This window comes from Hydra vulgaris, chromosome 08, assembly GCF_038396675.1.
Source record: "Hydra vulgaris chromosome 08, alternate assembly HydraT2T_AEP".
In the NCBI taxonomy this organism is placed as follows: domain Eukaryota; kingdom Metazoa; phylum Cnidaria; class Hydrozoa; order Anthoathecata; family Hydridae; genus Hydra; species Hydra vulgaris.
The window spans coordinates 4,730,154-5,005,000 of NC_088927.1; the positions used below are offsets into that span (position 1 = coordinate 4,730,154).

Below are 274,847 nucleotides of genomic sequence, written 5' to 3' on the forward strand. Positions count from 1 at the left end.
TATCGATGTAATATTTTTGAATGTACGATAAGTATGAACTAAAATAAATATCATTCCATACATATCATATGTCCAATGAATAATCAATTCGTTTCTTTTTAATTATAAAAACAAATATTATTTTACTTAGATTCTTTTACAATGGCAAGACAAAAATATAAAACAAAAGTTTGTAGCTCAAAAAGAAGACTTCAATATAAAGATAGTCAATTACGTGATGCTATTAATGCTGTTAAAAAAGGTATGGTTGTGTGCAAAGTGAGCAAGAAGTTCGGAATTCCATATTAGATGTTTCATGATAAAATATCTGGAAGAACTTCTTTGAAGATACAACACTGCAGGTATGAATCGGTTCTAGGTGAATAAATTGAAAACAAGTTAGTTGAGTGGTTACTAACTTTCACCAGAATGGGATTTGCCATATCTGTAATACAGCTGTTAGATACTGTGCAAAAATATTTGAATTCCAACAATATAAAAACATAATTTACTAACAACTTTCCTGCTAAAGGTTTGTTTTATGCATTGCTTTGCCGTCACAAACATCTCAAAAACAAGGTGAATACTTAAACCGAGCTAGAGGAGGAGTAACTGAAAAAGCTATAAAAGATTGGTTCACTGAAATTCCGAACCTTTTAGGAGAAAACGCTCAATATTTAAATGATTCGATGCGCATTTTCAATATGGTTGAGAGTGGAAATCTTTTTGCCCACAATGGCGCATCGACCACGAAGGACAAGAAATAAACAATCAAAATGTACCAGAAGCATTAAATTCTTTTATAATCGATCCTTCTATTGCAAATAATATTAAAAGTGGCTTTAAAAATACCGGAATTTTTCCATTTGATGCTAATAATGTTGACTACAAAAATTGTTCAAAAATTATCTGAGTCAAGTGTTGCTCTGGTTCCTTATTTAGAAGAGAACCATTCAAGTGTGACTTCATCAGCTTCCTCTCCCATAACCTTTATTGAAAAGTGCATTGATTTAAGCATTTTAGAGCAGTTTAAAATGGCTGGCGAACATTTAGGTTGGAAAGGTGATCTTGAATACCTCCAGTTGTATTATTTTTGGAAAAGAGCCTTATCTGAAACATATAAGACCATAATTTTACCTAAGGAAATACAACAGGGTAATAAAAATCTATCAACAACATGTAATTTAGAAAATGAGCAAGGTATAACTGATATGGAAATGCCTGATTGCAATAATGCAGCTATAATAGAACCAAAACCAGCTTGTTTTAGTTTAAAAATAGCAGCAGAAATCATAAATCCAATCGAAAGTGTTTTAATATGGTCAAAACAACCAATCTAAATGTCCAAGAGCAAAGTAGAATGTTTACCATCGGTTGTAACATCTGAAATGTGGCAGCAAATTTAGAAGACAAAAGTGCAAGTGCAAGTCACAAATAAAGGATGAAAAATTAAAAAAGAAACAATTAGCTACAGATAAAAAGTAGAGGAAGAAAGATTAAGAAAGAAACAATTGGCTATGGAGAAAAAGTTATTAAATAAAAAAACTAAAAAAGAAAGAGAAAACATGAAAATTTTGGGAAAAAAAAAAATTTGCAAAAGAAAAAGAAAGCCGTCAGAAAGAGTCAGAAAACGAGTTCCATTTAAATGTTGATAATAATTGTAAAACTCAGATAGTTATGATGAAACTCTACCCTTTCCAGTTTAAGAACTTAAAGGGTATGTACTAAAGTAATGGAAATGCTTTAAAATCTTTAGTTTTAATTCATAGTAATATTTTTATTACTTTATAATTAATATTTATTTATTAGTCTTTTTTTTTTAATTATACACCTAAAAATGTTTAATAAAATGTTACTGAAGCATTAAATTTTCATTTGAAACCGTGAGGGCATTTTAAACCAGACACTAAAGCAGATTTTAAGATATACAATAAGTGTCGACAATATTTTTTTTTTTTTAATTTTTTTTTTCAAATCTTTGCTTCCAACAAGGCTGCAAGCAACCACTAATTAGAATTGGAAGTTACTGGAAGAGAAAAGATGAAAATTGTAAAGCAAAATAACAATTGACAGACAACTTAAAAGATAGCAAATTATATGATTCAGGAAAGCAAGATGAAGGAAGCGAATTCCAAAGAACTGATGTTTGAGGAAAAAAACTAGGCAAATAAGAGTTTTTGGTTACAGAAAACAGTCACAGAAAAAGGATGAGACTTATTTGAATGACTAGTCACATGACAATGAATTTTAGTTGATGGCACAAGAGACGCTAGCTCTTTAGAGCAGTGCCCATTATAGTATTTGTAGAAAAGAGAAAGAGAAGCAACATTGCGACGATGTGATAATGGTTAAAGGTTGGCTGCAAGAGCAGGTCCAACTATGTTTACAATGCATTTTTGCACCTTATCTAAAAAAGAAAGGGCATCATTAAAAGATCCGCCCCAGATATGGCAACAGTATTCCATACAAGGCCGGATTTGAGATTCATAGAGATAGAGAATAGTATCCGAAGTAAGAAAGTGTCGAGCTCGATAAAGAGATGCAACCTTAGCAGATGCTAATTTTGCAACAGATTTGATATATGGTTTCCAAGAAAGATCGGAAGTAAGAGTTAATCCTAGAAGATGAAGAGTAGATGACTCATCGAGTAAATTACCGTTCATAAATATAGGAAGATCTAAATTATTGCAATAATGATTGGCAGAAAAAAATTGAGTTTTATCTGAATTAAAGTTCACCAGCCATTGTGAAATAATTTTATACTATCATTTACATTTTATACTGCTGTATATATATATACAACATATAATATGTATATATATATATATATATATATATATACATATTATTTTAAATTTAAATTTGTTAAATTATTTGATATTGAATTCACATCTCTCACTATCCATATTATTTCTTCAAAAATATTAGTGCTTACAAATTTGGATAAAGTTAGGGTTTTGGCTGTTTGTAGTGAAGCCTTTTTTACTGTAGTATGGAGTAGGCATTAATCGTGCGGTAAAGCATAAATGGAGATGATGTTTATCTGACAGAATAAACTAGGTGTTGATGCTGATCCTCTTCAAAACACTGGTAAAAATATGCGATTCTGAGGAGAAGTTTATTATCACTAGTACAAAAATTATGATTACACAAAAAGCAATAATGTTTTTTTCTTTATCTTATACCTCTATACATTTGTATTTAATGAAGATTTATGTTTATTTATGTGTCCTGCTTTGTCTTTGGTATACTTTACGATAAAATTACTGTTGACTATGATTGTGTATAACCTTTTTTTTTTTAAATAAATCTGCGTTTGTTCTGAACATCTGTTTGATTTTCTTTGTTTTTATTACTTATCCTCCTTTATATAATAAGTTTTTTCAATAGAAATGTTTCTCTGTGGGCTTTAATTGCTCAGTCTAGTTCAACCACCGCAGATTACCTGCATGAAATATAACAAAAAAAAAAGTCTTATTCAAATAAATTGTCAAGTGGATTCTCTAGTGAATATGATATGGCATGCTTTAGCTCAAAGGCATCTACTTTGAATGATTTGGAAACCTAATATTTTCCAAAAACAAATGGGCAATCTTTCAAGCTTATGAAGTTAAAGCAATTTTCACGGCTTAGTTATTCACCCTCTAAAATAGTATAACAAACAAAAAAAGCGACTAATAAACAAAAGGAAAATGAAATTACAAATTGAATTAAATTTAACAAAGAGAAGAAGAAAAAAAATGTACAAAGTAAAATAACAACAAGTGAAAAAACAAAGAGTTTAAATTTTTAGACGATTTATGATCAAAATAGAAATGTGCTTTTTTTTAATATTGTGTCTTCATGGATGGTGTCCCTGTTCCTTCTTTTAATGTGCATTATTGGGACCACATTTGGAGCCCTTTATTATGGTTTAGAATTTTCTAATAGTAATGAGACAACTGCATCGACTATTAGATAAGTACTACCTTTGCTTCAAGTCAAGTTCTTTAACCAATTTAAAAAATGACAAAAGTCATTGTCAAAAATGATCAAAAACTATAAAACACAAAAAACCATTCTCATCACCGAGTTCTCTAAATCTATCATTCACCAATATTTGTGGTCTTCGAAGTAACTTTTATTTTGTTAAGTCTTATTTTTTGCAAAGTTCACCAGACCTACTTGCTCTCTGTGAGACTAATTTGAGTTTGGCTGTTTCATCTTGTGATCTTAGTGTTGATGATTATCTTCCTTTAAATTCGTAAAGTATGTGAAATAAAAAGCATGTAGCTCCAATAGTAACATGCTTGGCTTGGGCATTTACATTTGTAAATGCCCAAGTTCACAAATTCACCCCTTTGTCGATAAACTAGGTTTGAATCCATAGACTATTCTTTTAAGTGCTTTCGTTTAGCACCACTCTATCACCTTTCTATATCGCTTTCCTTCATCTCAAGATGGCACTATTTTCAATGTTATTTCTGATCAAATTGACCAAGCCTTTTTTCTTTACCAATTAGCAAATAATTGTTGTTGGTGACTTAAATGCTCATCACACTGATTGGCTTGATTCTAGTATCAGTGACTCTCCAGGTGTTAAGGCAAACTTTTGCCTTTCTTAATCTCTACCTCAAAAAGTCAACTTTCCAACTCGCTTTCCAGACAACCCAAATCATTTACCTTCTCTACTCGATTTGTGTCTTGTTTCTGATTCTAGTCAGTGCTCAGTTTCTCCAAATTCATCCTTAGGTGCTTCTGATCATGGCTTGATCTCTCTAAAACTATTATCTCATTATTCTTTATCATCAGAATCCCCCTATCTTCACATCTCTTACAACTACCTTAAAGTTGACTGGGATTCTTTCCATGGTTTTCTTTGTGATGACCCTTGAGCTTCTTATATAACTTCTTCGATTCAGGCTGGCATGGAATATTTTATTACCTTTTGAAAATTCCAAGACAAACCTCAAAGGCTGAAATGAGCAAAGAAAAGTAGTGTGTTTCAAGACAGATAATGTTATCTGTTATATTCTTATAACAGTTCGCTATATATTATTATTCTTTATATAACTGTTATACGCTATATAACATTATCTGACTTTCTAATTAACTTTCTACTTGATATAATTGACAAACAAGTTGATCCATTGCTTTAAACTCTTATCACTCCAGCTTCTGTATCTAAAGTAATTTCCTGCTTAGACTCTTCTTCTGCTGGACAACAGACTTGTTATAGTCATGCAGAAGTGATTGAAGCAGAATGTTATAGTCATCTGGACAACATACTTGTTATAGTCATGCAGAAGTGTTCTCCGGAGCTGTTGTCTATTCTTCTAAAACTGTTTAACAAGTGCTTATCAGAGTCTTGTTTTCCAGCATGCTGGAAAATGGCATCTGTTATCCCTATTTTCAAAAATTCTGGAGGGCAATCTGACTTGTCAAACTACCGTCCCAATTAGTCTTCTTACTATCATAAGCAATGTTTTTGAGTCTTTATTTAACAAACACTTAATCTCTTATCTTGAATCTAATAATTTCTGATCATCTATATGAATTTTGACCTTCTCGTTCAATTGCTGATTTGTTAACGGTAATAACTGGTAGGTTTTATTGTGCATTGTAATGATGTGGAGAGGCTAAGGCTATCACTTTCGAAATTTCTAAAGCCTTTGCAAATGTTTAGAATGCAGGTCTGCTCTATAAGCTCTCTTCTTACGCTTTGACAGGTAATATTTTTAAGATTATTGAATCATTCCTTACAAAAAGTATTATAAAAGTTGTTCTTGATGGACAGCACTCTTCTTCATTCCCTGTAATTTCCCTGGATTCCTTGGTGTTCTCTCCTAGGCCCTATACTTTTTTAAATTTACATTAACATCTCTAAAAAATTCTCATATCTAAGGTGGCATTGTTCGCTGATGATACTACCATTTATTTTTGTCTTGATTAGAAGCCAACACTCTCTGATTGTTTGGAGGGGACATTTGACTTTAAAAAGGATCTTGTTTCTGTTAAAGCATGGGGCTCTCAATGGCTGGTGAACTTTAACTCAGATAAAACTCAATTTTTTTCAGCTAGTTTTTATCACAACAATCTTGATCTTCCTATAATTATGAACAGTAATGTACTCAATGAGTCAACTACCCTTTGTCTTCTAAGATTAACTCTTACTTCAGAACTCTCTTGGAAACCATATATCAAATCCAGATGTCTCAAGAGACGCTGCTCTAAGAGATAGCATCTCTTGTGCCATCTACTAAAATTCATTCTCATGTTACTCGTCATTCAATTAAGTTTCATCCTTTTTCAGTGACCGTTCCTAAGTGCTCCAAAAATTCTTATTTGTCTACTTTTTTTTCTCGAACGTCAATTATTTGGAAGATGCTCCCTTCATCTTGTTTTCCTAATACCTAATTTAAAATATTTTAAATCCTAATTAACAATCTTTTAAGTTGTCTGTTTATCATTATCTTGCTTTATAAGCTCCATGTTTTCTCTTCCAGTAACTTCCAACTCTAATAGTGGTTGCTTGCAGCCTTGTTGGAAAAGATGTTAAAAAAAATAACTCTTTCAAATTAATAATTATGGTATAATTGAATTCTGTACACTTTACTTTGATAAAATAAACTCTCTCTCATTTTTTTCATCTAAACATATCATTGTTGCAAAAACACTTTGAGGATTTAAACATTTCTGTCATTTTGATTTTACTACTATTAGTATTAGAATCTTGAATAGTGATTTTGTTGAATACCAAATATTTTGCTTGACTCAACGCCAAATAGCCTAATATTTAGCAGCTAATATTAGGCAGCCCAATATTTAGTAACACAGAAAATTTCACAGGTTAAAATTTACGACCTGAATTAGTCAAGTAAATAACGTAATTACGCTACAGGTAATTACGCATATTATTTTGTTTGTGCGTTTGGGCATGTTATTTGTTGACTGTTAAACATTAAACTTTGTTCCTTGAAGTTTGAATTTCATACAACCCATTACCTAAGATATATACCCAGTAATTATATTTCTATAGTAAAATTTTAGAACATTTAGTGGCGATTGCATCGTTTGCGGTTTATTAGTTGTTGATATATTTATAATATTAATTGTCACTAGAATTTGTAAATAAATGAATTGAATTTACTAAATGCGATTCATTTGTTTACAAGTTAATAATTTATTTCAAATTACAGACCTCAAATGTTGTCATAAAAAACCATATAAATTCATTAACAATTAATTATCCTTTAAAAACTATTTAAATAGATAATTCAATTTAGTGAACATAAAAGACTTTATATTCGATTGTTGTTTTGCTTGAGAAAACTGCAGTAAGTAACAAAAATTGTGTTGTTTCAAATTATTGTTTGCAAAAAGTTTTAAAATAGCATCTTTTAATAAAAAATCACTTATTTGGAAATATCATGAAATTGTGTAAGGATATTAATGATCCAAAATCAATGAAATATAATTACTTAATTGGAGAAATGATTGCATTATACAACGAACCATTATTACTTGTTGAACAAGTTGACTTCAACATGTTTATGGAAAAGGCAGTACAGCAATACAAAATACCTTGTTGCACCTACATGAATGAGAAAATATATCACCGATATATTTAAATGAATTTGCACTAAAATTGAATTTAGTATTTTACAAGCAACGCCATGTCAGCAAAACAACCAAATTTTCTCAAGTTTTACTACGCATTAGATATCTCCAGATTCTATTCTTGAAAATGCTGATTTAGTGGTGAAGCTGTTTTTTGGTTAATATACTGGTTCCAATATCACTGAAGAACTCAATACTATTGCAGAAAGAACATTTTACATAACGAGATCCATTTTCTTGTCCATGACAGTGGAGCCAATATGATAAAGGTGTACGAGATGCAGAATATGGTTCTGTGAAGTATTTTATTTATTTACTACAATTGGCTATAAAGGTATCGCTAAATTCTCAAATAGAAATTACACAGATGGTAGCTGTTGCATAATAAAGTGTCACCCATTCCTTCCACTAATTATTGGAGCAAAATTGAGCTGCCTCATTTTACATGATACATAATTCATACATAATTCTTTAAACAATTTAACACCTGCTCAATGGAAGTTAATGGAACAATGTATCAATGTAATCAATGTCAAATCAAAAACCATTTATTTGAAGAAATTTCAAAAAATAACTAGCTATTTCTAGCATTTCTGAGGTGCAAGGGTGAAAAAAGGTGTAAAAAAGGGTGCAAAGGATGTAAAGGTCCAAAACATTTTTTTTAGAAGCTCTGAAAAAAAGTTTTGAAGGGTCTAATAGCACTAATGATGACTCATCTCTACCTTGGGAGAAAAAAAATGTCAATAAAAACGATAAAACATTTGAAATACACAATAGTTTTTGGAATTGTTTTGAGTTACAGAAACACGCACACAGATGAAGGTGTCAAACAGAAAAGTTCAACAGCAAACAAAATTTATTTATTCATGAAAACTGTTTGCCTAAATCGAAAAGCAGACCCTTACAAATGGTAGTCAGGTAATGCAAAACAATATCCAAAGCTAGCAGAATTTGCTAATATTATTGTGAGCGGCTATTTTCAAAAGCAGATATAATTTACAAGAAAAAGCTGAATCAATAAATGCAAAAAAAATTGTTTTTATTCATCATAGTTTATCACTGATAAATTTTAAGAATTAAACTTATTTTAGATTAAAAAAATTGTTATTAATAGAATCTTATAGATATAATATATTTATTATTTGATTATTCTGTTTATTGCATTATTTATAGTAATATATAGTAATATAATCTATTTCTAAGGCAATTTTTTTCATGTTTTAGTATTCAGTATTCAGCCGAATACCAAATAGTATAAAATGTTGCCAAATATGCCGAATACCGAATAGTTGCCAAATATGTGTGGCATCTCTAATTAGCTGAATCAAAGAATTATAAATAGCTAAATAAAGTTCATCAGATTCCCATTGATAATTACAACATTGAGCACAGATCAACTGAATCCTCTTTTGGTGGTACATTATTATGTTTATCAAAAAAACTAATATACAAACGAAGAGATGATTTAATGAAATACACACCTAATTGTTTAGAATCCACATTTGTTGAATTTATTTTTTCTAAAAAGACTAATACTATTGTTGGATGCATTTATAGACACCCTTGCATGAATATCAGTATTTTTAATATTATCATGTCTGTCCTGCTTCAAAAAATGTCTGCTGAAAAAAAATCTGTTTTCTTACTTGTTGGTTATAATATTGATCTGATACTATCAAATAATGACATTGCAGCATCTCATTTTATAAACTTATTTTCTTTTTACTCACCCTTTTGTGCACTAGAATTACTGGTTGCTCTGCTTTGATCATTATATTTTCCAAATATTTTCTCTAATCTAAAAACTAATAAAATAATTCAGGAAATTTCTGTTTCAACTTCTGTTTCTTATAACTTACCACAATTTTGTGTTTGTACCAAAATCAATAAACTATATATACCAGGTTGATACAATTTGTATAGCAGGAGTTTTAAAAACATTAATAAAGAAAACTTTAAATATGACTTAGCAAAACTTTTTTGGGATGTTATAAAGTCCAATGATACTAACTCATGTTTCTAAACATTTATTACTGAAACAACATTGATTTTAGATCGCTATTCCCCTCTTAAAAAAAACAAGTATCGAGAGCTTTAAACATCGATTTACACAAAAGGAATTATAAAATTCAAAAAATTTCTAACTTGTTTGTATTCATAAGATCTAAAGATCTTATGAATATAAACAAGTTAGAAATTTTTTTAAAGAGATATAAATATATAATTAAAAAGTATATAGTAATAATAAATATATAGTAAAAAAATCCATTTAAGAAAATACTTCTCAATAAATGTCAAAAATTACCGCGAACTTTGAAATGGTATTAATAAGCTTATATGTCAAAAGCTTTAATAAATCATCTCACAACTGTTCACAAGAAAAAGAAACTTATTTAAATGATCTGAAACATTTAACACTTTTTTTATAAATGTTGTTTATAAACTCAAATCCAATATTCATTTATCTTATGTCAACTATCAAAAGTATCTTAAATATCCAAATTTACACAGTCTACAAGTATCTTAAATAAATAATCATGAAGTTTTTTATATCTAAATTGAATCCAAAAAATCATCAAATTGTTTCAAAGGTTCAAACAGCATTCCCTCAAACATTCTTATAGATTTTAACTATAAATTTTCAAATATTCTTTCGAAACTATTTAATATCTCATTCATAAATTTAAATTTATGAATGAGGTATTAAATAGTTTAAAAAATATATTAAAAGAAATTTTAAAGCACATTCCTCAGTTGGTGTTATAATATCAATAAATGGTATTTTATTTTGTGTTGAAATAAATTGCGGACTAAGACTAAAGTTTTTCTGTACACATGAGATTGATTTATTCAAAAGCTTTAATATTGGATTTTTTACAAGGTTAATATGTGGTATTGAAATAATATTCAAAGTATTAAATTTTTTGATATTGTTCTTTTTAAGATCAAAAAATTTAATACTTCGAATATTATAAAAGTCAAATTATTTTTTTTTAAATCCAAATATACCCAGCAAACCAATTTTAGGCTGATATATTATTTTATACTATATTATCATTACACATACTATTAAAGATGTCACTTAAGTATATAAATATATATATATATATATATATATATATATATATATATATATATATATATATATATATAAGTATATAAATATATAAATATATATGTGTGTGTGTGTGTGTATGTGTGTATATTTATAGATCTTTATTTAAAATTGAATAGCATTACAAGTAATGAATTGTACAATTTTATCCATCATTAAATTTACTAAAAAAAAAGATTGCCATAATGCAGGCAAACATATTATTTATGTATTGAAAAGGCAGTTGAACAGTTAGAGATTGCTGACACCATCACAAAAAATAGGGAGGTATTTTTACTCCGAATAAAAAATGGTTGATAGGTAACAGCAAGATAAGAGCAAATGCGAATCTGTTTGGGTTTCTGCTGTTGGTGTGAGCTAATTTAGTGGTTATAGGAGTCTTCAAGGATCTTTTTAAGGATATTAATACAAATCTTGTCTAGTAACTCTTCAATGCAAAACTAATATTGAAGCTGCTCAAACTGGTTACATCAATTCCAATAATGTTTAAAGCATTTTTATGAAATGCTGCATCTCTTTTTTTTTGCTGTAGTGTTGCTCGAAGAAAGAACAGGAGCACTATATACCAAGTTACTAATAGCGTAAGATCTATAGACTTGTAGAAGGTTGAGCTGAGTGTGTCCGATTTGCTTAAGACGTTTAAGTAGATATGGTGCTGATTTTATCTTGTTTTGTACTTTTTTTCTCTTGTTCATCCCAATCAAAATTCTCATTGAGCATGATTCCAAGGTATTTGTGGCTGTTGACTTTTTTAAGCTCAGTATTGTTGTGTATGAGAGAAGGTATAGCTTAAATTTTGGAGCAGCTAGGATTAATTCTAATGATTTTGCATTTAGAGCTATTAAGTTTCATTCCATTGACAACAAACCATAGCACAACACCATCTACAATTGATTAAGGTAAGTTGGCAAGAACAATATCCTAACTTATATAATCGTAGATTATATAAGTTAGGATGTCATCAGCATATTTTTGGAGAATGGTTTCATCAGCATATTTTTGGAGAAATGTATGTTAATGTCAGAAATATAGAGAATGAACAAAATTGAACCAAGATCACTACCTTGAAGTACTCCGGCTTTAATATATTTCCTGTTAGTGGTGAGATCATTTGTTTTAATTCTTTGGCGATGGTTAGATAAGTAAGCTGCGATCCAGGAAGTGAGTCAGCTTGGTAGAATATTTATTAACTTTAGCAGTAATTGTCATGACTGACAAGATCAAATGCTTTTGCAAAATCAAAGAACATTGCAAAAATTGATTTTTTATTATCCTGACAGGAAAATTGATTTGTTATTAACGTCCTGGAAGGAAATCGAACTGTTTGTTTGAGACCAATATGTTATTGGTGTGGTGAAATGAAATGAAACTGGTAATAATGCGTTGGTGTGATGAAATGATAATGAAACTGGTAATAATGCGTTCAAAAACTTTGCATAATGCGGATGTAATGGCAATCAGATGGTAGTCATTAGATGAGAGCGGGTTAGATATGTTAGGAATTGGTATTATGTGTGCTGATTTTGATTGGTCAGGTAGGTAACTGTTTTCTTGAGTTGGTTGAGAATGTTGTTAAGTGTAAAAATGAGGATAATAGGTCAGTTTACTTTTTGGTTGATGAAGAACGAAAAGTTAGGTTCTTTCTTACTGATCCAAACACTTTGAAAATGATCATTTAATTGGTTTGCTTACGCCTCAGAGATGAGGGCCTTTATCTGCTAGCCTGATTTCTTACCAAAAATCTGTTTTTCCAGAAGAGAAATGCCTGTTATAGATTTGTTTTCTTTTAATAATTAGTTTACTGACTCAATTGGCAAGTTCTTTCCATTTGTTGTAGTGAGAAAAAAAGTTGTTGACACTCTTTTATAAAGCTTTGAATAAATGATGTCATCCTAGGCTTGGGGTTAATAAGCTTAGAGGTTAGCAGATGTCTTGAGCAGAGAGTATAGAATAATAAAAATTACTGCAAGCAGTTTGTGTTTCATATGGTGAGTCAACTAAGATTTCAAGATTGGTACAATGCATCAGTGCAACAGTGTTAGCAATTCTACCTGACTGGTAAGCAACATTGCACGGAACTGGGTGAGTTGTTTTATAAAGATTTAGAGAAGGCTGACTAACTACAACAAAGTGATTTGAATTACCAAAACTAGTAAGGGTATTGGACACATAGGATTTAAGAGCATTACTTGAGATGACGTCAAGAATAGTTCATTTTCAGGTAGGATGTGCATTAAGATGAATGAATTTTTTTTTTTTTATGTTATTCGCCTCCTCAAGGCCGAGAAGGTCGGTCATTAATTTTATTTGTTCTATTTTATCTAAGTATTTTTTGTTTTATGAATATAATAGTATCACTACCAACGCGATTCTGACGTTCAGTGCTTATGTAAATGTAGTTATTATTGGTTTGGGAATGAATAGTTTGCTTACCACTTGGGTTTAGCCTGGCAATATATATATATACATATGTATATATATTAGACCATTTCAAAATTGTATATAAAAAAATAATTTTTAAACTTTCTTCAAGTCTTCAAAGTATCTTTTCATCCATTAAATCGCAAAATTTCACCAGGCAATATATATATATATACATATGTATATATATTAGACCATTTCAAAATTGTATATAAAAAAAAAATTTTTGAACTTTCTTCAAGTCTTTAAAGTATCTTTTCATCCATTAAATCGCAAAATTTCACCAGGCAATATATATATATATATATATATATATATATATATATATATATATATATATATATATATAACATATGTATATATATTAGACCATTTCAAAATTGTATATAAAAAAATAATTTTTAAACTTTCTTCAAGTCTTTAAAGTATCTTTTCATCTATTAAATCACAAAATTTCACCAGGCAATATATATATATATATACATATATATATATACATATGTATATATATTAGACCATTTCAAAATTGTATATAAAAAATAATTTTTGAACTTTCTTCAAGTCTTCAAAGTATCTTTTCATCCATTAAATCGCAAAATTTCACCAAACCTGCTTGCTTTTTGTAGGACTTATTAAAATGGGGCACCTAAACATATAAGAGTGTTCTATATAATAAAACAACACAAAAATTCAAATATTTTTTTATTAAAATTATTTTAAGGGCTTAATACTCTAAACATTAGACTTTGTTTAAGAGTCTTAATTAATCAATAATATTGAAAAAAAATTTTCTCAAAATAAAACATAAAATCTAAATCTTAATTTAAAAACTTAAATCATTATAACTTGCTCATTAAAAAAGATTCCAGAGTTTTTTCAAATAAATAAGCATTGTAACAAGACAAATTGAATTATATATAGATCATTGCATATTCAATCACCTAAAAACAAAAAAAGAGAAACTGAACACAAGCTAGGATCAGAGACCAGACATAAATCAAGGAGTGAAGGTAAGGGATTAGAGTTGTCTAGAAAACGAGTCCAGAAGTTACTAATAAATAATAATAATCTAAATAATACATTGAGAAAGATAGAAGTTATGCGCTTTAGCGCTAGCAGAGTCAGTGGTTTTTAAGCCAAACTTTTCAGCGGGATGAGTTTTAAAGTCACCAATAACAACAATATCGAAAGAGGGGTAAAGAGAAAGGGCTTTATCAGTTTAATTAGAAATATCATCTAAAAGAATGCAGTCTTCAGGAGAAAGAGTACAGATTGTAAATCTGTACACCATTTCTAGGCTTTACTTAACCAAAAGTCCCAAGTAGGGTTTCCAATTATGCGACAATAATGACTATCTGGATATCAAATGCTGAAAGTTAAAGTTATTAGGATATATTTGGATATCCGAATATCAAATTAAAAAATAAAGATTAAACTTAATACTCTTAGTGTGTTTAATGCAATAATTTAATTTAAGTATTTTAGTTATATACATTGAAAATTTAAATAGAAAAAATAGTAAAACAATTATATTATGTAAATCTTGTTCATTTTAAAAATTGCATATTTAGAAAAAAAAAATTGGATTTAAAGATTGAAATTTTAAGTCAGTTTTAATTTTTGTTCTAGCTAGATCTCCTATTGAAAAAGCGTGCTTTGTTGCAGTAGATGTTGATTTTATTGTTAGAAGTACATTAAACAATAAATTTAAATTATTTATTGTTTTTGTGTTAAAAGTTGAAAATCTTTGTTTAACAATGTAATAGTTATGTTGCTCTGCTCTTAAATATGGGTAATTTCAGTTATTGTTGCAGTTATTTGACTTTTAAGCATGCTTTCACTTGCAAATTCATTTCATTCATCAAGCTTCAATTGTTACTGTTATCACTAGATGTATAAACCCTTTTAAAATATTTCTACTGCTAAAATAATAGCAGAAAATTATGAAGTACAATCAAAGAAGATTTCTAAGAAGATTATTTATGTCATGAGGATTTTATTTCCACATTCATCCATTCGCTTTTTAATGTTCTAGTAAGTTTTTACTTAAACTCGTTTGTAACAGATCTAAGCTTTTGAATGTATATTTATAAACACCTTCAGCGGTCATTGAATTCAGAATTTTTACTTAACTTATCGCTTCTAGCAGTATAAAGAATCTAACATTTTTTTTAAAGTTGATATTTTCTCCTCTGAAATTTTTTGTTGCCCTTTTTTATTTACTATTTTATTTATAAGATCCTTTATTTGAAGGAATTGTTTGAGCATGATTATCGATAAATTTTACCAAGTTTTGACATCTAACATGTCTTGCTTACTTGTCTAATTTGGTTATACTAAATGTCTAATTTGTGGGATTCTAATGGACGAAAAGTGAAGCTGTTTTTTTTATTTACAAATTTATTCCACCATTTGTAAAAAGGGCAAATCATTATAGTTAATGTTGTGGAAGCCATTTTTAATTAGGGCAAAAGTGGCCTCACTTTTGGGATCGAAGTTAGAAATAATATATATAATATATCATTGCCAAAATCAGGCAAATTATCTGGATAATCCAATATTTGGATATTCAGATTAGAAACCCTAGCCCCAAGACAGGGGACTTTCGAGTCAGATTTTATTTCTCCTAGCCTAAAAAAGCAAACCCTACAAGGAAGCAGGATATATGGCTTAAGTAGTACTGGATTACATGATACTAGTAGCAAGGTAATCTTTATGATCCTGAATCTGACCTGATCTAAAATCTTTTTATTTTATATGCTTTGATAATATGACATCATATCACTTCTTTGGTTTGATAATAATTTTATGATATTTTATGACGTAAACTAATATTTAGAAAAAAAGATGAATGACAAATATATAGCGGCACACTACATCATCCAAGAATAACAGTATTCTAAAAACAGCTCACCTGCATTGCATAAAGCATGTCTTCCATTTACTGTGTCAATTTCTATGATAAGGGTTCATACTTGTCAGTCCATAGAATTATTTTGCCTAGGTCATAATGCAATAATTACCTGTTTTTAGCTCCACACTTGTTCACAAGTTTTGAGTTGTACAATGTGTCATTGCAATACAGAGTCTCAGAGTGATTGGTTGTGGCTGAAGTATTAGTTACAAGTGCTGAAGATCTGTCAAAATAGAGACTTATGACAAGTCTCTAGTTTAAATTTTCATGTTGTAGCATCGTAACTGTTGTAGCATTAACATACATAGTAATTTAAAACCTAATATCCGAGTTTCAAAGTATTTTAATCATACCAAATATTATTTCCCCAAATTTTCAGAAATATTATAAACAAGTTTTAATGTATTTATTTTTATGCAGAAAGTATTCTGCATAAACTTATTGCAAAACGAGTTCTTTAGAATATGGAATTTTTTTTGGTTATTTGTTTTCATAAATTTTTACATCTTATTACTACAAAATAATTAGCAAATTACTTATTTTACAAATTAGTATTTATTTTCGTGTCTGCATTTAGAAATTATAAATTTATTATATTTTTTAATATATTTTTTGTTTAATAAATTTTCATAATAAAAATGTATACAAATATGTTATAATAATAATAATAAATAATAATAGCAATCATATAATAACATTAAAGTAAATTTAACAATTAGAATTATAATAATATAATAATAATAATAATATTATTAGATGATAATAAAGATTATATTAGTAATGATAATAACAATAATAATAATATTATTATTAAATATCACAGATAAATATTTAACAATATTATTAAGTAATAATGACAGTAACAAAAATGTAAATTAAATAAAATCACATTTAAATCACATTTAATAATAATTATAATAAAAATAAGAATTGCTAACATTTTATGTATTTTTCTAACAATTTTTCTATTAGGCAAATTGTGAAATTGAATAAAGTCTTTTTACCTTTATTTAAATTGTGAAAAGAAGTTAACTGATTAAAGATGGAAGGTGTAAATTTTTCCACAATTATACGCATTGGTTTTGCACAATGATTTTGGATAGATAGTTTAAATGGTATATATTGAGTAAAGTTTCATAATTGACATAGAGATAAATTTTGGCTAGCATTCCATTTAATCTACACAATTTCATTGCTAATTTTTAAAGATGAGAGGAAAAAGATAAGTTTGAGTCAATTTTGATTCCAAGATATTTCAACAAAACTATGGGAAAGATTTTTTAGGCCACATAGTCTGAAGTTTAGGTGTTTATTGATTTTAAATCGGCTTGATTTGAAAATGATGAGTTCAGTTTTGCTGGTATTAAGACTTAATTTGTGCACAGCCATTGAAGTAGATTAGATAAATCTTGATTAATATGTTTGTTGATTTTTAATACCTCAAATATAAACACTTTCTAAGTAATTTGGAAGACTATTGTGTTCCAATTTACTTAGGAGGATAGAGTGATCAACAGAATCAAAAGCCGTCTCTAAGTCAAGAAACATTCCAAATGCAAAAAGGTTATTGTCAAGAGCTTTACTTATGGTTTCAGTTAATTTAATAGGTGCATGAGTTTAGGAATGTTTGTAATGAAATCCATAGTGATGTTTGTAGAGACATTGATTTTTCTCAAAAAGGTTATGAAGTCTGTTGTGCATGGCTTTATCAAAAACTTGCTTATGTTAGATAAAAGAGAAATTGGTCTATAACATGTGTGGTGTATTAAAGAATCCCTTTTATGGATTGGAATGATTTTGGCTGTCTTAAAAACTTCTGGAAAAAGGCCTTTTTTAAAAGAATTATTCAATATGGTACAGAGGGACTTGAGAATAAGATGAGGAATAAGTTGTGTGTGGACATGTTGAACACTATTGTCACTGTATTAAGAAAGAAAGAAATTTTTTAAACAGTCAGTGAAGATAAAAAGTAAGGTTTAATTGGTGCAGAGTGTTTGATATTAATAATATTTTTTTGTTTCTTTCCATGTATTTTCTGTATTTTTTATGTTTTTGTCAAAGAATGAGTTGTAGAATAACTTTTTGGGAATTTTTGATAAGTTACTTATTTTATTCTTGTACAATTAATACTTATTTGTAATTTTTGGATTGTAAAGGAATGTTTAACCCACAATTTTCAGAAGCATTTTTATAAACACGTTTAGAGGAGTTAAAAATATTTTTGTTAGAAGAGTTCTGATTTAGTCTATTGTTAAATAAAATAGGATTTTGCTTTATAGTTTTGAAGGGATGGTTTATAATAGTATATGATAGTTTGCTATTAGGTTTTTTGCAAGGCTTATAAGAACTTTCCAAGAGGTATGACATCAAGAAAGCTCACTATTATTAAATTTGTTTAATTTTTTTCCAAAACCAATGTTTTTAAAAATTAATTTAGAATTAATTTAAGCCAATTTTTTCACAAATTAATTTAGAATCATTGTTTCAATATAAATAAGAGTGCTTTACTGGGAACGTAAAAAAATGTTTGTGAATTCTACAAAATGAGCATTCATTCATGGTGATGATGATGATGATGATGATGATGATGATGATGATGATGATGATGATGATGATGATGATGATGATGATGATGATGATGATGATGATGATGATGATGATGATGATGATGATGATGATGATGATGATGATGATGATGATGATGATGATGATGATGATGATGATGATGATGATGATGATGATGATGATGATGATTAATAGCAGATAAATGTGCTTAATTAAAACTTAAATCTAATTACAGTAAAAATTGGATTTTCTTGTAAATTTTTATTTAGGAGCATCGTAAAAGTTGCAAAATTTCTCCAGTTAACTATGTGAATCAATGTGATATAAAAACATCTCATAATGAGGTCAGAACAAAAAAACTTTTGTATTATAAGTATATATTGGTTTACAATATGAACATAAATAATTTCCTTACAACTATACATAGGTGTTTTCACATACTACTGATGATTGCAATCTCACCATTTTTCCTTGTCAATTCTTTAACATTGGATGCAATTTTAGGGTAAGAAATTAAATTTTCAGAAATTGGAAAAGTTTATGTGTTTGAAATTGAAACAATTGAAACTTATACTAAAATCTACATTTATTTTATTATAATATTTTTTAAAAAGATTATAAGTTTAAAGAATAAACATAGTTTAGTGTAAAAACTATTTATCAAATGGAAAAACAATTCTCATTCAGCAATGTAAAAACAAATAATATGACACTTGTGGCATTCCTCAAGAATTGATGAGGACATTTTTTATTTTTAATATATAATAATGATTCAAGCAAATCTTCTATTATTTTAAATTCTTGTTTTTGATAACGCAAATATATTTTATATCCATAGTAATGTTTAAACATTTTTTAAAACATGTGATGAACTTCTGAAACTAATTGAATGGTTATATTGATTATTGTATTGATTAATTTAGCTGAAACTAAGTATACTTTTTTATCTTTTTTTAAATGAGATAAAATCCCTCTAACATTCTAAAATTTATTTTTGGCAAGTAAATTGTAAAAATAGAATAATTTATAAAATTTGTTGTTGTAATTCTTGATAAAAACATCACTCAGAAAGATCATACACAATTAAAGAATAATAATAATAAAGCCAAAAAAAAAAAAAATGATTACAATCTATTGTCTCAAAGACTTAAAATCATTTTATGTCTATTCTACGTCCATTGTACATCTTTATTGCATTTTGTATCTTAACATATATCTAAATATAAACAAATCTAAACGTAAGCAATGTGAGTATATGTACAGGTAGATGGTCCTAAAAAGGTAGATGGGCCCTAAAAACTCATGGATCCCAATAGCCACACACTCATATTAGTTTTATTTATTATTATTAAAAGCACCAAAATAGATTTTTTTTTATTTGATAGGATAGTTTTTTGATAGGAAACTGCTTAAATTAACCAAATTAGCTTTATTATAAACACTTTCTAAGTAATTTGGAAGACTATTGTGTTCCAATTTACTTAGGAGGATAGAGTGATCAACGGAATCAAAAGCCGTCTCTAAGTCAAGAAACATTCCAAATGCAAAAAGGTTATTGTCAAGAGCTTTACTTATGGTTTCAGTTAATTTAAAAGGTGCATGAGTTTAGGAGTGTTTGTAATGAAATCCATAGTGATTTTTGTAGAGACATTGATTTTTCTCAAAAAGGATATGAAGTCTGTTGTTCAAATTAGTTTTATGAAAATTATACTGAAAATACTAGAATTTTTTATTTAAAAATTTTATATCTTTTTGACATTATAGTCCATAAATACTTAAAATTTTAATTTAAATTTGCAATTAAAAAGACTAAAATTGCTGAAATATTTTAAGTTAACCAGTGTAGTATTTCTGTGGTTTTTAGGATTCTTTAACAAAGAAAATATATATATGGATCAAAAACTCATTATTAAAATGAAGTTTTGCTTTTTTCTATTAACAATTATTTTTCTATTAACAACCTAGTAAAGATTGACTAGTTGTTTGTAAAAAAAAATTTTATATATAGCTCTATTTGTCTTTAAGACAATTTAAAAGTGTTTCCTCGAAACTATTCACTCTTGATTAAGTTGATAAACTAATTGACTAAGCATAATGAAATTATATCCATATCACATATTGGTAATATGAACATATGAACTATAAGGTCACTTTCTTGGTGTATATTTCTAACAGCTAGAATCTTCATCACTTTCATGCTCAATAACTTTATGTTTGAGTGAGTTTTTGGTTACTTCAGCAGCTATAAACATTGGTTTCTTTCCATCTACTTTACAAGATAAAAGCTCTTGAATAAGCTCTTATGAATGCTCAAATTTTTCTTTCCAAAACTGAGCTGAATTTTTTCTTTGATTAGGAGATTCAGTAGTGTATCTTTTAGGGGTTGTTGTACTGGGTGAAACACTTTTGGGAGTATCAATACATAAAACAGCTCATGCAAACTTGTCTGTTGCATGTTGCTGACATTTGAAGATGTGAAAGTTTTGCATGCTTTGCCACACGTTTTGCAGCTTTGAGCATAGTTTGTCTTGGAGCTCAGTTGTTCCAAATATGTCCTAAGATCATCATAAAAGGCTCTTTATTTAGTGAGTTGAAGTCAGTAAAAGTATTTTCTTTTATACCACGATACTCACGATGACGGTTTTTGTTGAGTTGGTCTAAGAGCTGTGTCATGCTAGTGGTATCTGGCGGAGTTAAGAATATATGTAAGTTTTTTGATTGCGAAAACTGTAAGACATCAAAATTAAAGCGTGAACAATGCCTATCAGAAAGCAAAACTACTGGCTGTGCCACTTTTTTTTCATTATGATATTAATCAAACTCTATCTAATAATAAATTGTGATCAGATACAACATGATTGCATGTTGTTATCAGAAGATGCTGAATATTTGCCACAACTTCTTGTGGATCCATTTAATTAGTTTTTCCAACAGTACCAAAGAGTACTTGACAGACACAAAGGTCTCCTATAATTTCAAAGAAATATGATACAACGTCATCCTTTCGATCTCTATTATAAATATTTATGAAAAAAAAGTGATATTGCAATAGCTACCTGAAATGATACTAGAGGATTTAAGGTGACACATTCATGGTTCTCTCTTATTATTTTACAGTATGTTTTCCCTTTTGCAGCAAAAACAAGACCAGCAGGAGTATCATCAACACCAAAATTGATGAATTGTGGTGTTTCGTTGTGATTAAATATTCTCCCTATATCAAGACCAAGCTCCCCATTCAAGATCAAATTCCAGTCTCCTTTTGTTCTGCTTCAATCATAATGCCAGCTTCAATGAATTCTTCTGCAAGAGTTACAAAGCTTCAGTCATAATGCCAGCTTCAATGAATTCTTCTGCAAGAGTTACAAAGCTTCAGTCATAATGTCAGCTTCAATGAATTCTTCTGCAAGAGTTACAAAGCTTCAGTCATAATGCCAGGTTCAATGAATTCTTCTGCAAGAGTTAAAAAGCTTCAGTCATAATGCCAGCTTCAATGAATTCTTCTGCAAGAGTTACAAAGCTTCAGTCATAATGTCAGCTTCAATGAATTCTTCTGCAAGAGTTACAAAGCTTCAGTCATAATGCCAGCTTCAATGAATTCTTCTGCAAGAGTTACAAAGCTTCAGTCATAATGCCAGCTTCAATGAATTCTTCTGCAAGAGTTACAAAGCTTCAGTCATAATGCCAGCTTCAATGAATTCTTCTGCAAGAGTTACAAAGCTTCAGTCATAATGTCAGCTTCAATGAATTCTTCTGCAAGAGTTACAAAGCTTCAGTCATAATGCCAGGTTCAATGAATTCTTCTGCAAGAGTTAAAAAGCTTCAGTCATAATGCCAGCTTCAATGAATTCTTCTGCAAGAGTTACAAAGCTTCAGTCATAATGCCAGGATCAATGAATTCTTCTGCAAGAGTTACAAAGCTTCAGTCATAATGCCAGGATCAATGAATTCTTCTGCAAGAGTTACAAAGCTTCAGTCATAATGCCAGCTTCAATGAATTCTTCTGCAAGAGTTACAAAGCTTCAGTCATAATGCCAGCTTCAATGAATTCTTCTGCAAGAGTTACAAAGCTTCAGTCATAATGTCAGCTTCAATGAATTCTTCTGCAAGAGTTACAAAGCTTCAGTCATAATGCCAGGATCAATGAATTCTTCTGCAAGAGTTACAAAGCTTCAGTCATAATGCCAGCTTCAATGAATTCTTCTGCAAGAGTTACAAAGCTTCAGTCATAATGTCAGCTTCAATGAATTCTTCTGCAAGAGTTACAAAGCTTCAGTCATAATGCCAGCTTCAATGAATTCTTCTGCAAGAGTTACAAAGCTTCAGTCATAATGTCAGCTTCAATGAATTCTTCTGCAAGAGGGCTTCATTGAAGCTGACATTATGACTGAAGCAAAAGGCAACCATGAAAAACAATTTGTAACTCAGTTTTGCTTGAACTATTTTTAATGTGAATTACAATAACAATACATAAACAAGTAAAAAAGCTTTAAATGCTACACCTGTATATTATAAAGTTTAATCAAAAACACAAAATTTACTCACGCCAAGGTGGAAACATTCCATTTCTCTTGTGCAATTGAGAGCTCTATTTATTGATACATTTTTTTGTCACTTGAGTGTCAAGCTTCTTTGCTTTAAAGCAGATTTACCTAACCTGCGTTAAACAAAACAAAAAATAAATATTAAAAAATCAAACAAAAAAGCTTTTCTCAACTCATGTAATTACATCTTTTTATATCTTACCATATTATCTTTTTCTACCTTCTAAACAAATATATATGATTGTAGAAAAATACATAAAGTTTTTAAAAAATACATAAGTTGTAGGTTTTCTAACAAAGCTACAACTTGTGTAACTACAGTAACAAATCCTGTAACTACAGGCAATCTTTTTATATCATAACATATTGTCTTTTACTACCTTTTAAAAATATATATAAGAAACAAAAATACTTATTTTTTGTCAAAACATTTTTTACATTTGCTGATAATGCTGCAAATTTTTCTCCCACCTTTCAAACTTTTATTTGTGTATTGTTTAACTTTCAAAACATCAAGGAAAAATTTTGTTAGTTCTGATTGTTCATGCCTTGCATTGCCGGATTTTTATTCTTAATGTATGAAACGATTGACATCTCTTCTCTCTCCAAGAGAATTTTACAGTACTTTCAAGACCATTAACTATTTTTCCATCAAGTCATACAGTTTATTGTTTCACGATCTTTAAAAAGTGGGAATTGTCTTATTTAAACGGGTGATGCTTAAGATATCGGACAAAATAAAATCAATAACTTGTTTATAAATGTAAAAAAAAACTTTTATTATATTTTTTAAATAAAGTATTTATCTTTTAATAAAAATAAGTTATTTTTTAAATGAAAAAATACCACCATCTGCAATTGATCTCAATATTGCTCTGACGCCTTTCATGAGCAACTGTAAAAAATTTAAATTGATTTCTTGTAGTTTTAATTTAATTTGATCAATCAAAACTTGCTCTGTTGAAGCTTGCCAATCTCCCTTGTAAACTTTCTGTGCCAAATGTCTCCAAAAGTTTTCAAAATGTCATGCTTGAGGCATATTTGGAGGATTGGATTCTTTATCAATGTCATAGACATTGGTTCATCTAATTTAGAGAATCTTTAGAGTAATGAGAACTTGCCAAATCTGGCCAAAATAAATAGTTAAAGTCTCCATGGTACTTGAGAATGAATGGAAGAAGTCATTTTTCTAAACATTCATCAATTTAGATTGATGAACTAATTGCTACAGCCTTGGAAGTGCGTAACAATGGCTCGGACATACCACGGTCAAATATGGCTATCCACATTAATAATTTTTTTAGAAATTTCTCTTTTCCTATAAAACGAACACTTTCTGGGCATGTTTTTTTGTTGTTTGTGTAGTATCCTGAATTTTCAGGCATGTTGTCCCCTGCAAAACAAAAGTATTTTTCGTCATAGTTTCCTGCTTCTTTTCTTTGTTTTTAATTGTTGTTCTATAGTGTATTTTGGAGTCTTTTTATGTTTTCTATATTTAATATTCATTTTTTTTACTGACGACCAATTGATTGATTTATACCGAATTTAAAACCTATTTTTCTCTTACTGACCCCTTTTTATTTGTTGACAAGTCTCGTTAATTCGGCTTTCTTTTCTCTAGTTCATGGATGTTGGACAACCAGAGTGCTTTCTATCAGAAAAGGATTGAACAGTTTCCAGTCTCTTTAGGTTATCATATATTGTACGTCGAGCAAATCCTTCCTTTTCGAAATGATTTACGATTTTTGTTTTATTTTTATATTAGGTTTATTTACAAAAAACATTTTGATTCTCGTTCACCTGCATTTAACCTCATTTTTAATGATTGTGTTTCAAATAATAAAGTTTATATTCTATAGAACATATATGTATAAAACCATAAAAACAAATTATTATGCTCAAATAATTAAATTCAGACTTGTATAACTTCCGCATCACCAGTTAATTGAAGCATATCCACAACATTATTTTATATTTGTTGCTTTTCTGTTTATAAGTGCTTTAATGACTTCATTTGGGTATTACAATACTGTCGACATTCCTATAATAATGAATGGCAACTCTCTCACTAAGTCTTCAAGCAAGAATAAGTTTTGTTTGATGGAACTAGAGATATAAGCTCCATTGAGCAGCAACCATGATAGTATTTCTAAAAAAGGAGAAAGAAATACAATCTTACGACGATGGGAGAGAGATTTGAGCTTGGCAGAGCAAAGCAGTTCAAAACAATGCGTTATTGGACCTTGTCTAGAAGAGAAAGAGCATCAGTAAAAGACCAGTAACGACAGCAGTATTCCATACAGGGACAAATAAGAGATTTGTAGAGGCAGAGAATCAAATCAGGAGCAAGAAAATGATAAGCACAATAAAGAGAAGCAACGTTAGCAGATGCTAATTTTGCAATCTATTATATATATATGGTTTCAATAAGAGGTCATTAGTGAATGATAATCCGAGAAGATGTAACGAAGAGGACTCAGTGAGAGGGTTGCCATTCATTATTATAGGAATGTCGACAGTATTGTAATAATTGTTTACAGGAAGTAACATATTTTATTGAAGTTCAGTGGCTGCCTGTTCTAGGAAATCAAAATGAGAAGACTTTTTGTCATGACAGGAGTGTAAAGTTGAGTTGTCAGCAAATAGGGCCAGTTTAGATGTAAGATAATAATGCTTCCTACTAAATGTTCATTTTAGCCTAAGAAAAGTTCTTTTTAAAAGTAAAATAATTTTTGAAAAATTAGTTGTCACTAAACAGAAATGACACAGTACAAGGTACACAGTTTGGAGTTAATATATAGTTTGAACACTAGGAGAATAAAACCTCCGCTTTGGTGTTTTATTCTCCTGGTGTGATCGTGATTTCTTGAAATGTATCACAATAAAATTACTCGGTTTAAATATTTTGATATGTCTGCAAAAATCCAAGAAAAGATTATTTTGAGAAAATGTGTTATCCATAAGAGTGTTGAGGCATAAACATAAAATTTTTAAAAATGAAACTAACCTACAAACTCTTTTTTAAGTATTGTAGCGTGTTTTAATTTAGTTTAAAGAATTACTCAGCAACCATTATTTAAAAAATCACCGGAAGTATCAAGATAAATATTGGATTGCAACGTCTGACGACAATTTTATTTTGTAAATAGGGCTGTCAAAAATGCCTGCACAGGGACCCGTCGAACGAACGGGCGGGCACGCGGGTTCGTGTTAAAATAACCACAGCTGGCTTTTAGAAAACATTTGTTTCAAATTAATGAACGCTATTTACTTACATTTTAGTTTTTCAGAATAAACTTTTTAAAAAGAAAACATTTTAAATATAATTTGCTTAATTGAAATTTTGATTTCTTCGAATAACCTTCAAAATACTTTTCGATATTCCAGATTTTGAAAGAGTTTCGTCCGAAAAACAAACTAATAAACGAGTAGGAAGAGTTCTGATTTATGTAAGATAAAATATTGTACATAACGTGAGGAAAAATAAGTGGGTTTCTAAATCAGAAACTCAAATAACTTTCGGGTAGCGTTATCAAATGACCGTTACTCGCCACATGCTACCTGGTCAGTAACTAACGGGTGGGTAGTTATTGACAGCCTTATGTGTAAATGCAGTTATACTTAATAAGTTATATTTAATAATGTAATTTTAATTTTTTGATCTGTATTGATGTATATATGTAATTTTTGTCTTAATTTGCATTAAAAAGTGATTCATTATGTTTTACAGGGAACGATAAAAGAACAAGCTACTCACACTAGTTCGTCAACACATAACCATCTTTCAATGGCAATATCGAAAGTGATTGCACTTGAAAGCAAAATTGCGTCAATCAAAGAAGAAACGGCAGCAAAAATAGCCTCTCTCGAAAAAAAAGTTAATTCTATTTTTTTATAAGTGCTTTTTCTATTTTTAAACTTTTATAGTTATAAATTTGATTAAAAAAGAAGCACAAAATAAGCAAATTTCTTTCGCATACATTACGCATAAATTGCATTACAACTGTTTATATGTTGGGGTTCTCGACGGTGCTGATTTGAGATGCATGATAATTATCATGTATTATAATAAAGATAGGATAGGGATCTAAATTTAACTTTTTTTGATTTGATGTAGTTTTACCACTTTTTCTTAATTAATTTATTGTGCTGATTTCGAATTACTTAACTTTTTTCTTTAATAAAAGATATTTACCTTTTAACTTTAATTTCTATAAAAGTGTTTATTTTAATAAAACAATCAATTGTTAAATTAAATTATTGTTATTATTATTATTATTATTATTAAATATATGCAAAGTAGAATCCATTATAATTTTTTTTATTCTCATTTTATCAATAAAGAACGTAATTATTATGTGTGGTTATTAATAAAACAAAATATTAGGCATTATACATGAAATTACTTCATATAAAGAACAACTTGTAACGATTACTACACGGTCGTTTACGAGCGTTATGTTTAGGTGCGCATGTGCCAGAATTTTTTCGAAATTTCAGAGATTTTAAAATGGCTACGGTTCATAGCTACTCAACGCACTCAATGCAAGTTATCATATTTTTTGTCTCGATCGTTCTCTGTGGTTACAAACATACCATTTTTCAGGTCTGCAATATATTATTTTATTTAGTTTTTATCAACAACAACAAAAGTATATTGATGTTTTACCTAAGCATGTTTTAACGTAAAGAATATGTTATGTAAACATTAAGCATATTATGTTATAAAGTAACAGATGTGTATATAGTGCTCGAAGTGGGGCGGGATGCAACGGAATACCATCCCGTCACCTTTTTATAAAGTATAAACCATCCCGCCACCTTTTTATAAACCTCTATATAAAACAATGATTAGATAGAATGGTATTTTTAAATTGAATTCAAATAATTTTCTTAAAACTAATGACTTTGAACTTAACGAAAAGCTCGATCTTGATTTAAATTACTTTTATGATACAGGTGCTTTACAAAATAACTGCTCTTATTTTATAATAATAAAATAAAGGAATTTCTTCAGCGGGATTATAATAATGTTATTCTTTTTAATATTAGAAGCCTACAAAAAAAAACTTTGAAATTTTTTTCAACTTAAAAGAAGCATCGAATATTTTTAACGTAATATGCGTAACAGAAACGTGGTGCAGCTCTGACGACATTGTATCGAACGCAAATCTCAGGCTTTAATATGGTTCAGCTTGCACGCAAAACAAATAAGCGTGGTGGAGGTGTTCTTATTTATGTAAGCAATAATTTGCAGTTTGTTATCAGGTCTGACATGATTATTTCTGATGGCGATAAAGTATTTCTGATGGCGATTTTAACTATTGAAATTATTACCGAAAAAAATAAAAATATAATTTTAAGCTGCTGCTATCGCCCACCATCAGGTGCAAATAACAGTTTTAATAATTTTTAAATTAATATCATAAAAAAAAGTTTTCACGAAAAAAAATTAAATTATTTAATTGAACATCTAAACTTAAATTTTTATGACTATTACATAAATAGCAACATTAAAAATTTTTATTACGATTTGTTTGAAAATGGAGCAATTCTTTTAATAAATAAACCTACAAGGGTAACAACAAAATCACCTTCACTAATTGACAATATTATTACAACCGAACTTGAAATAAATTGATTAAAAATGGAATTATTAAAAGTGAATCATCTGATCATTTACCCGTTTTTTTCTCTATTAATAGAACTACTGAGTTATTACCTCTACAAAAACAAGTAATTATAAAACGACTCATTAACGATAAAAACTACTTCTTATTTAAAGAGCAATTATCTTTGATAAATTGGAGTCTTATTAGTACAACTGAACCAAACAATATGTACAACTCATTTTTTAAAACATTTTATGAAATTTACGATGTAAATTTTCCAAAATGCAATTTATTTGAAAAATACAATTTATTTTAAAAATACAAAAATGATTCTAAAAAAACATGGAAAAGTTATAAATGAAATTATCAGTAATCATAAAATAAAAATTTGCTCTCTGCCCAAAGTTACTAAAATAAATGGGGAACTCTTAAATGATCCTATTAGAATACCAAGCAAAATAAATATTTCGTATCACTTCGACCAAACTTAGCTAAAAATATCCCTATTGTCACTAATTTACCAAGTAACACTCCCTCTCCTTTAAACTCTTCACTAAATATTTTTGAAACAACATTTGAAGAATTTGAATTGGCCTACAAAATTAGCCGTTGGACAAGATGATATCAATAGGAATATTGTTATTGGTTCTTATGACATCATTAAAAATATTATTTTTAAAATTTCTAGTTACTCAATGAAACAAGCAATATTTCCAGATGCTCTCAAAATAGCTAGAGTTACTCCAATCTTTAAAGGAGGTGAACTAACTAAACTCAATAACTATCGCCCAATTTCAGTTCTCCCTGCTTTTTCAAAAGTTTTGGAAAAAATTTTGTGAAATAGAATATATAACTATCTAACTATAAATAAAATATTATACAACAATAAATTTAAATTCAAAAAAAATAATTCTGCTGAACATGCAATGCTTCAACCACCTAAAAGTATTGCAAAATCATTTGAAAAATCACAATATACTCTAGGCATCTTCATAGACTTATCAAAAGCTTTTGACACGAAATTCTTTTTAAAAAACTACAACTCTATGGAATCATTATTTAAAAAATCGGAAACAATTTGTTAAAATAGATTCAACCTCATCATTAAATTTATTAGATATATCATGCGAAGTTCTACAAGGATTCATACTAGGACCTTTGCTTTTTTTAACTTTTGTTAATGATCTTTATAAAGCAACAAATTTGACAACAATTATGTTTGCCGATGACACAAATCTTTTTTTAACTGACAATAACTTCCCAACATTATTCAACAAAATGAATAGTGAAATCATAAAAATTTTTAACTGGTTTAAGTCAAACAAACTATCAATAAATATCAAAAAAAACTATATGTATCCTCTTTTACCCAGCTTCAAAAACAAATCTTCTTTTAAATATACCTTCTTTGTATATTTATAATACTGAAATAAAGAGAGCTAAAGCTACTAATTTCTTGGGTATTTACATTAATGAAAACCTCACATGGAAAATCATGTTAACAACCTAAACAATAGAATTGCTAGAAGTATTGGAATGCTATACAAATAAAGACCTTTTTTAAATAAATATACTTTAATTCAATTATATTACTCATTTATTCATTGCCATATTAATTTTGCTAATCCTGTATGGGTTGGTGTAAATAAAAGTACACTAGCAATTCTTTATCGTCAACAGAAGCATATTGCACGTCTTATAAACTTTAAAGACCGTTTTACTCATGCCAGGCCTCTTTTTCTTAAAATAAATATTCTTAATGTATATCAACTTAATGTATATAATATTATCTGTTTTATATATAAATGTAAAACTAACACTTCCCTTTATCCTTTTTATAATTTATAATCACATTAAAAAACAAACAAATACTATCTTCGAAATGAAAACTTTATCCAACAACCTTTTTCGCATACAAATTTTGGTAGATCTTGTATCTCTTATCGAGGAGCTTTTTTATGGAACAAAATAGTTTTGAAATATTTTGATTTTACTCAAGAGTGGAATTACAACACATTCAAAAAAAAAACTTAAACAGATAATTTTATATATCGATAACATATACCGATAACATTAATTTTTATAAAGTAAAATTTTTAAAATTTAATTCTTCATATTTACATATAATGAATGGTATATATCTTTTACGTTTATTTATTTTTACTTTCGACAAGAATATATATATTTTTCACAATAAATGTAACGATCTAGTTGAAAAACAAAGCGGTTCTTGACGACAAGATGTTAAGGTCATCTACGAGATCCCAAGTTCTTCCTCTTACAAACTTAATTATTCTTGTAATTATTCTATTCTACACTGAGGCATATTCGTTTAGACGCATCAATTTTTTTCTCTTTGTCTTAATTTTTTTCTATGAATTGTCAACTGATATGCATGCAAGTTATTATCAAAATAATTGTTGTGTTGTGGGCTAATAAAAATCACACAAAAAACTTTTCTATGTGTCTTTATTAACATGAGAGTATGTTTGATATACAAAAGTACATTTTTTAATTGGAATATATCTATAGACGCAGTCATATTTTTGACAATAAAAAATGGAAATTAGTAATGCGTATGTCCTCCATTACACTGGATCACCTCAAAAAGTCTGCCTTTCATTGACTCCACTAGTCGTTGAAGTGTAGTTTGGTCCAACTCGGACCATGCTTCAAGGATTTTACACTTTAACTAAGTAACAGTTTTAAATTGGTGTCCGGCTGCTTTAGCGTCATAAACTTTTCTTGATAGCATTCTCTACACGTTCTCGATTGGATTTAAGTCCGGGCTACAAGCTGGCCATTCGAGAACCGGGATATTGTGGTCTTTAAACCATTTCATAGAATGCCTAGATGTGTGAATTGCAGCATTATCTTGCTGAAATATGGCATTATCGTCCATGTTTTCATCCATATAAGTTATGAGAACATCATCCAACATTTCTGTATACTTTATCGAGTTCATTTTAGGTAAACCACAACACAGAGTCAATTTTCCTGAATAAGAAAATCCACCCCAAACCATTAAACTTCCTCCTCCATAATTTCGTTTTGTTTGTGGGTCATTTATTCCTCTTAGATCATGCCAATAACAACTGTAAGAGTCCGGACCATCTAAATTGAACTTTTTTTCATCTGAAAATATTACGTTTTGCCACTCATGAGTCCAATGCATATGGTTTTTAGCAAACTGTAATCTAGCAATTTTATGGTGTTTTTTTAACATTGGTTTTTGGTGTGGTTTCCTCCACTTTATATTTGGTGCTGTACGTAGAATATGTGCAACATGTTTATTGGTGACAGGCAATAATAATTTATCCTTTATTTGTGTTGCATTCAATTTATTTTTGGTTGCTTCGAAGCGAATTCGATTAATTTGCTGATTTTTTAATACTTTGTTGCCGTTTGTTGCTTTTTTTACACCTTAATTGTCACCTTTTGCCATGTAGTTTCGTACAAAATGGTCAGATCTTCCAATTTTTCTTGCTATTTCTCGTATAGAAAATGCTGGTGAGATTTCTGAGCCATGGTATAAATTAATTTGTATTTTTTCAGCATCTGTTAAATACTTTCCGTTAGGCATTTCGTAAAATGCAATAAAAATGATACTGGCAGAGCAAAAGATCAAATTACACTAAAATTTATCAATCTATTTGTGTAAAAGTGATTAAAAATCAATAAATACCGTTATTAACCTGATTGCGTCTATAGATATATTCCAATTAAAAAATGTACTTTTGTATATCAAACATACTCTCATGTTAATAAAGAGACATAGAAAAAATTTTTTTGTGGTTTTTATTAGCCCACAACACAACAATTATTTTGATAATAACTTGCATGCATATCAGTTGACATTACATAGAAAAAAATTAAGATAAAGAGAAAAAAATTGATGCGTCTAAACGAATATGCCTCAGTGTATTAATGAAATTATTATTATTGTAAAACGACTAATATTGTAAAACATTTAAAGAAAGAACAAAAAATTAAAACTTTAAAAAAAAAATTTCATTTACCAAATACCATCCCGTTGCATTTTTTTCTCCACTTCAAGCACTTTATATATACATATATATATATATATATATATATATATATATATATATATATATATATATATATATATATATATATATATATATATATATATATAAATTATGTCAGTGTATTCTACAAATAGAGTGCTCAATGTTTTTAAAGAACAAGGCAATAATAAATTAGTAAAAACACTTATCTTCAACTTTCATCTGCAACATTATGTTTCTCCGTCAGTAGATTCTTCCTGATGAATCTACTGATGGAGAAACATTAATGACCTCAACATTAATGAAACAATCTCTTATTTTTAAAATTTTTTCTAATTTTTAAAATTTTTCCTTTTTCAATTTAAATCGACACTTTTTCCTGAAATTATAATATATTACTTGCAGTGTTATTTAATTATTGTAATTGTAAAAAAATTAAAAAAAAAAAAAAAAAAAAAATTATATGTATTATAAATATTTTATTATATTTGTATTTGGTTTATATTTTGTTATATTTTGTCAACGACAAAAATGGGGCAAGATGATAAGACTATTGTCTTCTACTGCTCCAGTCATATATTTCAAGGTAAAATGTTGTACAAACTTATATTAATAATGACGAATATATATAAAATAAAAAAATAAAAAAAAGAAACATGATGTTGAAGATAAAAGTTAGATAAGTGTTTTTACTAATTTATATATATATATATATATATATATATATATATATATATATATATATATATATATATATATATATATATATATATATGTATATATATATATATATATATATATATATATATATATATATATATATATATATATATATATATATATATATATATATATATATATATATATATATATATGGCCAATTCCATAATTCAGTGACGCATCATGCGTAGAGATTTTTTTTAATAGAAATTTTTCTATAACTCAAAAATAATTTTTTATTACTCTAAATCAATCTTGAATTAAAATTTTATAGTATAAACTAAACACAATGGTATTAACATAACACTGCTACATAGCAAAAATTAAAACATGAGTTCAGTGACGCAACGCGGAAAAAAGTGTTTTTTTATCAGCATACTTTTAAATGGAGTTTTCGCTGAAATTTTAATTCTTGCTTGACTTATTAGATTTTTTTGTTGTAATTTATTCATTTGGCTATAAGGTAGTCATAAAAAAAGCCACAAACAATAAAGTTTTCATATCGTTTTATTTTACAGAAAAAAAACTATCAGTTCAGTGACGCAACGTTCAGTGACGAAACAAAAAGACGAAATTAAAATCATTTTAAAAAGTTTTGTTATTTTGTAATAAATTTTAATTATACTCAGGTGAAAATAGCATCGGAACAACGTTATCATTCTGAACATAAAAATAATGTGATTTTGATATACCTTTGATTTTTCTTGAATAACTTAAAACTGAACTGAATCCAAGTTCATTTTTTTGTTGTCTTGTATCGTTTTCTGACAAGTGAATTACAGATATTTGCAAATCTTGTAATGCTAACGCAAAATCTGCAGCTGATCTGATTTCGTATTGACTAGTTTTAACTCTCAGGGCTGCGATTCGCTTAACAGTAGCTCCTATTCCGTCAACCACTCCTTTCCCGTGCATCGCTGCAAAGAAATGCCAGAAGAATTTTTTATGAAAACGTTTTTCAAACACAACCATTGCAGCCATAATGCTTTTGTTTTTGAACTGAGAAGTGGCGTTATCGCTGAACATGTGTACTTCTTTGACTTGATCAGGAATAAAGTGAAGGATTTTTTCAATGTACGGTATAACAGAAGACTTAGTATGATCAGTTGAATCTGAAACTTTGGCAAATGTTTTTAACTCAATGTTCCAGACTGCTAGGGTCATGATAGAAACTTGATTTTGACAAAAATAAGCCGCTTGTGGCTCATTTTGATAGAAACACCTAGCATTTTCAGCCCAGTCAACTTGGATTACCGCAATTTCAGAATTAACACTCATCGAAACCTCCTTTAGTTTATTAAAAATTATTGATTGGTTTTTCTTTACAAATGCGTGTTTAACGAACTTATCACGCATCGCTGATATGTGTTGGATGAGTTCTGTTACATTAGACTTTTTTGAAATTTGTTCAATGTTTGCATATGTTTTAGTTTCAGGCTTTCTCCACTCATCCCAGGATTCTTCGAAACCAAATGTATTAACAGTTTGCAAGTGTTTATCGAACTGTTTCATACCTTTGCATGCAACGCATTTGTCATAGGCGCAATCGTATGTGTACGGTTCACAAACAAAGTTATTTATCATTTCAGATCCAACTTTGATTGAAGGCGCTTGAATTGATTTTGTTAATGCATTTAAGGCAAATCGCATATTTTCATGCAAACTACAAACACAAACATTATGCGGAAATTTTGTAAGTGATTTTACATTGCGTGGACGAAGGTCGCAAAATTTGCTGAGTCCAATTTTTATGTGCAGATGCTTTTCCTTGAATAACTCGAAAGCTTCTTTTAGCGTATAATATAAATGACGTATCTGAATATTGTTTGCTTTTCCGTCAGATAATTGAATTCGAGTGACATCTTTTTTGTTTGGTGATATTTGGGAAACTTCATCTTTATTATAAAAGTTTACAACTGCTAAAACATCGCTTTCAGAAAGACCTTACAGCTTTGAACAAGCTGGAGGTAGACCCGAACTATCTTTACAAGCAGAGCAATTTGAAAGAATAGAAAGAATTTCAGATTGTTTCTCCTTTGAAGTTGGTAGTGCTTTTAAAACTTTTTTCAATGCTTTTCCTTTTTTGTTGAACGTTTTTAAAAGATGAGCTTGGTCTTTGATATTGATTTAAAAGTTTTCTTTTTAAAGCGCGGCTTTTTAAAACTCTTAATTTTGCTTTAGCAGCATAAGCTGCTTTTTTATTAGGATCGGCTTTCAATTTTTTTTGATATCTCTTAGATCTAACTCTGGACATTTCTTTCTTCTTATCAGCATTCCGAGAAACATAATTAGCTTGGTATTCTGCATAACGTTTTTTTTTACTTCTAATTTTGATTCCATTTCTTAAAAATTTACAACTTTATAAGAAAATGTTAACATAAATCCAAAAGTTTACTAATATTTACTAATAGCCCTTCACAATACTAAAATGCCAAAATTTATTCGAATTTGAAAAATTTGTAAACCCACAACGAAATCTGAACTTTTGGATGATATTTTGACTTCCTAACCGCGCCATTTTATAAAACGCTAATTATCCCGTCGATGGGTTCAGTGACGCAACAGCTTTTAAACTATAACTATAAGTTAATACAACGCTTATTGACCAATTTTTTTTTTAGTAATGATTAAAAGTTTACATTAAAATGTATAATTTCTAAAAAAACCTCGCCATAAAGCATAATTTCATCGCGATAATTAAGCTTTTTTAGCTTTTAGTTCAGTGACGCAACGTAATTTTTGCAGACGTGTATGTGACAAAAAAACACTTGAATTATTTTTAAAGAGTAAAAGTTTTTTTACTCAAGACATATATGTAATCTCAAAGATTCTTTCTAAACAAAAATATGGATATGTTTTGTTTAAAATATTGCAATAACTCGCCCTCAAATTTTACTCATATATATATATATATATATATATATATATATATATATATATATATATATATATATATATATATATACATAAATAGACAAAAGCAGGCTTGTGGAGCCGAGCCGGAGCCGTGATGCCGGGGAGCCGTTGTTTTTTAGTGGAGCCGGAGCCGCTATTTTTGCGGCTCTCGGCTATCGTTTTTTTTTTTTTAAGGGAATAGAAGATATGTTTTTTTTTACTGTAGACAAACTTTATTCATTTATTGTTTAACTAATTTGTTGAATGAATTATTTATTGAATTTTTATTTTTTTAAATATTGTTTCTAACAGTTACGGTCTTGCCAAAACGTAATAAAAATGATTATTTGAACGATTCTGTACTCAATAAAATTCTTTAATAGCATTTCTTAATATGCTATTAAAGGATTATGTTGAGTAAAACATTACAGTAATACTGTTTTATATTATTTTTTATACTGATACTATGGTGTTTAATACTTCATGCGCGATTTAAAGATCAAAGGTTATTAATATCTTTAAGATTATACTAAATCATGCGATCGTTAAATTTGGAATAATGATTTTCGTTTTAAAACTTGTCACCAACACATTATTAAATTAATTAAGTAATTATAGCATTAATTAAAAACATCAATAAACGAGTTAAAATGTTTCTCTTAATTAAAATGTCATTGAAACAGTTAGATAAACAAAACAAAAATTCTGCACAAATATCTACAAAATCCTTCTGCATCGTTACTTTCAATCGCCAAAGCATCTGAATCTAGCAAAACTATTGTTTGTATGGCCAATCTGCACACATTTTCATCCCGTTGAGAAATTTTGGGGAGTTGACAAATTATATTTGCGTAAGAGTGACAAAACAATAAGTACAGCCAAAGATTTGATTAGAGAGTGGACATAAATAGGAAAAAAAATTGCCAAAGACACTGTGAAAAAGTTGATGTCGTCGATTAGCGTGTTCGCTTATTTATTTGAAATAATGAAAAATATTAAAATAAAAAGCACTTTTATAATCTTCAAGTTTTTTAGATTTAAATTAAAATAAATTTAGATTAAAATAAGTATTGAAGCTTTTGTATTAGTTGAACTATATTTTTTTTTAAATTTTTTATCGTTTTGAATTTAACGATCGCATGTTTTACCCAGTGGGCACGAGACATACAAAAGAGGTCTTTTAAACATCTTTTGAGCGAAGCCGGGAGCCGAGCCGTAAAAAAACAGTCGGCTCCACAAGTCTGGGCAAAAGGTCCTTAGATACAATTAAATATAGAGTAAATAAAAGTAAAATACACCCATCTTCAACAACCCATCACTCAGACAGTCTTTTGTTAACCAAGTTGACAGTATCTTGTTAACCAAATTGACGGTGAGTCTTTTGGCACTCCTACATAAATATCTGTTGAGTGTGAATATATATATTTTTTTGTATTAGTAAATAAAGAAATACGCTAAGAAATATTTTAAGATGTTTTAATTTGTATTTTGGCTAAAACTTTTATTTGTAATTATTGAGTGATTTGTTTATTTTTTTTAAATAAATTTTGAGAATTTCTAACTGTACAAATTAGATAAAAATTTTGAGAATCTCTAACTGTACAAATTAGATAAAAATTTTGAGAATTTAAAACTGTAAATTTAAAACTTTTTTAATTTCTAACTGTACAAATTAAATAAAAAAAAATTTTGTTATTATTATTACTTTCTTTAAACTTTTTCGGTCGTTGCTTAAATTTAATTTTTCTGTAAAAATGTATTTTAACTCGTTTAGCTTGTTAAGAGCTTAGTTTTTTTTAATAACTTTGTTCTGGTGCATTTTAATCAATTATGTTATAAGAATAGGGGTATAAAAATGTAATAAAATTAAAAAGAGTCTTGTAATAACTTTAGCAATTGTAAAGAATTGTTTTCTTACATACAGTTACTTTATATTGCATGTATTTATAAACATGCAATTGTTAATAGGAATTTCTACTGCTATAAAAAATACTATTATTATTATTATTATTATATATATATATATATATATAGAGAGAGAGAGAGAGAGAGAGAGAGAGAGAGAGAGAGAGAGAGAGAGAGAGAGAGAGCAATGTGAAATGTTGCATAAACAGTTTGCATAACCATAAGCTATGTAAAGTTTTATTATATTTTAGGAATTAAAAAGAACAAACCTCGGTTGTTTCACTCATTATAAAAACGAGCCTAACGTCACGAGTTTATCAAAAAAAAAAGTATTTCCGCATAAAAAGTGTAAAAATTCACTAACTTTAAAATAGTAGTATTTTTTTTCTACAAACGTTTTTATCTTTAAATAACAAAAATATTAAAATTCTATCTTTCCTTGTTAAATAAATAATTACATTAAACGGAATAAAAATAAATAATGGTAAAATATTGCCAATGATTTGTGATCACTTTTTTGTTTTTTGCGATATTTACGAAAAACCTGGCTTGGGACAACTAAAATGGTCTGACATAGCTACATGCTTGATGGTTGAAATTCGGAACACTTATCAATGAATGTCTGTTAAAGTTAGTGTTTAATGCATTTCAATTTTTAATTTAATCACTATTAAATCAAAATTGTAGTTTTTTTGCAAAAGGCACCAAATTATCTAAAATGCAATCCTTTATACATATGAAAATCAAAAAATTATTTTTTGTAGCTATGTTAGACCATATGTCTTCAAACTTGGATGGTTTCCAACATTTTTTTTATTTTTATGCTTAAATTTTTATTAACATTTTAAAACAATTACGTGACCTTTAATATTTTACAAGTAAAAAAATAGCAGTTTGCTATACTGACATTGATATTGCCTGTTTCAGTTAAAAATTAAGTTCAAATAAATTTCTAAAATATACTTTTTTAATTTTTTGTTTTTATAAAAAGTGATAACAAATTACTAAAATTTAGCCGAGCGCGTTTTATCTAAATTGAAGAAAATTTTGATCATTCATTCAATGTCATATGGTAAAACATGGTTTATATTCTTTGTACAGAACAAAATTATCTTTAATATTTTAAAAGTTTAAAAATTTTTTTTATGTAATAGGGGAGACCGGGGCTAGTTTGCCGCAGGGGTAAGTTGACGAACTGCGTTTATCTTTAGAGCCTTTCATCAGAAAGTGACAAAAGTTACTCAGAAACTTCCTTATTGACCATTTCATCATTCACTGTAGTATTGTCAGGATTCGCGGTAAGTTGACAAATTTTTCACGAGGTAAGTTGGCTCATAGCATTTACTATGGAAAAAAATATTTATTTTTATAAAATTATTATTGTTTTTTTAATTTTTAACAATATTGAAAATATTTATTCTTACAAAAAAATTTAAAAAAAATTTTTTTTAGTTTTTTTTTCCACAGATAAAAGGTGGGCTACTGTTTGGCTTTTATACGGACTAATATTTGGTAACAGCTAAAAGTAGTATTAAATTTTGGGATAAAATTGTTGTAAAAATTAATTTTAAAAAAATTTCTATTAGTTTTGCACTTAATAGTGCATTAATAATCATTTTTATAGTTTGCGCCAACTCACCCCGTGGTGGGGTAAGTTGGCGCAAACTATAAAAATTTTTTTTTTTTTTTGAGGGTCCGGACAGGCCCCAAGAATTATTTTTTGTAAATGAATGCAAATTTTATAAGATACCCTAATCCATACTCTTTAAGACTACACTTTAATATTTTTTAAAAAATGTACTGTTAGGGCTACAGAACTCATAGAGTAAAAACCGAGCCAACTAGCCCCGGTCTCCCCTACCTATTAAGTGGTTATTAAAAAAAAAAAACAAGAAGCCTTAAAGCTCACTTTGAAATAGCCGTTAAACGAGACATTATCATCAAGTTAAAATATTACTTGGTTTTTTTACATGTACTAAATTTAAAATAAAACTTTTTATTATTATTATTATTATTATTATTATTATTATTATTATTAATATTATTATATATATAGATTTTGTCAATAAACAATCATTTTACGATGTTTTTTGTAGAAATTAAAAATTAAATTTTTATACTCTGACAGGAACAAGTAGAAGACAATGCGTCTTATCACCCTATCCTATGTTCGTGAAAATTTCAATAAAGTTTTACGTATTAAGTTCCTAAAATATACGTTATATAAGTTTTATACATATTACAAATTTGTACGTCGGGAAACCTGTTGTACCTTTGACCACGTTGTACCTTTGGTCACTCTACTCTGTCAGCTTACTGTTATTTTTAAAAAAAAACGTGCAGTGCCATTTGAAATAATCGTCCATGACGACTCTTCTTACCGTAAAACATCATACTTAGAATAGATGGAATCGATCCACAAGTAATTATATTTTTGGCTCTTAAAAAGTAAATATTTGGGTTAATCTTATTCTGATTTTAAAAATGTGATAAATTGTTTTTTGATTCATCTACGACATTATAAATATTACACAACATCATTTTTGTTGTTATGGAAAAGTTTGGAAGATTATGCCTGACCGTAAATGGGGATTAAGACGATAGTTGTTAAAGAAACCCATCTCGTGTACCTTTGACCAAACTAGGATGTTGTACCTTTGACCAACAAAAAAAAAAAGAAAATATGTGACTTTATCTAAATAGTTATTATAACTGATTTTATTTTAAAAAAACAGTAATACTATTAGTAATACTTAGTATCGTAACTTCGATACACAAGTCTTTGCGAGATTGAAATTTAAACCATTCAAACTATAATATAGTTTGAATGGTTTGAATATACTCAATAGACTACGCAAAAAACGCCTTAAAGCAAAAAGTGGTCAAAGGTACAACAGGTTCCCCTATTACAAGTTTTATGCATATTATAATATATTACAGTTCATAAAAAAACATAAGTTATATACGTGTTAACAAATCAATATATAAGTGTTTTTAAAAATACAAAAGAATTTTTTTATTATTTAAATTTAATAAATATCCTTTAACTGTTCTTTTAAATAGTTCAATTGAAGTTATGTTTTTCATGTCTTTATTCAGGATATAGTTCCACAAACGTGGTCCTCGATATGTAATACTGATTCTGAAGTCTGATTTTGTAAAGGATGTTGCAGGGATAAGAAAATTGCCAATGGAATGTCTTGTAAAGTATTTGTGATTAATTATAGTGAAATGAGGCTGAAAATATGTTGGAAGCATTTTGTTATGAATTTTAAACATAAATATCAAACTTTAATAGACATTAAGTTCATAAATATTTAAAACATTAATTTTTTTAAGTAAAGGCTCGGCGCATGCATATCTACCTGCATTCAAAATTACCCAGCTCGCTTGCTTTTGTTAGCTATAAATTTTTTTTGAAGAAGATGAATAATTACTTGCCCACGCTATATTGCAATAACAAATGTGGCTATGAATAATTGAAAAATACAAGCTTTTTAAGCACATTATATTCACAATATACTTCGTTTTGAAAAAGATCCCAAGAGCTTTTGAAATGTTGTTTTCCACTGATTGGATATGATCAGTGGCGGATCCAGCAATTTTTCATTTTTGAGAAAGCTAACTTCCAGTCATGGAGCAAACTCCTAACGTTTATATGTTTATACTTATGTCAAATAAGGATGCTTTGCAAAAAATTGCGATGATTGGAGCTTAGGAACAAAAAAGCCCAAAAAATTTAGCCCTACCTGCCCCAAACGTGAGAGCAACAAGTTGATGAAATATTTTTTCTACTATTTTCAACTAGACTTATATTCATCGATAAATTTAAAATATCATAGTAAAATATTTTAGCGTTCAAAAATTATGACAATATAAAATTTGCAACCCCCTTCAAATTGAGGGGGGTTTAAACTTTATATGGTCATAATTTTTGGACGCTAAAATATTTTACTATGATATTTAAAATTTTTCGATGAATATAAGTCTAGTTGAAAATAGTACAAAAAATATTTCATCAACTTGTTGCTCTCACGTTTGGGGCAGGTAGGGCTAAATTTTTTGGGCTTTTTTGTTCCTAAGCTCCAATCATCGCAATTTTTTGCAAAGCATCCTTATTTGACATAAGTATAAACATATAAACGTTAGGAGTTTGCTCCATGACTGGAAGTTAGCTATCTCAAAAATGAAAAATTGCTGGATCCGCCACTGGATATGATTTTTCCAATTTAAATTGTCGTCAAATATTATACCTAGGATTTTCATCGAATGAACTCTTTTTACTCTAATGTTATTTATAAATAAATCAGGAAGTTTTTCAGGGGTATGTTATCAGTTCTTTTATCAGATCATTTTTAATATACTATTTTTTAGAAGACTATAGTTGCCGTCACATTAATTGTTTCAATATTTCAACCCTATTATAGGGTTGAAATATTAAAACAAATATTATAACGACAATTATAGTCTTGTAAAAAATACTTAAATATGGTTGGATTTTACTCATTTAGATGTTGAATTATGAAAAACCTTTGATCATGTTTGTTTTTAATGTTTTAAAATTATAAATGGTGGTATTGATTTTGTAGTTATAAGACTGTTCATATAATGTGACACTTTTTTTGCCTTTTTTAGATTCTTCCCTCCCCCATAAGACATTTTGTGGTATTTTTATTAATCCCTCCCTCTTAAGTGACGTGACATTTGTAAACAAAATATATCTGAGTTCGCAATTTTTTGTTAAAAGTTTGCTAATTCCGTTGCAATAAGAATTGAAATTGAATTTTAATTATTTATTGAATTTTAGTTATTCTTTAAAAGAACTTTAAGAAACGTTAGATGTCATAAAATTAACGTGCAATGTGGAAAGGCGGTGCAAAACCAGTCGTTTTGCTGCGTATATGTTTTATGGACACCCATGAGAAGTTGTATTAGGGGCGGATTTAGTATATTCGAAAGTTTCCAATTAAGTAACATTTCAAAGTTCTTTCCCCAGGGTTGTCAATCTTTCACCAGTTATTATATTATTTTCACCAGTTGTAAAGCGATCATCGCTTTACAACTGGTGAAAGATTGACAATCCTAATATTAAAGGCACATGATTCATTTAAAAATCAATGAATAACAAGCAATAAGTTTACGACTATTAGGGAACTATTCATCAAATCAAAGATAATTAACTATGCACTAATCAACTCTTTAAAAGATTTGGAAAGTAGGCCAATTATTTAATAAACATGGGGAGGGGTTGATTGGGAGGGAGAGGGGGGAGGTCAGGGAAAAACAGTAACTATCTGATAGCATGATGTTATATATGGATATAATATCCAGTGCTGGAGTAAGTGGGGCTTTAGACCCGGCACATAAAATTGACCTCCAAAAAAGTAGCTCTAGGCCACAACAAGTCAAACTTGTTGCTGCTGTAGTGTATATAACATCATGCTATCAGATAGTTATTTTGTAGTATTTTGCTTTTCTGTTTTTTTTATTTTTCGTTTAATATTTTAATCACTTACATATACATTTTACATTATTTAGACTTTCTTTTTTAATAATTTATAGTTGCAATATATTATTTTTTCTTTTTCTCAAGGTTGGTTTTACTTTCTTTTTATAGGGTTAGTTTTTAATGGTGTGATTTAAGAATACTTTTTAAGTCCTTTGTTGGAGAAGGGATTGATGTATATTAAATTATTTATTAAACTTGTGATGAATGGATTCGCCTCCTTGTTCGTAGTATCTAAACCCAGAACCCCTATATAATATATATACTAATATAATACCCTATAAACTACTTATTAACTTCAAATCAATAAACTCTATTACTAAAGCCAGTGTTTTAATGCCTTTTTTTTTGAGAGATTTTTGTAAAATGTTGGGCTATTTGTATGTTATTATTTTTTTTTTTTGATGTTTTGTATGTAATATAAATATTATTATAACATTATTTTACTATTATTAATATCATTATTATTTATTGTAATTGTTTAATATTTAGTTTAAAATTTATCAATATTATTATTACTATTATTATTGCTATTATTGTTATATGGATTATATTTATTAATATTAATATTATAGTTAACATTGCTATTATTGTTATTACCCTCGATATAATTTTTTTAATATTATTACTATTATAGATAATAATAATAATATTATTATTATACAGTTTATTTTTACTTCAGATTAGTACTGGTACTATTTCTAAATATCAATGAAATGTAATAACCTTTTTATCAGAATATATATTGTTATTGTATGTGTATATATATATATATATATATATATATATATATATATATATATATATATATATATATATATATATATATATATATATATATATATATATATGTATGTATGAAACATTTTTTTCTTTTTGTTAATTCACCTCCCCAAGGCCCAGAAGGCCACTACAGACAAGGAGGCTACTTAATTGTGGTTATAACCCTCTCTCAACTCTATAACTCCGAAACACGAAACTTGACGAACAAGGCCGCTGCGCGGAGAAACAAGTTGAGCGCGGTACTAACAGGGACGTACTTTGCATGTGTATGTATGAAACATACACTTGCATGCATGTGTATGTTTCATACATACACACATGATATATGTGTAAATGTTTTCTTTTTAGCAATTGCATTTTTCTAAATATATGCAATGTAAAGTAAAAAAAAAATATCATTTTTCCATTAGCTAATTTAATATTAATAAATAAATTTTTTTACATTTTTTAATATTTATTTTTATAACATGATCGTTTAAAATGCACCAGAACAAAGTTATAAGAAAATAATCTGGACTTAACTTCTCAAACGAGTAAAAATACATTTTTCTACCTAAATTAAATCTAAGCAAGAACCAAAAAGTAATCAACTATAAAGAAAAGAATATTAAAGAAGTTGACAAAAAAATTTATACAGTTAGAAATTCTGAAAATTTATTTCAAAAAAGTAAAGTCGCTCTTCTACAGCAATATACCTTTCACAGAAACACAACTATACGCAACTTAATTTGATTTTAAACTTATTTTATTTGCCTAATATTTAAAAATATAATACTTGATTGTTTGATACGCCTTGTAATTTTAAACCAGCTCACACTGGCCCTAAACAAGTTCAAGATTGATAAAAAATGTCAACGAAAACTGTTTCCAGATCCTTTACGAACTTTTTTTGCACATCACAAATCTGTTGAAATTAAAATCCTAGCTGCTCGTCCAAGATTTTTAAATGACTTTCAAATCGACCATTTTTTCCTAAAAACATCAATGTGCGGTTTAAATACTTGGTAGGATAACTAGGTCATTTGTGTATATTTCTGGTTTTTAATTAAAATATTTTTGTATTACTTAATAGCTAAGAACTCTATTCAACTAAATTATTAAAATTTTGAGCTTTTATCACGTAATTAAAAACGGAAATGACAACAAATGTGAGAAGTAATAACTACGATATCAATTATGCATATAAAAATAATCTTTATCTTTGACACCTTTATTTTTTGGAAAATTATGAACTAAGTCTTTAAAAATAAGTATTGAGTATTATACTTAAGATGTGCCCAACAAATCAGCAAATTATGATGAATCTAGAGTAAAAGTGTGGGAAAAAAATTACTTCATGTGGGAACCATGTGGGAAAACACCATGTGGGAAAACACCATGTGGGAAAACACCATGTGGGAAAACACCATGTGGAATAACACCATGTGGGAAAAAAATAACTTCAAAAGAAAGTCTCAGCAATGCAATCACAGAAATAATAGCTGAACAAATTAAAATGTATATAAACTCAAGTTTTGACATAGCAAAAAGCAAATAACCTCTTAGTATATGTGGTACCTGCAGAATAACACTAAATTAGCAAGACAAAGATGTTGAAGAATGGAAAATTAGGAAGGTTTCTTTAAAATTTTGTTCTAGTAAATATTATAAGCTTTGACATAATTTATGTATACATATAATAATAAACAAAGAGAGTGATATTTCTATTCAAAATTCATAGGTAATGAAGGTGCAAATTCATTTGTTCGTATTGCAAATCAGAAATTGGAAAAGGACTGTCCCATCATTGCAAGCAAACAAAACCAGCAGAAAATCTTTAAAAAAATTTAAAGAAAACCTTACTAGAAAAAGAAAAAGACCAGGTATAAAATTCATTACTTAAAACTAAGGCAGATAATCAAAAAGCTTCAAGTTAAAAAAATATCTGCCTAGAACTTCATTCAAAAGGCAGATACAAATCACAAATTGTTTTAAAACCTGATATAGCTGAAAAAGTCAACTTTTCAAGCAAATGCTTGAATAACTTTCAGGTAAATACAGGAGTATCTTCAAATGTGATGGAGAAATTTACTAATTTTTTTAGATCCAATATAGGTAAAAAGGCTGTACCTACCTGTCACAGAGAGTAGGCATCAGAAAATACTAAATCTTAAAAAAGTTTTTATTAGGTTACACAAGATATGTTTGATGTAGAGGGTGAATCTAAAGAGAAAGCAAAGAGAACAATTTGTTCGGCAGATTCACAAGATATTGTGGATGCCATGATGATAGCTAGAGATTAATGAAAAAGTATACATTAAGGTATCATCGTGTTTTATATTTACATTAAAATTTAATTTGTTAAAAGTAATATAATTTTCAGAAGTAAATCTGCTTAATTCAGGTAATGGCTGATGGAAGCCAGGGCTTTCTAAAAATCTGTGCAACAATTTAACCAGAAAGCTATTACCCAGAGTTAAATCGTGAATTAACTGAGGATGAAACTGTTCAAAAAGTTGGAGGAACTGAGCCTTCCTAACAAAATAAGATCCTTGTATTCTGAAGGGGGTACATCTAGCGAAAACGAAAAGTTAACAGGTGTTCATAGATTAATAATGCTTTGTATAGCACCTCAATTTAAAGAATCTTATGAAAACATGAAACTGCTGTTTAATCTAACAGCATTTTCATTTTCAGGTTAGATAGGATTCCTTTTATTTTTCTAGCTGAATTTAAATTAATTTTGGTTGTTAATGGTCTGCAGACAGCCACTTCAACAAATCCATGTCTATATTGCTATGTTAAACTCCGGTCACTCCGAAGATTATTTACTCAGGAGGACGAAAATATATGTGATGTAAACTGCAATTTAGATATTTCTTTGAAATCGTTGCGAACATATGGTGATCTGAGAAAATGCTACGACAGGTAAAATTAAACAACATGTTTTAAACTATTTTATGCTTTCATTGTACTATCACCCATTTAATAATAAACATTTAATATATGCTTAATATATATTTTATTAAGTTTCAGCTATTAGGAGGAATAAAAAAAAGTCCCAAACACTATGAGTACAGTAAGCCTTTTACTTTTTAATGAACCAGATTCCATATTAGTTATATCTAAATGCCCTCTTCCTGAATTACATTTAATACAAGAATTCGTCAATCATGTCTTTTGGAAGGAAATTTTGCCACTTTTAGGCAGAAAAAAAGTCATACTATGGCCCTTAAAGTTGAAACTGATTTCAAAAAAATACCAGGTGAGAATTTGATAAAAAATTTATAGACTGCTTTTACTAATTAACATAAAAATTAGTTAATTCGTTATTTTTGTCTAGGGTGAGGTTTATGAAACATCTGTTGCCTTTTTTGCCGTTTAGTTTCATTGCTAAAAGCAATGGACAATGTTGTCAAATGTTGTTTTGGAACTAAAAATGTAACTCACAATTTATCTCATTACCTGCAACTTTTGAAAACAATGTTTCAGGCAACAGATTTATCTGAAACTCTAAAAATGCGCGTAATTCTTGAACACATTGAACAATGCCTTTGCGAACTTAAATCAGATTATGGACTAGGATTTGTATCTGAACAAGCCGGAAAGTTAATCCATACGGAATTTTTAAGGTGTTGGTCGCGATATCAAATTAATATATCACCAATATGTCGTATGGGGAGTGATTGATGAAAGCTGTTGTAGAATTTAGTTCTAGACATTTATAACATTTTTATTTTCTGTTTATTTTAATTTTATTTGTTTAAAAATAAAATTAAAATAAATAGAAAATAAACTTTTTTCCCGCTTTTTTTAACATTAGTTATGAAAATATCGATTAAAACAATTTTTTACTTCTTTTAATTCTAATTCACTTAGCAATTCTTCCGATTGGATTTAAAGTATGCAAAAGTGTGGTTTTATAGCGTATTTTAGATTTACAATAACTTTCAAAAGTATTGCAGATAGCTGAAGTAATTTATAACTAATAACAACTTTAGAACTCACAATTTTCTCTATTACCATATGTTAGATGAAAAAATATGTTTTGAAATAATGACTAAATTAAAAGTTAGTTAAAAACCGAGGACAAGCAGCTAGGATTTTAATTTCATCAGATTTGTGATGTACAAAAAAATTTCTAAAAGGATCTGCAAACAGTTTTTGTTGACATTTTTATCATATTTAATCTTGAGTTTGTTGAGGGCCATTGTGAGCTGATATAGAATTTTTCTTGGACGCAAGAATATAAAGCTTGCTGTTCTTTTTTTTTTTTAACCAGCTTAGTCTCGGTTGTATTTGTTGCTAGCTCCAACTGTATTTTCTAATTTTTAACAATCGGACACATTCCCCGAAATATTTTTAAGTAAATTTATTTTCTCTCAAATAGTTTAGAAATTTAAGTATATTACCGTGAGAAAGTGTCGAAATAAATAAATTTCCAAACCCGATTGCATTGAGTACCACACTGACGGTTATTTGATATTGTTATTAATTATATTATTTTTGTGCATAATATATATATATATATATATATATATATATATATATATATATATATATATATATATATATATATATATATATATCAAATTTATATATTATTATTAATTATATTATATATTATTATAATTAATTATTGTGGTTATTAAGTTATTTGTAATTGTTTTAACTTGAAAAGGATTAATAGCTAAATTTTGCCAAAATATTTACAAGTATGATACAATAATTCAAGTTCTTTGATACGTATTTTCGAACTGCGTCTTCGACTACTGAGCAGTAACCTTCTTTAATGACATTTTCCAAAAGAAAATTGGTTTTTGACTTTTAATTCAAATTAATCCAATCAAAATTTATCTAATTTAAATTTTCTTTTATGCTTTTTAAAACTTAAATGACTAACTTTTCCGAATGACTTCAGATTTGTATTGCACTTGAAAAACACTTATATTTCGAGAAACATTTTGATTTTTGTAATGAAACATTTTTAGATATATACTTTTTATTTTAACAGATTAGATGTTTATATATTTATGAATCATCCCAAAATCATTAATATGTTTTGTTGTATATTGAAACTTCGTTCAATTATTATAAGTTTAGGAATTATAATTGATTATATGCTGTGTTGCTTACGGAACGCAAAAAAACATTGCACTAAACCTGTTGTTTTCAGTTGAATATTTCAAGTCAAATATTTAACCTAAATAAACTGGCTTCTTAAATTAAATAATGTAGTTATTATACTGCGTAAAATTATTCAAAAGATTGTTATAGCTAATGATTTATATATCTTAAATCAAATTAGTTATCGTTACTCGCGAGGACAATTCTACGCTTTTATCAAAATGTAGTTTAGTTACCATTTATTTAGAAAGTATGACGCATGACTTTAATTTGAAATTTAAAACAAAAAAATAACACAAATAGCAATATTAATCAAAATTTTTTTAAACATATGGCAACCCAATGGTTACTTGGTTTTTGTTTGAATTTATTTACTATTTGAAATAACTTACTTGAGCGTGGAATTGCCCACTTATGTTTTTTATCATAACTTAGGTTTTTTTTTTTTTTTCTTCTGTTTAACAATAAATAATCAACATATATATATACAAGAAAAAAATAAAAATATGTCCGTAGAAACAAAGAGGACAGTAAAATCTTGTCAACAAGCACCGTTTTTGTATATACAATAAAAAAATAAAAACTGTTCTTTTTTACAGTGATCTTTATAAAATAAAGAGTTAAACAGACAGGGGCTTAAAGAAGATGAAAAAGACAATACGTCATTACAATCTTTCATAGAGCCCCTTTATACATTTTTAATAGAATATAGATATTAAATTAAAAACCTTAATGAGCATAAAACTGCTGCGCTAATCAGTAAATCAAAAAAAGATCAAATAAAATAAATACTAAAATAATTAAAATTACTTGTTGATCCCTTTAAAGCACAAATAATTCTCAAATTTTAAAAATTTCTTTTTTTATTAGAAACTTAAATGAACTTAATGACTTTGCCATACATTTGAATCCTTTTTGATAACTATTCCATATATTTGGTCCTCGATATACAATGCTATATTCACCATATGTATTAAAGTTTTGAGGCAGTTTATATGAGTTACTAATATTTGCTCTTTGATAATAGTTTTCATTTATGTTTGTTTCAAACTTGTTATTAAAGTTTGCAGGAGAGAGATTATTATTGAATCGATACATAAAAATTAAATGCTGATAGATTTTTATTTCATAAACATCCATCATTTTCATATCTTTCATTATAGGTTTGGCGTGTTCACGCTTATTTTTAGAGTAAATGATTCTGCTAGCATGTTTTTGTAGATTTTAAATCTTTTTAATTTTTGATGGTTGCGTACTTGCCCATGTTATGTTTGCATAGCTGATGAAGCAATCAATTAGTCCAAAATATATTAGTTTGAGACTTTGTTTATTGATATACTACTGTGATCAAAAAGTAAGGTGAATTTTTAATTTAAACTTCCCGCCTTATTCGAATCGTCCAATCTTTTTTATTTTTAAGTTGGTAGGAATGTCATTAACATTTGCGCCAAATTACATGTCAAACTCATAATTATTTTTTTTTGTTTACGCTTGTTTCTGAAGTACCAAAAGTGCATTCGGCGATTTTCACGATGTCTAATTTTGTTGAGCAAAGAAGTGCTATTAAATTTTGTTTGCAGAATGATATTTCTGCTGCTGAAACGTATCGAATGTTGCAAAAGGCCTTCGGTGAAGAGACTATGTCTCAAAAAAATGTTTACAAGTGGTACAAAGACTTCAAAGAAGGCCGAGAACGTGTTAATGACTTGGAACGCTCCGGACGACCATCGACTTCGATTGATGATTGCCACATCAACAAATTCAAAGAATTGGTGCTTGCAAATCGTCGGTTAACCATTCGAGACCTTGTTGACATGGTTGGAATATCATTTGGGTCGGTGCAAGCAATTTTGAAGGATCATTTGGGCCTCAGAAGACTCAAATCACGTTTGGTGCCGAAATTTCTCAATTTCTTTGAAAAAGAGCGTCGCGTTAAAACGTGTGAAGCAATGCTTTCTGATTATCAAGACGTCTACAAACAAAATATTACTGGCGATGAGACTTGGGTCTACGCATACGACCCTGAAACAACCGACCAATCGAGTGAATACCGTGAAAAAGGCGAGCCGAGACCGAAGCAACCACGTCAAAGTTGCTCAAAAATCAAGGTCATGTTGACTGTTTTCTTTGATTATTGTGGTGTCGTGCACTACGAATTCCTTCCAACTGGCCAAACTGTCAACAAGGAATATTATTTTAAGCGTTATGCGACGTTTGCGTGAAGCTATTCGCTAAAAGAGACCGGAATTATGGGCCAATAACTCTTGGATTTTGCACCACGATAATGCGCCTTCGCACACAGCACTGGTTCTTCGTGAGTTTTTTGCCAAAAACTCTACCCATGTTGCTCCACAACCACCGTATTCGCCCGACTTAGCACCGTGTGACTTCTGGCTGTTCCCAAAGCTCAAGAGACCACTCCGGGGAAATCGTTTTGAGTCCATTGAAGAGATCCAACGTGAGTCGGCACGCGCATTGAAGGCTATCCCTACCGAGGACTTTTTGGCATGCTTCGAAGACTGGAAAAAACGTTGGCAAAAGTGCATTGGGGCCGGGGGGGGGATTATTTTGAGAGGGACGATACTGATTTGGAAGAATAAATAAAGTTTTTTCATTTTATAAAAAAATTCACCTTACTTTTTGATCACAGTAGTATGAGTGAACTCGATACATCATACCAATTATATTAGTGATTTTAGATTGAATATATCTTATTTGAGGAAGCCAGGATAAATTCTCATCAAAAAAAATTCCTAAGAATCTAATACTGGGTTGTTTTTTAATTAAGTTATCATCTAAGATAAGGTCAGGCAACTTAAGAAGAAGGTTTTCTTCTTGTGTTTTTTTATGGAATAATATGTAACTTGTTTTCTCTGAGTTAAGTGAGAGTTTGTTAGCCCTAAACCAATTATTTACTTTATTTAGTTCAATATTCATATCTAAGTATAATTTCTTGATATCATTGTTAGTAAGAAATATATTTGTATCATCAGCTAACATGACTGAATTAAGTTATAAAGATGCATTGCAAAAATCATTTATATAAATTAAAAATAGGAGTGGACCAAGGATAGATATTTGGGGGACTCCACATTAAAACATTTAAAACTCCAGATTGTATATTACACACGTATTGTTTTTTATTGGTAAGATAACTTTTAATCCAATTGTAAGTTTTATTAATTATACCATAGTGCTTTAGTTTATCTAATATGATGCAATGGTCAACTGTGTCAAAAGCTTTTGATAAGTAAATAAATACTCCTAGAGTAAATTTGTTCTATTTAAAACCATCAGTTATTTGATTAACTAATTCAATGATTGCATGCTCTGTTGAGAGGTTTTTTTGAAATCCAAATTGATTTGGGTAAAATAATTTGTTTTTAGTGAGGTGATTATAGATTCTATTATAAGTTACTCGTTCGAAAAGTTTTGAAAATACAGAAAGTATTGATATAGGTCTATAATTGGTTATGTCTGAATGTTCATTGCATTTAAAAATAGGAATTACTTTTGCTAATTTAAGTACATCAGGGAAAATCCCCGATAATATTGATAGCTTAAGTATATGGATCAGAGGTCTGCTTAAACTGATTTTATTGAAGATAACTAAATCGCTAGTTATTTTATCAAACCCTGGTGCTTTCTTTTTTTTTAAAGAGGAAAAGGCTTCTTCAAATTCTTTATAGTTGAATTCATTATCATACATGATAATGAATTCAACTTTAGCGTTTGCGGGTTTTAGGTAGTTTTTAAATAAATCAGATGTTGGAGTTATTTTATTAACGAGATTAGGACCAATATTTATAAAATATTTGTTAAATTCTTCCGAGATTTGTTTTTTTACAGAATATGTCAGTGTTGTTAATATTAATTCTTTTTGGTAAAGAAGTTGAACTTATTTTTTTACTTTCCCATTACCTCATTAATGATGGACCACGTTTTCTTATTATCAGATTTGCATTTAATGATTTGATTACTGTAGTATTTATTTTTAGCCTTTTTGATAAGATTTTGGTAAAAATATTTATAATTTTTGTAGTTTATCTCATTTTCAGTGTTTTTATTTTTTTTAAATTTATTATAGAGTTTTTGCTTCTTTTTTGAGCATTTTATCAGTGATTTATCCATCCACGGATTGGCAACTACTTTTGTCTTAATTTGTATGCTCTCTTGAGGACAGGTTTCATTAAAACAATCTAGGAATATATCTAAAAAATTATTAAAAGCTTCGTTAGTGTCATGACATCTATACACGTTGAACCACGTTTCTTGTTTTAGTCTAATCGATAATTCATTAGTATTAATTGTTTTAAGATTGCGTTTTTTCAAATTTATAACTTTTGGTTCACAATCAGACATGGCTTTTAAATACTTGCTTTTATAAATATCGGAAAGTGATCGCTAATATCAGTCATAAATATCCCGGTTTCAAATTCCATTTCCAGGTAATTATTAATTAAAATATTGTCTATTGCCGTTGCCGAGGTTTTTGACACTCTTGTTGGCTTATTAATTGCTGACAAGACATTAAAATTAAGAAGCATATCAAAAAAGGATTTTGTTTTTGGAGACTTTGAATAAGTTAGAGCACCAACGTTCATGTCTCCAATAACGTATAAAGTTTCAATCGTATTTTTGATAAAAGTTTGAAATGGTTTGAATTTGCCGCTTGGTGGACGATAAACGCATCCAATTAAAATATTTCGAAATTTTTTATTTACAATTTCAATGAAAAGGCTTTCATAATTATCGTTTGAGAAGCATAGTATGTTTTTTACCTTAAAATCATGCTTTTTTGAGACATAAAGCCCTAACCCTCCACCTTTTTTCCACTTCCTCTTGTTTGACTAATAAGTTTATAAGATAGCAAATTAAAAGTAGAATTTAATTCAAGAGAATTTTCAAAATCATGCCAAGTCTTTGAAAGAGCTATGACGTCGAACGTGTAATTTATAATATTTAAAAATTATTTTAGTTTCTCAAAGTTTTGCTGCATGCTTCTAATGTTTATATGCAAAACTGAAAAAGAAAAAGATCGTTTATTATTTTAAAATCAAAAGGATCAATATATGGTGTGTCAATTAAGCTCATTTGGGTTTCTTGAAAAATATTTATATTTTCTTCAGACAGGTTATTTAAAAAGTTACCATCAAAAGAATTTAAATTTTCAAAATGCGTAGCCATTTTTAACGAATAATTCAAAAGATCAAATAAAATATCCATAGATAAAAAACAACGAATTAAATCAAAACTTTAAAAAAATCTGACTCGTTTCTGTGCACCAAACAACCAGCTGCGCTGTGGTCAGTTTCTTCATTTCCGTGCGTTGAATTAACAATTACTTTGTGGATGTTTTCTTTAAATTCGTGAACAATAAGTTTATTGTACACGACTTTAGCGTAATGAACATTTTGTCGATGAAGCTTGGCCTGCTCAAAAAGTTCTTTTCGTATTTTTCGAGTCGTAAAACTATAATCTTCATTTATAAAGATATTGCTCCCTTTTAATTTTATTGCTTTTTCTAAGGTTTCAATATAGTTAAAAAAATATTATTTTGAGGTACATAACAGAATCAATAACTCAATTTTTTCAAAAAGCAGAGAACAAAATTATTCTAACCTCGCGATTTGTATAAGTGTTTTTTTTGTTTTGGTTTTTTTTAAATAGAGGTGGTGAGAGTTTAAACCTTGCGGTTTTTATGGCACACTGTGACCAACCAATTTAATTAAGTATAACTGGTTAAATAAAAAATCCCCTCCGATGCACAGCGGGACAGAGTGTGCCAAAATACCAAAAAATCAATATCAGCATTGCACGGTGAAAATTTGTCATAATGGTGAAGACATGTTCATTAGAGGAAATATCTAGTTAAAAAGACATTAAATATTAATTTAAGCGTAATTTTATGTATAAAGCGTTAATTTGACATGTGTTCCAAAACTCTATTTAGCATTTTTTATTTATCAACTTTCTTACGCTACTATTGTTTTAAATTAACTTTATTGACTTTCATTTTAAACTATATTATTTTAATTAAGAATGTTTTTTTTGCTCAGGCTTTTAAAAATAATTTAATGTAAATGTAATCATTAGTTTTTATGCATCGAAAACAGACAGTTTTCGATATTTTTTTTGCTACTAACCTTTACTATTAGATATCAGATAAACTATCATCCAATATCCTCCAAACATTTGACTATGTAAATCTCATGCTAAATGTATGTAAATAGCCATGCATCATAAATATTTTGCTACTTTTTGCAATAAAAAAAGTTATAACAAAAGATTGGTCTTCGGTTAATGGTTAGTTGATGAGAAATACTGAACATGTAAAAAAGATGCTTTGTACACAAAGAATACCTACAAAATCTTTCATTACTGTTATAATATATAAGTTTTGTAAATATAAATCTAAAAAAGTTATTTTATGACAAATACATGCATCGTAAAGTAATATTTTTAATGTTTACACTGATGAAGTCTTGTCCATTAAAAATATTTCGTATTTTTCACCAAAATAATTTTTTTAATATATTTTTTTTTATATTATATAATTGTATGTTTATTACTTTATTTATGCATTTTATATATAAATATAGCTATTCTAATAAAAAAAACTACGAAAATAATTTTGGCACAAAAAACTCGATTTTGCCACACTGTGCGATGCACAGTGGACCAAAATCATTATTAGCTGAACAAAAGTAATAACTTTTAAAACATTACTTAGATTTTCCCCATAATTGCCAGGTTAAGTATATTTCATATTACGAATTTAATCGTGCCATTATATTGTTTATTTAGTTGCTACGGATACCTATATTTCATAGCAACAGTGCAATTGGCATAGTTACCTAAATCAAGAGACTTTCTTAAAATCTCAAATTTTAAAATCTCAAAGCTTAACTGATATTAACGTTGCAATGCTATTTTATGTATTTGAATGATAACAGAAACAAAATAATACTAATTTTCTTTTTTTAAGAAACTCTTGCTTAACTCAAAAATTCTTTAAAAGATGAAATAAAAACTTTGAAAACAATCTTAACTCTAAAAGTTTATAGATACAGTTAAAAAAATTCGAACTAATTGTATCTATGCAGTTCAATTGTTCTTAGCGAGCAAATAAAAATCAACAAGCGTTCATACAATTAGAGCTATAGAATACTTTATAAAGTATATGTAAGAATACAAATAAATTTGTATATTCACAAAAACATTTATTTACATAACATCCATTATTTTATTATATAAATAATAAATACTAATTAAGTAAACAACATCTTGAATACCAACAAAAATTAAAACTATGCAAAGGCAATTTATAGTTAGTCAAAATTTGGAACCTCTTTGAGCACATCAAGAACGCCAATTAAAAGAGCGTTACTCCTAGGATAATATGATTTTCTCAAACTTTTTACATTTTTTTCTTTATAACTTGTTTGTGGTGACAATGTTTACTTGTAAGTCTTTACTTAGAAATTACTTATCAAAGAGTCAGAAGAACACATTAGTCGCCTTGATAAATTTTAATTTTTTTTTGACCGCAAACATTTTCTGGAAAATGATTCATGAAACTTCTTAAAGTATTTTATTTTGAGCTTCTATAGTAAGTGAAAATGCATACAGGAAATTTACTAAACACCAAAATACTAGTATTGCAGTCTTTAAATATGATAAAAATACAATACCAAAATTTAAAAAGCTTAAATAAAGTTTGTCATAAAATAGGAAAGCGATATATATAAGCAGTTGCTTTTGCTTATCTATATTGTTTTCATACTTTCTATTGAACTGTTTATTAAACTAATATGACCCAGGCCGTAAGTATTATCTTACAATTATGTTTGCAAGATTGGTGTCTTTTAGCTTCATTTCAATTGCATTAAAAGCTTCCATGGTGTCCATCGGAAATATTAACCCATCTGGTAACCGGCAAAGCATGCACCATTGCATTGCCTTGAGTAAGCATAGCGTTTAACATATTGGTATGGATAGCCTGAGTTTGCTGAATATTCACACACACTTTCAGCAACTGTACTACCAATCCATGCATTGTTTGATCTTTGTATAGTGTAAACAGTTACATACATTATCATATATATCATTAATTAATTCTGAAAAAATCCAAATAATCAACAATCAATAATCACTTACTAATTATGTTAATGCAAGATAATGCTTCCTAATGTTTTGTACTGTTACAATATCTAAAATAGCGTTGACTGTACTTTAATGCCATAAATCAAAAATAATGAAAATCAAAGTACCAACAGCTGATTCAGCTATAGATCAAATGCAATAAAAAATATGCAAGGTACGCATCCATTATTTAAACTATGTAAATCACCAATATTTGGATCAGGTGATGTTGTTGTTACCGTCCTTGACAAATTATATGTTGCCGTGTATGATAAAAGAGGACATTGGGCTGGTGTCATTAATGTTGCCAGTCAAGAGATGAAAATGGTGTTTCAGAACATATTTGCATAATTGGTGAAGTTGATATCAACGTTGGTGAACTTGGTGTCGTCACAGACAATGGTATAGAAAATAAAGGGGGAAGAATTTGGGTTCTGGCACTTGGTTGAGTATTACCAGCTGATTTTTTTTTTCAATTTCAGATTCAAAATCTGAAGAAATTTTTCTTGTTACAATCCTAAACAATAAATGTAGTTATCACCAAATTTCTTCTAAAATAATTTGAAAACATTTGAAATAATTCAATTTAAAATTATTAAATTAAACACTAATACATTTAACACTAATACAATTATTGAGCGGACAGTATTAAACCTTTTTCGCCTAATAGGGACATCTTTTTTTTCAGCCTCCTGTTCCGTAAAATTTAAATCAGAATAATCTTCTGTATATTGTAACTTTTCTCAAGCTCTTGTGTAAGTTGCTGAATAAATTAAAATAATGATTAATACGTATAAAGTAATACTTATTGGCCTGGCCATGACATTAACTGATCCAATATTGGGGCTTTAAAATAACTCAATAAATCACAAACATTTATAATTAACATAGGAAATAATCCCAAAACAATAACATGTCCCATACTCGCTTTTCCCAAGACAATAATTTGGAATTCATCCCATTGAGCATCAGGTGCCGCTCTATCTTTTGCCATCCTTTGTGCTTTTTTTGTTAATTTTTTTATTCATTATTTTTTATGAGGCCACAAATGAAACTCTTCTTCGTCAGAAACAAACCAATTTGTAGAAATAATTTCTACTTAATTTATCTCATAAAATTCTATAATAGCATACACCATAACTTTTTTAAAGTAAAATATTTGAACTAAAAACAAAATTGTTTATAGATAAGTATATAATATTTAAAGTTACTTTTAAACTAAAAGTAACTTTAAATTTGTCTAAATTAGATTAAATTTTTAAATTTAAAACAATTTACAAGACAAATTTAACCAATAGTATCCAAAAATAGAAGGTGAAACAACTAGGCAATAATTTTGCTGTTTTTAAAATTGGTTAAAAGTTTATATTGATCTACTCAAATTGCTTATTCTTTTAAATGTTAATTTAAACCAGTTAATTGATGTGTTAAAAAAAATAAGGTAAAAAAACTATAACATAAACTGATAATTAAAAAGAATTATATGCTTAAAACAAGTCATGTGTGTTATATGTTATATGGTGTTTTGACTATATATTTGAAACCAATGTATTATTTGTCTGGATTTTCAAATTTCAACTATAATAAAATAGTGGAAAGTTTGCATATACATAATATAATAATCTATGTATATACACAAAATTATTATTGTATATTGTAGTCATCACTGCTTAATGAACTTGAGATTGACTCATTATCAGAACCATTGCTAAATTCTGAAAAGTCATTGTAAACAAAATCATTATTTTAAGTTGAACAAGCTTGTTTAACTTCAAATAATGATTTTGTACAGAAATGTAAAGAAATGGTACAGAAACTAAACATGTACAGAAATTTCATCATATGAAGCTAGCTTCACATTTCAAATTTCATCATATGAAACTAGCTTCATATGATGGAATTTCTGTACATGCATTTGTAAATGCATGTTGCAAATCGATTTCCCTTATTTTATCGTCCCAATTAGAGGATGTAATATTGTATTGCATTAATATATTAATGCAATACAATATTGTGCTTTTAAGAAACATAAGTATTCTTTTTAAGAAAAATAGCTATTTTTACAAACATGGAAAGATGTTTAAGAACACAGCGCCATAAAGTACAAAAAATTGTTAGCACAATGCTAACTAATTTACTAATTCAAGATAATTTAATGAATGAAGAAGTGAGAGTAAACAATGTAGGGATGTTACAAAAAAATTTAAAATATTTAAAAACTTAAATTAAATATAATATTTTTAAGAGTGAGAAAATTTGCATAATAATTCTTTTGAAATTTTTAAAAACTAATACAAATTTAAAAAGTTATTAGTGTTTTAGTGTCTTAAAAAGGCCTTTTTTTATTGATCACACAATTTATTGTAAAATCGGAACCTATATTTAGTTCCGATTTTACATTGAATTGTGTGATCAAATTTTTTTTTATAACAAAAATAACCGTAACTTATTTATATCTTCACAATACTGAATTTTTTTTTTGATTTAAAAAAAATAAATCATTACTGCTTTATTAAACTAAAATTGCAAATATATAAACACCACAATCACTGTAATACTTGATAACAACCACCATCACTGTAAATACTTATAACGAGACTAATACAACGTTTTATATACAACCGCACACTTTTAAAAACATTTTTTTAAAAAGTTTATCTTTAAAATTACCGCTTAAAATTAATTTTCTTATAAATTATATGCAACCTGTAGAAATTTCTATTGCGTAAACTTAACATTAATGGAAAAATATGTATATTTATTTATCAAATATTACAACCGATATTTCACACTCGTGATTAAGTTTCACGCGGATAATATTTATTTGGCAGCGACGTACTTTGCGTAAAAAATTTTAATATTGCATACTGTATAAATATTGTAATATTTTCATAAAACCCTCATTCTTTTAACAAGATATCTAACGTTTCTTAAACGTTAAATAAATAAACTTTCGTTCACATAAACTGTAATTGGTGGCCGTTTAGTGGGAGTTTAACTGATTTAGCTAGATCTCTCTATCTATGTAGTCCACGTGTATATATATATATATATATATATATATATATATATATATATATATATATATATATATATATATATATATATATCAATTCTAAATTTATTAAGTTCGTTTTAGATCAATTTTATGTCATACTAAAAACTTTGTAACCTGAACAACGGAACACTTCGCCTAGAGGACGAGGGGAAAATTCCTGATATGCCGACTAGGAAAAAAAAAAGACTCTTAAGGGTTAGGATTTTACTTAAAATTATTTTACCCGTTAATAAACAGCTTTGTCTTATTGTTGTCAATTGTTTAAGAATATCAAATTTAGGATAAAGTTGAGGGGAAAAATAGTGGAGTAAAATAAGACTAACTTTGTGAAAAATAACAATACTTAAATTTGTGAAGATTGTCTATTTAAAAAAAGGATTAAAAAAAAAAAAAAAAATATTTTTAGGTATATGAAGATGCTAAAACATTCAGGTTCATATCTAAAATAATGTTTATATCTAAGATAATGTAATAAGATTGTATTTTCATTTCTTTTATGCTCCAATCGTTGAACGCCAGCTTGATCAGTTTTTCATCCTGAAAAATATAACTTTTTATATAAACAATGAGTGGTGTGAATGTTCACACTACTATACGAAATAAATATTATATTTTAAAAACCATGATCGTTTGAGCATAGAAAAAAAAGCTTATATAAAACAAGGAGCATTTTCTAATTGTCTTAACTTCTAAACCCTATTAAACCCTTTTAGAGCTTAATTTGAGATCTGTTCTAAAATTTTTGTCAAAAGATATTAAAAAAATTTTAATAATTTTTTAGAATGAGATTGAGGCACGTTTTTATTTTAGGGGATAGTTAACAAATTAGGTAATCTAATATTAGCCCCTTCCCCCCTCCCCCCCCCCCCCCCCACCCTGTAATCAAGCAAAACTATTTAGAAGACATCACAACCCACCCACCCTCTTTCGCCAAACAATATAAAATTTATTTCATAACTAACTTACTCTAACAATTTAAGCATTAAATAACTTGTAAATATTAGATTTTGAATAACTAGAAAGACAAAAAAAACTTTTTACACTTATACTTGCTGATGTCATTATACCGAGCCCCCCTTCCATCCCCTTCCCCCCAAAAAATACCCCATCACTTTCACTATCCATATCCTTAATTATATAAAATGTGAATTATCCTTTAGCTACATCCTCTGTAGTTTTTTCAGAAGGTAAGATATTATCTCACTTATTTCAGACAACTTATGTCTCTAATTGCATCCCTGTAATTTTTTCAAAAGAAAAGATAAGATATTATTTATTACAACTTATGTCTCTTATCTTACTTTGATCTAACAGCGGAAAACGACTAACAAAAATTAACAAAAGTATAAGTATTAAACAAGAGAAAAAAAATAATGTTATTTAAAAAATAATCTTACTTAGCAGTCAATTAGTTAGCAAATACCAAATCTTTGCTAAGGAGATCTACAACTAAAGTAAATTTCAAAATGTAAAAATCTTCTGCCAGATTATAATCAAGCTTCACTAGTCCAGTAAGCAATGACATAAAAGGGCTATTTTTTCTTTTTATTTTTTCAATTTTTTTGTTGCAAATAGTTGCCTGACAAGTATCATCATCACTCCAAGTGTGAAAAATCTTTTGACCAATTACTTTACCTTCTAAAATATCTAGAATATCTTGTTTGGTCAATGGATCAAGCTCAGGAAATTCTACACCTAGATTTTGTCTAGTTAGATTTTTCACTTTTTTCTCTAATTTTTTTCTATCTGAAATTTGTTTTTTACTTATGTTTTGGTTTGCTCTATTTATCATTTCTTTACGCAATATTAAGTACTGACTAAAATTTTGCTGCCTTTTCTTTCTTCCATATGAAATTGCAAAATTTATTATTTGTTCCAGTTCAGTTTTATTGCATGAATCAATAAAAGGAAGAACATTGCTTTTTTGTGCTCGTATTCGAGATGACAAATAGCACAAAGTAGCATTAGGGGAACATTTTTTAGCAGCACTAAATATGCCCATCACCTCCTCTGCATCAATGTTATTCACTCTAGCAGATCTTGTTTCAATCAAAAGATCTTTTATTATTTCCATTTTGAAATAACGTTTATATTGTCTGTGAAGAACATCCACACAACAAGTTAGAAATGTAGACATTTGTCTACAGAACATTTCTTCATTTAATGGTTTTTTTCTTAATGAAAGAAGCATGCTATTATTTGGTAATTCTTCTCCAAAAAAATCATTTGCACAAGTTTACAAATCTAATCGGACCATAGTATATTTTTTTTAAACATTAACAACAGTTTAAGCTATATTAATTCCATATAGATGATGAACTTGATTTTCTACAGAGGTATAAAATTTCTTCATCCAAGGAACAGTGAATAATTTACCCAAATTTCCAAGAACTTGAAGTTCTGATAAGGCAATGTCAGTTAAGAAATCTTCCCATAGACTCGTTTGTAAGCCACCACATTTACCTGTACCAATGGCTAAAAACTTTTTAAAAGTTTCATGATATGCAAAATAAACTCCAGCCAAGTGAAATAAGATATGCAGACGATTTCTACGATATCTTGAAATCAAACCCCATGAAAAACCTTCATATTCTAAGAATAAAGAAAAGCCTTTAGGATCACCTTTTCCATTTAAAAACCTCATCTTGTTCATTTGTAAAATAGTTTTACCTGCAAGACAATTATTTCCAAAAAGTTTTCCAGAAGCACTTTCTAATTTTTTTAGTGTTAAACAACACATAGTAGAAAAGGTTTCTAAAGGATGTAGATGACAATTAAGCTCATTTAATGATTTATTCCATGATTCATTCAACAATTCAACAGTTGCATGATTTACTTTTACTCTATTAGTCATTGTATTAACAATATTGCTAATCATTGCTTTACAAGTTTCTTGATAGTTTGCACTGTTAAACTCTGATAAAACAAGAGCGAAATGGTCCACCCTATTAATTAAATGTTGATAGTAGTCAATAGCAGTACCACCTGCCAACTGGTCAACAGCCATAACAAAACACTCATATTGTGTAGTAAAATGTACAGAATTAATATGGATACCCTTTTGTGTGGTGGAATCAAAGCCAAATGTAACATTATTATTAGATAATAATTTTTCTGATACTTGATAGTCAGTTATTATTCCTAACTTCCTTAACATTAATTCAACTGTACTGCAACAAGGCACTGATTTAAACATAAAACCAAATCTTTGAGAAAAGTTTTCTAAGATAATTTGAATGTTTTTTGTTGGCACTTGATTAACAATTGCATCATAAACAAACAGCCTTAATTTGAATGGGTATTATTTGTTGATGCAATTGTTTAACATTTTGGAGCTCAGAGTGTTTTGCTCGTTTTGCTTCATTTTTCAAATAATTGCATTTTTTTCGTAACATTTTAATGATTTTTCTCAACCGGTATTCTGGATCATACTTATGCTTTTTAAGCTTGAGTATCTGTACCTCTTTTCGCTTCAACTTTTATTTTTGTAACAGACTTTTTAGGTTGTTTATACTTTCAGTATTTTTTTGTTCATAAAAACTCATCACTGATGGCTTTATGCAACCTTAATCTAAGAGATGCACACGATGCACAATTAGTGGTAGAAGGTTCAAAATTTACAGGAAAGCAACCATTATTGTCATCATAAAGTTTATCTGAAGTCCCTCGCAAAGCTACATTTTGGGGCCCATGAAATTTTATAATGGAAAAAAATCGCTCTAAGACATGCCGCCAGTGTTTTGTAGTTTCGTCCATTTGTCTCTGCTAAACTGCATCAATTGAAGATGATCCTTTGAACCTTTTAATAAGATCATGCCAGGTCATATAACAATTAAAATGATCTAAACTTGTCTCGTGAGCATTCAATCTGTTATTTAAGTTTTTCCATTTTGATACGCCTTCACCAAAAACCTCAGTAATCTTTTTAGAAAAGAGCTTGCAACAGAACCAAAAGGCAGCCTTTTGCTTTAGAATTTTTTTAGCCTTAAGAACAAACTAGCCACTCACGTTTATACTTTTGCTCATTTGGTAGCTTCCGAAAATAATGACTTATATTGAATCTTCGTTTTCTTCCTTCTTGACTAGTGAAAGGAAAGTCAAAATCCGCTATTTGAATAGGACCAATTAGATCTGTCAATGACACAGTATTTTTAGGCCAGCTTCCAACATCCAAGTAATTATCGGAGATTTCTGGTTCAACTGCGCATGTTGTAGACTCAATGACGGCGTCCATTTGGTTGCTTGCTTCAGAATGATTACAATTGAGATCATTTTGGCTAGTTGATGGCTCACACTGTAATCAAATTTTTAAATTTTACTCAAATTTTTAATGATATTCTAGTCAAATTTAATATATGATGAATTGTTAAATGTTTAATTTTCTTACCTGAATGTTTTGAATACGTTTGGAATTAATAGATGGTACTGACACAACTTCTGAGCAAGTTTTTAAATACTTTTCCAAACTTCCCTTATACTTTGACAGGAAAATATCTTTTACTTGTTTTCTTTTTAGGTTTTGAGCTCCTAATAATTTTTTCTTTCCTAACATGATGGTTGTTTTTATATCCTCTTTTGAAACATTTTCTTGTTCACTTAAATTTGTAGAGTAAAAAATGTAACATGCATTGAATTGAGTTAGCTTCATTAGGGGTCGTCCATAAAGTACGTACGCCAAAAATTTTGAAATTTGACCCCCCCCTCCCCCCTGTTGCCATGCGTACTTTTATGTCCCCACCCCCCTTAAAAGTACGTACGTTTCTCAAATACCCCCCCCCCCCCCTCAAATATCCCCCCTCCCATCCCTCCTGTTTTTTTTTTCTTAATTAAAAAGTTTAATTAAAAAAAAAAAAGACGGAGGGTACCTTAGATACTTTATACTACCCCAAAGCTTTTTGCTTACGCATTTTAAAAACGTCTTTAAGTATAAATGCAAATAATAATTTAAATAAATTTAAAATATCAAATGTAAGTGTGTACTTGGGCGAAAGGTTTATGCGGCGGCAGTAGTCGACGGAGATCCAGGTTCGATCATCGGTGAAATCTAGGAAAACTTTTTTTGTTTTTTTAACGAATCAAATGTAAATAAACTATACTTAAGGTGGACGTTTTTTTCAGGCACCCCTCTTTAGTAAGTAAAAAACGAGTCTAAGGTGAGATCAGTAATATTGAAAACAAAGGGTAAAACCCAGTGGGAGGGAGCAACAGCAAATTTTGTGCCCTTTTGCTATTTTAAGAAACTTTTTATTTTAGCAAAACCTAGCGGTCTTTGAGACGCCATTGACACGTTTTTTTTGGGGTGACTCCGTCCCATCAACCACGGCCCTCAGGTCTTACTCAGGGCCAGTATATAAGGGCGGCCATGTGTGCATGGGCCCCCTCAGGATTTTTTGATGTTTTGATTTTTGCTGATAGAACACTTTCACACAACGTGCAAACTTAAGTTTGTTAATATGCCAAATGAGGTGGCCTTGCAAAAAATTTGGATGGCGGAGGCCATCCAAATTTTTTTCCAAATCTAAAAGTTATAACCATGCAAAATTTACACCCCTCTCATTTTGGGGGTCGGGAGGGTAAGCGTTTTAAGGCTTTTTGTTCACAGGCCTCCGCCATCCCGATATTTTGCAAGGCCTCCTCATTTGGCATAGGTATAAACAAACTTAAGTTATGAGTTTGCACGATGTGTGAAAGTGTCCTATCTGGAACATCAAAAAATTCTGAGGGCGCCCATACGTGTGTGTGCATAGAGGAAAACTATACCCTCTACTTCATATACCATACATCTTTTTATGTTGGCAAACTAGAATCTTTAGTCAGAATGTAACTTTTCTATTGATTAGCTGGTTAATTGTGATAAATTAGAAAATCGAAGTACGTACTTTTAAATTGAACCCTCCCCCCCCCCCTCCCATACGCTTTCGTACGCTTTTTGAAGACCCCCCCCCCCCTCCCCCTATGAGCGTACGTACTTTATGGACGACCCCTTAACAAAAACTTGTTTAATGTGGATTATACCAGTAGTACTGTATAAACTGGTTTTTTAGAGTTCCCACAATTATGGAAAAATTTCTTGAAAAAAAATTTTTATAAAATTGAAATCTTAATCTAAAAACTATTTTATTTTTAATTTATATTTATTTTAAATTTTTTTTGTTTTTGAATTTTCTTTTTTTTTCCCTTTGAAGCGGCGTCTGTGGCCAAGTGGTGCTTGGCCACGCTGTTGAGCCGGCCCTGTTTATATATTTATCTTAAATTTAAATAAAACAATAATAATAAATATTTTCTACTTTTGTTAATAAAAACATTAAATTTTACAATATGATATATTTTTTGAAAAACTATGAATAAAATAATTAATTATATTAGTTCCGCTAACTTAGTTGTCCTCCATAATGGCAGAATTGAAATCAAAACAACTCTAAATTATTTCGTGACGTCGAGCTAGGAACGGTGGATTTAAACATCCCAGTGAAAAAGCGCACATGGGATACGCGTGGATTTTTTCCACATGTAACCCATGTGGGGATTATTATTTTGTCCCATGTGGGTTTCATATGGTAAATCCCACATGGATTCCATATGGTAAATCCCATATGGGATACGTGTGGGTTTTTACCATATGTAACCCATATGGGGATTATTATTTTGTCCCATGTGGGTTTCATATGGTAAATCCCACATGGATTTTATGTGGTAAATCCTACATGGGATATAGGTGGAAAATACTACATGTTATAGATCTTAAATGCCACATATTTTAATCCAAATGGTATAAAAGTAGTCAATACTAGACAAATGAAAGTCCGAATGCTTCTATGATAATTTTTTTAATTTAAAAATTACTTAAATAGCAATTTAAAACTAATCATCGAAGCTTTCAGAGAGGCTTAACTTAATCTGGTATTTGCTACTTTATTCCATTTGGTATTCAAAACGTGTAGCATTTTTGATCTTTTACATCGACTGTATAGAGCACAAACGTAGTATGTCCACATTTTTATGAAATCTATGTTTTACTATATTCTTATTGGCAGTAACATAAGCTTGTAGAGGACATTTGTAATATGTCCACAAGTGATATCCATCACTAGATATAACACAAAACACAAGTGTAATATCTTGATTTTAGCAAATATTTTGAAAATTGAAATCCCTTTTTCTCCGTATTTTGGCTTTTGGACATACTACGTTTGTGCTCTATACAGTCGACATGTGATGTTTTCCACCTATAACCTATGTGGGATTTACCTTAAACTATTATGACGAAATTTTATAAAATTAAAAAACGTGTTGCAAAAATAAATGCTATTAATCAAAAATGAATATTAAAAATATTATTTTTTCTTTTGCGATTTACGCGCCGTTTTTTGTCAATCGAATTAATTAAATCGCTTCGGCTTGTATAATACCAAGGTTTTTAGTTAGTATCTTCTAACTTTCTTCAAATATTTTCTAAAAAAAAAAATATAAACACAAACATATATAAATATAAATAAATAAATAAATATATATATATATATATATATATATATATATATATATATATATATATATATATATATATATATATATATATATATATATATATATAGAGAGAGAGAGAGAGAGAGAGAGAGAGAGAGAGAGAGAGAGAGAGAGAGAGAGAGAGAGAGAGAGAGCAAATTTAACAAGGAACCTTATTAGTCGAGCAATTTTAATTATTAGCCAGGTTGAAGTCATTAATGACTACAATATTTCACAAATAATTATTTCGTAATTTATTACTTACAATGACTAACGTATTATGGGTAATTGAACACATATTATGCATAATGAGCTAGAACCAATGAGGAGAATCCTGAAAAAAAGTGATCAATTAGGATAAGTAGTTAAACAAAAAAAACAAAAACAAAAATGTAAAAACCTACTTTTTCAATGATGTAAACATTGGGTGCAATAGCCACTGGATGCAAAAGTATCTTTACTTTTTCGTCACACACACGGCCTTCTATAATAACAGGCCTTGACATCGCGCAAAATGCCTTAAAAACTGAAGGCCGATTAAACTTTCACTTTTACTTATATTGATATATTTTTATATTAGGTAGGGTGTAATGGCAGTCTATGTTTTCTTAGAATAATCTCTAGTAAAGACGGAAATATAAAAAGAAAACCAAAAAATTGTTAAAAGATAATCATGCTTTTCGTATTTCAAATTTCATTAAGAATATTTATGTAATATTAAATAGTATCAATAACAAGCAGAACCATAACAAAGTATATATCTATATATTAAAAAGATAACTGCATTTTTAATTTTTTTTGCTAAAAATGGTAACAATAAAAATCACCAACAATAAAAAACACCAACAAAGTTGGTGTTTTTTTTTGTTGAAGTTGATTCAAGTTGAATCAACTTGAAACAAGTTGAATCAACTTTTTATTGTTGAAGTTGATTCAACTTTTTTTTTGCTTGAAGTTGATTCAAGCAAAAAAAAAGTTTTATCAATATATCTCAACAGGGTTAAAGTCCTTATACTTGGCAACTTGTAGTCAATACACAAATAATCATATAAACTTCGTCGCATAGCAAAATACACATATGCTCTACATATAATATCTGAAGTATATAAAACTTCACCAACATTAACTTTTTTCATAGCATTAAGGTGTTCGAATAGAATATTTGACTGAAGCGAACTTTCTTTATTTTTTAAAAATCTAACTGCTTCAAATAAAGCTAATTTTGTTTTTATTAACTTTAATTTGTTCACAGCTAAATATGAAATATTACAAGTTGTGCCATTATACTAAAATAAATAATGGAACACCAAGTTTGTACATTTTTGATTGTATGTGCAAACTTTTTTTATTAAGCTGGAAAACAATAACATTGTTATTATCACTTAACAAAGATTGAATATCGTCAAATATAAGTTCATCCTCTTTTAGAAAATCATTTAACTCATCTGGTAAAATGCTTCGAAAACCGCTTGAAGTTACAGTTTTTCTAACTTTACTTGCTGGTGTGGCTAAACAACTAGGCGGAATATTTTAAAAACAGATGGTGGGTTTAAAGGTCGTTGCTTCCCATATTTGCTTTCAAAAAGTGCTTCATTTGGCCAATGCAGTTGACATACTGCTGTATAGTCTGTAACAATAAAACCAGTTCTTGGGATAGCTTCACTACATCTTTTTCTCTCCTCTAGATTCTTCAGGAATTTATAAATTGATATTTTTGTTGTAGTTGAGTATTGATATTTTTGTTGTAGTTGTAATTGATATTGTAGTTGTAGTTGTATAAAATGATATTTTTGTTGTAGTTGAGATAGTTCGACTTGCAAAGAAATACACAGCATTTTAAAGGCATTTTAATATTTAAAAAAACTTATTGTTAGTTTGACAATATTATTACCTTACAATGTTAACGCCTTGAACCTTACAACGTTATTATCTTGATGTTGTGCTATCTAATTTATAAACCAATCACATTTTAAAGATTTATTAAAAAAGCGCGAACACAAACTTTCGTCTAATGTTAAAAGATGAAAATGTAAACACAGTATTAGGAATTGGCCTTCAGTTTAACAACTTTGTTGCGCGATGTCAAGGCCTGTTATTATAGAAGGCCGCGGTCACACATAATATAATATTCTGAAACTAATAAACAAACATCTAAATTTCTATAAGTAAATTTATTCTTTGATCATTGCCTTCATGTCCTATCTTATTTTCATATCATAATCTATAATGGTATTATTTATATAACATATCACAACAATATTATTAAATTTGTGATGTTCAAATATCATATGAACATTCTCTAATATGTTCATATGATATTTGAATATAGTTCTTGAGTATATTATCTGCAAATAATTGACTGATGCAAGTTCAAATGTTGTCAAAAACCAAACATGCATGCATGGGACACTGCAGTGTCCCACAAAGAAATGCAGGTTTGAAAGTCAAACTTTCTTTATTAAAAAAAAAAATTAAAATAGGGGGGAGATAGGGAGGTTTCTGTAACTTTTTTTAGGCTCCAAAACTTTTAACTTTATATATAATAAGGTTCATAAAACTTAAGGGACTAACGAAGTACATTGAGGAACAAAAACAGGATATTTACAGAAACTTTTAATCTGGAGTACCACAGTGTAATTGGGAATAAAGTCTCTGGGTCCAGTATTCAAAGTAATACGATCTAAAGTAATATATAAATTAAATAAAATGCTTTAAAATGCATGCAGTTATACATATAACTCCTGATAACTATATGTATAACTAGTTATACATAAAATTTATTATATAAACTTAGTTTTTAGGTTATGCTTGAACAAATTAGAACCAATTAATTCAAATTCAAGATTTAGTTCAAGTTCAAGTTATTTGTTCATTGTTTTTTCAATATTTTATATTTTTTTGTTCAAATTTTTTAGCGAGTACTAATTCTTACTACAGTAAGAATATTTATCATTGTTGAACGTGATTTTATTAGTAACTTAATTTTACTATCAACATATTTTGACAACACCCTTTACATTTTAAATGATGACAGGTTTACTTTTCTATTGATGTTAAATTTATTACGTTTCAATAACTCAGATTGAATTTTAACTGAATTATTGTAAGTTTTGTAAGGGTTTGTTATATATCAAATGGTGTTGTAAATAAAGTAAAAATAATATATATATATATATATATATATATATATATATATATATATATATATATATATATATATATATATATATTTATATATATATATATATCTCATAGCCTAAATACTATATATATATATATATATATATATATATATATATATATATATATATATATATATATATATATATATATATATATATATATATATATATATATATATATGTATATATATATATATATATATATATATATATATATATATATAGTATTTAGGCTATGGGATCATCCATAAATGATGCCAGTAGATAGAGGGGCAGTGTGAGTTTAACAATAATTGACAATGGGGAGGGGATGTTGAGACCAAAATAATGTCAATTAAAAAATTGAATTAAAAAAAAAAGTAAAATATTTTATTTAAAAAAAAAGTAAAACAATTTATGCTAGCTATGAGCAGGTTTTAGAGGTATTTACACCAACAATGTGGTCTAAAAACTTCTTGCTTTTGTTGCTTAAAACTGTAGAGGATCATAGGAAAAACAATTTAAATTCAGAAATTAGCTTGCTTATCTGAAAGAACAATTTATGTTTTTTTTTTTTACTTTTAGTACTGTTGAGAATAAATGTATAATTGAACCAGAAAAAAATTGATGGTATATGCATTTTTTATATTATATTAACAATTAAGATATACCATTAGATAATATGATAACAAAAACTGACATCATTTTCAATGGGAGATGTCAAAAAATTGACTGAGTTTGATAAAGGGTGAAGTTGTTCAATAAACCAAGTCATCATCTGACATCATTATGCATAGATGAGCCTACGATTTAGGTAAAATAAGTAATCAATTTGCCATATTTCTCTTTAGAAAGTGTAAGAAAAAAGCATTGTTATGCTGAGAACCTACCTATTGAGCAAGCTTTGACCACCTATTTTATAAATTTGAGAGACAGAAGTGGAAGTGCGAATTGCAAAACAACTAATAACAATGCTCTAAATTGATTTTAACTTAATAGACTAACATTAATATAGTATTTAGTAATAATAAATGAAGTTTACATGATTTTTATAATTTGTATTTATTTCCATTAATTATCAGATGTCAGTCTCCATTTTATAAAATGAATTAAAAAACTATTTATTTATCTTATATATGAATACGGTAATGAATAGTGCGCATAGTTACGCCTAATGTTAGTGTTGTTAATGACGGTTCTGTATTTTGTAAAATACACCATTTCTTAGTTTTTAAGTAGTTTCTAGACTTTTTTATGCGCGGTTACATTTGCCATGCGGTCTTTCGCAAGCAAGCAAGTTAGAGCTGATATATTATTATTTTCGAAAAGAATTGATGTTGTTCATTGTTTAAAATAGAAAATTCAAATAATCGTTTGTTTGTTGTTGGTTGTTTTTATTTTTCTAATTTTTATAGCCTGTTTTCATTTTTTAGAAGAAGTTTATAACTAAAATTTCTGTTTAAGTAAACTGTTTTAGTTTTGTCGTTAGTCTTTTTAGAACATTTTAAGCAAGTATTGTTTTATTTTCTGGAGCAATTAAGAGGAGCTGATGGCTTTTTTAGTAAGTTCAGTTCATTTTCTTATTTATAGATTAAGATTATTTTTTGTAGAAAGAATAATGAGTATAAAATTTTATTTATGTGTTTAATATGAAAGTTAAATAGAATAAGATTGTTGTTTGTGTTCATGTAAGTTTATATACATAAGTTTGCGTTTATTTCAATCTATTTTATATTGCTCTATATCTATATTATATATTTTAAATTCTTAGGAAAAATAATAAGGAATAGAAAAATAATAAAAAATTTTTCTGGAAATTGTCAAAAGAATGTTGTGTTATGCTTCATTTTAAGGTATCTGAATATGTATTTATTTGAAATTTATAACTTTGTTCTTTAATGGTTTCATCTTTTTCATTACAATGTTGTAAATTGTAGTCTGCATTCTTTGTTACATTAAAAATAATTTATGCTAATCAATGTCGTTTTATAGCTGTTAAAGGTTTGCTTACATGTTTATCTTATGCTCAAAGTTAAAAAGTTTTTGATAAATATGTGTATGAGATGATATATGTAGTTTGATAAATACAAGTATGTAGTGATATATATAGTTGTTTTATAAATGTGTTTATATAAATGTGTTTTTATAATAGTATGAAATGTATTTTATCCAGGGATGCGAAGTCCCAAAAAGACTCCAGCTTTTTGTATCTACTTTTTCCAAGTCTGTAGTGTCCAGAAGCTCTAAACATGTTTATTGACTTATTATCTGCTATAATAATTTCATGAGATTTGATGACTTGAAACTTATTGTTTATAAGCCAGGAGTCCTTGCCGCCATAATACCTAAGAATTCTGGGCTAATAAAATGATTGTTCCTCTAACCTAATAGTCTTAACTTTTTTACCTATTAGTAGTCCATAAACTTATTTATATTTTTAGTGCTCCTGTATACCAAAAACTAGGATAAAGTAATCTTTTTGTGACTTTCAAATCCGGAGTCTTTTTTGGTACTCTGCATCCCTGATTTTATCTAATGTGTACATGATTGTTAAATGAGGTGTTTTTATATGTTATATAACATTTAAAAAAATTGTGTTTTATAGTTAGTATAACTATAACACACAATATATTTGAGATATAGATCTAGATCAACCTTACCAATCAAGTGGTGTTACTGCTTTAGGTCTAAGTGTAGTCTAGCCAATATAACTATTCTGAAAATACATAACATCTTTAATTATTTTTTGTGTAATGTTGTTACCTTTAACTTATCTTTTTTTTTTTTTTTTTGACTTATCGATTGTTGAAAAGATTTTTGGAGATGCTGATCAAAATGATTATTCTAAGCGCGTGATTTTAACACCAACTAATGTTGAATTATTATCAATCAATGAAGAAGTGCTTGAATGTCTGCCGGGTGAGGTCAAATTGATCAGCACTTAAATAAGTGCTGATCAATTTGATCAGCACTTATTTAAGTGCTGATCAAATTGATACTAATGACCTTAATGAAAGAAATAACTTTCCTGTTGAGTTTTTGAACAGCTTAACTTCTTCAGGTATGCTACCTCATTGTTTAAAATTAAAAATTGGTTGTGTAATTATGCTACTTAGGAATTTAGATCTCAAAGCTGGGCTATGCAATGGTACTCGAATGAAAGTTAGTGCTCTTCAAAATAATTATATTGATGCAGAGGTTTTGACAGTGTTTTTGGTGGTAAACGGGTTTTTGTTCCTCGAATTTAGTTGGTTCCATCAGATTCTAATTTACCTTTTGTTCTGAAACGTCGTCAGTTTCCTGTCAGATTGGCTTATTCAATGACAATTAATAAAAGTCAAGGTCAAACATTTGATAGAGTCGGGGTATACCTCAAAAAACCGTGTTTCTCTCATGGTCAACTATATTTTGCATGTTCAAGAACTAGAGCATTTAATAGTTTGTTTTTCAAAATTGTTAAGCATCTCATTTAAGGTATGGTAGGTGGAAAGTGTTACACAAATAATGTTATATTTTCTAATGTTCTTAATTTATAGTCTTTTTCATTTTCATTTTTCATTCATTATAGATTTTCATTTCGAAAATTTACTGTTTGTAGATTGTGAGCACATTTTGTATGTATAACTTTATTTATTATTTTAATTTTTTTTTTCATAGTTTTTGATAAATATCTGTCATTTAATATTGTTATAAAATGTGTTTATATTTATTATATAAAACCATATTTGTTTATAGTTGTATATATGTTAAAATTATGTTGTTTCCATGTTTTCAAAGTGGTGTGACTTGGCATTATGTTGAGCAAGATTGATAACCTTGCCAGCCAAGCGGTGTACTTATAGCAGAGGTGTGACTTGGCAGTATTTAGTGCCAGGCGGTGTTACTGCTTTAGAGCTAGGTTGTGTTGTCTAGCCTTTTTTTAATTTTTCTGGAAACACATAATATCTGTTAATATTTAGCGTAATGTGTATGAGAGAGTATGCAACCTTGATCTTTAAATCTAGGGCGTTTTAATGTCCTAAATTTGAAGTAATTGAATAACTAATATTGAATATAAAAGCAAATATACTTTTATGTATTTATATGTTTAATAAAAAGATAAATATAGTTAACTTAAAATTGGTTTTCTAATTTTGTCTTTCATATTTTAATTTGGTTTGTTATTTTCGCTGAATTTTAGGATCAAGGGTGTGGTGTAAATATTCTATTGTTATGTTTTATTGTTGTGATGTTTTGTGTTGATAGACTGCTTGGCTTACCTTCACGTTGGTGTCTATTGTTAAAAATGAATAATTGGTAGTTTCATTATTGGAACTTACTGCTTTTATTTATTTACTAAAAGCCAAGACAACATTTTGCTAAAAATGCAATTTATATCTTAATTTGATTTTTATTTTTTTTTAGTATTGTTAATCCTTTTGTACTTGGAAACAGATTTTATAGTTACATTTTCGATAAATGTTTATATTAACTGCCATGTCAACATAGGTTAATATAAATAGGTAAATCGATTTTGAGTTTTTATGTGTTTTTTTTATTTTTATTTATTTTTTTGTAACTACGGTATCATAATTCCATTTTTTTTTTTCTTTAAGATTTACGATTGACGCATTTATACGATTTTTAAAAAAATACCCTGATTTCCTTTTATTGTAAATTTTTTGTCAGTTAAAATGATATAAATATATGCAATTAGTTCAATTTTTTTTTAAATTTCTCTTTTTTGTGCCTAATAATTTGTTGTACGTAACTTAAGAGATGTTTTTAAAGAGGGGTCGCAACTAAAAACCTTTAATTACATGGAGAATATTGTAGTTTTGCGCATTTGTCAAATACGAAGTTACTTAAATTTTATAACGGGTTTAACCAATTAATTAGCTTAGTTTGCATTTGCAACACTTTTGAGGAAAGAAAAAATTCTTATATATTTTAAATTCTTATATATATTAAAAAGAAAAAATTCTTAAAAATGTAAATCATTGTTTTACATTTTATTATTTTGGTAAAAAGTCTTTATCAAAAACTTGATTACTCTTAAAAAAAATAACTTTATTCTCCTGACTACCATTAAAAATAACTTTATTCTCCTGGCCACCATTAAGGCAAAAACGAGGAAGGGAGGTCCTTTATTAGTGTCAAAATATATGAGAAAATATACTTCAAATATATTGTCAATATACTGTCTTTTATTAGTGTCAAAGTATACTTCATATTAATCTTATTAATTAAAGTTCATGATATAAAAGAATTTAGCTTTACTTTTTCGTCAATTTAAAGCATGATGAAGTGTTATTATTTTGTGTCAGTAACTAAAAACGTACTGTGTTGAGCTTTGTAATGTCTAGGAAAATGGTTCTGCCATACACTGTATTGACCTATGTCAGTTTTAAATTACTCAAATAACGTTAACTAATTGGTAAATTAATTTATTTGAATTTTGCAGATGGCTTAATTTTTTAATTTAAAGGCGTTTTTCTTACATAGTATTAGTTAAGGTATCGCAACTTTAAATTGTGGAAAACAGCCATTATAAATTAACAGACCGACCGTAACCCGTATTACGGGTTGCTTTCTGCTAGTAGTATAATAATAATACATAAATACTAGTTTCCTAATGCTATTATCATCACAATATTATTCGTTTTAAAGTGAAATTTTGTATCAATTTTATTGTTTTAATGTTATATTTTTATATATATATATATATATATATATATATATATATATATATATATATATATATATATATATATATATATATATATATATATATATATATATTACTTTTACTTTATTTACAACACCATTTGATATACAACAAACCCCTACAAAGCTTACAATAATTTAGTTAAGATACAATCTGAGTTATTGAAACGTAATAAATTTAACATCAATAGAAAAGTAAAGCTGTCATCATTTAAAATATAAAGGGTGTTGTCAAAATATGTTGAAAATAAAATTAAGTTACTAATAAAATCACGTTCAACAATGATAAACATTCTTACTGTAGTAAAATATAGTACTAACTGATAAATTTGAACAAATAAATATAAAATTAACAAAAACAATGAATAAATAAGAACTTTAACTTGAACTTTAACTAAATCTTGAATTTGAATTAATTGGTACTAATCTGTTCAAGCATAACCTTAAAAAATAAGTTTTTATAACAAATTATATGTATAACTAGTTATACATATAGTTAACTATCAGGAGTTATATGTATAACTATATGCATTTTAAAGCATATTATTTTATTTAAACATTACTTTAGATCATATTACTTTGAAAACTGGACCCAGAGGCTTTATTCTCAATAACACTGTGGTACTCTAGATTAAAAATTGAAAAGTTTCTGTAAATATCCTGTTTTTGTTCCTCAATGTAGTTCGTAAGTCCCTTAAGTCTTAAGGACCTTATTATATCTAAAGTTAAAAGTTTTGGAGCATAAAAAAAGTTACAGAAACCCATCTCCATCCTATTTTTTTCTTTTTTTAATAAAGAAAATTGGGAATTCTTTGACTTTCAAACCTGCATTTCTTTTTGGGACGCTGCAGTGTCCCATGCATGCAAGATTGGTTTTTGACAACATTTCAACTTGCATCAGTTAACTGTTTGCAAATAATTTACTCAAGATCTATATTCAAATAACTATTATATTATCCTAATAATACGTCTATTTGCACAAATCTGAATCTTATTTCTATAAAGAAAGATAAACATTATTCGTGGTACTTACATACTTGCTTGCCATTCTCTTTCTTAATATAAAATATTTTCACACAATATAAACGTAACGCAATGCGATGTCGATTTAAAAATTTTTTTTTTTTTTTTTTTTTTAGTTACCAGCTTTTAAATTAATTCCCATGCAAAATCCACAGGAAACCCACGTGGGATTTCCTATGTGTGTAAATACCATATGGTTCCCACATGTAACCCATATGGGATTACCCACATGGGTTTAAGGTGACAAATTTACATACGGATACCACATGGAAAAATCCGTCCCACATAAATCCCATTATTCCCACACAGAACCCATGTGGGACGCGGTTTTATTTTTCACTCGGATAGGTAAGCCCACGTCAAAACTAGACGGGTTCTGTAAAGTGTTTTTTAAATTTTGTTTTGGTCCCATAAAAAAACCAATTATCAAACACACTTATGACCAATATGAGTCAACCCATAATAGGCCCTATGTGAACTTGCCCACTTCTAAATTTATAATGTAAAGCCCATATTAAAACCAGACGGGTCCCGTAAAATTGTGCTCGCTATTTGTTAATTGCACTTGCCCATATTGGTCCCATAAAAAAACTAACTATCAAACACACTTATGACCAATATGAGTCAACCCATAATAGGCTCTTTGTGGTCTTTTCATATTGTCAGAGTAAAAAAAGTACATTTATAAAAATTCGAAAAATATGTTTAGAATCCTAGAGAAACAAGACGTTTTTCCTGAAAAACTTCGCAGTAAGCACATAACATTATTTCAACGTTGCGAGTTGGTATATGTAAAAAATAAGTCTAAATTTCAACGTTTTCTCAACGTAAGTTCAATGTTAATTTAACGTTTTTTTTTAACGCTATTTCAACGTTTATTTTTAAGTAAAAATTAACGCTGAAAATAAACGTTGAAAAAATACGTTTATTAACGTTGAAATTTTCAACGTTTTTTTAAACGTTGAACTTTCGTTGAAATAACGTTGAAATTTCGATAGTTAAAAATAAACTTCGAAAATTTCAATGTTATTTCAGCGTTTATTTTTAGTTTTTTTAAACGTCGAAAATTAATTAAAGTTTGCCGACGCTAATGTACTAATACTGTGGTATTAAATAAAATTTAATATTGCACATAGATTTCTGCGTGGAAAAGTTCTATAAAAACTTTTAATAAAAATATTAATGTAATATATATTTATATATATATATATATATATATATATATATATATATATATATATATATATATATATATTTATATATATATATATATATATATATATATATATATATATATATATATATATATATATATATATATATATATATATATATATATATATATATATATATATATATATATATACAGTGGGTGGCCTTGAAATAGGGCTATTGAGCTTTCTACACATTTTTGTGAAATTTTATCCATAATGTAAAAAAAAAATAAAGGTTTGCGGTAAAAAATAATTAAAAATTTGAAGAATAGTTGTTTATTATCAAATATAAATATAAAAACAAACGAATTTTTTTTTTTATTTATAAAAATTGTAATGTTATCAATATTTTGTAAACCCACCCTTTGCTGCTATAACAGCTTCTACTCTCCGTGGCATGCTGTCAATGCATTTCTGTGCCAATTCATTAATGTTAGGGTTTCGATGCCAACCTTCAATTAGTGTTTCAATAAGCTGGATTTTATTTGCCACCAGTTCTTTTGAAGAAACCTCCCGTTTTAATAGCTCCCACAGGTTTTCTACAGGATTAAGATCCGGGAAATTTTCTGGCCAATCCAGCAGTGGAATTTTTTTCCAAGAAACTTTTTAATGGATTTTGCCGTATGGCATTGGGCAGAATCTTGCATAAATATAAATTCGCCATCTGGAAACCATTCCGAGACTTGAGGAATGAGCGTTTGCTCCAAAACTTCTTTGTATTGGTCTTGCCTCATTGTCCCTTGGACTATGTAAAGCCTTCCCGTACCCTTACCACATATAACGGACCACACCATAATTGACAATGGATGTTTTACTGTCTCAATAATGCAGTCTGGATTAAATTTTTCACCCACCCTTTGTTGCACAAATGAGGCTTTGTCGTCCTAGATCTGAAACGTGGATTCATCAGAAAAGCATGCCTGAAAACAAATGTTTCAAAAAATGTTAGTCTTTCATTAATCTAAAGAAAATCGATAAATAAATTAGAAAATGACATGTTTAAGAAATAAATATCTTTCTCCAATCATCTGTTGTCATATTGCGGTGTTTTATAGCCCATTTCAGTCTTTTATCCTTCATGGCAATCGTTAATTTTGGTTTTTTTGCAGGACGGTAACACTTAAAGCCTAACTCATCTAAGCGTCTCCTGACTGTGCGATCACTAATACTAATTCCAGCATCTTTAATCAACGTTGTGATTATTTTTCTGGGTTTCTTTCTATTCTCCGAGCAAATATTCCTGATAATTCTCTCAGAATTTGGCGTTGTAAGGCGTTTTCCTTTACTGTTTTTACGGAGTGTGGATATAGGGTTTTCGCCACTTTTTATTTTTGATGCTATTCTTTGCACAGTCTGCCTAGAAACGCCAATTTTTCTTGAAATTTCTCGTTGAGAATAGTTAGTGTTGCTTAAAAGTGACATTATTTTACTTTTTTTACAAACATTCACATCTTTTTTTTTACCCATTGTCAGAAACTTTAAAAAATTTAAAAGACAAATAAACACACTACAAAAATATGTAAAAGAAAATTAAAAAAGTTGAAATAATATATATTTTTGGAAAAACTACTTTCAAAGAAGTCTTTCACTTAATAAAACACTTAAAAAACTAAAATTTTGAAAAATAGTCGGTTAAAAATAACGTTTGAAGAAAGATCCTTAACACACACACAACAAGCTTCGGCACTCACGGTTTTACTTGTCAAAACATGCAAAATACAGTGTTGCTAGCAACAAAATAGTGTTGCCTACACAATAATTTGTAATAATGTCGTAAATAATTATGAAAAATTGTGAATTTTACGTTTGAAAGGTGAATTACGTTTGAAAGCTGACAATATAACAAAAAACGTGATGGCCCTATTTCAATGGCCACCCACTGTGTATATATATATATATATATATATATATATATATATATATATATATATATATATATATATATATATATATATATATATATATATATATATATATATATTAGGGTAGGTCGATTTTATTTCCGCATATTGCGTAATATTGCAGTAGCTGGAGACAGTTAAAATATGATTACTCTCAAAATTTGAGAGATTTTGGATAAAGGATTGCTTGCGGATTTAAATCCTAAGATTTGTAGGATTATGCGAAAAAACACCTTAAATGGCGATATATAAACATTATTTTTACAATTTAAAACATTTTGAGCATGGTTATATATATTTAGGAAAACATTTACAATTAAAAAGTATCATCATAAGAGTGGGAATAATGCTCTTTCGAAACATATGGTTTACGCATCTTCCTGCTAAGTAGTTTAGTTAAAATGCAGCTGTGTCGATTCTCGAATCCATAGACATATTGGGATGCTTCCGACACAAGTTTTACCGCTCGCTCAACACTCTTGGAGTGAGATGGAAAGTCGGGGATTTCAGGTTCATCATTATTGTCAATCATATATTGGATTTGCTTAATTGAAAAATATTGTGTTGTTGGGGGCTCCGTAAATTTAGTATTGATGATGTCAACCAACTCATACCATTGATTAGCTTTCTAGATTTAGATTTCTTCAAATTTACTTCCAAACTTTTGTTGTTTACTCTATAAATATAAATCAAAGGTAATTACCACATTTTATGTGTCTTTTTTTAAAATTTATTTTAGTTAATTATAAAAAAAAAACCTTTGCCCTGAAGCCAGTAAGATTTGAAAACCAATGTTTCGTATATTGCTGTCATTATCTTTTAGCGTGGCGTAAAGAATATTTTCAGGTTTTAGATACGATGCGTTGTTTTCAATGTTTTTTTTTAACATCATCAAAGGGGAGATTATTTATTTTAGTAATAGTAGAAAAAACAAAAAAAAATTTTAAAGATTTTTTTATTTCAAACCACGCTGTAGCGTAAACCTGAACAATAAAATATACAAGTTTTTTTAAAGAAACGGTTGGTTGATTGTCTCTAGTATACAAACAAAGAAGGCGAATAGGTGTTAACCATCTTGCATGGTTAAGCGGTCAAATTTTGTAGGCAGCCTATTTATCAGAAACTTTACCAATACCTATTCCTTTGCAATATTCAAATAAAAGTCTTTGATCGCAACTAAGGTCTGTTAGTATTTCTCCTGCAATATATCTATTTACAATTGGGTTTTCAATACATTTAAACAAAACTTGATTTCTATCCTGAATATTTTCAGCGCATCTTTTCATCTAAACTGTTATGTTCTTGTAAAACGCTGAACTTTTAGGTAGCAAGAACTAAGCCTGTAGCAAATCTTGGAAGTTTAACCAAGTTGTATATTCCATTGATTATTTTTTGGTTATTGGATTATTTTTTGGTTTCCATTCACCTTCATCCTAAAAAAAGTTAGTAAAATAAAATACTTTTTTTTTCATCTACTACAAATTTTTCATGTATTTATAAAATGTTTACCTCCGTAATGGCTAAATCACTTGTTTCTTCAACTAAGTTTACGTGTGGTATGAGGGATTCATCTTCATCAACTTGCTTATGAGATATATCTTTTTTCGTTCTTTATCAAGTCTTTGAATCCTTTTGACAGAAAATCTATCAACGGAAGAAAGTTGATATGCACCTTTTGGACCAGTTTTTTCCCTCTGATCACGATGATAAGCTCTGTTTTCAAGAGGTACTTACTTTGAGAGCAAAGGCATACAATATGTTCCTCTATGCAATTTTCTTTATTACATGAAACTTTTCTGTCACTACAGGGAAAAAAATCTAATGAACAAGAACATGCAGAAATATCAAAAAGTTTGTCTAAGTTTGCATCAAGATTTCTTTTAGCGCTTGCTTTTCCGTGCTTGCGATTAATATCCTTAACAAGTACGAGAAGATCTTTAACTTTCCTAATAATAGATTTGTCCGTTATAAGAGGTAAACTTGGTTTACTGTAGCCCAAATTGATTTTATGTTATTGCTTATTTGCTGAGTCACTAATACGATATCTGCATTTGGATTTATATGAACAAGGTAGTAATAGTAATGAATAACCTGTCTAAAAGTGCTTGGATCTGTTATGATAATTAACATGGGCCACCACAATATTTTTTTTCACTTTTCATCCGTGTAATTTCAGCCTTTACTTTTGGCATTTCTCGTGGACTAACTATATATGTAAACTGTATTAAAGTATAACACTTAGAGTCCTGGGCAACAGCGTGACTTTTTAGTGGGGGTGAAAGCACCAAAAAAACCTAAAATATCAAAACTTACTATTAAAAATCTGTTTTGCTAAAAAATAAAGAAATAAAACCCTTTTGAAAAAATTTAAGGGCCCATGGCCCCCAAATTTTTTCATTCAGGAATTGAGTAAAACCATTAGTTCCTCCGACTAAATTAAGTAAATCCATAAGTTCCTTCAAAAAGTTGAAAACAAAAACTATTTAATATAAACAGGTAAAAACATTACTCTAAATATAATAATCATAAGTATTTACCTTTGATATTAAAAGATTTCTTTAATTTGCAATTTTGAACCTTCTTTTAAATACTTTATATTTATTTTTAGAACCAACCTTTAAATACAAACAAGAACTTTTAAATACAAAAAAGATTTGCAAAATTTAAATTTAAATGCTTTTAAACGATTTAGCGAAAGTTTATTGGCTTCTTAAAACAATTGTGCTTTTTAAGAAATCGTTTATTGGTTACTTAATAAATTCGAAACGAGATATTTTAAAATGAGATTATTAGACTTAAAATAAATATTTTAAAATAAATATTTTAAAATAAATTTTTTAGAAATAAAATAAATATTTTAACATTTGAAATTAACAATTTAACAAAACTAGTCCGAAATTAAGGCTTGAAATGTAAATCCGCAAGATCAAAATCAAGATGTTTTCAAAAAAAATTTGAATTTTTTTAATTTTATTTACTTTATATATGGAATAAACTGGGATAAGAGTAAACGAAAAAAAAAAGTAAACGGTTTAGCAATTTTTTTTCTTTTGCATTTATCGAAAGCTAAAACAAAAAATCTTTAAAAATGCGAGGCACCGTTTTGTAGAGAATTTTGTGCTTTATCTCTAAAGGTGTAAAAATTATTTTTTTAAAAAATTTAATTTTGCCTTAGCAAACCTTAAAATTCTCAACCTCGCAAAAAAAAGTTTTTTTTCTAAAAAATTAACTTTAAAACTCCCAAAACTAAAATTAAATTTTACTAAACAAAAAAGGCTGTTTTGTATTTTACGATCAAAATTCTCTTTTCAAAATTGAATTTGCTAGTTTCAGAAAAAGTTATAAGCAAAAAACCAGTATAAATTTTTTTTAGGGAAAGAGTAAACATGCTCATACTTATGCATTAAGATGAGCGCAAACTAATTAATAAATATTAATTATTTAAAACGCAAATAAATATGGCAGCCTTTGCTATTTATCTAAAAAATTTTGCTATTTATCTAAAAAATTACAATTTGCTCAAACATTTTAAGTACAATCTCAGCTTGCTTCATCATCTTCATCCAAGTCTGCTTCATCATCCTCAATTGAGCCTGTTTTATCATCTTCATGCAAGTCTGTTTCATCATCTTAATGCAAGTCTGTTTCATTAACCTCAACCGAGCCTGCTTCATCATCCTCATCCCAGCCTATATCATCATCTAACATCAGTCAGCATCAAACTCCAACGATTCGCCAACTTGAAAATTTAACAACAACACCAGTGACTCTAGCTTAAATGTATCAAATGTTGCAACACTTCACAGAAAGACTTGAAAGCAATTTGTAAAATTTTTTACAGCGCCACCATATTGATACGCAAAAAGAACCAAAAGAGTCAGCATTCCGAGAGTTGAAGGCAGTGTCTAAGTACATCTGAGGTGTTCGAGAAACCAAAGCAAGACGATGAGGCCAAAAAGTCAAAGCAATTAAAGAAACGCAAAATTCACTTCAGTGAAGCTTCAGATGAAACTCAGCAAGTGCAACGTTCAAAAAAACCGAGACAAGACAAGACACCAAGAGGAGCAAAAAGTGTCGCAGAGTTTGGGTAGAAGCATTGCCAACTCAAAACGAAATGTGATACTAATATGAAGCTTTTAGTTGCAAGTCTTGGGTTTGTCGATTGTGCTTTCCCAAAAAATACAAAACTGGTGAAGAGTTTTTTTGCATGAAAAAATGCCGCGAACCTGCTTCTGCCGATGAAACAACTCATTTTTTTCAACTAATAAATAGTTTTTTTCGTATATTTGATTAAAATAGTTTTTTGTAAACTTAACTTCTAATAAGATTAGTTTTCATTTTAATTTTTAAGTAATTTCTTACGCCAGTGTGTATATACACAGTAAAACCCGTTAACTCGTATCCTGGATAAGTCGTACTTTGATTAAGTCGGATAAATTTTCAATTCCCCCAGAACTTTTTCTATTAACTTACTATAAAATCATCCGCTAACGTTGCACCCTGGTTAAGTTGAACCATTCGCTTACTCATACTGTTTTTTGGGGTTCTTTCGGCAAAAAACTTCGCCTAACTAGGACTTTTATCTTAAATTGCATATAAGTGCGTATGATTACAAAATTTCCATCTGTTTTATACTTCTATGAATAAATGTCCTAAACTTTGAACCTTTGCGTCAAATATAATTAAACATCTTCATAGACATCTTCGATTCTGTTAAGCTTCGATTAAATTCTATTTATTAATGACTAATATATTACAGATTCCCAAATATCAAATAAAACTAGATAAGTCTCAAATTCTTGATAAGTCCAACATTTTCAATAAGTCCGACATGACGAGAGCTTTGCTTAATTCGGGCATATGCAAGTTGCATAACATATACATTCGCCTTGATAGTCCGAGTTAACGGGATTTTACTGTATATATAACACAGGTCAACAGCATTTTTGGGGCCAAAGATATTTCAACGAATTTAGGGTAACTTTGGGGTGCTGATTCTGAATATGTCATCAGTTTTGCCAGATTGGCTCAAGTTTTTGAGATTTTTTGTGAAATGTGTAAAAAAAAGGCGTAATTTGCTACACGCGCATTAACTTTATTGATATTGTCATGAATAAAATAAATTTAACAAAGTAAATGTTGATTTTAGTTTATTTTAACTAGTTTTAGAAAGTAATCTTCAAAAATGAACAAGGTATGAAAGATAGGAGACATTTAATCGCTGGAAAAGTGCTTTTTATATGATTTTCTTCTATGTGAGCTATTCGGGCAGTCACGCTGTAGATTCCAGCAGTAATCAGCCATCATATGTCTGTCCCATCTGCCTTGGTACCTTTCCTCCATCACCATAATATCCTGATGAAATCTCTCCCCTTGTTCTTCGCTAAAATCTCCAAGGTTTTTTGGAAATCTGTCCGAGTGACTGTGAAGATAATGCAATTTAATGCTCATATGTACACCCAGATTTCTAAATCTCAACAGCATGTTTTGTACCAGTTTTTCGTAATTGTCTGCCTTTTTATTTCCCAAGAAGTTCTTCACTACCAACACAAAACTACACCATGCAGCAGCTTCAATGTCATTCATTTCTTAGGAAAATTTGAATCTTTAATGAGTTTCCGAGTTTGAGGACCATCAAAGATTCCTGCCTTCAATTTTTCGCTACTAAGACCAGGTAAAGATCTGCAGATGTACATGAAGCAATTACCATCTTTGTCTAATGCCTTTACGAACTGCTTCATTAATCCTAACTTTATGTGAAGTGGTGGTAGAGTGATTTTTTCCCTGTCCACCAAAGGTTCGTTCACTATGTTTGATGCTCCAACTGTCAAGGTGTCCCTTGGAGGCCAATTCAGTTTCTCCCAGAGCTGATGTTTTGCTTTACTATACCACATGCAGATGAAGCAAGGATACTTTGTGTATCCACTTTGCTGTCCAAGTAAAAAGTTGATCATTTTTAAATCAACACATATCAGCCACAAATGTTCATGGTAGCACAGTTTCTCCAAGACCATTTTGACATTTTTGTATTGTTCTGCAAGTTTAGTTGAGTGAGCTACTGTAAGAGATGCACACTGATTGCCATTGTTCAACAAAACACATTTCAAACTCCTTTTAGAACTATCTATGAAAAGCCTCCAGTCTTCAGGACGATATACTTGTAAACCCATTTGCAGCATCAGGCCAGGAATATCCTTACAATATACAAGTAGGTCATCTTCGCAGAAAAATTGAAGAAGTGCTTCTTCTCTGGTCCTGTAAGATGTAATTTTAGTTCCAGGCCTCAGACAATTTTTTTCACTTAGCCTTGAAGCTAAAAGTTCAGATGCAATTTTTGAGAGGTTGAGGTCTCTTATTAGATCATTGAGCTCTCCTTGGGTAAACTGTGTAGGTGTTCTGAAACTTCCTTCATATTCTGGTTCACTTCCAGAACTAATGCTTAGCTCCATACCCTGCATTTCATCATCATCAGGTGGGGAAAGGTCAGGTAACATGGCAAACACAGGTACAGGCACATCTTCACAATGAGGGACAGGTCTTCTTGCAGATTCCATGTTAGGATACTCCCATTTTTGTTTCTTATGCTTATTGAATCCTTGCACTTGCACTGCACAGAAATAACAGTCATCATGATGATTTTTTTGCTCTCTCCACACCATTGGAACACCAAATTTGAAGCTTTTTCTTTGTCCTTTACTCCATTTTCGAAATAATTCGATACATGCTTTGCACACTATGTGTGGTGCCCAAGACTTGTCTTGGTCCCCATGCATAACCCAAAAATAGGCCAAATACACTTTTTTATGAAGTCTGTTATGTTTCTTCTATGTTTTTGCAGTGTATATTCACCACAAATGTAACAGAATGAGTCTGGATCGTTAAGACAACTTCTTCTTAATGAGTTCATGCTTTTCACTGGAAAACAGACAACAACATAAAGTTAGTGCAAAAATCAAGCTATGAACAAACTTTTAGAACACTAATCAACAAAAAACTATATTGAGAACTGCTCAGTTCAAGTACTAATCCCAAGAAATTAATGAAATGATGCGTCACATTTACCAACAAGTGCTATAAATAAGATACCAAAAATATCAAAAACTTGAGCCAATCTGGCAAAACTGCTAGCATATTCAGAATCAGCACCCCAAAAATACCCCAAATTCATTAAAATATTTTGGACACCAGTAATTTTTTTTTGTTGTTGCTGACCTGTGTAATTATTAAATGTATTTATGTTACTACAAGGTTTCATAATTTAGGAATAATTAGTCACAAACTGTTAGTGATAACGATTGCATTGTACATTATGTAGGTTGCTATGGAAACTTTGCTCGAACTTCCTAGCAGGCGAATTCTACAGTTTCTAATGAATAGAAGACGGCCGCTACAAAATCATACACAACATTATGTAAGGCCAAGAAAACGTCTAGCAATGCCCAAGAAAGACAAGAAAAGAAGAAGCATGATTTATTTCAATCATGCTGTGATCTTAAACAGCGAAAACTGCTGTTTAAAAATGAACATATTATTAATGTTGTTGAAGAAGCAACTGTTCCCGAGTCAAACCCAGTGTTAAGAAAAATGCTTTTTTGTCAAATATAACGTCTAACGTAATCAGTGAAGCAAGTACAGTGTCAAATACAGTGTACCCAGTCCTCATTAACATAAGTAATCAGATTTTACCATTAACAAATTGCCCGTAAAACTATAATAGACTGTACGTCAGAACCCGCATCAGTAGTTACTGAAGAAAGTACAAATGATGTATTTATAGGACTAATAGCAGATGATGCTAACTCAAGTTGTCTCAACCATAAACATCAGTGTACCAAAACAACTAAATTAGTTTATATATGGTTTCACTGACAGTGCACAACGTAACCAAACAATAGCATTTGTAAATGACAACATAATTCAGCCAAACCAGATGTACAGATGTAAAGATGATCTAAAAAGAGTGTACCAAAGATTGATTTCAGATAGCAAGTATGCACAAAATCGCTGGATAACCGCAAAAGTTGAAGACAATTAAATTGTGGCACTTTACTGTAATGCATGCATAGGAATTTCGAAAGAAGGTTCTAGTTTTACTATTGGTTTTAAAAATTTCTATTAAGTTGTACAACAGAGAAAGATATAAGTTCCTTAATCAACAAAGGTTTAGTGGAAAAGAAGAAAGCCCAAATGTTAAAAAAAATCGAAGCATTCAAACCAATTTTTGCAGCAGTCATTTTTATTGGGAAACAAGCCCTTCCATACAGAGGTAATCAGGGTGAATCTCTTTACAATTTGCACGATAAATCTATGATGACGGGAACTTTTTGGAACTAACATTTCTGATAGTAAAGTTTGATGTTCTACTTAGAATATTTGATACATAAAGGTAAGGAAAGCTCACAAGGACGTGAAGACTTGGTAACAATTATGTCAAAGACCACAGTTAACAATAGTTAACTGTGGTCTTTGAAAATATTGTTATCAAGTTTGAAATAGCAGTTAGCTGCTATTTCAAACTTGATGAAGAGTTATATAATCAAGGAAATTGGTGATCAGAAATTCAGTGATGGTAGTCAAGATACGTTGGTGATTGATCAGGAGACGATAATCTTGCGGTATGTACATGGAGAGGACGTGAAAGAGCGATTATTTGCGGTAAAAAAGATTACGGATATTAAAGCTTGAAGGCAATGGTTTAAAAATGGAAAAAATTGTGGGTGAATCTTTTGATAGAGCAGCAAACATGTGTGGTGAATATCATTGAGCTCAACGTTAAATCAACGACGTTTCACCAAATGCTGTATACATGTGGTGTTACGCAAACGTCCTGAATTTTTCCGCAGCAGATATTGTGGAATATATTCTAGCTGCCAAAAATTTAATTGGCCTTTTGCAGAGTGCAGCAACTTACATTGGGAATTCTTGCGAATGAATGAAACTTTAGACAGATGTTCTCATTGGACAAGGAGTTGGACCTGCGAAACTGAAAAAACTACAAAAAATTGGTAAAACATGTTGGTGGTCAAAACAGATGGCGCTTGAACGAGTTCTTAAAACTTATGATGCTCCACAAGTGGAATCTTTTTATGCTCTTTTGCAAGTTTTTAATTGCATTAAGATGTCTTCAAGATTCGATGCAAAATCAACATTTGATGCCACAGCACTGCATGACAAATGGTGTCGATTCGATGTGCTTCTTGCAGCCTTTTTTCCTCTTTGTGTGTACATCATTTTGCCCCAAGCTTCCAAATATTTGCAAACAAGAGGTCTGGATTATTGAAGTGCTTGGAATATGGTAGAGTTAGCAAAACAAGAACTGCAGACAATATCTTTCAATAATGTCCATACTAAGACAACTGCATTTGTTAAAGAAACCACCACCCTCCTTGATGCTAGTAAACTTGATTCAGAAGTAAAACGAGTTCATCGTAAGAAACACTACGAGATGAATTTGCAGTGAGTCCTAGTGAAGAAGATTCTGAAGAATCGAACTCAGTCTCAGAGTTGGATACTTCAACAAAAGCTACTGAAAATGAGAATGACAGAGATTTTCAGAACTTTGAACGTTGTGTAGGGTCTTGTAAAAACTGTTTAAAATGTTGTCATAGTATTTTATTCAAATATTCCTTAAACGCAACTGCTTATTCAAATCTGTTTTAGCAAACTATCATGAATTTTATCATGAATAATTTTGTTATATAATTTTGTTATATTGTAAAGAATATCTATCTGAATATCTATTAACACTTTCATTCTCACAAGTGAGCTGTGAACGGGCATAGTAATTTAGTAAATTAAAAATTGTCAATATTTGTGTTGATGTCAACCGAGAATGATATTTTGGATTCAATTGCATTATGCAATTGAGGACCTAATTGGTTACTTGCATAAAGATTCCTTAGAGTTATCAAAGTTGTTGCTTCTATAAATTGCATTATGAGATTATAGCCAGTTACATTACAAATACCAGTTACACCACAATTCAATTTAAAAGAGTGTTACTATTCATTTATCATAATTGTGTTGTTATTACTATTATTATTGTTATTATTATTATTATTATTATTATTATTATTATTATTATCGTTGTCTACATAATTATCATGTATATTTCATGCATAATTAAAATGACATACTGAATTATATTGTAAACCTAAATGATCTTTAAGATCATTCAGTCTTACAAAAGTTCAAATTGAACTTTTGAAGTTATTTTACCTATTCATATTCAATTAAAACCTTCATATGAATGAGTGTTGTAACTTATAATAGCTACCCCTTTTCCGACCTTATAGCGCCCTCCTTCTTCCCTTCCCGGTAGGATTTGAAGCCCCAGATCGCACCTGTATCTGCGTGTGTTTGCATGTGCGTATACTGTTAGAAAAGAGCGGTCAATTTTTTCAAAACTATCATTAAAAATTTATAAAACATTTTCCCCGCTATCGTCTAATTTTTTTTAAACAACAGATTACTTTTATTTTAACAGTATGATACTCTGAAATTTATCTTTTGGATAAAAACTTTCTTTTTATTCAGTTTACCTATACAGTGTCCACAAAATTGTCAATAGTCTTAGGGTTTGCGACGCATTTTGACTAATTTGAATTTGACGTTAATGGGAGTTTTTTTAAAGTCAAAGTGATCTTTTTCAAACTAAAGACAAAGTTATATGTAAAAGCATTCCGCTGATTACATCCGTAAAAGCATTCCGTTGATTATATCCGTAAAAGCATTTCGTTGATTATATCTCTTAATTTAGAGCACAATTAAATAAAACCTTTTAACGAGTTTTTCATTTATTTGAATATTATCATAGGTACGGAAATAATAAATTAGTCTAAACAGTAAACTTTGAACAGTTAAATTTCTTTTGAAACCTGTTATATGTATAATCTATTATCTATGTTGTAATATTATGTCTATATTATATTATAATATAGATATTACTTAAATTATTAAGAAATCGTCAACTTAAAAATATTTTTATTTGTTTAAAGATAAATTTCAGAATTATCTTTATTTTCGGTGTATTTTGATGTTTTTGTACTGTTTTATTATGAATCCACGTTTTTCACTTGAGAATTTATTAAAGAAAGTTTAAATAAAAGTTAGTTTAAATTAATATTTTTCCCTAAAGTTTTTATGCTTAAAATATTAAAAATTAAAAAAAGTTTAAACTTTTTTTAAACACATTTTAACGCTAAATGACCATTTAATGGTCTGTGTTCGTTGACCCCGAAAAAAAAAAAATATTTATGAATTGTTCAAATAATTTCGATTTGCGATTTACTTTCAATAAAATTTTATGATAAATTTGTCAACACAACTTTTCACGCAACTAAAACAAAAAAGATATAACCCAGCCGGTACAAACACGTCTTTTAGACGTCTTTTTAGCATCTACTATATTAACACCTTTTAGATGTCTAAATTCAGAAAACGTCGTCTCAAAGATGAATACTACTAGATGTCTTATAGTTATCTAAATTTAGACATCTAAAAGGTGTAAACATTTTAGATTCTAAAAAGACGTGTATGTGCTTGCCGGGAAAAGTTTTTTTTTTAATTTTTGGAGCCAAAAATTTTACAAGGTACTTTGAAGTATTATTTTTTATTTATTATCTCTTAATTAGGAAAATATTTTATAAAAAGTCGATGTATTGAAAATATTAAAACACGTATGTTTTTGGAACTAAATCAGCTACAGAGGTGATTGAAACCATTTTGGAAAATTAAATATATGAAGTAATCCAATGCATTTTAAACAAAAAAGTTACAACTGCTATAAAAATTGCCTAAATTCCCTAATTAAAGCTAAAAAAAAGTCTAAAAAAGAGCTTGTAATTCTTAGCTATATAAAAGTAGCACAAATTGCTAGCGTTTATACATATATATATATATATATTTTTTTACAAATATAAAAAGCATCTTAGTCAATGAACATCTTTTACGCAATCTTAAGATAAATGTATACTATTTCCATTAGTACAGCATCTAGCAAATGAGCACCAGATAAACTAATAACAGCAAAATGATCGTGAATAGAAGTTTTAAAACGTTTTTGAAAACAAAAACACAAGCACTTTTGTTTTCAAAACTGAATATTGCTAAGTTATAACAGATATATTAGACAGCGTTAATATTTTCATATTATTATTTTCATATTTGGGCTTTTTTTAAAAGTCTGAAATATTATTGTGTAAAAGTTATGTAATCTTTTGGGAGTCAACTCCGTAAAGGCTGTTATGTAACTGTTGTTGTTTATAATTTTATCAAAAAGTTACAAAGATTATGGTGAAAATTAGGTATTTTATTATTTTTTTTTTTTTTGCAGTTGGCAAAATTTTATTGTCACCCAAACAGTTCATCTTCACTGTTTCTGGAGGGGTTGGTTGTTAAAAATCCCTAAAATCTGATAATTTATCGAATACTTTGCGATGTCCTACTTAAAATAAGTTGAAAAATCTAGCCTACAAACGCGTACAGTCGTGCACATGCGCCATTTGCTTTGAAAAATGGTAGATAAGATGCGGTGTTGGCTTATGTTGTTCTCATAAAAAACTGTTTTAAGTATCAAGAAATGCAATTACTTAACTTTTTTTTATTAAAGGCAACTTGTATCCAACCGCATTTCGGCGGAATCGTATTAAATTGGGTCTTGTAGCCAGTAAAAACGCGCAGGTGCTAACAAACACACTGGGTGCCTCAAATAGTCTCCATCAGCAAAACTCTATTGTTGGTAGTCTAAAAAGACTTGGTAAATCGGCAAAAGCGTTCAGTAGAATGAAAGAAAAAGACGAAGAAGGTAAAGACAGCACTCCATTAGCTGGTAATTTAATTAAACTCTAGTTGTTGTTTTTTTTGCTACTGCTAACACCAGACTGAAACTTTTAAAAAATCTTTAAAAGCAAACTCAAATTTATCTAAAAAGTGTGTTGACCAAATGCGTCAAGCTTTTTATGCAGTTATTTTTTAAAAGTATTTAAATTATTTTAGCTTTCATGCTTTAATGAAATTTGTCTTATAAAAATACATCAGATTTTGAAAACATTTTTCAAATGTATTTTTGTGAAAACAACTTCAATATTATTATAAAGTAAAAAATAAATTCATTAAATTAATAAATGCTCAACACATAAGTTAGTACACTTCATTGTGCTTTACCTATCATGAATTTTCTATCAATTTTATTATGAATATGTTATTTTATATCCACTAATAATCTGAAATTGCTGAAACTTATTTTTCACACTAAAATGCACAGGTATTGGTTTTGGTATTATAGACTCTTAATTTCAACTTTTGAAGTTTTAAAGGATAGATATGTAAACCGTAATTTTATAAAAATAAATCAATATATTTATTAAGTCAGGCAAAAAAAGCATAAATTAATTTTAAAGATAAATGTACAATTATTAGAAATGTCAAGTCTTGATAAGAACTCTGCTTTTAAAAGTCATTAAATCTCTGTCTCTGGTTTTAACTCTTGCAATCCCTATGACACTTGGCAAGTCATAACATTTGTTAGTAAATGTGAATTCATTAAAAATGGCATTTGATCGCAAATGCCATTTTGAATGCAGTCACAATAAATGAAAGGGTTTAAAGTTATACAATCACCATTTTTTCCGATCTTTTGGTGTCTGGGCTAAAATATGCTCCAAGACATATTAAGACAAGAAAAATATGCTCCAAGACATATTAAGACAATCTGCTTTTGTCTGCAGCTGTTAAAAATACTCATGAACATAGTTTTAATTGTTAAAACTGTGTTCATGAGTTTTCGCTGTTTGCCAAAACAAGGGGTTACCGCCACCCAAATTTTTTTCCTAGAATAGGCCCTGATGTATGTATATATATATCTTTATATTGTACCTGAAAGAAAATTTTATAATAATAAAAGCTACATTTTAATTTAGCTGAATTATTGATGTGTTTTAATGTAATTTAAAAGTTTATGTAGTGTTTTAATGTAGCTTGATTGTTGAATAAAGTTTTTAAAATTGAAACTTAAAGTTTTAATTTTAAAAACTTTATTCATTTTTAAAAATTTTTTCTTGTCTGGTTTATTAGTGTTCTCTTCAAAACTACAGTTTATAGAAGAAACTTTTCAACTACAATGCAAGACTACAAAAAAAGCTTGGACAGAAATGGTGTGCGATCGAATGCTATTGCTGACCACACAAATGATTTTTTTGGTTACAACTTGGCCACGACTGTTTAGATGATTTAAATGTTTCAGAAATGCGCTGAAAAAAAGAAACGTTAAGCTCAACTTAAACTAGGAAAAAAAATGAAAAAGCTAAAGAACAAGCAAAACAATTCCTTACTAAAAATAAAATAAATTAGCTTTAAAATAAAACTAAAAAAACTCGAAGTTAAACTTTATTTGATTATTTGATTTATTGATTATTTTATTACTTTTTGGTATGTTCTAATTGCTTTTGAAAAAATTTACTTTAAAACATTTAATTAAAGTTATGCAAAATGCTTTTACAAATTACTTCTATATATTGTTTAATAATTGAACAAATTTTATTTTATTTATTTAAAATTGAAATTAAATTATTGAAAAGAAAATAATATAATATATTTTTTGTTGTATAAACATTTCTCTCAAAAAGTTGCAAAAAAAAAAAAATTGTTTAAAAAATAACGTCGTCTTTTTAAAATCGTAATTTTTAATTATATCATGCTTAAATTAGTAAATCAAGTTAAAAAAAAAATTTTAAACAATTCTTCGTGAATATAGAAACATAAAAAAAAATAATGCAATTAATTCATCTGTAGTGGCCTTCTCAGCCTTGGGGAGGTGAATTACAAAAAAAAAAAAAAAACTTTAAAAAAGATCAATGATCAAAAGTTATTCTTAACATAATGATGTTTTTTATTGCATTTAAATTCTTAAAACATCAAAACAGCCGTTGTCAAATTGTAAACAAAAAAATAATAAGCGTTGTCAGTTACAGCGTGAAAATTTAAGTCAATCTAAAAAAACATACAATATAAAATTGAAACTATTATTAAAAAACAAAATTCTGCGATGAAATATTCTTATAAGGAAAGAAACTGCAATTTCACTAGACTAACGTTAAATAAACTAAATAACATGACAAAGATTTTGATTGCATAACTCGGTTCCGTAAAACTGTAAAAATTATATTTTAAAAATTTGATCAGACACTGTCTGACCCAAACAAGTTTTGATCAGACATTTTGTCCAGGACTTTTTAAAAAATTAAATTGAGCCCTGTAAATATATATATATATATATATATATATATATATATATATATATATATATATATATATATATATATATATATATATATATATATATATACATATATATATATATATATATATATATCAGGCCTTGTTACAAGATTTCGCTGCGTAACGAAAACGCGTAACGCATTTCAAAGTAACTCAACTCAGCAAATATATTTTGTATTGTTAGAAGTTATATTGCATCACTAGTGTTTTTTCAAGTGCCGCAATGTAATTAAAATTATTTTATTAACGCGTTAGAAATCATACAGTTTTTTTTTCTCTCACTAAAACAAAAGTTACAAATAAAATCTAAGTTCCTATTTGAAAATCCTTTCTATTATTATTTTCAAATATGAATTAAATTTTATTTTGAAAAAAATATTTTTTTCATAAAACGTAACATAATATTTGTTTATTTTCTTATAATTTTACAGTTGGTTTTTGGTTATTTTATTAACTGTTAACAAACTTTTTCTTATTTATTTTGTGAACTCTTTTTAATAATGTTTTTAAACAATGAAGAGTTTTTTTTATTATTTATCAGTTACGGAAAACATATTCGTGATCATAATTTATTTTCATAAATTAAACGAACGCCATTAAAACTTTACGTTATCGAATTAACAATAAATAAAATATCTTATTAACAAAATATTTACATCAAAATAAATTGTGCATTTTTTAAACTATTATGACAAAAAATAATTTATATATTTAATTCCTTAAGATAAAACTTAAAACACTTTATTTTTAAACAAATTTTTCACAACAACAACAAAATTATTAAACAAACTGTTTCTTTAACAACAAATCTATTAGTTTACAATTGCGGTTAAATGCTTCTACTTATGACTTTATTTCTTCTGAATAAATGTCACGTAAACGATATCAAAAGATAATTTAAATATTCAAAGAGATAAAAGTGTTTGTGTAACGCAAAACTGCTGAATGCGTAAGCAAATCGCCTTTTCGCAGGCAAAATGCGAGCTGCGTAACGCTTCTTAACAAGGCCTGATATATATATATATATATATATATATATATATATATATATATATATATATATATATATATATATGTTTAAAGTTTAATGTTGGATTGTAATCATCTTTGTCCTTATTAAACAATAAGGATTCACTATCGGGAGGCGGTTATAAAACTAAGATTTTTCAACTGTTACAAAGTGACCCTTTGTATTATTACCTAGCATAGTATCAGGAAACAAGTTTAAAATAGAATTACTGCTGCAGATAAATATCAAGTCAAGCATAATTTGAGCAACCACAGGATATCTGGAATTAGGAAATGTGGTAAGTTGTGTAAAGAGGCTGTTTGGGTAAAAATCCAAAAATCATATTCGATAGAATTGTATGGATTGAAAGATTTTATACCATCTTTAGACCACTTTATATTTGGTAGTTTAAATCACTAATGATAAAGAGGCCATTGTAGGGCTTCCTAATTAAGCTATTAGTTAATTTGAAGGATTCAGTCATATATTTTATTAAAATAGTATCATTTAATCTATATGTACACCTGATAAGTATATGTTTATTGTTAACTTTTACAGATACCCAAAACCTGTTTGAGAATACTTTTATAAAACTGATAAACTTTGTGAGAGTTGGATACGTTAGCAATGTAGATAGCTAAACCACTACCTTGACGTCCAAATTGGCAATCTTTTTTTAAGCAAGTTGTTTTAATACAATAGCTTTATTGTTGTATTTTGCATTAAAATGTTACGACACCTTACTTGCCACTTTTTAAAGTATTAGTCAAGATTACTATTATAAGATAATAAATATTAAAATAGCTTAAAAATAGTCTGAAAAGTGTTGCTAATTCTTAGCTATATAATAATAACACAAATTGCTAATTGCTCAAAGAGGCTGATTCCATCAATAGCTGTAAAGTATCAGAGTACTAACAGAACCATTTTGTGCATGGATGGTGTCCCTGTTTGTACTTTTAGTGTGCATTGTCATGGTCACATTTAGAGCCCTCTGTTATGGCTTTGGGTTTATTAATAGTAATTAAGCAATTGCTTGAAGTATTATATAGTGTACTGAGTACTATCAATGCTAAGTCAAGTTCTTTAACAAATCAAAAAGTGACTTAAGTACCAAAAACTATGAACTTTTATTTAAATAATATACTTTTATTTAAATGACATCTATGAATACATTTTTTTTACAAAGTATGGTAGCTATGGGTCGCTTCACTATAGGATAAATTAATTTTTAATGAAGTCATGCACAGAACATAAAAAAAGCAAAAAATAAAAATAATAAATAAACCCTATTTTCTCTGAAAATGTATTAGTGACAGATGTTTTGTTTTTTATAGATAATTATACAAGAATTCTTAAAGATTATTACAAAGTTACAGCATTCTATGATATATCTTTGCTCCACAATAGTAGTTTAAACTAAAATCACGCACAGAAAAAAGAAAAAGTAATGAACAGAACATGCAAACATTTTTATTTTTTGGAATGCATTTTTGGAAATAAATTCATTATGACTATCATGAATAACATATATATCATTACTGATTATATTAAATACACATTTAATTAAAAAACGATATTTTAATGTATTATATTAAAGATAAATAATGTATTTTATAGTTAATATATTATATTAAAGATAAGAAAATTATAATATCAAATTTTGAGCAATAGGTTTAGTTGTAACACTTTTATTTGATAATAATGTATCCACGGTTATCAAAGTGTGGTTGCAGTACTAACGGTTTTAACTCACACAAGTTATGCCAGGAGAAGTCATCTGCAGATGGATATATAAAAATAAGTTTGTTTTTTTCTTTTAGAAATTGAATGTGTCATATTATCTACAATTTCTAATACTTTGGCAAAGTATATATTTACACTATCAGCAGAACACAATTCTACAAAGACAGTTATACCTGTATTAAGTTTGTACCTTTCAGATCGCACTTAGGAACAGCCACAGAAAAAGGATGACACTTAATTAAATGACAAGTAACACGAGAATGAATTATAGTAGATGACACAAGAGGCGTTAGCTCTCGAGAGCAGTGCCCATTATAGTATTTGTAGAAAAGAGAAAGAGAAGCAACATTACGACGATGTGATAATGGTTGGAGGTTAGCTGCAAGAGCAGGTCCACCTATGTTTACAATACGTTTTTGCACCTTGTCTAAAAGAGAAAGGGCATCATTAGAAGATCCACCCCAGATATGGCAACAATATTCCATACAAGGCCGGATTTGAGATTTATATAGATAGAGAATAGAATCCGAAGTAAGAAAGTGGCGAGCTCGATAAAGAGATGCAACCTTAGCAGATGCTAATTTTGGAATGGATTTGATATATGGTTTCCAAGAAAGATCAGAAGTAAGAGTTAGTCCTAGAAGATGAAGAGTAGGTGACTCATCGAGTACATTACCATTCATAAATATAGGAAGATCTAAATTATTGCGATAACGATTGGCTGAAAAAAATTGAGTTTTATCTGAATTAAAGTTCACCAGCCACTGTGAGCCCCATGCTGTAGCAGAAGTGAGATCCTTTTCAAGCTCAAATGCCCCCTCCAAGCAATCAGAGGGTGTTGGTTTCTTATCACGACAAGAATAAATGGTAGTATTATCAGCAAACAATGCCACCTTAGATGTGAGAATATCTGGAAGATCGTTAATGTAAATTAAAAAGAGTATAGGGCCAAGGATAGAACCTTGAGGAACCTCTGAAGTTACAGAATAAGAAGAAGAGTGTTGTCCATCAAGGACAACTTTTATGCTACGATTGGAAAAGAAGGATTCAATGATCTTAAAGATGTTGCCGGATACACCATAAGAAGAAAGCTTATGGAGCTTTCTTCTTATGGTGTATCCGGCATTAAGACCAGCATGCCAAACTTTATCAAAAGCTTTTGAAATGTCAAGAGCGATAGCCTTAATCTATCCACCTTTATCTAATACACGATAAAACCTGTCAGTTATTACTGTTAGCAAATCAGCTGTAGAACGAGAAGATCGAAATCCATATTGATGGTCAGAAAGTAAGTTATTATATTCAAGATAAGAAATTAAGTGTTTGTTAATTAAAGATTCAAAAACCTTGCTTATGATAGGAAGAAGACTTATGGGACGGTAGTTAGACGAATCAGATCGCTCTCCAGAATTTTTGAAGATAGGGATGACAAATGCCGCTTTCCAGCAGGCTGGAAAACAAGACTCTGATAAGCACTTGTTGAATAGTTTTGAGAGTATAGACGACAGCTCCGGAGAACACTTCTGCAAGACAATAACAGGTATGTTGTCCGGGCCACAAGCTGTCTAGGCAGGAAATCACTTTAGATACAAACGCTTGAGTGATATAAATGTCAAGCAATGGATCAACCTGTTTGTTGGCAATATCAGGTAGAACGCAACTAGTGGAATTAAGAGATGATATTGATGAAAAGTTTTTAGCAAACAATTCGGCTCACATCAACTGGAACAAATGGTAATCGGAGAAGGAAATGTTTAGTGAATACGGTGTTTGGTGTAGAACTTTCCATATAAGGTTCTCCATTTGGAGCTGGTCCCACCAGAAATGGAAAACAATTGCAGAAAACCTCTTCTTTTTATTGCGCAAGCAGTTGTTCGCAGGCAAAAAATCCCTTGGTTTCAACTCATACAGCATCAAATTTCCTTGCATTTTGATAGACTCCCAATGTTTCTGCAAGTTCTTCTTGGCATGGATCTTCATTAAGTAGTACCTCCAACTTGGTATTTTTAAACTTTTTCTCAGCACCATCATCTTCAAGGTTAAAACCACAACCTTTAAATTGTTGAAACCATCTCCACAATTGTTGAAACTAATTCCCCTCAAAAACCATTTTAGCTTTCAGGTAAAATTCATTTCAGCCTGATCCGATCAGGATTAAGCTCTAAACATATTGGTTGATTAATGATCTGTTATAAGAAAAAAATGTATGATATTTAATGACTTTGAACTTTGAACTTGTTTTCAAGCCCAGAGTCCTGGAGTCCCAGAGTCTTTGCTGCCATTATACCTAAGGACTTTGGGTTTAAAAATTTATTGTTCTTCTGACCTATAAGTCTTGAATTTTTCCCCAGTTTTTTTTATATTTTTGAGGCTCCTGGATAAGAAAAACTAGGAAAGAAGTGATCTTTTAGTGACTTTCAAATCCAGAGTCCTTTTTGGGACTCTTCATCCGTGGCATTAATCCATGAACCTTGGAAATTTTTAACACTATTTTCACATTTGCCTTTTCCCTCAATATTTCCTTCACAATAGCCCAGTAAGATTCAATAACTTGCTGGTCAGGACAGTTTGGTGGATTAGCATCCTTTGGAACAAAATTGACTCTTTAATTGACTCATTTATGTTATATACAAGAAAATACGAAAAATATTTTGTTTTATGCTCATTTAATATTTAGTATTGCTTCCTGAATTTTTAATGACTTCAAATATGCGACTTGACATACTAGTCACAAGATTTTGGATAGTTTCTATAGATATTTCATTCCAAGCTTCTCTGATACAAGTTTTCAGCTCCAATGCAGATTCATATTGCTTACCATTTTCATAAACCTTTCAAGAAATTATTCCCCATCGATTTTCAATTGGGTTAAGACCATTTAACCCAATTGGGTTAAGTTAAACCTAAGGTCTTAACCCAATTGGGTTAAGACCAAGGCATGCGGGCCATTCCATTACATGAATATTTTTCTCTCTAAACCAAGCTTTTGTAAGCTTTGCGTTATGGATAGCAGCATTGTCTTGTTAAAAAGTGAAACCTCACCCATCAATTCTTCACCATGTTCAAGCAAACTAATTTCTAATAAGTCAATGTAGTCCTGTGAATTCATTTTTGTTGAAATCCATGCCAGTGGTTGTTTTCCAGCAAAGGAAAAAGCCCCCCAAACCATAACAGTTCTACCATCAAAGTTACGACTCATTCGAGTTTCTTTTTCTTTTCGAATATCGTGCAGTAATATTGATAGCCATCAAGACCATCTAGATTGATGTTCTTTTTATCACTAAAGAGAACTTGATGCCACTCTTCCTGTAATCTAACTTCTTTACGACAAACAGTAAGTTTTGGTCTTGGTTAACGTTTTTCCGAACTGTGTTTGAATCTTTATGTAAGATTTGTCTCACACGTTGAACAGCTACAGGTAATTGTAAATCAACACGAATTTGAGATGTAGTCATGTGCTGAGCAGCAGCACGACGTACAATAACTTTTAGTACGATTATCAATTTTAAGTTTGTCACCACTTTCCTTATAAGCTCCATAATTAAGGCTAATCTTGAAGTAATTATTAACCACTTTTGTAGATCTTTTAATTTTCTTTGTAATTTCCTGATTAGATAAGTCTGTATTTTTGTATGCTTTGATTACTGCTAATACTTGATTCGTTAAACACTTACCACGTCCCATTTCAAATTCATGTATCAAAAACCAAATGTTAAAAACTTTGTAAGCCATGATTTCACAGTCTTTGTTTAACTAACAAATAATAATAAAAAACTAAGTCACTATTGTGTATCACCAAATCAAAATATACAAGTAAACTGAAAATAATTATTGATGAGGCTACTTCTATTTGCTACCGCAAATATTAAGTATTATACATTTTATGGTTTTATCAACTGTACCGCAATTTAATTATGCTAGATTATAATCTAAAATGTTGTTTGTAACAATAATTATATAAGTGTGGATACAAAAGATGCACCACACAAATTTGCTTAGAGATTTACAAAATATTGGATCAGTACATGGTGAGGCTAATTCTATTTTCTCCACTGTAAATATATACACATTTATATTAGGAATGTCACTTGATACAAAAATGAGCAAAGAAACTTCTAGCATCAATATTATAGTGCCAATATATATAATAATTAAAAATTCAAATAAAAAATTTTAAAAAAAATTTTTTTACCTACCGGGGAACTGGTTGTTTTTTTTCATCGTAAAATTGTAAAATTTTTGTATATCAGGTCATAAAATTTCTCAATTAAAAAAATGTATATCTCATTGAATTTAAGTCCAATTTTAATGTTTTTTGTGTATAACACATGAAAAAAACTGGGAAAATGATTGGCATCTAAAAACCAAGATTAAACTAGGGCTGATGATGGCTGGGAGCCTGGGGGGCTGTCCCTAGGTTTATTTTTATTTTTTAGAAATTTCAAGTAATATTAAGTAATAATAGAAAAATTCGAAAAAAAAATTATTTTTTTCTACCAGGAAACTTGTTTTGTCAGATCTTAAAATTGACATCTTAAAAATAAATGAATTTTAGTCCAATTTTTATGCTATTTGTGTCTAAACAGATATGAAGAAGAAAAATGGCATTAAGATTAACTATTTGTTTGGCAAAGTTACATGTTTATATTGAAACATATATTTACAGTATAAATAATTAAATTCAAGTGTCTTTTAAAAAAATGTTTCTTAAATCTTTTTTAGAGTACAGCTTAAGCATTAATAGTCAATGAGCCATTCTGGCCCTGATAAATCCATCTCTTCTCTCAAATCCACAAACAGATGTAGATGTATCTGTCACCTCTTTTACCACTCTTTTGCAAGACTGTGTGTAGAGGAAATTAAGGTGCTTCAAAAGGTGTCTTTAAGAAATTGTCAAGATCTTTTGTAGGTATTTGACAAGTAAACACAGGGTTTGATTTATCTTTTTTGTCCCAGTGGATCAGTTCTTGTATGGATATAGCTCCCAGATTGAGTTGGACCTTCTTCTAACAGTGTTACTATGTGTCCCAGGGCCTCAACACTACTGTATTTCACTTTGATTTTATACCACATGTGAAAATACACTTGAACTACCCATTTTAAAATTAAGTAAAATCTTCTTAGCACATCATCAGTAAAGCCGTGGTCACTCATATAGAGAAAAATAATAGCTTCCCCAGTAGTAAGCCATCTGTTACAGGAAAGATTGCCACAGTTAGCCTATTTAAGATATGGGTCCAACTTGCCTGTACTCAAACATGTAATCAGTTTATAGCAGTGAGATGAATCTGTTGACATTGAAATTTTTTCAGGGATCTGGATTAATGGTTCCAACTGCACAATAGGTTCAAATGTATCAAGTCTTTCCATACTGTTCACTTTTGAAAGAGCTTTTCCAATTGGTCCAGTAAAATCAATTTTTGAATTGGTGGGTCCATCCATAGTGACAATAATGTACCTCAAAGGAAGCTCATTGCAATGTAGCATATAAATAGACCGGAAACACTTTCTACCCAACGATTGCTCAAGATTTGTCAACAAACCTCAATCTTTTCCTGAACCAGTTACAGCGTTTGTTGAATCTCCTCCTATTACTTCTAGAGATTTATGTACTCCCCGAGGAACCATCCAATTAAACAGTCCAAAAGCTACATGTTTAGCAATCTTATTGAGAGGTATTGCCTTCATGCATGTAAAATGTGTAATATAGTGACCGTCAGGTTCAGAAGTAACACTAATGTGTTCTTCTTTCACAACCCTTTGATGAAATTGTTTTGTTACAGGGTTGTGCTTTAAAACTCTGGTGAAGTCTTTTCTGCCGTCAGCAAATATACTTTTGATAGGTTGTACTTGAATCTTCATTTTTCAGATGTCTTTGCTTTAGTCATTACTGATTTCCTAGCTCTAACAACTTTCTTAGGATCTACAGCCAAATAGGACATTTCCGGTGTTAAAAAGTTACCCAGAATAAGGTCTTGAAGAACAGCTGAAACTACTGCTGATGTTGCAGCTGGTGAAATATCAAATCTCAAAGAAGCTTTAACAGTATTACTAATAGACATAAAATTTAGTTTCTAGTTATCATTTAAAGCAGTTTCATTTTACTACAGGTACTATTTTCCTCTAGAAATATCAATAAACTTATTCCAGACTAATTCTGTTTTCTGTACCAAAGATATCTTGTCTATTACCACAAGAAACTAGAAAAGAGCATTCGATCTTGTCCACTGTTGAAAAACCAACTCTGCTAACTGTACACTAAGTTCTCTTACAAAAATCAGTCTCCTTAAAAATAAAACAAATAATAAAAGGTTTAGCTTAGTGAATACAAGTAAATATAAACAATATTTCTGCAATCTTTAAATGTGACTTTTCATTACATACTTATCAATATTTTTTTTAATGAGCAAACATTCTTGTATTAAAAGACCCTTCCTCTAATAGTAGGGCTTCTGAAAGGATATCTCTAATAGTAGGGCTTCTGAAAGATTAAGATCATTACTTCCACCCAAATACAATAAAAGCTTTGATTCTTTTTTATCCAAATTGAATCTTGTAATTTTAAGAGCGCTTCCTGTTAATATTAAATAAATACTAGCAATTAACAAAACTGAAAATAGACCAAACCAGAAGTAAAGTACTTTTGTACTGCGTACTCATGTATGAGGTACATGAATGCACCGTACAGAAGTAATTTATATAAGAAGATAATATATATAAAAGTAAAATACACACACACACATATATATATATATATATATATATGTGTGTATATATACATATCAACCCTTAAAATTAGGGTCGGCGTTCGGCAATGTTGAAATAACTGCCCACCTCTAACAGTTTGAGGTTGGCAATTTATTGCCGACCTTATTTTGCTTGATTCCGAAGGTTAATAAAAAATGTATATCAGGTCTTGTTTTAAAGCGTGAACTAGCGCGCCATTTAAATACGCACTAAGCCATTTAATGTAAGTGGTAAGTCATTTCGCGTTAGCCATTATTTATCAATTTTAATATTCAAACAAGTCTAAAGAAATTATTTAAGCGGCCAGATAAAAGATGTAATTAATGTTATAAAAACCACTTATGAAGTTTGAATGATGGTTACATTAAAAAGTTTGCATGACAATTACAAATTTTTTTTTTTTTTTTTTTTTTGTAACTCCCCAAGGTTGAGAAGGCCACTACAGATGAGGAGGCTACTTGTGGTTATAACCCTCTCTCAACTCTATAACTCTGAAACTCAAGCTTTGACAAACAAGGGTGCTGCACGGAGAAACAAGTTGAGCGCGGTACTACCAGGGACGTGGTGGGAATCGAACTCGGAACCTCTCGCACACCACTACCGCATTTGATATTTGCGCAATTTGCAAATGTAATAACTTAAGAAAAAACAAAGAAAATATTATTTTTGTTAATCTAACTTTTCCATCAAAAATGTTCAGTAAAAGAAAACAAAAAATGTTATAGGGTGCTTAAAAAAAGAAATCATAAAATTTAAGAAAAATTTAAAACTTTCATTTATCATCTTCAAGAGCAAGAATATTTATTTAAACAATTTCTCATTTCTGTGGACATAATTCTATTATTATTTTTTTTAGTTGAATTTATGCTTGAAGCGACATAGCTCTTGAAATGTCTTCGTTTAAATTTATAAGTTTTATTTTACAAAAAAAAGTTTGGAAAAATATTATTTTATAATTGTTACATCAGCTTTATATAATTAATAGATTGTGAAATATCAAAAAACAGAAATTGTAAAAAGCGAAAACAGAAATTTCCTTATAATTTGGAAAGAATTTTGATTAAAAAAGTTTTATTCCTAAGAGTTTTAGTACATGACGTCAATGACTTTTTTGTTTGTTTACATAATCGATCTTTTCGCAAACAAAAAATTAATGACTTCATGTACTAAAATTTTTTGGATTTAGTAAGAGTGCAAAAAATTTGATTTCATGGTAAAACTGTCCCTAGTATTACTGTGTTCAACTTGTTTCTCTACGCAGCATCTTTGTTCATCAAAGTTTGTATTTCAGAGTTATAGAGTTGGGAGAGGGTTATAACCACAACTAAAGTAGCCTCCTCGACTGTAGTGACCTTAATGGCCTTGGGGAGTTGAATTAAAATATAAAAATAATAAAAAATATAAATATTAATGGAAATAAAAATTAATAAATGTAAAAAAGTGGTATTCTTTGCTTAATTACAATATTTATTTTGTCAAAAGTCTCCAGTTGAACCAAAATGTTTAAAATGGTGCCAATATTTTTTTGATAAAAAGGAAAAAACCCATTTGAATTGTAGTCCTGTAAATCATTAAAAAAAACTCTGTGGTAATGCAAATAATCATATTCGATGATTAAAAAACATTGAATATAATTATTTGCATTAGGAAAAGTATTACACCCATCAAAATACTAAAGATAAGAGTGTTAGAAGTTTAGACAGAACACCAACATACATAAAAAAGTACACAGGTGAGCTAAAACAGTAACTAAGACACCTCAAACTATATAAGAGATGCACTCAAAAAAAAATTAATATATATGTATATATTTCTATAGGCATGACAGATTTTAAATAGTACTGATGACAGGAAGCAAACTCAATCCAGCTTTTGCTTAGAAAGCAAATCCCACAAGGCAGCAGGACATGAAACAGGTTGGACTGGGTTACATGTTACCAGTATCAGGGTGATCATAAAGACCATACACCAGACCCGACCTTTAAGGGACCTTAAAGGATCTTTAGGTCTAGGTGTTGTCTAGCCTTCATTTACAATATAAGTATAACTTGTTTTGGCACTTAATAATCACTTTAAATAAGTTTCATTGGAGTGTTAGTAAGCATGGCATCGAAGAGAACACAGGGGGATGCAGGTAAGTGCAATACTATTTCAAAACGTACAAAATATGTTAATGAGACTGAGGAGCAGCGAAGTATACAACTTGAAAAAATAGAGAACAAAAAAGATTAGCTCGTGCCACAGAATCTCAAGAAAAAAGAACTTTTCGCTTGGCAAGACAAAAGAGTAGACAAAATCAGCTGAGAGCGAATGAAACAGATGAAAATAGAAATACAAATCAAGAACATGAAGAAAGACTAAATCGCCTTCGTGAAGTTTATGCTGCAAGATCAGCAGAGGCTCACGAATTTAATCGCACAATTAATGTCTTTTGCAATTAAACATGCAACTTATGTACTAAACAGTATTATCCAAATCAAGTTGTGCGGTAAGACCTGGCAATCCAAAGAAATTTAGAGACTAAGAAGACACAGTAGTTTTTATTTTATATTTCAGATATTAAAAAATTAAAGTATGGAATCATATTGAAATAATCTAGTAAAGAAAAATATGATTATCGTTTTTCTATATTTCTATATAAATTAGTGATGTGCCATCGGCAAAGGCCGATTAAGGCTAATTATAGAGTTTAATGTATGTATATAAAGGTAGTATCTTAATATTAGGTATGCATCTTGTATATATAAGGTGTGCCTATGCACTTGTTTAGTTTGGCTTAATAGTCAATACCGATGCATCGGCCAATGCTGATTAATCAACCAATGCCATCGGCCGATTAATCAACCAATGCCATCGGCCGATTAATCGGCCAATGGTTTAGCCGATTAATCGGTTGCTGGTTACCAATAGCATAGGCTAATAGGTCAAATCACTTCTGATGAATAGGAACATATTAAATATGTAATTTAAACCCTTAATATTATTATAATACCCTTAAATAAATACATTAAACCTATTATTAGCCACATTCGGCATTAGCCGATGACACATCACTAATATAAATGCTTTACAGTTAAAACTAAAAAGGAGAAAATAATACTTGTGTAAGTAAAAAAATTTAAAAATCCACGTTTTTATATCCAACTAAAAAGCAGAAAATAATTTTCTTCTCTGTTACACCTGAACTGATTTGTTAACATTTATGTAAATTTTTAATTCATATTACTTTGAACAATTTATAAAATTTTAGAAGTGAAAACGTGAGATGCAACTGTTAACAATTCAATAGTAAAATGCTATGAAAATACTACATTCACAACTAATTGTAAATTTGTGTTCTGATCCATCTATCAACTAGACGCGTCTCATGTTTTCACTTCTAAAATTTTATAAATTGTTCAAAGTAGTATAAATAAAATTTTACATACATGTTAACAAATCAGTTCAGGTGTAACAGAGAAGAAAATTATTTTCTTATTAGTCTGATAGAAAAGCGTGGATTTTTTATTTTTGCTTAAGAGTGGCAAAATACTTGTGTAAAATTTTTTTATTTACACAAGTATTTTGCCACTCTTAAGCAAATATCTTTTGCCAATTCCTCAAAATTTTTGAATGGAACAGAACTGTGGGTAGTTTGATGAGTTCAGGTTTTTTGGTATGAATTTGATGTCTCTTAAATTGTGCCACTCTACAGTCTTCTTAGAATAATGACAAGAAGCAAGATCAGGCCAGAACCAAGTTCGTCTACAGTAAAAAAACAAAAACATACATTCTATTCCTTTAAAAAAACATGAGAGCCAAGAGCCGCTTGATTTTTGCGGCTCCGGCTCAGCTCCACAAGCCTGATATAAATTAATTTCTTTTCTTATCATTCTTATAAATGAATTAAAATATGCTTGATTTTTTTTTTTAATTATTTCTTAAATTTGTAATTGCAGCGTTGCAACTAGTAATGATTTTTTTTATTTTTGAAAAGTTTGTGAGTAACAAAAAAAAAATAGTTTATTGCAAAAAGTTTAAAGTTTCCAAGTACCATTTATTTAAAAATATATATATAGTTAAAAAAAAAGATTTGCTGTAAAAAAAAAGCTTGTGTGTGTGTATATATATAATGTATACATATATATACACATACATATATATACACATACATATATATATATATATATATATATATATATATATATATATATATATATATATATATATATATATATATATATATCAATCCATTGAATTAGCGTCGGCATTCGGCAATGCCGACCTAACCTCAGACCTACAAATGTTGGAAGGTTGGAAATAATCACTGACTTCATTTCTAAGTTTTATAGTCAAACCTTCATTTTACATTTTATCTGCTGACCTAAAAAATTTAAATACAAAAATAATATGCACTGTCTGCTTTGATGATGCTAAAGTTATTTATAAAAAATTTGTTTCATGGCAACATTTTGATACCAGCTTATTTCTTATGTTTAATAATTTCATCTTTGATGTTATTATGTGATACTTTTCAGTTAGGTAAAGGTTGCATGATTTTCCTCTGGGTTCAAATGGTTGCACTTTATCGATGATTTTCCATGTAATAATAGGATTTGTGTATCCTTTTTTTTTTAATATCCCACATAAACTTGGAAATCTATGTTGAATTTGCTTTGCTTTCAAATTGGAATGAGTTTTTGTGTTTTTACCAACAATCTTTAAAAGTATTCTCTGTTTGTCCAATATAATTGAATCCACTATATTGTGGAGAAGTTTTTATGTTACAGCAGTGTACTATATTTTTTTGGAGGCTATTTCCTTCCAAAGGGTATTGCGAAGTTTGTCGGCAGTTGCATTGTTGGTTGGTTGAAACTTGTGAGTCATGTTTCTTTAACTACCAGGTGTTATTATTTAATTTTAAAGAATACAATTCGCTCTACTCTTTAATGAGCACTCTATACTGATATTTATCAAAACAAATATAATATTTTACATATATATATATATATATATATATATATATATATATATATATATATATATATATATATATATATATATATATCATATGTTAAGAGTGTATTACTAAACTGTTAGTGATATATTGTTTTAATGTTTTTTTGTTTGTTTTTTTGTGTGACAAATTTGACAACAAATTAATTTGTGATATTGTTTGCATTGTCTTTGTTTACATCTGGAAAAACATTTTTTTTAGTTTTCGAAAATTTTCAACAAATTTGTTGTTTACATAAAATTTAACTAATATTCCAGGTACTGATGAACCTGCTAAAGAAAATCATTTAAATGAAAATACAAAAGATGTGGAAATGGCAGATGAAGATCACTGTAGAGCAGAAGGTTTAATTACATTTGAAGTTCACAATGTTAGTAAAATCAAGGAAACTGTACTTAGTGAACCTGTAATAATTCGAAATTTACCTTGGTAAGAATTTATTTAAAAAAAATTACAGAATTTAAAAGTATTGTTAAAACTTGTATATAATTTTGTATTTTTATATATTTATGTTATAAATTTATTATAGTTTTGATTTCTAAAGTAAACATTAGTTAATATACAATAGAATTTTTCTATTTGTCCAATAGTATTTGTTGTGACTTTGTGTATGAAAAAATGATGATTATTTACAGTCTGCTGAAACAATTTATTAACAAAATAAATAGTTTAGAAATTTATGGGGTTACCTATTTTCTTCAGCGATGTTGGGGGGTGGGGTTGGAATATTCTTTACTTCACTCCCCGCCCAGTTAAAACCTTATTAATTAATAATTTAATTTTATCAATTATAGCCGTAATTATATTATTTCTTGTTTTAAGAAATAAATTTCTCAAACTATGGTCAATAGATTTATGATTTTGCTGTGAGTTCTGATGAGTTGTTAGCAACTTTGAAAGTTTTTCAAAGTTTTGGAGTTTTATTGTATCCAAAAAGTCTGAGGGAGTCTCAACCGTAGGCATTTTTTCAAACCTAGAATATCAAAAATTAAACAGTAGTCTGGTGATATATACAACTCAAGACCTAGTGGCTGTTTTTTATCAACAAAACTTTCGGATTTTTTCGATTTCAGCTTTGATTCTATTCGTTTATACATCTTTTCAAAGCTTGTTTTTGAATACAGAATTTTTTACCATTTTTTTATTGTGATCTCGGTTAAAAGATGCCTACACCAGCACCGAACACCTCTATGGTTTTACCATGATTTCTATTTCACCTCTACAGCAGTTTACATCTGCCAATAGTCTTGTTGATCTTAAAAGTTTAAATTGCAGTGTAGATAAAATAAGGTTTAAAATGATACTGCTAAAAACTTATTACATTTAATTTTGACAAGATAAAATCAAAGTGCAATTTCTATTGATTTCATTTTTATTATATTTCTACTGATTTCTAAGAAAAGTCTGTCATTGGAAAAAAAAAGTTGGTTTAGAGTTATTTTCTTTGTATTTTACATCTGATTTTTAACCAATTTGCAAACCTTTGTTTTTAAACAATCTGTTACTTTATGCCATAAATTATTTTTAACTAATAAGACTAAAATATCAAAACTTAAGAAATTAAGTTTTACTTGCATTACTAAATTTTAATTGCAGAATCAAAAGTCTCAGTTCAAAAACCGCGATGCCCTGGAGAGAGAAATTCTATTGATCTCTTTTAGTATTTTTTTACTCAGAATAAAAACCTGCCTGATTTTTGAGAAATGCAACTTGAATTTCACGAAATTCAATGCGTGTGAAACAGCTCCATATTTGTTAATTTTCACCTGATGGTCTGAGTTTTTTCTGCAAGTTAACAATAATTTCAAATGTCAAAAATCTAAATGTTAATAATTTTAAAATTAGAAACTTATACATTTTGTTTTTGTAAAAAAGTATTTTAAAGTGAAGTAGTTTTATCTTTACCTTTTTGTTTTTTAACTTTTTATAGTTTTATGATATAATTAGTTTATTCTCCGGCTTATTTGCTACTATGGCTATATGAAGCTCTTTGACATGATAGCAGGAAGTTAATAAGATTAATGGTCGGCCGGGAAAGTTAGCCAATCTTGTACGAACCTTTTTTATTTAAAAAAAAATTCCAGCCAGGACTTGAAGTGGGTGAACTGTATGAGATCAAAAGCATCTAACAAATTTCTAATTGCTGTGTATTGGGCCTCAACACTATCGTGTTTAATAACCACATTTTTTTAACTTCATAACGAATTTGTGCGTTTTTAAAATACCACCAGTTTTCAAAAATAATAGCAATAAAAATGCGCACAATCGGTATAGATAAAAAATCTTCCATTATTTGTAATAACATTATTATAAAGTTAATATAAAAATTCATATTTACGCCGATTGTTTGAAAATGCCCTTAAAAACTCAAAAAAAGTAAAAATGTTAAACTTTAAAAGAGTGGGGTGAGTATAAATAGTCATCCAAAATAAATAATAAAATAGTTTCATTAAGAAAACAATACCTTGGGAATATTTTATGACACTCCGCATATTAAAATTTGTTTATGAGGGTCAAAATGGGAAGGGCTAATATATAGGGTATTTCCAAAAAATCATGCACGGAAACTTGTATATCTTTTTCCTATTATTTTCATAAAAATAAAACTGGCAATCTCCAATTTACTTTCATTTAATTCTAATCAATATAAATATTTTGTAAACAAAATATGGTATCCACTAGTAATGTTAACAAAGAATAAATTAAGTTTGAAGTGGAATCACAGAACAGAAAATTTCAATTTTAGTTACTAGATAAATAAACTTTAATTCCACGGAAAATGTAAGTTTCAGCCGTATACTTTTTTTTTTTAAATAATATTTTAAACAGTAAAGATTTCCAGAAAGTTACAGAATTGCACTATGAATCATAGAGTTACAGCAATCATTTAAATGCTGTTCATGAATGATCACCACACAAGTCACACACGGATGTTGCGAATTTATCAATTTCATGTAGTTATTTTAATAAAAATAAATTGCTTGTGAGTATTTCAAGTGAAATGTTATATTTTTATGAATCATATTTAATATATTTTTGGTGAGAAAATAGCAGTCATCGGTTATTTCTAGCTATAATATGGCGTTTTGAAAATTATGGTATATTTTTCAAAATGTAGTGATAAGCTACATTTAATAATGCGGTAGTGGTGTAGTGGTAGAGCGCTCGCTTCATAAGCGAGAGGTTCCGAGTTCGATCCCCACCACGTCCCTGGTAGTACCGCGCTCAACTTGTTTCTCCGCGCAGCGGCCTTGTTCGTCAAGGTTCGTGTTTCGGAGTTATAGAGTTGAGAGAGGGTTATAACCACAATTAAGTAGCCTCCTCATCTGTAGTGGCCTTCTGGGCCTTGGGGAGGTGAAATAACAAAAAAAAAAAAAGCAAATTAAGCGATTAAGCCAAAAAATAAAATTATAAAAGTATGTATATTTAATTTTTTCAATTAGCCTAATATATGATTAAAATATTTTTGTTATAATTGTACTTTAAGAAAATCAAAATAGTATACATATTGCATAAAGTCCCAGCTTTTAATTGCTAAAACAAAAAAAATTAAAAAATTACCCACAGAAATGGAAATGCCCTATATATTTAAATCAATATATATATATATATATATATATATATATATATATATATATATATATATATATATATATATATATATATATATATTTATATATATATATATATATATATATATGTATATATATATATATTTATATATATAAATATACACACGCACACACATAGTTAAATCAAAATAGTTGATGAAAAATTATTATTATAATAAAGTTGAAATTTAAAAAAAAATTATTATATTGAACTTTTATCTTTTTATTAAAAATTTTTATCATTTTCTTTAAGGAGAATCATGCTTATGCCTCGATACAGTGTAAATCAAAGTAATGAACGTTCAAAAAGTGCTGGTGTTTTTGTTCAATGTGATCCTGATAGTGATGTAGCGTCATGGTCTTGTCAAGCTCATGCCAAGATAACTCTAAAATCACACAAAGGAGAGGATGTAGTTAGAAGTAATAGATTTTAAACACAAAATTTAAATAAGGATTACTATAAAAAAATTAAAGAAAAACAAATAACTAATAAAACTTTATATTTTAAAATGAATGTAAGGGTTGCTAATAATTTATATTACCTATTTTATTTACAGCTACCTGTCACTGTTATGAATTTTCAATTGAAATAAAAAATAAAATTATTTAAAAGTTATTTGGTAGTTCAATTTTTTGAATCATAAGAACAATTTGTGAAAATTTTGAGAATAAAGTTTAAAATATATAGTAAATTACTGATAAAACTACATTTATAAAATATATAGTAAATTACTGTTATTTAATAATAACAGAGTTTAAACTCAAATCTTAAGAAGCTTCAGTATGTCTATTTTTTTATTATTTTTTAGTTTATTAAGGCCCTCTACTGGAAAAAGGGTGTAAAAACAGTTAAAAATAAAACAGGGATGTAAACGCAGTTAAAAATGAAAAGATTAGCCTTTACTAAAGCTGTATGTTGGGTCTAGTTGATGTGAAAAAGTGTCACGATGCACAAAGTGTCATGCATGTTTAACAAAGATAGTTACGATCAACATGTTATCATATCAAAAATAAAATATATAATTTGCTTATTAACATTATTCTGATAGTGTTTTGTTTTTATTTCAATAAAAAAACAATTAAAATCAGGAAATAATTTTTCAAATCATTTCCTGATTTAATAAAAAAGTTTTTGGTATTTTAAACTTTTAAATTATATTGTTATTTTAACAGATTTTATATTTTGTCAGATTGTTTTAATATATTATTTTAGTAATATCATTATTTGTTAATTTATTCTTAGAAATATCACATTTATTTTTCGCAAAAGAAAATGATTGGGGGTATAGCACGTTTGTTCCATGGAATGCAAGTATTTTTTGTGTTTTTTTTTTTGTTTTTTTTGTGTGTGTTTTATTTTTGTTTTCAATATAATTAAGTTTGCTTACATTAACACTTTGACTTGAAAGTTTTATATGTTTTTTAATAACAGCAGTGATATTTAAGTTAACCTTAAGTAAAATTAGAAGTAAAAATAATTGATTTTGTTAGGGTGAATGAAAACTGAAATTAGGAGATATTTGAAGAATGAAAACTGAAATAGAATTGAATGTCAACTTCAGAAAAGAAAAGAAAAGTTAAATTATTTATTATTACTGAACTAAAATTATAGAATTCAAAAGTAAAATTAAAAAAAAAAATTATGACTATTTACACTTCCTTTATTGTTGTTGCACATGTCTGACCACCAATTTGGTCACATGCTCTTTGGCTTGTTTGCCATGCTTTCATAACAAAATATTAAATCTATCATTGAAGTATGAGTCAAACTATTACGTCAACAATACATTTAATTTTTTTTTACAAAAAAATATTATTATTTCAAGACACTAAAGAGTTAATGAAATGAATGAGATGATGAAAAATCATTAGAGATAAGAGTTTTTATGAAACTAAACAAGAATATGTAATTAAAATTCTAACAATATTTTCTAACAGTTTCAAAAAAATCTTATAATAATTCAATTGAATTGTTAAATGACTGTTTTACAATTATTGTTTGATTATTTATATTGTATTACATTATATTAAGAAATAGCTTTAATATTGTTGTCTTGAAACTTTGATAACGATATTTAATAAGTTAATGTTCTGTTGAAAATCTCCAAAAAAAAACTTGATAGAAGTGAAATATTAAGTGAATTAAGAAACTGAAATAAGAATTAGAATTGTTGAAATCATAAGAACTGAACTGAACTTAATTTTAAGAGAACTGATTTAAAACTGAAATAGGACTAATTTTATAAGTATAATTAGAATTAAAAAAATAAATCAATGCCACTAGAACTGAATAGAAACTGAAATTGGAATTATATTTCGAACTTGATATCACTGGATAACAGGCAAGGTTGGGGTGTAACGAAGTATATTTACTTTGTTACAATAGTTCTTTACTCTTTGCAGTACTTATACAAGTATTGAGTTACATTTACAATGCAGCACTTTTGTTACTTTTCAGGCCTTTTTCCTTTGTAACAAGTTACTTTCAGAAAAAATGTACAAAAGTACTTGAACTTCATTGGTTTGAATGAATCGTATAATAAATACAATTTCTTAAAACCAACACTAGTACTGCTTGACTTAAGATTTAAATTTGTTTCTTAATAGGTATGAATGGAATAGTGGCTCTTGGTTAAGTATCTTGGTTAATATCTGCAACTCGTGATATTTATTTTATGGGAAAAATTAAATCATGTTTTTTTGGACTAAGAAGTGATATGCAAAAAAATGTCAGTAATATAAATATAATAGTTCGGGATTTTACAGTTTCATTTGAGAAACAAAACTGAGAATAATTGCGTGGAAATGTAATAATAATTCTCAACCTGAGAAACTCTAGTTAATAAGATTGCTGAATACACTATCCCTGTAGTCATAAAATATAATTAGGAAAAAGAAATTGAAGAGTGGGCAGAGAAAAAAAGGCTGAAAAAGTACAATTTGAACAAACTCGGTTCGATAAAGAATTTAGTTCCTCTCATGGAAGTGGTGCAGCAAAATAACGGAAAAATATGACCAGTATTAAACTTCAGAAAGCTGAACATTTTTATTGAAGCATTCATGGCGAACACTGATGCCTGTGTTGACAAACTTTGAGACTGGAGATGGTTTGAAGAAAATGTTTCAATGGTTGATTTATCTTCAGCTTAAATGCAACTCAAAATTGATGAGAAGCTCTGGGCTTATTGTTGCAAACTGTTGTGTTCTGTGGACAATCATTTTGTTGAACATGCTTTTTGGGATTCAGACTAAACGTTGTGCCAGTAATAATAAAGCAGTGTTGGACAAAATTCTATCGCAAGACAAAACAATTTGGAAAGGAATATCATCATACATTGATAATATTTTTGTGAATGAAGACATAAAACCTGTTCATTGCTTACTTGACCATTTATAAAGGTATGGTTCATTCTAAGCCCGTGGTCCACGTATCAGCATAAGTTCTTGGGCAACAGGTTGGAATGGAAAAGTCATGTTGGAGAGGAGATTTTGATGAAAATTCTAAATTCACTAACAAAACATAACATCTTCTCTTTGTGGGAAAATAAGACAGAGAATCTTTCAGTTTGCAGTTGCTTGAGTGTAGATTTGTCATTTCTTAAAAGCATGGCAAAAGCCCTGACAAAAGCATGGTATGAAAAAACAAATTACAATTATCTTAAAGAACACATAATGACGATCCTGCAAAGGGAAAGTGTTTATAGTAACAAGACAACAATTTGGTTAAGTGCTAGTTCAATAGCACTAAGCATGTTTGTTGAGGTTGATGGCAATATAATCGAAGACGTATTTTGGTTAAGAAAAGATGACACAACGCATAAACATGTCCAAACTTGATGCAGTAATCAAAAGACTAAATATAGGGCTTAACTGGAAAATGGAAGTTTTGCATATCTGCACTGATTTTAAAATGTATTTTATTGGGTTACCGACGCACTCACTGGAAAATTTAGATTGAGTACAATACCTTCAAACAAAATGCTGATAAGAAGACTTCAGACTATTGTAAATATAATGAAAGAAAACCAACTCAGAGTAGTTATCAAGCTTGCTGCTTCAGAGTTTAACTTGGCCAATGCTCTTACTTGAGTTCCTGACAGTTGGTTAAAAATGGTTGATAAGCCCTCCAAAGTAGCAGCAAGTAGGATTATTAGTACTTGGGTATCTTCAAAAGAAATTGAGCATGTTCACAGATCTACAGGACATTGTGACCTGAAGAAAACATATTTTGCTTGTAAGGAAAAAGTAAAAAGTAAGCAAGGAAAAGTAGTTTAGAAATCCATACCTATCAATCAATTGGTCCAATAAAAAGGTTGAAAGGAGAAATAAAAGTAAATAGAATGTGGCAATGACTTGGTATGGATATAACTCATTATGAGGTAGCACTATCTTACTCTAATGGACTGTTGACCTATTGGGTATACCATTTGATGCTATCTTAAAGATCAAACCAGGGCATGTGTTATTCAAGAATTAAACACGATATTTCTTGAACAAGTATATCCAGACAAAATACTGACGGACAATGGTACAGCATTCTGAAGCTCGTCATTTTCTCAATTTATGAATAAATGGAACATTAAACTTCCCTTCGGGTATTCCTATGTACCATAAGGAGACAGTATTGCAGAGCAATATCGAACTGTCAAAAAAACAGCCAAAAGAGTTCTGTGCAGCATACTCGGGGCAATTTATTGGTACAACATAATTCCTCTAGTAATTCTTCTTCTGCACCTGCAAACAAATTAAATCATACAAAATAAGAGTGAAAGGAATTGACAACGATAATGATGCATGTGATTGTTATAAGAAGATAACTAACAAATTCAAAATTGGAGAGAATGTTTTAATGAAGCCCTCACATGCCAGATGTGACTCTCAATACAAGATTGGAACAATTACAGGGATCATGTCAGAGAAAAGCATGATTGCAAAGGAGCATGTGAGAAAGAAAGGCGCCTGAATGTAATAGTCCATATGGCAAGGTGGTCCCGATGACCATGGGGGAGTGTAATAAACAAAATTAAAGTTTGTATAAGAAGTCATTTGCAATAGGAAGTTATGAGCAAAGTTGTTAGTTGCAAATGACTAATTAGTATAATGATGTGATTGCTTGTGTATAATTGTATATATATAAAAGATATAGTTGTAAATATTTTGGGAATTTAGTTGAATATAAATTATGTGGAATAATATAATGAAAGATAGGCATATTATGCATAATTGTGTATAATGCCTATTGATAACAGTTGTTTTTTATGTGAAACTACATTAAGTCTAGCAGTACTTTTTACTTTTAATTCAACTTTTTAATTTTTGTTACTTATACAGTACTTTTACTTTTTACTTAAGTATTTTAAAAATGTAACAGCCTTAACTCTGGCAACAGGTGTATTATTATATTATTTAATATGTATATTTTTCATTTCATATATTTAAAATAGGATCTGATTGATGTTCATAAAGGTTACTGTAAAAATGATATCATCACCCTAGAAGCATTTGTTCAAGCAGAAGCGCCTCATGGTGTTTTGTAAGTTTTTTTGAATTGATTTTAATTTATTAATGCTCATTTTTTTAGCATATAAACCCATAATGCTTTAAAAATGACAAAAATTTTAATAAATTTATTATGTTTAAAAAAAACATAACTTTAATAGTTTTAGTTGTAAATCTAATCTTAAGTTTTTAAAACTGATAATCAACATTTAACAATTTTATAATGATTACTATTCTGATTAGCCTGTTTACAACTATTTAAAATCATTGTAAAAAATATTATATAGCACTTTATATTATTTTTACAAATATCCTTTTTTTTTTAAAAGCTTCACAACTTGATTTTTGAATTCTTTCCTGTCAAGCGATTTAAATTCATTTGGCAATTTGTTATACAACTTTATTCCATTGCAAAAGATAAACTTTTGACCGCTTTTTTTGTTCTGGATTTTTAAGTGATAATTATTTGTATTTCTTGAAAAATAATTGTGTACTTCATTGTTTTTATACAAAATCCTGGAAAGACATTCATTTTCTGTAGTTGAATAGTATTGTGTAAAAATGTAAATGCTTTCATTTGAAGATTTTCTTTTACAGGTAGTTAGTTTAATCTAGACAACAAATCATTACTATGTGTGAACCAGTCGCATTTTAAATTTGTTCTCATTGCTTTGTTTTGTAACTTTTGTATCATTTGAATAACATTTTTATTTGTATCAATGAATAATGAAGCACAATATTCAAAATGAGGTGCGATTATGAAAATGAGGTTTATGAGGTGATATTAAAAATTATTGTTTTAGTCTACCTAGTCAGATACCAATTTTTATAAGATAGCCAGTCATCTTAGCGATTTTAGCTGCAGTATAACTAATGTGTTGAGAAAAATTCAAATTGCAGTCAATTTTAATACCCAGGTATTTTACACATTCACTGAATTTAACTACTTCATTTTCAAGGTTGATATATCTGTTCATTTCTGTTCATATATGTTTGGATATTTTTCAGTGATGCTTAAATATTTTACCTTAGAACTTGTAATCAACATACTTATTGACTTACTCACATTTAGTTTCAATCCATTTTCAATAAACCAGACACACTAAGTACTTCCAATTCATCATTTAACTTTATCATCAAATCATCATAATTTTTACCTTCAATGTAGACTAATTTGTCATCTGCAAAGAGATTAATGTTTACATATCGGGTAGCACTGCCAATATCATTCATGTATATTATAAATAAGAGGGGCCCTAGTACTGATCTTTGGGGCACACCTATCTCACAGGGTAACTCAGTTGATAACTGATCACCAATTCTTACTCTTTGAGTTCTTCCTGTGAAGTAGCTTATAATCCATTGAAGTACTACTCCTCCCACTTTGTAGCACTTTAATTTTTCAATTAATATTTTTCTATTTGTTATTTTAAATGCTCTCTTTAAAGTCTAAGTGTAATGATGAACATACCGCTATCAATTGCTGCCCTCCATTTTAAAATGAGTAGTTGAACTGCTGTTTCAGTAGAGTGATTTTTTCGGAAGCTAAATTGATTTTTATTAAATAGCATATTTTCTTCAAAATAAGTAGACGACTGCATATGTACACATAATTCAAGAATCTTTTCATACACTGCTAATATATTTAGTGGTCTCATGTCTTGTGGTAATTTGGGTGATGTCACTTTCTGTATGGGTATTATAGTGGATCTTTTCCAAGTTTTAGGTACAAAACCTGTTTTTAAAGATTAATTATTCTCAGCAAGTTGGAACCAATGATTGGATATACTTTTTTTTAAATTGGTACATTCATATCTTCACACATACTTTTTTTTATCTTTAAGGTCATTTACTATTTTGTCAAGTTGATATTTAGAAATTTCTTTAAACTCATTCATGCTTTGATGTTTTTATGTGAGCAACAGCCAGATAGTTGATTAATTTTGTTATCAATTTTTCAATATCAAGAATACTCTGAATGAGAAATTCATTGTATTTATAAGCAATCGATTTTTCATTTAAATCATCAAATGTGATATCTTCTAATATATTAAGGTGAGCCTTAAACTTAGTTTCAGTAAGAGTTTTTTTTTTTTTTTTTTTGTCTTCCACATAGCAACACTGTCATTTTTAAGCATATCAATTTTAGTTTTAAAATACTCTGCTTTTAACTTTCTCAATACATAGGTTTTGATATTTCTACATTTTTTGTAAACTCTGTATTTTTGAGACAATTTTCTTTGTTCACTTCAAGTTTTCTCATTGTTTTAAATTTACTCTACTCAAGACTCACTTTTTTACTTGCTGTCAACAACTTTGGATCACTCATCCATTTATAGTAGTAATTTCTATTGTTATTTGATTATTTGAAATGATTTTTGTTTGTACTACTGTGTTTATAGTTTCTTGAATACTATTAATGAATTGTTCAGCATTTCATCAATATTTAGTTTCTTGAATCCATCTTCTTTTTCTACAAGCTTGGCTAACAACTCTTGATTTAGTTTTTTACGGTCTATTTTGTTATATAATCTAATTTCTTTGGAATGTTGTAGGTTACATTTTAATATAATAATGTAAGTTGTAGGTGTAGGTTGTAATGTAGGTTGTAAGTGTAGATTTTAATATATTAATGTATTAATGCTCATTTTTTTAGCATATCAACCCATAATGCTTTAAAATGATAAGTTTTTTAACTATTTTATTAAGGTAGTTAAAAAAAACATAACTTTAATATATAATTTTAGTTTTAAATCTTATCTTAAATTTTAAAACTGATAATCATCATTTAACAATAGAACAAAGCATTAACAAAGAACAAAAAAACCCATTAGCTTTTTAACTAAGAGTTATAAGGCTAATAACTCTTAGTTAATAATAAGTTTTCTGCGGAAAAAGGAAACAAAACAAAAACATGACTCGTTTGACACAATCAGATAAAATTATTATTATTATTATTTTATTTTATTTTTTGAACTATTAAGGTGCTCCATTAAAATCTAACGGTCTTGTCTCATAGGTTAGAGATATGAAGTATATGTAATACATTTAGGGGTATGCTTTTTCTAATAATATCAAAAAATCTTTTTGATATTATTAGTAATAAAATACTATATATTAAAAAATTAGTTAATAATTTTAATTGAAAATCATCTTTTTAAACAAAGCTATAAACAATTACTTTGCTTATAGATTTGACAATTTAGTTATTTACACAGATTCAGATTTTTTCTTTTGGAATTTTTAGCTGGGATTCAAAAAAGCTTACTGGTTATGTTGGTTTGAAAAATCAAGGTGCAACTTGCTACATGAACTCACTCCTGCAGACTTTATTTTTTACAAATCAATTACGAAAGGTATTCTTTTATTTAGCCTGTTTTTTCATTGATCTTTTATTTAGCCTGTTTTTTCATTGATGAACCATGATCTCATTATCAATGGTTCAAACATTTTTTTTTCTTGATTGTTTATGTTAATCATATTTTTATTTGATTTTTTAATTTTTTAATTCATCTCCCTAAGACTGAGAAGGCCATTACAATCAAAGAGGCTGCTTTAGTTGTAGTTACAATCCTCACTTTCTCAATAATTCTGAAACATGAACCTCTACAAACAAGGCCGCTACGTGGTGAAACAAATTGAGCGCGGTACCAGCCAGTCCACAATTTCAGACTTAAGATATTGATGTCACCTGACAGAGAAAAGTCAATTTTATGCTCTATTAAAACCAGCCATTGCTAACTATATTTTTAAATAGTTTAAATTTAGCAACAAATTTTTCTTTACTTTTTGCCTTACATTAATCGATAACGCCTTTAAATCAAGAAAAAAATTGTAAAATACTGAAATATTCAATCAAGTCATTTTATATGTAATTTTACTGTTTTTAGTAACTTGTAGGCCAATTTAATAGACATTGAAAAATTTCCTATCCCCTTTAAATATGGGGGTGCAAATTATGTTCAGCCTTAAACAAAGCTTGCTATAGCAATGAACATCATTATGCTTAGCCAGCCTTCAGAAATAAAGAAAATAAGGTCTGCAAAAAAAATTAAACACAAAGGGGTTATCATAAAACATAAAAACAAGGTCGGTCCTAATTCCAAAATCATAGTTACTACTTAAAGTAAAAAATATAAATAAAAAACTCAACAAATACCAAAAAAAGTATTTTTTTAAAGAGGGTTTTCTAAAAATTTTATAATCTGCTATATAATATTTTGCCATAAAGATGTCTGTAACAACTGCCTAAATAAGATAAACTTTTACCAATTAATTTAAAATAACCTATATTTTTCTGAAAATTTCCTGAGTGAAAATTTTTTTAAATAGTTTTAATGAAAATGTCAATTTATCATATTGTGAAAATTGAAATATGAAATTTAAAAAAAAAATTTTACAAATTCAAAAATATTAAAAATCAAAAGTTACATATTTTAATTTGTTTAAACACCAGTTAATTCAAATTTTATAAATAAATAAAGTTAAAATAATTACTTAAGGTCTGAATAATGTTTTTATTATTCAATAATTTAAAATCAACCAATAAAAATCAACCAATAGAAATCAACTAATAAAAAATTTTATTAAACTTGTTTGTGCACTGTATGAAACATTAAATCAAATTTTTGTTTTTGAGGGAAACTTTGAATAATTACTTTTTTAAAAATCTAAATGTTTTAAAAAAGGAATTAATTGATAATAAAAATAATAAAATTTAAAAACCATAAGCTTTTTCAGATATCACAGTTTGTGATCACTTGATTTAACCTTTTAAGGAGATTTAATCTAATACTAGTTTAAATTTTATTTAGTGCCCCTCCACATTTAGAGTTTTTTGATCTAAATTCATCATATTACAGTATAGTTTAATTAAATTAGAATAAAAATTGACTGAGTTACACACAGTTATGAATAATGTTTAATTTTTTTTTGTTATAAACTTATTGATCAAGTTTAGCCTTTAAGAGAAAGCTAAATTATTATCTCCACAGACATTAAAAACTTGTAGTGTCAAACAACAAATCATTAGTGCACTTGGTAAAAACGTACTACAAACCTATTCAAATGTCAAAGCTCTTCTTGATCTGATAAAGATTTAAGGAAAATGTCAGATTAATTGATTACAACCCTCTCTCAACTCTTTAACTCCGAACCACAAACCTTGATAAACAAGCCTGTTGATGGAGAAACAAGTTGAGCGTGGTGCTACCAGAAAGAAGGTGGAAGCCTAACTCGGAATTCCTCACTTACAAAGCAAGCGCTGTACCTCAACATCACTACCTCATTATAATGTGACTTGAATCTTGCAAATGATTGTGTGGCATGCAGTCCCACAGCAGTAAGCATCCATGTTTGGTGTTAACACCTATTGAACCTATTGAAACTTAAAACTTATGGTGAAATAAAAAATAAAAAATTTCTGGAAAATTTCTTCATAAGGTTCTCGAAAAGACTTCAAAAAGTCTTTAGTTTTCTAATAATAACCTTGTGCTTAAAGCTATGCCACTTATGGAGTTCCTATTCAGCCATAGTATACGAAAATTTCAATGGTAGTGAATGAACTTTTGAGAGAATTGTATTGATTGATGAATCTTTCTGAAAAAGCCAGTTTTTCTGAATTTTTTGGGTTATATACAAAAACCTACATCAATCTTCTTGTTTCCATCACACCAAAAGTACACACTGTCATCATGTACCATAATTTATTTAAAGGAAGAAAATCAGCCTTGGTCTATTCAGTCAACAAGCAACTGAGGCTCTCCATTCAAATTTCAAACCATTCTGAAAGAGATACAAAAGATATCCTTTTCATCTTGATTATTCAAAGCAATTACTTCATTGTGTCATCAATTATAACAGCAAGAAGTTGTAATAAAAATTCTAATAAAGAAAGCTAAATGAATTATAGAGTAATAAAAGTTTAGAACATTTTACTGTTTCATTTTTGTTGTTTGTACATTTTACTGTTTGTTTGTTTTTTCTCTATCATGTTAAATTTAAAATAAAGTTTATTTATTAGAGTTATTTTTTAGACTATGGTTATTCAGAAATAGCTTGAAACCTATAAAATTTGAACCATATCAGTTTTAAATCTAGCCATACCAATTTCAAAAATGCTTATAATCAGTAAAAATATTGTAATTTAAAAAAATTCTCACAGACAGAAATGTCGGGTTTTTAAATCACTCGAAATATTATAATCATGTATAATCAACACTCAAAAGGATTTTTACAGGATATTTTGTTGGTACCTAAATTTTTAGGTTGTTAAGTAGCTGACTACAAATTATTAAAGTTATAAAGTAATAATGAGTTATTTAAGTTGATAAGTTATTGTAACAAAAAAATGTATGATATAGATAGATTGCTTATACTTAGAGCAGTGTGTTGCTTTAATTTAAAATATCATAATATCTTTTAAAACAATATAATATAAAAACATTTATGTTTTATTACTATATTGTTTTATTTTTTAATAATATAATATTTTTTTTATTAACTTTATTTTTTGATTACCTCTATTTTATTTTATTATTTTATATTTTATGTATAAAAAAACCAATTAATTTTCTACATGTTACAGGGGTCAAAATAAGTGTCAGGCATCATCTTCCCTCGGACCATTCTTGAGACTTGCTAGAGGAGGGCAACAAACTATTGTTCATTTTTTCAGTAAAAATGAGCAATGGTTGACCCCAATAAATCAGATCTCAGAAACAGTCTGGTGGGCGCTGATGTCTGACACTTATTTCGATCCCTGTGTTATATAATAAATAATATATATATATATATATATATATATATAATATATATATATATATATATATATATATATATATATATATATATATATATATATATATATATATATATATAAAGCTGGATGGTAAACAGCATCTGGAGAGCATAGTAGATGTTGACCAGGTAGATGGTACAAAGTACATCAGTAGAAATAGTTTTGAGTTTTTCGAGGTGTTTTTAAAAAAATATCAATAACTTATTGAAATGTGATAATATAGTTAAAAAGGTTTTGTTGCTATATTCTATTGAATGAATATTTATGTTTATTAGTCAATATTTAATAAGTTCGGTAATTTTTAATAGTTTTGTCATTGAATCTGAAGATTCAATCTTTTTGGGTTCTGGTTTTTTATGGATTTTAAATAACTTCCGCTTTATTTTATTTGTTTTAACAATGGGTTTAATTTTGACAAAATATTTTTACATTCATCGATCAAAACTTTATTGAAAAAAATTTGGAAAATCTTTTGTTTTAACATTTTATTTCCAAATAAAGAAAAATTTTTAATAATTTCTTTAAACAGTTCAGTTCATCAATCTCATCAATGTTTCTATTTATGAATTTATAAATGTAATGTTATGGTTCTTTTAATTACCTTACCACTATGTATTACTATTATTTTGTCTTTTGTTCTATTTATTAATATACATTTTTTAAGGCTGTTTACCAAATGCCTACTGAAAATGATGATATAAATAAAAGTGTCGCACTTGCTTTACAAAGAGTTTTTTATGATCTCCAACACAGGTTAGATTTTTTTAATTTTTTGTTATTTACATTTTTTATTATTTAGGGATAACTTTTTTTAATTTTTTTATTAGTGACAAACCTGTTGCTACCAAAAAGCTTACTAAATCGTTTGGTTGGGAAACCTTAGATAGTTTTATGCAACATGATGCTCAAGAGTTATGTAGAGTGGTAAGTTTTTTCACTTGATCATTAGAGATCATAAATTATCTAACTCAATCAGTCCATTGGTAAATGTACCATGGGTTAGGGTTAGGGTTAACCTGATGGGTAAACATGCTATGGATAAATATACCATGGGTAAACATGCTATGGATAAACTGACGTCATAGTGCATAAACATTTAAGTATTTTTTCACAAAATTGTTTAAATTATTTCTATCCAGTTGTGGATAGCGAAGGCGTGCAATCACATGCTAATCCTGATCATGCATATAATATTTTATTTTTACAATTTGACCATACCAAATCTTTTTTTAGGAGTTTTAAATTGTTTCAAAAATGTGTTGAAATAAATAACTTTAAAACTAAGATCTTTTCTAATTAAATTTTTTATACTTTTTATGCAAAATGTGCTGAAATAAAGTGAGATTTACACTTGCACTATAGACACTATAGACTAACATTTATTATTCATAAACCAGATTTTAAAGATCAGACCCATTCTATAATTTATAAGAATTAAGAAATAAGTATTCAAAATAAAAGTACAAAAATATGTGTTTTGTTAGGTATTTAGGTTTGTACTGTCTTTTGCACCTAAATTTATACATGTTCTTTCTCAATTTAAGAGCAAAGGGAATAAATCTGTCCCATTTGTTATATCCACTTTTTCTTTGAGGCCTTTTTTAACCATTATTACTGTTCTTTTCACAGTTTGTATGTGGCATAGGAACTTTGTAAAATTCTAATCAATCGGTATTAGATCTTCCAGCATACTTTTTAAATCCTCTGTAGTCACATCATTCAGTATTGGCAGTGGAGTTACTTTGTTGCACAATCAATCAATTAGTTTAATGTAGTTGGTTGCTTGGAAGTATTTTTTTTTTAATTTTATTTTGACTATCAAAGTTTTTAATTCCAGCTTGTCTAACTGCCTCACCTGATTCTCACGCTTTTATGGCTCTTCGAATGCCAATAGCTAAGATATCTGTTCTCTTATCCGTCAACATTGCAAACAGAATGTTTTCTAGAAATGCGAAGTAAGCAATCTGACAAATCACTGGGTTGATGATAATCTTGTTAACTTTGCCTTAGTATCTGCATGACTGAAGCGAAAGGTAAATGTTCCAGGCTTCATCCTTAAATGAACAATGGATTTTAATGTGGAACCAAGATGTTCCTTACTAAAAGTGGATATCATCTGATGGCAATGTGCAGTTAATTGGCTCAAATGTTAGCACTGGTAGCAGCTAACATGCCTTCAAAGATTTCTCAATGCAACCAGTGTATGGATTGGGTCTGGAAGTGGGACCATCACAAGAATTTAACAAAATAGAAATTTTGTTAAATTAGAGAGGCAATTGGTTAAAATGTGGTTGAGAAGCAGCCCATAGCACAGCTTTTCTGTTCAAGTTCTCTCTTCAGTTCAAGATGACCCAGTACCCATTGAGAACTTTCCAGTTTTTATGATCGTCCCATCACACTTTAGAATAACAATATGGTTTAAACCTTCAGACATTTCTGCTGCATAATTTGATACTTTTCTCTAGCAATTATGTTTTTATCAATCACTAAAGGTGTGCCCAAATCAGTGACTAGGCCTAATTTGTGCAGAACCCTAAAAGCTATGGCAGCCATAGCTTGACGTTAAAGTGGCAGCCATGGCTTGACGGAATACCCAAAAATTTTGGCTTGTTAGGTATATGTAAGATTGTATTTTTGTCTCTTTGTCTACTGCGCTAATTAGTATTGGACGATGTGTTTGGTGGTCCACTTGAAATGTTTGTTTTACAGTAAGAACTTTGCTTTCTTTACTGCATTTCAGTTTCAACACAAATTTTCAATGTCTGCTTCAATTTCCTATTTTTGTAATATTTGATATATTTTCTAAGAATGCTTGATTTGGTATATTTATTATGAATGTTTGAGTTTAGCTCACGCTTAACAAGCAAGTAATATTAAAACATTCTTATACTTTGATATGACAATTTCAAATTTAATTCAAAAACTAGATAAATAATATTTTTTTGCTTTTTTTATGAAAAAATCAATAATTTGTGAGACTTTTTTGCCCATGTTAAACTGACTTGAAAAATATTAAGTGACAGATTTGATTATTAATTGGTTGTTATTAGTTGATATGGTTAATTGGCTAAATGATTTCATTTACATACAGACAAATGATTAGTTTGATATATTTAATTATTTTGCAATTATTTATTGAAAATAAAAATGCTACATTAAAAGTGTTGTTTTTTAGATACCTAACAAAGAAGGCTATTAAAAACATATATATAAACTAATAGATGGGCTCTCACTAATTCTTGATATATTAAAACTTTTTTGTTTATATTTTATAAAAGTTTAAAAAATTTATGTACTTAAGTTTAACTGGTATAAAATTCAGGTTTGAGTTTTATTTTTTGTTTACAAAAGTTAGTTGCATAATAACTAGTTTTTTTCTTAGCTTCTTGACAACATGGAGATGAAGATGAAATCCACAGTTGTTGAGGTAATATGATTTTTTCTTTACAATCTATTTATATATATATATATATATATATATATATATATATATATATATATATATATATATATATATATATATATATATATATATATATATATATATATATATATATATATATATATATATACGTTTGTGTGCGTATATGTTTGTATGTGAGTATATATGTAATTAAAAAGATAGCATTCAGAATTGTAGTCACAGATATTTTTTTGAGAAAGCTTTGCTTTAATGTAGCATGGTATGATTGATATTATGTGTGAGCACTGCCACTCACACTAGGAGATAATTAAGTAAGAATTTGTGAGCTCAAAGTATATATGAAAACAATTTATTACAGGTTTTTGTTAGCTAGTTGCTAGCTCATTTGGGTAAAATAGTATTTATGAATAAAACTGTTTTATACAATCTTATACAAATTTTTTATTATTAATTGATGATTATTTCAGTAAATTACTTTTAAAAAGCTTCTCTTTTTTTTGCTAATAAAATTGTTATGATAAACCTCTTTTTTATTAACCATATATATAAATTTATCATTAGGGCATCATACCTAAGCTTTTGGAGGGAAAAATGAATGTATGTTATATTTGTTAACATTTAATTATAAATTTGTTTTAAACATTTAAATTAAAAAATGTGTTCAATTTTTATTCTTTTCACTTTTTGGTATAGTCCTATATTCAGTGCTCTAACGTCGACTACTATTCTTCAAGGTAAACAAGTTTAAAATTTATGTTGATTGATTTTGTGATCTTTTTTGATTTTATTTCGTTACTTTTGATTTATTTAGGTTTTTGTTTTATTTAGGGAAGAGCCATTTTATGATATTCAACTTAATATTAAAGGAAAAACAGATGGTAATTTTTTTTGAAACTATTTTATTGGTTATAACATCAATAAAAACAAGAATATGTAATAACTTTAGTTTTCACTTTGGTTGTTAATTAACTTAGGTTATCACTTAACTTTGGTTAATCAATTTTAGATTAAAACAAAAATCAAGGAAAAACAAAAATCTGTTTTATATTTTAAAAAAAAGTTGAAAAATAAACATAATTAGAAAATTTAATTATGATACTTAGTTAAATTGTGTAATTAGAAATCTAGTTTTCAATATCAAGTTTATATCAATTAATGTCCAGGTTTATGTAGTGACTGTAAACCATAAATTTTTTCTTTATAGAAATTTTAAATAATTCTCAATTCTTTTGCTTTAATGCAGGTTAATCTGATCAATGTTACATTATGTACAACCATAACATATCAGCTATGAGAAAGAGGAGTTTTGTCTTTAATTGGGGATTCATTAATAAGAAACATGAAAAATAAGAAAAATTTTGTTTAATATCAAGAGTTTTATTTTTACAAATTTACTTTTTATTTTGATTTGAAATTCTTACAAAATATTCATGTAACTTATTCTGGTGGTAGTTGCCTTATAGTTATAAATAGTTTGTTTATGTGCATTTTTATCAATCAATATGTTTTGTAGAACAGATGTCCCTTAAGAGAATCTAAAATTTGATCATTTTTTGTTATTTTAGTTATTCAAGTTTGATCATTAATAAGTTTAATAACTCAAACTAAGCATTAAATATTGTTGAGAAGGGAAAAAGTTTTTTGCAATAATGTTTTCAAAAAATATCAAGATTTTTAAAATTCTCAAGTTCTTTTTTTGTTTTTGTTTTTTCTAGTTATTGATTCATTCACAGAATATATAAAAGCAGAAATGCTTGATGGAGATAATAAATATGATGCAGGTCAACATGGATTACAGGTTGCTATTATGTTTTCTATTTTTTATTAGACATAAGCCATTTAAAATTTAAAATATAAGTTAATTTTTTTATTTAAATTTTTTTTTCTTTTTTTTTAAAGAAGTTTTTATAGCAAGTTTTTATAGTAGAGTAAAAGTAGTTGATAAAGAATTTTTCAGTTGTTTTTTTAATATTGTTAAAGAGTTGTGTTCGTATCGATATTATTATTTTCTTATCCATATAGCTTTAAGTGTTCACTCTATTGAATACATATATATGCCTACAAAACAAAACAGATTATTGGTTGCTTTTATTTTTCCTCTAGGGGAAAACAGAATCGAAAAAAAAATTGCTCATAAAAATTAGCATTTCCTTAAACTCTTATCTAAGATTATTACTTATTATTCTTACTTATATACTTACTTATTCTTCTTTATTCTACTTATATACTTACTTATTCTTCTTACTTATATACTTACTTATTCTTCTTTGTTCTAGATACTTACTTATTCTTCTTACTTATATACTTACTTATTCTTCTTACTTAGATACTTACTTATTCTTCTTTGTTCTAGATACTTACTTATTCTTCTTACTTAGATACTTACTTATTCTTCTTTGTCTAGAGACTGCGTCTCTAGACAAAGAAGAATTGCCTAAGCATGTCTGTCTAGAATGTATTAAACTATTATTGCTGAATGTATTAAATGCTGCAATTAGCTGTCCAACTTCAAATCATAATGATAAAAATGAAATGTTTTTATTAAACATGGTTTATAAGCTAATTTTTATTATAATTGTTTTTAATGAAAAATTTCTTTCAACTCAGGATGCTAAAAAGGGTGTTATATTTCGACATTTTCCACCTGTTTTACATTTACACTTGTTGCGATTCCAATACGATCCTCAAACAGACACTAACTATAAAATTAATGACAGGTAAGTGATGTAAGTAAATATTGAAAGTTTTCTTTCTACTTCATACTGTGGTATTTTATTTTTGCATTAAAATAAATGCTCTATTTTATTTTCAGATATGCTTTTCCAGAATCTTTGAATCTTGAAAAATTTCTTGAACCAGAGTTTCGAGCAAATGCACCAGCTCCAATATACACATTACATGCTGTACTTGTGCATAGTGGTAATTTTTTATAATATACTCATTACATGCTGTACTTGTGCATAGTGGTAATTTTTTGTTTTAATGTTCATAAAATATTATGCAAAAAACTTTTACTATATTCATGGAAGATATTTTTATTTCCATAATGACTTTCTAGTTATTATTTGTTAGTCTGTATGTGTGTTTGTTATTTGTTCTTTTCTAAAAGCCTTCAATCATTCAAAGTCATTTAATGTTTCTAAAGTTAGTTATAGAATTTGACAAATAAATTGAGAATTAGTTGTAAGCATTTTTTTTTTTTTTTTTTTTTTTAATTATTATTTTTTATTAAATAAGTTATGCATTTGTAACAATATTTTTCTCTTCACTAAGTGTTTCAAATTTTTTTATTATTTTTTTTTAATTTTAAGAACAAAAGTAGAATTTAATTTTTATTTAAAGTATAAAAATTTTTTATTTAAAGTATAAAAAAGTATCAAAAATTACATTTTATTTTATGTTATGTTTTTCTAGTTTATATTTATATGGTTCATTAATGTTTAATAAAAAATGAAAATACATTTTAAGTGAAATAACATTTTAGTTTTTTTATGTCAATTTTACAGTTATTTTTAAAAAGCAAAAAAAAAATTTATTTTTTAATTATTTTATTTATAATATTTCTTTAATAGATTCTTTTTTAAAAAATATGTATATATTAATATGTTTTTACTAATGGTTTAAAACAATAATTTGGTAATGATTTAAAAAAATAAAAATAAACTCCTATTTATTCAATGTTTAAATAAATTTAGAAAAAATGTAGCAATACAGAGTTTTCTAGATTAGCATTGCAACATTTTTTATCGAATAATTTCTGATTTCCTGAGTTTCCATTTTGTTAAAGATTCATTTTATATACTAATTTACTACTTTAATACCAAAAAATTTTATTTAAATTTAAAAATGTGGTTTTGTTAATTTGAATCTTTATTTTTAAAGAATGTCATATAACACTGCATACCACAAAAGACAATGTTTTCTGGCTAAAAAATAAATAAAAAAATTATATGTATTTTTAAATATATAACAATAATAATAGGTTTATATAAATAAAATATTGGATTTAAGAAAAAAAAGTGAAGTTGCTAAAAAAATATCTTAAAAGCAATCAATCAAATCTAGTTTAAGAAATATAAGTATTTGCCAATGAAATCACTCAAGCATATATGACAAACTGACAAAGGACTTTTTAAATGTTTGCTAACTTATTTATGTTACTGTAGTTTGTTTGTGGCTTGGTAATATGTATCATGTTACTCTTTAAGTAGAACCTTTTGTGCTGTAGGTGATAATCATGGTGGTCATTACGTTGTATATATTAATCCCCGTGGTGACGGAAAGGTAAAAAAAAAAATTTTATCAATTTTAATTTTTCTTTTATAAAGTATTTTAACTTTAATATTTTTTTTTTTAGTGGTTCAAATTTGATGATGATGTTGTTTCACAAGTGAGATTTTAAACATTTATTTTGTTAACTTCAAGTTTTTTTTATTAATATTTTTTTTCTGCAAACTTTATGAACATTGAAAGTTTTAGTGTTTATGGTTAATAATTTAGTTTTCCGATTTTAGGCAACAAAAAAAGAAGCCATTGAAAATAATTTTGGCGGTTTTGAGGTTTTCATTTTTTTCTTTTTTTCTTCTTTTTTCTACATTGTTTAACTAATTTTAATTGATTTTATAAATTATTTTCTATTATTTTATATATTTTTTTACACATCTTCTTTTATAGTTGATTTTTATTACTTATCTATATTTTATTATTATCTTTTTCAGCAAATTTTTTGTTTTAGTGACTTATTTATTGTTACAGTTATGTGTTAATATTTTTTTACTTTAATTTTTTTCCTTGTTATATTTTTAAGGATGAGGTAGTTCTTCGCCATTGCACAAATGCTTATATGTTATCTTACTTAAGAACATCTGACTTAAGTGAGTTTTTCTAATTTTTAGTTAATATATAATTTTTTGTTTAAGTATAAATTTTGTTTTAATTATTTGTTCTTGTTTGACTTATTAAAAATTTATATTTACAAAAATTTATATACTCACATTTGCATTTTGTTATATAAATTTGTATGCATATATTCATAATTACACACATACATACATACATACATACATACATACATACATACATACATACATACATACATACATACATACATACATACATACATACATACACACATACATAAATTCATACATACATACATGCATACATACATACATACATACATACATACATACATACATACATACATACATACATACATACATACATACATACATATATATATATATATATATATATATATATATCCCCATACATATATTAGGGTGGCTCATAAAATAACATTATTTATTATTTAACAAATGTTAACAATGTTGCACCTTACTTATCAATAATTTTTACTTCTTGGTTTCTGAAGTCATTCATCATAAAACTCTGAAATCATCCATTGTCTAATGATCTCTTTGCTGTTTAAGTAGTTTAAAACATAGGGGAAAATGTTAGATAGTTTAATAGATTTAAATATTAGGAAAACGTTTTTGAAGTTCTCTTCTTAAACATACATGGTACTTGGATGAAGTTATTGTTGTTGTATTATGTATAGATCAATATGTCACTAAGGAAGAGAAGTAGTTAATTATTCACAAATTCATAACAGTCACATTGAAAGTCAGAGGCAAAACATCATGACAGTTGCTGAAGAGAGTAAAAAATGCGCAGACAATAAAATGAAAATGAGCAGTTTGAATAGCATAACGCCTAAGCAAAAAATATTTTAAATAAAAATTTTAAAATTAAAATCACTGTTTCACTTCAGATTTTGTTTTATTATTTAAAAGTTTTCAACATTTTCGAGAAAAAATGGTAGCCTAAAGGTCTAGAGACCTAAAGATATAAAGTATATATTTTTATAAATACTTTATATTTTTAGTAGTATTTATATATATACTTTATATTTTAATTAGACATTTGAACACTCGGTGTAGTTAAGGCAATTTACAAATTATTTGCATTCTTTTATTTGAAATTAGCATGAGGTTATCAGCGTATTATGTCCAAACAAGAGCTTTAGATGTTATAATTTTTTTTTGCTTCAGGCTTTTTTAATATTTAAAGGAACTTTTCTTTTTTTATATATAATTTTTAAAGCATTTTTACTAGCCCTAATAGTGAATTTAAAGAACACCATTTTGGTGTCTATAGATCACTTTGGCTTATCGGAGTTAACACGAGTTTAGTTAAAATCTTCTGAAAAAGTGCCTAACCCACTAAATGTGTTGAACAAGGATAAGCGTGAAACTTTTTGATTCTGTGAATAAGTTATTTTTTTCAAAACATACATCAAAACACACACACATGTATATTTGTCTTATATAATTATGTGTTGTTGAACAAATTTTTTGTTCAATAATAAATTGTTTTTTTTTGTTTTGTTTTGTTTTTTTAGAAACAATTTTAACAGACGTGGGTGAAGATTGTATCCCTGATCATTTAGCTAGCAAATTTTCTGAAGAAAAGTAGGTTTTAAACTTAAATTGTATTTTATTTTGTAACAATAGTTTCATAATTTTATCGATAATTTTGTTAATAATTATTATTATAAAAACAGAATAATTATAAAAATTGTTACCTTTTTTTACTTAGGCGTCTTGAAGTTCAAAGGCGTAAAGAGAGAAGTGAAGCACACCTATACATGGATGTGCATGTGTGTGCTTTTAAAGAGATTTAATATGCATTCAATGTTCAAAACTTTATAAATGTCTCTAGGTCTTTAGGAAAGAGTTTCATTTTAAAAGTTGGAGCAAAGAAAGGCTTTTGTTTTTTCATAATTTTCCTTTACTCTTTTTCTGTAAAAATTGTTTTTGCATTTGTTTTTGGAAATTGAAAGTGTGTAAAATAAAAGGCAGTATCAACAAAATTTTTGTGTTAGGGTGTATGTTACATATATTTGTGTTAGGGTGTATGTTACATATATTTGTGTTAGGGTGTATGTTACATATATTTGTGTTAGGGTGTATGTTACATATATTTGTGTTAGGGTGTATGTTACATATATTTGTGTTAGGGTGTATGTTACATATATTTGTGTTAGGGTGTATGTTACATATATTTGTGTTAGGGTGTATGTTACATATATTTGTGTTAGGGTGTATGTTACATATATTTGTGTTAGGGTGTATGTTACATATATTTGTGTTAGGGTGTATGTTACATATATTTGTGTTAGGGTGTATGTTACATATATTTGTGTTAGGGTGTATGTTACATATATTTGTATTAGGGTGTATGTTACATATATTTGTGTTAGGGTGTATGTTACATATATTTGTATTAGGGTGAGTCAAAATTAAGCATGTGTATGTTACATATATTTGTGTTAGGGTGAGTCAAATGCCCCAATTCAAATTCAAATTTTGTAAAAATTTTAGACCTCACTCAATTGACACAAAGATCATGTTTTCTAAAAATTAATAACCTAATCGGTCAAAAGCATATAACTATTATATTTATATTTAGGTAATTAGATTTTAATAGTTTTTAGCTTCCCTATGTTTTTATTTATTAAAATATGAAAGTCAAATGTTTTTTATCTGATCACACTTATAAACAAATAAAATTTTATTGTGCAAATCTTGTTAACTAGGTGGTTTTTTAAAATCAAATTAAATATGCTGATTTCAAATATGCAAACCATTTTTCACCATCACATCAAGTTGTAAAGATATTTGGGTTCAAATCTTAAGTATTTAAGGTAAAGTCCCTAATATTGTCGAAAAAAAAGTTATTCAAAAGTATGTCAACTTGGGTCTCAAAAGAAGCGTATTTTCATAGAGATGTTAAAAATGGTATTTGTTTATAATAAAAATAAGTACTTTTTGTATTATTGCTGAGAAACATTTTGTTAAAATTTTTTAAAGTCTTTAGCATTTTTTCACATAATTTTTTTTGTCAATAAATTTTAAGTAAAAATATTTATCTTTTCTAAAATCTCTATGAAAATATGCTTCTTTTGAGACCCAGGTTGACATACTTTTGAATAACTTTTTTTTCGACGATATTAGGGACTTTACCTTAAATACTAAAGATTTGAACCCAAATATCTTTACAACTTAACGTGATGGTGAAAAATGTTTTGCATATTTGAAATCAGCATATTTAATTTGTTTTAACAAACCAACTAGTTAACAAGATTTGCACAATAAAATTTTATTTGTTTATCAGTGTTATGTAAGTCTACATGAAAGTTTTATGCATAACTTTCTTGTAATTAAATATTATATAGGCTGTGCTCAAGCATTTAGAACCCTGAATTTTAATCTGGTTTCTTAGAAACAAACCAGTTTTTACATCATTTTTTTATATCAAGGAACTGTTAAAGAATAAGTTGCGTGACACACCATACATGACATACGTGACACAATTTAAAAACAAGAGATAGTATTTAAAATAAAATTTTCAAAAAGCTTATTTGATATCTGTGCGAATAATGTGCAACAAATAATTTTTTGAAAACATGGAGAACGAAAAACTGTGATTGGTGGAATTGAGATCTTTGCTGCTCATAATAACAAAAGTAAAATTGAATCTACTAAGAAGATTGTGAATGGATCTACTAAGAAGATTGTGAATGAATCTACTAAGAAGATTGTGAATGCTTCAAATAGTAAAATAAGATTAGGTCGAGGACTTTGCTAGCAATTTAGATTCAATTTTTGAATTTAATCAGTTCAGTCTGTAGAACTACAGTACAAAGAGAATGCAAAAAGGAGGTGAAAACCAAGTTTTTCAGTATCAAAAGTATAGTTAGATCTCATAAAAGAAAAGATTTTGAAATGAAATGTACTTGCTCTATGTGATAATAGCCTAAGTAAAAATATTACAAAAAAAATATTTTTATAAAATAAACTTCAAGTTGAACATTATTTTTTTGCATTTAAAATAAAAATAAATGCTAATATATATTTTTCTTAGATCTGGGAACAATTTCTCAGGATATAAAGTCCTAAAAACTTTCATATAATAATTAGTTGTTGTAAATGATTGTGCATAGAGAGAGAGTGCAGTAAAGCTAATTTAAATCAGGATGCACAATTCAAGCGATCCTTGATTCTATTACAAATCATAGTCTAATGTTTTCAGCGAATTTTAAAGACAAGTTGTCAAAAATTCTTTGACATGTTTCATGTGATATGCTATGTGATATTTTGACATGTTTTATGTGATTTTGACATTGTTTATGTGATATGGTACAAGTTATGTCATTTTATATTGTCATAAATTTATGTAAAGTTTGTTTATGAAAAAATAGATTTTGAGCATTATAATATTATATTTTTTATCTATAAATTTTTTATTTATTTAAAAAAAAAAAAGGAAAAAAACTTTAATATAACAGGAAAAGTATTTTTAGTTTTATATTTTTTCTGCTGTCAATACCAAGTTATGTCTAGAATCCAGGTTTTTTTGAGAAACCACATTAAATTTTTGAGTTTAAAAACTTTAAAATAATGCTTAAAGCTGTTTAAATGCTGAAGTCTCTATTTTGCTAAGTTATTGTTTAGATTGACCACACAAATATCCCAATTCATTTAAATAAATTTATTATTTATTATTTTCTAATAAAAGGGCATTTAATCAGCCATAATGCACGTTTTTGTGTTGAGAAATTTATCTTTAAGTCTGTAAACATGGTCTAAAAAATCTGCAGATGAATAAGACTTTTATTATTAATGATCACAGAGAATATTCACGTGAAAAATATTTTATGATTTTCAAGTATAAGGGACATTTGACTCATTCTAGAGTGCGTAAATATATTAATGCATTTTTATTATTACTTTATTGTTGTTAAATATAATTACAATTAGATTATAACAGAAGATGCATTTTACAAGTGGTCAGGAAATGATCTTTTTGACTTGGATAACAATAAAACAGTGTATGAAGTTTTTTACTTAAAGATGATATTGTTTTTGATTTTTCATAATGAAGTATTTGTTTTTAATTCTTTTATTTTTTTGGTATAAAAAATTTAGAAATTTCAAAATTCAAAAAAAAGAAAAACTATGTGATGCTACAAAAATTATAGCTGAGGCATTTGTATGTGATTTTTATATTTTTAAAATTCAATAGCTTTTTAATAAATTCTTTTTATGGATACTTCTGCTTAAATTGTTTTTTAATTCCACATTTCTAAGTTTTGGAGTTAAAGTAATTTTTAATTCTAGGGATATACAGCTTCACAATGTCGATTATGGCCAATCCAAAAACGAGCTAACAGTACAACTCGTCCTGCTATGGTAGAACTTCGTAATGAAGATAAGCGTCGATTTGAAACACCAGATGACATAGAATTATTTTATGCTAATGACCAGGATCCAACAATGTTGGCTTTTTTAGAAATGCTTTCACCTGACAGTGATTGCACAAGTCTTCCTGACTTTGACTCTTCCAATGAAGTTATTTTATTTTTTAAATATTACAATCCAAAATACAAGACTATGTCATATTGTGGTCACCATTATGTTAATCTTCATTCTACTCCATCTTCCTTGTTTCCTATGCTTTGTAAGCGTGCTGGTTTACCCCAAGAGACTAAACTTCTTTTCTATGAGGTTTTTTTTATTTATTTTTTTGTCTTTTTATTATATAACAGAAGTAACAAGTATTGTTTAAGCTTTTTTTTCTTTCTGTTGCTATGGATTCCATTATAATTTTGAATTTTTTTTTTTGTTGTTGTTTTTGTCTTGTCTCCTTTATTTTTGTTTTTTATAAGTTTATTTCTCAAGGTTCCATAGCACAGTCATTAGATCACGCTACATAATACTTACACACTTTATAAGTTTTGTTTCATATTTTGTAAAATAAATTATTTTTTTTTAATATATTTTTGTTGTAAAGGAGTTAAAAGCAGGCCAAACAGAGTGTACAGAAACAGACAAAAAGTTTGATGAGGTATTCGCCGTTCTCTTGTATATATATATATTTTTTTTTTTTTTTTTTTTTAAAACAATTTTTATTTCAATTTTTTTAGGTAGTTCATGATTTAATGGATGGTGATATTATATGCTTTCAAGCGTAAGTTTATTTCATTTTCTTTTACCTTTTTAGTGAATCAGTGATTTTCATTTTACATTGCTTTTTATAAGGGTTGAAAAAGATTTGACGTGCTATGAGTTGCCAACACCTGTGGAATATTTCAAGTAGTTTTTTTTTTTTTTTTTTTTTTTTTGCCAGCATAATGTTTGTGTTTATTTATAGATACAGTATAATTGTAATTGATATTTTGAAATAACTTTATATTTAGAGACCTGCTTCATCAAGTTCAAATATTGTTCTGTGACAAAACTGTCCCTTCAGATAATGGTTTTATAGAAACTTTGAATCTGAAAATGAATTATACTCAAGTAAGTTAAACTTGACTTAAAGATTTCTTTATGTTTTAAAAATAGGGTATTCAATAGCAGGCTTAATTTTTTATTAATACATTGCTTTAGTAGTTAACAACATATTAGTGTGTTAACAATACAGTAGTTAACAACACATTAGTGATTGACACATAAACTAATACTATATAGTAGTGGTTGACACATCAATTAATACAAAGTATTAGTCACACTGGGTCAGGAAAAGCATGCAATCACATGCTATTCCTTACTATGCTTATGATATTTTATTGCAACAGCTTGACCTGGCTTGTCAGATGTTTTGAGTAGATTTAGGTTTATGTGTATTTTCCTCTAATTTTAAATAATAATAAATTTTAAATGCGTGCTAAAAGAATTAACTTTTCTAGCATCAAATAAAGCTAACAAACACATTGAGAAAAAAAAGAATATTTAAGTAAAGTGAAACCATAACTAGAAACCAAAAGCTAGAAACCATTGTAAAAAAGGTTTTGTCTAACGCCAAAGCCCACTCTTCTCAGGTCATGAAATCTCGTATTTCATCTCAAAAATTAGGCACTCATGACTTCTGGTGAATCTTTAACAGCATCTATAACAAGGGTAAATCTGTTATTCCACCTCTCTTGTATGGTTCAGATTTTGTCACCTAAAGACAAAGCTGAATTGTTTGCTAAGAACTTCTTATCAATATCATCTCTTGATTCCACTAGTTGTGTTCTACCTGATATAGCCGACAAACAAGTTGATTCATTGCTTTACATCCATATCACTCCAGCTTCTGTATTTAAAGTGATTTCCTGCTTAAACTCTTTTACAGCTTGTGGTGCAGACAACATACCGGTTATAATTTTGCAGAAGTGTTCTCCAGAGCCGTCATCTATACCTTTAAAACTATTTATAAGTGCTAATCAGAATCTTGTTTTCCAGCCTGTTGGAAAGCGGTATCTGTTGTCCCTATTTTCAAAAACTCTGGAGAGTGATCTAACGTTCTAACTACCTTCCCATTAGTCTTCTCCCTATTATAAGCAATGTTTTTGAATCTTTAATTAACAAACACTTAATCTCTCATCTTGAATCTAAGAACTTACTTTTTAATCATCAATGTGGATTTCGATCTTCTCGTTTTTCAGCTGATTTGCTAAATTAATAACCTATCTGTTATTACTAATAGCAAACTCATTGTACATTAGGTAGATGTGGAGAGGTTAAGACTATCGCTCTTGACATTTCTAAAGTCTTTGATAAAGTTTGGCATGCTGACTTTTTAGTAAATTCGAGTTGTTTAATTTCATCAATCAGTTAAGTCTCATCCTTTTACTGCGACTGTTCCTAAGTGCTCCTAAACTTCTTGTTTGTCTAGTTTTTTTCCTCGAACATCAGTTCTTTGGAATTCATTTCCTTCATCTTGCTTTCCTGATTTATATTATTTGCAATCTTTTAAGTTGTCTGTCAATCGTTATCCTGCATTATAAACTTCATCTTTTCTCTTCCAGTAACTTTCAACTCTAATATTGGTTGCTTACAGCCTTGTTGGAAGTGAAATTGTTGAAAAAAAGTGATCAAATAAAACTCAAACTTGTATTAAATATTGTCTACAAAATTTCAAGAAACTTGTTGAACCCTAAAATATAAATATTTTGTTTAGATAGCCAATGCTGCTGCCTCAACACTTGGAGTTGATCCATTAAAAATACAGTTTTTTAAACCTCAAATGTAAGAAAACTAATCCAATATTTTTATTTTTTTTATAAATGTATGATGAAACTTAGTTCAAAAATCAAATAAATATATGTATGTTTTATTTTTTAGTAGCACTGATGTGTAGATGTGGTTTATTTTCCTGCACTATTATTATTTTTTACTATTGTTTTCAAAAACGTACTCATTTTAGTAATGAAATATAACAAAAATTTTAGTAATGAAGTATGTATACAGATGTTTTACATAGTATATGGGGTGGATTCCAGTTTCTGGAGAACAAGTGGTTTTGTTAAAATTAAATATTCTAACATAGGGTCAATTCATGTTACGATATTTGATCTTATATATTTATCTCTATTTTTTTTTATTTTAATTTTTCTTCAATTTTTTTTTTTTTTTTCATAGTTGATTAATTTAGTTTTTTGTAATCAGTTTTTAGCTTTACTGTGTTTCACTATGTTTTTGGCTAAATAAATAAATTAAAAGTATTAATAGTGACTATAATTAATTATAATGATTATTTTCAGTTTTTAATATTATATTATTATATTTTAATTATTATTATAAAATATTATATAATGTTATAGTATATTATCAGTTATTAATAATAATTGTTATCAGAATAATAATTATTAAATATTATTTTAGCTTAGCAATGCTTTTGATTATTAGGTTATTAATTAATTACTTTTTATATTTAAAAAAAAAACATTTTTTATATTACAATAGTTTAAACTAAACTTTTTATTATGGCTGGGCCTAAACTTTCATGTATCATGGCTTTGTGAAAATAAACAAAAGTGTGAATTTCATCACAATAAATTGTACTTATTTGCCAATCCATGTATGAAGCCAGAAGCAGTTGTAAAAAATAAAAATGCCTAACAGAAAGTGAATTTTGACCCTTAAACATTAGACAGGTCCCTAATATTGAAAAAAAATTTCTTCAAAAGTATGTTGTGTTGGTTCTCAAATGAAGCGAAATTTTATAAAAGTTTTAACAATATTAATTTTTTTGTATTTAGATAATTTGTTTACATTTTAATGCATAAAAACTGCCGTTTTTTAACATAATTAAAAAAATCAAATTTTTTTACGGTTTTTTAAAGTCAATTTTTTTAGAGACAAGTCTTATTTTCAGTTCTTTTGAGACCCAACATGACAATTTTTTTTTCTATAATATTAGGGACTTGTCTGATGTCCCTTATATTATAGAAAATAAGGGTAAAAATAGGGCCATTCCTTTTGTTTCATTTTTTTTTTTTTTTTTACGTTTTGTTACATCTCAATTGGTTACACTTTTAAAAGTTTCAAAAAAATGTAATGTAACGTAAAATAAAATCTATATTTTTGACATTTTTAATTATAACTCAAATTTGAGACACATTTGCAACATTACATCTCAATTGGCTTTTTTTTTTTAACTTTTAAAAGTGTAACCAATTGAGATGTAATGTTATGTAAAAAAAAAGGCGCAATTAAAATACATCATAAATGCAGAATTTTTTTTTAAACTATTTAATTCCAGCGTGGCTTGTGGTCAAATGCGCATTTTCTAACAGCTGTTTTTTCATAATTTCAATAGGATTTATTATGCTTAAGTTTTATACTTTGGTGAGAAAATTACTATGTTGGCAATTTTTAAGGCTGCTTACACTAAACTTTGATTTTTCGGTAACTGAAGTAATGATTTTCTTATTTTTAAGGCCGATTTTTACAGAATTTTTCTTTTTAATATTGAGATTTAATTTTTCTGTTGATAACAAGTAAAAATTAAAAATTGTGTGTGGAGGGGGTCTTAATAGCTTAGGGTGGGTGGAAAAATTTTCCAAAAATTATTTAATGGGCCCCCCCCCCTCCTCCTCCTATTTTGTAAATCTGAAAAATATCAAATATATCATACTTAATGATTTTAAGATTTAATAAACATTGTTTAAGGATCGCTGATCAGATTTTTTCTGTAAGTGGTGTAGGAGATGTTGCCTACTTAAAAAATAGGCATTTAGCCGGGTGCTACTTACTTTTTATGGTTTTTCCTCGGTTTTAATCTCTACGATTTTGTCATAAAATCATTAAGTTATATAAGTATGAACATGCAAAAATTAGATTTTTAAACTTACCTGAATGTAACCTTATTTGAAGAATTAAATAGTAAATTTCTTTAAATAGTAAAGTTCGGATAAATTAAAAAATTCTCCCGGGTTTCAAAAAAAAAAAAAATGCGCTTTCATTTTTTTTTTTTTTTTTTTTTTTTTTTTTTTTTTTTGTATAAAAAAAAGTTAAACTTTCAGTTTCAATTTGTAACTTTTTCACAAAAATATACTTTTTGCGCTTTTAAAGTTTTAATAAACCCATAATCAAAAATATGTATAAAGTCTTATGATCATCTAGAAATTTCAATAATATTAAAATTAGTTAAATCTACTATTGTGTTCTAATCTAACTTGTTATTTGTAATGCTTGATTAGTATTTTGTTTTACTGTTGTTATATCTATTACTATTTACACTCTACTTCAAACATATATATTTATATGCTTATATATATTTTTTATATACTTTATATATGAAGATATTTATAATAAAAAATTATAAAATATTAAAGAACCACATGTTACAATGTAATCTCTCAAAAGATTAAAAATGTAACTTTTTGTAACGTAAAAATAACAGACATTTGATACGTAATGATACGTAAAAATGTTATGTTGCGTTACATAAGAGTACATACATGTCATTACGTAACAATTTTGTAACATTGCGTCTTGTTACGTTAAAATGTTACATCTTGTCACATATGATTAACGGATATTTCGCACATATTGTAACCTGGTTTCATTATGTAACAAAACTTAAAAATGTTATAAGGGTTATATTCGAATAACTATTCAAACAAAAAACATAAGCATTTGTCAAACGTATTTACTATTATTTTAATTTTAAAATTTTGATTTAAATATTAGCAAATCTGTTTATTTAACTTTTATTAAACGTTAATTTATAAAGTGATTTTAAGGCACCTTTTTAAATAAAGATAATTAAAGAAGAGATAATTACGGTAAACATAATTTACAAAATGTTGTATTTTTTTGATTAAAAAACATATATTTTAAAAGACATTAAATTTTAAAAAATATAATATTTTTTAATCATTAAGTATAATTTAAAAAGTTATGTTTAATAAATAAGTTACATTTACTATGGTTTATTTTAAACAGATCTTAATAAAACTTTTATTAAGTTATTGTAAGTCTTTATTTTTATTATTTTAAAAATCAAAAAGAAAAGAAACAAAACTTTCTGAAAAAATTTATGTTTGATTTAGTAGGAATATTAAATCTTTAATCTTTATAATTTCAAATAAACTATATCAATCAATGTTTGAATAAAAAACCTAATTTGAGTTATTTTTATAACAAACACCCATCTTGCAGTCGACATCTTATCATAAATCAAGCAAAACTAAAAACACACACAGTGTTATAAAATGGGTTCTAACCTTGACTTTCTGAGCCGAGAAAACCCTTTTGTGGAATGATAGCCCACACTATGGGGATCACTTGGATATAAGTATTAAAATCAGATTACAACGTCCTGGCAAGTTATTGATGTTTAAATTTTCTGAATTTATTGATTACACACATTCGAAATGACAGCTTGTTTTGCATTTTTACAATAAGATATAATTTTAAATTCAAGTAAACAAACATACTGTAGCATAAAGAGCATTATGTTTTATGAAAACATAAAAAAAAGTTGAAAAATTAAAAGATATCAAGAAGATAAGCTTCCTTTATTACCAAACAAATATAATATTTTTTTATTCTTCTGTTTTTCTGTTTAACTTTTCATAAAAATTATTTTTAACTGTGATAATAAGACAGTTTTTGAATTTCGGGAAAATTTCGGAAAAATAAAAATTTCGGGAAAAGGCATGATTTATTTACTTTATTCACGAGAGCAAAACTGCGCACATCTAATTTTACAAAAAAATGCCGAATACAGCAAAAAACCACCAAGACTGCAGGAAAACTGTCTGTTTTCTTTGCTTCAGTAAATGTCAGAGGGAACTGACACCTTTCCTAAAAGAAAAATGCCAAACAATACTCAATGAGAGGATCGATTTTAGTAATGACAAAGTTCCACTTGGAATTTGTGAAAAGTGTCGTTCTTGTTTAAGAAGAAAGGATTCTGAAGAACACATCAATCTCCCATCACTTTACAATTTTGAGACTATAAAAATTCGACCTCAAACTAGAGACACACAATGTGACTGTTTGATTTGTTCTGTTGGAAAACTGAGAAATAATGGTCAACAGAAAACTCAGCTTTTGCAGAGCTCAGCACAAAATACTCCATCTTCAACTGTCCAAAAACGATGCTCTGACTGTTTTTCAATTATTGGAAGAGGATTACCTCATCATTGCACAAAGGGCACTTTGCAAAATAACCTTGTTGCTGTTGCAACCAAGGATCCTGTTGCATCTGAACGAGTTGCTGCTCTTGTTGTTTCAAGTAAGGATTCTTCTCCACATGGCACTGTTCGATTGAGTCAACCACAAGGTGGAAGAATGCTTCCAATAATGCCAGGTAAAAGTTTAACTTTCATGAAAAGATATTTTAGAAATTTCGAAATTAAACAATATCTGCATTTATTTTAGGTTCCTCATCAGCTAGAAAACTATTTCCTCCAAACCCATCAATTAGTATAAAAGAACTTGTTCAAGTTCAGGCAAACACAGGGCTTTCAAACAATGGCATCAAGAGACTAGCTGCTACAATTAATCAGTCAACTTCACAACATATTGTTGAGAAAAACTATGCTGTAAAATTTGATGCAGTTAGTAAGCAGCTTTCTCACCATTTCACGAGTTCATTGATTAAAGATCATGCTGGATGTGGAAGGACTGTCATTCATTGCAAGGACTTCAAAGAGCTTAAAAATGAACTCATTTCTATGAGAAGCACATCAAACAATCATATTGTGAAAGTTTGAATTGACGGTGGGGGAGAATTCCTGAAAGTAAGCCTTGGAATTATTGAATTAAATCGTGAACCTAACACTCCCCCAGCAAAACTCAATTGCACAAACAAGTTTTTCAAGGACACTGGAGTTAAGCAGCAACTTATTATTGCTGTCTCTGAGGACCTGCAAGAAAACTACTCAAAAGTGTCTCAAATTTTCGAATTGATCAATATGAGAGACCAAGATTTTGTTTTGTCCTGTGACCTAAAACTGGCAAATATAATTTGTGGTCTCCAAGCACACTCAAGTGCACACCCCTGCACCTGGTGTGAGTCAAGTGCAAAAGACCTTTTAAATCAAGGAAAATTAAGAACTTTCCAATCTCTTGATCAGAATGTCTCACTTTTCAATGCAGCAGGATCAAACATCAAAAGAGCTCGTGATTACATGAATGTTGTTCATTCTCCTGTATTTGATCTTGCTGGTGGCACATTAGTTTTGGACTTCATACCGCCAATGGAGTTGCATCTCCTTATTGGTGTTTTCAATCATCTCTTTGCTGCCCTACTAAAAGTTTTCCCTCAAGGAACTCTTTGGACTGATTCACTGCACATTAAACAACAGCCTTATCATGGAGGGCATTTTGCAGGAAATGAGTGCAGGAAGCTGCTAAAAAATATTGATCTTCTTCAATCTATTGTCGAGAAACACTCATGCTATGCTGCAATACCATTAGTTGATGTATTTCGAAAATTCAATGCAGTAGTGTCTGCCTGTTTTGGATGCGTTCTTGATCCAAGTTATGTACAAAAAATTGAAGCTTTCAGAGTGGCTTATGTGGCACTGCAAAAGGTTTCTGTGACACCCAAGGTTCATGCTGTATTTTTTCATGTGAAAGATTTCATTGACAAACACGGCCAAGCTCTCGGACTTTACTCAGAACAAGCAATAGAGGCAATGCATCACAACTTTCAAGTGCATTGGCAAAGGTACAAACGACCTAACCATCATCCTGAATACAGTAAAAAGTTGCAATGCTGCCTTGTGGACTTTAATAGTAAACATTGCTTGTGAAAAGAGCCATTTTAGAATGATTTTTTCTTGTATTAGAATATTTATTTTAAAACATAATTTTCATTTTAGATACACGATAAACTCTCAGAATATGTCTTTTTGTTTCCCTAGTTCATATTTATTGGAATAACCTATATTTTGTACTATATTCTGTCGGTTTTTGACGGAAAACTCAAAAATTATGGTTTATGTCGGTTAAAACTGAAATTTGGCTTCTAAAAAAAAAAAAAATCTTGTCGGTAAAATTTGTTTTTTTCATTTTCACACACACCCACGTCTTTGTCGTTCAGTACGGCCCTGTCAATAACTTGCCAGGATGTTGTAATCTGATTTTAATACTTATATCCAAGTGATCCCCATAGTGTGGGCTATCATTCCACAAAAGGGTTTTCTCGGGTCAGAAAGTCAAGGTTAGAACCCATTTTATAACACTGTGGTCAGGGTTTGGTTTGATAAAATCTTGTTCTCCTTTTTTTGTAGAAATTTAAAAGTTTATATTTATTCACTTTCACCAACTTTAAAAAATCATTTTATAATTTTAAATCTTAAGATTTGAACCATGTCTACTGCTCACCACATAAAGCATCATATTTAACATCAGATATCAAATTCATTATTAGCTATTGTATTTTAAATGTCTGAATTAAAATATTCCATTTCATTTACTACAGTTATAGAGACCAACCTGGTAACCCTGTGAAATGCTCTTTTGACGGACATTTAAAAGATCTTGTATGCAGTGGTGGTAGAAAGGGACCAAAAAAGATTTATTATCAAGTAGTAAGTGAGACTTGAAGTTTTATTTTTTTATTGTTTTAGGTTTTATTATAATATTATTTTGTATTAAAAGCTTTATATTTTGTTTTATGATTTTTAACTTGAAACGTTTTATTGAAAATAAACATTTTATAATTTCAAAGCTTCTGTACTTACTTTAGTTGATATTTAGAATTGGAAATAAGTTGTTGTAATAATTTTTAAAGTTATATCACTTTTAAGGAAGTTCAACTCCATTTTTATTTGTGCTTTATCTAGTCTTAGTAACCCTCCCAGTGTCTCTTCCCTAGTCTCAGCAACTCTCCCAGTGGGCACAAGATGCGTTTTAGATGTCTAAGGGCTCGTTCATAAATTACATCATACAATTTTTTACCGTTTTTTACCCACCCCCTCCCCTCGTCACAAAAGCGTAACACTTAAGAAACAAGTTTTGTATAAGTCTTCGCAAAACCACCTAATCCCTCTCCCCCTTGTAGCGTGATGTAATTTATGGACAACCCCTAAAAAGCGTTAATGTGTTTTAATGCCTTTTTTAAATTCCTTAAACATGTCTTATTTACTTTTATTTGTCCACTGTGAGATAATACTGAGCTGAATACTAAGAATAAATAATATTTTTTTTGAAATAAAAACATTAAAACAACACAAATTTGTATTAAAAAAAGATAAAATATTTTCTACAAATTTATTTGTATCATTAAAAATAAACTTTTAGACATGAACTTTTATTTGATAAGAACCAATCCTTTTTTTATTAATATTTTATTTTTAAAATTTAGAGTTTTGTTTGATTCATTAATTGCATTTAATATTTCTATGTAATATTGCATAATGAGTCATGTTCCTTTTTTTAGAACACAAAACTTTAGAATCAAGTATTTATTGCTTTATAATTCTCAAAGCAATTTTTTTTTTTTTTTTTTTTTCATTATTTAACAATTCTTTATTATAAAACTTTTCAAAATGAGTAAAGAAATACATGTAGATCTGGCTCTATAGTACTATGCATACTATGTTTGCTGTGACTAACTGAAACAACAACATTAATAACTTGTGTACTTTTAGTTAACTATGCCAATCAATGAACTTGAAAACAAAGTGCAGTTCAAATGTACATTTATAAATGCTGATTTAAAAGGCGAGGTATTCTTTTTTTCTATTTTTTTATTGAGTTACTATTGAATTAAATTTTTTATTATTGTAGATATTTTTACTATTGGTTTTTTCTTTTTTTATCTAAAACATTCAAACCTCTTCTGGTTTTTATTTAAAACTAAAACTTAAAAATTCTGCTTTTTATTTAATTTTAAAATAATAAAACAGGTTTTTATTCTTAATTATTGTACTTATTTGCAGAACTTTTATTTACTTCTCAATTGCCCAGAGGGCCACTGTACTAGTGGAGGTGCTACTCTTTTTTTTTTTCTTTTTTTTTTTATTCACCTCTCAGTTCTAAAACAAAAGCTTTAACAAACAAGGCCACAAATTTACTGCAAACAAGCAAAAAACACACAAACAAAAAAAAATCTTTGAAGTTATTTATGGTAAAAGCATATTAAACTAACAATCTCTTTATTTATAATTTATTTATATATTTCATTTTAAATTTGATTTGTTTTTGTTTTGCATTTTAAACAAAGCAAAAGACCATTTCGCTATTAATTTTGCGCGAACTTCTGCGTAAAGCATTATGGGACAATCAAGGAGCAAACAATAACAACAAACATTATTAACAAGAAAGTCACTTAAAATTATGTCTGATTCTTCCTCTGATGACAAAAAAAATAAGGCCTTTATGGATGAAATAAAAAGTTGGAAAGTAGAAAAATTAAAAGAATTTCTTCAAGCAAGGAGTATTCCTCTTGATCAAAATCCTGCAAGAGCAAAGTTGCTAAAAAACGTGTATTATGCCAGTAAACTTAAATTACCAGTTCAAAAAACCATGCAAGAAGAGACTGAAAAAATCAAATCTATATCTTTTCAAAAATTGAAATTAAAATCAGGTGTCCAGCTTCCCTATCCTAATGAAATCGGAAATTGGGTAATAAATAAATAGTAATAAAGTTATTACCAACTACAACTTATTCGGACATTGAAACTTATGCTTTTGATACTCATAGCTCTAAAGCTTTGAAAGAAGGACATTCTCTTTATTCTTCAGATCACGTGACTTCAGTATCTTTTAATAATTTATCAGATGCTGTAAAATTTTGTTATTTAATAGGAACTATAGTACCTCAAACAAGAATAAACGATGAAGAATATGAATCATGGGTATGTTTAAATAAAAATGGAAGTATATTATCTGCAGAATGCAAATGCATAGCCGGTTATGGAGAAAGCTGCAAACATATATTTGCTTTGTTATTGTTTGTTGAAGAGCATTTGCGATTAGGAGAAAATGTAACTTGTACGTCAGTAAAACAAAAGTGGGGGACTAGAACTCAAAAAAGAAAATTACATGAGCCAGATATATTACAAAATATTTCTATTAAAAAAGTCAAACCTAGTATTGAAAATAAATGTCTTAAACTCAGTCGATCTTTATACGATCTTCGTCCTTATCATTTAAGGCAGTCAGATTTTACATTGGAAGATTGGGAAGCAGTTGCAGAAGCCACCGATGGAAAAAGTGCTGTAATTTGCCTAAAGCCAAATATACAGTCAGAATATTTAAAAAAAAACTACCTTCTGCAAGCGCAACTAAAAATGAAACACTACCACCCACCATAGACCAATTAGTAGCTCAAATAGAATGTGTTATGGAAATGAATGTTTAGCATTTAAATGTGAACAATTTTTAAGGACATTTTTAATAACACAATCTCAAGTAGAACTTATAAAAGAATCTACAATACCTCAATCAAAAAGTTTACTTGCGAAAAAATATAGAGTTGGAAGAATATCGTCATCGATCGCTCATGATGTTTTGAAAAAATTTGACGTTGACTTGATAGTGAAAAACAAAAAAGCAGCATTTTCTTTATGTGCTCAACTTTTAGGCTATAAAAAAAAAAGCAGAGAGTAAGTCAATTCAATGGGATAACATGTTTGAGTCCTATGCCAGAAAAAGATATATTAAGCAAATGCAAAAAAATCATAAAAACTTTAAATGTTATCAAACCGGCCTAATAATATCACTTGAAATACCTTATCTTGTACCAAGCTCAGATGGTATTACAAGTTGTACATGCTGTGGGTTTGGTTTGCTTGAAATTAAATGCCCATGGACATTTAGGCAAAAAAAAATCGCAAACTTTCCTAGAAAACAAATCTTGTGCAAACACATACACACTAAAAACTAGTTATAGATACAGTACGCAAATACAACATAAGTTATTTATTAGTGGCTATCCACATGCTGATTTCTATGTATGTTTAGCCAGTGATCAAAACCGTGAAAGAATTTATTCTGATCCTAGCTATATTTAAAATGTACAAAAGTTTCAAATATTTTTTACAGAATTTATTTTGCCTGAATTATTTATAAAGAAACTCGAAAAAGAGGAAATGGTTCAATTAATTTTAAATGATCTCATAAAGAAGTGTGATTTAGAAAGTAAACAACTTAATGAAACATTCAATAATGACATCATAAATCTTAAGCAACAGAAAATATGCGATCTGAACACATTTTGAAAACATTATTCTTAATATTTTTCATGGTTTATAATGTAACTTTTTTTTTTATAAAAAAAAAAGAGTATAAAAAATTGAAATATCTTTTTTTATATATATATATTTATTAAGATTTAATTTATGTCAAATAAATTCTTTTACAATTGGTTGTAAATTACTTAAATCCCCACAAATAACATTAATGTGATCAATGAGGTCTAGCATTGTTAATGATAACTCGTTCTTACAAATCCTAAACTCTTTAAGTCGACAAATTGAGCGTTCTACATGGACACGTGATTGAGCAATTTCTTTAGCTGATAGAATTTTCGCTTGTGTAAAATGTTGTCCTTTTTTTTTTAAAAGGTGGACAAACTAATACCACTTTTTTTTCCAAAAGCAAATCTTGGATATTAAAACCTCTGTCCGCCAAGCACATAGAACCTTCAGAAAATATGTTAATAACATTGCAGTCCTCTGTAATGTGTCTATCTGAAGCTTGGTCACCGTAAGCTTTAGAGATAAAACTGAAAGAACCAGTTTGTGTTGTAACTACTAACTTTTTCAATGTGTAACTACTTTTATAAGTACTAAATGTTTGATATTGTGCTTTTGCATTTGATGGTCTCTGAATTTTTTGCTCAGTGCAGTCTATTATACCTTCTACATTTTGTAACTCCAGAAAAATGTCTTGCTTTATACAATAAATTTGCTTCTCGTGTGGGCCATAAAAGAAGAGGCTTTAACTCATTTCCAAAATAAGTAACCCAGGTTGTTAAGATACTTGAACAATGAGACTGGGAAATCGAAAATCTAAATGCTAGATCTTGAATAACCAAATCTAATCGCAGTTTTATGCACATTAGCAGAATTTCATCCTGGATTGGTATAGTGCTTTTCTTCCAGGCTTTTCTAGTTTTTTTTGTTTTAATTTGAAAGTTTGTGAAAGTTTCCCCTTGTAGTAGCATAGTTTGTCACTTTTTTCCCCTTTACTAATTAAAAACATGAATACTTTTTTTGTGCACCCAGTATAAAACTTTATTAACCTATCGGAATGGCATACTCTGTCCCAACTAAACTCTGCTTGTGACTTCAATGAAAACTTACTCAACAAATGTTTTCGATGTTTTAATAGCAAAGGTCTTTTAAGTAATCTTTTTGGAGTGTTAATAAATATTTGTAAGTCTTCCACGTCATTTGTTTTAGATATAAGAAAATCTTTTCCAACAGGTAAAGCATAATCATGATCATAATGAATATTAATAGGCTCAGTAAATTCTATTTGATCATGATTATCTTCGTTTTGATCATGACTACTCTGGTAATCAGAAACATACTTTTTTTTCTTAATTATGGATATCCATTTTAATGAAGATTTTCTTTTTTTTAACTTAATATCGTAACCATTTAAATACTCAGTAGGGTAAGGATAAACATCAGTAGGTTGTCCCATTTTAAAATGATTTGAGCAGACTGGCGAACGAAGAAAAATTCTAAAGTTACTCCTGAAAAGTCCAATTTTCGAGTTCCATATAGGTAACATTTTACCATCTTTGCATCTCCAAAATTTAAGTTGCAAACTACCATCAAAAAGTTTAATATGGTCTTTAATAATGTACTTTTCCGGATACCTTCTATCATTGCTACAGTTTTAAACAACGCAGTGATCACCCCCACCCATGTATAGATAATTGTTTACTTCCTTTAAAATATTGTTTTGATTTGTTTGCTCCTCGGTTATCCCATAATGCTTTTCGCTGATTTCGCACAAAATTAATAGCGAAATGGTCTATTGCAATTTAAACAAAGTTTAATTTAAACAAAAGATTTTGAAATTCTGTTTTACTTATTTAGATAAAAAAAATTTTATTGAGTTCAAATTTGTAATCATAAACTTTTATTGAAATTCAAGTTTCAAATCGTAAAGTTGCATTAGTATTTCTGACAGATGGGTTTAAAAAAAAAAAATAGTTAAAAAATGTTTGTCTTTTTAAAACAAGGAATAAAAACATAAATTTTGTTTTATTCTTTATTTTAAATTGTATAACATAGGTTTTATAGATGCCATTAGTCTCAAGTTGTAACATTAAATATCACTTCATAAACATGAAAGCAAAACAAGAAATTAATGACATAAAATTTTATTTAAAAAAGTTAGAAACAAAGAGTTTTTAACAAATTTTTCAAGATTTTTTTGGTTTGGGAAATTTTTGAAGTTTAAGGTTTAAGTTTTTTACAAAACAGTAATGTTTTAGGAAAATACTTGGTAATAAAAGTATTTTGAAGAAACACAGTAAAAAGAAACGACTTTTTTTCATAGATTAGAAATTATTAGAAATTGTTACTTTTAAAAGTAACAGCTGACTTGAAAGAAAAAACCATGAGAATGAGGTTTGATTTGAGCTTCCATGTCAGTCTGAATCCAGATAATTATGTTTCTATTAACTTTTTTCTCCGCGCAGCGGCTTTGTCAAGGTTCGTGTTTTGGATTTACAGAATTGAGAGAGGGTTATAACCACAATTAGCCTCCTCATCTGTAGTGGCCTTATCGGGGAGGTGAATTTAAAAGAAAAAGTAGGAAGTGTAATTTTAAGCATAGACAAAATTCATTAACCAAGAACCATTACAAAAAAAGTCAAGAAAGGAATCCCAGCCTTAAGATAGTGAGGTGTGAATTTAATGACAAGATAAATTTGATGTTAAAGAGGTGTGAGATAAGGGTTTTATGCAGATTAAAGTCTGAACCACCTAACAAAGATCAAGAAGAAACTGAGCACAAGCTAGAGATACAAAACACAAATCAATGAGTGAAGGTAAATGATTTCTCTTAAAATCACGTTATAAAGTTAATTAACTGAGAAGCAACTATGGTAACTTTGTAACTATCATCAAGTTAATTAATAAATTATCAAGATATCTTGTAAATGATAAAAGTTTAGACCTATAATATTTGCAGCGTCAAATGTATTAGATCCAAGGAGTTCAGTGTATTAACCATTAAAATCCAAATGCCAATGTTAACAGTATTAGAAAATCGAGAATCGGATTATATAATTACATTAGAACTAACATTGAAAAAAGTGCAGGAAAAATGAAAAACAAAATATTTAGAAAAGCAATTGAGTAAATTGACGCTAAACAACGAATTCTGATTTCTTGACAAATGAATGAGTTTAAATGTAATTGTAAATGTAATATGTAAGTCTGAGATCTGATGATGAAACAGCAAATTTAAATTAGTATTACATAAGGTAGTTTACTGGGGAATTTTGCTCTGGCCATAGATACCTGTCAAAGATAGATAGACATGCATATTTATTGAATTATCCTCTCTGAGAGCTGTGTTTGAGTTTGTGTTTGAGAATGTGTTTGAGAAACCACCCTAAAAATTATTAAACTAAATTTTAGAGCTGTAGTTTCATTAGGTCATAAAAGAAAGATATACATAGCCACTTTATTTTATTCCTTAAGTCTTTGCCTAAGAGGTTCTTTACAAGGCAGTAGCAGGATACAGTTACAATCTGCCCTAGATCAGTATTTTTATTGAAACATCTCTAGCTTATTGTCTCCTAGTCATTGCTTAAAAAAGCAAATCCTACAATGTAGCTTGGCACCTGCCAGATTTTATTGGATTATGTCACCAGTAGCAAAATGATTGAGATGATCCTGACCTAAAAACCCAAAGGTTGCATTACGGTTTATATATTTTACTATTTTAGTAAGTGATTTTCCTAACTTTGTTGATGATAAAATATTGTTTATCAAACTCTTGGTTTGGAATAAGATTTTTCAAAAATATTAAATGTTTTGATATTTGATTTGGCCATTAATAACTCGGTTGGTATTAAAAATTCTTTTCAGTTATTTAAGATTGTATCATAAAATTATGTTTAACTAGGATAAGTTTAAGTATAAGCATTCACAAAATGATAATAAAAAACAGAACTAGCATAAACTTTTGATAAAATTGTAATTGATGATTAAACTTGTATCTCATATCATTGTACCATGGTTTACTTGTTGTGTTGTATTCAATTGGTCATAATTTGTGTTATATAAGTTAATTCTGAATTAGTTTCATTAAGTTCATAATTGCTTAAATAATTCTAATGTTTATGTTTTTAACTGTTTGTTTGTTTTTTTATATGAAAGCATCAGTTATTTGAAGATGAATTTATTTTTTATAGAAAAAAATGTAATGCAACAATAATGATAGCAAGAATCTTGTTTTTTATTTTATATGATGTTTAGTTAGTACAGAAGAAATGTATATTAAAAATATATACTGTAGTGTAATTGTTTTTCTTTTTAATGTTATAGAAAGAGCTTGTAATACTAGTAGACAAAAATGGATATGTTCATAATCTACTAACTGAGGCAGCTAAAGTTGTTGAAACTGTTGATACTACTGCTTTGCGTTTAGTTGAGATATCTGCTAGTAAGATTCAAAGGATAGTGCCATCTACTACCTTACTAGATTCTTTAGTTCAACAAAGTCAAAAGAATTATCGTATTGAGGTAATAATTTCAAAAAGTTTTAATCCGTTCTTGTCTTTTTATGCAAAAAATATTATTCTTTATCTGATTTCTTTTCTTAATTTTTTTTTTTTAATACTTTATTTAAAATAGCTTTATCAAAAATGCAAGCAAAATCTGGGTTTTGTCTTTAAACTTTTTATGTTATTACAATAAAGTCTTTATAAATCATTTATTTTAACCAATTATTTTATATTACAGCTAATTTATTTTTACAACTCTCATGACACTTTGAAAAAACATGACATGTTACACCTAAAGAAAATGTTTTTTTCTTTTGTTTTTATACATTATTTTTTTATATTTTGTATTTATTGTATTGACATGCTACACCTAAAGAAAATGTTTTTTTCTTTTGTTTTTATACATTATTATTTTTTTTATATTTTGTATTTATGTATTGTTACACTTTTATAATTAAAATCATATTTAACAGGAAATTCCTAGAGAAGAATTGTCAGATGACAATCGTTCACTTTTAGTACCAGTTATGCATTTTCAAAAGGTAAGTACTTTGAAATCAATAAATTTTTGCATGATTTAAAAACTTTTACAAAAGTAATAAATGGTATGTAGCAAATTGTCTCACTGTTTAATTTTTAATTACTTTTGTTTTCTTGTTTTCTCCCCAAAAATAAAGCATCAGATGCATGCAATATTTATAAAGGTCAAAAACAACATGTTTGATTAAAAATTTGAAAAGTAAAAAAAAAATATTTAGCATTGATTATAAGACCAGATTTCATAATTATAAGACCAATTTATAAGACAGAATTATAAGTCCAGATGGTTTATTTACCTCTTTATAATTGTTTTAATAAATGAAATTGAGTTTTAATTAAAAAAAAGTTTAAACAAAATTTAAAACAAGTAAGTTTAAATTTAAAATTATTGCTTAGCTATTGCAATTTTATTTCTTAATGGAAATTATAAATTTTATCTGGTGTTATAATTAATGAATAATTTTTATAAATTAATGCAAATTTATATATAAAATCAAGTAATAAATAAAAATAAATATATGAAATGTTTAACTTAGTGAATAACTGTACAAGTTTCTGTTTAAACGCATTCATTATTTTTGTGTGATTTCTTCAAATTCAGCTCGAAATTAAGATCATCATCATGATCATCATCAGAATCATGATCATTCTACTACTCTTAATATCTATTACAACCTCGTGTCCTGATGCCTTGTAGGACTCATTTTTCTAGATAAAAGCTATGAAAAGTGAACTCTGACTTTAAATACTTTTAAAAACCTGACTTAAAATAGGAGGATGAATCCAGTTGGTTTCTCAAACTTTGTATTCCATCTCAGAGAGGCTAATTCCATCAACAACTGTAGAATAACTAACAGGGATTCCTTAATGTTGCACATAAAAGGAATTTCTGTTAGTGCTTTTGGTGTGCATTGCTGAGGTCATATAAGGAGCCCTTTGTTATTATTTTAGATTGACTATCAGGAATGATGCAATTGCATAGCTTATTGTGTAAGATACTATCTATGATTAAGTTTTTTAAAACATGATTTAAAAATATTAAACAAAGAAAAATATCTTTATTACCACCACCATATAGTGTCAATCTTTCTTTAGACCACTATTTTTAGACCAATATTTTTAGACCAATATTTGTGGTCTTCAAAGTATCTTTATCTACTCTGGTCAATCTTTGAAAAAATTTTCTGTTTGTGACAACTTGCAGTGATTGTTAAAGTTCAATCCAGTTTATTTAATTATTCTAGTTGATTTAATTATTAAGTTTCATATCGCTAATAGTTATCAGTTAATATTATTATTGCTAACAGTTAAATAAAACAGCAAATAATAATATTAATTAATAACTATTAATTAATAGTCTTGTTGATATTTTTTTATTGGTGATTAGCAATACTATTTCTGAATCATCTACTACTCCAGACAATCTTGGATTATCTGTCATTTCTGTCCTTTTATGGAAACCATGAACAAAAGACCAATAAAAAGTTAGCATCTGGTTAAATGTCTCTTTTTACTGTGCCCATCTTCTTACTCCTGTCATACATTGTCATATTTGCGCTGGTTCTTCAAATATGGTTTATTTAAGATAATGTAGAAAAACTCATTGTAAATGATGTTGGACCTGCTCTAGCTGCCATGCTTGAGTCTGACTCATTGTTGTAAAGTTGCATCTCAATCTTTTTTTCAAATACTACTATGGTTAATACTCAAGCTTTCATTACTTCATCAACGAAAACTGAGTACATATCTTGTCATTCAGCATATAACATTTCCTTTATGCTCAAAGGGTTTTATTTTATCTTGATTTTTTTTCTCAACCAATGATGCTTTGGAATTCTCCCATTTTCTCCTCTTTATTTTCTGCTTACTCACAGCTTAATTAGCTGTGTGACTCTTAACCTAATTAGTTGTGTGACTCTCAATTTAATTAGCTTTGTGATGGCTTTAGTTCTGGCACAAAACTTGAAGGTTGAATTGTTTGATACCAGCTCTGACTAAAAATGTAACTTTGTAAAGAAGGAGACTTGAACTTCCTGGTTAAATGTTCTTTTGCAGTGCTCTGTGATAAAATAGTTAGAAATGAATATTAGAAATCTTTGTAAAGGACATCAACAACAACTTGGTAAATACCGTGGAAGTGACATAGTTGATGAACAGCATTCAAAGTTTTACTAATCTTTTCATCGAACTGGCATCATTAGTCACCAAGCCACTTACATCATTAGTCACCAAGCCACTTGCATCATTAGTTACCAAGCCAGGAATATATTGAATAAGATTTAGATTTAAAGCTTTTTGTATTATTGTTTTAAATGTTTTTTCTACGGACATAGTACTATTAATTTTAAATTCTTTTTCTTAAATCGTAAATTAAATAAATTCATTTAAAATAAAACTAATCTCTTTTATATTATTATTGAGGATTCGCAGTATATGCTCCAAACAAGTTGCTAATGATATAAGTAAAGTTTAAAAAACATGACATGTTTCACCTAAAGAAAATGTTTTTTTCTTTTGTTTTTATAAATTATTATTTTTTTATATTTTGTATTTATTGTATTGACATGCTACACCTAAAGAAAATGTTTTATTCTCTAGCATGTCAATACAATAAAGACAGTATTTTTATATATATTCGTTAGGTATTTTTGAAAGTTCGAATCTCTTCTTCCCTGTCTCCTACCTGACACACACACACACATTTATTTCTTGAAAGTAGATTTTTTAGACTGTTTCATTCTAAAGTCACTTCCTGAAATGTTTTTGTGACATTTCTTGAATTATTTTTTTGTTTAATTATTGTTAATTAGTTCAATTTATTAATTATATTTTTATATTTACTTAATTTAACTTTATGTTGCTTATTAGTTTTAAAATTTCAGCAACACTCAATTGTAACATATAGTAATTTCTGTATTGATGGATTTAAAAAAAAAACATTTTTTTGTGTATTAAATTTGTTATTAACTTTTTAGGAGGCATACACATCATTTGGCACACCATTTTACATAAAAATATCTGAGGTTTGAAATTTGAATTGAGATTTTTTTTTTTTTTTTTTTTGAAAAATAAAAAGATCAATAATGTTTAAGTATGGATGGTTATAAATACAGATGGTTAGCGCCAAATTAAAAAAATAAGTTAATATTTAAAAATGATTTACGTTTCTTTGCAAAAAACAATTTTGCAACAACTTAAAATTTCAAAGTCCACTGGACAGTAACTACTTTTAGTTTGTTTGATGAAGATTTTGTTAAATACATTTTAACTTTGCATTTAATTATCTCATTTTAATATATTCATTGTAATATATTCAGGCTGGTTTAGCATCATCCAAATGATATATATTTTTTCAAATTTGACATAATATTCATTCATTTAGATAATTTTCTTTATTTTTCTTAAAGTAACTATAAACCTGTGTCTATTTTAGGGAGAAACTCTTGGTTCTCTTCAAGATCGTGTTCGAAAGAAAATAAATATGCCTGAAAAAGAATTTGACAAAGTAGAGTTTTTATATCAATACCTTTTTTGTATTTATTATGCGTATGTTTGTTAGGGTCCGTCACCAAATTTTTTTTTTTTAATTAACTGAGCTGACTGGTATATAGGGTATTCCATTGATTACATTCAATCTTTTAAAAATTAAAGTTATTAGCTAATGTTTAGAGGTCCTAGAAAAGTTTCCCAGTCTTAGACAAGTTTCTCTTATGGCTGTGTTTAGGCATAGGTTTTTTAGCAGAATTTGCTTTATTAATAATAAAGTAAATTTTATTAAATAATACATATTCTATGCTGGACCTTGGTGACCTTGATTGGTGTGTATATAATAATAAGAGATATTTTTAATACACAGTAAAACCACTGGGACCCCTCCCTCCCCCTTGTATGAACCTGTACGCATTCAAAGACCCCCACCATTCCCTCTGCGTACGTATGCATTATTTTTTTTCAAATTAAAGGCCCCTCCCCTTCCTTAACGCATAAATATTTCAAAACATTAAAAACAAACAAAAAATTTAATTTGACATTTCTCTTAATTAATAATGTTACTTATTGTACTTATTTAAATCTTAAAATGTTACAACATATTTTAAAATATTACAACATATTTTAACACTTTAGGAAAAATGATAAAAACCAGTTTGCGTACAGTAATTTAAAAAAAAGAATTCAAAAAAAGTTTGCTTTTATTTGACGTCTTATTGCTTCTCATCTCGCTACCAATCAAATTACGTAGCGAAAAATAAAAAATATTATTTAGAACGATTGTCGCTCGATTTCTTTTTTCTCTCATTATTTATAAAGAAATTTAAAAACAGTTTGTGACTGGAGTCAGAAATCACATGTAAAATTCAATGTTTTAAAAAAAAGAAAATCAAGTTTAGGAGAGATCAAATTGCGTACATACTCATTGTCTTTAACACCCTCTCCTCCCTTGTACATGTTCGTACGCTTTTGGGAAACCTCTCCCAGTTGAAGTAAATAACAACCAATTAGAATTGGTTGTTATTTACTTCAACTTTTTTTAGATTTTATCACTGATAAAATCTCTTAGTGGTTCACTTTTTAAAAGTTTTTAACAATCCTAATGTTACATGTTGCATGAAATATTTTAATGTAGAAACTAAAGAAAAACTATTCAAAAGAAGTTTCACACTTAAATTTAGTGTGAGAAAAAATCTAATGTCTACATATCACTGGTATCAACCTAGATCTACCTCTGACCTAGAAATACCCCTGTATCATATTTAGGGCCACCGCAAGTATATGTCAAGTGGGGGAAGGGGGGAGGTACTATACTTAAAATAAAAGAACATTCCATTCCCCACTTTGCTGACAAGATATCCCAATCCGAATTTAACGACTTAATCCAAAGAAAGGTCCCATTTTAACGACTTAAGGTACAAAAGGACATAGTTTGTTGACTGATGGTATAAATATTTGTTGAGGGAGATGGTCTCTCCCTCCTACACCTCCCTCAGACCACCCACCCCTCTCTCCTACACCCCTATACACTAAAAAAAAAGGTAGTAACTTCTATCTTAGGATAGCATATGTGATATACCCTTAGGTATAATTTTTTACCTTATAAGGTAGAAAGTTATACCTTTAAGGTAGAAAGTTGTATGACAAATCATTGTTTTTAATATAATTTTATACCTTAAAAGGTAGAAAATTATATTTTACTAAAGATATATCACATATCTTACCCTAAGATAGAAAATTCCACCCTTTTTTTAGTGTGAAACGTGGCATATGTTAACCTCTAACTTGCTTTCTGCAATACAAGAATTTTATTCTTTTTTTTCTCTTCTGAACAGTTGTTGTATTAATAATGGTTTTAATTTCTGTGTTTTGCAATGTTTTTATAAAATTTATGTTATTGTATTTAACAAAATCATTTTATTTAGATGAAATTCTCTCTTGTGAAGATGGGCAAAGTTACATATTATCCTGAAGGTTTGTTTATAATTTTTGTATAATGATCTTTAAAAACTAATTTAAATTTTATTATATAAAAATAAAAATAAAATTGTAATAGATGAACGAAATATGCTTTAATTACAAAATGGAAATGTGTGTACTTATTGTAATAACGATAGAGTTTTACGCAGCATCACAGTATGTAATTATGAAAAAGTTTAAAATATTAGTTGTTTATCTATAAACAATTCGTTTTATTTGCAAAAAACATCCAAATAACTAAGTTAAAAATTAATTTTTTTTTGCAATACCTAATGAAATATTCAAGTAATATTATTAAAGCTACCAAATGATTTACTATAATTTAAATTGATTTAATATAATTTATATTAAAAACCCTTTAGCCCTAAATACTCAAACATGGCAGACGACTGTTTTTAACTATTTTATTTAAAATTGTTTTGAAAATTTTATAATATTAGGAGGAAAATAATTTTATTTTTTAGATCCATCGACATGCATATCGTTATCGGATTTTCAAAGTAATAATTCCAATCAGCAAAATTGGCTTGGTCTAGATCATGTAAATAAAGCACCAAAACGAACGCGGTATGCTTATACTGAAAAACCAATTAAAATTCTTAATTAATGAATAAAGTAGTGTTCTTTGGGTGTTATAAAAGTAAAGTCGATAATGCAGATTGGTTTTGAGGTTATAAGATGTCGTAGTCAAAACCTCACATGTGATAGAAAGAAGTTTGACATTTTTGTTTTTAAAAAAAGTCATTATTGTAAATGGTTAGTTATTGATGGTTCACGACTTCATCATAACAAATGTGAATTCTTTCGCATCTCGTTTTTGTATGGCTGCTTGTTTTATATTTGAGAAAGTACGTTTAGGAAGAAACATTAAACCCACTAAAGTCTTAATTTATACAGAATTTATTTGGTAAATAAAAATAACTCTAGGAAATAAGAACTAATTGATATGTAAATTATTGCATGTTGTGAAATTGATTTGTCTGCTTTCTTAAAGCTTTCAACATCATTGTTTGCAATGTTTTCATCGCTGTTTTTTTTAACGATCAAACAAAGTTTAGCTATGTTTAATTTGTTCTAATATTGTTATTGTTTTCTGTATATGTTTTTTGTATAACAGATATTTAATCGGTTGTTTGCTATCGATCAAAAAAAATTCTATGGTTGTCTCCTAAACTGTAATTTTTAAATCTTATCCAGCCTTGTTAGTTTTAAAAGTATTTTAAGATTAAAATTTGTTTAAAAAATTAAAATATTAAAAAAATAAAATTAACAGCGACGTAAAAAGCAAAGTCCCCATTGCTAGCTTGTTTGACTTTAAGTTTCTGAACATTTTAAGCAATGTCATCATTTTCTAAAATGAAAAAATGTTATTTTAGGCAATGATGGCTAAAAAAATTCCTGAAATGTGATTTTTAAGTTTTTTACCCATTTCTCGAAAAACTATTGATCATTAATAAACATCAATAGTTGAACCAATTGCTGCTGGTTTACATATAGTTTTAGTTGAATAAAACCTTTGCAAACAATGGCAAATGCAGTGTTATAAATCATATTATTTTAAGCATCATAAAAATTACAATTTAAAAGTAACATTTGTAAAACATTTTAGACAGTAACCAATGGCAGTTATTATTTATCACATGCTGGTATTTACGAATGTAGTATGTAGCCAGGGCTGATGACACTTGTTTCGAAGTGGAGAGGTACAATCGTCAATTTCTAAAAAAAAGTCCTATAAAAAAGAGTTTTTTTCTTTTTCTTTATAAAAAAGGTTTTTTTTCTTTTTTTTTTATAAAAAAGGTTTTTTAGAAAAACAGGGGGTGAATGAAACAAAAATCAAATTAATGAAACCTATTTCATTGATTCGATTCTTGTTTCATTTAAATCTAATATGGGGTCGTGCATAAAGACGTCATTCAGAATTTATTTACTAACCAGAAGTAGAAGTTTATTGGATCCTTTCTGCGGGAGAGGGAACAAAAAAAACCGGAGGAAACTCAATAAAGAGCTAGTTTGTAAGTAGTGAATAAAGTTTGTTGCCCAAAACTGGATAACAACTCGTTTTACGCTACATCATTTCCAAACTTCTTTACACAACGGATTATTGCAAACAAAGTTACATTGTGTTTGTTAAGAATTTTGTATTTTTTACCTAGGTTTACCTATGGTTCTTCATTGCCATGTTGAACAACGATTATTTTAATTTATACAGTCTGGTCCCCATGTCTTTAAAAAAAGATAAAAAATAAAATCTGGCATTCCAGCCTAAAATAATGTGATTCCCGCTGGAACAGGAATGGCCTAAAAGTTATAAATTTTGGCCGGAATTCTTGTACATCCCTAAATTGTCACTGTAGATAAAAATAGTTTTTATTTGGTATTTGTTGATTCTTCATTTTTTATTAACTGTTTATTTTTTTGCCGTTTAATAATTTAGAGTTTAATAAGTTAGAGCAGCCGTGGCGCAGTCGTTAGAGTTCTGGCTAAGAAACCAGAGGTCCGAGGTTCGACGCCAGCTCTAGCCATATAAGCGACATCGGTAAGGAAGGAGGCGTGAACTCCTAGTTAAATGCTCTCCCACGGTGTTCCGTCATAAGACCATAAGGACTTCTGGGAGCATCAAAATAACCTAAATAAAAAATATAATAATAATATATACTGTTTCGAAGCATATAAATAAAAATAAATATTGGCAGGGCAAGAAGAAGACTTATTTAACCTTATCACCGAGTCCCATTCTCTGTATTTACAAAAACCGTAATATCTAAATATCTATTGTTAACAAACTATTTATTAAAAAAAAATAAAAGTAAAATAGATAACAATTCGTTGTCTTTTAAAGAAAAATTTAAAGAACCAAAATTTAAGGAAAGAGTAAAATCAAGTGAGTAAGAAAAAATAAATAAGATATTATCATTTGCTTAAAACTTAAAAGTTTAAAACTAAGATTTAAAAATAAAAAAGTGAATAAATTAATACGCACCATAGAAATAACATAAATAAATTAGTATACTTCATAGAAATAACCCAAATAAATTAGCAAACTTTGTGGAACAAAATAAACTTGGCTTTATCCACATTTAGAGAAAGTGTAATACTAATAAACCACTCATTAACTTTCGATAACTATTCGTTAGTTGTTTCAAATAGTGTATTAATATCTCTGTGGGAATAAAAAAGATTGGAGTCATCTGCAAAAAGAATACAATCTAATAAGTCTGTTGCTAAATTTGAATCATTAATATACACTAGGAACAACAGTGGTCCTAAAATAGAGCCCTAGGAAACCCCAAAAGTTACGGCAGCCGGGAATGTTTGTTTTTGTGCATACACTATAAATTGTTTTCTATCGATCAAATAACTTTTGAGCCAAAGTAAATTGTTATTTTTTACTCCATAGTGTTTAAGTTTTTTTATTAGTATATTATGATTAACGGTATCGAAAGCTTTTGACAGATCAATGAAACCTCCTAAGGTAAAGTAGTTGGTAGCTAATTTACCTTAGGAGGTTTCATTCTTACCTGAATGCACTTGATATTTGATTGACTAGTTTAACCACCGCATGTTCCGTTGAATTTTTTTTTTTTTGAAACCAAATTGTTTTGAATACAACATGTCGTTTTCTAATAAGCTATTAAAAAGCCTATTGTACATTATTCTCTCAAGTAATTTTGTAAAACAGGGTAAAATATAAAGGCCTATAATTAGAGATATTTGAGTCATCTCCGGACTTAAATATCGGCGTGATTCGTGCAATTTTATAGCTTTTCAAGAACAATACATGTTTTAAATGAAAGATTAAATATGTGAAATAACGAGAGTTCTATTATATTATATACTGATTTTACAACATTAACGTTAATTTTATCAAATCCAGACACTTTTGTTAGTTTTAAGGTAAAAAAAGGCGGTTTGCAATTCAATTAGTTTTAAATTAGGTTCATCCATAACTTTATCGTAATTTTTTAAATAAGATTCAAATGGCGTTGAATTTATTGGAATTTTTAATGCCAGCGTTAGTAAATAAGCTGTTTAGTTTTTCAGCAGTTATATATTTATCATAAATTGTGTTTTTATCAATTGTTTTTTTTTTTTGCAGAATGCTTCTTGCATAATTATTTTTTCCGACTATTTTTTTAATTACACTCCATGTTTTTTTAGTGTTTCCGGCGGCTTTACTTAATAGTTTTGCATAATAAAGCTTTTTTGAGTACCTTTTTGTTCAAATATATTTTTATAATTTTTATTTGTCATTTCTTTTTTATAATTTTTTTTTTTCAAGTACTTATCATACAACTTTTGTTTTCTTTTTGAAGATTTTAGTAACCCGTTAGACATCCATGGAGTTAAAACAGTTTTGGTTTTTACAATAAACTTAATAAACTTGGAAGAAATGCAGTTAAGTCATTTTTTAATATCTCCAAGTATAGCAAAAACTATATAAACTCTCTATTTAAAGTTCGGGAGATATCGACTTACATACAACAAAATAAAATGAACCTATTTATTCGTCTATTAAATAACAAAGTAACTTTTGAAATCATCAATTCTCAGCTTAACTATTGTTCATTATAATATTCATTTTTAGATGATATAAAGGAATTATGTAAGATCCATTAAATAAATATGAAAAACTTAATTCAGGATAAGAAGAAAGTGAAGAATAATATTTCAGAAAATATAATTCCTGAAGATACTTATCAAATTTTAGTACATGCAATTCAATGTTGGAATGCAAAGCAACAGCGAACAATTTTCAAAAATACTCTTGAAGAAACCATTCCCAAGTGATCTACTTTATTCTCTTTTTATATATCTTAAACTATTTTTATGTATTTTTACCTTGTAAACATATTTACAGAAGGTGTTTAATAAAATAATAATAAAAAAATTTTTTTTTTCAGGAAATGCTTGATCATATTGCTTGCAGAATTGACTTAAAAATAGATTATATGCGTCATGTGACTTCAATACCAGATTCCAATCAACGTTGTCTCAAAAGATTTTGAAATTGTTTTACCGAGTTTTCATTGATCTGTCATTTGTTGGTTTTCTTTTTTTTTTTTTTTTAAAAAAAGCAAATGAAGAATCCACAAAAGCAACTTATAAATGAAGTAATTATTTAAAATTTTAGGCGCAAAACTCAAATCAGTCAAAAATTATATGACACCGTCTAAAAATGCAATTTAAGTAATAATATTCTAAAATAACTCTGAGTTTTTTCTATATAAAAAAAGTTCAAAATTTCTTGTTTAAATTCTTTTTTTTAAAGAAACTTAAAAGAAAAAAACGAGTTTACATATTTCACACTAATATTGTTATTTTTAAGACTTTCCGACTTGTGTCGGAGTTTGCTTTTGATTGTGACTCGCAAAGAAACTTTTAATGATTTTTAGACATTTTAATCAGTTCTAGAACAAAAAGTTTACGCAAGCAATTGAAGCAATGAAAGCTGTGAAAAGTGAATCAGTTAACAGATAAATTCGGTTAAAAAAAGAAGTTTAGGATGTTAAAGCGTAAAATTTCAAAGATATCTTGATGATTAAAAAATTAGAACCGTCATTAATTCCCAAGAAAAATGTATAATAACAATACGATCAACAATATGATCCAAAACAAAAAATCTGAATTTATTATTAAAAAAAAAGATTTAGGGAGAATAAGACTTGATTGATATCAAGTAATAGTCTGAAGTTGATAAAATTATTGTGATGAAGTTGGGAAACGAAAACAAAATTTTTGAAAATCATTTGATCTTAAAATTATTAAAGTAAAACAAACATAAAAAACTGGACATTCAAATAAATTAACAATAATAATAATGTATTAACAGCATTATATTAATAATGTATTAACATCGTAGAACATATAAATATCTAAATATATAAATTTTTTTATAATAGTTTTGATTAACTAATCTAACTAATTATTAATTCTGCAGACTTTAAGAATGAAGTAGATATCAAAAAGACCTTTAACGTGAGAGTGGGAAAGTATCTACATTAGGAGATATCACCCCCCCCCCTCCTCCTGGCCTCAATTTAAATTCTAATATTCACACCTAAATTTATTACAGATGAGATGCTTTTAGTAAACCGCTAATTATATTTTGTTTAAATGCTTGTGGTTTCCTTAGTAACCAAAAAACACTTCTAAAATAACCAAAAAATGACTTCACGCTGGCTAAAATAGAAAAAATATGTCTCTTTTTACCATTTAAAGTTTAGTTATAAAAAAGAGCTTTGAAATAAGTTGACCAATTTTTTTAAAATGTTTTGTCAAAAAAGAACTTTTTCTTCCAATATAAAGTTTACTTCGTATTTCTGACCGAATTAGTTTGCTAAGAACTTTTCATCAATACCATCTCTTGATTCCACTAGTTCTACCTGATATAGTCGTCAAACAGGTTGATCCATTGCTTGATATTCGTATCACTCCAGCTTCTGTATCTAAAGTGATTTCCTGCTTAGATTCTTCTACAGCTTGAGGTTCGGACAACATACCTGTTATAGTCTTGCAGAAATGTTCTCCGGAGCTGTCGTCTATACTTTCAAAACTATTCAACAAGTGCTTATCAGAGTCTCGTTTTCCAGCCTGCTGGAAAGCGGCATTTGTCATCCCTATCTTCAAAAATTCTGGAGAGCGATCTGATTCGTCGAACTACCATCCCATTAGTCTTCTTCCTACCATAAGCAAGGTTTTTGAATTTAATTTACAAACACTTACTCTCTCATCTTGAATCTAATAACTTACTTTCTGATCATCAATATGGATTTCAATCTTCTCGTTTTACAGTTGATTTGTTAACAGTAACAACCGTAACAAGTGGAGAGGTTAAGGCTATTGCTCTTGACATTTCTAAAGCTTTTGATAAAGTTTGGCATGCTGGTCTTCTCCACAAGCTTTCTTCTTACAATGTATCAGGTAACACCTTTAAGATTATTGAATCCTTCCTTTCCAATCGTAGTATAAAAGTTGTCCTCAATGGACAGCACTCTTCTTCTTATTCTGTAACTTAAGGTTCCTCAAGGTTCTATCCTTGGCCCTATACTCTTTTTAACTTACACTATCGATCTTCCAGATATTCTCACATCTAAGGTGGCATTGTTCGCTCATGATACTACAATTTATTCTTGTCATGATAAGAAACCAACACTCTCTGATTGCTTGGAGGGAGCATTTGAGCTTGAAAAGGTTCTCACTTCTACTACAGCATGGGGCTCATAGTCGCTGGTGAACTTTAATTTAGATAAAACTCATTTTTTTTCAGCCGATCGTTATCGCAATAATTTAGATCGTCCTATATTTATGAACGGTAATGTACTCGATGAGTCATCTACCTTTCATCTTCTAGGATTAACTCTTACTTCCGATCTTTCTTAGAAACCATATGTCCATATGACCATATATCAAATCTATTGCAAAATTAGCATCTGCTAAGGTTGCATCTCTTTATCGAGCTCGACACTTTCTTACTCTGGATTCTATTCACTATCTCTATAAATCTCAAATCCGGTCTTGTATGGAATACTGTTGCCATATCTGGGGCGGATCTTCTAAAGATGCCCTTTCTCTTTTAGACAAGGTACAAAAACGAATTGTAAACATGGTTGAACCTGCTCTTGCACTAACCTCCAACCATTATCACATCGTCGTAATGTTGCTTCTCTTTCTCTTTTCTACAAATACTATAATGGGCACTGATCTAAAGAGTTAGCGCCTCTTGTGGCATCTACTAAAACTCATTGTCGTGTTACTCGTCATTCAATTAAGTCTTATCTTTTTTCTGTGACTGTTTCTAAGTACTCCAAAAACTTTTTTTTGTCTAGTTTTTTCTTCGAACATCAGCTCTTTAGAATTCGCTTTCTTTATCTTGCTTACCTGATTCATATAATTTGCAATCCTTTAAGTCGTCTGTCGATCGTTATCTTGCTCTACAACCTTCATCTTTTTTTTTCCAATAACTTCCAACTCTAGTTAGTGGTTGCGTGCAGCCTTGTTGGAAGTGAAGACGTTTAAAAAAAAAATTTTATGTTTTGCTGTGTTCGAAATTTTCGCATCTTTCTTCGTATGTTCTAAATTTTAACTGTATTAGGCTGACATACTTTATTTTCAGGATTTGATTCCATCTCTGGCACTAAGACTTTCGTTTCAATTTTGTGTTTGCCAATGCAAACATTCATGTAAAACCTAGTTAAAGCAGTCGATGTTATTGAACCGTTATTGTTAGGATTAGTTGCTATATAGCAACTAGTCCTAACCTAATCTAGTAATAACATTGTAGTCCAGAAATTTTCACTATGCATCTTTTTACTACAAATATAGACAAATATAGTTTACCATTTAAATTAGATCTAAAAAAATGCCGAATAATCAACGATGGTATAATTAATATAGGTCTTCTATTATTATGGTTATCTATTTAACAGACTTTATGTTTTCCGCTGCAAGAGAAAAAATTACTTTGGAAATGACCATAAAGAAAACCAACTTAAAAATTGAACTAATTTACAAGGTTAGGGTTGAAAACTAAATATAGCAGTAATTGTATTTACAATCGTTAATTGACTATCGCGACATTAAATGTTTAAAATTTATTAAGTATTAAGTTATACTCGGATCACCTATCACGCATGTATGTTTTAAGGCTTATCTATTACTGGATGCTGTAACCAAAAACGTATTAGGAATAGGGTTTGATACCCAAATATATTTCCAAATATATCTCTACTTTTTGAAAAAATTATGTTATTAATAGTGTTATGAACCTCAGAATAATGTTTTTCTATTGTATTAAAACCTAAGTTGTGAATTATGAAGTTCAAGTTGTTTTGTATTTTTTGAATGGATTTAATGTGGTGACAATAGAAAACGGTATAATTAGCGTAAATTTATACACATTACCGTTACAAATTACCGTACGTAATGACAGTACCGGCTCTCATCTAATTGTAAAGCTATCACATTTTTATGTTGTTAAAATATTATCATTATAAATGATAATTTTAAATATTTTAAAGAGTCTGCAGCACAAAATTTTGATGTTAAAAAATGCATAAAAACATTTATTTTTGACATCATTTAAAGACACAATTTTCGTGTAATATGAGCATGCTCAAATTACCCAGTGTTTTTCGTTGAAATTATCTATTTTCAAGTCTTAAGATTTAATTGTGCTGGCTTTAATTACTTTTTAAAAAGATTTCTTTTCATAATTTGTATTCATCAAAAGATAAAAATAAATACATTTTACGCAATGATAATTTTATTAAGCCGCCTATTTATCAAACAAATCTTTTTAAATTTTGTTTTGATTATCGTGGACCATTCTTATAGAATAAAATAGTTTTAAAAAAACTTTACTGAGGATTTTATTCATCAAAGTAACTACTTTTCTTTTAAACAAAAGCTTTAAAAATTCATTTTTACAATTGAAGATTTAAAAACATACTTCTGATATTTTTAAGTGATTTTCCTTTTCACCCTCGATTTACCATGAATTTATAAAAAATGATTGGTACCTTTAACAACTGTAATCTGCATATATAATAGATATAACGCATTTTGTATTTATAACGGAATATTTTAAGTTTCTTACTTCGTTAACTTATTTTTTATCTTGAAAATATCTTATAAATTTTAACACGCACATTACTTAGCGGTACTCAACGACAAGACCGTACGGTTTTCTACGAGTCCCCGCGTTCTTTTATTTTTTGATAACGATCATTATATATACATATACAGCGGTGGCAAAAAATTAAAGACCACTCATTTTTTAGTTGGTTTCTTAATCTTTAAATTAAAATTAGGAAGATTCTAATTGACATATTAAATTTTTTTTTTAATATCTTGTTAATTAAAACATACGGATTAAAGTGGTATAATTTTTTTAATCTAATCCTAATTAAATAGCCTTTAACTTATTAAAAAACTGATGAGTATAAATCATTATAAATCTTCTTTAAATAAATTGGACAAAATTTAACGACCACTTTCAAATCTTTAATTTGCACTTATTAAAAATAATAATCCATTATTTTTTTTAACTATCTTAATTGCTTATTACGTTGGCTATAAAATAAAATGTCGAAACCTGAGTTTCGATATCAAATAAACATTTATTTTTTGAACTGCAATAAGGATATAAAAATATTGCAAAAATGCGTGCAAAAATTGAAGAAAAAGACAGATACCCGGCTCTTGTATTAAAAAAAGAAAGCTATAGCATCAGACAAATAGCAGAAAAGCTCGGAAGGTCTCACTCTTGCATTATTAACATAATTCAACGATACAAAGAGACCCGGTCAATTAATGATCGTCATAGGACTAGACGCAATAAAATTTCAAATGACCATGATGTTCGCTCGTTAGTGAGATTAATGAAAGAAAACAGACAAGCATCATCTACAGACTTGTCTACGAAATGGACACTGTCAAATGGTCTGAAAGCAAGCCTTAGAACTGTGCGAAGGGTCCTCCACAATTTAAATTATTTATGGCGTGCTGCTGCAAAAAAACCACGCTTAAATAAAAAACAAAAATTTGCCAGGAAAGAGTGGTGCAAACTACACAAAAATTGGTCAACAGATCAGTGGAGCCGTGTGGTCTTTAGTGATGAAATAAACGTTGAGGTAGACAACAGAAAAGGTCGCGTAATGTTGCGTAGACTTCCAAGCGAACGGTTCGATGAATCATGCATTTTGAAGCGAACAAAACAAGGCTTAAATACAAAACAACCACGCTTAAATAAAACAATAGGCATTTGGGCCTGTATGAGTGCCTGTGGAGTTGGCGTTTTTCAATTATTCGATGGTAGACTCAACAAAGAAAGGTACATTGAAATTTTGGAAAACTCCCTTATTCCTAGCATTGATTTATGGCAGTTGCAAGATGGATTTATTTTCCAGCAAGATAATGCGCCGTGTCATAAAGCGCATGTTGTTAGCGATTGGTTCAATTCTAATAAAATTCAAGTGCTTCCATGGCCTGCTAATAGTCCAGACTTGAATCCAATAGAGAATTTATGGTCGTGGCTTGATCACAAGCTTGGTAAAGAACAACTTTACAATTTGGAAGATTTGAAATCTTCTATCTCTCATCATTTGAAAAATGTGCGTGATGAAGTAATCAAAACTTTTTTTTTTTTGAATTCAATGCCAGAACGAGTACAAGAGTGCTTAAAAACACATTTAGGAACAACACGTTTCTAAATTAGTTTTTTATTGCTTTTTGAAATATTTTTGAAACTGGTCTTAAAATTTTGTCCAATTTTTTTTCCCATTTATATTTTTTACTAGTCAGTTTTTTAATTTTTTAACATTATTTTGTAAAAAAATTATAAATTCTTTTATAATAAATATAAAATACAATAAAAATTCTTTCTAAAAATGTTTTTCTTTTTTTGATACCTTTTTCGAAAATAAAGGTTAAAAATAAATTTTGAAAAAAAAATGAGTGGTCTTTAATTTTTGGCCACCGCTGTATATATATGTATGTATAGTAAAAATTTTTAACTTTTTAACAATTTTTAATATCTTTGTGTAAATTAAACTAAAAAATATTAAATTTATCATGGAAAAAGTAAATCAAAAAATTAGCCTTTTTGGTTATTTTTATTTACAACAAATATAACTTAACTACCAGCATATTTTTGAAAAAAGACTTTCACAGGTCTATTAACAAATTACTTGAGTTTTACCGATATTTCATACAAAATTACTTAAGTTTTACCGATATTTCATACTAAATTTTTGCATGATAAAAACTTTATTAGATTGGGTTTATAAAACTAACAACAAATAATTTACATTCTGATTTAGCTAAACTTAAACATATTCTCCAAAAAAACCTTTACCCGACTAAACTGATTGCGTTTTAAAAACCTACCTAAACAGACTATATAAAAAAGAAAATAAAGAAATTATCGATTCCACAAAAATAAATTACTTTAAAATGCTGTATATTTGTAAAATGTCAAAACAATTTCAAAACAAAATAAATAATTTATGCAAAAAACATTGAAAAGCTCCTAATACTAAATTGGCATTCTCATCCTTTAAAATATTTTTCAACAAAAGATAAAACTCTTCAACATCTCCGCTGTGTCATATATAAATTTATGTGCAAAAGCTATAATGCTGTAACTACTCGGCAATTGAATAAAAGAATTGAGGAACATTTAAAATTACAAAACACTTCTCATATAAATTAACATATTTGTTCAAAAACTAATGTAGCCAATAAAGACTCTTTTTAAGTATTAGACTACGCTCAAACTTCGCATCACTTAAAAATCAAAGAAGCGTTTATGTATATGTTATGTATACACGTTATGTGGGAAAAAACCTGATCTTAATAAACAGGTTTTTAATCACACGCTATCGCTCCAGCTCTAATAGACGTTTTTTATTACTCTAAGACGTATGTATTACACTAATTATCTACATTTTCCATTGTTCTATGCAGGGTCGCCCCGAAGTGATCTTAAAGGAGGGGGGGGGGGTATATCTGTTTTTTGCCGACTTAGACCTAGAAAAGTTTTTTTGCAAACCAAAAAAAAAGTCCTCGTTGGCCATCATTAGCCCACTGCTTTCAATAGATCGAATTTTGCCGACTCCAGTGTCAAATTTGCCGACTAATAAAATTCGTAGGGGGGCTAGACTTTTTTTTTTAAATTTTAAGTGCACCAAGAAGTCTTATCACAGAGCACCGTGGATGAGCATTTAATTGGAAGTTCACGCCTCCTTCCTAACTGTTGTCGCAAAACTTGCTCAGAGGTGGGATTTGAACCAAGGATACTTTGTTTCTGAGGCAAGTGCACTACCACTGCGCCACGGCACCCATACGCCCCCCTCAGGACGGCGCTAATTCTATGACGTAGTTTTCATACCTTTCATGTTTTCTTTTGTTTGACTAACGAATAAAATTAATGTTTGTTTTCACTATATCTTAAATAGTTTTTGTATTTAACAGTTTTATACTTGAAAATGATTATTGTATAATCGGAACATGTTGTTGAAACTGAAAAAAGTTGTTATATTTATTTGACTTACTACGAATTCTGTGACATTACAACCATATATATGTCTCTGTGTATATATATATATATATATATATATATATAAATATATATATATATATATATATATATATATATATATATATATATAATTACACTGCAAATTTAATGTACTGTCAAAATAAAATTCTAAATTTTAAGTATATATATATATATATATATATATATATATATATATATATATATATATATATATATATACTTAAAATTTAGAACTTTATTTTGACAGTACATTAAATTTGCAATGTATTAATTATTTGTTGTTTTTTTTGCAATAAGTGCGTGTGTGTGTCTGTGTTTAATATATATTATAAGACTTAAGTCGGCAAAAAACAGATATTGAATTTTTTAAAGTTCATATTTTTTAGTGTTCTTTCATTTACTATATTAACGTATATTATTATAAATAACACTAAACAACATGAACTTTAAAATATTCAATAAATAAGAAAAGGTTCTTAAATCATATAAATCCTATATAATATTGGAAACTATTTTTCAAAAGTATACGTTTTTTGAACGCACAACTTTAAAAGCATATAGCACTTTAGTTCCAATACAAATATATTAAAATCTTTAACTTGAAATTATATACGTGTATAATTTCTTCTCGTGAAAAAGTGTAACAGCGCTGTGTAAATTAGTGGTAAAAGTTTACTAAAATATACAATTAAAGTTCGTAATTACGGAGTTTCTCCTTATTGTGAATACGGACGAAATCATATAAAATGATGCATTTACTTCTAAAGGGGTCGTCCATAAATAACGTCGCGTTTTAAAGGAGGGGGAGGAAGGCGAAGGGGTATTGTTTTTGTGACGACTCATACAGAACTTATTATTAAAGAGTTACAATATTTTGACAAAAGTGGAAGGAGGTCTAAAAGGGTCAAAAACTGCGTAACATAATTTGGGGACAACCTCAAAATGTTAAATGCATGGTAAAAGACCGTAGTTTATTAAAAACAGATTTTTCCCGTAATATAATAACGGAAAAAGTGTGATAAATACTGCGGAGTTTTTTTACAGTGCACAAATGATATAAATAATGAGCTTCCTGAACTAGAGAACCGTTCCTTAAATTAAGCAAACGATAAGGCAGATCTTCTTTTTTTGAAAACGTAATATTTTCTTTTTTCTTTTTTTTTTAATTTATTTGTTCTTAATTCTTTACCAATTCGTAATATATAATAGAATCGTTTACAGACTATAGTAAAATAAAATAAAAAAATCACAAAGTTACGTTATACATAAAATATATAAAATAAAACTGTAAAGTATTAGAAATTACTTTAAACAACGCGGGAAACTTGCAGATGACCGATGGTCTTGTTACTAATATTTTTGGATACTTCAATTTAAAACAATGTTATTAGTTTCGGCAGAATAAAAATAATAATGAAAAATGCAAAAAACAAAGAATTTTTTTAATTTTATTTCAATACACATATATATAAGTAGGTACACGATTTGCTAAATGCGTAATATATAGTCGTTCACGTGTTGATAAATAAGCCTATTATTTGTTTGTTTTTTGTTGATGTTGTTTTTGAGTTATTTAGAATTTTTAGAGTTTACATTGGTTTCGGAGCAAAGTTAGCATAGTTATAAATGTTTTTGGTTTAATAAAAACTCATAAAGTTGTTAGTGTTTAAAATGAGATCTTTTAATAACGTTTTCAGAGTATTTAAGTTTTCGATTTTTTCAGTTGAGTATTTTTGGATATTAATTTGTTATATAGACAAGGGCCACGGATCGAAATGGAAAAGCGCGATAGATTATTTTTTTTAAAAGGTACGTTGAAGTTTCCTGTTCCTCTGGTGTGATAATTATTTTTGAAGAAATTCATTGAAAGGTGAGAAGGAAGAAGTCCAAGTTTATATTTTTTATTATTATTATTATTTTATTAAACACCCTCTGTAAATGTGTTTACAAGGTAAAAATACATAAAAATAGTTTAAGATATATAAAGAGAGAATAAAGTATATCACTTGATAATGTTTTCTTCAAGAGTATTTTTGAAAATTGTTTGCTGTTGCTTTGCATTCCAACATTGAATTGCCTGTACTGTATATCATCTAAAAATGAATATTATAATGAACAATAGTTAAGCTGAGAATTGATGATTTCAAAAGTTACTTTATTATTTAATAGACGGATAAATAGGTTTATTTTATTTTGTTGTATGTAAGTCGATATCTCCCGAACTTTAAATAGAGGGTTTATATAGTTTTTGCTATACTTAGAGATATTAAAAAATGACTTAACTGCATTTTTTCCAAGTTTATTAAGTCTTTGCATTGTTGGCTCTCTATTTTCACAGAGTTCCAGACCATGCGTTAGCGTCGGAATAGTTAAAGATGTATATAACAGAATAATTGAAGATGGACGTACAAACCGGATACCAGATTGAATCAGAGTTTGCACTATTGTTTGGAAATTTGATACCCTATTGGTAATATTTGTTCTATTGAGTGAGGTAAAAATAGATTTTTGTGTATCCCAAATAAAGCCTAGATGATTAAGTTTTTCATTTGGTATTATTTGATGGTCGTCTAGGGTTATCTTGCAATTAGTTAATTGTCTTTTTCCCGAAAGCAACAGTTCCGTTTTGACAGCATTGAGCTTTATGCCGTTTAAGTTATTGTAAATATTGCACGTTGTAATCAGCCTTTCAAGACCAGATAGAGTAGAGCTAAGAAGAATGATGTCGTCAGCATAAGCAACAACACCTGTGAAATTTCCATGTACAGAGGTACCCACAACGTTATCATTTTTTATAATTTCGAGTAACTTTTCGGTGTATATGTTATATAGGTAGGGGGACAAAATGGATCTTTGTCTCACTCCTTGCTTAAGAGCAAATGAAACTGATTTGGAACCTAGGTAAGAAACAGTTGCACTACTTTTGTGGTATTAAGAAGATATAGTGTTAACTATTTGGAAAGGTAAGTTTTTATCAAAGCAAAGTTTATCAAAGAGAATGTCCCAGTTGCAGCTGTCAAAAGCTTTTTCAGCATCTAAAGAACATAAATAAATAGGCGAATTATTGTTGTTGTAATGCTTAATTCTTTCGCTTATAACAAATTCAGCATGCAAGGTCGAACTCTTACTATTGAAACCAAATTGAAGGGGATGTATTTCTTTTATCTCAGGGCTGATGAGTAAAATTAGGTATTCTAAAAGTTTCGTAAATGTTGGAATAATACTGATACCTCGGTAGTTATTTGGGTCGGTAAGATACTTTTTATACGATTTGACTAGCGGTATAATAGTTGAAGTTGACATAGACGTAGGGGTCCATCCATGATTAATTGAAAAGTGAAAAAATTTTCTTATTCATTGCGTTAGTGCATCACACTGGGCATATTTTAAATATTCTGCAGATATATTGAAATGATCTTGGCATTTATTTAATTTTAGGCAAGAAATAGCGACTTTTATATTTTCATCAGTAATAGGTATTTCATCAGGATTTTCATATGGTGGAATTTGACGATAAATAGAACTATGATTTAACCTTTCAGTGTTTAATCGTTTTTCAAATATAGTAGCAAATTCTGCGGTAATCGATTCTTTATCCTTTTTATTGTTTATAGCAAAAAGTTTTGGATTTGAATTCTTTTTTATACACTTAAAAACCTTCCATAAGTTTTTTGGGTTAGAGTTTTTCAGTTTTTCAATTTTTATGTATTGTTGATATAGTTTATTGTTTTGGGCTGCTTTGACGGCTTTGCGGAAATTCTTTCGAGCAAAGAGGTATCGATTAAAGATAGAAGAGGTGGAGTCTTTTACGAATCCCGTTTCCCCCCATTTTTGAAAATAATGTGAAAGAATTTTTTTACTTCGAGTTAACTCGGGAGTCCACCAGGATTTTGAATAATCAGATCGTTTTTTTGACTTTAAGTGTTCTCTAAGAGCCCATGCTCCACTGATAGTAATAGTAGTATAGATTTGGTCAAGTTCATTTTCGAAATTACCAATAAGGTTAAGATTATTAAAACTTGTATTTAAGTGATCCTTATATAAGTTTATAAAGTCTAGATTGTTCCGGAGATATCTTGGAATGCTAAAATCCTCTGTTATTTTATTTATATTTTCTTAATAATATTGACCTTTCAGTCCAATTGAAATCGATAGCGGCAAGTGATCACTTATATTTTGAAAAGAAGGAGGAGTAACGATACATTTATATACTAGAAGAGATGTATGCTTTGAAATAGCTATATGATCAATATACAATGAGTTTGGTAATGTAAGATGTCAATAAGTAATTGCAGGACCAGACCCTTTAGTTACATCGAGTTACATTTATTTACCCTTTAGTTACATCGAGTTACATTTTAGTTACATTTGAGCATAAACAACAAATTTTAGAGTATATTGACTTGATAAACATTTAATGCTTTCAAATTTTTTAAAAGTGGCTCAGCATACGAAAGTCTATCCTTATTAAAAACTATTCTTGCAGTTCCAATTTAGTCGATATATGCATTTTCTATGTGATGTTTTCATCAAGAAAAACACCTAAGAACTTTGTTACATTATGTTTTTTTATTTCAACATCATCGATAAAAATTTTAGGCAAACTTCGGGGTAAATAAGCTTTTTTAGAGACTGGGTGGAAAAAAACCCAATTTTAATGTTTTTTTAATGTTAAGAGTTAATTTGTTGCATTTAAACCATTTGGATATACTTTTAAGTTCATCATTAATAGTATAGAAGAGTTTGTAAATGTCATTATCGGAAAAAAATTAAATTAGTGTAAATCAGCAAACATGATACTCATTAAATTCGAGGCTTTATTTAGGTCGTTTATATAAATCATGAACAATAGTGGTCCCGAAATGGAACCTTGTGGAATGCCACATGAAATATTTAGAAACTTATTTGGATGATCATTACTGCTGAAGACAAATTGTTTACGGTTGGATATATAACTTTTGAACCATTTTATAACTTTGCAATTTATTCTATAAATAAGATTTTAGCTTTTGTAGTAAAATTTTATGATCGACAGTATCGAATGTTTCGAAAGGTCGATGAAAACACCTAATGTATATTTAGACTTTTCAAAAGAGTTTGAGATTTCACGTACAAATTGGATAACAGCATGTTCTGTGAAATTATTTCTTTTAAAGTCGAGTTGATAGTTCTATAAAAAATTATAGATAAGGGTGCATAAAATAAACTAGTGTCGTCTGCGAACATTATGACATCCAATTTACTTGAGGCTTTAGGAAGATTGTTTATGTATATTAAAAACAAAAGAGGGGGAAGAACGGAGCCTTGGGGAACACCGCATTTTATTTTGAGTAACTTTGAAAGTTTTATTTTTATGAGAAATAACGCATTATTTTCTGTCTAGTAAAAAATTTTTGAACCAGTTTAGTGCAACACCTTTTATCCCATATTTTTCCATCTTCCTAATAAAGATAGCGTGATCTACTGAGTCAAACGCCTTAGATAAATCAACAAAGACTCCAAAGACGTATTTTTTGTTTTCAATAGGGCTGACGACACGGGTTTTGAAGTGGAAGGGGGGGGGGGCACAGTCGTCAATTCTTAAAAAAAGTTGTTTATATCTAGAATTTTCTATGTATATATATAAAAAGGGGTTTTAGAAAAAAAGTGTGCAAGTGGGAGGATGGGGGGTCCCCGGTGTTGTTGGACTAAAAATACAAATGTCGTCTATCCCAGGAGCCTTATTCGTCTTAAGCGAGTTTTTTTTTTGCAATTTCTAGTTCTTCATGGTTTAGTCTAGAGAAAATATTTAAACAGAAATGTTGGTTTGTGATATATAGGTTTCGAAGGAGATATCAGGGCATTGAATTTTTGAAGCCATGTTAGGGCCTATTATTATTTAGAAGCTAGTAAATTTAAATATTCTCAAACCCATGGGAATTGATGGGGCAAGTCCATACGCTCCAAAAAAACTGTGATGAGTCATTTTGTATTCCGCTAAAAATAATTTTCATGAAATGTTTTAATTCAAGTTCGTTACTCAGACAAACGTTACGTCACTACACAAAAGCGGTAGTCGACTTATTGCAAGTAATTACAGGCAAATTTTGCTCAAATCATTACTTAAGTAAATTAGTGGAAACTATAATTTGTGACTCTATGACGAAACATCTAAAAACAAGTAGTCTTATCTCGTTGCAACAGTATGGTTTCGTTTCACCAATCTGAATACGTCAAAGAAATACGATATATCAGCTGTTGAAAAAGTTCAAAAAAGAGAAACTCGAACAAGAAGCCTTTGACATCTAAGTTAATCACGATTAAAAAGTATATTACAACGCTAGAAACTCGTAGAATAAAAGGAGATTTAGTCGAGTGCTTCAAAATTACCCACAGTTTAATACAAACTAAATGGTGCATATCTACGTCAAAAATTATAAGAAAACTCAACTAATGGAACCATCTACATACAGAAATCTCATGAGAACATAAAATTACCGGCTGATATAGTGTGCTTATTAATTTCGTTTAAAATTTTAAACATTGTTATACATTATTTTAATTAACATTTTATTAAATTTCAGCAATAGTTATTATTTATATATAAATTAAATGAAGTTGAAAGATGATGAATTCTTTATTGAAAGTTGAAGGTTTAAGTTTGTTTTAATTGTTTCTAATGATTAAATTTTGAGAAAAAAAAATATATATATATAAATAAATTCCGGTATACTTTTATATATAATTTTTCATTAACCTCTAAAAAATTTTCAGAGATTAATAAAGACTTGCATTTTTTGAAACGGCCCGAAAAACTAGTATTTTTTGAAACGGCCCAAAAATTGTATATTTTATTTAAACTATAAAATTTAAATAAAAAGTAAACCCCTCTGTTATCAACTCTAATTAATAAGTTAATGATAGACTTTTTAACAAATAAAAACACTATGTTATTTTACATGTATGATCTCCAGAAAAATTAAAAAAAAAAAAAAAAAACCTCGCTAACAAATAAATATAAAAATTAGCTTTAAATAACAAATAAAATTGTAACAATATAAAAAATATGTATATGAATAATGAGCAAATAAATATAAAAAGAAAATAGTTTATGTTTTTAAACATAACACCAAAAATTAAAAAAAAAAAAGTGCTGTACAATTAATATTTATCATCAACAAAGAATAAAATAAACCATGTTTAATATTATTTATAAATAGCTACAATCAGTTACTGTACACATTTAAAGTTTTACATTCAAAAAAACAAACTAAAGAAACCCTTTAATTTATACGAGGTAATGATCTTTTGATACCATAGCTTATTTTTTGAACTCAACTTTTATTCTCTGAATTATTGACGTTGTAAAAACATTTAGGGTAAAAACCTACTCCACGTAAATAATACAAGAATAAAATATATGATAAATAATGATTATTAACAAAACTACACGACCAAAGAGACAAAACTATTATATTGCTGAATATTTCTTCGTAGGATATCTGTACATGGACCTAAAACACGCTCAAACCGCTCCCTGTCCAGTTTAACGCATTTAATTGCTCCACGTGCTACAACCGTAGCGGCTCTTGGACGATTAAGAACCAGTGCAATTTCACCTAAATTATTGATGTAATAAAAATAATTTGTACATTCTATGCAAAAAAGTTATCCTTGTATATGATAAAATATGCTTAATGACAAAGTGTATTAAAACTTGTGTTTTACATTCGTGATTCTTTCAGACTGATTTCTTATTTTCAAAAAGTTTATTATCTATAAATATATAAATACTGTCTAAAAAATAATTTCATAATATAACATAAATTCATGGTTCAGAGAAAACTTAGAAAAAAAAAAATATTTCAACATTTATGTGATAATATATAATAATTAGAATTAGTAAAATAAATAGGTTTACAAGCTTTCCCGCTATTAAGAGTTTTTAGAGCTTTTCTTCTCTTAGGTAAGTTGCACCACATGTTAAAGAAAACTTAAAATTCATAAACAGCAAATAGATTCTGTTTGGTCCAATACCACAAGTGGAATACGTTCAGGAGTGTTAGGTATATTTCTTTTTGTCCTGGTAGCCAACAGAATGTCGGTACTTGACAAATCTTGAAGTTTATTAAACTTATACCCAAATGACATATAACTATTACATCATGCTAATTGCAACAACAATGATAACTCACATCTGTCTCAAATAAATCAAAAGCATTGCTGTATTGATCAATAAACTTTAGAGCATCTTAAAACTATTGCACAAAATCTAAGAAACTCACATTAACTGCAACTTTGACGCCAAAAATCTTGAAGGTTAATCTTTTATAGGTTTTTGTAAATTTAAGCGGTTTTTGTAAATTTACTATAGCAGTAGACTGCTTGCTTCATAAGCTAAAAGTTTCGAGTTTGATCCCCAAAAGGTCACATAGTATCAGTAAGAATAGGTAAAGACGGAAGTTTTATAAGGAAGCAAAAGTTTTATAAGTTAGTAATGAATATCAAGTTTTGTCATATTGATTGGTAATATATATATTATATTATATATATAATATACCCTAACCCTGACGGATCTAAGAAAGTCGAGTTAGAGAGAAAAAAAAAAAACCCTTCAATAAATGAGTAGTGCAAGAGCAATATTAGTAAGCACTAGGCTATTAGTATTATAATGAGCACTAGGCTTAGGACAAAGAACAAAGTAATTCAAGATCAAAAGGATCAGAGGATCCTTTTGATCTTGAATTACTTTGTTCTTTGTCCTAAATATTATTTTAGGAATAGAATAAGATAAAGTTATATAAGGGAGTAGTCAAAGTGTTTAATATTAATATAGTTTCTTTCATTAAAATAGTACATGATATTTTGTGATGTTTAAAAAGTAAATGATACTTTGTGATGTTTAGCATAAGAAATTAAAAAAACTTACCAAAATAATCAGAAACACCCAATCGACTAACTTCAATTGGTTCTTCATTTGGATTTCTACGTTGAAGAACAGATGCTTGACCCTAACAAAAATATTAAAAAGTTAAAAATAAATAGTTAACATTGAAAATATATAGTATATTATAAGTATTAGTATATATTGTATATATTACAATATATAATATTGTATAAGTATATTTTGTTTTACATATGTTGAGTCATGGACAATATTAATAAACTTGACTTAAAACTAAAAATACATGTTAAAAAAAAAATTACATCTAACAAACAAACAAAAAAATACTGCAAAAATACTACAAAAAACATTTTAAAACACTTTTTTCTCTTGTATAAATAACAATATTTGATCAAAAAATAACAGTGTAACATTTATCAGACATATTTAAAAAAGAATTGAAATTTAATGCAACATAATTAAGTGCAACAATGTAAAAAATCAACAAAAATCATTGAGATTCATTTATTAAAAATAATGTTTTTCCAGTGACATTCTTTTTAAACAGATTTTTTAAATATACATTTTAAACAATTTTTTTAATGGTTTATAATCATAATTGTTACTTGCCGATCAGATCTTGGGTCATTTACAATTGAAAAAATGACTTACAAACAGTATGTCAAAAAAAAATCATTCATCAAGCAAGAGACATATTTTAGAAAACATTCAACAAAAAACTAAAAAAGTAATTTTTTCAATATAAAAACTGCTATATAAAGATATACTCAAAGCTCTAGGACTTGTCCCCTGACTGAGAGAAGGATCAGAAGTGATATGATACAGCATTTTAAAATAATACACTGGATTGATGTCATTAACTGGCATCACCCACCAAAGCCGCTTCCCTCCTTTCTTTGCAATGGATGCTGGTGGTACTTGCAGTCATGCTATGCTGATAAATTGTCAACTGGTAAAGCATTGCAAACAGGGGCAAAATTTCTTCACCAATTGTATAATTAAACACTGGAACTCTTTGCCAGAGCAAATTATCAATGCTCCAGTATTGAGAAATTTTGGGGAGCAATATGATTGTCACGTTGTGAGGAGAAACATTACAGCCTGAGTTGATGTTATTCAAAATATGACAACATGGACATTATGGTTTCCATTTGTAGCTTTTGCTTGTCTTGGATTTTGAAAATAACACCTAATTTTTTATTTATGTACTATGTACATAAACATCTTTGTTTACGTACATTGATTATGCGCAGGAATGCTGATACCATTCCAACACAAGTCTTTTTTGTAAAATAACTTGTTTAGAAAATATCTAAATAATTTATCGATAAGTGGCGATATAAAGATGTATAAAATATGAAACAACCAGTTCTGTTGAAACCATAAAAGATTTAATAGAATCTTAAGACTTCACCAAGAACTGATATATTGATTGCCCTGAGAACTAATATGTTGATTGCATCCAAAAATGATATATTGATTGCAGGAAAAGCAAAGAAAAATTCAATAACAACCTCGAGACAAATTGTTGAAACCCTTAAGCATTTATGCTTCCAGTCTAACTATGCAAAAACTTGATTCAAGTGGTTTAATAAGTCATCTTTTAAAAAGTAAAACCCTCATTAGTTACATTAAAAAAAGCATATTAACAAGGGTCAGGCATTTTTGAAACTCAGTGTTATGGACTGATGAAAAACAAATATCAAATATTTGGCTTCAAAAAAGGACAAAAAACTTTTGATTGAAATTAAAAAGGAATCTTAAAAAAAACTGTCAATTATGAAGGTGGTTTACTTATGGTTTAACGATGCTTTGCTTCTAATAGTGTATGAAGGCTTGTGAATAATGAAGGTACAATGAAAGGACAATTGTATTGTCGATTTACTTACCAAAAATTTGTGCTAAAGGCTAAAAAAAACTGAGAAAAGAGCGCAATTTCCAAACAAGACAAAGAGCCAAACCACACAAACAAGTGGCACAACAACTTTAAATACCTCTTTTAAAACAAACAAAAAAGAACTTAATGAGGTTCTTAGCACATTGTGTGAATTTGACAACACATTAAAGCTTGTAAAATATATATATATACTTTTAAACATCTTCGCTTCCGACAAGGCTGCAAGCAGCCACTAATTAAAGTTGGAAATTACTGAAAGAGAAAAGATGAAGATTGTAGAGCAAGATAACAATTGACGGACGACTTAAAGGATTGCAAATTATATGAATCAGGAAAACAAGATGAAGGAAGTGAATTCCGAAGAGCTGATGTTCGAGGAAAAAAACTAGACGAATAAGCGCTTTTGGAGCACTTAGAAACAACCACAGAAAAAGAATGAGACTTAATTGAATAGCGAGTAACACGAGAAGGAATTTTAGTAGATAGCACAAGAGACGCTAGCTCTTTAGAGCAGTGCCCATTATAGTATTTGTAGAAAAGAGAAGGAGAAACAACATTACAACGATGTGATAATGGTTGGAGGTTGGCTGCAAGAGCAGGTCCAACTATGTTTACAATGCGTTTTTGCACCTTGTCTAAAAGAGAAAGGGCATTGTTAGAAGATCTGCCCCAGATATCCGAAGTAAGAAAGTGACGAGCTCGATAAAGAGATGCAACCTTAGCAGATGCTAATTTTGCAACTGATTTGATATATGGTTTTCAAAAAAGATTGGAAGAGTTAATTCTAGAAGATACAGAGTAGATGACTCATCAAGTACATCACCATTCATAAATAACTAGAAAGGCAATAGAGTGAAGTGGTGCTAAATGAAAGCACATAAAGGAATAGTCTATGGATTCAAACCTAGTTTCACTGCTGTGGGTGAATTCTTACGAATGTAAATGCCCAGGCTAAGAATGTGACTATTGGAGTATTTACGAATTAAAGGAAGGTAACCATCAACACTAAGATCGCAAGATGAGACTGCTGAAACAAATTAGTCTCACAAAGAGCAAGTAGGTCTGGTGAACTCTGCAAGAGATAAGACTCAACAGAAGAAAAGTTACTTCGAAGACCACAAATATTAGTGAATGATAGGTTGAGAGAACTTGGTGACGATGATGGTTTTTTGTGTTTTATAGTTTTTGGTACTTTATTCATTTTAAAATTAGATTGAAGAACTTGACTCAAAGCATAGATAGTACTCAGAACACCGTTTAACAGCCCAAGCAATTGCCTCATTACTACAAATAAACCCTAAGCCTTAACAAAGGGCTCCAAATGTGGCCCCAGCAATGCACACCAAAAGTACTAACAGGGACACCATCCATGCGCAACATGGCACTGTTAATACTTTGATATTTTTCAGCTGTTGATGGAATCAGCCTCTCTGAGAGCTACCACAGAGTTCAGGAAACCTGACTACCAGCCGGCCTCAGAACCATAAAACTGAGTTTTAGAGCTGTACCCTCATTAAGAGATAATAGAATGAGTTGCCTAGTCATAAAAACAGAGAAACAAGCAAAACCCATGCATTGACTCAATAAGATCCAGCATTCAACATCCTAAAATGGAAACAATGTATTAAAAATGCATCTGTGCCAGCCTAATAGATGAAGAAGGGGTGCAAGGCTGGTCAACAGAGAGAATCTGTTTACCACCTAAGTCTTTGCCTAGGAGGCCTTCTACAAGACAGTAGCTGGATGCATTTAACATCTGCCTAAGATGAGTATTTTTTATCGAGACACCATCTCTAGTCTTTACTTAACCAAGAGCCCCAAGGCAGGGGGTGTCGGTGTTGGCATCCCCAAGCTTTTCCCTAAAAAGGCGTATCCTACAAGGCAGCAGGACATGAAGCAGATTGTACTGGTTTACATGTTACCAGTAGCAGGATAACCTGAACTGACCTGAGCAGGATAACCTGAAGCAGATTGTACTGGGTTACATGTTACCAGTAGCAGGATAACCTGACCTGAGCAAGCTAACCTGACCTGACCTGGAAAAATATTTAGAAACAGTTGTAAAAAAAGTGGTGTAACAAATAAACCTGCAAGAATATTTAGAAACGTTTGTAAAAAAAGTGGTGTAACAAAGTAATAAAATGAAAATCAGACATGATATATTTAAATTTCATAGTTCATAGTATAAGCTTAAATGTTTCTTAATTTTGCCATATTTATTTTCAACAGATAAATTGTAAGATACTTAATTTCATTTAATGGAGTTTTAAATGAGTTAAATAGAGTTACAAGTATATTTGTAAAACTTTTTATTTTATTCTTATTTTAATCAAGTTTTTCAAAAAACATCAAGTTGTTACATTTATGTAGATTTTGACATAAATAATATATTTTTTATATTTTATAATTTTTATAATGATATTTTATAATTTTTAGACAATTTATTTTTTTCAGAAAGAAAGAAAAAATGTTATTTTTTTTGCTCTTATAAAATTGCTCTTTCATATCTGGATAGCAAAAAAAAGCACTAAAACCTAAACCCCTAATCAATGAATGCACTGAAGCCCCTGCAGATGGCTACTAGTATGACATTACCAATATGATATTTAATGCACGGCAAAGTGCGTATATATATATATATATATATGCACACACAATTTATACACATATTGTTTAATGTGTCTACATATTGCTTTGCGTCATTATTATTTATATGATATGAAAAAAAAACCCAAATATAAATTATTATTTTTATTACAAACTATTTCAAAAAAAATAGTTATTTCCATATTTCTACTAAATCAACTTTTTTGTTGACCTAAGAAAATATATTGGTCAAACTATTTAAAAATTGTAACAACACTAGTTTTTATGAAATGTATTTATTATTACTTTTAAATATTTTTTTTTATTTTTTGATATTATTAGAACTATGGATATCAGCTCTCTTAAGTGTTTATACACACATAAAAAAATTTACCTGTACAATATACAATAATACTATATATATAAATATATATTTTTTTGATGTTATCTATCATAGATTATCCAGGTTTTGAAAATCCAGAAAATTGTTTGGGTAAAATATCTAGAATAACTCTTGAATATATTTCCCCTCAATTTCCTCTTAATTTTACTTTTGACTGAGTTATGTTTAATTTTTTCTTTAAACGTTTCTTAATTTTTGTATGAGTGATGAGTAAAAGAGCCTAAAAAACAAATATATTACACAAACATACACCTAAATTTGTATATAAGGTAAACATTTTGGATATCCGTAAAAACTGCAAGTTGAAGAAATATCTGAAATTCTGGAAACATCCGTAAAAAGATAATCCCTGATCTATATATGTAATTTTTGTTTTAATGTTTAATGTCCAAGCCCTCAGAATAAGGATTAAGATTTGGCAATTTAAGAGAACAGTTTCATGTAAAAACTAATTTCAAATGATATTGTACTTTTCTACATCTTCATGTGTGTGCATATTTTTTCTAGAGATTGGTTTGATCATTTTTATATGCATTTCTTTTTCTTACTAAATGGATGCACCATCACCGGTGCTACTAGACACTGTTGATGGTTCTTTGTTGTTAAGCAGCCTTTCACTGAGAAGGATTAACTTTTCATTGACTCAATCTTTCTCAGAGCATTCAAGATTTTTTTTTTTTCTTGTTATGTTTTACATAAACTCTTGAAACTAGTTTCGAAACATCGGTGTTAATTAGGGTGTTAGCCAGCCCAATGGCTAACATCCTAATTATTTATTGTTATTGTAGAACAATAACAATAAATAATCCTAATATTGCAAAAAAGCAGTAAAAAATATATTCCTGGCTAACGCCCTGAACATGCATCATTAAAAAAGGCAACCATATAATTGACATTCCCATCAAAGTTAAACTATGCTTTAAGATATGGTTGTTGTGAAGATATAACTTTTATAAGTTTGGAGTTGTTTGTGTTATATCTATTTATAGCAACTTTTAAAATTACCTCTAAAATGCTATACCTGAGCTGGTTATTTTTATAATCTTTTTAAAGCAGCTTAGAACCCTTAAAGTAACTAAGAATTGCTGAATATTCGGTGCTTCGGTCAAACACCTAGCCAAATATTCAGTATTTGGAAAAATTACTATTTGTGACTCTAAAAGCATCTCCAAAAAAAAAAGGAAAAATAAAATTTTTTGTTTGTTGATAATTTAAGATTTTAAAAATTTATGAAAAAAATAATTTATTCATGCACTGTTAAAAATCTCAATAATATTATGAATAAAATATAAATCTCACTTCAGCAATTATATAAAAGTCATCGCCTGGTTCTCCTTGTACAACAATTTCATCTCCATCATTAAAACTGCAAGGTTCCAATGCATCACAAATTGTCAAACGCTCCCATTTATCAAGAGATTCTAAAATAGAAACCTTTTCCAGGAATTGCTCATACATTTTACGTTTTCTCATTGTACTGCCCATTAGAATGCGACGATATGTCACACGATCTATTGCCCATAATTTAACATCTGTTTTAGCCTAAAAAATAACACAAATAAATTACAAAAAAAATACAACACAAATAAATGTAAAAACGATTTAAAAACTTTGCAACATTTGCTTCAAACAGAAAAATTTTAAAATAGTTATTAAAAAGTTAGAAAATAGACAAAATAAAGAGAAATTTTAAATATGTACAAGCACTATTTTTCATAAACATTTTGAATCTTTATTACTGCTATAAGCGTTTTAAAAAATGTAAATTAAAAACAAGAACTTTTCAATATCAGCTCAGTACTAAAAACAGAGCATAAGACAACACTAGAGATTACAATACCGGTTAACCAGTTTGCCAGTAAATTAAATTAAAATGTATAATTTTGTTATTGGTAATTAAATTGATAATAACCGGTAAATTCAGTAAAAAAAATATGATGAGAAACTACAATCTGTTAATAAGAAACCACACTCATAAAAAAATGTAAACACTTCACAAATATTTTTTTATAAATAAAAATAAAATATAATAATTAGTAAAAAAATAATTTTCTTTGTACATTATTAAATATTGCTACAATTCCATTGGGACATGATCAACAATTTGTTAAATTCCTTCTGAACATTATTAATAATTGATAAAAAAGTAACTCCATTTAGACAATTTGCACAAAGGAATACCAAGCAAACACTCATAAAAGTCAAAGCGTTGAAAGTATGAAAGAGATTCGAGAAAGAGATACAAGAGAAAGCAAAAAGTATTTTAAGAACAGGTAAATTACTTAATTAAGTGTAATATTTAGTCTAATTCTAGTTAAATAAATTTGAACATAAGTTATTTACACATAACAAAATTTTTCTTTTTTCATTTATAAAAGATAAAAACATTGTAAATTACATTAATCTGATTAAACATGGTATTAATCGATACTTCTAAAGTTATTATGTTTTCTTTTTTTTACCTCACCATTTTTTGTATTTGTGTTTTCAGTTATGGATAAAAAAATTCACCATGAAATTATTTTATATGGGTACAAAATGAAAGTGCAGGTCAACGCAAGAAGTGTTCAAAAACAATATAGGCTTCTGGCAACAGTACGAGTCGTATGCATGAACACCTACAAAAATATCAAAATACTTCAGAAAATCAGCTAATGATTTGTTTGGTGTAATTGTCATTTGATCAACAGCTAAAGATGGTGTACCAGTTATTAAATTTTGTACATTTTATTAAGTTTTAAGGGTTATGCTAATATTCCAAAGTCTCCAAATATGATTTGAAGAATGAATATGCAGATAAAAAATGGCATCTTAGCTGAACTTAAAAAACGAGCCAATCAAGGTGAAGAATTTAGCACACATTAGATAAACATGCTTCTGTAAAAAACATTGTTATATGAATGTAAATGTACATACATTTGAGAACTTTGGAGTCTTGGTCTTGCTAGAGGTTATGGATTAATGCCAGTGGATAAATTTATTGCTCTTTTATAGGAAAAACTTAAAACATTTGGTATTTCATCAGACAGTGTGGTTTCAATTACAACAGCTCCATGCATTGGTAATGAAGAAAGTGGGAAAGTTAATTAGTGCTAATTATCAATTATGTTAAGTGTACAGCATTCAATTGGCAATTATCAAGGTTCTAAATTTTTATAAAGATAATTGTTTTTGTCAGAAAATTTAGGAGAAGAGGAAAAATCAACTTATTTTGAACAAGAATATTTTTTGAAAAACAAAAATGTTGGTAGTTTAGAGCTAATGAAGCAAACATTAATCTGATTAGACATGCAAGTATTGATCTGCTGATGGAAAAAAATTAGCAAAATTGTTAAAATTTTTTTGCCTATCTCCAACAAAAATGAAATACTGCAGAAAAATAATAAAGGGGAATCGAGTAAGAAACTTTCATTAATTTTGGACACTAGAACTTGTTGGAGTAGCCTACTAACAATGTTGGAGGGTTTTTATAAAGTTAGAAATCCTTTATGAAAAATTCTAATTGATATAGAGTAAAAAATCGCTTTTGAAAAAAACAATATTGGCTTATTATTAAACAAAATATCACCTTTGCAGCCTTTAAAAAGTTGCTGTAGAAGTGTTGAGCTGCGAAGATGTTAATCTTTACACAGCTGATACATCATAATTTACTTAATGTTGACAATTATAGAATATTTAACCAAATTATTGAATCTGCCATAACTAAATCAATTATTGAGTTAATTGAATGTATTTCTAACAACCAAAATGAAAATGTCGTCAGTGATAATGATGATCATGTTAACGGTGTAGATAAAGTTATAGTAGTAGAAGTAGAAGCACCTTTAGCTTCATTGCCACTCCCAAAATTAAATACTGAGATTTATTGTTAAAAAAAAAGCTTCTATTAGAAATTAAAAAAAAAAACTTATATTCTAGAAAAAGATACTAAGAAGAAAAACAGGAAAAATATTGCAAGTATTGCAAGGAAAGAAATAGCTTATTTGCAATAAGAAAATATTGGTAACAAATATTTAAAAATAGTATAGAATCATCTCTTGACCGATCGCCTAACAAGCAGAATGTGCCTTCTCTGTTGGGGGACTCATCACCACAAAAATAAGATTGCAATTAAGAGACAGAAGCGTATATGATTTATGCTTCTTGCGAGCATATTTTCAAAAAGATGATATATTGAAAACAATGAGATTTATTTTCTTTTTAAATTGAACAAATTTCATTTTTATCACTTGTGTATTTTTATTATATTTGTATTTTTGATCCATTTTTACTACAAGTGTATTATTAAGTAGCATAAACTAAAAATACTAAAACATTTTTTCAGTTTAACAATTTTTGGAATTCTATATTAATATTGTGTATTTCAGCAAAGTTTCAAAATTGTGCAAACTACCAGTAATTTATCATTAACCGGTAATTGATTTATTTTTTAAACTAAATTACTGGTAATCAAAAAGGTCGGTAATTTTGCAATCCCTAAACAACACTATAATACAATATTAGTATATGCAACAATTTAATGTTAACTATATTCATGATTGCACCAACAATTAGATAATGTACTTGTAAGCGCAACTTAGAAATTTATTACACATTGTAACAAATCTTGACTTTAAATGATTGTTTTAGTGGATTTCCACATTTAGAATGACCAGAAAATTTCAGTTATGCTGTAGAAATTTGCTATCGTGACTAAGACATTGATATTTTAAAGTATAGAACTTTTACATTATACTATAAATTGATTGTGTGAGTAAATAAAAAAACAATACCTGAATACATTTACTTATCTACTATATTACATACTGATATTGTGTGAATACATTTACTTATCTACTATATTACATATTGATATTGTGTGAATAAGCAGAGAATTTCTTATTATAACAGTGTCCAAGAAATGTTAATTAATATCAAAAAAAATTTTATACACATGGTGTCTAAAAAGTTAATTTATTAACCTGATATAATAAAAATTTAAAAAAATATATAGCAGATTCAAGACTTCCTACTGAAGATGAAATTCAAGTTGGTTCTTACATGCCAATATACATGCCAAAATTATTAACTAGTGAAAAGAAAGTGGAAAAACTATTTACTTACCTACATAATGAACTAAACTATTTGAAATTTAATTGAAGAATTTATGGAGACAGACAGAGTTATATTCGATTAGAAACATTTTGCTTTGACAAAAAAATTCAGTCAAAAAGATGAAGGAGATGCCTTAATGTAATCTTATTATTATTTTAGAGGATGCAATCAAAATTGAATTTTTAATGTTTGGAGCAAATCAATTTGTATTGTTTTATTGCACACATTTTATTAGGTAGTTGCTGCTTGATTATATTTTCTCGTATAGCTTAGATATTTAGAAATTTGAGTTACTAATTCAAATTAGGGACAAATATTTGTGCCAGAATGGGCTGTTATGTTTAAATGGTTTATATTTTATTGAAATAGATTATGATTTTGAATTTTTTTCACCTTCTTCAAGAGAGATTAAATGATTGCAATTTTTGTTCAGTTAATACGCATAATTTTCAGTTAATAAACACATTCGAAGCTTGAGCCTCTTTCCCATTGTCGTAAAGTTGCATCTCTTTTTCTTTTCTATCTTTTCTTTCTTTCATCTCTTTTTCATATTTTCCTGACTCATACAACTATCAACTTTTTAAGTCTTCTGTCAACCTTGCTCTTTAACTCTATTCTTTTTTTTTCCCAGTAGCTCACAACTTAATAATGGTTGCTTGTAGCTTTGTAGGGAGTGAAGCAAAATAATAATAAATAAAAAAACTAAACTTAAATATTAAAAAATGTCAAATTGCTGATTGTAGTCTAATTTTCAGAACAGTTTAAAGAAAACAAAAGGACACTAGTTGTTTTTAGACATAACGCCCCTAATAAAAGCAATTTTAAATATAATACTAATATAAATATTATAGTAGTTAGTATAATTTAATCCATTAAAAAATTAAACCTACTTTGACTGTTGCAGCTCTTGGTGTTCCATAAATTAAAGCTAGTTCACCAAAACTTCCACCAGCACTTATTGATACCATAAACTGCTCATTTACATAGACCTAAAATTACAAAAAAAAAACTATTATTATTTAATTACAAATTTGGTAAACACCTTTTTTTTTGCCTTGTTACTAAAATAAAAATTCCCCCGTAGTGCTGAAGGAGGTTAACTACAGCTAAGATAGTAAGATGTAACTTGGTTGACATATATTAATACTATAAGAGATTTCATAGAGTATATTACTAATTTGGTTGATATATATTAAATATGACATCATTTTCTTATTTTTCATAACCGTTTGTTTCAGCAGCAACATCATTGAATATTAATTACTCTTATTAATGGCCACTATCAACAATTTATTTATTTTTCAACTGACAACAGTTTATTCATTCATATATTGTACAACAATATATTCATTTCCCTGACAAAAATTTATTAAATATAAGAGTGGCTCCCCTCAGCCTTAGGCAGGTGAATTCAGTAAAAGAAAGATTTTATTATAGAACTAAAAATTCATTTTAAAATTAACTACAGATAAAAAGCAATAGTGAAGTTTTAAATTTACATGTGATCGTATATTTAATAAACTCATAAAGTATAATTGATAAACAGATGAGTCCATGCACCTCTATGCTAAAATAATATGTCATTCCATTGAATAACAATGTAGTTTGCAAAAAAATATATCTTTCCTTGCAATGTGAAGCAAGCTAGCATCCAAGAAAAAAAAAATATAATAAAACCTCTTAAGTTGAATTGTAAGAGATAAATGATGTTTGAAATAAAAAAGTAAATTTTATTTAGTCTGTGCTCTATCATCAGACATATTTTTAAAATTTTTTTAGACAATGAAGCTAATTAAATTATTTATTTCAATAATTTTTTACATTTTTTATTGGATGTTTAGATAAAAAATGTAACTGAAACTGAATGTTTTTGTGAGCACTTGACATCATCTGGAGTTACTTGTTTTAAAGCTGCTAACCATTTTTCCTAAAGTACTTTTTACTTGAAGCTTATTTCTTGCTTTTAAATAAAAAAGATTCCTTTCATAATTGACCAATAATATTCAATAACTTGCTGCTCGGGCAAATTGAAGGATTTGTTGTGTTCATATTAAAGATTTGACATGTTCATATTTATATTTAAGATAGTAATGAAAAAAAAGGTTTGAACCAAGTTTTTTTGATTAAAAATAAATATTGAATGCATACCGAGAAAAACTAATCTTGTCATTTTAGTCGAAGCTCGCCTTCTTCATTTTACTCAAAAAATCGGAGTCATTAAATTATACGTCGCAATCTAAAGACAGTATTTCCTTTGAAGCGCATTTAATTTATAAAAGTTTCAGTATTTGATGTCATGGTAGACTTTTGACATGAAAAATGTAATTATACAAAGCTGCACTTTTCTACTTTTATTTAAAAAGTATGTTGTAGTATTTTTTTAACAAACAGCAAATCAAATTTATTTGTATAATTTTTCATACGAGTATTTGTATAATTTTTCATGCAAATTTAATTGTATAATTTTTCATACGGGTATTTTACATTATAAGGGCTAGCATTTTTGTGCAAGAGAGCACAGTATTATACTTTCTAAATCTTACTTAATTTCATTTAAATAATGGGAGCTATTTTCTAACTTCTCCGGTCATTTTTATGCTATGACATTTTTTGTTCTCCTGTCGAAAAAAAGTATTTATTAACAATTAATTTCATTAACTGAGAGTATTAATTATAGATATTTGATGAACTGGTAAACTTTTTATTATAAAAATTTTTTAATTACACTGATTTAATTTAAATTGTAAAAATGTATTTGGCATTTGCCTCTTAACATGGAAAATTAAAAAACTAACAAAATTGACAAATACAAGTTTTCCGATAAACGCTACAATGATTCTACACAATTTTTCAACCTTTAGTCATAGTAATTACAATTTTGTAAATAAAACAAAATACGGAATGTTTTTCAAAATAAATTTAATTAAAAATATTTTCACATGGCTAAAAAAGATAAATTTTGTGAATATGTGAAAACACCTGATGAAAATTTTACTAAACAATAGACAATGTGACGTCTGACTTTTTCGCACAAAATTTAAGTAGTTCGGAATGTCAGACAAAAAAACTTTGTTTTTTCTCTAATATATTTTCCATACTATGAGAACAAATACATTCTTAGGGTTCATCTATAAATTATATGACACAGTTTTGACATTTTTTGACCCCATCCCCCTATTCCTCTTGTAATGCATCCATAACACTTTATTGATCCCTCCTCAATATTATTATATGCAACAATTTTGTAACCTCTCCTAAAAAAAATTTTTTTAGGGGTGTACAAAATTTTACAAAATACAAAACAATTTTAAATATAATAAAGTCTATAATTTTCTGAGCTTCTTTGAGTTAATCAATTAGTACTTTTCCATCTGTTTAATTTTTTTTTTCACCCCAATAGTATGATACCAATGACATGATACCAATTTTAAAAACCTATTCTTCCAATATATAATACATGCAGATTATTATATATTTAATACATAATACATTATAGTACATAAAATATGTTATACATGCAAAATTGTTATTTTACAAATATAATTTTCTTCCAACTGGTAACATTGACATGGCTGAGTGGATTTCGCTTCAGGCTAGTAAACCATGGGTTCCAGGTTCGCCTCTCGGAACCGAATTTTTTTTTTTTTTAAGTTAGTGCACAAAGGTTGTTTTTTCGTTGCTGCACACTATGCACTGCTTCAATTTAGAGGTTTTAGGTTGACCTAAATGGTACTCAAGATGTTTCAAAAGATATCAATACTTTGGGTGGGCATGAGATATATTCCATTGAAAACAAAATAAAAAGCATTTCTTTTTTGGATTTATACACTTTTTTAAATAATCGCTTTGCAAAAGAAATTTTAACTCAGTAGCGAATCATGCGTTTTTTGGTGTTTTAGATACCAAATTATAAACATAGAGTAAACTCCAAACATTTATATGTTTATACTAGTGTCAAAACAAGGAAGTTTTGTCAAAATATCAAAATATTTGGAGCCTGGGAACTAAAAAGCCCTCTAAATCTTGCCTCCTGCCCTAAAGTGGAGAGCAACAAGTTCATAATTTTTGTTATAAACTATTCTTAACTAAATTCATATTAATTTAAAAATTTCAAATTTTATGAAAAAATCTTTTATAGTTCAAGAATTATGTCAATCTTAAAATTGTAACCCCCTCAAATTGAGGGGGGTTAAAACTTTAAATGGCCATCATTTTTGAACGCTATAAAATTATTGCACAAAATTTAAAATTTTTTATAAATAATGACCTTAGTTAAGAATAGTAAAATTTTTTTTTTGCTTACTTGTTGCTCCCACGTTTGGGGCAAGGGGGGCAAAAATTAGGGTTGTTACTGTTCCCAGGCTCCAATCAACCCAATAATATGCAAAACATCCTTATTTGACATAAACATAAGCATATAAATGTTTGGATTTTATCTTATGTTTGGAAGTTAGCTTTCTCAGACAAAACAAAAACACAGAATCCACCCTCTGTCTCAACTATATAAAAATGCCTTTGTTGTTATTTTTAGCTTTATTTTACACCTGAAAAGGTCATTAGAACTGTTTGAAAATTTACTTTGCATTTAGATATTAATATAAAAATTATACTAAAGATTCATTAAAAAAACTCCCATTATTGTGTCGAAATGAGCTTAACAAGACAAAGGTTTCATAAAGAAAACAGGAATATAGTTTGTTTCTGCTGTCTAAATAAAGACGTAAAATGTCATAAATTAGAAAATAACCCAGCTCTACAAGAACTCATTTTCTATATGTGGATCCAGGCTTTTGTTTGGAAATCAATTCTCTACCATCTGGAGTTTGTTTAACTTGTAAAAAATGTCTTCATTTAAAAAAGGTTAAATAAAAGTTTGTCATTAATGCTAATGTATTGACGATATATGAAAATGTAAATATATATATAAACGTATATGATATACTATATTAAAAAATTTTAGAATGAAGGGTATGTCTCTCAAAACATAGAAGATATGTGGAAGATTGGAAGAGTATTATTACGAAAACTAGGTAGGTTACAGGATACTAGTTTATGCACATGCCCAATTTGCTGTATTGCAAAAGAAAAAAGGAGTCATAGAAAAATCAATCTTTCTGAATTTATTGAAGATTTTGGTTTTAAGTCCTCAGATGTAAATAACACATCTTTTTGCACAGATTGCTGCCAAAAGATAGGTAAAGGTATCAGACACCCTTGCACAAAATCTGAAATAGTGCAAAATCTACATAAGCTCATTCTTTCTCAAGACTCAAAAACCTCCCAACAAGTTATTTCCTCTGTACTAAAAGATATGCATAAAACATCTGAAAATAACGAATTAACTATAGCAACAGGTAAATGTGTATTTATATTTCTTTACCTATCTATATTTATTAATAATTTTATAAAATACATTTATATTAAAGTTAAACATTAGTGAATAGAACGTTTTTCATATATTTTTTGTAGGTGGTAAAGCCCTTCATGCTGCTCTCTACTCTGGAGATGTGCATAAACCTATTTTAGAAATATCTTCAGATACATTATTTAGTATAAAAAAGAAAATGGATCTTCCCATGTCAGCAATGGATTGTATGACTGAGATACGTAAAGATTTGGGTCGCGGAGGTAACAGTAATGCACATGAACTTTGTTTTGCATATATTCATATTACTTATATATTTATAAATTATTCTTGTATTTTTTGCTAGGTATTGAACCTAATGTCTCAAAAATTATTAAGGACAAATCTTTCCAGTTAAATGAATTTTATAAAAACGTTTTATGCAACTTTCAACAAACACACAACAAAGGAAAATACAAGGTTGTTGATAAAATTCAAAAAGATATTGTATTTGTTCCTGAACCGTGGGAACTAATAAAAAAGATTTGTGAATACAGAAAACTTAACCCCTACAATTGCCTAATAAGAGTTGGTATTGATGGAGGTCAAGGCTCACTGAAAGTCATAATGAACATCTTCAACCCAGAAGAGCTACAATCAGAGAAAAGAAACATGAAAAATACAGGGGTCAATACAGTTCTTATTTTGGGTCTTGTACGTGGAGTACAAGAAAGTAACTATAATTTGGAGAGGCTTATTAAGTTACTTAAGCTAAATGAGCTAAAATACACAGTAGCAGCTGACTTAAAGCTTATTAATTGTTTACTGGGCATTTCTGTAAGTTAAACATTAATTATTTTGTGTAATTGCATAATAATTTATAAAAAGTTATTGCTTTTTATTACTTTATCAACATTTAACTTATTATTTAAAGTCTTTTTTAATACTAATACTTAAAGGCACATGGGGGAAAGTATGCTTGCTGTTACTGTGAAGGTGAAAAAAATGACAAAAATGGAAAGTTGAGGACTTTTCAAAGTTTGACTAGTTGGTATCAGAAATTTATTGAGGATGGGGAACTTAATAAGGATATGAAAAGCTATAAAAATGTTGTTCGACCATGCCTAATTGAAGAATCTGGAGAAACTCTTGTTATTGATATAGTTCCTCCTCCTGAATTACATTTGTTTGAACATATTGTTACACAAATAACAGATGTTTTGATGGCTGAGGAGTCAATTAAAAAATTCCTAATTGGTAAAACTGTAACTAGGCACGGTTACAATGGAGGAGGATTTGATGGACCTAACTGTCAAAAAGTACTTTCTTGCTTGGATGAACTCATAACTATAGCTCCACTTCTGATGATACCTTGTATTGAGACTTTAAGGAAATTCAAAATCGGTATGCAATCAGTTAATTACTTTTTCACTTATAGTTTATAAGTAATTATAAATATAATTCCTTAGAATTTGTTCATTTTAGTGACAGAAGGATGTTTTGGAATGAAGCTATCTCTTGAGTTCAGCAGAGATATTCAGGAATTTGTCTCTGAAATGTGCAACTTGCATAAGTATCTGATAGAATACACGACAAGATCTGTCTAGGTTGGAAATTTCACATCATACAGTCACACCTCGTCATGTTTCTTGAAAGAAAAAACAAACCCTTGGGTATTTTCAGTGAGCAAAGCTGTGAAGCTGTGCACAAAAACATTAACAATACAATGAAAAGATTTGCAGCTTCGGAGCTGAGCAAATGCCATGGAGAAAAGCTTCGTAAAACGGCCGTAACCTACTCTAGTATGAGGATGTGAATAATTTTATATACAGTACTAAATATTGGATTATTGTAAAATAAAGAAGTAATCATGAATAAAAAATGTTTGAAAGAATTAATACTTTGTATTTGTCTCAGTGTTGTTTCATTCTAGTGATATTCTTAGTTTATAGATAGTTGAGACAGAGGGTGGATTCTGTGTTTTTGTTTTGTCTGAGAAAGCTAACTTCCAAACATAAGATAAAATCCAAACATTTAGATGTTTATGTCAAATAAGGATGTTTTGCATATTATTGGGTTGATTGGAGCCTGGGAACAGTAACAACCCTAATTTTTTTCCCCCCTTGCCCCAAACGTGGGAGCAACGAGTAAGAAAAAAATTTTTTTTACTATTCTTAACTAAGATCATTATTTATAAAAAATTTTAAATTTTGTGCAATAATTTTATATCGTTCAAAAATGATGGCCATTTAAAGTTTTAACCCCCCTCAATTTGAGGGGGTTACAATTTTAAGATTGACATAATTCTTGAACAATAAAAGATTTTTTCATAAAATTTGAAATTTTTAAATTAATATGAATTTAGTTAAGAATAGTTTATAACAAAAATTATGAAATTGTTGCTCTCCACTTTAGGGCAGGGGGCAAGATTTAAAGGGCTTTTTAGTTCCCAGGCTCCAAATATTTTGATATTTTGACAAAACTTCCTTGTTTTGACACTAGTATAAACATATAAATGTTTGGAGTTTACTCTATGTTTATAATTTGGTATCTAAAACACCAAAAAAGGCATGATCCGCTACTGAGTTAAAACTTCTTTTGCAAAGCGATTATTTAAAAAAGTGTATAAATCCAAAAAAGGAACGCTTTTTATTTTGTTTTCAATGGAATATATCTCATGCCCACCCAAAGTATTGATATTTTTTGAAACATCTTGAGTACCATTTAGGTCAACCTAAAACCTCTAAATTGAAGCAGTGTTTGGTGCACCAACTAAATAAAGTTTTGCACTTGGACCATAAAAAGTCAAAGCACAGAATGTGCACTGCACACCGACTGTTACAGCCGTAACAGCTTGTTAACAGGCTGTAACTTCTCTGTTAATGGGAGTGTATGCATTAACAGAGAAGTTACAGACTTCTGTGACTAAGTAAAGTTTAGGCGTAGTTGACTTTACAATCAATATGTAGATACATCAACTAAGGGTTTTGGTTTGGTCAGATGTTCTTTTAATTAAAAGAAAGAATTCTCTAAATTTAGAACTGAAAAAAAATAAAAAATTGTTGCATCACAAAATTGAGACCCCCCCCCTTCTGCCTCATAATAAATTGTTACAAAATCGCCTTCCCCTCCCCCTAAAGCGTGATGTAATTTATGGACAACTCCCTAGGGCTTTTTTTGATCTTAGAATAAAACAACACAATATCGCATAATTTTAGGGGCTTTTTATTTATTGCTTAGTTGTTCTAAATAATAATTATTTAAATATTTACAGTTGCAATATAATTTAAAAAAAAAAGTTAAACGTTGAGCTTTTTATTTAGTTATTTATTTTTTACCTACTTTCATCATAAAAAGACTTTAGAACCCCCATCATTAAAATCATTTGTTTTAAATATATTTTGACATAATTATTTAAACTAAGTTTTCTTGATTGACTTTCAGACGAAATATTGTCTAACCAAATAAAAATGCTGTTACTAATTTTATGCAGGTAATTAATATAAAACAATTTTTTATCAGAATCTTGATTGAGATAGTAGATACTTCATCTTTTATTAACATTAAATATAGTGCAATAACAATTCAAAGCAACAAACAAGCATAGAATATTTAGAAGTTTTTAATATCTTTTTAAATATTAAAATTAACAATTAAAAATATGAAAATAAATATGATTGATATGAAATAAGATTGATATGAAATAAGATTGATATGAAATAAGATTGATATGAAATAAGATATGAATTCAAAATAATGAAAATAAATAACTAAACAAATAATAAAAAAATTTATAAATAAAAATAAATAAAAACCGTGAAATCAAATACCAAAACTTTTACGAAATAAACGCGCTTCAAAGGAATTACCGAAGTCTGCAGATTGTGAAGTTTAATTTAAAGACTTTGATTTTTTGAGTAAAATGGAGAAGGCGAGCTTCGACTAAAACGACAAGATTAGTTTTTCTCAGTGTGCATTCATTATTTATTTTTAATCAAAAAAAGATGGTTTAAACTATTTTATCGAACACAACATGTGTTGGGAGTTTGGGATCCCTTTAATAAATTGAGTTGTTTATATTGCCGCAAAAAAAAATCCAATTGAGGATCGAGAAATACTGGTCAATTTTGAAATTTCAACAATAAAGGATTTAAATAAAAAACAACTGAAGACACTTTATTATAGAACTCTAAAACTTTTATTCAATTTAATATTTGTTTACTTATTTTAATCCAATAACAATGATAATCAATACTTATTAACATTACAATAAACAACAACACATTAGCATCCCTGCAGAATAAAATTAAAAAAATTCATTAGAATGATTTCTGATTATTTAACGATTAAAGGGTGCTGAATTTCATCATGTTTTTTATTGGATTTTATGTGGTTGTAAGGAGTAGATTCATTTTGTTACTAATTGCTGCATATTCTTTAGAATAGAAATGTCTCCCACAAGGCTTGAGCAGCATACTCTAGAATAGAAATGTCTTTTATAAGGCTCGAGCAGTATACTCTAGAAAATCATATTGAATAAATATCTTTATGTTTCGACATGAATGTCAAAACATATGAAACAGATTGTCTAACTTTAAACACAAATTAAAGTTGTTTCATAAACTGAACAGTTTCATTTTCTTATCATTATTGAACAATTTCAGAATTTCAAAATGGTAAAAAGTTCTATAACCAAAGAAAATTTGTGTTGAATTTTTAAGAACAAACCAACAACAGATTCAACAGATATTTATAGTAAACAAAGCAAAAAAATATCTATTCACAGTTAAGTAGTAGATAAACATAAACTGTTAACAACAATAAAAATTAGAAGAATACAATTAAAAATTAATCATTAAAATTTCAAAACCATTTCAAAATTTATGATACATAAGTTCAGATAATTTTTTAAATTTTTAAAAAAGCAATAATAGTCTTCCATACCCAAAAAATGTTTTATGAACATAACTAGAAATTAAATCAAAAAATATACTTCAGCTTCTCCTGAGTCTATAAAATAAAAGTTGTCTCCTTCATCGCCTTGCAAAATGATTACTTCACCAGCAGAGTGTTTTACCATAAACATTGCATCAAAAATATCACTAGAACATATGATGAACATATATATAGATTAATATTAAATACTTTTTTATTAATAAAATTAATGGTTATCAAATTAAAAATAAAAAAACAAAACAAAAAAGAAAGTTTTTACTTTTACACCAAAGCCTCATTTTGGTTAAAAAAAAAAATCAATAAAATTAAAAGTTTATTTTCTTTATCTTAGGGTTATATAAAAACAAAACCTTTAAAATTGCATCCCTACAAACTACCTAATTTTCATCAAGATTTATCCAGCCCTATAGATAACCTCATACTGAAGTAATTTTCATCATGGATAATCTCAGCTGGTGTATTTAACCAATACATACATCAACTTACATATAAAAAACACTTATATGGTTTTTAAAAAAAATTTTACATTCATTTTTGAACTTTATAAAAAAAATTTACATTACATTCCATAAATTTCATAGTACAAATAGCATCATATCTACAATTACTGTCAACATTAAAAATTTAAATAATTAAGGTCGACAAATGCTGATTTTTTTAAGCTTTTAGGCAAACAGTTTTTCTTAAAAGGTTAAGCAGTTTTTCAGACAAGGAATAATAATAATGAAAAATGTTTTTTTGCTGTAATAAATACAATTCACACATAGATGGTAAAAACCTAAACCCAAACCTACAGTTGATGTATGTACTCAAGCCCTGCTAATTATTATAATCATAACAGAATAAAGTATAAATAACAGAATAACCATAAACTCTAATTTGTGATTTATGATTATACTGCTGATACTTATAATTATGTGCTAATCAATTGTCACTAAAACATTTATCTAGCATTTAGTTTGTATTATATATTTATCATTAATTAGATGACAGTTGGGATGTTTTATTACATTTTACTACATTTTTTTCCTTAACTGTTTGCAAGTCAGTAACAATTAAAAATATAAAACTTTCAAGTTTTTTTTTTTATTTGTTGAAAAAAAAGAGCAAAAATGTAAGAAAATAAAGTTCAACAAGAAAAACATTTAAAAATCAAAACTAAAATGCAATTGAAATGGCAACAATAGAAGTGAGAAAGTTTAAACTCTGTACAACTTGCTTTATAAGCAAGCAACAAGAAGTTTGAATGCTTAATAAAATCAGGTAAATCTGTCTTGATATAACTGCATTTAACAGTATAAAATTAAAAGGGCTTATAATCAAGTTAGTTAAACTATTTAAACACACTGTACTACTTGTGTTGTATCTAGCTTGCATCACATATACAAAGTGCAAAGAAACATGCTGTAAAATCTTGCAATATATTCCAAAAATATTTTTTGATTATTATTAGAAAACAATTCTTCATTCCATAAATTCAATAGCACAAATAGCATCATTTCTACAAGTTTTTTCAACATAAAAAATCAAAATGAATAATATAGTTGAGTAATATTTTTTTACTATATAATAATTTTATCAATCACCTTTTCGCTTAAGTCTAAATACTAAAATGTAAGCAACTGCTAAATGGTGTCCACACCTTTTAAATGGTATCCACACATATTACGATGTAGATTAAACAGATTATGACCATTTTAATTATAACCACTCAGGAAGTACCATTGAGGCAAAAATTCCATTCATTGAAAAAAAATCCTTTTGACAAACCCAATTTTATATATATATATGTGTGTGTGTGTGTGTCCACAGATAAACTTGTGTTTGGGCAGGTAGCATCCACAGGATCTATCACAGAAAGTGTCAATATATGAACATGATCTATTACAAATAGCATCAATATATGAATATGATCTAACACAGGAAGGATTAACATATAAATACAATCTCTTACAGCAAGAAGAAACAAAAAGTTTATATTCACTCATTCTTTTTTTTTAAATTAATTTGGTACAGATTCTGTTACTGAAAAAAAAAAAAAAAAAAAAAAAAAACATTAAAAAAGCATTTTTTTCGTTCTAAAAAGCTTGTTCACTGCAACTATACAGAATATTCATGCTATCTTAATGCTTTAGTTGACTTATTTAAAAAAATTAGTTTATTTATTTAAAGACATTTTGCAACAGGTACCTTGTGCAAAATATCTATAAAATGAAATAAAGATGGTTTAAGGTTGTTAAGGGGTTTAAAGATGGTTTAAGATATTAAGATGGTTTTCCACCCAAAAATTCATTTTATATTGAATATTTTTTTTAAAAAAAATATCATTTACAATACAGTGTTAGCTTAGATAAAGTTAAAGTTGCAAATTGTTTTCATGGCAACATTTTGGCTCATTTCATTTATTTAATAGTTAATTATATATATATATATATATATATATATATATATATATATATATATATATATATATATATATATATATATATATATATTAGTGATGTGCCATCGGCTAATGCCGATTGTGGCTAATAATAGGTTTAATGTATTTATTTAAGGGTATTATAATAATATTAAGGGTTTAAATTACGTATTTAATATGTTCCTATTCATCAGAAGTGATTCGACCTATTAGCCTATGCTATTGGTAACCAGCAACCGATTAATCGGCTAAACCATTGGCCGATTAATCGGCCGATGGCATTGGTTGATTAATCAGCATTGGCCGATGCATCGGTATTGACTATTAAGCCAAACTAAACAGGTGCATAGGCACACCTTATATATACAAGATGCATACCTAATATTAAGATATTACCTTTATATACATACATTAAACTCTATAATTAGCCTTAATCGGCCTTTGCCGATGGCACATCACTAATATATATATATATATTTATGTAATAGTTAACTATATATACAACCATCAGAATTAGAAAAAATGAGGTCAGCAATAATTTGCCGACCACAATCTTTTAGAGATCATCAGGTTGGTAAAAAAACTTTGATACAAAGGTTTTACCATAAAACATAGAATCAAAGTCGGCAATTTTTTGCAGAATGCTGACCCTAATTTTTAAGGTTGTATATATGTATATATGTATGTATGTATACATATATATATATATATATATATATATATATATATATATATATATATATATATATATATATATATATATACTTTGACACACATATTATACATACATACATACATACATACATACATACATACATACATACATACATACATACATACATACATATGTGTGTGTGACACAAATATATATATGTGTGTCACACACACATATATATATTTAGGCAATAGTTAACTTTTCTATGTATATATACATATATATTTATTTATTATATGTTTACATGTGCACATAAAAGCATGAATGTAATAATTAACTGAATAATTCCCAACATTGATGCTTGTATGTGCAATTTAACTTGGATAAGCAGTGTATACATTTATGAAACTAAAACAACAAAGACTTTAGTTTTCTTTAGTATTATTTCTTTTTAACTTTTTATTTTAAGTTTTAGAACAAAAACAGTCTATTTTTTTTTTGTAAAAACCATTATATAAAGCATACAAAAATCCAAAACAAATTCTGCTATCTATATAAAATACATATACATAATGAAATATTAAATATATTGTTTTAAAATGAATGATTAAAAAAATTAAAAACTTAAATCACCTTCTTTCAGCATCATCCAAATGACAGAACAAAATATTTTTCTCAATAGCCTTTGATAAGGCAGCCATTGTTTTATAGTCTTTTGGTATCACCTATAAAAAAATTTCATTATGTATATATGTAAGTAAGTATGTATGTATGTATGTATGTATGTATGTATGTATGTATGTATGTATGTATGTATGTATGTATGTATGTATGTATGTATGTATTTATGTATGTATGTATGTATGTATGTATGTATGTATGTATGTATGTATGTATGTATGTATGTATGTATGTATGTATGTATGTATGTATGTATGTATGTATGTATAATATGTGTGTCAAAATATACACACATTTAAATATATCTAATTTTATTAAAAATATTTAGTAGCATTAAAACCTTTTTGACATAAGAAGCTGCATCTTCTTCAGAAATTACTGCAGCACTAACTGCTCCTCTTCTTCTTTTTGTAGTGGAAGAAAGTGGTGGTGGTTCTGATGGAAGAAGTTCAGGTTCATGTGGAGGAGCTATAAGAGCTTCCTTAAAAATTAAATATATAACAAATAATTTAAAAAAATTTAAACAAGTTTATACCAATAATTTTCAGTATATTTAATGTTTGTTCATAGTCAACTTATTTTTTATAATTTACTGTTAGTGGAAATAATATATTATAGTCATTTAACACCATATCTTATCAGACTTTACCAGGCCTTGTGATAAAACATTGAACATAAAATATTTTAGGTACATGAAAAGCGATTTTTGTTACTCTATGCTATTTATCTTATGCTAAAAATCATTTAAGTTTGGTAATAATTAAATAACTCTATAGACATTTTTAAAAGGTGTTTTAATGAAGTAAAGTTTTGAAAACCTCACACCATTGTGACAGAAGTTTAAATACAAATTCATGAAATATTCTTATTACTTACAAATATAATAAATTCAGTTAAAATATTTTATAGAAATATTGAAATAATCAAAATATTCAGCTACTGAAGAAAAACTTGTCTATTATTTTAATACGAGGGAAATGAATAAAATGTAAAAAATAAAAGAAATTAATCTAAGCAAAATAATCTAGCAAGCATGTAAATATTTATTTAGACATTAATTTTATAAGTTACATTTGTTCAGGTATTAGAAAAATATCCTAGCTTTCCGGATACGTAAATATGGGTCTTTACCAAACTTACCATTTCTATACATATCTATTCCACACTGATTATTTCTATACCTATTTCTTATTTACTTCAATATTTTTTAGTAAAATAACTTATTATGAAAAAAAACTTAAAAAGCACAAAACTTAACGTGTGCACCTTTTCCGCATACATAGAGCTTATAAGAGACTTATAATTAGATTTGTTTCAGTGCTAAATGCATTTCATTGATAGCTTAGTGGTTAAGTGCGCTGTCATCAGTGTTTTTTTGTTGTATTCTAATTACCTAAGCACATTAACAACATAAGCATCTCAATCATGAAACATACGTGACAAATATTTTCACCTGGTGTTTTAATGTTTATCAAGTTTTTAGCTTTTTAAAAAATCTTTTCGTTTGTTAAAGTGTAATACAGTTATATATTTTTGTATATAATCTAGTTACTAATACAATATAATAGTTGTATATAATCTAGTTACTAATACTAATATAATAGTTAATAATACAGTTACATATTTTTGTATATAATCTCTATAAAACTTCAAGAGTAATTTGTATTTTAAAATAATCAAAAAATTTTTTAAAAAAAGTCACCAGTAATAGGACTCAAACCATAGCTTTCTTGTTCAGAAGCTCTGTGTGCTATCCACGCTGGCACATTGATAAATGAAAATTTTTTAAACTATATAATTTTTTTAATGCTAAAGATCAAAATTAGGCAGATGTTGCCGCAATGCAGTTTTCAAGTAAAAGTCATACTATAAAACTTAATACATAATTTAATATATTTTAACATTACATTATTTCAAGTTTACATAAGTAAGATATTTGCATACACTTTCGCTCACATTTTCTTATAACGAAATGTATTGTGACTCTTTCTTGCCACTACCTTGGTTGCAATGGTTGCCAAGGGTTCCGTGTTAAACATGCTTGAAGGGGCACTAACACTATTAAGTTCGGCAATAATATATAAGATATCGTTCAATAAGCAAATTTTACTTTTTTAACATAGTTATCTATTGTTTAAAAAACGAAATTCCTTGTAGACATTAAAAATATGTACAAAGCGTACATTAAAATTTTTTAAATAACACAGATGTAAAGTTGTTTAAATAATAGGTTAAAGTTCTTTAAATAACACAAGTGTGTATCAATCATTTTGTAAAAAAAATTAATTTAATTTTACGTAAAATCGCTGATATATGCATCATATTATACGCATCTTTTATAAAGTCTAACTAACTAAACTTATAAAGTGTTTCAGTAATTTGCAGCAAAAAGCTAAACTTATTTACTAAAAAAAACAAACAATTCTTAAACAAGGAAGCAAAATTGAAACAAAATATCAAGTTTAATTAAATAAACTAGAAAATTTATCAATTAAAAAAAGTAAATTAAAAGAAAAATTTTTTATAAAATTTTTATACAACTTTTTTATTCTTTTTTTTAGAGTCGTTGCTGAAAAAAACATCTTTTATAACGATTTAACAACAATTGAAAGTTTTGATATGCAATTTATTCACAATTTTTATCAGTCATATAATTAAGAAACTAATTTGCTATGTACGCTAGAACTATAAGAAATTTTGTTAATTTTTCTTACGTTTATTTGTTTATTAGGTTTATTCATTTTTCTATCTTTTCCCTTTTAAAAAAGTTTTTCCTATATTTGACATTTTTTCTTAATACTTATATAATAGGAAAATAAGAAAATAAATTGTTATTTATTTGTAAAGAATATTATTTGATTAATAAATTTTGCTAATGACAGAATAATTTAAATTTTTTTTTTTTTTTTTTTTTTTTTTAGATTATTCACCTCCCCAAGGCCCGAGGGGGGCCACTACAGTCGAGGAGGCTACTCATTTTTTTTTTGTGTTTTTATTTTTTAGTTGTTATTCGTGGTGCAACCCTCTCTCAACTCTTTAACTCCGAAACACGAACCTTGCCGAGCAAGGCCGCTGCGCGGAGAAAGTAAGTTGAGCGCGGTACTTCCAGGGACGTGGTGGGAGTCGAACTCCGAACCTCTCGCTTACAAAGCGAGCGCTCTTACCACTACACCACTACCGCACTTTTTTTAAAAAAAAAAATAAAAGAATAACATAGTTTCTTTAATAAATGTATTTAACGCATTTGATGCATGTACGAAATTGTTTCTTTTATATTGCTTAATTTCCAATATTAATATAAATTACTAGAAACAATGAACATAACGATTGCTCTGTTTAAAAAAATGTATTTAAAAACTTAAACAAAAGTTTTAAATAGACTCCTAAAATTTTTGCTAAGAAAGTACAGTAAATTAACAATACACTAGCCCACAAAATTTTGCAGCATCGTTTCGTTTTACATAAAAAAACTTGTTATAAAAAAAAAAAATTTCACAAATAAATAGCAATTAGTTTTCTCGCTTTCCTGTCCATTGATAAAAACAGTAAAGTTTAGCAAAGACATTTGAAATTTTTTTTTAAAACTGTCGATGTTTCTAGCGAAAATAATAAAGTATTTCCTTAATATACTGACTGAAAAAAGTCGCGAAAAAAAATGTCAAAAAATGTTTTTATTTTGGTTATATTCTTATCTGCATTTTTCCTTGACTTGTATTAATTTTGGTAGTGGAAAATAACAAACGCTCTAAAAATAAGAATACAAAAACAGTAAATATTTGGGTATATTATTTTTTTGACAAGAATTTTCTTTTTTTTATTAATAAATTTTTTTTAGCTTATTTTATTTAGGTTTTTTTATTTCGTGTAGTCTTCAGTTCTTTTCTTCGAGTAATGCTGATTTATTCTCTAGTTTTTTATAGCTTTATTTTACAGCGAATTCTTAAAACACTTTCTATATAAAAACGTAGTCAAGTTATCTAAAAAAATTACTTTAACTGGATTTACTTTAACATGATTTGTTGTGCCCTGTAACATAATTGTCATTCAAACAAAAGTTTGAATGACAATTATATTACAGGGTGCAACAAATCATTTTTTTTAAATAAACATTGACATTCGTTTCTTTATTTATTGACAAACGTCTATTTTAAGAGGTATGTCAAATAACAGGATCAACAATGTGGGGAGGGGACACACCCCTACACACACAAATTTTTTCTAAAGGCCCTCTTTTTTTTTTTTAAATAAAAAAAGAGAAATTCTAGATATAGAGGATTTGTTTTTTTAAATAGATGGTTGTGCACCTCCACTTTGAAACCTGTGTTGTTGGCCATGACTATGCCAGCTTTATTTTCTATTCTTTTAATTATTATTATTTTTTTATTCAAATAATTTTTGATTAAATTATAAGGGAGTTTTATTCTCAAATAACTTTTATTCTAGTTAATAAGATATATAATTATTTGATATATTAAAGATGCTTATTGAATTTTATCAATTTTTTATTAATTCAAAACAATTTTTCACGCATTTGCAAAGCGCACACAATTTAATGAAAACTAATATGCAATAACATTTTAACTGTAAACTGTTATCTGTTAATACAAAATAGTGAATTTTTCTCAATTGAGTTTGTTAAATTTATTTACTTATAAAAAAACATATAAACTTGAAAAAATTTAAATAAAAGGAAACTAAAAATAAAATGAAAGTTTTTTTGACATTCCTTTTTTAAGACATTTAAAAATAATAATATAATATTAAGTACTTAATAAGTTATTATATTAAGTTATTATTAAATATGATATTATTATATTTATAATAATATTAAGTATTTAATAATAAGATATCATATTATTCGTGTTGTTAAACACACAGTAAAAGATAAAAACTATAATAAACATAATAGTTCTATATATTCTATTAAATTGTATATATATATTTCTACAAATCTTAAATTTTTTTTTTGAAACTTTAAAAAGACCAAGCAAACATTAATTTAACGGTAATAAGAAAATTTTAAAAAAGTACGCTTTTGAAGAAAGCAATGTTTTAGCATGGTTTCTTTTAAAGTAATTGCAAATGCATTCATTTTAACTGAAATTTCCCATGCTTTTAACACATGTAAAAACCATGCTAAAACATTATTTTCTTCAGTTGCGTACTTAGAGTAACAAAGTATGGTTTCTTTTAAAGTCATTGAAAATGCATCTTAAACTTTAGTAACTTATTGTTTTTTTATAATAATTATGTTTTTTTTTTAATAAATAAAAAACTATCAATCGCATAATTATTTGGAAAAAAAAATTGCTGAGTTATGCGCTCGTTTTTAAAAATTTTAAGCAAATGTCAACGCTTGCTTAAGTAGAAATAAAGAAATGTGACATTCTTTTTTTTTACCAAACATTTGCATGTTCGTCAATTTGTTGCGCTCTGTGTTAGATATAAGTGCTATTTATTAACAAAAAAAAAAAAAAAAATTAAAATTTTATTTTGTTCTTATTTTATTGTAATGATTAATTTTTTCGCTTGAAAAATGCTAATACTTTAAGCTTGAAGCAAAAATCATAATAATATAATTTAATTCTGATAAAAAATATATGATTTAATTTAAAACTAATTTGATAAAAATATATAATTTTATTCTGATAAAAAAAATATATAAGTTAATTTAGATTTGAAAAATATATCATTTAATTTTGATTTAAAAAATATATTTAAGTTTATTAAAATTAAAGTTAATGTTTGGGTTTAACTGAACTGTCAAATTTATTTAAAAATATTACTAAATATTGTTCAATATTAAAATTTTATTTATTCTTCAAAAAAATTAGCTCATTTTTATTGCAATTGTTTTTTCGGTTTTCCTTCCTAAACTTTTTTTTTTTTTACTCAAAATTAAATTTTAAATAAACATCAATTTTTTTTTTTTTAACGCAAGTTAAATTGCAGCAATTATTTGAAATCATATTGCTGTATATGATATATACAGCAATATGATTTCAATAAATGATGTTTGGAAAAATAATCTTTGCTTTCACAACAAAATTGTTAATAAAATAATAAACTTTTAATAAATAAAGTAAATAAATTAACTTAATTTTTTTATTTGTTACCCACTAATTTTTTTTTTAATAAAAAATCATTTGTAGTTGCAAAGCCGCAATTAAAAATTTAAGAAATAATCATTTAAAAATTAAAAAATTTAACATATTTAAATTCATTTATGCAAATGTTGAGAAAAGAAAGAAATTTGTTAAAATTAATATTAAATTTAATTATTTAATATTAAAAAATTTTTTTTTTAAATAAACATTTCCTTAAAGTAACAATAAAAAAGAAGTTAAATAGCATTTAACTTGTTTTGCGGTAATTATTATTATTGCAGTAATTTAAAAAAGTTAGTCTTTAAAAAATAAAAAAATAAAGAGAATTTTATGACGTCAAATTCACATTATTGTGTTAAGCATTTTTTATTTAAAACAAGGTCTTTACATATATATATATATATATATATATATATATATATATATATATATATATATATATATATATATATATATATATATATATATATATAATATATATATATTATAATGTTTGAGTGTGATGCTTTCGTAGTTTATAAGTAAAACTAAAAACAAGTTATATTATACTACAAAAAAGTTGAAATAAAAAGTTATAAATCATTAGTATAAAGATACATAAAACCCTGATATCTTTAATTTGCATAACTCTTAATAGTGTCATAATCATTATTAGCAAGACTATAGTAACAAGCACTTCTACCCTTAATGGATGGAGCACTTAATTGACATATTATTTTTCAAATACAACCCAACACTGCCTTGATTATTATTAGACTATTTTCATATTATCATAAATCTTAAGCATAAGCCCTATGTACCATTTAATATTGTAAAAGCATGCAATATATTTACCCAGTAAAAAAAAATTCATAATTTTTCTTTTAACTAAATCTTATTAGGCTAATGAGTATTATAGACAGTATCACATAAAATTCTCCATAAAAACAATTTCTTTCAATCTGATACAAAACAGTAACAGCTTCGTGTGCTTGGGACTGCGCGCATCACTTCATTTTGATCCTAAATCTCACAACTATTGATATCTGCAATTAAAAGATAAAATATCTTAACAGCTTTAACGTTTTCTGCTCATGTACACAGTTCATGTGGTGTAAGAATCTGATTTGTAGTTGCTCCTGAAAGGCTATATTTTGCTGCTTCTCTTTTTGTAGTTTCTCCTATTCCATACAATGAACTCTTTCCTTGGGACATTGAAAAGAAGTGATACTCAGCATTTAATTTGTAATTTTTCAGATGATATGATTAAAAGTATTTTACATTATTGATTACTGGTAGTTTGCTTTTGACAATAGGAAATAATTTTGTGAAAAAAAAATTATTTAATAGCAATCACATCTGAGTTGATCTATTTCATATAATAAACAACAAAAGGGCGTAAGCTTGCTTAATCAACTTACCAGTAAAACATAATACAGCATCTTGCACAAAGAAAACTCTTGTTTTTTCCAAAATTTGTTTCGCCACTGATAAGTAGGAGGATTATACTTCTTTGATAAAGCAGTAATGGCAACAATTATACAAAGGCTCAAATCTTAATTATATTTTATACTTATTCTTAATGGTTGTTTGGACTGTGGCAAAGGCAGTTTTTGAGGGTATATATTTTAAAAGGCCGGAAAAATATCCTTTAAACGAACTGATGTTATGTGTTTTTTATAATCTACTTTTACATTTCTAGGCACACACGCAAACAAAGTTTTTTTTTTTGCATATTGTTATTTGATTCATAACCAGATTGGAATCTTCAATTTATAAATTTCAATAACTTTCTGTTTAACAACATCTTCTAAAGGTTGTACTTTTTTAGCCTCAGGGTTTAGTCTTTATTACATTTAAAAGTTTGTCTAAATTATTACAGTAAATGCAATTTTGCTCTTTTTCTATTAATATATCTTTTGTCTCTATATGTTATGTTGATGCTACTAAGTTTATTATATAAACAAAAGAAAAAAATATTTTATTTAAAATAATTTGACTGCTATTATTTCCTGCATGCCCTTGTATCTTAACTCAGTAATATGGTCCTTTGGGATCAATTTTAGCAAAATAGTTCATTCTGGCCACCTTATGAAATATATTTTTTTAATATTTGGAGTATATAGGAAATATATCTAGGAAAATCTCCTGGTTAAATCCTATTTTGTAAATTGCACATATAGGTAAGTCTCAATCTTGTTTTCTGACAACTAGTGGAGAGATTTTTTTATTAGTATACTTACTTTGTCAACTCTGAACAATAGGTTGACATTATTAATCAAATTTGTTGCATTTATTTTAATATATTCATTTTAATTAACCATGATTCTTTGTATAATATGCAACAATGATTTTTTTTTAAACTTCCAATATTGCCTCATATTTCTTGAGAACTTTAATAACTGTATCAACTAGTTAGATGCTTATTTAAATACAAAGCAAATATACTAATAAAAAATGTTTAGGCAACCAACTTGACTTTCCATCTTGTAATTTTATATATCAGTCATTTATTTTTACACAGTTTCATAAGCATCCATTGTCCATGATAATCAAATTAACAATTGCATCATCATTGTCTATTTTATCTACTTTTCTTTCATATTTAATACTTGATTTGGTTATATTTTCCCACATTTTAAGTAACTTTTACCAAACACTGAGCATTTCTATAGTAAAAGTCCACAATTTTTAGTAAAAGTCCACATTTTTATGGTAAAAGTCCACAGTATTTACATTGTTTGATTTTTCTATATTTTTGTAACTGAAGGGAGTTTCACAATGATGTTTTGTTTACTAAAACATTTTTCATTTTGTCGCATTTTAAGAGCTTTAATTTTCTGATTAGAAACTACAAGTCATCAATTAATCTCATTTAATCAGATCATCTTTTGCCATTTGGTCATCTTATTTTAATTTATTAAATTTGCCAAGACCTGAAGCATCTCTCAGGGTACACCATAAGCTAAATCCTTTTTATTGCCTTGATAATAACAATATATAAACAATTTATAACAACAATAACAAGAAAAAATCAGTTATACTGTGACTATCATTTGCCTTGTTTTTTAACTTCTATGCAATGCTGAAAAGCATCTAATTTAGGATTCTACATTGTTTGGATAATCTAGAGTCAAAGCAGAACCTACTGCATTATGTTATAAAGAAACTTAATATTATAAAAATGTTATTTCATAACTTTTTATCAAACTTAAAAAAAAGTACGAAAATATTTGTGCCATCTTTATTTGTATTGACAAGCAGAGAATCAATAAAATAAATAAAACAATAGTTGCATATAAAAATTTAACTGCCAAGCCAAACGAAATCTTAGACCTTAATTAACAAACAATAAAAGGCTATTCAGTTAATACTAAAATATAATCATAGCAAGCTGAATAATTAATAACTTTTATCTAATTAAATTTTTTAACTTGAATATTGTTTTTGAAATTAATCAATTTAGTTAATTTAATAATACTTTATTATGCTTGTATCATTTAGTTTTTTCCAATATTTTTCTTGTAATATGTAAACAAGCCATTCATCCATATATCAAGATCAAAAAAGCAAATTATTAAATATGCAAAATTTCCCCATCTTTTCTAATAAACTACCTTTTTCTAAAAAAAAATTTTTAAATAATAATAAAACTATAAATGCAAGAAATTTAAAAAACTTTGATTTTAAATCTTTCTCAGTATATAATTTTATCTGTTTGTAATATTACAAAATATTTGAAACTAGGGTCTTTAACTTTATAGTGGATAACTATTTTTACATGAAAATAAGTTACAGATTTTTTTGTAATTTTTGCTGCTTAATAATTAGGTACTTTAACTTTTACTAATGCAATGTTTCAGTGTACTATAAAAAGAAGCATATATAACAACGCTTGTCGTTTTCAAGTAACTATTGAAAACAAAAACTAATTTTAAATTTGTTTCAATGTTTTTTTAAAAATCAATTTGAGTGCAGTACATTTAAAAACCTGAAAAAAAAGAGAAACTTTTCAAGCATTATTTTTTAAAACCTATTATGTAAAAAGTAATTATAAATAATTTCTAAAACCATTTTTAGGTAAAAACTGAAGTATATAACAAAAATAATATGCAGTCGATATTCATGTTAAAACAATTAAAATAAATGGTGAGAATTTATGTGAAAAATCAGACATGGTCATTTCTACCTAAAAATTTTTATCTATAAGTGATCGAAAAATTCTTCAAAGTTGAAAAACAAAACATGCTTGCTTGTTATAAGAAAATTTTAGTAAATGTTTTGCTTTATAGCAAACTTTGTAAAAAATTGAGCTTTATAATGCTTGTTTTTTTAATTCAAACTACGGTTAATTTTAAACAAAATTTTATTCAAATGGTTTCAGTTTTCTGAAAATAATTTAACTCCTATAAACTATTTTCTTTATGCTACAAATTTATGTTAACTCTCTGCTCGCTGTTGCTTGATTTTGAGAACAAGTTTATTTCATCGATTTACTTACGTCTTATTTAGCATAAAACTTAAAACGCCATAAAAAATTAGTATATATTATTTCAAAGGCATTTCTTGCAAAAGTATTGCTTTGAACCTTTTAAAACAATAATTTGATGATGATTTATTGCCAAAAATCAAACATTGTTTTTCTTACCTTTTCTAGCTTATCAAAATGATCGCGTAAGAATTTATATGGATTATCAGGTTTGTTTATGCATAGCTCAACAATGGCATCTTTTAAAACTATTTGAATTCTGTGCTTTTTCACATACTCCTCACATTCTTGTATCATTTCGGCATCACCTTCTTGATCAGACGCCATTTTCATCCTTAAATGATTATATAAACGTCAAAACAAGAACACTATTACCGACCTCGGAATATTATCCAGTGATAGTTTATCCAATCAAAGTTTTCAACAATTTTATCTTTAACGAGCAGATGTTTGAGAAACCCGGGGTTGAACTTTGCTCGGTTGCCAAGTGAATTTTGCTTCTTCCGTTTTTTAAAGATAAAGTCATATCCGTCTACTCCTCCTTTTAATTTTAATGCTTAGTTTAGTGTTTAAACATTGATTTTATAGTTAATATCTAACTCAGGCCTGTAGGAACAAAAATTAAATTGGAGAGGGGGGGGGGGGGAAGGGGAGAGGGGGGCAGTACTACCGAGAAATAGTTTTAAGGACCTTTTTTTTATTTATTTTTTTCAGTCAATTTCTTCAAAATTATTTATTTGTATAATTAATGTGGGGAGGGGGGCAAATGCCCCTGCTGCTCCCCCTCCCCCTCCTGTTGCTACGGACCTGTAACTTAAAATTTAAAACTTGATTTAGTAGTTAATTTTTTGCACGAGTAGTAGATTAAGCAAGACCAACTAGTTGCGTACCTAAGTTTTTGATTCAGTAGACTACTTTGAGTTGGTTTTTAGAATTTGTAGTTGTTGGTATAAAGAATTTTGAAGATAAAACTATTGTATAACAAAATTGCAAATACAAATAAATAAAGAGCAGGGCAAAAAAAAAAAAAAAAAATATTTTATCAGTCCACCTACTTAAGACCAGAAAACACTCCAATAGATAAAGAATGTATGTGTAAACGCGTGTTTTATGTTACACACGTTTACATTATTAAGATAAAATTAGGACGTAAAACGTTCTTCAAAAAAATAATAATAATAATAATGGTTTTAATTTCTTAAAAGCGTATCGAACTTTATTTCTTTTAATTATCAACTAGAATCTGATATATATAATTCTTAAACAAAAAAACAAACAAATATGATGTCTGATTAATTCTATGATGACTTCATACAGTTTAATAGTCAATTATGACGTCGAAGCAATTTGGAAACAGTTTAAACCATAATAAAATTGATTTAAAGATTGCTTGTGTTATATAAAAATAAAAAGTAATTGAAACCAATTTTACTTCATTCATATTTATCTTAATCAAATTATTTTTTATGCAACTTCAGAAACGATGGCTACAAAATTATTTGTATTAATTGTATAAAATATTGATTGAAATAAAAGCATGCCATCGTGGGTGGCATTTATTATTAGTTTTTCAATAGATAACTTTCACAAAAATGTAATGTCTTATGATATTGGTATCGGTGTCAATGTCGTTATCGATGTCGGTATAGTTACCACATTAGTTTTGTTAATGATACTATTGGTTTAACTTATTTAAATTCGCAGATTGATTACATTAGGATAGTGTGTAAAGAAAAGAGATTATATAGCCTGTAAAGAAAAGAGACTATCTTTACTTGTAAAATGTTAGGTATATAAAAAAGCCCTTTATTTTTCTAAAATAAAGGTGAGCTGATCAAAAAATTTTAAATCAATTTTTAAAGAATCGTTTAAAATAAAAGTAATAATTAACGCTTATGAATGCAAAACTATTTCTACAGAAAGTTATTCGATAACATGAGCTTAAAGATTTACTTAACAATTTTATTTTTAAATAAGCCTGACTTTAAAAACGATGAACCTAAATGTACAAGCAAACCGTACTTGAAATAATAATAATATTCAAAATAATTATTGAAATCAAAATAATAATTTTAAAAATATTTTTTTTAAATTGACTAGCTTAATGTTGCAGTGCTTGAGAATCATTTTTATTACACATTGTGACGTTAGAATTATCGCGTTATCTCCATCTTTTGAAAAACTAATATTGTCAAATTATTGACAGAGTCATGTACCTCAGAATAATGTTTTTTTTATTGTATTGAAACTTAAGTTATGAGTAAAAAAGTTGCGGAGATAACATGAGTTACAAAAATGTATCCTAAAGTTTTTACTTTTTAAATCATTTTATCTCAAAACTCAAAAATGTGGAGACAGAATACGATAATTCTAACGTTGCGACATCTAGACAAGGTTGAATATAAAGGTTTAAATGCGTTCATAAAACTTTGAAAATTTAGTAAATCCTCAATTTTTTTTTTATATTCTGTTTCATACTTAGGTGGTTTAAGACCAGTCTCAGTAAATTTCGGGTTTCTTACATTTATGTGCAGGTGACGCGCTTTTTTATCGTTTATATCTCGAGGGAAAATTTCAAAACGCCGATTTAAAATCTAACGAGGAATCTGAAATTTTTTTTATTTTGAATTCATAAAGTTATGAACATAATGAATTTGGGTCAGAATATAATATGATAAATCAGGGGCGGATCCACCATTTTTTGGTCTTTGAAATAGCTAACTTCAAGACATTGAGCAAACTCCCAACATTTTTATGTTTTATACTTATGTCAGTTACGGATGCTTTGCAAAAAATTGCAATGATTGGAGCCTGAGAACAAAAAAGTTCCTAATTTCAACCCCCTTCCTTTCTACTTTCAAACGTGAGAGCAACAAGTTGAAAAATATTTTTTGTACTACTCTCAACTGGATTTATATTCATCGATAAACTTTAAATTTATAATAATTCAACATTCAAAAATTATGATCTTATAAAGTTTGAGTCTCGCTCAATTTGAGGGGGTTACAAATTTATTTTGTTTATACTTATTTGACATAAGTATAAACATATGAATGTTTGGAGTTTGCTCCATGCCTGGAAATTAGCTCAAAGACCAAAAAATGCTGGATTCACTCCTGGGTTGAATTCATTATATAATTAATTTTTTAATTTATTAATTTATCGGTAAAAACCGAGTGGTCGATATTTTGTAGTTTGGTTATACTAACCAGTGTTATATTAATGTTTTGAATAATCTTAGTAAAATATTGTATTTTAAGACACCCAAGCGTCTTGCAATACAATTTAAAGTCTGGAATTGTTAAGATATCCATTAGATTTAGTTGATTTTTTATTAAGAACTGGTTTAGTATCTTAATTGCTATTTTACTAATTCTTTAATATTTATATCAAACAGAGATTGGTCTTAAGTAATCTACCTATATAAATGTTTTTTCTTTAGAAGTTAAGATTTCGAATGAGGAATAAAAACTAACAGATAAAACTGGCAAACCATAATAAATTTTAATATGAAAAACTACATTGAATAAAAAATTTTTAATAACAATATGTATATGAAAAAAGATCTAACTTACTAACTATATAACCAACTAACCAATCATATAATCAACTAACTAAATAACTAACTAAACCAACCGTATAACCAACTAACTAAATAACTAACTAACCAGACGCTTTCTAAACAAACAATAATTTATTACAAAAACCATCGGTTTGCGAGATCATTATTATTATTATAGATCATTATTATTAGCAAATAAATTTAAGTAATAATAAAATAGTTTATTATAATAATTGTGATTTATCATAATAATCTAAAAGCATTTTAAAATTGAAGTTATTACTCAGATAATATAAAAGCAGCACACTAACTTTGGTGCAACATTGGAACAATGGCCCAATGACTCCAATTCCTGAATAGACAATTCCATAACCCAAGAGGCTGTTCAATTCACCTTCTTAAATGAAAATTAATTCCCCTTCTTAAGTGAAACTCTTACTTTTTTTCAAAACCAACTATTGTTTGCTTTTCAAAATTGATTGCGACTTTCTTTCCAATTTATTTTTGTGAGTATTTATACAAATTTCTACAATTTCAAGTATTTTTGTTAACAATATGAATACTTTTTTACATCCAACTTTATTTAATTTTACAATTAAATATTTCATATCTTCTGTAAATTTAAATTATTTACTGCAATCTTATTATCCCGATGAGATAATCCCAATACTTTAAATCTTATTAAAAACAAACAATTGTCTTTCTTAAACTTCAATATCGTCCCTTAGCTAACAATACCGCATAAGTCATTTTTACCAACTTTACAGGAGACAAAAAAAAAACTAACGACTTTTGTGATGTTGCAAGGCAAACCGACTTGCGCGTTATATATAAATATATATATATATATATATATATATATATATATATATATATATATATATATATATATATATATATATATATATATATATATATATATATATATATATATATATATATATATATATATATATATATGAGGTGATAGCATACTCATCAAGGTATCTTGTGATGCAAATTTCGAAATCTTTCAGTTTTGTTCGCAGAAAACAGTTTAATTTTAAAGATTTACATGTAGCAATCAAACTATATAATTGTTTTATTGCTACATATACCATTTTCATTCTATAGACAAAAATATTGATTTGCTATTTGAAGCGAGGTTTAAGTTGGCTTATGCATGGCGTAAATATCTCAATATATATATATATATATATATATATATATATATATATATATATATATATATATATATATATATATATATATATATATATATACATATATATATATATATATATATATATATATATATATATATACATATATATATATATATATATATATATATATATATATATATATATATATATATATATATACATATATATATATATATATATATATATATATATATATATATATATATATATATATATATATATATATATATATATATATATATATATATATATATATATATATATATATATATATGCCTGTGCAAATGGAAACGCAACATCTCGTTTTCTTTTATTTATAACGGATATTAATCCACCCGGCATAAACTGTTTTTACGGCCATTAAAAGACTTTAGAAAAAAAATCGCAACGTATAACCTAATTCTCGACACTAAGGTGTTCGTCGCTAATAGAAATGATAAATTATTGGATTTTTTAGTTGACCATCTAAATCAAATTGTGTAACAGTGATAGAATACGATATCAATATTTTTTAGGTTATAAATTACTTGAAAAGTTGTGCTTAATGATTTTAACCACTCATGGTTAGCACGTATCTTGATAATGTCAACCTAGCTGATTCAAGAGCGCTACTTATATGAGGTGATAGCATACTCATCAAGGTATCTTGTGATGCAAATTTCGAAATCTTTTAGTTTTGTTCGCGGAAAACAGTTTAATTTTAAAGATTTACATGTAGCAATCAAACTATATAATTGTTTTATTGCTACATATACCATTTTCATTCTATAGACAAAAATATTGATCTGCTATTTGAAGCGAGGTTTAAATTGGCTTATGCATGGCGTAAATATCTCAATATTTTCTAAAGTATATACGAAATTTATACTTTACAAAATTTCTAAAAGAAATTTATTCAAAATAGCCTAATATACTCTTTTAGTCAAATACTCTTCAATACTTTTACATGCAATATTAAAATTCATAATTACTAACAGCAGTTAAAGAATTAAATGTTTAAAATGTTTATTATAAACCGTAAACTATGATTTTCTGCTAATAAATAATCTAATCTAATAAACCAAATTATGGTAGCAGTTCTTTAAAGATACTTACTGTTCAGATCAGTTATGCAGCATCTTCTTTATACTCTTTTATTGTTTTGTTTATACCTTGACCAATGTTTATAAAAGTCTTGATGAGCAGTTTTGACAGTTTGTTCACTATATATAGTCCTTAGGGGGATCTTTTGCGACTGATGAAATCTTTGATGTGGTAGAAGACAGTGTGAACTTTGGATGTTACGCTTGTCCCAGTTATCATTAAGTAACACCGATTGAAATTTTTAATTATTTCAGCAAAATACGGCTGGAAGATAAATCCAAATCATAAAAAATGAATGCTTTAACTATGTGAAGAGTGTTGGGAACCGAGTTTGTATCAGCAAGTAGCTGGAGCACATCTACATTTTATAAGCTTCCTGAATTCATCTCTTTCGAACTAGCTCCTCATGATATGGGCTCAGTTAAATGTGGAGGGTAGCTGTCCACTTAACACCAACTATCCAAGCAGTTTAAAGTATCTTAAAAAGATAATTGACAACTCTTAAAAGGATATCAGAACATTGTCAGGCCCATTGATGATTATCTTTCGAATGACATTACCAAACAACCCCGCCAGGTTGCTGACAAGACATGAGGCTAGATTTGATTGAACCCAATTTTTGCAAGATTCCAGATTTGGCAAGACACCTGGATTTGACGTCACACCATGTACAAGGGTGCATACTTGAATGGGTTCAAAGACCACAAATTATATTTGCAACTTTCATATCACAAGCCAAAATTAGTTCAACTCCACTTGCATTAATCAGTGACCAGATTTGCTCAATGTTAAAGTAAGTTTCTTGCAAATCTTCTGATACTGCAAAAAAAATTTGTCTCCTATCTTCAGCGTTTTTCCCAGTCCTTTGAGTGAAAGGTTATTTTTGAGACGGTGAGCTGGTATCAACCCTTAACGCTGTATTAACAATGCTTTGACAAAACTTGAAAAAACCTTTATCACCATCAATTCCAAGGTCAACAAAATATCCACCAGATATTTTGCAAGATTGAAAAAGATGATTCACAAGACTTGATAAACCATTGCAGTGAGTAACAATCCAAACTGTACCAGAATCTTTTTTTCCGCTGGTAATTTTTAGGTAAATGCAGGTGAACTACAGAAGCATTTGTTTTATATTTTTTTACCAACTGATAATTTTTTTTGCACTTTATTTCTCATTTTGGCAATAGTTTATACATTAGGAAATGTTGAGATATTTACGAAATGCTTGAGCCATTTTTTTTTTTAATTTTATTTAGCTGCCCCAAGAAGTTCATACGGTCTTATGACAGAGAACCGCGGATGAGCATTTAATTGGAAGTTCACGCCTCCTTCCTAACCGTTGTCGCAAAACTTGCCGCGAAATGGGGTTTGAACCACGGGTACTTTTTTTCTGAGGCAAGTGCGCTACCACTGCGCTGCATAAATTCAAATTACGCTTCAAATAGCAGATCAATATTTTTGTCTAAATTCTTCTGAATATATATAAAACAATTATATTGTTTTATTGCTACATGTAACAAACATTGTTATTACATAGTAGAACACTCATAGAACCTTTATTTTGAAAATATCACAGTAATCGGTATCGTTTTGAGATCTAAGTAGCAGAAAACTAACAAAATATAAACTAAATCTGCTATAAATCTCTAACGAGTAAACCCAATCCGACTGAAATTTTATGCTGAGTTTGGTGTGGCAATATGCTACATTTGCACCAATTTTTATCAAATTATTTGTAGTGGTTCTCATTTTACACGTGTTTTTATTGTCACACTATATAGTCAAGATTTTACTTGATTTGAACATTCAAATTAGACTATTTTCCACGGTTAAAATTAAAAAATTTCAAAACTTGCATCACACGGTACCTTGGTGCGTACGTTATCACCTCATATAAGTGGCGTTCTTGAATCAGCTAGGTAGACATTATCAGGATACGTGCTAACCATGAGTGGTTAAAATCATTAAGCACAACTTTTCAAGTAATTTATAACCTAAAAAATATTGATATTGTATTTTATCACTGTTCCATAACTTGATTCAGATGGTCAGCTAAAAATTCTGACAATTTATCATTTCTGTTAGCGACGAACACCTAAGTGTCGAGAGTTGGGCTATACGTTGCGATTTGTTTCAAAGGGTTTTTAATGGCCTGCGCAATGATTTAAACTACTACTTTTTTAAATATTCTTCTTTTAAAAGTAATTTACGTCAACCCTCATATTGTCGTCAATAAAGTTTTCTTTCATTTGGGACAACTTTTGTTTATAAAATGTTTACAAACGCAAAATTTTACACGCACTATTGATCTTTAGTACGCGCAATAGATTTCGAATAAGCGCGATACGTCTTTATTACGCGCTATTTAAATTTTAAAGCTAAAATTTAAATCTTTATCCTCGAAAACTTTTTTAAATTTATATAAAATCTTTTATAACATTTCTACATTTTGATACATTCTGTTCCAATGCAACATCAATATAGTGATAGAAATCAAACCCGATAGCTTTATTTCTTTTTTGAATTTTTCTTTTGTTTCTTTTTTGTGCTTACATCTATCAAGAAATCACTTAGTTCTCTTTTTAATGGTGCTCTGACGACGAGAGCAAGACAGTTGTTGTGCTGCGTCTCATTTTGTACCTCTGAATCAGAAACAACTTTTTTTAAGTTAAGTTTAAGAATCTTGGTAACTCTACTCGACCATAACGCTTTTTCGATATCGCAAGGAGTCCATCTTCTATTATCTAAATAACGATAATAATTCTTATAAAAGTTTATATAATATAAATACAAATGGATTTTGTAAGAAAAACGTTTTCAACACAATGTTATCATTTAACTGTTTCAAGTGCTTTTAAGTTCGAGTTAACCTTAAAGGGACAAGTCGAGATAATTGACTTAAAAGCATGGCGCTCTTTAAGTAACAGGGTGTGACACGCAAAGTTTAGAAAAAAATATGGGGGTCGATATTAACTACTATAAAATGAACGCAGAAGATTTCAAAAATTTTTGATTTGTTTTATAGTTTTACTTTACTTAGTCTGTTAAGAAATGGTGAAAAAATTCTGTGTTTATGGCTGTTCCACGAATTACTCATCATAGAAAAAAAGTTGAACGAATTTAAAACGTCAGTTTATAGATTTCCACGAAGCAAGAAGATAAAACACGTTGGATAAAATGTATTCTTTATGAAAATTTAAAAGTGAAAAGCAAAACTTAGTAAACTTTTTTAAAATTTACCAAGTTTTGCTTTTAAACAACTTTTAAACAAGTAAACTTTTTCAAAGTTTTCGGGACAGTGTGGTCTGTGAGCACCACACAGTCCTGAAAACAAAAGTTTGGGTAAAAAAAAAGAAAGACCAAAAAATCCACCATCAATTTAACACAATGTTCTTCAATTACAAACATCTATACTCTCTTCAAGATCAACTAAACGTGCATCATCCTCAAGCCAAAATTGTTTTGACGAAATTGAATTATTTTTAGCACAAGATTATTTTAACTTAGACGTTTTTTGAGAAAGATTGCCAAATAAAAAATGTTATTTTTCTGTAGAAATTATAGCCTTCTTTTCGATAGTAAACATTGTGTACAACCCATAGACTTTAATATTTAAATTGTGTACAACCCATAGACTTAAATATTTAAAGTTTGAATCATATCTTAATGTTGTTAAAAGAAATGAAAATACTGTGTTTAATGTCTTTTAACACATATTCTAAATTTGAAGAAATTTTGCAATATTTAAATCTTAAATGGTTATGAATGAGCAAATTAATTCCATGAACACAAATAAGTAATAAGAAATAAAAATAATAAGAAAAAAGTAATAAAATATATGAGCATTTAAGTATTTTGCTACCTCTCGGTACCATGCTACCTTTCGCTTTATAAAAAATTGCATGATGATTTTAAACTACCTTCTATTCGAACATTAACACACTTCAAAATTTCAGCTTTTGATACTTCAAAAGTATCAAAAGCTGATGATAATTTTTTTTAAAGAAGTTTGTGATAATTTAAGTGATGATAAAAAATCTTATATTATTAACTTTTATGTTGTTTGACTTTGTCCACATAATCAAAAACACTCAAAATAATTGGCTCACAGAAAGAAAAAAAATTTGGGAAAACAGCTGGTAAGAATCATTTTATAAAACTTTTTGCACTTGAATCAAATTGACAAATGAAACTTTTTGATTTAAAAGTAGTTTAAGCTTGATCAAGTCATATTGAAAAAAAAACTGTTCCTACCTGTCTAAAAGTGTTTTCTGACAAAACATATAACTTATAGTATTATATATAAACATTACTTATTATTATCATTATTATTATTATTCAGCCCTCAGAATTAGAAAAAAATGAGGTCGCCAATAATTTGCCGACCTTAATCTTTTAAAAGTCGGCATCAGGTCGGCAAAAAAAATTTGATACAAAGGTTTTACCATAAGCCATAGAAACAAGGTTGGCAATTTTTTGCCAACCTTAAACATTTCTAGGTCAGCAATTAGGTCGGCATAGCCAAATGCCAACCTAATTCCAAGGGCCGATTATTAAATATAAGTTTTACATATACTTATATAACTATGTAGCATTAAAAGCATATAAATCATCCTGAAACATCCAACATATTAAATATAGATGAGCCCCTGAGACTGCTGATTTTATTAAACTTGTTGTTACATGGTAGAAAATTTTAAATGTAAAAAGTGTTTGTAAGGATTGTAAGTTTAATGACAAGCTGTTGTGAGAGATCCAAATGATGAGCAATTAAAGTTTGGTCAATATCTAAAACCAGTCGTTAGAGGCGGGTTAAAAATTTCTTTTGGTAATACTGCTTTTGATAATACAATGGGTATTCTTCTCATTTGTACTCTTAAACTTGATTAAAGATAAAGTTTGTCAGACATTCCTGTGCAACACATTTATGCTTATATTGGTGCATTAACCTTTTGATATGGAACAATTGAACAATTAAAGTTTGCTGAATTAACAACACCATGGTAATATTTATCAAAATGTCTAATTTTTATCAAAAACTTGTGCAAACTTTTTACACCAAAATCAAACAAAGAACTATCTCTGAAAATTTTAAAGTTGTCTTGTTAAGTTGATAGTTATTCATTGACACTTTTTGTTAAAATTTTGTTTTTGTTTTAAAGTTTCTGTTTTATGATTTTAAAAGTATTCCTATTTTTTTACACACATTACATACACGATTGAAATTCTTGCAATTCTTGAAAGATACTTACAAGTACCTGCTTTGTGCTGAAAAGCTTTCAGAGAGAAGATTTCTTAATAACTCATCATAAAAAAAAAGTTAAATAATTTAGATTTGTAAAGTTTTATGTTTTTATCAAATGGTGTGGGAAAGATGAGACAATCCATTATTTCGTTTTTTATTTCTTATTAATTTTTGGCAAAAATAAAATAGAAAAACAATTTAAAGCAATATTATCTTTAGCAGTGATGAATTTGGATTGATGTATGTTGACAAGACTTTAAAAGTTTAACTAAAAGAGCTCATAAAGTTATTAAGTGGCAAGCTTTACATTTTTATTTTTCCCCAGTAAAGCATCAAATTATTAATTTTTCAATAACTATTGTTAATTCATCTGTATTTTTATAATCATGTTTTAATTTTAACAGGTCACCTTGCACCTTTTTTTTTGTACCTTTAGTAGTGGCGAGAAAAGAAAGGCAACCACTGTTATACAGCTTTTAAATGCTGCGGGACACTACATACCACAATGATAACTTCTTAAAGAAATAAAGTCCTACATTCATTGAGACACTATTCAAAAGTGGTTAGGTACATACTAATCTGTTTATGAATTTTAAAAGACTAAATGATACATGCACATTGTAGCACTACAAAAAAAATTTAATTCTTGATGGTTATGAACCATACACCAAAAATGTTAACCTTTTCACTTATGTTAGCAATAATAGATTATATCATTAAAATCACTATCGCTATCAACACAACAAAACTCAAATTACTTGATCAAACTTTTTTTAAGAAGAATACTTATAACTTAGTAGGCACAGCATGGATAAGAAAGCAACAAGAAAAATTATTTTCGATTAACTCTCTTTTTTCAAGCTTATGTAAAAACAAAAAATTACTTCAATTTCAAGTAACAATTATCAATCCTTTTAATCAAAAATTTTTTCCTTTATCAGCTAATTTATAAAATGTTTAAAAGATAATAATACAAACTAAATATTTACACAAACTAAATGAGATACCTGACATTATTCAATCTATTTCTGAAAAATTACTCAGGAATTATTATTTAATTGGGCCAAAACAAAACTCAAATGTTTTGTTTTAGCTGCACCCAAAAAATGCACCCACTGCTGGCTCTTCAATTGATGACATAGCTGACCCATCGTCAGTCTCAAACTCTTTTTTTTACTAATTATTATTCTGAAGAAAAAAACTGAAGAAAATAAAATAAAAGGGAAAAAACTTAAAATTTGATCTAAGAAGATAGATCAAATGCTCTAAATTTAAGATATGGTAACATGAAGTCAATTTTGTCAAGCTGGGGACAGATATACGTGAATTGTGTGTGTTCATGATTTTATTTGAACCATGATATATAGATGTACATATATTAAGTTCATGATTAAGTTCAAAACATGTGTGAACAAAGAAGATTGATTTGTTAAGTGAATAATATTATATACGATCTTTTATTATAAAATTGTTTACACTCAAAATTTTTGTATTTTTGCTCTTTAACTACATAATCAATTGAGTTTTTAAGCGAAAGAAGAAGAAATTGTATGTGTGACCAAGGTGAAAAAAATGAGACCATTTATTTTATTCACATGTTTTCAAAGCAGTAATCTCAAGTAGGTTTTATTGCACAACTGGAAATAAGCATTTTTAAAAAGAAGTATTTTTTAAAATGCTTATTTCCAGGTCTGTATAATTAATTTTTGATCTTAAAGTATCATGTAGTGTCTCATATTACCCAAATTAAAATAACTTTTTAAGCAAAACAAAGAAATTCAAACGTTTTTCAAAAAAGCTTGAGTTATAAGTCAATATAGGTAAAAAATAGTTTCATTTAATTTATAAAATTAAATGAAACTATTTTTTTAAAAAATTTATAAATACCTATATAAAATTGGCAAAAAAAAAAAAAAACATGACAATTTTAAAATAAAATATATTTTATAGTATTACTTAATAATAGTAATTTTACAAACATCTTCGGCTTGCTTTAAATTAAAAATTAAAAATTTTATAGAAACCTTATGAGGTCAAAGCACAAAAAAAAAGTAGGTTATTCTAGACAGTGTTTAATTCATATTAGCAATATAAACTTATAGCTTTTTTTCTTATATTCATTTATATTTTTATATTAACTTATATTTCTAATTGCCTTCTACAGTAGAACTCTTAAAATTCAAACTCCTTAAACATTTTAAAATCTTTAAAATTTGAAATATCATTTAAATGGAACAAATTCTTTGGTTAATATTTAGAATTGAACTTTTATTCAAAAACTCTAGTAATTCGAACATATTCAAGAGGATTCAAAATAAACTAGTTCAACTGTAAAAAAATTTTAAATAAAATAATTTAAAAATTAATAAATAACTAATAACTAATAATAATAACCTAATAATTTAATATGAAATATGTTTCCATCAATTTCAAATTTTGCATTCAATTTAACTCTATATCATAAAATTGTGAACTTTTTAAAGACTTTCTTATCACTACTGTTTCTTTAAAGTTAATTTAAAGCTCAGTCAATTCTCTTCATTCTTACTTCTTGCAAAATAGTTTCTCAAAAATTTTTTAAATATTTTAAACCCTGTTTATGATATATATTTAAGTCTTTTCTCCCTATTTATTCTTTGAAAACAAAATCAATCAGTAATACGATCTAGTTTTTTTTTTACAAAAAACATATAAAGGAATAAAACTTCTAAACAAATATTATGATGCAATTTTAAACCTAATTATAATTTTAACCTAAAATAAAGAAAATTTAAATTAAAAAAAAAAATTTTCTCCTGTTTTTGTTAATCAAATTCTTAAGTGAAAAATAAAAAAACAAGTTATTATTTAGCAATTCCCAATTTTTCTGTTTCCAGGTTCTAATCACCATAATTTAATTTAATAATTTTTGTAAGAATATTTCAAAAATCTATAAAATCTATAAAGACCAGCCAGATGAAAAGAAGCTCTCATTTTGAAGAAAAGAAAATATGATTGAAATAAATACAAAAGATTCAATCGATGTTTATTTACATTACATCTTAAATCTTCTGTTATAAATTTAATAATTTTAAAAGACTAACCTTTTATTGTTAAATCATTTGCTTTTTCTGAAATTTTTTCTAGATAAGTTTGGTAATAGTTGAAGGTGTACTTTATTTTTCCTGGTAAAACTTCCTTGACTGACTCATCTGACATAAAGCCAAACCTTTCAGGAGAAAATGCAGTCAATATTGCTAAAACAATTATTTACAAACTCTTTATGGAAAAAAACAACAAAAACTAACATAAAAAATTGTAAATTTGAAATAAACCTGATGCAGTAGCAGGACCAACACCTCTTAAATTACACAACTCTTTAATTGCTTCACAAGTATCTACCAGTTTAAAGGCATTTTCTGAAAATTTTATTACTGAATTTGAATCATTTTCTTTGATTAAATTTTGCAAAGATGGCCGAAATATTCCTTTCTAAACAGTTTAAATTTTTAATAAAAAAAAACAACAACATTAATTTATGAAAAAAAATTCAGAAAAAAGAATAAAAAAAATAATTAAAAAAACAACAATTTTTTTATTGTTGTTGTAATGAATGTCCTTCATACAAAAACACTACTTGGCAATAAAAATATTCCCAGAAAAACATACACACATACAGTGCTGAATCAAGGAAGGAGGAAGCATGCCCCCACCAGAATCTAAAAGTCCTAAAATATCTTGAGGAAATGAGAATTTTTTTTTTTTTAGGAGATGCAAATATGGTGCAAAATACAACATCCCCATCCCCCCCCCCCCACCAATAATTCCTCAATCCTTCACTGGACACATAGACAGATGAGTGCAAATTGGGGCAGAATCAGGTTTAAGGTTAGGGTTGTTGTTATATTTTTCTTTAAAAAATATTAATATGTAATATTAAATACTGTGCATTAAAAAAAAATTGATGCAGTAAAATACTTATTTAATTATTTATTCACATTTAAATTTTATTTTGATCTAAAAGTTAAAATACACAGTAATAAATTGAAAAGCAGAAAGCGAAGCAACTAAGTGACAAATAATAGGTATGAAGGATAGCTCCATGATGAGTAACAGAGAAATAGTGGATTTAAAACTTCAGAAATACTCTGAATTTATCATAAACTTATTGAGACATTTGATGAAAACCATGAAAATTTTATTTTTCCAAATACGTTTAGAAACATTTTACTTAAGAAAAACATTAGTGTTTTTGGAAAAGTACAAGCTTTCGGTGATGAAAATAACTTTAAAGTGCTTTCGGTGATGAAAATAACACAAAAGTGTTCTGCAGAACTCTCTTCAATACTCTCTAAACTTAGTGTTTAACTGAATCAGGCTCTTCTGTTTGATGGAAAATGGTACCTGTTGTTTTAATCTTTAAATACCACTTTTGAATCATCTTTTTTTTGGGTCACTTTATTGAATTATCCATTTTCACCAAAAGTATTCAAACTGGGGTACTTCTGGGGTACCTTAAGGATTCATCTTTTTTGCTACCATAACTTCTACAAATCCAAGGAAGATTCATTTTCTTAACACTATAAATCAGAAATACAAACCTCGAAAAACAAGGGTGCTATGCAGAAAAAACAAATAACAACTCAGTACTTTTTGCTTACAAAGCAAGTGCTTCATATACCATGCCTCTAACAAAAAAAGTTTTATCAACTAGAAATAACTTTTGACATTTTTATCTTGTTTATTCTATTTTTTAAATAACTGCTTTAGATTGACATTAAAAAATTACTAGAAATTGGTATTGCTTAGATCTAAAGTACTAAAGCAGACTTAAAAAATTCATAAATTATGAACAAATTCATAAATTATGAACAGTTCAAAGCATCTGTCAAGGTTTGCGCTTACTTATGTTGAAGTGTGCACATTTTAAAATACTTTATATGATAATCATAACCATATACAATAATTACAATACATATAATATAAATATATGATAAACATACAGTAAGCTTCCATTCCATAACTTTTACAAGCTGTTCTTTTGTAAGATGCTGATTTTTTTGCAACTCATTACCAAGAACATTATGAAACCTTTATCAATTTTTTAAAATTTAAACTTGATTTTTTAATAATAACTTTATCAATAATTATGTAAATATAAATTTTATGAATAATATTAAAAAAAAAAAAAACATTAAAAAAATTAATTTAAAGCAATTAAACAAACATACCAACTGTCCAAGTTGACAAGACTTGTTTTTTTTTTCTTTATTGAAAACTGGTTTAAAACAAATTCATATTTGGACAGATATAAATTCCATAAATCTAGATCATCAGTATTAAACATCTTTGTAATGCTATCATTAACGCAAATATATAATATATGTATAAAACATTGTGCCAATAATTTAATCATGTTATATCAACTATATATACTAAAATGCACATAAATTATATATAGATATATAAAAAATAACTATTTACTCATGAGGAAATTAGCAATAATTTTAAATACAGAAGCATGGTCAATGAAACATTATAATGGCTATACCAATGGTATAGCGTTTATGGTATTACCAATGGTACAGCGTTTATGGTATTACCATAAACGCTGTTTATGATAGCTACCTTGTTATGCAAAAATATCTCAAATTGATATATCTTAGTATTATTTAATTATTGCTTTTCCCATTAGCATTCATTAGTTTCAGCCCTTATTTTACTAAGTTGTTTAATCAAAAATGTTTCTATTTCATTTGAACTTTTTCTTATATATTTTTTGGTGAAACTTTGTGTAAAATAAACCTTGTGAATAGGACTATAAAAAATTGTTAATTTTGGTCCAAGAGCACATTATGCTATATCTTTTGATATTTCGGGTGACCTTTGGAGCGCATCATTTTGATATTTAGGGTGATTATAGGAGAGCTACAGGAAGTAAAATTAGGGAAGCACCAAAGCCTTTAGTGCCAGCCAATCTACACAAAGTTTTGTTAACAATTTATCTATTCTAAGACAAAGTTCATATATTAAATGACGCTTGTCTTAAATTTAAAATCTTTCGAGTTGAGATATTATTCCATGATCATCATGGAATATCTCGACTCGAAATCGTGATGGTGGTGTTTATTGAACCAGTGCACAGTGGGTCAAAAGTGACATTTTCTAGTCGAAACCCCCAAAACAAAAATTTTATAAACTTTTTTTTATTAGAAACAGTTTATTACATTGAAAAATACAATCTGCGGAAAAAGAACATGTGTTTTGAAAAAAATTTAAATTTTATTACATAATTACGCAGATTATTTAAAAACTTCAAATTTTTCCATTTATAAAAAATTCCGTTAAATCACCCAACAAATTAACAACAAGGATGTTATTATAAATTTATATTTTAAGAAGAGTATTCTGTTGTTGGCTCATGCAAAAATTAAATTACAACAGATGGTAGACTTTTCTTTTTGTTGTGCATCTTCTCTCTAAATGTGCAAATTAAAGGATGCACGTGAAAGACGGTGAAAAAGGTCTAAATTATATTTTTTCCGATCGCATTTTCTTGTAAAATTTTCACGAAAGATCTTAAAAACCTTATTGGAAGCCTCTTGAGCCTCTTCAGAAAACACACCTAATGTAAGAGTAAATGGTTCAATGACTTCATTAGCCATGAATAAAAATCTTATGAAGTGTTTGGGTCATAGGATACCAAGGGTACATGTCTACATATAGCGAAGCAGTTTCCCAACAGTATGTTTTAAATTTTGATGAGCTAATGTCATAATCACATGACATTGTGGCCAGAATAATATGAAGCCTTTTCATAAGATTTGCATCCATGCTCATTATATTAGCTGAGACATCGTGATGCTGAAAAAATCGCCTAGCTGTGTTACCATCGTTCGATGTACCTGCCCCAACAACTCTTGGTTGATCTATGACAAGACTTATCCTTTTTCGAAATTCAGCTTGAACTTGAACCTTTCTCAGTTTAACAATACTTTATCTTCTTCAGTCCTAACGTCCCACTTCATAATTGACATCTTGTAAGAGATATTGAGCATACATTCTAAAAACCTTATCCAAGCACGCAAAGTTCAAACCCCATGCCTAATATTGCCTTCCAAAGTTTTTTTTTGAACTATTAAAAACAGATTGTTCATTTCAGTTGGAAATGCTGAACAGCATTGGTAAGAGTTGGTAGATGTCGAAAGAATGGTTTGAATTTTTCCATTTATCATTGTTATATTTACAATATGTTGTACTACAATTTCCTCTAATGTACCGTCCACCAATAAAACAGATACATTGGACAATGTTATATTTTTAATAGACTATTTTAATAGCCACAATTGACTCATATTCTGCAAGAACTACTTCTTTTGACTATTTTTTATATTTAAATTTGAGAGGCCTACAGTAGCTAGTTGACGATGGTTTTGGATTTTTCCAAACAAACTGTTTTTCTTATCTTTGAAACAATATAGTTCTAGGGGAACAAAGCAAGTTATGAAAAGCGGTTCGTCAGTATTAAGTTCACTCGTATTATCTGACTGTTGATTATAAACAGATTGTCTTGTTGCACCATCAAAGCCAGCTTTGTATATTAGAATTAGTCTAGTACAGGCAAATTTAAGCACAGGCGAATTTAACACAACACTATAAGCTAAGCATAATCTTGATGCAGTATGAAAAAGAAGATCTTGTAATGGTACCTCTGCAGAGTAGTCACTGACCTAATTGTTTTTAGGGTAGCATTTATTTTTAGCCTCTTTTACTATATGACATGATGGGTATAGAGAGTTAAATTGAAGAGCATTATTTCTTAAATGCTGATAAGTTTCTTTGGATAAATTAGCATCTAAGACTAACGCTGAGGACTGTTCTGACGTAAGTGATCCTGCCGATAGTTCATATTTTTTAACAACTTTTGCTTCTATAAATCTTTTATCTTTTTTCAAACTTTTACTTGCCGCATACAAAAGTTCGTTCGAATTGTATTTATCTAAAAGCTCGGAAACTATGCGATGTTTCGTTCGCACAGACGTATCTTCAAACAAAACTAAAGGGCGTTCACCTTAAATTATAACAATAATTTAACAATAATTTAATTATTATAATAACAATAGAAATAAATTGTATAAACTATAATCAATTTTATTCATAGTTAAAGTAAACATACCTCAGGTTTTCGTTTCAAGTTTTTATTTTTTCCAGTCAAATATAATTTCGTCTAACCAAATTTTGTTTCTTTTTTTCAAAAACTGCACTCGTTCTATTCGATTTTTTCCACTTTTTTTTGGCTTGATAAATGAATTTTATTTAGTTTTTATTACTTTAATATGGTAGCATAAAAAATGGCAAATAATGGTTTCAATGCGATTTAAATGTTTATTGAGCGAATACTATGCAGGTACAAGAAATCAAAAAAATAATTTTTTTTTTTTAAACTAAAGTCTATAAAAAAAATTATTATGAATTCAAACCGTAGTTTTTTTGTTTCATTACTTCATAAATTTATTATTATCGATAAAAAACGCAATAACGAGAATTATGTACGTAGTTATTTAAATTTAAAAGTGTATTCGTTTAGGCAGCTTCAAGCAGCCAGTTTTTGAACCACGAGATCAGTACCATAGTAGTGTTTAATGATATATAACTTTAAGCGGTTGATACAGGTTGATTCATTGGTTTTAAATGTTGTTTGAAAGTTTTTTTATTTTTTCACTCAAAATTAACAATGTTTTCTTTGTTAAAAATATTTATATAAAGTGCAAACGAAACAATTTTTTATTTTATTTGAATATTAACATAATAATATATAATAATATATATATTTATATGGTAAAAAAATAAACTTAAAGTTCTTTAAAATAAGAAATGAAAGTTTTAAAAAAATGTAAAAAAAAAGAAAATTTTCGCACTTTATGTTATTTTTGATGAAAAGTTTTTAAGGCGATATTTAAATAGCAAAATATTTTCTAATAAAATATAATTTCTCGCTTAATAATATGTTAAACGATTCTTGCCGTTTTTTAAATTTCCAAATTTCAATTTTTTTTTGTTTGGTTTTGCCACACTTTGACCCACTGTGCAGTGGCGGATCCTGATATTTGTCATAGGGAAGGAGGGGAGGGGGTGTATTTGACCAACAAAAAAAAAAAATCCTTTTTTTTCTTCAGATAAACCACTGTTTTATTTGATTATTTAAAATGTTTTTAAAAAAGTTTGCTTCTAAATATACTGAATGTATCAGTATAAAAATATCTTGAAAAAATCAAATGTTTAAAATAAATATTTAGTCTGTAATAAGGGGCAGATTTATATCCTCGAAGAGTCTAGGCAGAAAATTTTTTCGGGGCTCTAAACACTCCTAAATAGCACAATTTTTTTCCCTCGATACCCCATTTAAAAACTGAGCCCGCTAAAATAAGGTGACCATATTTATAACAATCATATAAAAAATAGATTTAATTGTATCAGTGATTAATATAAATTAATACAAAATATTTAAAATAAAAAAATATATATATAAAATATCACTGATGATGTTAATAATTTATCTAGTGATTATATTAATTATGAAATTTCATTTCTTGTTGTCTTTTATCCTCAATAAATTTTATTTTTTTGACTTTTTTATTTTTTATTAATATATTTGTTAAACATTTTAGCAATTGTTTTCAACACTTCTTTAAAAAAAAAAATACTATTTTTTATTTCTAATTACATTAGTTATTTTTGGTTTTCATTTCTATTTGTTATTTTATATATATTTTTACGTTACGGTAATGTAGAATTTATTGCTATTATTAATTTTTTTAAATGGGGCTTGTTAATAAGGCTGAATACGCCTTCTTCTTGCTCCAGCCAATAGTTTATATAAATGTATTTGCCGTTTAAAAATGTAAACATTTTTAAACGGCAAAATAAATAATTACAAAAAAAAAACGCTTCCAAGGAATAAATTTGGTATGTATAAATACATACATAATAGCTTGATTTAAATACCATATCTTTAAAGGGGAACACTTTTTCAAGAGGCGCCAAAAATAAAATAAATATAAAGGCGCCCAAAGGCAATTTTTTTAAGCGTCTATATTTTTCGATAAGAATTTGCATAAATTTAATAAAATGATTATTTATATTTTTTATATTTTCAAGACGGTTTCGCCTAGCTAATTTTTGTGTTGTACTAACAATTTTTGAATATATGCTTAATTTCAATTTTTTTGTGGCCAAACAGGACAAAGCGCAGGAAAACACGTGTCCCCCTCACTGCCGCTCTGCCTACGGACCTGTTTTAAATGGGTTTTACTAAAAACTCATTTATTTAAAAACAGCATGTCAAGAAATTAAATTATGGAAAAAATATTAAACAATATTTGCATTCTTAAATCATGAATATTTTTCATAAGAATGAATTGTTTTTAGCAACATGTCATCTTTTTCAATTTTTTCTGCAAATTCTGAGCAGCTGTATTTTCTTAAATTAAATTTAACGAACAAAATAGCTGCCAAAGTTTTCATTGTAAGCTGTGATTTCCCTTCCGTCCAAATATTATTGGCAATCGAAAACAATCGCTCTACCGAAGCGTTTGTACCTGGTAAACATAAAGCGGCCTTCACCAATTTTAACAAATTGTTATAAGCAACGTGATTATTTTCGAAATGAGAAAAAAATTTCAACCCATCGCTAGTCACATTCAACAGACTGTGAGTTCCAAGAAGAAAACTTTTTCTTTGTGCAATATAAATTAGTTCTCCAAATTTCGTCGAACAATTCATTGTCATCGAATGTGATTTCTATTGATTTTTCAAAAAAGTTATAGTTTCAATAATTCCAATCCATTCAACTTTACAGTTAAGAAAAGACCATTTAAAAACTTCAACCTGATTAAAGTGATGCGTCCACTAGTCTATATACTCTAGACAGACACAGCAAAAAATGTCTACTTTTTTCAGAAATTGGTTTTTCAAATGATGACTACTTTCTTCGGTAACTTGCAAATGCTGACTTACCATGAAAGGTAGAAATTTTTCTTCTTTTCTAGATTTTATTTGGTCTTTCAAATCTTTTAATACTACGGCAACTTCAGCAGCAGAAATACCATCTTTTTCAAATTTTTTTTACCGTGTTATAAAAAACATTGGCTTGAATGTGAACAAAAACAATACTATTTCACCCATTTCGTTATTGAAAAAGTTGAATAAAAGTTTCGGATAATTTTCTAAGCTTAAAAAGTATGATCTTAGTGGCTGATTTAATTTAAGCACTTTTTTGAAAGCTGAAAGTAAGGCCAACCAACGAACTTTTGAGAATCCTAGCAATTTTTGATATTCCACACCGGCCTCATTGCAGAAATTTTCTAAACTAGAAACTCGAACAGTAAAACGGTAAATAAATAAATAAATTTGAGGAATAATTATCTCCACATCAATAGATAAACAACCAGATGCAGTGTTTATTGCGTTTGATAAAATAAGAAGATTGCAACCGATACCAATGATTTCATGGTTTAGCTTTACGATTAACTTTTTTTGAATATTGTTATTGCCGTTTCGTTTTAAACCTCCGAAATTGGTATTGGTGTTGTCTGCAGAAATAAATAAAAGTTTTGGAGAAATTTTGTTAGCACTACAGGCCCGTAATAATCGCGGGGGCAGCAGGGGTATTTGCCCCCCCCCCCCAATAATTTTTCAAATAAATAATTTTGAAGAAACTAACCAAAAAAATGATTAAAAAAAAAAAAGGTCGTCAAACCTATATCGGAGTAGTACTGCCCCCCCCCCCCTAATATAATTTTTATCACTACGGGGCTGCACTAATGCAATTAAAGATAAATTCTTTTAAAATATCTGATGTTTCTCTATTTACACAATCCATGTTAATCATCAAAATAATCTTTAACATCTAAATAATCAGCCAAAATTGGATATATTTTAACGTTTTTGTGGTTTGATGCATCAGAAAGAATTGACACATATGATGCTTTTAATAAAGCATTTTATGAGTTAGTTTCACATTATTTAACACGTTTACAATTATTGCTTCACATTTTGTACGCGCACAAGCAAATCTTGGATTATAAAATTTCTTAATTAGTTTTGATGTACTATCAGCACTTCTAAAGCTATGGTTGTGTTTGATTGTGTGGAATGGTTGTGTTTGATTGTGTGGAATTCCTTCTTGAATGGCTAATATTTTTTTATTTTTACCAAAGCTCTGACTCTTCATCTACTTTGTGATTTTGTTTGACGATATAGAAGCATACAATGCTATTTTGTGTTTGATAGATTTGCAATAATCTTCAATTGCAAACCGTCCACAACTACTAATGTCAAATAGGCTTTGACAAATAGTACATTTGGGGCGTTTGATCTGCGTTAAGAAAGGAAACATTTTTTTAAATTATCATTAAATGTGTTTAACCTTCTCTTCTTACTATTCATTTTTTGAATTTGATGAAATATATATAATAAATAAATATAAAAACCTTAAATTACTTTTTTATGAACACTTATTTTTATGGACTTCTTATTAAAGTTTCCCTAATTATTGTAAATAACGCAAAGCGTTATTTACAATAATTAAGGAAAAAAGACATTACTAGGCAAACAAAATTTGCGCAAAACAATCGCATTTTCTTTGTTGCATCGAAAAGTCTTTCGAAATATAATTTTTTTTCTCTAATGGATATTTTAAAAACTTTTTTTTTTAATATTTACAAAAGTTTAATTAATTTAGTTTCGTGTTTTATAATTAAGTTTATTGCAATTTTATTCATTTTGTTTTTTAACTATATTTTAGAAAACTCATTTTATTTAAAGTCTTTCAAATAATATTTTTGAAAGAATTTTATTTACTTTTTTTTAATATATAAAAGCGTACACAAACGCGTACAAACCCCAAATGTGCAAAACTACCGCCAAACGCTTACTGTATGCGTACGTATGGTCACCTTAGCTAAAATCATGGTGCACAGGCTGCAGTCTTGTCTGCCTATAGGTAAATCTGGCCCTGTCTGTAATGTGCAACAGAAGATAAAATCATATCTTTAATATATATAAATTTTTTAATAAACACTTTTATAAATTTAACAAACTACAATATAAAATTAAGCTTTCTAGTTTTCGATGATGCAAAACAAGTTTTCGAAAAACAATCAAAAATCTTTTCGACATTTATGATGCAATCTCTATGGATATGCATCATAGCTAAGCAATTTAATTGTCCTATATTGGATCTTAACCAAGTTTTAAGTCTTTTTAAAACTGAGAAACTCCGTTCTCCTGAAACAACGCTAACAGGAAGGGTGCAAAGCAATTGCAAAATACATTTTGCATTGCTTATTCGCTTCCAAAGCATATTCATGTAGATCTTGTTGCTTTTTGATTGCGTTTTTCCATTTCAGGGCCGACGACACGGGTTTCGAAGTGGAGGGTCACAATCGCCAAATTTAACAAAAGTCCTCTATCTATAATTTTATTAAAAAATAAAAAAAAAGGTTTTTAAAAAAAAAGTGCCCCCCGGTTGGCTAATGAACAAAGTCTTATTACCAATAAGGGCTCAGATATTGCATTTTTTAGTAATGCGGCCTTTGTTAAAGAACCCCGTTCATTCCACTGAGATATCAAATCAAGTATTTCTACTATATTTATTAAACAATATCTAAAACTTAACACAGAATCATACCGTTCAATCCATCTTGTTTCTCATAGGCTTGTAAGCATTCCCTTATTTATATATTTAAGAACGTTACTTCGCTTCGGCGAAGCTTTAAAAAAAGATATTACTTCTTTCATTGTGCCAATTGTATTTCTTACAGCTTGCACAGACGAACTATTGGAAATTGTTAAGTTTAAAGCATGACTGAAACATGGACGTTTTATTGCGTTTGGTAGGATCTTCTGTAATTTCGTGACTTCTCCGTTGTTTTCACCTAACATAAGGCTGCATTCATCAGTACCTATACCAACACAATCCTTTAAATTGAAACCAAATTTTATTTTAAATAGTTTTACTTATGCATGTTGCTTTAGAATTACAGTAACTTAAATGTTTTTTTAAAATATTTTCCCCAGCGTTCACTCGAAAGCGAAAGAATTCCCGAAGATTACCATCATTAATTACTGAAGAGTTTTTTTTTTATTTCAAAAATCTTCCCATCATCTCGATGACCTCGCAGAGCAATATTCTGTCGACCAAGAAATATTATAGATTCAATTTTGGCTTTAATCGATTTTCTTTAGCCTGTTTAAGTCTTTCTTCGTTAACTAAATTACGTACATCTGTAGACGGACATTCCAACGTTCTTATGAAATCTGATGCTGCCAACATAGCAACTTTGTGATACGCATTGCAATCATGTAATTGTAAGTCTCCATCCTTACCCAAAAGTTTTGAATAATGAAGCTTTTTTAATTTTTTTTTTTTTTTTTTTTTTTTTTTTTTCTTTCTCTGTTTTAATATAATATAAGATTTTACAACTTCGTAATATAAAATTTCAATAAATAAAATAAGTAAAACAGATAGGGGCTCAAAGAAGATGAGGATGACAGTACGTTATCACAATCTTTTCATAGAGCCCCTATAATATAATAGTAATTGCACTCGACTGTGTATTCCCCCAACTTTTGCAAAAGGAAAGCAAATCTTACAAAAAATTCCATAAAGGCATTCTGAAAATTTATGTATATGTCAAATTCATAGGAACAAAAATTATATTGAGGGGTTGGGGGGGGGGGGAGGAACAGCGCTGGATTAAGAGGTCCCAAAATAGTTTTAAGGACCTTTTTTTTATTCATTTTTTTAGTCAATTTTTTTACAATTATTTATTTGAAAAATTATCGGGGAGAAACATACAGGCCCGTATCGGGGAGAAACATACAGGCCCGTAGCAACGGAGGAGGAGGAGGGGGAAGGGGTAAAGACATTTACCCCTCCCCCCCTCCTCCGTTGCTACGGACCTGTATGTTTCTTGGACAAAAACAATTAACATTCTTACCCTTATTTAAATGCACAGAATATAAATATTTGCAATTTAGACCAGGAAACCGATTGCATTTCAATATTCGGTATTTATCTTGTTCATAAATAAGATTTTTAGAAAAGTAAATTAAGTATTATTTTAATACTCCACAATACTCAAAATAGCTACCTAGTCAGTTCAGCAAGAAAAGAAGAGCATTTAAGATTTCCCTTTCGAAGTATGAATTTATTAAGATTTTAAATTAGAGCAGTCAAATTTTACCATTTTTTAAGTTTATTTAAGGACTTTTAAGGAGGATTTTTTTCTAAGGATATTTAAGGTTTTTAAGGAGGATTGGGAACCCTGAAAATACATGTCAATAAATAAATGACTACATATTGAAATTTTCTCACCAAACATTGTTGTCGTGGATTTGCAGTAGACCTATATAGGCATTTTGAGCAGTTAAATGGAGTTTAACTCATTGTTTACTTAGTAAATTACTCAAGTGGCCAGCCGATAACATTCCAACAAGTGATATAGTGGTTATTCATGTTATCCACTTTTGGATGGTGCCACTAATGGTCCATTAAGTGTGATGACCAAAACTGCAACCACCTAAAATGCCTATATAGGTCCACTGAAATTCCTTTTTTAATGTTTGCTGTGTTATATTTTTTTTTACTAAATATTAAAACTAAAAACCATAAATTATCAAAAATTCATTCATATAGAAAAAAACATTAACTCACTTTCATCTTTAAATACATTTTTCTTATTCTTATTTGAAGTTAATTAAGTAACTAAAAAATAAATTTTATCAAACAATAATTATAAATATTGATAATTAGAGAAATTAATTACATCTATCTTCTAAAGGATTATTACAAAGGACACACACACACACACACACACACACACACACATATATATATATATATATATATATATATATATATATATATATATATATATACATACATATATACATATGCATACAAATATACATATACACACATGCATATATAAATATACACACATATATACCACCCATACATACACATACGCATATACACATACATACATACATACATACATACATACATACATACATACATACATATATACATATATACATACATACATATGCATACAAATATACATATACACATACACACAATACATACATATACACAATCTCACATATATGTAAATAAACACATATAATTAAGTAAACACATTATATGTACACACATACATACACACAATGCACACTCAGGTTCATACAAATATGTACATATATGGAACAGAAGGGAAAGGAGTAGAAGAAGAGATAACTGAATAGGTTTAAAATAAGGGAAAACTAAAAGCTGTTATATTTTAGAAAAATAGACAGAATTAATTGAAGATATAAGATAGTGAAAATACTGTGTTAGAATTTTATTGAGTGTTTTTATGAAGGATAAATTTTTTGATATAGCATTAAGCCACAATCTTCTTCTCTTTGGATCAGCAGGCAAAATATAAAAACTCAAGTTCGGATGACTTTTAACATAGGTTAAACAATCAAAAACACAGCATTTTTAAGCGCAATGTTTGCCCCCATATCATAATGGTAGCCGTTTAGTTAGTTAAAGTGACGTCACGTTCGCCAGTATATATTTAGTAGAAATATAGTATATCATATACTCAGTTTTAAACTATTTCTTTCGATATCTTTGTCAATTTCTGTATCAATATTAACACGATTCTTAAGTAATTAAATATGTATATATATATATATATCTATATATATATATATATATATATATATATATATATATATATATATATATATATATATATATATATATAAATTAGCAAGAACCTGTCTATTAGTCGCTTTTAATTTATTAATTCAAGATGCCATAAAAAACTCCTTTTACATTTGAAAGTTCTTTTACATTTGAAAGTTCCTTTAACATTTGTTTTAAAAATGCGTTTTCAATTAAAAAAATAAGTTTTGTGGATTGCGTGATTTAACTCATTTAATTTTGATTTAATGAAGCATTCTGGATCTTTTTTGGACGAAAAATTTATAGGACGCCAAAAAGACGTTCAAAATACGTTTAGAATTTAAATGGGACGGACAGACGCTAATTGAACGTCCAAAGGACGTCTTTTTTACGCCCCATGCCCACTGGGTTATGTAACGCTATGAAATAGTTTTAGTTTTACGAAAAAAAATGTAAATAGCTAGCTGCAGAATAATTTTTTGTATTTTGTTATTTCTTTTACAAATTTTTCAATAATAAGTTTGAAATTTTTTAGGGGGGTAGTTACCCCCTACCCTTTGTATCCGCCACTGTATTGAACACATCATAAACAATGTCAGTATTCGAAAACATAAAAGCAGAGATGTAGTCAAAACAGTAAAGGCCAAGACTAAGACTAAGACCAAGAAATTTGGGCTCAAGACCAAGACTAAGTCCAAGACTGAACGCTTCAAGACCAAGACCAAGACATCAAAAAATCAACTAAGATCAAGACAAAGACTTTGAAAGTTTTAACAAAGCCGGGATCAAGACTTAGGTTCGAAGAAGTCCAACACAATAAAACTCATGCTCACACATTAAGGGGTAAACAGGCTCTACCTGTTGACCAGCTTCGCACCCCTCCTTTATTTATTAGCATGGCGTAGAACTGATTTCTTTTTATATTAGAAGAATAGCAAAAAAAAAATTTCTTTTTTTTTTAATGTCTAAATAAAAATATTTATAAACTTATTTTTTATTTATTTATGCATTTTTATACATCAATCAAAAAAAAATAATACAAAAGCAAATAAAAAATAATAGTATAAATAATTTTAACTAAATATTAAAAAAAAATTAAAAGATTTTTTTAAATTCTCCAAACAAACTTTCATTGAGAGCGAAAAGTTGCGGCAATTTACGGTTTGTTATTAATAACTAATCCATTCATTGAGTTAATATTTATCGTAAGAATCAAGAAATAAAAGACAGTAGAGGTCCCAGACCAAGACCAAGGCCAATACTCTAGGCTTTCAAGACCAAGACTAAGACCAAGACTTTAGGCTCCAATGCCAAGACCAAGACAGTTAAATATGAGTCTCGAGGCGTCTCGAGACCATGACTTTGTGATTTTTGCAAAGCAGTTGAAAACTTGACTGTGTTTTATGCAGAGATGTAGGTCTCGAGACCTATATCTCTGTATAAAACACAATGAAGTTTTCAACTGCTTTGCAAAAAAATGCAGAAAACATCTTATAAAACATCTTATAAAACTTCAGTTTTCCAAAGATATCAAGATTTTCAAGATTGAAAACTATGCAAAATATTTATTAAGGAGTCAGTGGCTCTTGTATGTGAGTGGCTACCTACCCCAGCAATCAGTCTGCCCAGGCAACAGACTAAATGCCTAAAGATGGTCTGATGTATTTTATTATTGAACAGGAGAAATTTTATCTAATCTCGATATATTACAATAGCTCAAGATCGTTTTATTGTGTTTTATTTACTTTACAACTTTTCATTTACTTTTACGCTTTGGCTTTACTTTTAAGTAAGACAAGATTCAGTCAATCTGTAGAATTCGGTTTAAATAAACTGTCGGAATTGAGAAGGTTTCTAATAAAATGCAACCCAAAATGTTAATTAGTCAATTTTTTTTGCCGTTTTAAATACGTTTTCAAGATCGAGTTTTCAAGGTCGTAAAACCTATAATAAATATGGGCAGTAGTAACAGTATCGAAATCAACCAAACTGACTAATCTCTAAAAGGGACTTTCCGGAATAACATCGAAATAGAGAATAACATCGAAGTTGTAAAAAAAGAAATAGTATCAAAAATCCGAAAAACGGAATAATCTCGAAATTGTGAAAAAAGGAATAATATCGAAAAGGGACTTTTCAGAATAATATTGAAAAAGAGAATACATCGAAATTGTTGAAAAAGAAATAGTATCGAAAATCCGAAAAGCAGAATAATCTCGAAATAGCTCAAAAGAGAATAATATCGAAAAGGGACTTACCGGAATAATATCGAAATTGTGAAAAAAGGAATAAAATCGAAAAGAGACTTTCCAGAATAATATCGAAAATGTGAAACAAGGAATAGGTTCGAAAATTCCAAAAGCAGAATAAATAGAAGGCCAGTATTTTGCGGTTTTGAACTAAAGTGTAGTAATTATACTGTATAGTTGTATAATTTATACAATATAAACTAAAAGTTCTATTAGTAGAACAAAAAATATTGAATGTTGTGTTGTTGGTATTTATAAAACGATTTAAAACAAGATGTTTTGATTTTATTTACATTTAATGTCAACAAACCATAAAAAGTTACAAAATTTTTAGTCAAAATCAAGAAAGACTTACGAACCATAAAAAGTTTAAAGGATAAAGTTATTTGTAAATATGCAAAACTATATGCCAACTAAGTCATCTGTTGTATGTGCAAAAAAATTTCAAGAAAAAATATTTTAAAACAAGGAGAGCAGGATAAAAGATCCTGCTTAATAAAACAATTAAAAAAGCTAATTAAAAAATCCTGATTAAGAAAACACGAAGAGCATGCCAAAAGATCCTTTTTAATAAAAGATTATAAACAATGCCCACTCCTCCTCCAAATACCATGGAAAAATTACTATTACATGAAGTCATCTGGTCATTCTGTTCCAGAATGTTTAACATTGTAAATACTAAAAAAATAATGAGCACACAATTTTAAATACATTGCTGATATGGTATGTAGCTACCAATTTTAAAAATTAATTATCATATTGCATTTTACAAGACGTTATTTAATAAAATTTCCATACCAGAAGTTATTGAGTAAATTATATAAGTTGCTGAGAGCTTAAATGAAAATATTTTACAAGTTGTCTATTATCTTTACATAACGTTTTGTAATAGTTATAAAAATGTCCTACATATTTATGTTGACAGGAGAACTCGAAGCATTTTTGGTCTTTGAGATAGCAAACTTCCAGACATGGAGCAAACTCCAAACATTTATATGTTTATACTTATTTCAAATAAGGATGCTTTGCAAAAAATTGCGATGATTGGAGCTTGGGAACAAAAAAGCCCCAAAAATTTAGCGCCACCTACCCCAAACGTGTGAGCAACAAGTTGATGAAATATTTTTTGTATTATTTTCAACTAGACTTATATTCATCGATAAATTTTAAATTTCATAGTAAAATATTTTAGCGTTCAAAAATTATGACCATATAAAGTTTAAACCCCCTTCAATTTGAAGGGGTTGCAAATTTTTTACTGTCATAATTTTTGAACTCTGAGAGATAATACTATGAAACTTAAAATTCATCGATGAATATAAGTCTAGTTGAAAATAATATACAAAATATTTCATCAACTTGTTGCTCTCACGTTGGGAGCAGGGGGGATAAATTTTTGGGGCCTTTTTGTTCCCGAGCTCCAATCATCGCAATTTTTTGCAAAGCATCCTTATTTGACATAATTAAAAACATATAAATGTTTGGAGTTTGCTCCATATCTGGAAGTTAGCTATCTCAAAGACCAAAAAATGCTTTAACTGATAGATATGCGTTATTTTAGTGTTATACTTCCATGCAATTATTCAAAGCATACATTATATCATCTGGTAATATTGACACATTCTGGTAATATTGACACAATAGAATATGCAAAATTATTACTCAATTAAGCCTAAAATGTTGCAAGATAACTGTTTAATATTTGATGAAATGTATTTACATTTCATCAAATATTAAACTAAAAAAAACTTAAGTCGAAACTTTTCAAAAATGGTATACGATAAAAAATTGTTTAGAACATTCTTTAAATGATAGGAACATTCCGTACATAATAAAAACTGCTTCAGTTATAAAAATTGATAGTAATTGATTGAGTAATGAAACCATTGAAACTGTGACTATTTTTTAAACAGTGCTTTTGGTGTGCAAACTTATATATTATATTGATAAGTTCTCTAACGACATTTGGGAATATTGAATTTCTTAAAAGTTTCTTAAATTTCATGTTTTAAATCGAATTGAATTTCATTGCACGTGCAAATTAAACTGTTTATTGTGCGTGCAAATTACCAAATCTATAAGTATGAAATGAGCGTTTTTTTTTCAAAATAAAACACTATTTTCTAATGGAAAATAAAAAATATTTTATTCAAAGTATTTGCCATTGCTTTCTACACATTTTGACCACCTTTCTGGCAATTTGTGGATACCACGCCAATAAAACTGATCGTTTTTTGAGGCAAAAAAAAACAACCCTTCAATTCCTTCTTCGTAGGAATTGAAGGGTTGCTCATTCAATGCGTGTTCTACCGATGAAAACAAATTGTAGTCGGGAGGAGCCAAGACTGGTAAATACGGCGGGTGAGGTAACTCTTCCCAGCCAAGTGATGTTATCATTTCCTTGACCGCTTTTGCTTTATGACTCGGACCATTATCATGCAACAAAATTACCATTCCGTGTCTTCTGGCCCATTCTGGTCGTTTTTTAATCAATATATGGTTCAAATTGATCATTTGCTGTCGGTAGCGTTGCGCATCAACAGTTTCGCCAGGTTTTAGAAGTTCATGATACACCACTCCCTTCTCGTCCCACCAAACACAGAGCATTGTCTTTTTTCCGAACCGATCAGGCTTTGCATTCAATGTTGATTCTTCTCCTGGATTTACCCATGATCTTTTGCGTTTTGGATTCTTAAAATAAATTCATTTTTCATCACCAGTCACAATTCGATGCAATACTGACTTTCTTTCGTGTCGTAACAGCAATATTTCACATGTGGTTTTTCGCTTTTCCATCTGCCTGTCATTCAATTCATGTGGCACTCATTTCCCGCACATTTGGATCTTTCTCATAGCTTTTAAACGGTCAGAAATTGCTGGTTGTGAAACATTTAACATTTCTGCCATTTGTTTTTGACTTAAAGTGTCATTTTCATCCAGTATTGCTTGCAACTCTGTGTCTTCAATCTTTTTTGGTGGTCTTTCACGTTCTTCATTTCGCACATCAAAATCATTATCTCTGAACCGTTGAAACCATCTTTTGCATGTTGCTTCCGATAGAGCATGATCACCATAAGCTTCGACAAGCATTCGATGCGATTCTGCAGCACTTTTCTTCAAATGAAAACAAAATATTAGTGCTTTTCGCAAATCATCATTTTCTGGTTCAAAATTCAACATTTTTAACACAATTAAAAAATATGATGTTGTTTATACAATGACTTGATGTTTACTAAATATATTTGACAGATGTCATAGCAACAAAATTAAAAAAAATTAAGGCCCGTTCACAACAAATGTTCTCTATCAATACATTTGTAACTCGACGCTCACTTCATGCTTATACACCTGATAAACTGTTCATTTAAACTGCTGTTCTCCATTGTAGATAATGCTAACTTCGTGTAAAGTTGATGCTATATTTAGGTGAAAAGTAAGGAAATATTTATCGAACTCTTTAATAAGTTTCTTATTGAAAAGTGACTTAATATTAAAAGTTTCTTAAAATTTTCTCCTAATAATAGTTTTTATATATATATAAAAAAAAAGTGGGATTGCAGAATCATATTTTCGATGTTAATCATTAAAACAAGTTTTCGATCTTATTCCGTTTTTATTAATTTCGATAATGTTCCGCATTTGTGAATTTCGATATAAAAACTTTTCGATATTAATCTAAAAATCACATTTTTAATCTTAATCATTAAAATGGGTTTCGGTCAGTTATTTTTCGATATTAATCATTTTTTCGATCAGTTTATTTTCGATACTATTCCGCTTTCCCATAAATACTACAACTTATTTAGTATTTTGAATAATAAAGATTTCCTAATACTAAGATTATTATAATAATTAAAGTATAATCTTTTTTAATATTTAATTAATTTTTAGATTAATAGTTAAGAAAAACTGTCATACCTATATTCAAGGCCGACATTAGGGGGTTTGTGAACCCCCTCCCCTTAGCGCTGGTTTACCTTCCTCTCCCCTCTCTCCCTAAAGTAAGCAAGTTGGGACTTTTTAGTACCTTAAAATAATGTTCAAAAGAGCAAAAAAATATTTTTATTGCTAAAGAAAAATTGAAAAATACTTTTACTTATTTTAATAACTTAACGTCATCAGTGGTATGACGTAAGAAGAAAATATCTACAGGAGATAGGAGCAAGTAGAAGACAGAAGTCTTGTCATCAAGCCCCTATAGTAAGCTTAAAGTATTTTTACAAATTTCTCATTATATAACCTTACAAGTACTCATTATATAAAACAAGTTAATACATAGTTAAAATAAAATACAATAAATTGCAACAATAGAATAAATAAATAAGTAAATATATAAATAAACAGTAAGACATAATATACAGGGTGGGCCAAAAGTCACTGAACCATTTCAATTTTAAATAACTTTTTTATTTTAACAGTTATATGCATGAAATTTTAGTATCATAAAGTCAAGGCGATGGAAATTGATTTTCTATCCCAAATATAATTTTATTCTTATCACAAATTTACTTTTAGTAAGCTTTAGAAACTTTATCGTTAAGTGTGAAAAATAACATCCTGCATATGCCTTCCATTTTTTGCTTCACAAATTGCAGCACTTTTGATTACCTCTGCTATAATTTTTTCTAAAGTTTCAGGGCTTATTTCTCTTATTTCTCTAGTGATGTTTTCCTTTGGCTCCATTAAAGATTGTGGCTTGTTGGCATAAACCTTTTCCTTTAGATATCCCCACAAGAATAAGTCTGGGCTTGTGAGATCAGGAGGACGAGATGGCCAATTGACATCACCAAATCGAGAAATAATTCTTCCATTAAAACGTTGTCGGAGTAATTGCATGCTTACTCTTGCAGTATTAGCTGTTGCTCCATCCAGCTGGAACCTCATTCAAACTCGATTTTCAATTGCTAGCCATAAGAAATTATGAAGCATTGCTCTCTACCTCTCTCCTGTCACAATCACAGCATTTCCATCATCATCTTCAAAAAAGTATGGCCCGATAATTTTATTTGAAGTTATTGCGCACCATACAGTGCACTTTACAGGATGAAGTTCTCTCTGATGCACAGCTCTTGGGTTTTCTGTTGCCCAAAAGCGACAGTTTTGTTTATTGACGAACCCATTTAGGTGGAAGTGGGCTTCATCAGACATGATTAGTTTATCCAAAAAATTTGGTTCATTTTCAGCAAGTTCTCGTAATCGAACGGCATACTGTATTCTAGGCTGAAAGTCCTGTGGCTTCAATTCTTGGATGAGTTGCACTTTGTATGGAAAAAAATTTAGACTTTTCGTAACCCTTCTTAAAGATGTTCGAGAAATTCCAAGTTCCAATGATCGTCTTTGGGTGGAAGTTGTTGGATTTTCTTCAAAATTTTCACGTAGCCTTTCTTTGTTTTCATCCGTACAAACAGCTTTAGGTCTTCCAGAACGTGGTAGATCACTTACAGCTCCTTAATCTTCAAATCTTTTAACCATGCTCTTAATTGCATTCCTACTAGGAGCATCTCTCAAATTGAAATGCCTTCGATAAGCTCTTTGGGTTTGAATTATTGAGCCTTGATTTTGGTAGTAAAATTTTACAATTTGTGTACGTTGGACGGTACTGAATTTCTCCATAATTAATTTCCAGGATCTAAAAAAAATAGAAAGTATTAAGAAAATAAAAAATATAAGGAAATAAAAAAGATATTAAAAAATAAAAAGGGTCAGTGACTTTTGGCCCACCCTGTACTTAGTAATATAACGAGAATTTTTTTTCAAACTTAAAAATACAAAAATATTTTTGTGTCGGCCAATTCAAGTAAATATTGTTTAACTATATTTTTAAAACAATTTATTGAGATTGTACTTTTCATATTTTCATCAAAAACTATGTTCCATAAATGAGGTCCTCTATATGAAATTAAATTGAGTAATTGGATTTTTTAAGAGTTGACTTAGGTATGCTAAAGTTATGGATAGAGCACCTCATTAAATATCTATGATTAATTTTTAAAAATCAGTTATTAAAGAATTTTGCTAGCATGTCATTTTGATATTTAAACATGAACAACAGGTTTTGGAACAAATTTAACTCATAGACATTAAGAGCTTTAATTTCCGGTGACGACTAAAATTGAGCGTATTTATTTTGGTTATGGGCGTATTGCAATACATAGTTTTGTTTATACTTTTTTTAATGCTGAAGGGCAAGTACTTACCCAAGCAATATTACAATAAATATGTAGCTATGGATAAAAGAGTAATATATATCTATTAAACATTATAATAAATATATTTACAGAAAATTTTATGATTTTATATTGCAAAAAAATTCATAATGTTATTATATTTATAGTACAAATATATATATATATATATATATATATATATATATATATATATATATATATATATATATATATATATATATATATATATATTTATATATAAATATATATATATATATATAATTAAAACTTTTCCTGGTAAAGTCAGCAGAAAATAAAGCCGATGCTCTTACGAGGGTACCACAGAACTGGCTGCATTCAAACCATTCTGCAATGACAGCAAATGTTGTACCGCCTGATGTGAAGTCGTTTCATAATCTTCATCACTTTGGAGCCAATTGAACCCTTTATTTGATGAAACAGACATATCCGAAAGAGAAAGTTTGTAGAAAAGACGTTGAATTAGTCGTGAAAAGTTGCGAAAGATGTTTATCGGTGGATCCTGCATCAATTAGATGGGAAGAAAAAAATCTTGAAGCTGGAAAGAGCTGGCATTGTTTAGCTATTGACATAACCCGCTACAAATCAGAGATTTATTTGTATATTATTGACTGTGGAAAAAGGAACAAGTTTGCAATTTGGAGAAAGCTACAGAACAAGAAAGAATCAACAGTGTGTTTCCATTTAGAAGAAATATTCCGAGAAAGAAGACCTCCGTGGCAAATTCTACTTGACAACAGCAAGACTTTTCGCTCAAAATTCGTTGATGAATTATGCGCAGAATGGGGAGTGTCCATCCTGTTTTGTTGCGCTTACAGGCTATCTGGAAATGGAATTGTTAAACGTCATCATCGGACAATCAAGCGTATGGCAGCCTGAAGTGGCAAAGATCCGTTAAAATGGTATATTGGTATAACATAACTCCCAGAAAAAATGGCAAGAAAACATCGCTCTCCTACAAAGCTATATTTTCCTATGAGTGGAAACCACACACAATTTCTACTAAAACTAACAAGGAAGTTCTCCACAACTATACACAAGGAAAAGAAGTATTTGTAAAACCACCTGACTCAAAATGTACGAGCGAATGGAACAGAGGAAGAGTCTCAGATGAAGGACGAGGAGTTTCGGTAGAAATCAATAGAATCCCGAGACACATGTCGGACGTCCGTCCTGCTCCCATTCTAGCTGACTTGTCTATTAGAGAATCGGAAGAACCCATCGCGGATAACCTGAATCTCCGAAGATCGACGCGAGTGCAGAAATTTCCGAATAAGTATGCAGACTTTGTTATCTAGAGATCAAGGGGTGTTGTAAATAGTAAAAATAATTGCATTATATATAAACTGTAATTAGTGTAAACAACTGCAGTATATATAAACTATTATTGTGTTGCGACAGAAGGAACGTTGTGGGTGCGTCATATATTACATTGTATATAACGTTTATAATGTTTATTATACCCTCGGGGGTATTTGCAACAATAGTAACAATAATAGTTTATATATAATGCAGTTGTTTACACTAATTACAGCTTATATATAATGCACTTATTTACACTAATTACAACACCCCTTGATCTTTAGATCACAATGTCTGCATACTTATTCGCAAACTTCTGCACTTTCCGCAAAAAAGGATTATTATAAGGATATGCTACATAGTTTTAACCATTTGTAATTGTAATTATTCAACAAAAGGTTCATTAAAACTCGGTAATTAAATAGAACCACGTTATTTTAAAAGCATTTGTTAGTTTAAGCTTCTTTTCTTGCTTCAAATCATAACACATTTGATTAAAAAGTCAAGTAGAACATTTAAAAAAAAATCAAAAATATTGTTTTCTAAATTACTAAAACCTAAAGTTTCATTAGCTGTATATCATAATTCAATTCATTCTTGTAATACTCCATTCATTTAATATGAAGTTGTTGTTTGCCGTATTGTTGCGCCATTTTTAATGTTTATACTTGAATATTATTGGCGAATCGTCAAAATACTATATTTTTAAATTATTATAAGCGTACGTATTTGCGTCAACGTATAAAGATGAAGCGTTTAAGTACAGTCTTGATGTCGTTTTTTTATTGTTTACGAAACAAAAGGTTACAAGGATAGTGACTATGCCTGTAACCTTTTGTTTCGGGTCGATAATAGTCCAGAAGCATTTCAATGCGGTTAAACTTCCATCTGTTTTATAGTTCCATGGTTTAACCCAGGACGTTTTAATAGATGGACGTTTAACGCATTGTTATAGATCAGAGGCACCGTCAATTACTGAAATTGTATGCGGTTTGCAATTCTTAGCGTCATTTTTTAAATAATTTTACAAAATAAATCGACATTTTACCGACATTTATGGTTCGCTATCTTCTTTCAGTAAATGTTTTTTTACTCGTAAAATACTAACTTTAGCGAAATATATATGCATTTTATTTAATTAAGAATGTCTCTGTATTTGAAAACATTTTAACTAATATGCAAGCTTTTTTTAATAATAATTTATTTGTAAAAAACTTTGATGTCAAAAATTATGTTTTTGTAAAAATGCAATATATGATATACTAATACGAATATTGTTAATTAAAAAGAATTTTCGGCGCTACTGCAGTTTCTCCCCCCCTTTTTTTTATTGCAGAATATGATAGAGAATTTTATGCTGATTAAGAATCGTATAAAAACATAGGTCTGAAAACCAACAAAAAGTGCTCTAAATTGGTTTATCTCTGACCCAAACCCTAACCCTGTCTCAAATCATTTACTTTTAATCGCGCCAATCCCTATTTTTCAGTCGATGCATGTACATTTAATTGCGCCAATCCCTATTTGTCAGTCGATTTATGTACATTTAAAAAGCAAAATCTTAAATTAATTTTTAAAAAGTTAATTAAAAATATATAAAATATATTATTAAAAACATTTAATTTAAATATAATTTAAATTAAATGTTTTTAAAACGGTAGCAATTTTTTTATTGGCACAATATATTTATATAGTAAACGTAGCACATACAAAAAGCTTACAACATTTATTTAAAGCCAAATTCATGCTTTAAACAAGAATTGGAGTCGCCTGTTATCAATACCAAACATGCTTATAATTTTATCGATAAAGTCTTTTTTGTTGCAGTTTATTTTTCTCTGTGTACGCTTAACATGCACAAACCAGAGAGACGGTCGTTTAAGATTGCTAACCTAAGCCATGTTTTGACACAACGCAATGTGCTAAACGACCGTTGTGTCAAAACATAGCTTGTATCAAACTAACTCAAGACTTCAGTTTCGAAATTATCTGTTGTATACTTTAATCGTAGAAATTTTTTCTTTAAAGTGTTGGCGATTCAGTTTGCACAACTTAGGAGGATGAAGAAATACTAAATTAAATTGTGCTTTGATGAACAATAAAGCTAATGTGCAACTTGCCGTGTACTTCCATTTGCATGCATTAAAAATTCTTCCACTTGAAAAAAAATTTCTTCGAATTCAGATATCGTGGCAGCGTTGATATCTTTTAGCGGTGAAAATCCAAAATATCCCTCACGAATTATAGACTTCCCACGAGATGTATCAACAAACCGCACTCCCAGTGATAACTGATCAGTTTCATAAATATCTGCTGTTTCATCGACAATGATCGAGAATCCAACAGCATTGTTGGCAGCTTTTACAATTTCTTCTCTCAGAGCTTGTTCAGACAAGTTGCTTAAATCATTCTGCGTTCGGTGTGATGTGTAGCGTGCATTTTTAGCAGCTGTATCAAAATAGTTTTTAAAAATACTGTCTCCTCCCTCAATTCTATATGCATAAAGTTGTTGAACATTTCCTTTACTATTTTTCCCGCGTAATGCCAAATCATTTGTTCCGCAAAATAATCGAAATAATAGGATACAGCTTCTTTCTGTTTTCTTCAATAACTCGTTTTACTGAATTATCGATCTGGCAAATAATATTTTTATTTGGATCTCGTATTGTTGATGCAAAGTGTTCAGCATCTTGTTGAGCTCCACGATGCCATGCTGAGTTGATTGGTTTTTGGCACATTCATGAAAATGTTTATACTTTGTAAAAGGATAAGTAATGAAGGCACCTTGAATTCCTCTTTTAACTGGTTGTGGAAATAGAACACAAAATACGCAAAAAGCACCTTTTAATTTAGATGAGTATAATAACCATGGAGTATACTGAGATAGCCAAGAACTCCTAAAATAACGTTTTCCAATTCCAGAAATGTCACCTTTAAAATCGTCGGACGAATGAAGCTGGTATGATCAGTTAGCATGCGGTACTTAAAATCAATAGGTATTTTCGTTGTACATTTTACATAGAGTTCAATGTCTTATTCTAATCTAGAATCCCAACTTCAAGTTTTTTAGGTTCTGGTTCGAGTGTTGCATGAATATCCATGACACCTAAAAGTAAAAAAAAAGATTTACATTAATCTTTCAGATTTACATCTGAAGATAAAAAGTTCTGAAAAAGTCACAAATATTAAGGAGAACATTTCTAAAAGGGAGCTAAGTCCATTTTTTTTCTAAATTAATTTTTTTAACATTTGGATTTTTTATTGAAAGAGATACAAATCTAACGATGTTAGTATGAATAAAAAAATTTTCATTTTTATTTGCGATTACAAAACCAATGGTGTTCAAAAAATCCTTCGCCTGATTTTTATTTTTATTTTTTTCAAAGCAACAAAAATGTGACTTAGCTCCTTTTAGAAAAACAAATACTTATTTTAATATAATTATTTTTAAAGAATTCTTAGCCGTTTTTTTTTAATTTTTGAAGAATTCTTTGCCGAAAGAAAACTCACTATTAAAGTAAACAACTAAAGCAAGAGCGATGAACCGTATTGGTGAGGTCAAATAGTTTGTCCGAATATCAATCTCATAACCACTTGCGTTTTAAAAAAATCTATTGTTTCTGTGCAATGTTTGTCCGATATCAATTCCACAATGCCTTTTGCTTCTAAAAAAAATCGATTTCAGAATACAAAATTTGCGCAACTATTTCTAGAACGTTGTTAATAGTTTGAAAAAACTCTCACGCCCTGATCAACCTTTCTACCATTTAAGTCTTTTTTTTTAAATAATTTTTTTTTAAGATTTTATATAACAAAAGTTTAGTTTTGAAAAGAAATATTTTTAAAGTTTTGAAATTTCTGGGTCAAAAATCTTCACAATTTTTTAACTTTAACTGTATTGAAACAGTTATGAAGTCTTGAGCAATTTTTTTTTCTTCTAAAAAACTGACTGCATTATCATATTTTACCGAAACCGTACAAATAAGTAATTGGTTACTTTTATCAATTATAAATAATTATTTATTTAGAAACCGTAAGGAAATATCACTAAAAAATATTTTAGTGATATTTCCTTACGGTTATATTTTCCGCCACGTATCAAAAAATTTAGCAACAAACTTTATGGCATGGAAATCTGTAACAAACAAGAATTTTTTTTTCTATATTTAGAAAATTCAGTGAAGGGGGAAGGAAGGGGGGGGGGGAGAAAAGGCAACTGTCCCTCTTGCCCCCTCCTCCTTCCTTGGGGCGCCCATGAACACTTTGTATAATAAAGTTTTTTTTATTTAATTGGATAGACAGTTGTCATTTTGACGTATAATCATATACAAGTATTTATACGTGACGTAAATGTTTCCTATTGTTTGACTATTGTTATTTATAACAATTGCGAGCTTTTTTTAAAAAATGAGTTAAACGTCTAATAAAACATCCTTAGTTAAACGGAGAGATGTGAATACTTAGGCAACACTTTTAAATTTTGTTGGAGTGTTTTTACTTAAGTACTTGTACTATTTGTAAACTTCCGTGAATGTAACAACTATTTCAGAATATATGAATTTATTGATTGTCAAAATTCGGCAGGCCGACCTAATTCACGGCTTTTTTTTGAGGTCGATAAACGACGACACAGTCGTTTGTTTACAATTTCGCTGTTACTATTTTGTTTAGTCCTATGATTAAAATTATATATATTTTTTTCTATAATAACTTAAGAGAAAAATAAATTTACATTAATTATGACGTCTTCTGTTTCAAGGATGTTGCATTGGCATGCTGTATATAAGATTTCTACTGTTTCTAGTCCTACTCACGAACTTAGCAGGCAAAAAAAATTTACCTTTTTTATTTTATATAATCGTCTTTTATAATAAACTCTTGATAAAACATTTTATTTTTTACTTAAATAAATACTTTTTTGAATAGTGAAAATGATGGTTATGAAATGGCACAAAATAAATTTTCTACAAATAAGAGGTATTTCAATAAGTTGTTTAACTTTACTATTTTTTAAACAAATATTTTAGTATAATATTAGTATTGTTAATTCAATAATATAAAATATCTACTATTTTTTAATTATTAACTATTATTTGATTTACGATACTTCAGAGACGTCACCTTTTTCAAAGCTGTAACAGGCTTTTATATATATTAAAAAAAAATGCTTTTAAGGTCTAATATCTACTGATATACTTATTTTTTAAAACTTAAAGCTTACAGTTATCAATAATTTAAATTTTTTGATGCAAAGGGCTGTTTATTAATTATGTCAACAAAATAAGGGGATGTTTTTTCTCTATTTTGATTTTATTTGAGAAGAGGGGTAATAATATGTTGATGTAATTTTATAGGGAAAATCACTTATAAGTTGTTGACAAGGAGGAGGTAAAAATCCCTCCAAAAATTGTTGACATAATTAATGGGTAGCCCCCAACATAAAAGTAGTAATCTGAAAATTTTTAAAATAAAAAAACAAAAAAACACTTTATCTAACAATTCTATAATTTGAACAAGTTTGTTTAAAAGAATTTAAAAAAAAATTCAGCTTTAAAATTTACTTAGAACCTTAAAATTAACTTTTTAACAAAAGTTTTTTAAATGTTTAATCCAACTTTATATAATGGTAGGCATATGGATTGAGATTTTTAAATTGATTAAATACTAGATAGTTATATATGATTGGAAAGGTTATTAGGTATTTAAAGAGTATTTTAGTTGTAAAAAAAATGATTGAATGATTCTATAAAAAATTATCGAGATTTTAGTAACAAATTTTTGATATATGGCTTTATTAAAAAAACTATGGGCAAAATTTAGTTTTATTTATCGGAATTGTTATAACTTTGTGAATCTAACTGATATACTATTCTATTAGTAGAAAATATATGCTTGTGTGTCAGAACACTTCTATGTTTTTAATGTTATTACCATTGGCTCGACATATAAACCATTTTCCTTGACAATTTTAATTTATTATATGTTGTTTGTCAAAAGATGTCTTTGTCCACGCAACAGGAGAATCTTTGTACTCTGTGATAGTTTTATGCCAAGTTGTTTTGAGAGGTTTAAAGAAAGCTACATCTAGAGGTTGAGTTATTTGTGTTTTTAGGTCGCATGCAAACAAACCTATCAATCAGTTATCATCGAACAAAACCTTAATTCTTGATTTTCTTTTTAAAGAAGGTAAAACAATCGAAAAAAAAAATTCTTCAAAAGCTACTCCATCAAACCAATCACTTTTAATAAAGTATCTGATTCCTTTAGGATCTCCTAAACATAGAGTTTTACCTGCTGCATTACCTGATATCATAATGAATATACTTGTTTCACTTGTACAGTTTGGAATAGATGCTGAAAATAATCTTTTAAAATTTCTTCATTATTAATTGTTTGTAAGCTCTGGATGTCTTTGTAAAGTTGAGTTAACTAAATCAGGCTCAGGAAAGTATTTAGGCTCTTTTACCTTTCTTCTCAAATTAATAAGATAAGTATTCATAATATGTTGTAAATCTTCTTTACAGATTGGAAACCCAAAATCACTCAGTTAAATAGTATATTTCGCAAAAGCAGCCTCCTTGAATTTTTGAAAGAAATATGATTAGATAGGTTTCAAGTTGTGTTTTATTTTTATTTTGTAATAAATTACTCTTTTATACTGTTAAACCATACTTTACTACAACTTGCTTTTATGTCAACCTTTTACATTTTCAAGACATTTGGATAAGTCATTATCTGCATAGTCTTTGTTTTTTCATTTTATAAAAACTCAACATCTGTATAAAAAAAAACATTACTTTTATTTTAGTTAGTTTTACCCGAAAACTTTAAAAATTTACCTAGTAATTCTGCTTTTACAAAATGTTAAATAGCTAAAAGTTTGAAAAAGTATTAAATGATTTTAGATGACAGGTTATTTTGCACATTGTGCAAAGTTATCACAATTTCTACCAAAAAACTAGTGTATTCACAAGAGTGTTAATCTTTAATTATCTACATTGACAATGGCTTTAAAACACAGTATAATTCAAGCTAGTACTATGACAAATTTTTAAAGCAGTTTGCTCACCTTTGGGTTAATTTCTGATCATTTGCACAGAATGTTGAAAAACAAAAAACTTTCGAATGTTGAAAAATACAAAAAATTTAATAGTTTTGTGATTTTGTTGCTTTTTTTCTGTTTAAATAAAATTTAAACAGAAAAAAAGCAAATTGTCTTAGCAGAAATTCCGTTAAAATCAATTAAATGTCTAAATTTAAATATCTGAACAAAATAATATTGCATTAAAAAGTTATAGAAATCTGCCCCTATATCAGCTGTTACAGAATTCTGAAAAAAACAAAATTAGGTAGAAAATAGCCTAAAAACTATGCTGTTTGTCTTTGCAAGGTTCTGATTTGATAAGATTTATGATGTTGTCTCAAAGAACCTTGCAATAAAGGAAAAGTGTAGTTTATCTGCTACATAATATTTTTTTAATGAAATTTGGCAGGTGCATATAAAATGTGCTTAAAAACTTTAGTTAAAGAAACATTTTTGAAAAAGTTTTAAAGACTGAGCATTTTTTTAACAGTAATATGATGTGAGAACAATATCTTGATTTTTAATACCTATAAACTCAATACAAAACTTAATAGCCATGCATAAGTTTTACATAAAAATCAAGTTTAACTATTCTTTTTTTTAAAAATAATTGTTTATTTGTTTCTAAAAGAAAACATTGTAAAAAAACAAAACCTTTAAAAAAGAATGACATTATCTGACGCTACCTAAAAAAAGGTGAAAAATTGTGGCACAGAATTTTAGTATAAAATTTGGCTCTGTAAAACGCCATTTCCGCATACCTAATAATGAGATTTTTTAATTTCGATACCAGAACTGTTCAGTGAACCTTCTAGAAAATATTAACCATCCTGTCACTTTTTTGCATCTCCTTTTATCTAACAATGTAACATAGTTTTATGAAACCATATTTATACCATCTTCCCCTCCTTCTCCCCTTACCATGCACACATACAATGAGCACTGAGAAACATTTAGTTAATAATATAGCCTAACTTTTAATTAATTTTGTTAAGGCTCAGGGTTTGTTAATAGTAATGAGGCAATTGCTTGGACTATTAAATAAAATACTGAGTACTATCTATGCTTTGAGTCAAGTTCTTTAACAAATTTAAAAATGACTTAAGTACCAAAAATTAAAAAACACAAAAAACCATAGTCATCTTTAAGTTCCTTAAATCTATCATTTACTAATCTTTGAAGTAACTTTTCTTCTGTCGAATCTTATCTCATGCAAAGTTCACCAAACCTACTTGCTCCTTGTGAGACTAATTTGAGTTCTGCTATCTCATCTTGTGATCTTAGTGTTGATGGTTATCTTCCTTTAATTTGTAATGACTCCAATATACTTGGACTGGGCATTTACATTTGTAAGAATTCACCCATTTGTTGGGAAACTAGGTTCGAATCCACCAACTATTCTTTTATGTGCTTTTGTTTAGCACCATTTCACTCTATCACCTTTCTCTTTGTTTGAGACTCCACACTTTTCGATGTTATTTCTGATCAAATTGACCAAGCCCTCTCTCTTTATCCTTAAGCCAATATCATTGTTGTTGGCAACTTTAATGCTCATCACACTGAATGGTTTGGCTCCAATATCAGTGACTCTGCAGACGTTAAGGCCCACAACTTTTGCCTTTCTCAATCTCTTACTCAAATAGTCAACTTTCCAACTCGCTTTCCAGACCACTTGAGTCATTTACTTTCTCTACTTGACTTATGTCTTGTTTCTGATTCTAGTCAGTGCTCAGTTTCTTTACATTAACCCTTTGGTGTTTCTGATCATTGTTTGATTGGAAAGTGCTGCTGCAATTTCCAATCAAAACCATTACTTCCATATCTATCAGCAAAACAATTCTTCGAAAAACAGATATCTGTTTAGTAATGCTAGAAACCATTGTATAAAGGTTTTGTCTAACGCCAAAGCTCGCTATTCTCAGGTCATAAAATCTTGTATTTCATCTCAAAAATTAGGCTCTTGTGGTCTGTACAACATGCCTGTTATAATCTTGCAGAATTGTTCTCCGGAGCTGTCTATACTTTCAAAACTATTTAACAAGTGCTTATCAGAGTCTTGTTTTCCAGCCTGCTGGAAAGTGGCATCTGTTATCCCTATTTTCAAAAACTCTGGAGAGTGATCTAACTCGTCTAACTACCGTCCCATTGATCTTCTCCCTATCATAAGCAAGGTTTTTGAATCTTTAATTAACAAACACTTAATCTCTCATCTTGAATCTAATAACTTTCTGATCATCAATATGGATTTTGATTTTCTTGTTCTACAGCGGATTTACTAACAGTAATAACTGATAGGTTTTATTGTGCATCAGATAGAGGTGGAGAGTTTAAGGCCATCGTTCTTGACATTTCTAAAGCTTTTGATAAAGTTTGGCATGCTGGTCTTCTTCGTAAGCTTTCTTTTTATGGTGTATCAGGTAACATCTTTAGAATTATTGAATCCTTTCGTTTCAATCGTAGTATAAAAGTTGTCTTAGATAGGCAGCACTCTTCTTCATATCCTGTAACTTTAGGGGTTTCTCAAGGTTCTATTGTTGGCCCTATACTCTTTAATTTACATTAACTCTCTTCCAGATATTCTCACATCTAAGGTGGCATTGTTTGCTGATGATACTACCATTTATTCTTGTCTTTTTAAGTAGCCAACACTCGCTGATTGCTTGGAGGGGGCATTTGAGCTTGAAAAGAATTTCACTTCTGCTACAGCGTAGGGTTCACAGTGGCTGGCGAACTTTAATTTAGATAAAATCCAATTTTTTTCAGCCAATATATGGTAATGTACTTGATGAGTCATCTACCCTTTAACTCTTACTTACAATTTTTCTTGGAAACCATACATCAAATCCATTGCAAAATTAGCATCTGCTAAGGTTGATTCTCTTTATCGTGATCAACACTTTCTTAATTCAGATTCTATTCTTTATCTCTATAAATCTCAAATCTGTCCTGGTATGGAATACTGTTGCCATATCTGGGGCGGATCTTCTAATGATGCCCTTTCTCTTTTAGACAAGGTGCAAAAACACATTGTAAACATAGTTGGACCTGCTCTTGCAGCCGAACTCCAACCATTATCACATTGTTGTAATGTTGCTTCTTTTTCTCTTTTTGACAAATACTATAATGGGCATTGCTCTAAAAAGCTAGCGTCTTTTGTTCCATCTATTAAAATTCATTCTCATGTTACTCATCATTCAATTAAGTCTTATCCTTAGGTTTTTGTGTGCTTTCTTATGTAAAAATGGGAGATCTGGTAACCCTATTGACACAATTTTAAAATTTTTTGATCAATTGAGAGTTATGATAATTGTAGGTTTGAGATTTGTCTAGCCTACCCACTGATTATTTTAATAAATGTCAATTGTTTTAATGAATTTTTGTTTAAAGAAAAAATTCCTATTATTATCTTTATTGTTTTAATAAATATAAATAAATTAATAAAAAATTAACTATTTAAGAAAAACTCGTATTGGAAATTTTTTCTGTTGTGACAACATTTGATTTTGATATTGAAGTAAACATGTCATTAGTTGAACATGAACATTATAAAAAAGTTTTAAAAACAATTTTATGCTTGTGTGTTTGATCTGTTTACTTTGACAATCGAAGTAGCATTTTTATTATTTTTTGAAAAATTCAAAAAAATACTTTTTCAACATTTTGTTAAAAAAAAGTTTTTAAGTTTTAATTTTAAGTTCAATGGTTGAAAGCAATTAAACAACAAAGAAATGTTTAGTTTATACAATTTTTTTAAATATTAATTCACCTCCCGAAGCCAAGAAGGCCATTCAGTTGAGGAGGCTGTGGTTGCAACTCTCTCAACACTGCAATTCCAAAACACGAACTTTGACAAACAAGGCAGCTGTGACTTTGTCAAGTATTGTGTTTTATTCACATATATGTATAATATATAAAATATACTTATTATTTAAGTTCTGTTTAGCAATCAGTAGTTAATTTTTATTTAACCTAAAATCTATCAATTTTTATTTTTAGGTTGTCATTATTAATGAGTAATATGAAGCCTGAAGATGAAACTGCACTTAGATCTATACTTCTGAATAAGTTGAATAAATTTGAAACATTGTCTACAGGAAGTGAAGTCATTTCAGTTGATTCTTTTTTGGATCAGAAGCCTAGTCAAATTTACTATAACACAATTTTTCACACACTAAGGTTAATTTTTAGTTATTTTATTATTCATTATTTCTAATATTTTTTATTACTTTTTAAATTAACTATTTTTTTTTACTCCAGTAATGCAAATGATCCAATCAAATCCAATGCAAATGATTTTCAAGTTCTATTAAATTGCTACTTTTTGGTGAGTTTTATGGTTGGAACTGAATCTGGTTTTGAACTGTATCTTTTTGCTATTTGTGTATTTCTAATGGTGCGATTTGCATCTGTTTGTCAACTAGACATTTATAAATATTATTAATATTGTTATTATTATTATTATTATTGTTATTATTATTATTATCATCATTTATCATTATTGTATTTTTTCAAATATTTTATTGAACATAAGAATTATTAAATTAAATATCTGATTATACAGAATCAGAAAAAGAGATATTAATGCATTTTTTAAATTAGTACTGTATTTTTACAGGTGTATTGGAATTTAGAAAAAAAAGGTCAACAATAAATTGTTGAGCTTAAAATATTTTTGGTTGCCAATCAGAACAAAATTTTTAAGTCAAAGGTTTCACCATAACTTAGAAATAAGGTTGGCAAAAAGTTGCTGATTTCAAACACTTTTAGTTCGATAGTAGGTCAGCATTACCAAAGGCCAACCCTAATTCTGAGGGCTGCAGGTGTAATATTTTTTAATTGGTGTATTTTTGATATACATGACTTTTGATAATATTTAAAATGTATTTATTAAATTACTAGTTTTTTATGCAATTCCAAGTTATTTGTGTAAATATCCAAATAAATGTTGCTATGTATGTAACTATGGAAATGTATGTTGCTATTTATGTAAACATTTATAATTTATTTTCAAGTCAGCATAATATCAGTATTAATAATGGAGGCTGAATTTTAAATGAATTTAAGAGAAAATTCTTTATTTACTTTATTTTTATTAAAGTTTCTTTTTTTATGGTAATCAGTCAATTAAAATGTTTCCAAATGTCAATCAATGAATCAATTAGTAAATATGCTGGTAATATCAATACTTGTTCAACATCAGCAATCTACTTAGTCACAATACATGTCAATGAGATGGCATATATTGTCTTGGCTAAACTTTATTGTATTTTTTTAATTTATACAAACAACAACTAAAAATCATCATTAATATAACTGTGATTTAGCCAATTCAGGCAGAATAAATCCTGCCTATATAGTGCTGGTTGAGTTTAAATTTTTAAAATTTAAAGTTTGTTATATAAATATGGTAATTGATAAACTCATTTACTAAAATCTTTTAAAATTTGTTGTTAGCCCGTTAGACTTAAATAAAATAAATTGTAAAACTAGCTTTTAACTCTCATTATGGCAAAACAGTTTGGATTGCAAAATAGTTTTAAATTTAAATCTTAAATATTTTGTATGATACTTTTAGAATAAATATTTTTATTAGCTTAACATGACAGTTTTCAAAAAGACCTTGATGATTATTGCAACTCATTATTGCTGTCTTTAGAAAAGTATATGGTAAGTAAAGGTTTTATATTTGAAGTACATAATTAACTTAATGTTTGAAATAATGGTACATTGAATAATGTTTGAATACAGTATTTGAATCAATATATTTATAAATTTAGGAATCAATTGATGTCAGTGAATATCTTACATTATTAGATGAATGGTATGATTCAAAGGTAGATATTTTTCTTTAAACATTTATAAAGTTATATTTATTTTCTATAATGCTATTCCCCATAGCTCTTCAAAGTATTTACTTGTTTTTCATATTTATATTTTTTTCTTTTTTTATATTTTAAAATTAATAAAATAAATCAGTGTAGCTTTTTATAATCACATGTTGAAAACTCATTATAAACATTTATAACATTAAGATGCAATATAAATTTATGATTTAAATTAATATATTTACTATAAAATAAATGCTATATGATCAGGGCGCGACAAATTGACGAAAGTGCAAACGTTTGTTAAAAAAAAGACAGAAAAACGAATGTCACGTTTCTGTACTTTTACTTAAGCATATGTTGACATTCGCTTAAAATCTTTTTAAATGAACGCATATCTTCAGCAATTTTTTTTCCAAATAATTATGCGGTTGATGGTTTTTTATTTATTACAAAAAAAACACATTTATTATTAACAATAAATTACTAAAATTCAAAACTCATTTTAAAATTTAAAATCATTTTCAACGACTTAAAAAGAAACCATGATAATACTAATACTTTCTACAATAGCATTACTTTTAAGTTTAATAATTAAGTACACAACTGAAGTAAGTAATTTTAGCATGGTTTTACATGCGTTTGTAATAGCATGGAAAATTTTAGTTAAAATGAATGCATTTGCCATTATTTTATAAGAAACCAAACTAAAACATTGTTTTTTTTAAAAGCGTGCTTTTTTTAAATTTTCTTTTTATCGTTAAATTAATGTTTAGGGGCTGTCCATTAATTACGTCAACAAAATAGGGGGAGGGGGTCTGGAAATTTTTGACAATTTTTGACAAGGGGAGGGGGGAGGGAGGTCCAGAAAAGTTGATGTCAACAATGTTACTTTTTTAAAATAAATTTAGTTACTTTGTTACTAGTCATGCATACTTACTTAGTTACTAGTCATGCATACTTACTTAGTTACTAGTCATGCATACTGGTCGAGAAAAAAGGTATCAAAACGAGACTTTTACATGCCAGGATTAGATGGCCTGCCACTCGCAATCGAAGTTGCTCAGTTAGAGAGAGATCTTGGAGTTCTTGTCTCAAATAATCTAAAACGTAATGCTCAAGTTTTAGCAGCTGCAGTGAACGCTAGCCGCTCCTTAGAGAGGCTGAAAAAAACTATTCGCACCCGTAGTTTTTCACTGTGGAAAGAAGTGTACACCATGTATGTTCGTCCTCACTGAGAGTGCGCTATCCAAGCGTAACCACCTTACCAATGGGCAGACATAAAAGCGCTAGAAAAAGTTCAAAACCGTCCTACAAAAACCATTTCTGAGATTAAGCATTGCACCCCCGAGCAGCGAAAAGTCATCTTAGGTCTTACGACACTTGAAGAAAGAAGAATAAGAGGTGATTTAATTCTGATGGATTTGATGAAAAAAACTTTCACGTTATATTCAATTGTCCTTCGTTGTTAAAGTATATTATGCTTGGTCATAATCGATGACTTGCAAAGCAAAGAGTACTCAATTGCATGCCAAGAGTGAAATTTTTCACAAATCGTGTTGTGTTGCAGTGGAATACCCTGCCGCAAATAGTAATTGACTTCCGTCAACATTTTCAAAAGTCGACTAGATGAACATTTAAATTAGTTAAAAGAGAATTTTTAAACGATAACTAGAAATAAACTCTCTCCACATATGTTTCCAGTATTCTATTATGTTCTTAAAGTATGGTACTTATGTGCACAACAGTCTTACAATACTTGTGCAGATGTGCACAAGTATTGTAAGACTGTTAGTATAGAGATGCCTGATGGAGCACATCTTTGTTGGTAATTTAAACATAGCGAACATTTATGATTTTTAAGTCTATAAATTTATTATGGATTGTTGTAAATATTTTAAATTATTGACCACTAAAATCAACTAAACTAAACTTGAAAAAAAGAAAATTAGGCATCATTTGTAGCCTTGTGTTACATACTCACTCAATGTATTTTAATGACATTTTCTATATTCTACTTTTTTTAAACCGTGTTGCGCTTTAAAAAACCTTATACATACAGAATATAGTAATTACTTACTACTCAGTTATTAGCAATATTTTGCTAATGCTGCAGGTCTTGCAGCTTAACAAATTTTTATTTTCTGAACTAACATCAATTGTCTTTCAAGATACATTTAGATGTTTCCCAAAATGATTATGTGGCAAAACCAATCCTAGTAACTCCTGACTAAGTGGAGCCATACACTGTTCAACACTGTTATATGCTGAATAGCAAGGTGCACCTATATACCTTTTGCACTTAAACGTTTATTGAGGTGAAACCTTGATGAGGTGAAACTATATACCTATTGGCAGTTCTGATCAATTTTACAGAAACTGTTTTAATGTGGCATTTTTCTTCAAGTGTGTTTGATCGCTTAGGCAGCAGACTTATAAGTTGCAGATCTCAAAAGGCAATAACCCAATTTTAATAAACTTTTATTTAAGTTATCAAGTGTCTACCTCTTTTTGATAAATATTGAGCAATGACTATAAAAAATATATTTAATTTGAAATATAGAGAATATCCGCATTTTTTGATGAACTAATATTTTTACTCAGGGACCTTATGAACAACCCCAAATAAAAAAAATTTCTTAATGCTTATTTTTCTAAATTATAACTTTTTTAATCCATAAAAAAAAAAGAGGGGGGGGGGGAGTTATTTCAAAATCTTACATACTTTTGAGGGTGGGGAACTTAAATGTACGCATGGTAACAGTGAAAGGAGTTCAAATTTTTAAATTTTTAATGTACGTACTTTATGGACAACCTCTTGCTGGATATGTTTTTGTAAAATATTATTTAAATTAAAAATAAATGCAGTAGTCCAGTCATTAAACATTAAAATATGACTAATCCTAGAAAGAAAAAAAAACTGAAGTTTCTACAGAATGTTCTATTATGTACCAAGTAATCCTAGAAAGAAAAAAAAAAGCTGAAGTTTCTACAGAATATTTTATTATGTAATCCAAACAAGTTAAGTTTGAATGATTTTTTTAAATCTTAAATTTGAAAAAATTATGTTTAACATATTAGTATTTTTTACTGATTTATGTTGTGGGAGTGCTGTGAACGTTTTACTCATCTGCACAATGCAAGTTCAGTGAAGTGATTAAATGATCTGTGCTGTTTATTTAATGATCTGTGGGAGTTCAATGCAATATTATACTGATATGTGCTGTGGAAGTTCAGTGAAGTATTATACTGGTTTGTGCTGTACTTGTGCTAGGGCTAGAAAAATTA

At 28.2% G+C, this 274,847-nt stretch overlaps 6 protein-coding genes and 1 long non-coding RNA gene across 10 annotated transcripts in view; 4 read left to right on the top strand and 3 right to left on the bottom strand.

Annotated features, from left to right (window-relative positions):
* The window catches only part of LOC136082905 (ubiquitin carboxyl-terminal hydrolase 7-like), a 157,998-nt gene extending 130,552 nt beyond the window's left edge, over window positions 1–27,446 (top strand). For both annotated transcript variants that reach the window (XR_010639822.1, XM_065802316.1), the window contains 3 exons: window positions 18,863–18,937; window positions 19,021–19,098; window positions 26,868–27,446. Coding sequence is in view for 1 of the 2 variants with exons in the window: in XM_065802316.1 (XP_065658388.1) it covers window positions 18,863–18,937; window positions 19,021–19,098; window positions 26,868–27,035 (321 nt within the window). In the remaining variant the exon portion in view is untranslated. The remainder of the gene's footprint in view (window positions 1–18,862; window positions 18,938–19,020; window positions 19,099–26,867) is intronic.
* Window positions 27,447–75,276: 47,830 nt separating this feature from the next.
* LOC136084116 (uncharacterized) lies at window positions 75,277–76,272 on the top strand. Its single transcript, XR_010640353.1, has 2 exons — window positions 75,277–76,061; window positions 76,155–76,272. It is a non-coding gene; the product is annotated as an uncharacterized LOC136084116 (long non-coding RNA).
* A 4,229-nt stretch (window positions 76,273–80,501) lies between these two features.
* Window positions 80,502–80,969, bottom strand: LOC136082939 (uncharacterized). Its single transcript, XM_065802354.1, has one exon. The coding sequence runs from the start codon at window positions 80,967–80,969 to the stop codon at window positions 80,502–80,504; it is 468 nt and encodes a 155-aa protein (XP_065658426.1).
* A 12,882-nt stretch (window positions 80,970–93,851) lies between these two features.
* Window positions 93,852–165,688, top strand: LOC100215841 (ubiquitin carboxyl-terminal hydrolase 7). Of its 2 annotated transcripts, none has more exons than XM_065802327.1 (37): window positions 93,852–94,232; window positions 111,435–111,606; window positions 115,042–115,208; window positions 116,032–116,096; window positions 120,233–120,321; window positions 123,535–123,643; window positions 127,751–127,839; window positions 127,914–128,010; window positions 130,469–130,513; window positions 131,072–131,107; window positions 131,204–131,244; window positions 131,339–131,388; window positions 132,226–132,308; window positions 133,118–133,227; window positions 133,323–133,429; window positions 134,739–134,794; window positions 134,868–134,900; window positions 135,025–135,069; window positions 135,318–135,384; window positions 136,914–136,983; window positions 137,111–137,171; window positions 140,335–140,405; window positions 140,503–140,566; window positions 140,695–141,081; window positions 141,368–141,421; window positions 141,501–141,544; window positions 141,616–141,669; window positions 141,774–141,873; window positions 143,519–143,586; window positions 150,284–150,392; window positions 151,455–151,532; window positions 158,328–158,525; window positions 158,980–159,048; window positions 162,022–162,069; window positions 162,480–162,551; window positions 164,461–164,509; window positions 164,980–165,688. In XM_065802327.1, exons 1-37 carry the CDS (start codon window positions 94,187–94,189, stop codon window positions 165,120–165,122), a joined length of 3,246 nt encoding a protein of 1,081 aa, XP_065658399.1. In that variant the 5' UTR covers window positions 93,852–94,186; the 3' UTR covers window positions 165,123–165,688. The 2 variants fall into 2 exon arrangements, with proteins under 2 accessions (XP_065658399.1, XP_065658400.1); XM_065802328.1 differs by having other exon boundaries at window positions 93,884–94,208.
* Window positions 165,689–184,507: 18,819 nt separating this feature from the next.
* On the bottom strand, window positions 184,508–221,497 carry LOC100202880 (cAMP-dependent protein kinase type I-beta regulatory subunit). The gene is made up of 8 exons (XM_065802353.1): window positions 221,235–221,497; window positions 210,841–210,981; window positions 210,453–210,544; window positions 206,780–206,888; window positions 197,333–197,431; window positions 192,648–192,890; window positions 186,487–186,568; window positions 184,508–185,176 (listed from the first exon to the last, which is right to left on the bottom strand). Exons 1-8 carry the CDS (start codon window positions 221,406–221,408, stop codon window positions 185,004–185,006), a joined length of 1,113 nt encoding a protein of 370 aa, XP_065658425.1. The 5' UTR covers window positions 221,409–221,497; the 3' UTR covers window positions 184,508–185,003.
* Window positions 221,498–229,312: 7,815 nt separating this feature from the next.
* LOC124817662 (uncharacterized) lies at window positions 229,313–238,649 on the bottom strand. Its single transcript, XM_065802359.1, has 5 exons — window positions 237,384–238,649; window positions 237,156–237,243; window positions 235,488–235,644; window positions 235,257–235,409; window positions 229,313–229,672 (listed from the first exon to the last, which is right to left on the bottom strand). The coding sequence occupies exons 1-5, from the start codon at window positions 237,566–237,568 to the stop codon at window positions 229,437–229,439; spliced, it is 819 nt and encodes a 272-aa protein (XP_065658431.1). The 5' UTR covers window positions 237,569–238,649; the 3' UTR covers window positions 229,313–229,436.
* A 24,598-nt stretch (window positions 238,650–263,247) lies between these two features.
* The window catches only part of LOC101236832 (protein Njmu-R1), a 38,267-nt gene continuing 26,667 nt past the window's right edge, over window positions 263,248–274,847 (top strand). The window contains exons 1-6 of one of the 2 annotated variants that reach the window (XM_065802420.1): window positions 263,248–263,475; window positions 263,577–263,627; window positions 269,731–269,910; window positions 269,992–270,096; window positions 271,341–271,401; window positions 271,512–271,568. In XM_065802420.1, the coding sequence (XP_065658492.1) occupies window positions 263,390–263,475; window positions 263,577–263,627; window positions 269,731–269,910; window positions 269,992–270,096; window positions 271,341–271,401; window positions 271,512–271,568 (540 nt within the window). In that variant the 5' untranslated portion in view covers window positions 263,248–263,389. The remainder of the gene's footprint in view (window positions 263,476–263,576; window positions 263,628–269,730; window positions 269,911–269,991; window positions 270,097–271,340; window positions 271,402–271,511; window positions 271,569–274,847) is intronic. The other variant, XM_065802421.1, reaches the window with a different exon arrangement.

Bases quoted from the DNA above. Each gene is read 5' to 3' on its own strand.
- LOC124817662 (XM_065802359.1), bottom strand. From the start codon at position 237,568: ATGATTAAATTATTGGCACAATGTTTTATACATATATTATATATTTGC. The intron at 235,645-237,155 runs GTATGTTTATCA...TAAACTGTTTAG, and splicing joins TTATGGAATGGAAGCTTACT to AAAGGAATATTTCGGCCATC. The intron at 229,673-235,256 runs GTTAGTCTTTTA...ATCGTTATTTAG, and splicing joins AAATGATTTAACAATAAAAG to ATAATAGAAGATGGACTCCT.
- LOC100202880 (XM_065802353.1), bottom strand. From the start codon at position 221,408: ATGAAAATGGCGTCTGATCAAGAAGGTGATGCCGAAATGATACAAGAA. The intron at 206,889-210,452 runs GTGATTTAAGTT...CATATGTTCTAG, and splicing joins TTGGATGATGCTGAAAGAAG to TGATATTTTTGATGCAATGT. The intron at 185,177-186,486 runs GTAAGTTTTTTT...TCAATAATTTAG, and splicing joins GGGTGTTTCTGATTATTTTG to GTGAAATTGCACTGGTTCTT.
- LOC136082939 (XM_065802354.1), bottom strand. From the start codon at position 80,969: ATGGGTAAAAAAAAAGATGTGAATGTTTGTAAAAAAAGTAAAATAATG.
- LOC100215841 (XM_065802327.1), top strand. From the start codon at position 94,187: ATGAAAGAAAAAGACGAAGAAGGTAAAGACAGCACTCCATTAGCTG. The intron at 131,245-131,338 runs GTAAACAAGTTT...TGTTTTATTTAG, and splicing joins GTCGACTACTATTCTTCAAG to GGAAGAGCCATTTTATGATA. The intron at 134,901-135,024 runs GTGAGATTTTAA...TTCCGATTTTAG, and splicing joins ATGATGATGTTGTTTCACAA to GCAACAAAAAAAGAAGCCAT.